Here is a 221,713-nt window from a genome sequence, read left to right as displayed (position 1 = left end):
TAGTTCATATTTGCAGGTGTTTTTCTAAGGTGGGTGTCTTATATTCCTAGGTTTGTAGGAAGTTTAAAGTTATTTTTTAATCATGAATAAGCATTAAATATGTGTGTGCTCTTAATATTCCTAGTTTTCATGGTAGTTCAGTGTTCATTGTGAGTGTGTGTTCTTTTCAGCCTTTACTAAAATGAACACAATTTTTCTCTTTTAACCTGTTGTGGTGATATATAGTAATTTTCTAATCTTGAAATATCCTCATATTCATATAATAATCCTAATTAATCATGGTGATTATTTTAAAAATATACTGCTGGATTTAACTTGCTGATATTGTATATAAGAATTTTCTATCTCTGTTCATAAGTGTGATTGAACTATAGTTTTCCTTTCTTGTACTCTACTGGTTCAGATTGGATAATAGGGGTTTGCAAGTTTTATAAAATGCATTGGATATCTTTCCATCTTTCCTAAGTTCTGGAACCATGAATGTAACCTAGGAATTATATGTTATTTGAAGTTTGATAGAACTTGTTCCTGGCTATTTTTTTTTTCAAATCAATAGTTAATTATGTAATCTAGATCCTCCATACCCTCACTTATTTTAAAAATCTGAGATGCCTCTTTCTGGGGTAGATGTATTTATAAATATCTTCAGTATACTCTTATTACAAATTGTCAAAATTTTCTCATAAGTTTAGTCTTAGCATAGGCTAGAATATGTTCCCAGAGTCACAATAGTTCAAGAGTGTGTGTTATCTTTGTGGACTTTATCCTTTATTAGTATAAAATCCTTTTCTCTTTGCTGTCTTTGCTTTCAACTATATTAACATTGCTATATCGCTTTTCTTCAATTACCATTAGATTACAAACTCTTTTAACCCACCATTTTCAAGCTTTCTGTGTTGTTGTTGGAGTTTGCTGGTGGTCAATTTACAGATGGATTTTATTTTTAATCCAGTGTGTCTTTTTAAGGTCTGAGTAAATTAACCCACTTATATTTATTGTAAATGCTGATATTTAGACTTACTCCTCTAATTTTTTTTTTTTTTTTTGTATTTACTGTATTTCTGCTTAGGTTTTTTTTTTTTTTTTTCTTTTTTTATTCCTCCCTTCTTCCCATTCTGACTTATGTTGTACTGCACATGTTTTCTTTGTTCCATTTCCCCCCTTTTCAATGGTCTGCAAATTAAAAGTCAAATTAATTCTTCAGTGTTTATTCTTAATTAAAATTTTTATTTAATGTCATGTATTCAGAACATATATTTTGAAAATCAACACCTGGAGTTAACTTGTATCTATAATTCCTTGAATACATTTCTGAACTTTTTCCGATTCTCAGTTTTCACACTTGTAAAATTGGGAGCTTGAGTTCTTCACTTAATCTTCATTTAATCTTAAAGATTAAATGTGATGCCAGGTCAAGCATCAGTCTTTATAAAATAAGAGATCTTCAATTACTTCATTCCATGTTTTCTTCATTCAACCAAAAAACTTCAGGTCCAAAAGACACAATCACCTCTCAACTCCTTTGTCCTTCAAAGACACCTCCTCTTCATATCTCTTACATCATTATGACCTTGATCTAGTCTTTCCATTTCTTTGTAAGACTCAGAATATCTTTTCATCCTCCCTTTACATTAAAAAACAAAAAGGAAAAAACCCATTCTGCGTTGTACTGAACAGCATCTTTTGCTTTAGATTTAATTAACGTCATTTCCCAGGGGACTCCATGCCTTTCTTCATTTTTCCTTCAAAATGGCGGACTTTAGACGTTCCATGATCAGCACCACGTGCGCCTGCGCCTCCCGCGGCCATTTCGTCCAGCAGCCCAAGCTCCAGCCTCTGCTCTGCAAAGCGCCTGCGCACGAGTCTCCAGAGCACCATTGCTCCTCCCTCTAGCTGAGTACGCTTCAAACCGCACGTTCCTGTCCCTTCCCTCCCCCGCTGACTCTGCACCGCCCTCACCCCTTTCCTGTGAGATTCTTCCGCCAAGTGAAAAGCCTATCTTCGGTCGACAGCCTACGCACTTGAAAAGCAATCCAATAAGCACTTACAGCCCTGGGGTTCGCCATTCAGTCTTATCTGTGCACCACTGCAATTTTCCTCTGGGTCCTAAAGTTGATGACCGATTTCTCGGGACTTTTTTGCATCCTGTGGGGCAACAAATGGAAAGAATGGCTGTGGCGGAGGGATCCCTCGCTTACGCTCGGTGTACTTTAACCTAATGGGGGTCGTCCGGGAGTCGGAAGGGGGAGGGGAAAGGGAGGAGGCAGCCGAGGAATTGTTTTTTTCTCTCGCCCCGCCCTCGCCGGGGCGGCCAATGGCGATGGGCTCCTTCCCCACGAGTCTCGCCCAGCTCCTTGGACTCAGCCAATGAGCGATGGAAGCGGCTCCGAGGGGGCGGGCCCGGGAGGCTGTGCGTGTCTTGTGAGAGCTCTTGAACCAAGTCAGAGAGCTAGAGTCGGCTGGGCGGCTGGAAACGGTGGCCGCCGCCGGTGACTCAGGGAGGCGGGAGGCGGGGTAAGAGCGCCGCGGCCTCGGCTGAGGGGAGCGGAGGAAGAAAGGTGAAGGCGCCAAGCCCGCGGCCCCGCCGCCCCCGCGCCGCGGCGCAGGCTGGGGGTCTGCGGCCGAGTAGAAGGGTGTCGGGGCGGGGCGGCGGGGCAAGTGCGGAACGGCGGGCTCGTCCCTCCCGCGGGGCTGCCCGGGGCGGGGACCCGGCCGCCTGGGACGGGCCCTCTGCTTCGGGGCCTTTTCTTTTCCGGGGTGAGGGGCGAACACTTTGAAATCCACTTAAGCCACAAATAATTCTCCCCTCACTCTGTCTGCGTTTAGGTTTCAGGTTTTGAAAAAGCGAAACTTGGGAGAGCCAGGGTCACGCGACGCTTGGGCCAGTGTTTGCGGTGGGGGAGGGATCGGGGGGCGGGGAGGGCGCGGGTGGAGAGATCGGGTGCGGGGTCCTCCGTCTCACCCGCCGCCGCCGGGGGTCCCCTCCTCCGATCGGGATTAGGACCCTTTCCTCCGCCCTGGCCTCCCCCACCGACCTCTCTTCACGGCCCCCTCCCGCCGGCCGCCCCCGTTGCATTTTGTTTTTGTGTTTTTGCAGGGAGGAGCCCTTCCTGCAGCGTGGAAACCATGGTGCTCACGCTCGGAGAAAGTTGGCCAGTATTGGTAGGGAAGCGATTCCTCAGTCTGTCCGCAGCCGACGGCAGCGACGGCGGCCACGACAGCTGGGACTTGGAGCGCGTCGCCGAGTGGCCCTGGCTCTCCGGGACCATTCGAGCCGTCTCCCACACCGACGTTACTAAGAAGGATCTGAAGGTAAAACCGGCTCCCGGGCCTCGGCAGTCGGACGTTTCCTAGTTACCTTGGTAACGAGACAGCCAGCAACCCTCCCTCCCCTTTTCTGAAAAGGCGACCAGAAAGTTGGCATCTGATCTGAAGGTGCAGAAAAGTAGACCTTGAAAGTCTTTGAAATGGTGTGTAGAGCGAGGTGTGTTTGGCCTAGAGTTGCCCGTGTTTAATAATGGGCTTAGGGTTACTCAGACATGATTAGTTATTGCACGCGCTGTGCCTCATTAGGGCTGTACGATGATTTCTCCGAAGGGGGAGTGTTGTTAATATTAAGTTGGGCAAGTGGGTGACGTTTGGAATCATTGAGAATTGAGCGCTAGTGCTCAGAAGTGCTTTCAGTCGGGTTTTTTGTTTGTTCCTTCTAATTTCTTCACCCAACTTCTTAAACTTTCAGACTTAGAAGTGTGAGTGTAGAGGAAGGAGCTTAATTCTCTTCAGTATATTAAGGTGGGTATTTGTCCGTATTTGGTGGGTCAGGGCAGGAGTGGGTTCCTGGTTGTCTCTGATGAGTCTGTGAGTGGGTGTGGGATATGACCATATATGGAGGGCTGGGGTGGAGCTGCCCCTTATATGGTGTGTTGGAGGGATGGCTTAGAAATATTCCATTTGGGTGTTTGTGGGGAGGGAGAGAAATGGGAACAAGTGCGGCCAGTGATTTTTAATCAGAATGACACGCAGAACCTTTTTCAGTTAGATCTTTTCAAAAAGAGATGAATTCTGATCGTACTCCCTAATAGAAGTATTGGTGTGAAAGGATTGTGTGGAAACTACCAGTGAGGAAGCCATTGTACCAACAAAGACTCCTTTGTGCAAAAATAACTGAAAAAAGGTCCCCAACAAAGACTCCGAAGTGGTGATAACTTGAAGGAAGCTTGTCAGAACAGAAGAGTTTTCCATCCTGGGTAACGGATATGTTTCAGTATCTTCACTTGGTCATTATCTTTGCTTTTTCTTGAAAACTGCTCAAATAAGGGAAGCAAGTTTTCGCATTGGCAGTTGAATATATGTTGATTGCTGAAACACTGTTCAAGGAATTGGCATAACCTGTGTTCTGACCCAGAAAGTTTTGACCCTTGAGCCCACCTTCTTAATCATCGTGCTCCCTGATCAGAGGCTCTGCCACCAGAGGACTCCTGTCATACACTGTGAAATTTGGTTTCACTCCTAGCAAGGTGCGTTTTGATGTTTACAGAAAGAAGGTAATGTGGTACAGCCTATTTGCTTAGGCTAATAATCTTTCTCAATAAAATGGGCTTTGTGTAGTAGATTTCAGTCATAGTTGTGGCGCTTTATTTTACGTGCCAAGTAAAATTCTCTCTAGTGCATTTGTTTTTACCCGATTTGAGTGGAAATAAGATTAATCCTTACAGTCTTTAGTTCTTTGGCAGATGATGAGAGAGTAGGTGTTTCCTTACTCAGCAGTGATTGCGGACCTGTTGGGTTAGGAAGGGAATCTAGGAGGTCCTTTATGTGTGTTCTTTTTAATCTCCACATCTCCCCCACACCCAGCCTTTGAAGTGGTGGTGATATCTTCATTTTCAGAATAAAGAAATAGATTTAGGAAGGGAAATCTTGTCTAGACTTGCATAGTTGGCTATGTGTGTCTTCCACTGCACTAAGGTGCCTAACCTGGAGACGACGGGGATTTTAATTCAAGAACAATTTTGACTATAGTGGATTTTTTGCTTTACCTACAGACTTCACAACTCAGCCCTCATGTAAGAAATCTACTCAGTGTCTCTTTTCCAATCATGATTTATTGCTGCATTCCTTAATTGAGTAGCAGATAAAGTAATTGGTTTAAGTTTAAGGGCATGTTGTGTTAGCAAAAACACAGTTTTTGAAACATTGAAACCAATTGTGTTTGGCGGGATGCAGGCAGGAACTGAGTAACTAAGACAATGCCTAAGACCTGGGCTTAGGGATATTGAGTTTTTGGGGGTGGGTTGGGGGACTGCAATGAATATGAATGAATGAAATTCAAGTAGTGTGCAACTGTTTTAGTACTGATAGAAGTACAAGTCTGTCTAGACTGACTTGCTTCCTTAGTTGAGGTTGAAATTAATGAGACCAAGGCTTGTTAACTTTGTTTCACCTAGAGAAAGACTTTGTAACAAAGTCACTTACTCAGATACAATGTCTAGTAGTTGATTACAAAGAAGTTAGGTGAAGACATAATAGATACTTATCATGCAGTAAATATTTTCATTTAATCCTCACAAAAATCCTAGATAGTAAACCACATTTTTTAGTGTTAGAAATTGAGGCTTAAACAAGTTAAATAACTTGACCAAGTTTGTCTCCAGATCTTAAACACTAGGCTTTAATAAGAGTGAGGTTAGAGCAACTCTCTTTTGCTGGGTTCAGTATCCCCAGCACTGAGAACATTGCTTGGCATGTAGTTTTTGCTAAAATATTTGAACAAATGAAGGAATCATAAAATTGTTACTTGTATATAGAAAAGCGGTTTAGAAATTATTTTCCGATGGAGCATTGGCATTCTCTTTAACTGGGATAACAACAGATCTTAATTAGGTGTGATTATAAGTACTTCTTTAACCTTATTTTTATGCTACTCTGTTTGAGTGTGAGGCAGATTGCTTCCTAACTGGCTTTATTCCTTATGCATGCTGGGAATGCCTTCCTTACCCAACTTGTTTGTCTAGGTTTTTTCCTTGCTTTGAACCTACTTTTTCCTTGAGTCTTCTGCCCCTTCTTAGTTCTTTGGGATGTCCTTAGCAGATGAGTAGTATTTGCCAACTATATGTACCATTTCCTGCTGTTAAAGCCCTTTTTGGCAATTGGATGCCTTGACCAATCAATGCCTAGTTTTTTCATCCTTGCATACAGTTGAAACTTGAATGTTGGTGGATTCTGTTGACAGTCAACCCATGTAAAATGAGAAACTCTTAGCACAGTGTAATAAAAACTGTTTACCCCTATAAATGAATGCTAGACTCTGGGATTTTAGATAAGAGTCTAGGTGTAAGAAGACATAAATAGAAGCATAATGAATTAATTCCTAATTTGTGAAGTAGTGAAATAAGTGGTATTCTGTACCGTAGTACTGGGCATAGAGTAGATATGTCATTAAAAACTTCGTGATTAAAAACCATGACATTGTGTAAGTGCCTACTTTTAAACTTGGAAACACTTTAGTTGGCCATTCTGATAGTTTTCATAATCATATACTTAGGTAAGATTAGTGTATACTAAAAGTGGAGGTTTTGAGGTTGGCTTGATTAGATAATATTAATTCATATATCTTAAAGCAAAGAGATTTATCCATCTGGGAAGAACAGCTTGAAATAATTAACTTGAAATATCCAACATCTGGTCAAGAAATTTTATAGGCTAATAGGCACGTATTTACAAAATGCCCTATTTTTTAAATAGGAAATTTGGAAATTATAGGTAGTAAGTTGTAATTAATAGGCCTTTTTCTGGCCTTTGGAGTCAGACAGCACAGATAACATCTCCTTTGTGGAGCAAGGGATTGTGGAGGAAAGAACACAATTTAGAATGAGAACTAGTATCTGTCACTTTGCAGGAGCTTGGTCAAATCACATTAGTTCCCCCTGAATTTGAATTCTTACCGTTGTTTTTTTTTAAATAGAAATTTCTGTAAAAGAGGCTTTTGGTGGGGGGGGGTGTCCTTATATATAGAACTTCAGACCTCAAGGCACAAATGAAAGATATGTGGTTATGATAAACAGGAAACTTTTAAAGAATGTTTAAGAAAGCTCACAACTTGTTGGTTTCATTATATTTTTTAAAAAGTCATCTTTTTAAATGTGAAGTTTTGACCAACACAACCTAATGCTTCAAAGTATTATTATTTATTTTTAAAGAACTAAACTTATTTATTTTATTTTACTTTTTTAAAACACTTTTATTATTTATTTATTTATTTATTTATGGCTGTGTTGGATCTTCGTTTCTGTGCGAGGGCTTTCTCTAGTTGTGGCAAGCGGGGGCCACTCTTCATCGCGGTGCGCGGGCCTCTCACTATCGCGGGCTCTCTTGTTGCAGAGCACAGGCTCCAGTCGTGCAGGCTCAGTAGTTGTGGCTCACGGGCCTAGTTGCTCCGCGGCATGTGGGATCTTCCCAGGCCAGGGCTTGAACCCGTGTCCCCTGCATTGGCAGGCAGATTCTTAACCACTGCGCCACCAGGGAAGCCCCAAACTTATTTATTTTTAAAGAACTAAACTTAATTTTCAGATTACTCAAAAATTGAGATATAGGGACTTCCCTGGTGGCACAGTGGTTAAGAATCCTCCTGCCAATGCAGGGGACACGGGTTCGAGCCCTGGTCCGGGAAGATCCCACATGCTGCAGAGCAACTGAGCCCGTGCGCCACAACTACTGAGCCTGCGCTCTAGAGCCTGTGAGCCACAAGTACTGAGCCCGTGTGCCACAACTCCTGAAGCCCGCGTGCCTAGAGCCCGTGCTCTGCAACAAGAGAAGCCACCACAGTGAGAAGCCCGCGCACTGCAACAAAGAGTAGCACCCGCTCGCTGCAACTAGAGAAAGCCTGTGCGCAGCAATGAAGACCCAATGCAGCCAAAAATAAATAATAAATAAATAAATTCATATTAAAAAAATTGAGATATAAAGAGGGACCTTGTCTAAAATTTGGTTTAGGGTTGATCATAAGCTTTATAGATAGCTTATAGATATGATAAGAACTGTGATATTGCATACATTTTGGGAAGCCACTTAAGATCTTAGATTACTTTTTTTCTCAGTAGATGTTAGATAATCATATTGAAGTCTTCCTCCTCCCATTCCTAACTGAAGAAGTGATACTCTGATAAATTAAGATTTGAATTACCACGGAGGTCTTAAAACTATCTAGTCTCCTTGCCAGATACTTAACATAAATTGCCTTTAAAATCTACCTAACAATTCAGTGAAGGGTGGGTGTTAGTACTTTCATTTTGAAGCTACCAGAACACAAGATTCAGAGAGCTTAGCTTCTTGACCTTGGTACAGTTAATTGGTTTCCTTTGTAATCCTACATATTTTATTTTATGCATGTAAAATCATTCTAAGAAAGCTTCAACATAGCTGGTATTTAAACCCAGATCTCTCTGGTTCTGATGTTGTAGATGTGCATTCCTCTTACACTACATTGATGGGAAAACTGTCATCCAAAGCTTAGTTGGGTTTGAGGTTGATGTGCTGTGGGGCAAAAAGACTAGGGGAGATGTCAGAGGACCTGGATTCTGTGGCTAGGCAAACAGAAAGGAAGATAGGCAGTCTCTGGAGCCCGATGTGAAGGACCACTGGTTGGTTATGGTGATGGATGGAATACACAGAACCAAGGTAGAGTACGCAGGGCCTTGTCACATAGTAGGTGCTTAACACATTTACACTTATTCTGTAATAACTGCAAGGTTAAAAGCCTGCCATACCAAGAAGATATGCAGCTTCTCAGGGGAAGTTGCCTGGGAAATTAGGGGTGCATATTTTGTGGTTGGGGGAGGATAGGATGGGTCTCAAATTATATTGATTTTAAAGATTGATAGTCTATAGCCATAAAACTGGAAAAGTTTGGGATTGAGGCTAGTGGTATATCAGTTGGGAACTTCCTGCCTTCCAAATGGATGAGAGAAACAAGGTAAGAGCCCAATTCAGAGAGAAATTTATTCATTCAACAAGTATTTGAGTACTGACTGATGAAATACATGGTAAGTAAAAGAAGACAGACTTTGACGGATTAGAGTTTTTAATATGTCAATCAGTTAACCATAAATAAATAATTCAAAATGTGGATTAGTGCTAGGAAGGAAGAGTACAGAGTTTTGAGTACAATTAGCAAGGGACTTCTCTTGGGAGAGAGGGGGGCTCTTTGGTAAGGGAAGGCTTCCTTGAGGAAAGGATTTTTGAATTGGGTTCTGATGAATAAATGGAAATTAAATAAACTTTTTTAAGTTAATGGTTGAAAAGGGAGATACGATTGTCTATGAAATTACGAAGTATTGATAGATTTATTCACTAATTCTTTGAAACCAGAAATGAGACATCACTCTATTAAGAGGAGAGCTTTTAAATCAAATTAAAATAGTGATTTTTACACTGAATATTGAGGGAGTTTATTATATCTCAGTTAAAACATAAGAAACATTTTAAAAGACTTAGAGTAAATTAAAGGGTAGCATATTCATAATGGGTTAAGGAAGCTAAGGTGTTTGGTACATTTATATGATTTTTAAGGTTTTGTGACTGATTCCTACTTATGGGTTACTGTCAGAGACCCACTTTTGGACTGAATTCTTTTTTTATGTTTTAAAATATCTGTACAAATTATAAGGGTTTTAACTTTAGGGCTAACAGGTATTTTGCAGATCAGAAGCAGAAAACTTCATAGTTACTTGGAAAATAGTATTTCAAAGGTAGTTTAATTTTCATGTAAGAAGTTAGAGGTAGTTTTGGAAAATTCTGGGGTCCTGCGTCAATTACTTGTTTCTGTATGTAGCAAAGTTGTCTTGGATTTCAAACTCTGAGATAAATTTCCCAGTTTATTCAACTCAAAGCGTTGAAAGTGCCTTGTGCTGAGTCCTGCTGCTACCAGAGGGATTTGGAAGCCAGTGGTGGATTGTGTTGATGGGCGGTCATCTTAAACTCACTGACAATGTCAACATAGAATTACAATGCCCTGCGAGAAGTACTTTGGGTTTCAGATTTCTGTCTTTCAATTCTCAAAGCTCTGATGTCTAATTAACATATGTAAAAACCTTCTATGTGGGGGTTCTTTTTTGTTAAGGCTTCCCAGAGGTTACTTTGAGGGCAGAGACTGGTCTCCATATCCCTTGACTCTGCTTCCCAAAGTGGTTTGGGAGCCAAAGCTTGTTGGTTAGGCTAACAGATCTGGTTAGTTTATTGTGGGTTTAGAAGGGAAGTAAGAGAGCAGGAGTCGGGGGCAGCATATTCAGATACAAGACTCGAGTAGAATGGTGAGGGTATAATTCAACTTAGGCATTTTTCATGTTTATTTTTGTTAATCAAGTCTGCTTTCCTTCAATTCTGTTTGTCTAGGTGTGTGTGGAGTTTGATGGGGAATCTTGGAGGAAGAGAAGATGGATAGACGTCTACAGCCTTCTAAGGAGAGCCTTTTTAGTGGAACATAACTTGGTTTTGGCTGAACGAAAGTCTCCTGAAGTTTCTGAGCGAATTGTTCAGTGGCCTGCGATAGTGAGTAAAACTCGGGCTTATTTGAACTCCTGAGAAGAGGGTATTTCACCCGTTATGAGTGAAACAGGGAAAATCTATACGTAATGCCTATATTTGGTCCTCTGGAAAATAATAGTACAGAGATATGACAGTGTAGAAGATTCAGAAAAACCCCCAGGACCTCCTGTCAGCCCTGCTAGGAGCCCTGCAACTCTGAGCCTTGACTTTCTTGGGCCTCAGTTTCTTCACTTGAAAAGTCGGGGGTGGAGGTCATGTGGGGAACGTCTAGGTCAGTGGTTAGAAACCAGCAGATATATACAGACATACAAATCTTTTTGGTTTGACCCTCACAGTGTTTTAAGAAAATCTAAATTAGTTGTCTACATTTAAAAAATGTAGAGAATGTCCTTAAAAATCTAGAGTTTCAGTTTTTCTTGGAAAAATGGCAAGATACGGCAACACTGGAGCCTCATAGCAATTCCTTATCGCAACAGTAGGCTGAAGCTGAAAAGTAGCTGTTGCCTGGCCCCTGTAAGGGTTTCCACTTTTGGTCTCATGATCTTTAAGGTTCCCTCTGGCTCATATTTCTTTGGCTTTAAAGATGCTAGCAGTCAGTATATGATTGTGCCATTTCCACACCATAAGTCTGGTGCAGTTAAAGGAAAATGGTGATCAGGAGAGGACAGTTCAGGCTATTTGAGACATGAGCTGGGGCTTGAAGGAGGAAGGGGCAGATTGGATAGCTGAAAGGCTGAGAGGATGATTGAAAGACTGACCAGCTTGTGAAGGGCCTGCATGCCCGTATGAGCAAAGTTAAGATTTTGCCCATGGGTGGGAAGAGCTGCTGGAGATTTTTGAGTGATGTCGGGTTTTGTTTGAAGTTGTAGTTTGCTCTTTGTATTTTTTCCCCCATCTGTTAAGAATTTGCTAAAAACATGGCCCTGTCTCCCCACAGAAATGTACATAAAGCAATATTTTGCATAAATTTGGGGAAAGCCATACATCTGTGGACCCAGACCTATATGTTAATGACTCTCAAATGTGTATCTCATTTAGATTATTGATTCTGGATAAAAATTACGTGCTCCTGTTGTGGTTGCATAAATAGTTATTATTGAGATACTGGTAGTAAATAAACAACTGAATGGCTTTATCTCTTTCCACGTGTATGGAAAATTGCCAGTCCCCATTTTCAGAATTATGCTGACACAGTTATGATGCCAAAACATTTTCTTTTGTTTCAGATGTACAGATCTCTGCTGGACAAAGCTGGTTTGGGATCCATAACGTCTATTCGCTTTTTAGGAGATCAACAAAGAGTATTTCTTTCTAAAGACCTTTTAAAGCCTATACAGGTAAAACACGGAAACAATATTAAACCCTAAAAATAGAAATACAGACTCCTTTGATATGAGAACTAACATATTGATGTTGGTTGCTCTAATCCAGATATCTAACAGAGAAAAGGACCCATCTTATGAGCAGCTAAGTTGTCAGACATCATTGCTCAGTGTTAGCCGTTGGGTTGGTACTGTTTATTTGGGGTTGGAAGGACAAACGTACTACAGTTGATGATGTGTGTGTATAGAAACACCTAGGTGATATGAAGATAATTTCTAAGACTATCATTCATATATATACATATATCTGTATACATATATGTCAGTTCTGATTATTTAAGGATTCTGTATTTGGGAACTTGCTTACTTGCTAAAATATATTTGTAACCCCCCAATCAGTACTTTGGTGCTTTCATGGTCATTCACAGACGTGTGCAGAGTGGTGAAAATTTTCAGTTGTCTGACACATGTTCCCAGCTTAGGTTGAATAAGGTGACATTCTGCCTTCTTATTTCCTCTATTCTACTGTAAACAAGTGTCCTTTTCAAGGTCTATTTAGTACTGCATTTTTGTGCTTTTTTGTTGGTGATTTCACTGTTTAAAATGGCCCCCAAGGGTAGTGCTGAAGTGCTCTCTAGTGTTCCTAAGTGCAAGGAGGCTGTGATGTGTCTTAGGGAGAAAATACATGTGTTAGATAAGCTTCATTCAGCCGTGAGGTATAGTGGCCATGGGTTCGAGGTTAGTATTGCAGCAATATATACTAAATAGTGGGTTTTTCAACCGAAACACATAAAACAAGGTTATGTATTGATTGGTTGACGACAATGTTGTGACCAGAGGCTTGAAGGAACCTAACCCCATCTTTCCGCTAGGAATGGTTCAGTATTCACTAATTCAGTGTTTGTGGTGACTTAACGTAACTACCACAAACAATGTGAATTTGTGTGTGTGTGTGTGTGTGTGTGTGTGTGTGTTCATATTCTTTCCAGTTAGCTTGCAGAACTCCCACTTTTTGTTCACAACATTTAGGCTCTTGGGTCTTGCTCGTGTGTGATTTTTTCCTTTATTATAAAAATGTTGGGAGGGAGGGGAAGAACACACAGATTACCGCCACAGATCACTACCTTGGGAATAATGTTGGTCTTATAATAACATTGGTTTTTTTATATGTCATTTGTGAAGCTTAGTAATCCCCTTTACCCACTTCTGTTTTGTGACCTGACTTGTTTCTATGGCCTGTAGAACAATTAAACCAGTTTATTTGCTAAAAGACAGTTTAGGACCAAGGGTCATTGCCATTGCTGGGCCTTGGCATTAACTTTTCTCTACTCAGGTCTTACTTTTACTTCCATGTCCTCGAAGTGAGTGAAAACAAGATTCACACTCTGAACCCTATATTATAATGTTTAAGTAAATGGAACAGAGGAAGATGCTTTTACTTAATTGCAGACACAAGTTATCTTCATATGTCAGATAGGCATCTTGATATTTTTCCTACATTAAAAGGCAGAATGACTGCTCTTAAGGACCAAGGAACATACAGCAGGGGCTGTGGATGTCTGCTTCACTGAGCAGTAGAGTAGTTTTTACTTCTTAGCATTGTTTTCGGGACAGTTCTGTTTTATATCTTTCATGTGTTTAACCTTTTCAGTTTTGTTTCTTGAGGTTGAAAAAGGTCAGTAAGTTTTATTTATTTAAGAGCCCTTTGTGGCTCGCCCGATTAACATGATATTTTACCTTGTAGTAGGAATTGAACACATTTAAAGTTTTTGAAATTGCAGTAGCATGGAAAAAAAAACACATGGCCCGTTTTGGTTATTAATGTTGAGCTCTTATGAAACCCCTAGTTTAAGTCTAATGTTATTTGGCTTAAGAAATTTTTCCAGCATGGCCTCTCTAAAAGACTGTTCTTTCCAATGGGAGAAATGGATGAACTGTTTTTGGCCACTGTGTACCCATTTCACATGCAGAAAAGCATGAAGGCCTGATATTGGAAGGGCTTCTGTGCTATACAGTTTGGGTTTGGCAGGTTCCTCCTATTGACAGTCTGTATACATTTATCATAACTGAGTGTACACACAAAGCCAGAGCACTGTGGAATAGTGCCAAAAATAGAGCTGCCAAGAATTGAATGTTTCAAAACTGGCTTGCTGAAGGCTTAACGCTATTCATTCAGATTTCGTCCTTCCTCACCCCCACGGCCCCCTTCGTAAACAAGAATGCGTTTGGAATTCTAGTTAGGGTAAATGAATCTGTGTGAAATGATGTTTGTTAAAAACAGCAATTTCAATGAATTGCCACTGTGGATCTAAGTGATTTCTATGTATGTGTCTTTTGCCCCTTGCATTTGGAGCTGTGATTTCCCTAATCCATAGAGTTTGGGATACAGAGTATTTTTGACATCAACTGACTGGCTAGGTTGTTTGCTTATTATATTTAAAATTTGAGCCACTCTTAGTATCTGTCTTCCTCTTAGCTTGGGGTGACTTCACTTCTGTCTGCCTTATATTTGTGATGGTTTGATGGTTTCCTACTATTTGACCAGTCTAATTCAATGGAGTTGCAATGGTTTGCTGCCATCAAATGGCTAATTGACACTACTTTAATCCCTGTGATTAAACTGATTGAAATATCCACTGGAATTTAAACAACTCTTCTTACTTGTTACCTTAAAATGTAATGATTTTCCATTTTTCAGGATGTAAACAATCTTCGACTTTCACTTATCGATAATCAGAATGTCAGTAAAGAATTTCAAGCTTTGATTGTGAAACATTTGGATGAAAGCCATCTTTTACAAGGTAAGAAGCTATGTTTTAGCCCTTCTCACTCATTTGCTCATTAAAAATTCTTATTTGTTAGAAATTCTTTTGCTGCTTTTCCCATGCAACTAGATGAGTGGAGGACTTTATTTATTCTGTAATGTATTCTAAAGTCTCTGAAATTTGGAAAGCTCAGGGATCATGTGAAGACTATAAAAGTGAAGTAGATATTAAACAAGCTCAGCTATATTTTGACATGGAATTTGATATGTTTGGAATTTCAGTCTTATAAAATTAATAAAACGTTAATTTGGTAATCTTGATCTTGCCATTTACTGTTATTGATTTTCTTGGTCAGTTTCACAATTGTAAGTATTTTATCAGACTTAGCAGTTTTGCTGAGGTTCCTGAATTTGTATCCTCTAAAACTCTGCGTAGGAGAATGAGTTACGTCTCAATGTGTTATCTGATACTACGTGGTCTGCTACAAATGCTAGAATAAATATATAGCAAGTCTAAGATAAATCAATAGAAAAGTGAAGGTTAAAAATAGGCAGTTTAAATCTTCTTCTAGCTTTGCTGAAATGTCTGTCTTCTTGCATTTATAGCAGTATCTTTTTTTTTTTTTTTTTTAGCAGTATCTTTTAATGTTTACTTTTTGTCTACTGCATTTTTAAAGACTTGGGAAAAGATTATCCTGGATAATGGTGCTGTTGGGAGATAATGCATATTGCTCTAAGGATTTTTTTTAATTTTTATTTTTTAAGGTGACAAAAACTTAGTTGGTTCAGAAGTAAAAATTTATAGCTTGGACCCATCTACTCAGTGGTTTTCTGCAACCATTGTAAATGGAAACCCAACATCAAAAACTCTTCAAGTCAACTGTGAGGAGGTAAGGATGATGATAACTGTGTGTAAGATAACTTGACAGGGAAAGATAATTATAGAAAGGAATTATAGTATCTTATAGGAGCTAAACACATTTATTATTTTGTATTAAAATATCAGAGTAGAAAAAAATCACAATTATTTTAAAAAGAAATTATATGTAAGAAGCCCCTATTGTTTGTTTTTTTAAATAAATTTTAATTAATTAATTAATTTATGGCTGCATTGGGTCTTCACTGCTGCGCACGGGCTTTTTCTAGTTGCGGTGAGCAGGGTCTACTCTTCGTTGTGGTGTGCAGGCTTCTCATTATGGTGGCTTCTCTTGTTGCGGAGCACAGGCTCTAGGTGCGCAGGCTTCAGTAGTTTGTGGCACACGTGCTCAGTAGTTGTGGATTGTGGGTTCTAGAGCGCAGGCTCAGTAGTTGTGGTGCATGGGCTTAGTTGCTCCGTGGCATGTGGGATCTTCCCGGACCAGGGCTCGAACCCGTGTCCCCTGCATTGGCAGGCAGATTCTTAACCACTGTGCCACCAGGGAAGTCCCAGAAGCCCCTACTGTTATGTTGATAGAGCTAATTTCTGGTGTGTTCCTAAGCATTTTTAAAATTTCCCAGTATCTTTGTTTTATTTATTTGTTTTTAAGATTCCAGCACTGAAAATTGTCGATCCATCACTGATTCATGTTGAAGTTGTACATGATAACTTTGTGACATGTGGTAAGATACATTGTTTGATTAAAATCTTTGTTCTCCTTTCCCCTTTATCCTTCTCATATTAAGAGAAACAGGGATGCCAACTTACCTGTTTTTAAATATTTTAGGTAACTCTACAAGAATTGGGGCTGTGAAACGCAAATCTTCTGAGAATAATGGAAGCCTGGTTTCCAAACAAGCAAAATCTTGCTCTGAGGTAACCTTGCTTTATTTTTGTCACTTGTGTAAACCTTTCTTTAATTCTCACAGTGCATGGCCAGTTTGTTTAGTGGTAATAAAGCTGTCTTCTCTGCTCTTCTGTGCTGTTGTGTCTACTCTTTGCTAGTCCCAGATCTTGGCCGTAATTTCTATACTCAAGCAGATGGAGATAATATAAGTTTCTGGTTCACTATTTTTGTCAAGAAAAAGTTTTTAGTTTTGATGTTTCCTGAAAATTGTCAATCGATTTGACAGTTTCACCATATGGAGGTATTTTTGAAGATAAATTGAGTTGTGTGTGTCAAATCAGAAGAATGCCTTGCATGAGAAGAGGGGAGGAACCTTAGAATTCTGAGTAGATTTGGTGTTGGAATAGGACTCCCACCTCAATAATTGAGAGGTTTGATTGGTCATTTATGATTGGGTGAACAAACGTACTCACTTTTTGAAGGAAGTGGTTGGTTTGCCATTACTAATTTCTGCCTAGAAAACTACAGGCTTCTGTGAATGGCACTGTTGAGTTCAAGTACTGGATTTAATTCTATCCTGAAATAGGATTTGGATCAAGAAACTTAAGGCTGTCAGCTTTTCCCTCTCCTCCCTGTTGTAGAGAAGCTGGCCTTCTTTAGCTCTTCAAGTCCTCATGCTTTCTCCAACCTTAGGACTCACTGTTCTCCTTTCTCTTCTAATCCTATCTTCACTCTAATTAACTCCCATTTATCTTTCTAATGTGATGTTGCTTCCTCCAGGAAGCCATGCCTAACACCTCTACAATCATTTTAACCTATATCCCAGACTAGGTCAAATTCCCTAATTTATTATGCTTTGTAATTACTCGTACATGTCTTCAGGACATCACAGTGTACACAATGGGGCAATTTTATTCAGAACTCCCAAAAGATTAACCTAGACAGACTCGCCTAATGAGGGAATGGGGGACTGGGGTAGACTTCTCAAGGGAGGGTATAAATGACAGGGTCAAATTTTGAAATCTGGAGGGAAAAAAAGAAACTTAAGGCTTTTTCTTTTTTAAGTGAGTTGAATCCTTAGGTCCTATTACAGTACAGATTACTTTTCTCACAACTTAGGTATCCAAATGCACTTGTGGTACATGGAAAGTTTACCGTGTTATAATTGTCAAAAACGCCTTTATGATGCTCTGCTCCAGGCTGGAGTTTAGAATTTTATTTTATTTTATTTATTTATTTTAAAAAATATTTATTTATTTGGCTGCACCAGGTCTTAGTTACAGAATGTGGGATCTTTAGTTGTGGCTTGCGGGATCTAGTTCCCCGACCAGGGCTCAAACCTGGGCCCCCTGCATTGGGAGCGCGGAGTCTTAACCACTGGGCCACCAGGAAAGTCCCTGGAGTTTAGAATTTTAAAATTGATCAAGTGGATATTAAGATTGTTGGCAGCATTGTAGAGGGAACTTTGGAGCCTGGGTGGGGGCAGGGCAAGGAGAGACGGCGTGAGAATGGGTCAGGGTCAGTGAACGCATCTACGGCTCTGGATCAGGGCAGGCTGGACTGCATCAACAGGAACCGAAGCAAGCACGTGCTACACAAATACTAAGCTATCTGGGCGGCTAAGGTGACTGGCTTTCCTGAGTCTTAAGCCTGTGCACAGGCCACAGGAACTTTGATACTAGATGAGAAACTTGGTAAACCAGGATATCTAATACCTCTGTCTTCCTTCCAAATGTGTAGGCTTGACCTCAGGTGGTTCAGGAAAGAATGAAGAGGTAATTATGGAAATTAGCATTACCACCTTTTCATTTTGCCTTAAAGTTTACGAAGGGGAAGTAATGTAGTAAGGACTGTAAATTGAGGATGTCAGGCAAGTGATTATTGCCTCTTAGAGGCAGACTCACAGGGGATACTGTCAAGTAATCCGTGGTATTAGAAGCTGAAAGAGAAACAGAGCAGAACGGTAACCTGTCAGGTTTTGTACTGGATAAATTGTTAACAGTCTTGCGTAGAGGTAATAAAGGGCAGTTTGGAGAAGTTGATTGCATGTTGCCTGTCATGGAGAAGGCATCACTGTAAACGTTCGGTAAGATGAAAAGGAGAGCCACTTGATGTTATGTTGAGGTGGGGACCAGACCCGAGGAAATGGCATCCTGATGGATCATGGAGAAATCGACCTGGGGTACAAGCAGGACTGGGGTCAGTGGGGACCTCCTGTTGGTGGAGGTGCCAGTTCTTCAAAGTGTCAAGTTTATCAGTGATGTGATAGGCAATTGAGCAAGTAAATTTATAAGCTTGAAGGAGGTGCTTGTAAAATATGGTAACATATACGTATGTAAGTGATCCTCTCTTCCTGACTCACGCTCTTGAAGGGCAGGGAGCTTGTGTCTTTGCTCTCTGTCAGCATACTGTCCAGCTCAGTAGGTTTGTGTGCTACTGATTACTGGACACAGTAGAAGCTGTTTTTCAAAAAAGCCTGAACTTTGGTTGGGAGGTAAGTTCCTCAACCTATTTGAGCCTTAACTTCAGCATCTAAAATGTGGAAATAAATTTGATGTTTAAAAAATGTCTGTTCCAGCTCTTAAGAACTATCCTAGTCATCTTCAAATTCTAAAGGAATTTGGAGATGGTAAATTTTTACCTGGGTATTGACATTTTAGAAATTATTATTATTTTTTTAATTATAAAAGTTATTCTCCTTTTACATTGCACTTGTTTTCAAAATAAAGATTCTTACATTTAAAAAAAAGTTATTCTCATTTAAAAATATTTAGGAAACCCAGAAGAGCATAGTAAAGAAAAGAAACATCACTCATAATCATACTTTTCAGAGACTCTCACTATTCGCATTTTGGAATACCTGTCTTCCTCCTGTTTTTTTTCTTTTTCTTTTTCCTGTATATTCGTGGAGGCTTTTTTTTTTTTTTTTTTTTTTTTTGTAAACTAAAAGCCATACTCTTGTGTAGCTTCCTTGATTCCTTTACAGTATATTGTGAATATTTTTCCATATCCTGGGTGATCCTTGTAATCAGGCAAGTTTTTGGAAACACTGGCCTAGCCTAGATTTCAGGGGAGATGGAGAGGTAAAGGAAGAAGTGGGGAAAGAAAGAGAGTTCATTTACATGTGTGAGTGAAAGGTGAGTACAGTAACACACTTGGTGCACGTCTCACTGTGTCTGCACTTTCCAGATGTGTTGGACTGGCAAAGAGTTTGGTGGTCTTTGGATGACAGGAGTTTAGGTTGAGGTTGACAACACTCTTGATTGCTGGGATGAATACTTTTGGATAAGGTAAACCTGTTTGCCAGTAACATCTGGCTCCTTGAAGGTCTTCTCTGCCTAGCAGACTATTCCTCAGAGTTAGGACGTTGCCTGGTTAATTGAGAGAGTCTGCTGAGGAGTGTGAGCCAGCAGTGTCCTTTCTGGAATATCATTATACGCTCAATTATATTATCTCCGTCTGCTGGCAGGGAGGAACTATTGCCATGACTGGTATAGAAGACCTTCAGGGAAAACTCTTCAGGTAAGAAGAAACTTTGACCCTTGTCAAGTCAGAGGCCAATGCAGTGGTGTGCACGTGGAGATGGGTTTTGGAATCGGAGCCCTATCCCTGTTGAGCTAAACCTCAGTAAAGTTGTAGAGTGATATACTTCATTTTCTTAAAGGAAAAGCATCCAGGTTATGATAATTCTAACACATGGTGACTGCACCGAGAAACTTTTCAGGATATTTTTCTGCTTTGAGACAGCTAATCTATGTGCCAGGCTCTGTGGTAAAGCACAGCCCTGTACAGTATGCTTCATTACTCTCCTTTTTTCTCATTACTGTCATTCATTACTCCTCATTATGATTGAGGAAACAAGCTTAGAGAGGTTAAATAATGTGCGAGGAAGTGTCAGAGACTGGATTCCAACCAGGGTCTAACACCAAAACCCAATGCTCTTAGCCACTGTGCTGTCGTTGCCACTCCGCTACAAAACCTTTCCTCGGTGTGGTGAGGCACCATTGTAAAATCAGCAGAGTCCTCCCCCCTTCCCTCTATTCCTCCATCCTGCTTTCCAACAAATATTTATTGAACAGTTAATACGTGCTAGACGTTGGTGAGCATTACTGCCTGGTTCTTGAGGTATCTCACAAGACTTAGTTGTAGCTCTTTGAAATATTAAGTGCTAAGAGCATTTATTCATTCATGCATTCCACCAGCCTTTTTTATTGAGCATCTCCTATGTGCCTGGCTTTAAAAGGTATAACAGTGGATACAAGAGCAGGGTCTCGTCCATAGGGGTTTACGTTTCATTGTGAGGAGACGGACAGTAAAAAAAAAAAGTAACTTAAGGTATTTTCACAGTGTGGTAGTACAATGAAAGATAGAAACATGGCAGTATAATAAAGCGTAAGGCAGTGGCTTGTGGGACACTGCTTTGGAAAGAGTGATCAGAGATACTGAGGTGACAGTTGAGCAGATTTGAGGGTGAAGGATGGAACCAGCCAACCACGTGAAAACTGCCCAGACAGGGGGGATAGCAAGTGCAAAGGGGCAGGCAAGAAAGAGCTTAGAACATTTGAAGACTAGAAAGGAAGCTGCTGGTATAGTTGGAGCACCGTAAACAAATGGAGTGAGATGAGGGGCAGGGGTTGGCAGAGACCAGACCATGTAGAATTCTTGTAGGCAGTGGAGTGCCACCATCTGATTGATTTATGTTTTATAAAGATTGCTCTGTGGTAGAATAAATTTCAGATAGGAGGCAAAAGGTTTAGGCAAAAATGGAAGGGAGTCAGGCCAGTTAGTATACACATAGTAGTCTAGGGGAAAGATGGTGGTAATGGTGGCCCGGAAAGAAATTTATAGATTCCAGAAACATTTTGGAAATAGAGACAGGATTTCCTGGTTCATTGATCAGATATGGGAAATGACTTGGAGGATTTTTTGGCTCGAGCAGTTCAGTGGATGTTGTACAGAATAAAAATATCTGATTTCCTCATTTTAAGGATTAGGAAGCTGAGGCCCAGAGAGGTAAAGTTGGCTAGCCCAAGGATGTCCTTAGAATAGCCAAAGCCTCCCCCAAAAAATCCTTCTGGGGAACACTAAGCTGCTAATATTTAACCAAAACTGAGCTAACATAGTGTAATATATGATCAGATGATTTAGCATTGATACATTAAAATAGTCGGAAGCTATGCCGAAACTGTAATAGTGATTAAGTAAATTCTTAATTTTCAGATATTTGTATTTAGCATATACTAACTAGACAGTATTTTCAAGGCTGTCAGAGTAAATGTCTGCGAAAAAGATTCATGAGTAGACTACATAGTCTGTATTCAGAATTGTGAGGTTTTAAAAATTTACTCAGGGAAGTTCTGCATCAAATTTTAGAAGTTAGTAACTAGAAGACGAAACTTTGAAGATTTTGCAAGTTTAGATTTGGTAAGGTGAATGTAAAGGTCATTGTGGTGTGAGAGAGACGCAATTGAAAAGGACAATGTGACTTTAAATTTAAGCACATAATGAAGAGGCTGGTGAAGATGGTCAGTGGGTTTCACCTGGTTAAGCCATAGACTGTTTAGTTGTCTGGAGTTGAGTTTAATCTCTTCCTTCTCTTTCCATGGTGGGAAAGTATAAACTGGATAGTATAAACTGGGAAGAAGTTGATCCGTTATTAACATTTTTGTAAAGTTAAAAGTACACGAAAGTGGAAGGGGACAAGTGTCCTAACTTTGTCCCACAGGCCTGTCATGACTTGATATTTTTTGCAGCTTGGGATGACCTTTGTGACTTGATGAGCCACATACCAGCAGGAACCATGTCCTCAACCTTTATTGCATTGTAAAGGCTTAAGTTGGTACGCAGTAGGCACCACTGCCTGCAAGAGTCCTATGTGGTCTGGTCTCCTGCCAGTCTACGCAGTAAGTGCGTGGTGGGCACTTAGTAATGTTGAACTGAATGCATGTGAAGCTGCCACCATTTGAAGACTGTTGATTAAAAGCTCACTTCTGTGCATTGCATTAGTAAAGTAATTGCCCCATGGCTGCATTTTCCTGGCATAATGATTCAGAGGTCTGTAAAAGATCAGCTTGTGATCTTTTACAGGAAGACGCAAGTTTTGTGAAAAGCTGGAGTGACTTATTTAATAGCTCTCAGGTATAAGTCCTTAATTTGTGATTTACTACTTGTTCTACTGTCCTGTTCTTTTTATTTGGTGATGTTGGTGTGCTTGTTTACTACTAAACCAAGCAAATAAACTTGAATCTTGCTGGCATTTCGTGATGCCTCAACTAGGGGCTTTCCTTTTCATGCCTGTTTGGTTTGGTGTCTTTTAGGCCTCTCCCAGTGTGTGTCCTGTACAGTCTGTTCCCACAACAGTTTTTAAGGAGATACTGCTCGGCTGCACTGCAGCAACTCCGCCAAGCAGGGACCCGAGGCGTGAGAGCACTCCGCAGGCCGCCAACTCTCCACCCAACCTTGCAGCAAAAGTTCCTCAAGGGTGAGTAGCTACGAGTTAAAGGTGTTGAGTCATAATGCAAAGAACGGTCATTTTCGCCATGGTTCTTCCTGTCTGAGCTGACATTGCTCAGGTGGCAGGACTGACCCTACATTCGGCGTTTCTAGAGAGACTATTCGTGCGGCTACAGTTTGATGTAATTACCTGCCATCCAGCGTATCTCAGGTTGTCCAGGGAGGTTAGACTTTCCAAGTTGGTCAGGTGCCTTCAGAGGTGGTAAGTGTAGTAGGCATACAGAACAACATTTAAAAGGTTACAGAAAAGAAGGGGGTGTGAGGCAAGAGGAGCTTTCTTGACTTGATACAGGGAGAATGGTCAATGGAAATACTACAGACAGCTGGAGAATAGATGTCCACTTTCAAGGAAAAGGGAGCAGATGGGCTGTATGTGGAAGACTGAGGTCAGTTGGGGGTGTGGAGAAGAGGGAGACAGGGTTCCAGTGAGTGGTTCTCATCAGGCCAGACCTCAAGTATAGGTGAGAAATGTGGCAGTAGAGAAAATACTGAGTCATGAGGCATAGTTACTAAGTTACAGGTGAGGATAATAAGAAATGTAAAATTTAATCAGAGATTTAAAGTGGCTACAAGGTAAATGGAGAGAAGAGTTTTAAGGGAAGGATCTCTTTTAGGAGGAGTGGTGGCCTGTGCAGGCAGTTGATAAGAACCTAACATAGGGGTCAGAGACTGGTGTAGAAAGGTAGGCTTGGAAGACCACTGCAATAAGGTGAGAGAGTGGATGAGCACATCGGTTCACTGGGAGGACAGCGGGCTGCTTGGGAGAGAGCTTGAAGGAGGGACACATAGTCATACACAGTCAGAGAGAGGGCGGAGTGGTCTTCAGAGCAGAAAGAGGGAGCAGTAAGAAGTTCGGTGGTACCCAAGCAAAGATGTCTAGTATAGGTACTCAAGTGAGAACAACTTCAGGATGAGATCCTTTGTTAGAGGAAGGAAAACAAGTGTAACTGGAAAAAAGGACTTTGCATTTTGCTGGGGAAAGAACTTCAGGATGAATTTCAGAGAAAGAAAATTTCTTGCAGGATAGCCCCTATTGGGGGTGGAGGGAGTACCAGATTGGTCTGTGAACAAGTACGTAATCAGCTGGCTCTTCCCTTTGCTTTGGGTCTTGATCACTGACCAAACAAAAGTGAAATAGTCCAGTGCTAAGGCTGGTAACACGTTCATAGTCAGATAGGGTTTTGCGCTGCTGGTGATTTTGGTTCCATGTGATACTCAGTTTGTTTTGAGGGAAAGCTGAGGTTCATTTTGCTATGAGAAGTAGAACTAACTTGAAGTAGTTAAAGATTTATGAGAACATGCAAATAGGATTTAGGGTTATCTTTTTCTTAGTGTTTAATATATTTTTGCAGAGCCATTGACTGATTACTTTTAACTCCAGCCCACAGAAACCTGTCATAAATTCTCTCATATAAGCGGTTTTCTTTTCTCTTTCATACTGGTTACTTTAGGGAACCAAGCAATTATTTTTGGAAGGTAGGCAAGAGATAAAAGAGTCCTAGATGCTAGTTTTCATATTACTCTTTTTCAGAAGTCATAAACAGATTTTACCAGAACTTTCTTCCTGTCTAAATACAAAGCCTGAAATAGTGAGAACACCAGATGTTGTCTGCAAAGTAGGGTTGCTCTCTTCAAAGTCCTCTCAGATTGGAACTGGAGACTTGAAAACCCTGAGTGAACCAAAGGGAAAGTATACCCAGCTGAAGACAAACACTGACCAGGAAAGCAGCTTGGAATCTTTTCCTCCATCATCGACTGACCTTCCTAAGGAGTGCTTACCTACAAAGGCTTCTTCTACGGCAGAATTGGAAATTGCCAGTACTCCTGAACTGCAGAAGCATCTCGAACATGGACCTTCCACATCTGATGTCCTTTCAAATAAGCCAGAAGAGAAAGCAGATGTCAATAGTAATAGTCCTAATTGTTGTGTAGAAAAAAAGGTAGAACCTTCAACTTTAGGTTGCCAGTCACAGAATTTAAAGGAGTCTTCAGCAAAAGGAGATACTGAAAGCTGTTGTACAAGAAGCAACAATAAAATCCAGAATGGTGAGTGTTTCTGCATATCTTTATTGGTAGAAGGTAAGAAATGGTTGTCAGTACGTACATATCTTCTTCTTACCTTATGAGAAAATAATAGGAGAATGACTGTAGAAAAAGTTCGTACAATCAAAAAAGTCCAACGAAGAAAGTAAAATCCCTAAATCTTCTCAGAAATGATTACTTTTAACATTTGGGTGGACTTAGTTCCATGTATATAGAAACACAGATAAACTATTACACATATGGGTTCATACCAACAGTTTTACCCAGTGCATTAGTGTAGGTGCCTGTCAACATTTTAAAGTCTGCAAGGATTCCATTATATGCATTTACCGTATGACTTAGGTGGTTCCCAATTTTTGGTTGTAAGAAAATAATTTTGAAATAAAATCTAAAGTGATCTGATGATTGCTTTATCTTCAGCCTATTACTTATCTTTCTGTGACAGCCAGGTTGGAGTGAAGGAAGTGATTGAAATTTTATGCTCACACAGGTAGTCCAGATTTGAAATTTTTTTAAAAAGGGAAGTGCATCACCACCTCTAGAAAAGGGATTTTTAGTTAAAGAATTTAAGGACAGTGCTGAAACACCAGGCAGAGTCTCTTTGCTTAAGGGGAGGTCCGGCTGCACCCACAATTTAGAACTAAGCACTCTTCTTATAGAGAAAATGGCACATGTATTTCACACTGCTTATGTTAAGTTTGAGGATGAGTATCAGTGGTGGTAGTTATCAGATGCTCTCTTACTAGAATTAATAGAACTAAATGGCTTCAGTATGTCAAAAGGTTCAGGCCTATTACAGTTTAAAAATAGATTTGAAAATTGTCAGCTGTGTGGGAAAATTAACTTGAAAAAAAACCTTAATAAAAACGCTATTCATTTGGGTAAGTAACAACTGAATAATCCACACTCTAGCTTTTCCTACAGGCCTCTGAAACTAGAGGTGGGTTTGACTTGGGGGTCTTTTTGAAGTAGAGTTGGAGGAATTGGAAAACAACTTTCCTTGCTGAGTAATACTTCTAACCCAGCTTGTTCATTCTTGAGGCTTAAGTTGATATAGCTGGTAATTTGCACAAAATTAATTGCATAAGGTTCTACTGTTCCTCAGGAGTTATGTAACTCCCCGAAGAAAGTGAATATTCATAACCACGTCCCTGTTCTATTTCTTTATTCTTTTTGAGTCATCAGCCCTCACATTCAGCTAGTTTTTAAGGCAAATTATTTTAATATGTGAAAAAACTAAGTTCTGGACCAGTAAGCACATTATAGGTATAGAAGTGAGTTTCGGAGTCCAGCTTTGTCTTTCTTAATATGTTGTGCAGCTGTGCTCCAACTAAAATGATTTCAAGAGAAATGAAAAGCCTAGTCCGCACCCTGGTGCATGCTGTCTACTGGGACTTTTGGCTGAGGAGTAAGACAGTGTGATCAGAAGCCTGCCAGCACCTCTGTGCTGTTTCCACCAGTATTGCTGTGGGTATGAAGAGACTCGACTGGAAACTGCTCCTCTGCCGTGTGTCCTTGCTTGCTTAGGGGTTAGGAAACAAAAACAAGCTGGAGTTGAACAGCTGCCCTTTTTCTGTTTAGTAGATGTGTGGCTCCTCAGAAGTTGGTGTTGCTTTTTTCCCGTGGCTCTGCTCTGAATTGAGTCATTGATTGGGGATCAGCTGTTCCTCTCCTCCCTGAAGAGCTAGATTTAGATAGTTCAACTGGCTTATTTCTAGGTATTTCCTCTTTTAAGCCCAGGCAGAACAGATAAGATAATCTTTGGACTCGGTCTGGGAAAACCTGGTCCAACTCAAAGGATGATGTGTTTCCAATATCTGAGTAATTAAAATTCCATCATGGGGCTTCCCTGGTGGCGCGGTGGTTGAGAGTCTGCCTGCTAATGCAGGGGACACGGGTTCGAGCCCTGGTCTGGGAGGATCCCACGTGCCACGGAGCGGCTGGGCCCGTGAGCCACAACTGCTGAGCCTGCGCATCTGGAGCCTGTGCCCCGCAACGGGAGGGGCCGCGATAGTGAAAGGCCCGCGCACTGCGATGAAGAGCGGTCCCCGCACCGCGATGAAGAGTGGCCCCCGCTTGCCGCAACTAGAGAAAGCCCTCGCACGAACTGAAGACCCAACACAGCCAAAAATAAATAAATAAATAAAGTAGCTATAAAATTAAAAAAAAAAAAAAAAAAAGTACTAACCATGTGCCACAAACTCAGGAATGACAACAGAACCACAGTGGTAGGGAGTTGATTTTCATTCTAAAAAAAAAAAAAATTCCATCATGAACTACTGATTTCTTTATTTTCCCTCCTTTCTTGCTTTACCTTCTCTTTCACTAACTGAATAAGAAGGTTTAAGGGGTCAAGGCCTGATGGCATCCATTTAGCATTTTACAGCGTGCTCTAGTCGTGCTTTAAAAGAGAGGTAAGATTAGAACACCTCTAAGGTAATTATTAAAGATACTTATTTTATTTAAAGGCTTCTTTGGTTTGAGATCTTTCTTCTAGTTTCTTTCAAGACTACTTACCACCGTCTCCCACCCATCTCTTGAGTGGTTCCCCAGAAGTTGTGTTTTTGTTTTTTGTTTGCCTAAGAATCCACTTTCCTCTTCTTAGCTCCCTTGGACCCCGAGAATAGGTCTTTTCTGTCGGTTTTATATGAAATACAGTCCCTCAGTATCTGAGAGGGATCAGTTCCAGGACCCCCTGTGGATACCACAAATCCACAAATGCACCAGTCCCCTACAGTTAGCCTTCCCATTCCCATCTGCAGGTTCTGCATCTGCAGATTCAACCGACCACAGGTCGTGTAGTAGTTTCAATCAATGGTTGGTTGAACCCACGGATGTAGAGGGCCCACTGTATACCTCGAGGCTTTTGACTTAGAAATGAATTCCTCTCTGTGTTATTTGGTGTGACGCAGTGGTTGCTCTTTAATGTTACATCTCTATTTTTTTCTCCCTTTTTCTTTAGAAACCATCTTAACTTTTCCTTTCAAGTTCTCCTGCCCATTACAAGTTAAAACTTAAAACATGCATTTACTTAGAATCAAAATCCTCTCTTTAGCCGATGCTCTTAATCTTGAACGGAACATATGTGTGAAGGAAATAGAAGATATGTCAAGGGTCAAGTGGCATCTCTTAGAAGCATTTAGAGGATAACACTTTTTTTTTTTTTAATTAATGAATTAATTTATTTTTTGGCTGTGTTGGGTCTTCGTTTCTGTGCGAGGGCTTTCTCCAGTTGCGGCGAGCAGGGGCTGCTCTTCATCGCGGTACGCGGGCCTCTCACTGTTGCGGCCTCTCTTGTTGCGGAGCACAGGCTCCAGACGCGCAGGCTCAGTAGTTGTGGCTCACGGGCCTAGTTGCTCCGCGGCATGTGGGATCTTCCCAGACCACGGCTCGAACCCGTGTCCCCTGCATTGGCAGGCGGACTCTCAACCACTGTGCCACCAGGGAAGCCCTAGAGAATAACTCTTATAGGCCAAGGGACCTGTGACATTTGGAATGGTTAGCTTTTGCAGAATGCTTTGGAAAACACATCTCAAACCAGTCTTTTTGAGTGTGAAAACTGACACAGTTGACTTCCACACGGTCCTCTGTTGAAGCATTCTTCTTATCTAGGGTTGTGAATAGAGGTATGCACTAACTTGGAATTGTGAGTCTGGGGTTTTAAGTTGCCAAATGGGTTCACCAAATGAGATGTATTTTATAAAGAGAATAAAACTTCCAGTTGTTCTGATAGTTGTCTTCTATTAAGCCATTTTTAGAAATTACTACAGTTGAACCAGTAATTGAGAAGAGGAGTTCTCCCTTTGGGAAAACTGACCTTTTGAATAGAATTCAGTCAAATATTGATGTGATTTTTTTAAAATTTGAGGTCCCATTTTCCTTCATCTTTTTTTCTAGCCCCATCCCGGAAGTCGGTTTTGACAGACCCAGCCAAACTCAAGAAGCTGCAGCAGAGCGGTGAGGCCTTTGTGCAGGACGACTCTTGCGTGAACATCGTTGCGCAGCTGCCCAAGTGCCGGGAGTGTCGCTTGGACAGCCTCCGAAAGGATAAGGAGCAGCAGAAAGACTCGCCCGTGTTTTGCCGCTTCTTTCACTTCAGGAGGTGAGCCATTTGGGGAAAAGCTGAGATACCCTGAGCCCTATAATGTACTTTTCTCCCTCTTCTCCTACCAACAGTAAGTCTAAAACTGAAAAGAGTACAGATTATACTTTTTAATCTGTCGATTTAGGAATCTAGATCTTATTACACATTCTTTCCTTCTCATTCTCCTTTTCAGGTTTTTTTTTTTTAAAGCAAAGAAGCTTAAAAATATAAACTTCCATTTTTTTTTTAACAGCTTTATTGGAGTATAATTGCTTTACAGTGTTGTGTTAGTTTCTGCTGTATAACAAAGTGAATCAGCTATATGCATACGTATATCCCCATATCCCCTCCCGCTTGCGTCTCCCTCCTACCCTTCTTATCCCACCCATCTAGGTGGTTGCAAAGTACCGAGCTGATCTCCCTGTGCTATGTGGCTGCTTCCCACTAGCTATCTGTTTTACATTTGGTAGTGTATATATGTCAATGCTACTCTCTCACTTCGTCCCAGCATACCCTTCCCCCTCCCCATGTCCTCAAGTCCATTCTCTACATCTTTATTCCTGTCCTGCCCTTAGGTTCATCAGAGCCATCTTTTTTTTTGAGATTCCATATATGTGTGTTAGCATATGGTATTTGTTTTTCTCTTTCTGACTTACTTCACTCTGTATGACAGACTGTAGGTCCATCCACCTCACTACAAATAACTCAATTTCGTTTCTTTTTTATGGCTGAGTAATATTCCATTGTGTATACGTGCCACATCTTTATCCATTCATCTGTCAGTGGACACTTAGGTTGCTTCCATGTCCTGGCTATTGTAAATAGTGCTGCAGTGAACATTGTGGTACATGACTCTTTTTGAATTATGGTTTTCTCAGGGTGTATGCCCAGTAGTGGGATTGCTGGGTCGTATGGTAGTTCTATTTTTAGTTTTTTAAGGAACCTCCATACTGTTCTCCATAGTGGCTGTATCAATTTACATTCCCACCAACAGTGCAGGAGGGTTCCCTTTTCTCCACACCCTCTCCAGCATTTATCGTTTATAGATTTTTTGATGATGGCCATTCTGACCAGTGTGAGGTTATACCTCATTGTAGTTTTGATTTGCATTTCTCTAATGATTAGTGATGTTGAGCATCCTTTCATGTGTTTGTTGGCAATCTGTATATCTTCTTTGGAGAAATGCCTGTTTAGGTCTTCGGCCCATTTTTGGATTGGGTTGTTTGTTTTTTTTGATATTGAGCTGCATGAGCTGCTTGTATACTTTGGAGATTAATCCTGTGCCAGTTGCTTCGGTTGCAAATATTTTCTCCCATTCTGAGGGTTGTCTTTTCGTCTTGTTTATGGTTTCCTATGCTGTGCAAAAGCTTTTAGGTTTCATTAGGTCCCATTTGTTTATTTTTGTTTTTATTTCCATTTCTCTAGGAGGTGGGTCAAAAAGGATCTTGCTGTGATTTATGTCATAGAGTGTTCTGCCTATGTTTTCTTCTAAGAGTTTTATAGTGTCTGGCCTTACATTTAGGTCTTTAATCCATTTTGAGTTTATCTTTGTGTATGGTGTTAGGAAGTGTTCTAATTTCATTCTGTTACATGTAGCTGTCCAGTTTTCCCAGCACCACTTACTGAAAAGGCTGTCTTTTCTCCACTGTGTATTCTTGCCTCCTTTATCAAAGATAAGGTGACCATATGTGCGGGGGTTTATCTCTGGGCTTTCTATCCTTTTCCATTGATATATATTTCTGTTTTTGTGCCAGTACCATACTATCTTGATTACTGTAGCTTTGTAGTATAGTCTGAAGTCTGGCAGCCTGATTCCTCCAGCTCCGTTTTTCTTTCTCAAGACTGCTTTGGCTATTCGGGGTCTTTTGTGTTTCCATACAAGTTGTGCAATTTTTGGTTCTAGTACTGTGAAAAATGCCATTGGTAGTTTGATAAGGATTGCATTGAATCTGTAGATTGCTTTGGGTAGTATAGTCATTTTCACAATGTTGATTCTTCCAATCCAAGAACATAGTATATCTCTCCATCTGTTTGTAACATCTTGAATTTCTTTCATCAGTGTCTTATAGTTTTCTGCATACAGGTCTTTGTCTTCTTAGGTAGGTTTATTCCTAAGTATTTTATTCTTTTCGTTGCAATGGTTAATGGGAGTGTTTCCCTAATTTCTCTTGCAGAATTTTCGTCATTAGTGTATAGGAATGCAACAGATTGCTGTGCGTTAATTTTGTATCCTGCTACTTTACCAAATTCATTGATTAGCTCTAGTAGTTTTCTGGTAGCATCTTTAAGATTCTCTATGTATAGTATCATGTCATCTGCAAACAGTGACTGTTTTACTTCTTTCCGATTTGGATTCCTTTTATTTCTTTTTCTTCTCTGATTACTGTGGCCAGAACTTCCAAAACTATGTTGAATAATAGTGGTGAAAATGGGCAACCTTGTCTTGTTGCCCTGAAAAATGGTTTCAGTTTTTCATCACTGAAAAATGGTTTCAGTTTTTCATCATTGAGAATGATGTTGGGTGTGGGTTTGTCATATATGGCCTTTATTATGTTGAGGTAGTTTCCCTCTATGCCCACTTTCTGGAGAGTTTTTATCATAAATGGGTGTTGAATTTTGTCCAAAGCTTTCTCTGCATCTCTTGAGATTATCATATGGTTTTTATCCTTCAATTTGTTAATGTGGTGTATCACATGGATTGATTCGCGTATATTGAAGAATCCTTGCATTCCTGGGATAAATCCCACTTGATCACGGTGTATGATCCTTTTAATGCGCTGTTGGATTCTGTTTGCTAGTATTTTGTTGAGGATTTTTGCATCTGTGTTCATCAGAGATATTGGCCTGAAGTTTTCTTTTTTTGTGATGTCTTTGTCTGGTTTTGGTATCAGGGTGATGGTGGCCTCGTAGAATGAGTTTGGGAGTGTTCCTCCCTCTGCTATATTTTGGAAGAGTTTGAGAAGGATAGGTGTTAGCTCTTCTCTAAATGTTTGATAGAATTCACCTGTGAAGCCATCTGATCCTGGGCTTTTGTTTGTTGGAAGATTTTTAATCACAGTTTCAATTTCAGTGCTTGTGATTGGTCTGTTCATATTTTCTATTTCTTTCTGGTTCAGTCTTGAAAGGTTGTGCTTTTCTAAGGAATTGTCCATTTCTTCCAGGTGGTCCATTTTATTGGCTTGTAGTAATCTCTCATGATCCTTTGTATTTCTGCAGTGTCAGTTGTTACTCCTCCTTTTTCATTTCTAATTCTGTTGATTTGAGTCTTCTCCCTTTTTTTCTTGATGCGTCTGGCTAATGGTTTATCAATTTTGTGTATCTTCTCAAGGAACCAGCTTTTAGTTTTATTGATCTTTGCTGTCCTTTCCTTCATTTCTTTTTCATTTATTTCTGATCTGATCTTTATGATATTTTTCCTTCTGCTAACTTTGGGGTTTTTTTTTTCTTCTTTCTCTAATTGCTTTAGGTGTAAGGTTAGGTTGTTTGAGATTTTTCTTGAGGTAGGATTGTATTGCTATAAACTTCCCTCTTAGAACTGCTTTTGCCACATCCCATAGGTTTTGGGTCATCGTGTTTTCATTGTCGTTTGTTTCTAGGTATTTTTTGATTTCCTCAGTGATCTCTTGGTTATTTAGTAGCGTATTGTTTAGCCTCCATGTGTTTGTATTTTTTACAGTTTTTTCCCTGTAATTGATATCTAGTCTCATAGTGTTGTGGTCGGAAAAGATACTTGATACGATTTTAATTTTCTTAAATTTACCAAGGCTTGATTTGTGACCCAAGATATGATCTATCCTGGAGAATGTTCCATGAGCACTTGAGAAGAAAGTGTATTCTGTTGTTTTTGGATAGAATGTCTAATAAATATCAATTAAGTCCATCTTGTTTAATGTGTCATTTAAATTTTGTGTTTCCTTATTTATTTTCATTTTGGGTGATATGTCTATTGGTGAAAGTAGGGTGTTCAGGTCCCCTACTATTACTGTGTTACTGTCGATTTCCCCTTTTATGGCTGTTAGCATTTGCCTTATGTATTGAGGTACTCCTATGTTGGGTGCATAAATATTTATAATTTTTATATCTTCTTCTTGGATTGATTCCTTGATCATTATGTAGTGTCCTTCTTTGTCTTTTGTAATAGTCTTTATTTTAAATTCTATTTTGTCTGATATGAGAATTGGTACTCCAGCTTTCTTTTGATTTCCCTTTGCATGGAATATCTCTTTCCATCCCCTCACTTTCAGTCTGTATGTGTCCCTAGGTCTGAAGTGAGTCTTTGTAGACAGCATATGTATGGGTCTTTTTTTGTATCCATTCAGCTGGTCTGTCTTTTGGTTGGAGTATTTAATCCATTTACATTTAAGGCAATTATTGATATGTTTGTTCCTATTACCATTTTCTTAATTGTTTTGGGTTTGTTTTTGTAGGTCTTTTCCTTCTCTTGTGTTTCCTGCCTAGAGAAGTTCCTTTAGCATTTTTGTAAAGCTGGTTTGGTAATGCTGAATTCTCTTAACTTTTGCTTATCTGTAAAGGTTTTAATTTCTCCATCAAATCTGAATGAGATCCTCGCTGGGTAGAGTAATCTTGGTTGTAAGTTTTTCCCTTTCATCACTTTAAATATGTCCTGCCACTCCCTTCTGGCTTGCAGAGTTTCTGCTGAAAAATCAGCTGTTGACCTTATGGGGATTCCCTTGTGTGTTATTTGTTGCTTTTCCCTTGCTGCTTTTAATATTTTTCTTTGTATTTGATTTTTGATAGTTTGATTAATATGTGTCTCAGCGTGTTTCTCTTTGGATTTATCCTGTGTCCTACTCTCTGTGCTTCCTGGACTTGATTGACTATTTCCTTTCCCACGTTAGGGAAGTTTTTGACTGTCATGTCTTCAGATATTTTCTCAGACCCTTTCTTTTTCTCTTCTTCTGGGACCCCTGTAATTCGAATGTTGGTGTGTTTAATGTTGTCCCAGAGGTCTCTGAGACTGTCCTCAATTCTTTTTTCTTTATTCTGCTCCCTGGCAGTTATTTCCAAAATTTTATATTCCAGCTCACTTATCCGTTCTTTTGCCTCAGTTATTCTGTTATTGATTCCTTCTAGAGTATTTCTAATTTCCGTAATTGTGTTGTTCATCACCGTTTGCTCTTTAGTTCTTCTAGATCCTTGTTAAATGTTTCTTGTATTTTCTCCATTCTGTTTCCGAGATTTTGGATCATGTTTACTATCATTACTCTGAATTCTTTTTCAGGTAGATTGCCTATTTCATCTTCATTTATTTGGTCTTGTAGATTTTTACCCTGCTCCTTCGTCTGTAACATATATATTTTTTTTTTAAATAAATTTATTTATTTATTTATTTTTGGCTGCTTTGGGTCTTTGTTGCTGTGTGCGGGCTTTCTCTAGTTGTGGCGAGCGGGGGCTACTCTTTCATTGTGGTGTGCAGGCTTCTCATTGCGGTGGCTTCTCTTGTTGCGGAGCACGGGCTGTAGGCGCATGGGCTCAGTAGTTGTGGCTCACGGGATTAGTTGCTCTGCGGCATGTGGGATCTTCCCGGACCAGGGCTTGAACCTGTGTCCCCTGCATTGGCAGGCAGATTCTTAACCACTGCACCACCAGGGAAGCCCTGTAACATATTTTTTTGTTGTTTTTTTTTTTTTTTTTTTGATGGGTGGTGCTGTATTCTTGTCTTACTGGTTGTTTGGCCTGGGACGTCCAGCACTGGAGTTTGCAGGCAGTTGGATAGAGCTGGGTCTTGGTGCTGAGATGAGGACCTCTGGGAGGCCTCACTCCAGTTGATATTCCCTGGGGTCTGAGGTTCTCTGTTAGTTCGGTGGTTTGGACTCGGAGCTCCCACCACAGGAGCTCGGGCCTGACCTCCGGCCTGTGAACCAGATCCTGCAAGCATGTGGCAGGTGAAGTAGTGGTCCCCCAAAGACACGGACGTCCAAATCCCTGGAACCGCCTGGCTGGTGCGTGGCAGTGGGGACCCGGAGCCGCTGGAGGGGCAGGGCGGCAGCCTGAGGAGCACAGGGCGGCCTGGTGTCTAAAGTTCTATTTTTAAAAGTAACAAACATAGAAAAATTCTGAAGGTTCTAAAAAACCACCACAAATAACTACTGTTAACTTTTCAGTGCATTTTAGTGTTTATGTGGTCATAAAATATATTCAAGCATACCTACTTGGCGTGTTGTATATACTGTTTTTTTTTTTTAATAAATTTATTTATGTATTTATTTTTGGCTTCGTTGGGTCTTTGTTGCTGCACATGGGCTTTCTCTAGTTGCAGTGAGTGGGGGCTACTCTTTGTTGTGGCGCGCGTGCTTCTCATTGCGGTGGCTTCTCTTGTTGCAGTGCATGGGCTCTAGGTGCACGGGCTTCAGTAGTTGTGGCTTGCGGTCTCTAGAGTGCGGGCTCAGTAGTTGTGCACGGGCTTAGTTGCTCCACGGCATGTGAGATCTTCCTGGACCAGGGCTCGAACCTGTGTCCTCTGCATTGGCAGGCGGATTCAAAACCACTGCGCCACCAGGGAAGTCCCTATATACTGTTTTGAATTTTACTTTCTCCAGTGCATACTTTCCCAGTTCGTAATAGGAACCACTCGATCATGTTAACTTTTTTTTGCAAATACTTTTGAATAAGTATGCAAGAACCCATAATAACAGTGTTGGAAAATTCACTTAACCAATTCCCTTGTTGGTGTTAAGATTATTATGTAATTTTTGCCACTAAAAATAATACAGAAATGATCATCAGCTTGTCCACATCTCTGATTATTTATTTTGGAAAGGTTATTGGAAGTGGCATTACTGGGTCAGAAGGTGTGTGTGTTTTAAGGCTTTGATACATAAGTTCTGCCAAATAGCCCTGCATCCATGCCCACTGGCAGGGTTTGAACATTCCTGTCTCCATGTACCTTTGCCAGCCGGTGTATCTTTAAAAAATCTTTTCTGCTTTTATAGGCAAAAACTTTCATTTTTACATTGCTTTTTTTTTTCTTTAAGTCAAATTAATTTTCTTTAAATTCTTCCATCCTGAGTGAAGAGAAAGGTAGCCTTCTGGTCTTTTTGATATATAAATGAGCAGTGTTGTTCTGGGTATAGATGAGCTTTTAGATATCATACATTTTCTCAAAAATCTAGGTAGTTTCAGTCTCAACTAGTTCTAATCATAAACAGCAGTGTTGACTTTAATTTCTTCCTATTCTCCTCTCCTTTAGTTTTATCAAGATTAAAGATTGCTGATGAACTGAATTAAATGCACAGGCATTTTAATGATCAGTAATTATATCTGTGCTGATAACTTTCAGATTCAGGGTTATTTAATGAACAGGAGTTTTTTAGATGGTAGTTTGTCCCATTCATTCCTGAGTAAATTGCAAAAGCACCATGATAATATGTGTGTATAGCATTTAGAGCTGTGATAACTGTTAACAGAAGTCAGTGTATTAGAAACTCAAACTAACTCACTTCTTTGGTAAAAAGACTATCATGGTTGTAAAAGCAAAGCCTTTTTTTTCCTGATGTTTAGAGTGAAGATCGACACTGTCATTAGTCTTATCAAGTTTGTTTCTCATTAAATTCTGCAGATGAAATGGGAGGGGGTAGGGTCTCAGTGGTAAAGCTCAGTTGCCAAATCCTGTTTTCCATCTCCTCCCCATTTGAAATGGCTTCCAAATTTATTTTTTAGAACTATGACTAGCTCTAATTTGGGCTATCAATTAAAAGCTTGCATCTCTCCTTTGGACTCCTAGAAATACATTTGCATCTGTTATGCAACTCCCAGTGTCCTTCCAGTTCATTCTACACAGTTCTGGACAAATGCTTTTTCTAAAGCACAACTTTATGTGTGTCTCGTGGACTCAAAAAAGTTTCGGCAGCTGCCCAATGACTAGCAAAGAAATCAAGGTCCCTGCATTTTTCTTGCAAGGCCAAGCTTAATTATTGTCTCTAACATGAAGTCTTCTTCATATAAGACCCACAAAACTCATAGTCAGCACTTCTTCCTCTGACTCCTGTAAGACTCAATGACTGTTATGATACCTGTCATACCCTACTTCCCTGGGAGTTTTATGTCTACTTCTGTGTCTCCAGCTAGATTGACGTATAATGTTGTGTTTAAATAAGTCCAAAACTATTGCATAGCTTAGAAAAAACGTTGCAGATGTCAAAGATGCTGAAAGAGAATGCTGAGAAAATATTCTGCTTTTTGCTCCACCTTCTTAGGTACTGAGGCCCATCTTAACACTGCCTCTTATTCCAGAAGCTTGCATGGTAATTTGTAGCTGGGATTCCTAAGGGTGTTGAGTACCTCATGGATCTGTATGGTCATGGCTTCAGTGTTGTCTAGGGTTAGCCTTCCCCTCCTGAGCATTATTCTTGAAGCAGTAGTTGTATTCAAATTTGGTCAGATTATTTGTCACCTTCTGTTTGTTATCAGTTTACTTCTGTGGTGACTTGTGATTATTCTTGCTATTAAGTTCCAAGTCAGGCAGGTTCAGTAGCTGTCCTTGAAAATGACATGAGTAGATCTTAGTTCGAGTGTAAAGCACAACTCCCTCTCCCTGCCAACCCCCCATGTCTTTTGGGGGAAAACTTGGAGGTTTTAAAAATCTTTCTATTGATGTTGCCAAGTAGCAATTGGCTGTGATTAGCCATGGAGATTATAGAAAACTGGGAAGGAAATGCTTGATTTAAATACCATTTAAAAAGTAACAACAAGATGTAAATCACTATTTCGTGTACGTAACATCCTTTTTTTATTTTTTCACTCCCTCTAGGTTACAGTTCAACAAACACGGTGTATTGCGGGTAGAAGGCTTCTTAACACCAAACAAGTATGACAGTGAAGCAATTGGCTTGTGGTTGCCTTTAACCAAAAATGTTGTTGGGACTGATTTGGACACGGCAAAGTATATCCTGGCCAACATTGGAGACCACTTCTGTCAAATGGTGATTTCTGAAAAGGAAGCTATGTCAACTATTGAGCCACACAGTAAGAGCATCTCTTAGGGGGTAGGATTTTTCAGTCCAACTCGATTTTTGTTCCTAAATGACACCTAAGTCCTAATTGCATGGATTTCATTTTCACCCAGAAGTGTAGATGACTTTGGTATAATGAAGTTGCATTTTTCCTTTTGTAACAGATTCTGCCTATTGATTTCATCAGAGTCAGTAATCTGTCTGCGGGGTTTGTTTCAGGGCAATTACTAAATTTTTTGTTAAGGTAAAGGTGAGGTGGTGGTGGAATTTGCATAGCCTTATACCAACAAGTGTGGACTCACCAAAAGGGATTTATTTTAAGACAAAGGTTCTTAAGAAAACATTTCAAAGAAGATAATGGACAGGCTGTACCCTAGACCTACTGAATCAGGGTCTGAGGAGGCTGGGACCCAGGCGTGAAAATGGGAACAAGCACAGATGAAAATGATTCTGTTAGAGTCAAGGTTTTCAGGGAAAACTTGGAGGTTCCAGCCGGGTGTGTGCAGTGTCCCCACTCCCTGAGAGCACTCTCACACTAATCTGGCAGCCCAGTCAACCACAGAGATCAGTGTGGGTGACACATTAGAGCCAGACCTCCCTCACGACATCTCAAGGTACGGTGTCGAGGAGGACAGCACACCTCATGTCTGTGTGCCCTTAGAAGTGAGATATCCAGCCAGAAGCACCAAGGGGCATCTATCTTTTTAAGTCTCACACTTCGTTCCATCATTTTATCTTTCCCAAATGGTTGCAAGTTAAAAGTGAAGCCTTTCCATCTCTCTGGTAGATATCTTTTCAGACTTTGCGTAGCCAAATATGTTTCAATATAAGCATCCACACGTACTGATCTTAAGAATTTTGGTTGTAGGTCCCAGGAACTAACTGAAGCTAGCTTAAGCACAAAAATAACTTATTGGATAAGTTTGAACACTGTTATATCTCAGAGTCCAAGGAATGGGAACTGGCATTCCCAGGAGCGGGAATTCAGATCTAGGTGGGGTATGGGATTGTGAGCTCCATGGGCAGCCGGGGTCCTGCTAAAGTGAAGAGCAGCTTTATAATCACTGTTCTGTTGGGGTGGAGACTCTGATAAGTCAAGAATCGTATTAAAGTTGTTTTTCCTATAATCTGTTTAGGACACGTGATACTGGTTTCCCATTTTCAGTAGAGATACAAAAGCTTTCTTCTTATATACTTTTAAGTAAGAGAAGATTTAAAGAAAAGTTCTTAAGTAACTGGTCTAGAGGTAGTATATGAATGACTGGGTTGCAAAAACATTTTTTTGGAATATATTAGTAGCTTCCTGAAGCGGAAGGGCTGTTTTAAGCTACTGATGGTTTTTCTTTGCTCAAGGTGAGTCGTCTGAAAAATGTGTCCTTAAAGATGTAATTGTGATTAACCTTTCCTCCTTGCCTATTATCCTGTTCCCCTTTATTTCCTCTGTGACAAGCTGGTCAGCTGGAGAGAGGAAATCACTGTGAGTGATACTGAAAGATGCCACCACAAGGTGTCGCTAGAGAGGGGGTTGGGGGGTACCCTCTGATCCTGAGATGAGGAAGCGGGTCTCAGCCTTTATACATTTATTCCGTCTTTTCAATGACAAATAATCATTAAATAGGTGGCTAAGAGATCGAAGACTACTCTCTAATAAAACAGTCTAATCCAAGTGACCAAGGTGAAGTTCATAAAATCTCGTCTGTAAAATGCCTGAAGTTCTCTGTATTGTGCACTGAGCTTTTACATTGTAGTCAATGGCAGAGGTTCACTCAGCAGTTGGATTAACTTAAAGCAAACTGAAGTTAGTCATTTCTTTTGTGGACAGTCTGAAGAAAGAAGTAACCACTGACTGGATTAGGAAAAGATGTTCTCCTTAGAACACGAATGTGACAGTATTGATCCTGCCTTGTTCAGGAGAGAGAGAAAGACAGACAGAAAACAGTCTTCTGATCAGCAGACATTGGGCTTTTCTGTGACGCAGGAAAATGTCCTCCCTTTGCTCTTACTCCTTGAAGCTTTCTAATGCCGTATGTGGCACTCCTCCATGGTCGGGGGGTGGGGTACGATTTCCTGCCCAGTCCTGGAAGGCCCCTCCCTTCAGTTTTCAGGGTTTGGCCACTGGAACCGAAGATGCTCCTTCATAGAATTCTTGATTGTGCCTCAGTCTGTTGGCTACTTGGTTAGTGTGAGTCGGTCCTGGGTGCCTGCATCACTCCTGGCTCTAAAAATTGAGTTTCTGACACTGACGCATGGCAGACCTGACTTTGGACCATTGTGCCCCCCGCTAGTTTATGTGCTGCTCCCTTCAGGTTTCCCTCGGCGGCCTGGGGTTTTTAGTGGGCAGTCTGAGTGGTTTCAGGGCATCTGTGAATAACCTGACACTCGACAGTGAAGGTTGGGTTTGTGTATTCGAGTCAGTTTTTTTTTCCTTTGGAGATAGCATGGTCCATGTTGCCTTTAGAGTCTCAGACGGTCTCATGACCCAAAATGTGAAGAACCACTGCTCCTTTATATTTGTGTCTGAACTCCAGCTTGCGTAACCAATGCTGCTTTTTTCATTGACTTACTCAGCAGGACCTACTATGCAGAGCTCCTTGGAGGGTGGGGTGGGGTGTGGGGATAGGGTACAGCCTGAGCAGGGATTCTGCTTGCATGGAGTTTAGTCTCCCAGAGGGAAGTAAAACTGCACCTGACCGCATACAGTGTGAAGAGGCCTGAGTCTGAAGTACAAATACAAGTTGATGGGAGTGCTGAAGGAATCCAGGAGAGCTTCATGGCGGTGGTGGGGGATTTGAGATGGGCTCTGGAGGCTGAACAGTTAATGGGAACTCCAGTGAAAGGGAGGAATGGCATCAACTCCCCTCCCACTTCATGTTTTATTTCAGGAGCCCTCTCGTCCCCAAGACTAAGTGATTTATTGATTTTTGTAGGACAGGTTGCTTGGAAGCGAGCTGTCAAAGGTGTTCGAGAAATGTGTGATGTGTGTGACACCACCATCTTCAACCTGCACTGGGTGTGTCCTCGGTGTGGGTTTGGAGTGTGTGTGGATTGCTATCGGATGAAGAGGAAAAATTGCCAACAGGGTGAGAACTGACTTGACTCTTCTCCAAGCCCCTTATACTCTTAAATTAAGCCTTTCATTGATGTGTGGTTGATGGATTTCTGAAACTTTTGGGACCAGAGTCCATAAAGAGCAATTACTACAAATCAGTTATTTGCAGGTGCTGCCTACAAGACTTTCTCTTGGCTGAGATGTGTGAAGAGTCAGATACATGAACCAGAGAACCTCATGCCTACGCAGATCATTCCTGGAAAAGGTATTTTGTGTGGTGCAATGATTTTCCTTTTCCTGTGTTTTGGGTAGCTCATCGGGGCTGGTAGTTCGGTTTTACTTTGTGTAGTACAATTACTTGCTGACTTTATTTTAGTATGTACCATAAATTGTCGAGAAATGTATTAAGTAATGCCCCCAAACTTTCTGGTAAAGGCCTTGTAAATAGTTTTGTAAAAGGAAAGAAAATGGCACATTTGGGGCAAGGCATACTTAGGATGTAAAGGGGGGAGTGTAAGCACCCTAAAAAAAAAATGCTGCTAAAAAAAGTTATCCTGTTAGAAATATAAGCTTTTGCTTTGTAATGTTGAGGTTGAAAGTACCTAATATCCTTGTTCAGATGTTTGCCTGTACCCTTTTTTTTAGCCCTCTATGATGTTGGAGACATTGTTCATTCTGTAAGAGCAAAATGGGGAATAAAGGCAAACTGTCCCTGTTCAAACAGGCAGTTCAAACTCCTTTCAAAGCCAGCCTCAAAGGAAGACATAAAACAGGTATTACTGTTTATGCTAGATTCACCATCCTTGTGATTGTTGTCTGTCTGTTTTCAAAAAACCCAAGGATTTCTATAGTGTATTTGAAAGGAACATGGGGAGAGCTGTCAGTGGAAAGAGATAGTTCATGTGGTTCATGTGATACTTTATAGACCCATTCTCAAGTTTCACATTATTTTTGTGGACCTCATTTGTAGCCTCTTTTAGTAGGCTTTTAATTTTGTTCCTTGAAAAAGCAAAAACCTTTTCTATTATAGTCTACCTAATAAGTTGCTGTCAAATTTGTATAGGTTCTTTAACTTCTCATGTTTTACACAGTAAAAATTATTCAGATAAGCTTTAAAATTTTTTTAATTATTAAATATGTTTTACCTATAATATATATGAAGAATTGAAGGAAATAATACTGAAACAAACCTTTATGTAGCTCTCACTCCACATAAAAAATGTACATTTCCTTGGTGCTCACATGCCTCTTCCTGGTGACATTCCCTTAACCTTCACCATCTCATCTACCCCCCAGCTGTCTCCCTTTTTCTTCCTCACCCCAGTAATCATTATCCCACATTGTTTTTAGTAGTCAGAAATTATTTTAAATTTTTATAAAGCTGTGGTGTTGAAGGCAGCATAGGTAGAAGAGTTTTGATCTTTGTAGTCAGGACTGAATTTGAATTCTTTTTCTGCCACTTTCCAGTTGTATAACTTTGGCTCAGATGAACTCATGTATATATGCTTCAGCTTCCTCATCAGTAATAGAGGAATAGTAAACAGTGCTGGTAATTGGGCATCACAGAATTATATCACATGTAAAGTGAGGGCCTGGACCACAACAGGAATTTGACCCTCCTTTTTCCTTCTTATGTATGTATAAACGCACTAGCTGAGTTGTCAAGGCAGTTTTTTAAGTAATAGGAAAATAAGGTGTGTTCTGTCTGTCCAGTTTTTGTTGTTCTTGTTCAGTTTATGTTTTGAATTCTTTTTAGGGCTGTTCATCAATTTTTAAAGCCTACTACACTATGCTAAATCAAAAGAGCATTTTCTTTTTTCTGCATCCCATTTCCTTCTGAATTCACAGCTGTATTTCCTACCTTGCCTCATTTATTCGTTCACTCACTCAGCCACTGGGTTTTGAGTGCCTATTCATGATACAGGGGTGAGTTCACAGGGGAGATGGGCACAAACTGGGCGTTTTAAAGCAACATGGTGAACGCAGTGATAGGGATATGAACGAGCATGAGGGGGGATACGAGGGTGGGGGTGGATGTCCTGCTGTATTTACATTCTTCACTTACATCTTATATTTTTACTAGTAATACTTGAAAGCTAAAAGGTTAAAATCTCTCCTACATAGTTCTGCTCTATTGTCGAGAGATTACTGCAGTGGTGGTGATGTCCAGGGCTATTAGGTGGTTTTGTTTTGGATATTTCTCTCTTACTGGTGAGCAGTTAGGGGAGAAGGTAAGAAAAGGGAAACGTAATTTTTCAGCTCGTGGAAGATTCTCCTTCTGTACTCACCACAGACTTCCTTGGTTGGAGAAAAATCGACTCTTGGTGCCGTGCTCCAGCAGAACCCCTCGGTGCTGGAGCCCGTGGCTGTAGGTGGGGAGGCTGCGTCCAAGCCGGCCAGCAGCGTGAAGCCTGCCTGCCCAGCCAGCACATCTCCTTTGAACTGGCTGGCAGACCTGACCAGCGGCAATGTCAACAAGGAAAACAAGGGTGAGTGTTTCCTGCCTTCCTGAGAACTTCCGTCTGTTCCCAGAGGGTCCTGGCAGCCTTAGTTATGGTGAGAACAGAGTGGTTAGAAGTAGTGTGGAGTGGAAAGTGGTTCCCTGTAGCCACCCTGAGACCTGACACAAATGCAGCGCCGGAGAGAACTTCTGCTTACGATAGAACTCTAGGTAAGGCTGAGATTGTGTTTGGCAAGAGTGGAGTGGGCTGAGACGTGTGTGTTTTAATAGTGATTTTTGCCTTTCTGCCTTTAACCCTGTGTATATTTCCTATTTTGTCTAAGTTGCAACGTTCTGGCTTCAGCTTTATTTTTCTCATCTGTGCTGTTGTCTCAGGATGCTTGATGATAGTATAAAGAACATGGGTTTGGAATCAGGTAGTTAGATTAGGATTTTGGTGATTCTGCTTTCTGGCTGTGTTACAAAGAAAGGAAAATTGCAGATCAGTTTCTTTCATGCAAAGATCCTAAACAACATCTCAGTGAATAGAATTTAGCACTATAAATAAAGGAATCATACAGGGTGACCAAGCAGAGCTTCAGAAATGCAGCTGTAGTTTTAACATTAAAAAAGCGGGGGAAAAGTCACGTGAAGAGATACAGGAAGAGAGTAAAATTCAAAGCCTATTTATAATTTTTTTTTAAAAACCTTAAATTAGGAATAGAAGGGAACGCCCTTAATCTAATGAGTTTCTACGATAAAACTAACAGCAAACATCCTAAATTGTGATTGAATTTTTTAATTGGTTGAATAATTTTTAACAGTTTCCCTCTGTGTTCAGGCATGAGAGAAGGATTCCTGCTTTCACTCTTTCATTAAACATTGTATTGGAAGTTCTGGCTATTTAAGTCAGTAAGGTAAACAAAGAGATGTTAGAATTGGAAAGAAAGGGATATAACTGTTGATATTTGTAAGCAATCTAATTATACATGGGAAAAGTCTTAAGAGAATCTGTGTTTGTAAACATATCTATCAGGGTTGATAATTACAATGTTAATTTACTAAAATAAATTGTATTTTGTATACTAGGAACAAACAAATAAAAAATGCAGTTTACCATAGTATCACCTTAGATATTGGATATTTATTTTTTTAATAGCAGTTGGAAATCCATGTCTAAATCAGTAATGTCATTTATCCTCTTAAGTTTTTTTGGTTCTAGTAAATGAAAACCAAGTTCCAAAGTAATTCCGTCAATAGAAGACTAGTAAGGGATTTGCCTTTTCAGAATGCTTTTCCATCTGGATGTTTTTGATTTGTTTTTAGAAAAACAACCAACGATGCCAATTTTAAAGAATGAAATCAAATGCCTTCCACCCCTACCTCCCTTGAGCAAATCCAACACAGTCCTCCACACCTTTAACAGCACAATTTTGACACCTGTAAGCAACAACAATTCTGGTTTCCTCCGAAATCTCTTGAATTCCTCTGCAGGAAAGGTACGCATTTGTTTTACTGTTTATTACTCCACCTTGTAAAGATGAATTGGAGTTAGAGTAGGGAGAAACTGAAATAGAAAGTAGAAAGAAGGATGAGTCCCATGCTTTCCTTCGTGGGTACAGAGGCTGTGTCGTTGGCACATGGGCTTCACATGGTTAGAATTCTGGGCTGGGTCATTTTCACCTGTTAACACTTTTTCCTGTACCCGCTTCTGAGAGTTGTGATGTCAGGTAGAGGAAGAGGACTTACCTTTTTGAGGGTAAGATTCTTTCGTGGCTTAGATTCTGTCCTGGATATGTAATGTATACTCATCCTACCATAATAGGAATGGGTTTTTTGATGGTAGGGAATGACATATTTAAGGCTCGTGGGTTTTTTTTTTCAAATTCAGACAGAAAATGGACTGAAGAATACACCAAAAATCCTTGATGACATCTTTGCCTCTTTGGTGCAAAATAAGACTTGCTCCGATTTATCTAAGCGGCCGCAAGGACTGACCATCAAGCCCAGCATCCTGGGCTTTGACACTCCTCACTACTGGCTGTGTGATAGTCGCCTGCTGTGCCTGCAAGATCCCAACAACAAGAGCAACTGGAATGTGTTTAGGGAGTGCTGGAAGCAAGGGCAGGTAAGCGGGGCCTCTGCTTTCCAACCCACTTCACACCCCCTTCTTGGTGCCTTTGGTAGACTCCTGACGACCCCCCCGTCCCCTCCCACTTCCTGGATTATAAATGGCATATACTTTATCTCTTTTTATTGTTTACTGTGCATACCATTAGAGCAGAGTGTGGCTATGAGTCTTATTTCTTACCGCAGACATTCCTGAGCTGTATTCTCTGATGAGGTTTTGATTGCTTCCAACCAGTCATCCTTGGATTTTTGATGAGAGCATTCTGGGCTCTTGGTGATTCTTGTGTGATAAACCTCAATAGGAGAAGTGGGAATATGACTAAGGCTGGTGGGGTTTGGGGGATTAGACAAAATAGGATAAAAATGAGGCATCCCTCTTCCATTAATTAGAACCTTGTGCTGAAGACAGTTTTAGGTGGCCCTGAGCCATGTGGTGTCAACCTGGAATTGGTGTGTAGTCTCCCAAGGGAAGGAGCCTGCTTTTTAAAGGGCAGTGATGTTCAGTCTTAAGGTTCGGGTGATAGTTTAGGAGATGCATGGCTTCGTAGACCTGCTCCACTGCTTTCTTGTTTTGGTTTATGTTTTCTGGATCTTTGTCTTCTCTTCTGGGCCACATGGAGTCCTCACTAAAGGAACACTTTGCTCTTGGACAAGGCCAGGACTTGGGGAATTGTCAAATAGAAAAATGTATGTATTTAACCAAAAAAAAAATTATTTTTTTCAGTCCTGTGTTCTAACAAGATTTGCTCACGATGACAATGACAGACCGAATACAGTCCACCAGCATGTTTTGTTTAGATTAGATAATGTTTTTTAAAAGTTGAACTTGTTGCCAATATTTTAGTCAGGTTCTTTCACATAAAGATCAGGATTTCGGGCTTGTCTTGGATAACCAAAAGACGTGGCAATCCAGGGCCCTGTTCCTGCCTGGTAACAATAGGCTGCAGGCCAGAGGCAGCATCCTCTTTGGACAGGGCGCTCTCGCTGCCTTTGTCTCTGCTTCACATCCCCTGCCTAGCCCTGAGCCTTGGCATTGGTGTTCTGTGAGTAGTGGGATCTGAGTTGGGAGGTGTGATCCTTGCTCTTAGAAGCTCACTAGTGTAGTTTGAGGGGTGTGTGTAGCAGGTGACTCAGGGGACTAAGCTGTCACTTTGGGATCTGAGACTGAGGACCAGCCACAGAGAAACACATCAGCAGCTGTTTGAGGAAGGGCTGCCTCGGGTGAAGGGACGGAGCTGGGGGAGTTCAAACTAAAGTCTTCGTTCTCTCCCCTTAGCCAGTGATGGTGTCCGGAGTGCATCATAAACTGAACACTGAACTTTGGAAACCGGAATCCTTCAGGAAAGAGTTTGGAAATCAGGAAGTTGACCTTGTTAATTGCAGAACCAATGAAATCATCACAGGAGCCACAGTAGGAGACTTCTGGGATGGATTTGAAGATGTTCCGAGTATGTATTAAAGACCTTTTAAGGGGGTTGAGGATGTGAAAGGAGGGGGCACGGGAGTAGCGGCAGCGACAGCATTTTCTATGACTCTGGAGTTTAAAATCAGTGTCTTATCTCCTCTTCCCCTTTCTTTTTACAAAGTTTATGCTTTTGAACTGAGGCAAATTCGCTTTGTAGCTCCTTAGAGAGTGAGGTTTTAGTCACCTCTTCTTCAGGTGGCTCCAGGTCTGTCCTGTGACAGAAATGTGCCCAAGGGGAGGGGAGCACAGAGCCAGGGCTTGTGACTCAAAGCTGGTGGTTTTATATCGCCTCTTTATTTTTAAAAAATTTTAATTATGTTTAACAAGATAAGTAGAACTGAACGTGCCAGAGAACGTGAATCCGTTTAACGCAGGTTATCCTGGTCACTGCCTGCTTCACCTGGACGAGGGGCGATGGTGGTGGTAAGGAGGCGTGAGTGTCTGGTGCTGAGCTTGGGCCCTTTCCGTGGACCGGCCAGTCAGTAAACTGTTTCCAAGAACCGCTTCATCAGCACAGGCACCTGGCCTCATGCTGCCACCCCCACTGGAGGGCTTGGCCAGTTCATTCTTATTGGACTCAATAATTCAACTTTGCTCATTTATCATTCTCATTCTTTTACGACATAGTTTTACCTTGTAATCTCCTTCTTCCTTATTTCCCATTACCCACGTTTACAGGTTATGGCCCATACTTTCAACGAACTTTAGAACAAAGGTATAGCTAACTCTAAGTAGGGCATGATGGGGGTTTCCACACGTAGATGTTAGGATTGAGTTTCAGCTGTAAGATGTTTACGTGGGGATCAACGTCTGTGAAGTGGAGGAGGAGGAAGCAGGACTGGGCTGGAGAAGGAGCTGGCTGCGGCATAGGCTCAGCGGAGCCTCCGCCAGTCTGGCAGGGAGCTCTGGAGCAGGCATCGCCTCTCATTGTCTCAGATTGGGCTGAAGTGGGGAAAGTCGGGGCCTTTATCCCCTCACCTCCCTCGGTCTCCAGGTGCCGGTGCCCCAGGGAGGGCGTGACCTGGCAGGACGGCTCTCTGCAGCTGACGCAGACCCCGAAGCTGTGTCTGGGCAGCAGGTCCTTTGAAAGGGGATCGAGGGGCACACATACTACAGTGTGCTTTCCAGTTAGGCGTGGGTTCAAATCCTGACTCTTGATATGTACTTGCTGTGTACGTGAGCTTGGTAATTGCATTTTTCTGGGGGCTCACACTTCCTCATGCCTGCAAATGGTTAAGGCAGCCCAGAGGCCACCGCAGCCTGCCTCTTGCATACTGATGATTCTGCTGCCCAGACCCCCAGTACCCCACCCACGCTGAGACGCCACTGGTGTCCTGCACATACACTGTACCCGTATTTTCCTGTGTTTCTTGTCTCCTGGAGTGTGCACCTGTTCAAACTAGGTTATGGGACTCGGTTGACTGTAGGACACTATACAGATGTTAGTCCTCATGAATATAAGGTTTGAAACTCGGTTCCAGTTTCAGTTCTGCTGTTTAATTTCAGTAGCTGGACAGCCTCAGGCATCTGTCAGTTTCCTCATCCAAAAGTAGAAATATTAAATAGTGCCAAATCTTGCTGGGATGTCGGATTTAGTTGTAAGGACTAAATGGTTAAAACACTGAGCAGAGACTGGAACACAGAAAGAAGTGAAATAATAGTTACCATTGCTGTTAATCATAATCGTCAACATATTTTTTTCAATTAGAGCTCCTTGGTTCTTGGTTCCTTCACATTACCTGCAGTGGGTAACTGCGCTATTACAAGAAAATAGTTCTGACTAAACCCTGTATGTGTCACCTAGAAGATGGGGAGGCGGGGGAAAGTGGGCCCTATTAGCCCTAGTTGTCTCTGGACAGGACATCAGGTAGCTTCAGTCTCTCTGAGCAAAGTAAGTCATTTCTATTTCATGCTGGCCTCAGAAAACTGGGTTTTCTAAAATCTGTGGTGCTTTGATTGTTAAATTGCTGTTTGTTAGTTGGGGAGCTGCTCAGTTCTTCTAGAACACTGTATAGGAGGAGATTGGATCTGTCAAAACACCGCCTGTGTGGAATAGAAAGAAGGGAGTGGCTGAAATCTCAAAGAAGGAGTAGCAGTTGAATAATCATTTAGAAAAGGCAGGGCTGTAACACAAACTAGTTGGTGATCTTCATTTTGCTACCCCTTGCTGCTTCCTGGGTATGAATGGATTTCTTGGCACTGTAGAAATAAAATGATTGGCCATTTGCAGGAGGGGAATATTAAAGAAAAATAATATTTGTATATCAAATGTGTCAGGTTATGAAGATCTTGCAGAGATAAGTTTTATTTGCATTGTTAAGGCTTAAAGTGCTAATTTGCCATTGATTTTGGTCTGTTTCCGAGTTATGAATAGTAGCAATTCAGTAATTCTGGTTCCCTTGCAGACCGCTTGAAAAATGAAAAAGAGCCCATGGTGTTGAAACTTAAGGACTGGCCACCAGGAGAAGATTTTCGAGATATGATGCCCTCCAGGTACGATTATGGGGAGGGGGAGAGATGATCCTGTCCTTGACTTGGTAGGATGAATTTTTTTTGAGGTGGTGAGATGAAGTTACTGACTTTTAAATCTGGCTCACTAGTGAAAACTCCACGCATTTCCGCTGTAGTGCTCCGCCAGAGAAGAGGCCGGCTCAGACGTGCACGCACTGATTTGGAGGCAGGAGTGAGATCAGACATGCTGGGGTTGGGTATCATACAGTGATATCATTGCTTTAGACAAGACAGCGGAATTGCTAGATCCATTTTCCTGAATTGAGCTTGAACCTTGCAGAGAATCCTCAGAACTAATGAATAATATATCCCTTAATGTTACTTCTTATCATCAGGAATTTGTTTTTCAGATCTTCTGTCTGCAGTATTCTAGATCATTTTGATATATATGTGTGTTGTAGGAGAGAAAGAAGATGTCTTTGTTCATAAGCACTATAATTCTAATCTTAAATGTTGGTTTTTTTAAATTTATTTTTTATTGAAGTATAGTTGAATTACAGTGTTGTGTTAATTACTGCCGTACAGCAAAGTGACTCAGTTATACACATCTATACACTCTTTTTTAATATTCTTTTCCATTATGGTTTATCACAGGATATTGAATATAGTTCCCTGTGCTATACAGTAGGACCTTGTTGTTGTTTATCCATTCTATATATACCAGTTTGCATTTACTAATCCCAAACTACCACTCCTACCCTTTCCCAACCCCCTCCCCCTTGGCAACCACCAGTCTATTCTCTATGTCCCTGATTCTGTTTCTGTTTTATAGATAGGTTCATTTGTATCATATTTTAGAATCCACATATAAGTGATACCATATGCTAATCTTAAATGTTGTTAATGATAGCTATCTCCATCTTCACGAGCACAGATATTTTTGTTGTTCCTTTTGGTATAGAAGGAACAAATCAAATCCCACGATATATTAGAAACATAAGCTTATTTTGCAAATTTCATGGTTCTCTTGTCCTAGGTTTGATGATCTGATGGCCAACATTCCACTGCCTGAGTACACAAGGAGAGATGGCAAACTGAACTTGGCCTCAAGGCTGCCAAACTACTTTGTTAGGCCAGATCTGGGTCCCAAGATGTATAATGCTTATGGTAAGGAAGAAGTGGCTCACTTGAAAAAATTATTACAGAAGTAAGGCAAGTCAGAATGTTTGGAACATTGATTTTTGGGGAGGGAGAGATGGAAAACATCTATAATCCTAACCCTTAACACAGCAGTAGTCTTCATTTTTGCATATTTCCTTTCACTCCTTGGTCACGTGTATGTATATTTCCATTTCATAGTTGCAGTCATAGGGCATAGGCCATTTAAAAAGTTTCTCCTACACCTAATGTTACACAGTAAAATCTTTACATGTTGCTTAATGGTTTTCAGTGTGATCGTTTTTAACGGTTGCATGGTACATAATTGAATGAATGTAATTTTATTAATTGTTTTAATGTTGCCGGACGTTTAGGTCAGTCTGCTAGCATTCCAGCTGTTTCAGCAACTGCTTCTCTTAAATTCAGTGTTCTGTGTTGGTGGGTAGTAGTTAGTTACTTAAGTTAGTACTGAAAACACCCTTAGAATTGTATTTCTCCGATTTATTTCCTTCCTCCCATAATGATCCCAGCTCCAGTCTCTCAGACTTGAGGGTGGCAAGCCAGAGTCTTTGGCATCTTTGCCATGTTCTCCAGATGCTGTTGGGAGAGGGAGGAGCTTGGACCTCAGCCCCTGACTTCTTCTGTTCCGGTGGAGTTGGCCCAGGGAACCACCTGGAGTGAGGTCAGGGAACATTCCAAGAGGGGAGTTTACCTCGGGAAGTTCCCACAGTCTAGATGCCCAGGATGTTCCCTTCCCCTGAGCCCTTCAAAGAAGCTGGATGGCTGGGACTTCGGGGCATATTCTGTTCACAGTGAAGATTTGCAATGAATTTACGTAAATGGAAGCATTTTTCCACTAAAGCAAGTGGTGTAATGTTGCATAGTGATTATCCATGCCTTATAGAAATTATGCAGCTTTATAGGGTAGAAGTGGTTATCTGAGAAGTTTTCAAAATAAATAGTCTGCTTGGTTTAAATGGCTTGACAGCAGCTCTTTTCCTCCTAGATACCAATAGATAGAGGGCAGTGTTACTCTCTACTAGCTTTTCCTATCAAAATTGTTCCCGTTCAGAGTAAGCAGTTAGGGGTTGAAAATAAAGAAAACGTGTTCATTTTCAAACCCCTCACACCTTATCATAAACTGCTCTTTAGCAGTCGTTTTTCAGAAGTTGGGTGACTGAGCTGTGACTCCTCCACAGACAACGTGGGGTGAAAGGCTCTTTGGAAAGACCACATAGTCACCCTCTCTCCAGCTCCAGCTCCAGCACCAGTTTTACACATGGGGACCAGGACTTCAGGACGATAGAGGGGACGGTGACCTGATCAGGATATCCAAGGGGCATCTAGTAGCAGGTCCGGGAGGAGGACTTAAGTCTCCTAATTTCTAGGCTTGACCCAGCCTCCAACCCCAGTACTCTGTCACCCAGCAGCCCCTACTGTGTCAGCTTGTGTCCTTTTCATAAAAGTCCATGGTGTGTTTTGTTTCAGGATTTTCTATTTTCTGGGAATCCTTTCCCTGGGACCGTTGTTTTTGGTTCCGTCTGAGTTCAGGCTCTCTCAGTTTAGAGACTGGTTTCATCAGTGTGCAGTCACCCGTAGCTGGGATTGGCTGGACTTTGGGCTGATGGCTGGGTAGGTGTCATTTCCTTCCTCTTTTGCGGAACACTTTTTACTCAGTTTGGCAACGGCCAAACGAGCAAGCAGCTTCTGGCGAGGCTCTGAGACTTGCTCACCTTTCCTCACTCCTCCCAGCTCCATCTCCTTCCTTCTGCCCCCAGTGTTAACCAACATCCTGAAGTTTGTGTTTATCATTTCCTTACATTTATAGTTTTACCATATATGGTTGTGTTCCTGCAGAATATCCTTTAGTATTTAACCTGCTTTTGAGCTTTATATAAATGGAATCAGACTTCTGGATATTCCTCCGTGCTGTCGTGGATAACTGTTCATTTCATTCATTTGCCTTCTATCTTGTTAGTTGCTTTTTTCTCTTCTCAGATTTTACTTGTTCATTTTTTACTATAGAAAATTTTCCAAATGCACTGAAAACGTGAGAGTCCAGGACAGTGACTTCCCCTGTACTCATCCCCCAGTTACAACAGCTCTCAGGTTCTTTTCCATAATTGTTTCCTTATTTCCTCCCTTTATATTTTTCCTTTACTATTTTAAAGGAAATCTCATATATCCTATGATTTTTGTCCAATATCTGTTGCTTTACATCCTCCTAGGGCTGATATTTCAGCAAACTGGAAAGAAAGGACAGTGCAGCTGAGCCCTAGGGCCATGGTCCGCGGTTGAAATGATAAGGTCCCCTCTCCTGTGTATAGCTGCTCCTAAACCACAGGCCCCTGCAAGCTAGAGAGAAGTTCCTTGGCCTCCGAACAAGACAGGGCTGCTTCACGGCCTGGCAGGTTAGAAAACAGCCTCGGCTTGCCCACCCCGAGCTATACTTGGCTCTGCTGCCCATTCAAGAAGCAGTGACCGCATGTCAGGATGTGCGTCCAAGGTAACCGCAGGGCTTGACGAGCCTCAGGGCGAATGCTGAACACATGCACCTTCTCCTGGGGTAAGAGGTTAGAGTCTCGGGTTATGGGCACCAGTGTGGACCTCGTGCTCAGGCTCACCTCTTTCACAGTTGAGGGATCCAGGGAACATGTGGGCAGCGTTCCTTCTTGCACTGAGTCCATAGTCGTTTGAGGGCCCAGCTTTACGTGTTTCTGAGGGGGTTTCTGTTAGACTCACGTCTTACCCCAGAGTCCTTCTAGTCTGTGTCAACCGAAGCTTGAGCTCACCTGCTTGAGCAAACATCCTTTTGGCAGATCCCAGCCTCAACAGTCCACTGTACCGTTCCCGAGTCCTGCTTTCTAGTTTTGGCTTTCTTCTTTTCTTGCCAGCATACTGACTCATTAAAAAAATATTTTAAAAAATAATTTCATCAAGGATTTTTAGTTGTTCTCAGCAGGAGGAAACCTATTTTGCCTCTCACCAGAAACAAGTGCTAGTATTAGGAGTTGGTTTTTTATTCTTACAAATAAATATTTAATAAGAACTTTTTTCCCCAAAGTTGAAAGGATAAAATAACTTAATATTAAATATTGTTCCATTACTTTTATATGATTAGAAAGGTAGCTTTTAAGTTTTGTGACCACGTATTCCAGGGAGTGGGAAAGACTGAGGGAGTTTTTGCTGTCTCAGTAAATTTAAGGCATTTTCTGTTTGCAGGATTAATTACTCCAGAAGATCGGAAATATGGAACAACAAATCTTCACTTAGATGTATCTGATGCAGCTAATGTCATGGTCTATGTGGGAATTCCCAAAGGACAGTGTGACCAAGAAGAAGGTAGGGTGCTGAGCATAAAAGTGGGGCTTATTCTCTGAGCTGGGACGTTGTGGTCTGATGTTTGCTTCCTCTTGCTCCAGAAGTCCTTAAAACAATCCAAGATGGAGATTCTGATGAACTCACGATAAAGCGATTTATTGAAGGAAAAGAGAAGCCAGGAGCCCTCTGGCACATATATGCTGCTAAGGACACAGAGAAGATACGAGAATTTCTTAAAAAGGTGTGCTCCTTACCCTATGGCATGTGAAGAGAGATATGCAGAATAGCAGTATTATACTACATGTCGAGACCTGACTGGGTTACTGGAGAATAATCACAGCTTCAAAAGTTAGATCTGGGCATCTCAGATTGGATAGGCTGAAGCTGGTTGCTAAGGAACAACGATTTCTAGATGATTAGGCTCACAGCTCTGAAAAGAGGGAAACTTATCTTTTTTCTTATGTCTGTGTGTTACGTCATAGCGCACCTGGAGGTTTTTGTGCGCTACCTTCAAGGTAGTTCCTCTGATCATCACGTAGTATGTATTTGTTTTTATTGCCTTAAAAATCTAAGCACTTCAGAAGTCCATGTGTCATTTCTTTGCTCTTGATAGCTGTGTTGCAAGTGAGTTACTAAGGTCTCTGTTGGTTTTATCCACCCTTATTTAGTAGTAGGTCAGGAAGACTTCACACCCTACTGTGGCCATTAGCTTATGCGGGAAAGGGATACAGGGACTTTGAAGATTCCAGGTTTCCAGTAGTTAGCACGTTGTTCAGCAAGGGTTCTGTGTGGAAGTTCTAGGCAACTGGAAAGATGGGCATATTCAGTTTTTAACCTATTCGCCACTGAGGCTGCTAGTTGCAGCCCAGATATTTGTGGCTGGTATTCTTCAGTTGTTCATGGGGAGTGGTGTTGCCTGGTGCCAGGTTAGACCCTTAACCAGCATTTGCTTCAATCAAGATGTTTCTAGCTAAGGATAATTTGACTCTTCCAGAAAACCTGCTGGTCACCATATTGTTCCTTTGATAGTGTCACCCTGAGTCTGTGCTGCCAGATACTGGGTCTAGAATAAAGAAGTTTAACCTACAGCCAACTTTGGGACTGTTTCATAACTCAAGTTGTTAAGTGAATACAGATTTTTAAGAACTGCAGTGTAGCAAGTCTATTTCTAAGGAGCTTAAGTCTACTTACATTCAAAAGCCTAGGCCAAAATACTGTCCTAACACAGTGTTTACAAAAATATGCAGACTGCCAGTCACGGTTTATAGGAAATGACAGAAGGGAACCCACATTTTCTTTCAGTCTCCTCTTGGTTCACTCAGTTAATGTCTTTGAGTGCTGTTTTCTCTTTCTGCCAACAGGGACACATGTTACAGAAGGCCTGACATTTACTGGCTGACTGCCCACACTGTCCAGGGGGCAAAATGCCCTCATGGAAACCCAGCATGTTACTCAGTTTCATAATACTTGGAATGTATTCTAGGTATCAGAAGAGCAAGGTCAAGAAAACCCCGCAGACCACGATCCCATTCATGATCAGAGCTGGTATTTAGACCGATCACTAAGAAAGCGTCTTCATCAAGAGTATGGAGTTCAAGGCTGGGCTATCGTGCAGTTTCTTGGAGATGTGGTATTTATCCCAGCAGGAGCTCCACATCAGGCAAGAACCATTACTTTATTCTTTATTCTCCTTACACTACAAACTTTGGCATGTGTGACTGATGTGGCTTGTTGTTTTCCAGGTTCATAACTTATATAGCTGTATCAAAGTGGCTGAAGATTTTGTTTCTCCAGAACATGTTAAACACTGCTTCTGGCTTACTCAGGAATTCCGCTATCTGTCACAGACTCATACAAATCATGAAGATAAATTACAGGTAAAAATGGCTGTGATTCCTGGCATTCTCTGACTCTGGCTTCATAGCCCATTACTGACCTTATAAAAATAATCAGCAAACTTGGCCATACCACACTTGGTACAGTGAGTTGATGAACTGGCTTTATGTCTCGTTCTGCTGCCTACTTAGGCAAAGGAGGAATAAACATGGAGGAAATCTCATTTTGGTTTAGAGGCTTTCAGTAGTGAATCATCTAACATATGATTCCATGTTTGGAAAACTAGGGAAATAGATAAACTGAAAAATAGAGCTGTACCTTGGGGCTTGCTTGTGTCTGCACTCACTGGGAGCAGGGCCACGTAGGATCAAAGCCTCTGGAAGGGGGAAAATGAGTGTTTAAGTTCTTCAAAGGAGGCATGGGTTTAAAATGTGTATAAAATAACAGCCTAAAGGAGGCCAGGGGCCTTTCAAGTATTATTAACATTTCATATTGAATTTTGAGTTTTGAATTTCAAGAGCATGGTATAAAATTGGTAGGGGGAAGGTTTATTCTTACTGACAGATTTTAGATTTCATGGTAAGCTGACCATATTTTCTCTCGTTTTTTCAGGTGAAGAATGTTATCTACCATGCAGTGAAAGATGCGGTTGCTATGCTGAAAGCCAGTGAATCCAGTTTTGGCAAACCCTGAGGGTCCCAGAGGCGCCTTACCCCCGCACATTGGAAGTGAAGTACTGGCAGCTGTTCAAACTCTTCAGGCAGGAATCCTGTGGACTTTGAGACTCATGTTACCTCATCTTCTTTTTTAAACTGTACCCACCTGGTAAGGGTACTCTGTCTAATGTATATTTCTAGTGTTTACAGACACTAAATGTGTATATGTAGTAACTATTTACAGAACATGCATCCTTAAACTGTGACTTCTCACCTAGTGCAGAGCTTCTACCCAGCTGTAAAAACAGAACCCCTTATCAGCTCTGGAACAAGACCTGCAGTTATTCCCCAGCTGTGTGGTTGGACAGCTTAGTCAAATGGGTTATAACTCTTAGGAATCACCGCGCAGTTTATTTGGGTTGTGTTTTGTTGTGTCTGAGTACCCTCTCCCCGACCCCTTAGGGTTCAGAAGGGCAGTGGAGGAAGCGACCGCCGACATTTGGACGTTGTATTGCCTTAGGACTGGCATTATATAGCAGAGGTCAACTACTGCACCATTCTTGGGGTTAACCATCTTTAGTTAAACGGAGTTTTAATTTAAATGAAGCTTTGCTAATTTTAAGTGTTAAGCATTTTGCATTAAAGTATTCATATAATGTTCTGACTCAGTTTATTGGCATCATTCTCTGGTTGCAGAGTCAACACACACTTCATCAGTGTTACAGGTGTAAGAGTTTGCGCCAGGAACTCATCTTAAAAGCAGAGAAATTTGATGCTGTAGTGATTTTTGAGTGGTTATTAACAATGCTAACATGGAAACAGGTTTCTCCCCAGCCAAGTTGAAACTCCTGTCACACTTCTGTAAAGAAACACCACTGATTAACTACCTTTAGAAGTGACAGTTAACCAAAAAACCAAATAGTGATGGGTTAAATAGTTCTCAAAAGGTAAGAGATCAAAATTCTTTGTCTCTCTTCTGACCCTTTATAGTTTAAGAGTTTACAAAGGAAAATGAAATTATTAGACGTTTTAGAACAGTAGTATCTAAAATAATCATCTCTATGAAGGAATAAAATAAAGAAGCCACTTTTCTATAGCTCGTTGATTCTCCTGGCCAGCTGTAGCTGTACTAAAAGGAATTAAATTGAAACCAAGTAGCGTAGACAAGGCCTAGAGCCTGGATTTTTACCTGTGAGCTCAGAGTAGGAGATCAAAGATCCCCACCTAATGTCAGCCCTCTTCAAACCAAAATCTTTAATGGATGAACTTTCAAAAACAAAGTTTTCTGAAAAGAATAAGTAGAAATATCTACCTATCTTAGTGGGAAACGTCTTCCCTGGGAATTTCTTACCAGAAGCTTCTTTATACAGTTTTGGATCTAGAATTGGCACTGTTGATTAGAAATCTCCAATAGGCAAAAGAAGAGGAAAACTTGGATTCTCTATAGAGGAAATCACCTTCAAGCCAGGCCTCAAAGGAGTCCCACAGATGATAGTTCCAAGGACTGTTATTCACAATCAAATGCATTGTATCCACAAATATGAAAATTGAAAGCTACCATGAGCAAGAGTCAATGCAAACCTGAAACTGCCGTATTTATGAAACTTGCAAAGTTTGTAGGTTCTGGAATGATCCAGCACTTATTTCATATTCTGAAATGTTTAGTATGTTTGTTTGAAGAAATGAGAGTATAGGAATATGATGAAAGAATGAGATTGCCAGACATGACCAGATTTGGAAAGAAGCTGAATAGAACTTTTACAGAAATGAGACATGATGGTTAAAATTAGAAATTCAGCACATGAGTTAAGTGGCAGAAAAAAGTTCTTTTACAAACTGAAAGATTGGTAAAAATAACACAAGACAGCATTGAGTAACAGGAAACTGTAAAGAAGTGTTAACTTATAAGGCGGACACAGAAAAGTATAGGTTTGACCATCAGTGACAGAGAATTAAGAGACTGGTGAGGGAGGGTGACATTCTGAGACTGAAATTTTTCCAGTACTGACATGTCAGATTGAAGAAGCCTAACTAAATCAAGCAAGATAAATAAAATATCCACACCTGTGGGTAGTAAGTAACAGTAATAAGTTAAAAGAATACCCAAAACAAATAGGTTCTTAAAAGTACCCACAATGGGGAAAAATATGATCTTCAAAGAGGTGACAGACTTAACAGCTGACTTCTTAACAACAACAGGGGGAGTCAAGAAAGTAGATGCCACTCTTACTGTGCCAGAGAACATGCCTGAAAATAACTCTAGACACAGCAAAATTATTTTCCCCGTTCTTACTGACATTTTCAGATAAAAGCCAGAGTTTCTCTTCAGGCCCTTGCTGAAGGAACTTTTAAGAATATCCTTAGGATTAAAAAAAAAAGAAAAAGAAAAAAAGAATATCCTTAGGAAAAAAAAGTAACTCACATCATGATGCAAGAAAAAACGTTGTACAAGGGAAACTGTAAATTCATGGATAATCTTAAGCAACAGTGGAACAATATTTTTAGTAGTCTGGATAAAGTTCCTCTAAAAGTTAAACAGAATTAATGCATGATCCAGCAATTCCACTTCTATGTTTATACTCAAAAGAATTGAAAGCAAGGATTCAAGCAGGTACTTGTAGACTCATGTTCATAGCAGCATTATTCACAAGAGCCAAGAAGTGGAAACAACCCAATAGATGAACAGATAAACAATGTGGCAAATCTATACAGTGGAATATTTTCCAGTCTTAAAAAGGAAAGAAATTCTGACACAGGCTACAACATGGATGAGTCTTGAAAATACACTAAGTGAAATATGGCAAACACACAAAAGGACAGATATTGTATGATTCCACTTATATGAGGGACAGTCATGTTCCTAGAGTAGAGACAGGAAGTAGAATGATGGTTACTGGGGCTGAGAGGAAGGGGGACTGGAAGTTACTGTTTAACGGTTACAGACTTTCTGTTTGGGATGATGAAAAAATTCTGGAGATAGATGCTGGTGATGGTTGTACAACATTGTAAATATCCTTACTGCCACTGAATTGTACACTTAAAAATGATTAAAATGGTCAATTTTGTGTTATGTATATCTTAACCAAAATAAAAATTAACTCCAAGTAGGAAAAGCTTTTGGAGTTGAATGAGAAAATGACATTCTTATTGTTTTAACTGATTAAAAAGGTAGGAAAGAAGGAACAAGTGGGACTTTTCTAAATGCAAGTTTCCCCCACTATTCGAAAGTATTGAAAGTAGAGGTTTCCTCTGAAACCTTTTGCAAGCGTAGAAGCAGGTTCCCTAGGACACATCTTGCTAATGGATGCACAAAATAAATAGACATAAAGCACAGACGCTCACAGACACAGCTCAAGGCCATGGCGCCTTGATGCTGAGATGCTGAGTGTAGTTTCCTGGGAAGGAGCTTGGCGGGGCCGCTTTCACTGCTCAGGATGCACGCTGCCTCTGCAACACCTCTCTGCAAAACAAACGCTGAATGCTGTTTTCGCATCTTGCCTTTTTTTTTGTTAAAAGCAAATATCCTCTTCAGATTTCTTTCAGTTAGCAAAAACAGGTACTAATGTAGGTATTTCATAAAAGTGAAGTGTAGTGTAAAGTGAACTTTCAACAAGTGGACGATACTTGTGCTCCAGTTGCAAGATAAAGATGGTCTGACTGGATTAAGTAAAAGACTTGACTATATACTACTTACAAAAGATACAGTTTGTAGGTTAAAAGTAAAAGCACGGAAAAAGTTATATCATGCAAACACTAATTGTATGAAAGCAAATATGGCTATATTAATACCAAAGTGATTTTAAGATAGGGTTTTACCAGAGAGAAGTTGTTTTCACAATCATGAAAGGATTAATTCAGCAGGAAGATACAATAATCCTAAGTAAGTACGAACCTAATAACAGAACTGCAAAGTGATATGAAGCAAAATTTGACAAAATTAAAGGAGAAAACAAGTTCACAATTACAGTTGAAGAGTCTCACCCACCTCTTTCTGTAATTGATACAATAAACATATAAAACCAATACAAATATAAAATATTTGAACCTATCAAACAAATTGACACTTATTAGAACACTAAAGCCAGTGGCTGCAAAGTACACATTCATTTCAAGCGCACATTGCTTATTCAAGAACAAACCATACACTACCCAAAAACAAAGATAAAACTACAAAATTCTCAAATGTCGAGAAATTAAGCAACATACTTCTAAGTAACCCATTGATCAAGAAGAAATCAGAATGGAAATGAGATACTGGGAACGGAATAATAAAAATACAACCATTCAAAAGTTGTGGAATTCAGCTTACAACAGTGCTTAGATGGGAATTTATAGCTTTAAATGTATGCGTATGGGACTTCCCTGGTGGTCCAGTGGCTAAGACTCCGTGCTCCCAATGCAGGGGGCCTGGGTTCAATCCCTGGTCAGGGAACTAGATCTCACATGCCTTAACTGAGAGTTCACGTGCCGCAACTAAAGATCCTGCACGCCGCAACGAAGATCCTGCCAGCCACAAGTAAGACCTGGCACAGCCAAATAAATAAATAAATAATTTTAAAAAAATGTATGTGAAGTAATGTTTCTTTCTAAAATGTTTAGTAGAAGCACTTCATCAGTGAAAACATGCAGTAGGATTTTTAACAGAGGATTCAGTTTTTTTCAACAGATCTAAGACTATTCAGATTTTCCTTTTTTATTTTTTATTGTATGCTTTATGTTAGCTATGGCCTTGTCATATATGACACTATATATATTCAGGTGTGTTCCCTCTATATTCACTTTGTTGAGAGTTTTTATTAGAAATGGATGTTGATAGCTCCCTGTCAGCCATATGATCCTGAGGGTAAACAACCAATACGCTTCAACAATACTGTGTTGCTTGCATTTTGTACAGATTGTGGTTTGTGTTTTCACATCCTGTAATGTCTGCAAAACGCCCATCTGCATCTGCTGCTTCTAGTAGGAAGAAGAAGAGGAAGGCAATTACTCTTGAGATAAAACTCAAGGTAATTGCCCAGCACGAAGGTGGCAAGCCAGTAATGATCATCGCACATGAGTTAGGAATTTTGCATTGATGATAACCATCTTAAAGGTTAAGAAGTGAATCAATGATGCAGTGAAACAGCATCAATTAAATACACCATCATCGTGAAGAAAAGAGCTGGGCTAATTGATGATATTGAAAAATTACTTGTCACATAGAAGACCAGATACAGAAACGTACACCACTTAGCTGACTGATGACCCAGGCTAAGGCAAGAAGTCTTTTCGATTCACTCTTTATACACAAGTGTTTATAGCAAGTCATGGGAGGTTTCAATGCTTCAAAAGCATCATAATTTTCATAATGTGAAATTCAACAGTGAGGCAGTGAGTGCCAATGCTAAAGGTGTTGAAGCTTTTAAGGAAGAGCTATATAGGATGATTGTGGGTGAGAAATATTTGCCAGCACAAAAAGTTAATATTGATGAAACAAGCTTGTTCTAGAACTGTATGCCAGAACATACATACATTCATGAAGAGTCCAAGACAATGTCAGGCATTCAGAGACCATTTAACACTGCTTTTGGGTGGAAATGTTGCAGGGTTCAAATTAAAGCCTTTCCTAATGTACCAATTAGAGAATCCTAGAGCATTCAAGAATGTGAGGAAGCATACACTTCCCATTTGTTATTACCATAATAAGAAAGCCTGGAAACAGTAGCATTGTTTGGAGACTTTTAACTGTCACAGGCAAGAGAATATTGTAGGCAAAACAACATCCCATTCCAGCTGATCTTGGACAAAGCCCCAGGGCATCCACAGCATGTCTGTGACGTGCATCCTGATGTAAAGGTTGTGTATTCGCTTCCAAACACAACCATGCTCTAAATGTGAACCATCACTGCAGCAGGGGAAGAAGTCGCACAGCAATGCATGAATGGCATTTGGAAGAAAGTTCTGAAGACCTACATGGACGCACTGAACGGCTTTTAACAAAGATTCTACTGTTGCCGAAATAGTAAAGGAACAAGATGCTAGTGCTTGGGAAGCAGCTAGAATTGGACGTTGATAAAGAGGATGTTCATGAGCTTCTCAGCATCGAGGCTGAAGAGCCTTCCAATGAAGAGCTGATTGAACTGGAGGAAGTAAGAAGTAAAGAAGTCAAGGCAGAGGAAGAAGTTATACCCGAGGCACCAAGAAAGTTCACAGCAAAGAAACTGGCAGAGACGTTTCCTGCTATCACCAGTGGTGTATGGAAGTTAGAAGAAATGGATGTTAATTACAAGAGATTGGCAAGACCTGGCAGGCAGATACAGGAAGCTCTTGCTTGCCATAGAGAAGAAAAACTGTGCACTCAAAACTGGTTATCTTCCTGAAGAACAAACACTATGCCTGCTAAACCAAGTGTCAGTGCCCCAGGTCTTTCTACCGGCTATTCTCAAGCCTCATCAGAAGAGAGACTGACGACCCTGCGGCTGTAGCATCCCCATCATCCAGCAGTTAACTGTAGTTCAGTCCTTCAAAATTCTTCAAATCCAGTGTGCTTTCAGCTGGGTACACTAATGGTGAGTACCCATACAGCCATTCTGTTTTTCACTTTCAAGCACAGTATTCAATAAATTACATGAGATATTCAACACTTTATTATAAAATAGGCTTGTGTTAGATGATTTTGCCCAACTATGGGCTAATGTAAGTGTTCTGAGCACATTTAAGGTAGGCTAGGCTAAACTAGTAGGTTAAGTGTATTAAATAAAAAAAATTTTTTAACATCTGTATTGGCGTATCATTGCTTTACAATGGTGTGTTGGTTTCTGCTTTATAACAAAGTGAATCAGTTATACATATACATATGTTCCCATATCTCTTCCCTCTTGCATCTCCCTCCCTCCCACCCTCCCTACCCCACCCCTCTAGGTGGTCACAAAGCACCGAGCTGATCTCCCTGTGCTATGTGGCTGCTTCCCACTAGCTACCTATTTTGGTAGTATATGTAAGTCCATGCCACTCTCACTTCGTCCCAGTTTACCCTTCCCCCACCCTGTGTCCTCAAATCCATTCTCCACATCTGCATCTTTATTCCTGTCCTGCCCCTAGGCTCTTCAGAACCATTTTTTTTCTTTAGATTCCACATATATGTGTTACCATATGGTATTTGTTTTTCTCTGACTTACTTCACTCTGTATGACACAGTCTAGGTCCATCCACCTCACTACAAATAACTCAATTTCGTTTTTTTTATGGCTGAGTAATAGTCCATTGTATATATGTGCCACATCTTCTTTATCCATTCATCTGTTGATGGACACTTAGTTTGCTTCCATGTCCTGGCTATTGTAAATAGAGCTGCAGTGAACATTGTGGTACATGACTCTTTTTGAATTACGGTTTTCTCAGGGTATATGCCCAGTAGTGGGATTGCTGGGTTGTATGGTAGTTCTAGTTTTAGTTTTTTAAGGAACCTCCATACTGTTCTCCATAGTGGCTGTATCAGTTTACATTCCCACCAACAGTGCAAGAGGGTTCCCTTTTCTCCACACCCTCTCCAGCATTTATTGTTTGTAGATTTTTTGATGATGGCCATTCTGACTGGTGTGAGGTGATACCTCATTGTAGTTTTGATTTGCATTTCTCTAATGATTAGTGATGTTGAGCATCCTTTCACGTGTTTGTTGGCAATCTGTATGTCTTCTTTGGAGAAATGTCTATTTAGGTCTTCTGTCCATTTTTTGATTGGGTTGCTTTTTTGATTTTGAGCTGCATGAGCTGTTTGTGTATTTTGGAGATTAATCCCTTGTCAGCTTCTTCGTTTGCAAATATTTTCTCCCATTCTGAGGGTTGTCTTTTCGTCTTGTTTATGGTTTCCTTTGCTGTGTAAAAGCTTGTAAGTTTAATTGGGTCCCATTTGTTTATTATTTTTTCATTACTCTAGGAGGTGGGTCAAAAAAGATCTTGCTGCGATTTATGTCAGAGTGTTCTGCCTATGCTTTCTCTAGTTGCATCGAGCAGGGGCTACTCTTCGTTGTGGTGCTCGTGCTTCTCATTGCGGTGGCTTCTCTTGTTGCAGAGCACAGGCTCTAGGCACGTGGGCTCCAGTAGTTGTGGCTCACGGGCTCTAGAGCGCAGGCTCAGTAGTTGTGGTGCTCAGGCTTAGTTGCTCCATGGCATCTGGGATCCTCCCGGACCAGGGATCGAACCCGTGTCCCCTGCATTGGCAGGCGGATTCTTAACCACTGCACCACCAGGGAAGTCCCTCTCCTTCATTCTTGAAGGATAGTTTTGCTGGATGTAGAATTCTTCATTGAAAGTTTTTTCTTTCAGCACCTTAAATACGTCACCCCACTGCCTCTGGCTTCTATGGTTTCCGATGAGAAATTAGATGTTAATCTTATTGAGGATCCCTTGTACATGAGGAGTTGCTTCTCTTTTGCTGCTTTCAAGAGTCTGTCTCTTTTCAACAATTGGCCTATAATGTGTCTTAGCGTGGATCACTTTGATTTTATCTTGCTTGGAATTTGTTGAGCTATTTGCATGTATAGGTTAATATCTTTCAGATATGGGAGGTTTTCAGTCATTATTTCTTCAAATATTCTTTTTGCTCCTTTTTCCCTCTCTCTTATCCTTCTGGTCCTCCCATAATGCACATGTTGGTGAGCTTGATGGTCTCCCACAGGTCCCTTGGGCAGTGTTCATTTTTCTTTCTGCTTCTCAGACTGGATCATTTCAGTTGTTCTATCTTCAAGTTTACCTATTTTTTTCTTCTTCCTCCTCAAATATGCTGTTGAACCCCTTTAGTGTATTTTTTTTCATTTCAGTTATTGTACTTTCCAGCTCCAGAATTTCTATGTGGTTCCTTTTTATTATTTCTCTTTATTAATATTCTCATTTTGTTCGTATATTATTTTCCTGGTTTTCTTTACCTTTTAAGCATATCTGAGACAGCTGGCTTAAAGTCTTTGTCTAGCAAGTGTGGTATCTGGGCTTCCTCAGGGATGGTTTCTGTAAATTTAATTTTTTTCCTTTGAATGGGCTGTACTTTCCGTTTTCTTTGTATGCTTTGTGATTTTGTTGTTGTTGAAAACTGGACATTCCAATATTCCAGAATAATTCTGGAAATCAGAATCTCCCCCTTCCCAGGGATTTTTCTGTTCTGAATTATTGAAGGCTTAGCTGTGTTGAGCCAGTGTTTTGACAGAGATTTCCTTGAATTTCACAACCTTAAAAAACAAACAAAAACACCTCTCCCAATCTTCTATGGATTGGCTCTGTGCTGGGACACTCTTAACACTTAGCCAGACCATTTATGATTCTGCCTCAGCCTTCACTTTCTGAATGCACCAAGCCTATAGGTCAAGCAGTGGTGAAAAATGGGGTCTTCTCAGGTCCTTTCTGAGCATAATTCCTGTCCTGCTTTTCTAAATTCCCCAGTATACACAATTGCTTTTGAATGCACTAATATCCCAAAGAAATCCTTTCCCTGGCTTTTCCTCCCAGGTTTTGAGCAGTCTCTTGTAATCTTTTGGCCCAGGTGGCTCTGCACATTTAAAAAAAAAACAAAAACAAAAACAAAAAAACCTTAACATGTTTTCAAGCAAAACTTCCTGCTTTTCCACCCTGAATAAATTCCAAGATAGGCAAACCAGAGATGAGCACCTTGCGTTAGTCTTTCAGAATGGCCCTTAGATTGGGGCAAACATGACAATTTAGGAATAAGGTCTTCTCTCTTTCCCTGGGACTAGGGACCAGGGTCTCACATTTGAGAATGTGGGCTGCCGTCTTCAAGACCGCTGCCAAGCTGGGAGAGAGGTTTGTCCAGGGCAAGTAAAAATGCCACAAAGCTTTCTTTCTGTTTTTAAGTTTCTTTTTTCTTAATACAGCATCTTCTTGGTTGCTGTAAACCTTTGTTTTCCAGAGTTCTGACAAAGTTGGTTCTGACAGTTTCTGGTACTTTTTTCAATGTTTCTTTGGAAGGATGGGTGTTTGGAGTTGTCTACTCCTCCATTTTGCTGACAACTCTATAAATATATTATAAAACTATAATTAGTAACTGACTGTACTGCTGAACTGAATGAATAAGCATTTTCAGAACTCTAATGAAAAACTGATGAAGTCATAGAAGTGCTAACAAAAGATCAAGATAAAAAAAAAATTAATTACATGGGACTGAGTGAGCTGATGAGGATGATTATAATTTTTGTGACTTTGTTTGAATTAAAAAAAAAATCCCACAAGGACTCAGAGGCAAAGAATATACATATCAATTTTCACTGCAAAGTAAAGGAGCTGTTACAGTGGAGGATTACTGGACTGAATGTCAATATTATGACATAGTATGAGTGTGTTTCATGTTTGGTAATTGCAATCATTGTTGCTTTTGTTGTGGTCATCCATTTACAATGATTGGTGTCAGTCTATTTATCTCTTGTAAAAATAAAATACAGTGTGTGTGTGTGAAAAAAAAAACCCAAAAAACCCAAAAAACTATAATTAATTATATGTAAATGAGAACTTCCTTAAGAAAAAGTATTTCCCTACTGTGGTTTAGACTTGGATTTCTGAAATGGCTCAGTGGCTAGGGAATGTTCATTCTGGTATCTCAAAAGGAAACTGCTTGGTTAAATAAATTGGTAAAAGCATATGAAAGGCTGTGAAAAGTTTAAAAAAACCTGCTTTATGTTCATTTCAACCAAACATTTCCCAAGTTTATTTTCACTTATGAGCCTTTCTTATTGGTAATACAGAATACCATTTGAAGAGCATCTGTCACTAGGGTAGGACAAGGAAAACTGTCCAGTTTTTCAAAGCTTTGATTTTTCACAGTTGTTTCCATAAATACAGTTATGGGGTTGGATTTTAGGGAGAGGTGCAGAGGCAGGCATGACTAGTACTATTTTGGAACAAATATGAGTCACAACCCCTTCTCTCCAGGAGTTCTGAGACACACCTTTAAGTATATGACACGCAAAAGGGCCTAAGGCCAGGTGAGCTGTACAACTGGCAAGGTGTCTTTGATAGACAACATGGGGAGAGTGGGGAGGGACAGAGAAAGTGAAGTTATCATCTGCCTAGAACGAACTGCTGGGTGATCAACACAAGCTGCACAGTGATTTTTAAAGAGTACGCTGTGTCTGAAGACAAAACAAATGAGTTGGCAGTGTGGAATGCTATTCTGGAATGCAACCCTTTAAATTGGGTTTTTTTGGGCACCAAGTAGATTCATCTGTGGATGGGGTGGGGAGAGTGGGAGCTGGTGTTGCTAGTGCTGGACCTAAATCAAGGGCCTGAGGTTTAGAGGAAAACTTTTATTGCAGGCGTTGACACCATGGTTTCCCTTTCCGGATTGCAGACCTTTCCAGGGCCAGAAGAGTATCTGACTCACCTTGTTTCCAATGATACCCAACAGAGTATTGAGGAAAAATGGAATATGCGGCCTGATAACGAGCCAAGAATGCTCTTTCCTTAGCCTGAAAACAGGAATGGAAAAATCAGGACCAATTCAAACGATTAAAACAAACCAATCCTACATTTACATCATTTTATTTGAATGGTGGAAAGAGTGCTTGTCATTATTCTGTCCATTCATGCACCTGGATAAACTTTGATTATCCACATAAGGACAAAAACGCTCAGGGATTTATGAGCATTCCTTAATTCCAAAATCATTCTGTGAATAAATTAGCCAGATAAATGGGATCATAAAACTATATCCTGTCAATACGTCAGTTCCTCTCAACTTGACTTACAGATTCAAAGCAGTCCCAATCAAAATCCCAGCAAGTTTTGTGGATATTGGCAGATGAATTCTGAAGTTTATATAGGGAGGCAAGAGACGCAGAATAGACAACACTATTGAAGAAGAACAAAGTTGGAGGACTGATGCTACCTGACTTCAAGACTTACTATTAAGCTACAGTAATCAAGACAATTTGGTATTGGCAAAAAAATAAGCAAATACATCAATGGAACAGAATAGAGAGCCCCAAAATAGGCCCACATAAATATAGTCAACTGATCTTTGATGAAGCAGCAAGGGCAGTATACTGCAGCAAAGATAGTCTTTTCAACAAATGGTGCTCGAATAACTGGACATCCACATGCAAAGAAATAAATCTAGACACAGACGTTACATGCTTTACAAGAATTAATACAGATCACAGACCTAAATGTAAAATGCAAAACTATAAGACTACTAACAAAATAACATAGAAACTCTAGGTGACCTTGGGTATGGCAATGACTTTTAAGATCCAATATCAAAGGCACTATCATGAAATAAATAATTGGTAAGATAGACTTCATTAATATTAAAAACTGCTCTGTGAAAAACAATGTGAAGAGAGTAAGAAAACAAGCCACAGATTGGGAGAAAATGTTTGCAAAATGTATTTCTGATAAAGCACTATTATCCACAGTATACAAAGAAGTCTTAAAACTCAGCAATAAGAAACAACCCAATTAAAAACGGGCAAAAGTTCTAAACAGATACCTCACCAAAGAATATATACATATGGCAAAAAAGCACATAAAGAGATGTTCAACATCATATATCATCAGGGAAATGCAAATTAAGACGAGATACCGTTACACACTTATTAGGATAGTCAAAATCCAAAACACAACACCAAATGCTGGTGAGGATGTGGAGCAATAGGTACTCGCACATCATTGCTGGCGGGAATGCAAAATGATACAGCCACTTGGAAGACTGTCAGTTTCTTACAAAACTAGACATACTCTTACCATAAGATCCAGCAACTGTGCTCCTTGGTATTCACCTAAATAGTTGAAATGAATGTCTACACAAAGACCTGCACACAGACATTTATGGCTTTATTCATAATTGCCAACACTTTGAAGCAACCAAGATGTCCTTCCGTAGGTGAATGGATAGTGTGGTGCATGCGGACAATAGAATATTATTTAGCACTAAAAAGAAATGGCCTGTCAAGCCATGAAAAGACATGGAGGAAACTTACATGCATATTACTAAGTGTAAGAAGCCAATGTGAAAGGGCTATGTACTGTATGATTCCAGGAGTAAATGTACTTGTGGGGTGCGAGATGTCAGTACACACAAGGGGGAGATGGTGCCTGTGTCAGGGCCAGAGGTGTACATGAGAACTCTATTTTCTGCTCAACTGTGCTCTGAACCTAAAACTTCTCTGAAAAATAATGTTTACTTAAACAACAAACTGTATCCTAAAGATGAGATCAAGAGCAATAGGACGGCCCCCTGGATTGAAGATTCCCATTTTGCAGGATGAGACTCAAAGGCCCTCTCTGCGGCACATCTGACACACTTGGATTTCTCCATACAATCTACAAAGCCAACCTGGGAGAGAGTGGTTGGGTTTTTTTTCCTACCTGTTTAGGGCACACAAGACTTGGACCAGAGAGACCTGGGTTGAGCCCCAGTTCTGCCACTTCGTGACTGTGATTTAGGATACGTCACTTCAGCAAGCTGAGCTGTTTTCCTAACTTGTGAAGACTGAATGATTACATACGTTAAACAGCTTTGTAAACTGTCAAGCCCACACAAATATAAATTGCTACTGCTGAATTATTTCAAAATACAGCTTAGAAATGTGTGAGTTGACTTACCAACTGTGGGGCTTTGAGCAAACTACTTAATCTCTTTAAGACTAAGGTGTTGGAGTAGGGGCAAGATGGCGGAAGAGTAAGACGCGGAGATCACCTTCCTTCCCACAGATACAGTAGAAATACATCTACATGTGGAACTGCTCCTACAGAACACCACTGAACGCTGGCAGAAGACGTCAGACCTCCCAAAAGGCAAGAAACTCCCCCCGTACTTGGGTAGGGTAAAAGAAAAAAGAAATAACAGAGACAAAAGAATAGGGACGGGACCTGCGCCAGTGGGAGGGAGCCGTGAAGGAGGAAAGGTTTCCAGGCACTAGGAAGCCCCTTTGCGGGCAGAGACTGCGGGTGGCAGAGGGGGGAAGCTTCGGAGCCACGGAGGAGAGCGCAGCCACAGGGGTGCGGAGGGCAAAGCGGAGAGACTCCCGCACAGAGGCTCGGCGCCAACCAGCACTCACCAGCCCGAGAGGCTTGTCTGCTCACCCGCCGGGGCGGGCGGGGGCTGGGAGCTGAGGCTCGGGCTTTGGTGCTAGCCGGGAGGGAGTCCGGGAAAAAGTCTGCAGCTGCCGAAGAGGCAAGAGACTTTTTCTTGCCTCTTTGTTTCGCGGCGCGCAAGGAGAGGGGATTCAAACCGCTGCCTAAACGAAATCCAGAGACGGGTGCGAGCCGCGGCTATCAGCACGGATCCCACAGCAACAGGGGCGCAGAGGGAAAAACAGAGAGATTCCCACACAGAGGCTCAGCGCCGAGCAGCACTCACCAGCCCGAGAGGCTTGTCTGCTCACCCGCTGGGGCGGGCAGGGCTGGGAGCTGAGGCGCGGGCTTCGGTCGGATCGCAGGGAGAGGACTGGGGTTGGTGGCGTGAACACAGCCTGAAGGGGTTGGCGTGCCGCGGCGAGCCGGGAGGGAGCCGGAGAGGAGGTCTGTAGCCGCCGAAGAGGCAAGAGACTTTTTCTTGCCTCTTTGTTTCGCGGCGCGCAAGGAGATGGGATTCAGAGCGCCGCCTAGACGAACTCCAGAGGCGGGCATGAGCCGCGGCTAACAGCGTGGACCCCAGAGACGGGCGCGAGTCGCGGCCATCAGCACGGACCCCAGAGACTGGTAGGAAACGCTAAGGCTGCTGCTGCCGCCACCAAGAAGCCTGTGTGCGAGCACAGGTCACTCTCCACACTGCCCCTCCCGGGAGCCGGTGCAGCTCGCCACTGCCAGCCTCCCGTGATCCGGGGACAACTTCCCCAGGAGAACACACGGCGCGCCTCAAGCTGCTGCAACGTCACGACGCCTCTGACGCCGTAGGCTCGCCCCGCCTCCTCCGTACCGCTCCCTCCCCTGGCCTGAGTGAGCCAGAGCCCCCGAAGCAGCTGCTCCTTTAAGCCCGTTCTGTCTGGGCGGGGGAACGGACGCCCTCAGGAGACGTACATGCAGAGGCGGGTCCAAATCCAAAGCTGAACGCTGGGAGCTGTACGAACAAAGAAGAGAAAGGGAAATCTCTCCCAGCAGCCTCAGAAGCAGCGGATTAAAACTCCACAAACAACTTGATGTGCCTGCATCTGCTGAATACCTGAATAGACAACGAATCATCCCAAATTCAAAAGGTGGACTTTAGGAGCAGGATATATTAATTTCCCCTTTTCCTTTTTTTGTGAGTGTATATGTGTATGCTTCTGGGTGAGATTTTGTCTGTATAGCCTTGCTTTCACCATCAGTCCTAGGGTTAGGTCCATCCATATTTTTTTTTTAATTAAAAAAATTTTTTTTTCCTAATATATGTTTTCTTAATAATTTTTTCCGTATTTTTTATTTTTAGAAATTAAAAAATTTTTTAGTAAGTTTTTTCATATTTTTTATTTTAAAAAATTAAAATTTTTTTCTTAAATTTTTTTCTTAAAAATTTTTTTCTTATTTTTTACTATAAAAAATTAATAAATCTATTGTTAAAAATTAAAAAAAAAATTTCTGAATACATTTACTCTTAATTTTTTTTCTTATTTTTTATTATAATAGCTTTATTTTATTTTATTTTATCCTCTTTTTTTCTTTCTATTTTTTTCTCCCTTATATTCTGAGCTGTGTGGATGAAAGGCTCTTGGTGCTCCAGCCAGACATCAGGGCTGTGCCTCTGAGGTGGGAGAGCCAACTTCAGGACACTGGTCCACAAGAGACCTACCAGCTCCACGTAATACCAAACGGCAAAAATCTCTCAGAGATCTCCATCTCAACATCAAGACCCAGCTTCACTCAACGACCAGCAAGCTACAGTGTTGGACACCCTATGCCAAACAACTAGCAAGACAGGAACACAGCCCCATCCATTAGCAGGGAGGCTGCCTAAAATCATAAGGCCACAGACACCCCAAAACACACCACCAGACGTGGACGTGCCCACCAGAAAGACAAGATTCAACCTCATCCACCAGAACACAGGCAATAGTCACCTCCACCAGGAAGCCTACACAACCCACTGAACCAACCTTACCCACTGGGGACAGATACCAAAAACAACGGGAACTACGAACCTGCAACCTGTGATAAGGAGACCCCAAACACAGTAAGATAAGCAAAATGAGACGACAGAAAAACACACAGCAGATGAAGGAGCAGGGTCAAAACACACCAGACCTAACAAATGAAGAGGAAATAGGTAGTCTACCTGAAAAAGAATTCAGAATAATGATAATAAGGATGATCCAAAATCTTGGAAATAGAATAGACAAAATGCAAGAAACATTTAACAAGGACGTAGAAGAATTAAGAGGAACCAAGCAACGATGAAAAACACAATAAATGAAATAAAAAATACTCTAGATGGGATCAATAGCAGAATAACTGAGGCAGAAGAAAGGATAAGTGACCTGGAAGATAAAATGGTGGAAATAACTACTGCAGAGCAGGATAAAGAAAAAAGAATGAAAAGAACTGAGGACAGTCTCAGAGACCTCTGGGACAACATTAAACGCACCAACATTCGAATTATAGGGGTCCCAGAAGAAGAAGAGAAAAAGAAAGGGACTGAGAAAATATTTGAAGAGATTATAGTTGAAAACTTCCCTAATATGGGAAAGGAAATAGTTAATCAAGTCCAGGAAGCACAGAGAGTCCCATACAGGATAAACCCAAGGAGAAACACGCCAAGACACATATTAATCAAACTGTCAAAAATTAAATATAAAGAAAACATATTAAAAGCAGCAAGGGAAAAACAACAAATAACACACAAGGGAATCCCCATAAGGTTAACATCTGATCTTTCAGCAGAAACTCTCCAAGCCAGAAGGGAGTGGCAGGATATACTTAAAGTGATGAAGGAGAAAAACCTACAACCAAGATTACTCTACCCAGCAAGGATCTCATTCAGATGTGATGGAGAAATTAAAACCTTTACAGACAAGCAAAAGCTGAGAGCGTTCAGCACCACCAAACCAGCTTTACAACAAATGCTAAAGAAACTTCTCTAGGCAAGAAACACAAGAGAAGGAAAACACCTACAATAACAAACCCAAAACATTTAAGAAAATGGGAATAGGAACATACATATCGATAATTACCTTGAATGTAAATGGATTAAATGCTCCCACCAAAAGACACAGACTGGCTGAATGGATACAAAAACAAGACCCATATATATGCTGTCTACAAGAGACCCACTTCAGACCTAGAGACACATACAGACTGAAAGTGAGGGGATGGAAAAAGATATTCCATGCAAATGGAAATCAAAAGAAAGCTGGAGTAGCAATTCTCGTATCAGACAAAATAGACTTTAAAATAAAGAATATTATAAGAGACAAAGAAGGACACTATATAATGATCAAGGGATCGATCCAAGAGGAAGGTATAACAATTGTAAATATTTATGCACCCAACATAGGAGCACCTCAATACATAAGGCAAATACTAACAGCCATAAAAGGGGAAATCGACAGCAACACAATCATAGTAGGGGACTTTAACACCCCACTTTCACCAATGGACAGATCATCCAAAATGAAAATAAATAAGGAAACACAAGCTTTAAATGATACATTAAACAAGATGGACTTAATTGATATTTATAGGACATTCCACCCAAAAACAACAGAATACACATTTTTCTCAAGTGCGCATGGAACATTCTCCAGGATAGATCATATCTTGGGTCACAAATCAAGCCTTGGTAAATTTAAGAAAATTGAAATCGTATCAAGTATCTTTTCCGACCACAACGCTATGAGACTAGATATCAATTACAGGAAAAGATGTGTAAAAAATACAAACACATGGAGGCTACACAATACACTACTTAATAACGAAGTGATCACTGAAGAAATCAAAGGGGAAATCAAAAAATACCTAGAAACAAATGACAATGGAGATACGACGACCCCAAACCTATGGGACGCAGCAAAAGCAGTGCTAAGAGGGAAGTTTATAGCAATACAAGCCTACCTCAAGAAACAGGAAACATCTTGAATAAACAACCTAACCTTGCACCTAAAGCAATTAGAGAAAGAAGAACAAAAAAACCCCAAAGCTAGCAGAAGGAAAGAAATCATAAAGATCAGGGCAGAAATAAATGAAAAAGAAATGAAGGAAACAATAGCAAAAATCAATAAAACTAAAAGCTGGTTCTTTGAGAAGATAAACAAAATTGATAAACCATTAGCCAGACTCATCAAGAGAAAAAGGGAGAAGACTCAAATCAATAGAATTAGAAATGAAAAAGGAGAAGTAACCACTGACACTGCAGAAATACAAAAGATCATGAGAGATTACTACAAGCAACTCTACGCCAATAAAATGGACAACCTGGAAGAAATGGACAGATTCTTAGAAATGCACAAACTGCCGAGACTGAACCAGGAAGAAATAGAAAATATGAACAGACCAATCACAAGCACTGAAATTGAAACTGTGATTAAAAACCTTCCAACAAACAAAAGCCCAGGACCAGATGGCTTCACAGGTGAATTCTATCAAACATTTAGAGAAGAGCTAGCACCTATCCTTCTCAAACTCTTCCAAAATATTGCAGAGGGAGGAACACTCCCAAACTCATTCTACGAGGCCACCATCACCCTGATACCAAAACCAGACAAAGATGTCACAAAGAAAGAAAACTACAGGCCAATATCACTGATGAACATAGATGCAAAAATCCTCAACAAAATACTCGCAAACAGAATCCAACAGCACATTAAAAGGATCATACACCATGATCAAGTGGGGTTTATCCCAGGAATGCAAGGATTCTTCAATATACGTAAATCAATCAATGTGATACACCATATTAACAAATTGAAGGAGAAAAACCATATGATCATCTCAATAGATGCAGAGAAAGCTTTCGACAAAATTCAACACCCATTTATGATAAAAGCCCTGCAGAAAGTAGGCATAGAGGGAACTTTCCTCAACATAATAAAGGCCATATATGACAAACCCACAGCCAACATTGTCCTCAATGGTGAAAAACTGAAACCATTTCCACTAAGATCAGGAACAAGGTTGCCCACTCTCACCACTATTATTCAACATAGTTTTGGAAGTGTTAGCCACAGCAATCAGAGAAGACAAAGAAATAAAAGGAATCCAAATCGGAAAAGAAGAAGTAAAGCTGTCATTGTTTGCAGATGACATGATACTATACATAGAGAATCCTAAAGATGCTACCAGAAAACTCCTAGAGCTAATCAATGAATTGGGTAAAGTAGCAGAATACAAAATTAATGCACAGAAATCTCTTGCATTTCTATACACTAATGACGAAAAATCTGAAAGTGAAATTAAGAAAACACTCCCGTTTACCATTGCAACAAAAAGAATAAAATATCTAGGAATAAACCTACCTAAGGAGACAAAAGACCTGTATGCAGAAAATTATAAGACACTGATGAAAGAAATTAAAGATGATACAAATAGATGGAAAGATATACCATGTTCCTGGATTGGAAGAATCAACATTGTGAAAATGACTCTACTACCCAAAGCAATCTACAGATTCAATGCAATCCCTATCAAACTACCACTGGCATTTTTCACAGAACTAGAACAAAAAATTTCACAATTTGTATGGAAACACAAAAGACCCCGAATAGCCAAAGCAATCTTGAGAATGAAAAATGGAGCTGGGGGAATCAGGCTCCCTGACTTCAGACTATATTACAAAGCTACAGTAATCAAGACAGTTTGGTACTGGCACAAAAACAAAAATATAGATCAATGGAACAGGATAGAAAGCCCAGAGATAAACCCACGCACATATGGTCACCTTATCTTTGATAAAGGAGGCAAGCATATACAGTGGAGAAAAGACAGCCTCTTCAATAAGTGGTGCTGGGAAAATTGGACAGATACATGTAAAAGTATGAAATTAGAACACTCCCTGACACCATGCACAAAAATAAACTCAAAATGGATTAAAGACCTAAGTGTAAGACCAGACACTATCAAACTCTTAGAGGAAAACATAGGCAGAACACTCTACGACATACATCACAGCAAGATTCTTTTTGACCCAGCTCCCAGAGAAATGGAAATAAGAACACAGATAAACAAATGGGACCTAATGAAACTTAAAAGCTTTTGCACAGCAAAGGAAACCATAAACAAGACCAAAAGACAACCATCAGAATAGGAGAAAATATTTGCAAATGAAGCAACTGACAAAGGATTAATCTCCAAGATTTACAAGCAGCTCATGCAGCTCAATAACAAAAAAACGAACAATCCAATCCAAAAATGGGCAGAAGACCTAAATAGACATTTCTCCAAAGAAGATATACAGATGGCCTATAGACACATGAAAGAATGCTCAACATCATTAATCATTAGAGAAATGCAAATCAAAATTACAATGAGATATCATCTCACACCGGTCAGAATGGCCATCATCAAAAAATCTAGAAACAATAAATGCTGGAGAGGGTGTGGAGGAAAGGGAATTCTCTTGCACTGTTGGTGGGAATGTAAATTGATACAGCCACTATGGAGAACAGTATGGAGGTTCCTTAAAAAACTACAAATAGAACTACCATACGATCCAGCAATCCCACTACTGGGCATATACCCTGAGAAAACCATAGTTCAAAAAGAGTCATGTACCAAAATGTTCATTGCAGCTCTATTTACAATAGCCAGGACATGGAAGCAACCTAAATGTCCATCGACAGATGAATGGATAAAGAAGATGTGGTACATATATACAATGGAATATTACTCAGCCATATAAAGAAATGAAATGGAGGTATTTGTAATGAGGTGGATGGAGTTAGAGTCTGTCATACAGAGTGAAGTAAGTCAGAAAGAGAAAAACAAATACAGTATGCTAACACATATATACGGAATCTAAGGAAAAAAAAAAAAAAGGCTATGAAGAACCTAGTGGCAAGAAGGGAATAAAGACACAGACCTACTAGAGAATGGACTTGAGGATATGGGGAGGGGGTGGGGTGAGATGCGACAGGGTGAGAGAGTGTCATGGACATATATACACTACCAAATGTAAAATAGATAGCTAGTGGGAAGCAGCCGCATAGCACAGGGAGATCAGCTCGGTGCTTTGTGACCACCTAGAGGGGTGGGATGGGGAGGGTGGGAGGGAGGGAGATGCAAGAGGGAAGAGATATGGGAACATATTGTATATGTATAACTGATTAACTTTGTTATAAAGCAGAAGCTAACACACCATTGTAAGGCAATTATACTTCAATAAAGATGTTTTAAAAAAAAAAAAAAAAAAAAAAAGAAATGTGTGAGTTGTTTATAATGCATGACCACACCATGCCTCTTTCACCGGTCGGCTCCTGGCTTTGAGAAAGCACTGATATGTACGCCCATATCCCATGCGTCCAAGACAACCAGCTTAACGCACGGAAAGGCAATCAGAGGGTGAAAGAGTCCTAATCTCACAGCTGTCTGCAACTTGCAATGGGAAGGAAAGGGAGGAAAGCTACAGACACACACACACACACACACACACCCCCCTCAGGACACACGTAATATAGTTACCCAGCCAACAAGACAAGGGGTCACAATTCCCAAGCATCCTTTTGCTTACACAGATGACAAAAAGCAGAAGAGTAGCTCACACAGCACATCTGTGAAGGCTGGGGAGCAGGGGCCACAGAGCAGAAGCCCTTTCAGCTGAGCTTCCGAATCCCATGTGCCCTGCTATAGCACCTCCTCTTTCCAAGGCCAACATATAAAATAATTTGGGACAGCAAACACCTTGAAAGTTCACTGCACCCAACAATCTACAATGAGACCAAGTGTTAAAGCAGAAATTTATTAAAATCCATTTATATAGTGTTTTACAGACAAAAAAAAAAATATAGAGTCCTCAACATTCAGGCAATTGACTCTATTCTCAGAAGTGCTTCATGAGAAGACAGACTTCTTTGCCCTCATCCCCCAAAAGATACTTCTGTTTATTCTCCTGAAATGATGCATTTATTACACCACCTCTCAAAACAATTCCATTGAGATCCCCAAACCTCTGCAGAGAGTGAAGAGAGATTAGCAGAGAACGTTCTCCAGAACGCAGTGCCTCACCCAGAGGTGTAGTGCAAGAGATACAGAAATCGGCGGAGGCTTCAAGGAGTGCGTGCCCGATGGCAGGGCCGGAGGAGAGCCTGGGGGCCTGGCTGGGCAGCCCTAGCTGCGGAGTGTGGCCAGACGGGACTGCATGGCCTCCAGGGCCTCTTCCTCCTCCTCATCTTCTGATGCAGCCATCGCTCCTGGAAGTTCAGGCTCTGGGAGGGCGTCGGTCACCTTACTAGGTGCTTTGCCCAAGGCCCCTGTAAAGAAACAGCACGCAGATCAACAAAACATCAGCTTAAGCAAGTGGTCCCTCCTTTTCTCTGTCCTTCAGACCTGGTTCAGTTTGACAAGAAACAGAAAAGGGGCAATAAAACAGCTGTTTTGGTGGGGTTTTGCTCACTATGACAAATGTGTGCAAACACCAACTTCTAATGATATCAAAGTCATAATCACTAAGGATTTTGATTGTTAGAATTTTGGTTCTAATCTAAAATAAGAAATGTAGAAGGGAGTTATAATCTAAAGAAAAAGCTACTAGTTAATTTTGCGAATGCAAGAAGAATGGCCATAAAAGGAGAGGGGAAAGAGGAAGGATCTTGGGTCATACCTGCGGTGATTTCAAACAGAATTTTGTCAATTTCCATTTCTGCTGCTTCTTCCATTTCTTCTTGATCGTCCATGCTTTCAAAAGTGTCCTCTAACATCTCTTCTATGATCCCAGCCTAAACACAGAATAAACCATGTCACTTCCTGGAACTGTTTTTTTTTTTAAAATAAATTTATTTATTTTTTGTTTATTTATTTTTGGCTGCGTTGGGTCTTCATTGCTGCGTGTGGGCTTTCTCTGGTTGCAGGCAGTGGGGGCTACTCTTTGTTGCGGTGCGTGGGCTTCTCATGGCGGTGGCTTCTCTTGTTGCAGAGCACGGGCTCTAGGCACGCAGGCTCACTAGTTGTGGCTCGTGGGCTCTAGAGCGCAGGCTCAGTAGTTGTGGTGCATGGCCTTAGTTGCTCCGTGGCATGTGGGATCTTCCCGGACCAGGGCTCGAACTCATGTCCCCTGCATTGGCAGGTGGATTCTTAACCACTGCGCCACCAGGGAAGCCCCCGCAACTGTTAAATCCACTCCCAGCAGGCGCCCCTATGGGCCCAGCATCAACCGAGCTCTGGTGTCTCCAAGTCCTGTCCACACTTTCAAGGGCTAAGCCACAGACAGCTGGCTGCAGGCAACACCGCATGCTGTCTGCCCTCTCTGGAGGAAGCAAAAAGCCAAAGGGAAATTGCTCTCCAAATTTAGTACCAAGGTTGGAGGAGGGGGCCTCTATCAGCAGAGCTTCACAAAGTAACTCAGACGATAACGCAGCATGTGGGGAACAACTTGCTGAGATGAGAGGGTGCTGTCTCGGGAAGCATTTGCCCTGACATTGCAAATCTATGCGTGCAGGAGTTGAAACACAATGTGAAAACTGGCTGGAGTCACAGCAGACACTATGATAACAAATACCAAGAGCGGGGTGGGGCCCCACGGAACCCCGAAAAGGCCTGTACTTCAGCACATCCAAGTTACAGCTGCTGGCCCAGGGTCTGCAGGGTCCTGGCAAGGATCAGTCAATTCACCAAAGCCTGAGAGAACTGATGAGACAGCGTTTCGGGGCCCAACAAGGCAGTGCCTTCCACAGTCCCTCCTGGAAGCCCCGTGCCTGGTAGCCTGAAGCTGGCCAGTCAGCCTCCTTCGCTCTCAAGAGCACAGCGCCACTGTGGGCACGAGAAAACTGCTCTCTAACACCAGCCAACACGAGCAGACCCTGCAGCCTTCCTGGCTGAGCAACGTCATGCGAGCGCAAGGTCACGTGTGGCAGCTCCAGCCCTGGCTCCCTGCACTGAGCCAGGGCACGACTCTCACCGACCGTGCTAAAGGTATCAGATTTAGAGCAAGCCCTCTCTCCTGCCTGTCCTGCTGTCAGAGCACTCAGGTGACTCTTAATGGCACGAATCTAGCTAGTTCCATATTCTGCCCATTCTCAGACCTTTTGCTCCCAACCAAAAGGAACAAATTCACATTCAAGGATACAAGTGGAGCCCTGTGGCCTGGGTGAATGGATCTTAGTGCTGGAGGCTAGTGTAAAAGAGGCTCGATACATACGCACCATCCCAGTTAAAAGAGCCTAGGGCAGCCTGACTAACAGCCCTCCGCATCCTGGAGGGACAAGTGGCCACTCACTTCTACATTCATCCAACCAGCAAGCATTTGTCAAATGTATGCTCTGTGCCACACGCCAGGCCAGGGTCTGGGGACAAATGGAATGACTGAGATCATGTCGTCGCCCTCGACATGCTGGGACCCCGCCAGAGGCTTCAGTGTGCACCTGGAGATGCACCCTTGGATGAATTCAGGAAATATTTACCATCTACTACATGCAGGCCCTCCTCCAAATCTATACTATGCTCAGTATTCAGAAACTTTTGTGGAAAAGATCCCAGATTCTAAAAAAGACTCCGCCCCTCAGATCCTGGTGGCTACGTAAGTCAGAGAGAGCAGGCGTGAAGTCAGTTCAGAATTACCTTGTCACCCAGTCCCACGTGGGACAGGCATCACAACTTGGGGGATGAGACATCCACGCACCACTTGTAAAGGACAGACCCCGCTGACCTGGTGCCCTCCTCATGACTGCCCAAGGATTTCTCACGCCAAAGACCTGGGCGCTGGGCTTTTTATGTTGCCTTTCTTTTCTATCAATTTTCTTCTCCAGTTCCTCTCTCCCATGCCCTAGAGCCCTGTTTATAACTCAAGTTCATACATGAAATTCCCGAGGAGGAAGGGAGGCAGCTTCTATGCACAAGCTGCAAACAAGAGTTTGAGGTATACCGTCTGGGCTCAGGCCACAGGTTCAAAGTGTGAAACAGCACCTGATGAGGCACCTCTTATCACCATGTCCTCTGAGGCAGCTCAGGCATCTGTGCTCCAACCCCAGATCTGTCACCTCCTACCAAGGCCACTCAGATAAGTTACCTGGCAACTTGAAGACTCAGTTTCCTACTCCTGTATAAAATGGGGAAAGAAATACCTACCTCCCAAGGTGGCTGGGAGGACTTTCTAGGACAGCGTGTGTGCTGCACCACTGGCAGGCGGGGGCTCAGTAACTACGCCCTCCTGGGCCCTGTCCCCCATCTGAAGGCCACCAGGACAGGTCCCTGCCAGGCCCTGATCCCGGGCAGTAGGTGTTTACTGCTTTCTATTTGGTTCTCAGTTTCCTTTTCTAGTCTAAGGGGTCGGCCAACGACAGCCTGCAGGCCAAACCCAATCCACTGCCTACTTTCATAAATAAAGTTTTATAAGAACACAGTCATGATCATTTGTTTACACATGATCTACGGCTGCTTTCATGCTACAAGTAGAGCTGAGTAGTTACAACAGAGACGTATGGCCCACAAAGTAGAAAATACATTTACTATCCAGCCCTTTACAAAAAAAGTTTGCCCATCTCTGGTCTTGAAACATCTCCCTTGCCAGCTTTGCTAACACTCCCCTGAGACAAACGGAGGAACCTGGGTTTTTTTCTGTTTCCTTGTTCATGTCAGAACCCTTAAATCCTAGGTCCCCGAATCCCACGCAGTTGCTTCCTGGGTCTCCCACCTCCCCTAGAGCTCTGGGTATCCTATCGCTTCTTCTAAGGAACACTCTGGCAATCTGACCCAGCCTCTGCCACGCTCAGCTCAGACGGTTTCAACCAGTGCTAACAGCTGCTCCTCTGTCCTCAAAATCATTTCTGTCTGGCAACAGTGGCCTGTCTACTCCTGCCCAGCCCCGACCCTAGCCCCTGCCGCTTGCTGACTCTTAGTGCTTTGGAACAGGACATAGGGTGGCCCCAGGGCACCTTCATCATCTCCTTGGACAGGTCCCGCATGGTGGCCTGGATTTCTGGGATCTTCACAAGACTCTGCATGGCCTTCATCACTTCTGTGCTCTTCTGCAGGGAACCAGCCACTCGCAAAACCGCTGAAAGGGAAAGAGAACAGTCAGGATTGCTCAACAGAATGTGATGCAGGATGGAATAAAGAAAGACAGTCAAATCACAAGCTATTCTAATAAAAGTCAGCAATAGTGGGTGGACTTCCAAAACTATTTATGTACCTGTAGACTACATTACTGTCCTGGGACCAAGACTGACTTTCCTAAATTGTGTGCTACTTTGGCTACAATAGGTACAAATTCTCCGAGCACCCACACCAACCAGCTGATCTGGAGAATGGCCTGAAAGCCTGCATCTGACCTTTAGGGAAGGAAGCCAGCTAGGAATGATGTCACCCCCAGGACAAGTCACACACAGGAGGAATGGCTCTAGGTAGGCCTTGCTGGGGCCACACTGGAAAAGAGGCTTTAAGCAACCCAAGCAGTGCTTCCCACACACTAGCCTACGTAGGGGGGCTGCCCGGGAAGGGCCTGTTGCTGGTCCACAGGAAAATGAGAGTCAGTATGTGTCAGTGTAAGATGGCTACAGTTCCTTGTTACAAAAAATGTTCTGTTGTCTGAGATCATACACATACTATATGTTCTGTATAAGAAATCGTGGTAGTAACAAATGATCATTTCTCCCCCCTAAAGTCTTTAGCATGTCAAAATAAAGAGCTGGCAACCCTTCAAATCAGTTTTGAAATTTCATGAGACTTAAAAGTTCTGAGAAATGCCTCATGTCCAGCTGTTCACCAAAACCGGTGCACAGGGCCCCCCAGCTACCCCAGGAATCACCACCAATCCACCTCTGTATGAATCCAGACTCCGGGAAGCTGTCACAGCTAAGGAAAACAAGGGGCAAGGAAACAAGAGGAACCAGAGAAATGCCTGACATACATAGCATTTTGTGATTTTTCTAAAGGAGTAAGGAAGTTTGCTAGTTGCAGAGAATACTTCATTTCCCTTGACATTGAAAAGGGAAAGTAAAATATTCATCTATTTATTAAGATTAGTCTAATTATAGAGAAGAAGTGTTAAGAATCTGTATGGCTGAAATAAGCAATAAATTATATATGCCATTATAATGATATAAGAAAGATAGAAATTCTACAATGTTAAAGTTACTATTGATCATTGTAAAAAGGTAAGTGATTGGAGGAAGAGAAGAAGGGTAAAAATAAAGCAAATTCCATATATTTCTGCTTGAATGATACAAGTTTGATGTCTACACAGGTATATGTTTTATCCTAATTTGCATCCTGAGTCTGTATCCCAGAGAGAGTGGCTGAATATGACATGTGTTCAATAAACTTTTTTGAATTAGTAAAAATAAAAAGACAAAAAAAATGGCATGACGAGTGTTAAGTTAAATACTGAAACATTTGTATTTTGAAAACGGTATAAACTTCTGATTGTTAAAAGAAACAAGAAAAGAAAGAGTCAATATAGTGGGGAAAAGATGAAGCAAAAATGAACTTAGAAATAAAACTAATTCCAACAATATTTAATTTGATAACCAGTCAAAAAGGATTGGGGAGGTGGATTTTTAAAAGGACAAAATAAATGTACATGTACCCTGGAAACTCAAAACCAAGAAGATACATATTGATACATGAGAAAAATAAAATACTGGACCAAAATGTATTTTCTATGTTCCACAAGGAAAAAAAGCACACGTAACAGAAAAAATTATTTTATAAATAAAAATAGTGACCCCCACAAGAGAATGAGAAGACAAGCCAAAAGCTGGAAGAAAATATTTTCATTAGACATTTCTGATAAAGGACTGTTATCTAACGTATACAAAGAACTCTTAAAGCTCATCAATAAGAAAACGAACAACTCAATCAAAAACAGGCAGAAGACCTAAACAGACAACTCACCAAAGAAGATATACAGATGGCAAAAAAGCACATAAAAAGATGTTCAACATCCTATCTCATTAGGGAAATGCAAATTAAAACAATAAGATACTAGTATACACCTATTAGAATGGTCAAAATCCAAAACACTGACAACACCAAATGCTGGTGAGGATGTGGAGCAATAGGAATGCTCAATCATTGCTGATGGGAATGAAAAATGGTACAGCCACTTTGGAAGACAGTTTGTCAGTTCCTTACAAAACTAAACATACTTTTTTTTTTAACATCTTTATTGGAGTATAATTGCTTTACAATGGTGTGTTAGTTTCTGCTGTATAACAAAGTGAATCAGCTATACGTATACATATATCCCCATATCTCCTCCCTCTTGCATCTCCCTCCCACCCTCCCTATCCCACCCCTCTAGGTGGACACAAAGCACCAAGCTGATCTCCCTGTGCTATGCGGCTGCTTCCCACTAGCTATCTATTTTACATTTGGTGGTGTATATATGTCCATGACACTCCCTCACTTCGTCCCAGCTTACCCTTCCCCCTCCCCGTGTCCTCAAGTCCATTCTCTATGTCTGCATCTTTATTCCTGTCCTGTTCCTAGGTTCTTCAGAACTTTTTTTTTTTTTAGATTCCATAAATATGTGTTAGCATACGGTATTTGTTTTTCTCTTTCTGACTTCACTCTGTATGACAGTCTCTAGGTCCATCCACCTCACTACAAATAACTCAATTTCATTTCTTTTTATGGCTGAGTAATATTCCATTGTATATATGTGCCACATCTTCTTCATCCATTCATCTGTCGATGGACGCTTAGGTTGCTTCCATGTCCTGGCTACATACTCTTACCATGTGATCCAGCAATAGCCCTCCTCGGTATTTATTCAAAGGAGTTAAAAACTTATGTCCACACAAAAACTTGCACACGGACGTTTATGGCAGCTTTATTCGTAATTGCCAAAACTCGGAAGCAACCAAGATGTTGCTGTAAGTGAACAATAATAATGGATAAATGAAGTGTGGTACATCCACACAATGAGTATTATTCAGCACTAAGAAGAAATGAGCTATCAAGCCATGAAAAGACCTGCAGAAACCTTACATGCATATTACTAAGTGAAAGAAGTCAATCTAAAAGGCAACATACTGCATGATTCCAACGATATGACATTCTGGAAAAGGGAAAATTATGGAGACAGTAAAAAGGTTGCCAGGGGTTAAGGGTGGGAGGGATGAATCGGCAGATCACAGAAAAATTTTAGCTGTATATATTTCACAATAAGAATCTCCAAAATAAAAAGGTTAAAATTCTACAGAAAACATTAATAAGTTAGCATTATAAAAACTAGCTGACATTTAAACTTAGAAAGACCAAAGTCACACAGAGGGGGTTGTGAAACACAACAAGTAGCGCTTCATGGTTATGGCTCTTTGTGCTCAGCTCCTCCCCAGCAGCCCCGCCCGGGCCTCCTGCAGGCCCTCCAGTGTCCGAGGCTCCCTCCACCTTCAGGGCCTCCCTCTGCACAGTGCCGGGGCCCCCTGACATCTCTAGAGAGTGGGGACTTGGTGGGTGGATTTCTTTTTTGTTTGTTCTTCAAATACGGTACCCTTCATGAATTTGCAACGTCATCCGTGTGCAGAGGCCATGATGACCTTCTCAGTAAGGTTCCCATTTTGGTACATGTGCTGCCCAAGACAGCACTAGGTTTCTTTTTTATTTGGAGGTGGACTCACGATTTTATTCCCAGTGCCTAGCGTTGTGCCCTCACACAGCTGACACTCAAATATTTGTTGAATAAACCAATGAATGGTTGAAAACAACAGAGAACTATAATATTCAAGCTGGATAAAAAAATTAAACATATTAGTGTCTTAATAGTAAACAGCACTGAGGTGATTTTATGAAGACTCAAGTGCTCCTCATAAAATGACATATTTAGTATTAGGTCAGAAATTGGCTTTTCCTTTTTTGTACTAACCACAAAAATTCCAGAACATTTTTTTATAGAAATAAGTAAAACAGTAACCAATTTCAGATGGCAAAAGGAGGGTGAGAGATTTCACCCTAGCTCTCCTCAAGTTTTCAATTACAGACACAGTATGACTGCATACTTGTGACAAAAACAGATCAGTAGATGTAGTAAAAGAAACTAAAACCAAAAACAACATAAACGGATTTGAAGAGATTACTCTTTTAGCATTTCATTGTGAAGAATTTCAAACATACACAAAAGTAGGCAAGTGTCATTTCACCAAAAGAGACACGATGGCAAATAAGCATATGAAAAAATGTTCCTAATCATCAACCATTAGGGAAATACAAATTAAAACAACAATCAGAGAGCTCTACACACCCATCAGAATGGCTAAAAGAAAATAGTGACACCACCCAATTTTTTTGTTTGTTTTGTTTTCAAATTTTTATTGCCAGAGATTTAGTCTGTTAGGCATGGTGTCCTTGACTTTCTTTTTTTTTTTTAAACATCTTTATTGGAGTATAATTGCTTTACAATGTTGTGTTAGTTTCTGCTGTATAACAAAGTGGTTCAGCTATATGTATACATATATCCCCCTATCCCCTCCTTCTGGCATCTCCCTCCCACCCTCCCTAGCCCACCCCTCTAGGTGGTCACAAAGCACCAAGCTGATCTCCCTGTGCTATGCGGCTGCTTCCCACTAGCTATCTATTTTACATTTGGTAGTGTATACGTGTCCATGCCACTCTCCACTTCGTCACAGCTTACCCTTCCCCCTCCCTGTGTCCTCAAGTCCATTCTCTACGTCTGTGTCTTTATTCCTGTCCTGCCCCTAGGTTCTTCAGAGCCACTTTTTATTTTTAGATTCCATATATATGTATTGGCACGTGGTATTTGTTTTTCTCTTTCTGACTTATTTCACTCTGTATGACAGACTCTAGGTCCATCCACCTTACTACAAATAACTCAATTTCGTTTCTTTGTATGGCTGAGTAGTACTCCATTGCATATATGTGCTGTATCTTCTTTATCCATTCATCTGTTGATGGACACTTAGGTTGCTTCCATGCCCTGGTTATTGTAAATAGTGCTGTAATGAACATTGTGGTACATGACTCTTTGAATTACGGTTTTCTCTGGGTATATGCCCAGTAGTGGGATTGCTGGGTCGTATGGTAGTTCTATTTTTAGTTTTTTAAGGAATCTCCATACTGTTCTCCATAGTGGTTGTATCAATTTACATTGCCACCAACAGTGCAAGAGGGTTTCCTTTTCTCCACACCCTCTACAGCATTTACTGTTTGTAGATTTTTTGATGATGGGCATTCTGACCGGTGTGAGGTGATACCTCATTGTAGTTTTGATTTGCATTTCTCTAATGATTAGTGATGTTGAGCATCCTTTCATGTGTTTGTTGGCAATCTGTATGTCTTCTTTGGAGAAATGTCTATTTAGGTCTTTTGCCCATTTCTGGATGGTACTGTTTGTTTTTTTGATATTGAGCTGCTCGTATATTTTGGAGATTAATCCTTTGTCAGTTGCTTCGTCTGCAAATATTTTCTCCCATTCTGAGGGTTGTCTTTTCGTCTTGTTTATGGTTTCCTTTGCTGTGCAAAAGCTTCTAATTGTTTATTTTTGTTTTTATTTCCATTTCGCTGGGAGGTGGGTCAAAAAGGATCTTGCTGTGATTTATGCCATAGAGTGTTCTGCCCATGTTTTCCTCTAAGAGTTTTATAGTGTCTGGCCTTACACTTAGGTCTTTAATCCATTTTGAGTTTATTTTTGCATATGGTGTTTGGGAGTGTTCTAATTCCATTCTTTTACATGTAGCTGTCCAGTTTTCCCAGCACCACTTATTGAAGAGGCTGTCTTTTCTCCACTGTATATTCTTGCCTCCTTTATCAAATATAAGGTGACCATATGTGCGTGGGTTTATCTCTGGGCTTTCTATCCTGTTCCATTGATCTACATTTCTGTTTTTGTTGCCAGTACCATACTGTCTTGATTACTGTAGCTTTGCAGTACAGTCTGAAGTCAGCAAGCCTGATTCCTCCAGCTCCGTCTTTCTTTCTCAAGATTGCTTTGGCTATTCGGGGTCTTTTGTGTTTCCATACAAATTGTGCAATTTTTTGTTCTAGTTCTGTGAAAAATACCATTGGTAGTTTGATAGGGATTGCACTGAATCTGTAGATTGCTTTGGGTAGTACAGTCATTTTCCCAATGTTGCTTCTTCCAATCCAAGAACATAGTATATCTCTCCATCTGTTTGTGTCATCTTTGATTTCTTTCATCAGTGTCTTATAGTTTTCTGAGTACAGGTCTTGTGTCTCCTTAGGTAGGTTTATTCCTAAGTATTTTATTCTTTTTGTTGCAGTGGTAAATGGGAGTGTTTCCTTAATTTCTCTTTCAGATTTTTCATCTTTAGTGTATAGGAATGAAAGAGATATCTGTGCATTAATTCTGTATCCTGCTACTTTACCAAATTCATTGATTAGCTCTGGTAGTTTTCTGGTAGCATCTTTAGGAATCTCTATGTAGACTATCATGTCATCTGCAAACAGTGACAGTTTTACTTCTTTTCCGATTTGGATTCCTTTTATTTCTTTGTCTTCTCTGATTGCTGTGGCTAACACTTCCAAAACTATGTTGAATAATAGTGGTGAGAGTGGGCAACCTTGTCTTGTTCCTGATCTTAGCGGGAATGGTTTCAGTTTTTCACCATTGAGAACAATGTTGGCTGTGGGTTTGTCATATATGGCCTTTATTATGTTGAGGTAAGTTCCCTTTATGCTTACTTTCTGGAAGGTTTTTATCATAAATGGGTGTTGAATTTTGTTGAAAGCTTTTTTTGCATCTATTGAGATTGTCATATGGTTTTTATCCTTCAATTTGTTAATATGGTGTATCACATGGATTGATTTGCGTATATTGAAGAATCTGTGCATTCCTGGGATAAAACCCACTTGATCACGGTGTATGATCCTTTTAATATGCTCTTGGATTCTGTTTGCTAGTATTTTGTTGAGGATTTTTGCATCTATGTTCTTCAGAGATACTGGTCTGTAGTTTTCTTTTTCTGTGACATCTTTGTCTGGTTTTGGTATCAGCGTGATGGTGGCCTCGTAGAATGAGTTTGGGAGTGTTCCTCCCTCTGCTATATTTTGGAAGAGTTTGAGAAGGACAGGTGTTAGCTCTTCTCTAAATGTTTAATAGAAATCGCCAGTGAAGCCATCCGATCCTGGGCTTTTGTTTGTTGGAAGATTTTTAATCACAGTTTCAATTTCAGTGCTTGTGATTGGTCTGTTTATATTTTCCATTTCTTCCTGGTTCAGTCTCAGAAGGTTGTGCTTTTCTAAGAATTTGTCCACTTCTTCCACATTGTCCATTTTATTGGCATACAGTTGCTTGTAGTAATCTCTCGTGATCCTTTGTATTTCTGCAGTGTCAGTTGTTACTTCTTTTTCATTTCTAACTTTATTGATTTGAGACTTCTCCCTCTTTTTCTTGATGAGTCTAGCTAATGGTTTATCAATTTTGTTTATCTCTCAAAGAACCAGGTTTTAGTTTTATTGATCTTTGCTATCATTTCCTTCATTCCTTTTTCATATAGTTCTGATCTGATCTTTATGATTTCTTTCCTTCTGCTAACTTTGGGGTTTTTTTCGTTCTTCTTTCTCTAATTGCTGTAGGTTTAAGGTTAGGTTGTTTGAGATTTTTCTTGTTTCTTGAGGTAGGATTGTACTGCTATAAACTTCCCTCCTAGAACTGCTTTTGCTACATCCCATAGGTTTTGGGTCACACTGTTTTCATTGTCATTTGTTTCTAGGTATTTTTTCATTTCTTCAGTGATCTCTTGGTTATTTAGTAGTGTACTGTTTAGCCTCCATGTGTTTGTATTTTTTACAGTTTTTTTCGTCTAATTGATATCTAGTCTCAGAGCGCTGTGGTCGGAAAATATACTTGATACGATTTCAATTTTCTTAAATTTACCAAGGCTTGATTTGTGACCCAAGATATGATTTATCCTGGAGAATGTTCCATGAGCACTTGAGAAGAAAGTGTATTCTGTTGTTTTTGGATAGAATGTCCTATAAATATCAATTAAGTCCATCTTGTTTAATGTGTCATTTAAAGCTTGTGTTTCCTTATTTATTTTCATTTTGGATGATCTGTGCATTGGTGAAAGTGGGGTGTTAAAGTCCTCTACTATTACTGTGTTACTGTCGATTTCCCCTTTTATGGCTGTTAGCATTTGTCTTATGTATTGAGGTGCTCCTATGCTGGGTGCATAAATATTCACAGTTGTTATATCTCCTTCTTGGATTGATCCCTTGATCATTATGTAGTGTCCTTTTTTTTCTTGTAATACTCTTTATTTTAAAGTCTATTTTGTCTGATATGAGAATTGGTACTCCAGCTTTCTTCTGATTTCCATTTGCATGAAATACCTTTTTCCATCCCCTCACTTTCAGTCTGTATGCGTCCCTAGGTCTGAAGTGAGTCTTTGTAGACAGCATATATACGGGTCTTGTTTTTGTATCCATTCAGCCAGTCTGTCTTTTGGTTAGAGCATTTAATCCATTTACATTTAAGGCAATTATCGTTATGTATGTTCCTATTACCATTTTCTTAATTGTTTTGGGGTTTTTTTGGTAGGTCTTTTCCTTCTCTTGTGTTTCCTGCCTAGAGAAGTTCCTTTAGCACTTGCTGTAAAGCTGGTTTGGTGGTGCTGAATTCTCTTAGCTTTTGCTTGTCTGTAAAGGTTTTAATTTCTCTGTCGAATCTGAATGAGATCCTTGCTGGGTAGAGTAATCTCGGGTGTAGGTTTTTCCCGTTCATCACTTTAAATATGCCCTGCCACTCCCTTCTGGCTTGCAGAGTTTCTGCTGAAAGATCAGCTGTTAACCTTATGGGGATTCCCTTGTATGTTATTTGTTGCTTTTCCCTTACTGCTTTTAATATTTTTTCTTTGTATTTAGTTTTTGATAGTTTGATTAATATGTGTCTTGGTGTGTTTCTCCTTGGATTTATCCTGTATGGGACTCTCTATGCTTCCTGGACTTGATTGACTATTTCCTGTTCCATGTTAGGGAACTTTTTGACTATTATCTCTTCAAATATTTTCTCAGTCCCTTTCTTTTTCTCTTCTTCTTCTGGGACCCCTATAATTTGGACGTTGATGCAGTTAATGTTGTCCCAGAGGTCTCTGAGACTGTCCTCAATTCTTTTCATTCTTTTTTCTTTATTCTGCTCTGTGGTAGTTATTTCCACTATTTCATCTTCCAGGTCACTTATCCGTTCTTCTGCCTCAGTTATTCTTCTATTGATTCCTTCTAGAGAATTTTTAATTTCAATTATTGTGTTGTTCATTTGTTTGCTCTTTAGTTCTTCTAGGTCCTTGTTAAACGTTTCTTGTATTTTCTCCATTCTATTTCCAAGATTTTGGATCCTGTTCACTATCATTACTCTGAATTCTTTTTCAGGTAGAATGCCTACTTTGCTCCTTCATCTGCTGCCTATTTCTCTGTCTTATCATTTTGCTTAACTTACTGTGTTTGGGGTCTCCTTTTCACAGGCTGCAGGTTTGCAGTTCCCGCTGTTTTTGGTGTCTGCCCCAGTGGCTAAGGTTGGCTCAGTGGGTTCTGTAGGCTTCCTGGTGGAGGGAACTGGTGCCTGTGTTCTGGTGGATGAGGCTGGATCTTGCCTTTCTGGTGGGCAGGACTGAGTCCGGTGGTGTGTTTTGGGGTGTCTGTGAAGTTATGATTTTAGGCAGCGTCTCTGCTAATGGGTGGAGTTGTGTTCCTGTCTTGCTAGTTGTTTGGCATGGGGTGTCCAGCACTGGAGCTGCTGGTCGTTGAGTGGAGCTGGGTCTTGGTGTTGAGTCGGAGATCTCTGGGAGAGCTCTCGCTGATTGCTATTACATGGTTTCAGGAGGTCTCTGGTGGTCCAATGTCCTGAACTCGGCTCTCCCACCTCAGAGGCTCAGGCCTGACACCCACCGGAGCACCAAGGCCCTGTCTGCCACACGGCTCCAATCTGCGGAAACTGGAACCTGGTGCACAGGTGATGGGAATGCAAAATAGTGCAGCTGCTGTAGAAAACAGTCTGGCAGTTCCCACTGCTCCTTGGGAGATGGGAGACCAGCCCGGGGCCCAAGTCCTGGGCACAGCAGGCTCACCTCTCTCCTCATCCAGCTCCAGCCCACCTCAGCCCACCCAATTTTGAGGATGCAGAAAAACTGCATCACTCATACACTGGCAGGTGGGAATTTTAAATGGTACCACCACTCTGGACAACAGCTTGACAGTTTCTGATATGCAACCACAAAACCCAGCAATTGTTCTACTGGCCATTTATCCCAGAGAAGTGAAGACTTATGTTCAAGCAAAAATCTACACACATTTATAGCAGCTTTATTCATAGTAGCTGATAACTGGAAACAACCCAAATATCCTTCAGGTGAATGGTTAATCAAACTGTGGTACATCCGTACCATGGAATACTACTCAGCAAGAAAAAAAGGAATGAACTACTGATACATGCAAAAACCTGGGTTAACTGCCAGAGAATTACACTGAGTGAAAAAAAGTCAATCTAAGGGGGTGTTGGGCAAAATAGGTGAAGGTGATTAAGAGGTACAAACTTCCAGTTATAAAATAAATAAGTCATGGGGATGTAATGTACAGCACAGGGAATTATAGTCAAAAATATTGCAACAACTTTGTAGGGTGACAGACAGTTACTAGATTTATCGAGGTGATCAAGTTGTAAATGTCAAATCACTATGCTGTACATCTGAAACTAGTGTAATATTATATGCCGATTATACTTCAATTAAAAAAAAAGAAGAAAAAGAGGAAAAAAGGCCAATCCCAAGAGGTTACATCCAGTCTGATTCCTATATAACATTCTTGAAATTATAAAATTATAAAATGAAGAAAAGATTAGTGATTGCCAGATATAAGGAGGGGGTGGGGATGGGAGGGAAGTGGGTTTGGTTACAGAAGCGCAGCATGAGAGATCCCTGTAGTGATGGAAACTGGAAGCATTCTAAAGCTTGACTGTATCAGTGCTGACTGCCTGGTTGTGATACCTACTTTAACTCTGCAAGATGTTACCACTGGGGAAAATGGGTAAAGGGTATACACAGAATCTTTCTATTATTTCTTACAACTGCATGTATGTGAATCTATAACTCTCTAAAAACTTAATTTAAAAAAACCTCAGAAGAGTATATAAAAACAAACAACATTATGTTTCCATGCCTGCTAGAGATACAAATGAAAAAAAAATACACATAAAAATACAAGTTCTAAAACAAACAGCCCAAACAAAAAATGGGTGGAAGATCTAAATAGACGTTTCTCCAAAGGAGACAGACGGCCAAAAGGCACATGAAAAGATGCTCAACATCACTAATTATTAGAGAAATGCAAATCAAAACTACAATGAGGTATCACCTCACACCAGTCAGAATGGCCATCATCAAAAAAATCTACAAACAATAAATGCTGGAGAGGGTGTGGAGAAAGGGGAACCCTCCTACACCATTGGTGGGAATGTAAATTGGTACAGCCACTATGGAGAACAGTATGGAGGTTCCGTAAGAAAACTAAAAACAGAGCTACCATATGATCCAGCAATCCCACTCCTGGGCATATGTCTGGAGAAAACCATAATTTGAAAAGATACATGCACCCCTATGTTCCTAGCAGCACTATTCACAATAGCCAAGACATGGGAACAACCTACATGTACATCAACAGATGCATGGATAAAGAAGATGTGGCACATATATAAAATGGAATATTACTCAGCCATAAAAAGGAACGAAATTGTTATTTGTAATGAGGTAGATGGACCTAGAGTCTGTCATACAAAGTGAAGTAAGTCAGAAAGGGAAAAATAAATACCGTATGCTAATGCACGTATATGGAATCTAAAAAAATGGTACTGGAGCCTAGTGGCAGGGCAAGAATAAAGATGCAGATGTAGAGAATGGACTTGAGGACACAGTGGGGGAAGGGTAAGCTGGGACGAAGTGAGAGAGCAACACTGACATATATACACTACCAAATGTAAAATGGATGGCTAGTGGGAAGCTGCTGCATAGTGCAGGGAGATCAGCTCGGTGCTTTGTGACCACCTAGAGGGGTGGGATAGGGAGGATGGGAGGGAGGCTCAAGAGGGAGCGGATATGGGGATATATGTACACATATAGCTGATTCACTTTGGTGTACAACAGAAACTAACACAACATTGTAAAGCAATTATACTCCAATAAAGATATTAAAAAAAAGAACCAAAAACAAATTGTAAAAAAAAAGAAAAGAAACATGTATCCCATTGTTCATTACAGCACTATGTACAATAGCGAAGACACAGAAGCAACCTAAATGTCCATCGACAGAGGAATGGACAAAGAAGATGTGGTACATATATACAGTGGAATATTACTCAGCCATAAAAAAGAACAAAATAATGCGATTTGCAGCAACATGGATGGACCTAGAGATTGTCATACTGAGCGAAGTAAGTCAGAAAGAGAAAAACAAATACCGTATGCTAACACATATATATGGAATCTAAAAAAAAAAAAAAAAGTCATGAAGAACCTAGGGGCAAGATGGGAATAAAGATGCAGACCTACTAGAGAATGGACTTGAGGATATGGGGAGGGGGAAGGGTAAGCTGGGACAAAGTGAGAGAGTGGCATGGACCTATATACACTACCAAATGTAAAACAGATAGCTAGTGGGAAGCAGCCGCATAGCACAGGGAGATCAGCTTGGTGCTTTGTGAGCACCTGGGGGGGGGATAGGGAGGGTGGGAGGGAGGGAGACACAAGAGGGAAGAGATATGGGGACATATGTATATGTATAACTGATTCACTTTGTTATAAAGCAGAAGCTAACACACCATTGTAAAGCAATTATACTCCAATAAAGATGTTAAAAATAAATAAATAAATAAAATAGCAAAGGAAAAAAAAAAGATTATCAAGGGGATGGGGGAGAAATGCACTGGGAGTTCAGGGTTATTAGATGCAAACTACTACATACAGAATGGATGGACAACAAGGTCCTACTGTAGAGCACAGGGAACTATATTCAACATCCCGAGATAAACCATAATGGAAAGGAATATAAATAAGAATGTATATTAAAAAAAAGACTATCAATAATAAAGAACAAATTATATTCATGAAATAAGAACAGGATGATTTTTTTAAAAAAGATCAGAGAACTCTTTCCTGAAAATTAAAATTAAGACAGCTAAAATAAAGAATTCAAGAGAAGAAATAGAAAATAAAGTTGAGCAAATTTCTCAGAAAGTAGAACACAAAGAGAAATTGATGATGATAATGACAATAACATTTAGAACCTACATATACAGCAGTTACCATGTGCCAGGCACTGAATTAAGTCTCACAACTATCCTATGAGGCAGGTACTATGATTATTTCCAAAGTGAAAACAGGAAAGATAAAAAAATTAAAGGATCAGTCTGGGAAATCTAACAACTGACTAAAATCTTTTCTAACAACTCACTAAAATCTTTTCCTTTCAGAAAGAAATAGAAAATATAGTGGAAATGAAATGAACACATCGACATACCCAAGAAATGAAGGACCAAGGAACAGAAGGAATAGAACCCTTGCTTTTTAGAAACCCATGTCGAAATATCTGCAGATGAAATTATATGATGTCTTGGATTTCCAGGGGAAAATATAGGGAGAAGGCGGGGATACAGATGAAGTAAGACCAGCCAAGATTCTTGGATGGGTGTATTAATTTTGAAGTATCCATTAAGATATGAGTGGAGATGCCAACTATACACTGATAAAGTCAGGCCTGAAGATAAAGATTTGGAAATCAATGGCATTTAAAGGCACGAGGTTAGATGAGATCACCTATGGGGAGAGAGGAAAGATGGAAAAGAGCAGAGGATCTAGAACAGAGCCCTAGAGTATTTTAACATACAAGTATCAAATAGCAGATATTTTACTTTTCAGGTGTGATAAAGCCACAATATAATATATATTTGAAACAACATATTATTATGGATGTATATTTAAAGGATAACAGGCTCTTGACATACGTTGTTTATGTTTACAGTTATGTTCATTACTGAAAGTACATGCTATAGGAGAAGAGATATTTTTCATGTAGATTAATGAATATTTGTGAGCTATAACTCCTTGAAAAGATATTTTGGAATCAGTACACAGGAAGAAAAGGTGAACAGAAGAGACTGGTCAAGCCCACTAGTTCCCAGGGAAATGTTATAACATTTCTCAAAAATTAAAAAGTCTGACAAAGGTTGGTGGAAAGGTATGGAAAAAAGAACTCTTATCTGCTGCTGGTGGGAATACAAATTTGTCTCTTTGGAGAACAATTTTGCAATTCTAGCAAAATTTAAACCCAGCTATTTTTAACCCAGCAATTCTACTTCTGAGTATATAACTGTCCTGAAGAAACACATGTGTAAAAGTGAAAAGACATTCACAGCAGCACTGTTAGTAATAGCAAAAATTGAAAACAGCCTAAATGTCCATCAACAGGGAAGAGAAAAATAAAATGTGATACAGTCACAGGATGGAATACCACCCAGGAGTTAAAAACATAGTTATTTATCATATCAAACTATATTTATCATTATATCAATATATTTATCAAAATATATTTATCATCTTATCAAAATATATTTATCATTATATTTATGGGTATATTTCAACAGGACAATGATAAATGGGAAAAAAAACGTGCAGAATGGTACACATAGTATAATACCATTTATACAAATTTTAATATTCATGATAGTGGCTACCTCTGAGGAGGCTGAAAGAGAAGGGAATGGAACTGTGAAGGTGTATTAAAGAAGCTTCAACTTTAGTAATACTGCTTTCTTTTACAATATAAAAACTGAAGCGGGGGAAGGGGGGGTGGGATGAACTGGGAGATTGGGATTGACATATATACAATCTTGATACTATGTATAAAATAGATAACTAATGTGAACCTACCATATAGCACAGGGGACTCTACTCAATGCTGTGGTGTGGTGACCTAAATGGGAAGGAAATCTAAAAAACAGTGGATATATGTATAGGTATGACTGATTCACTTTGCTGTACAGCAAGAAACTAACACAACATTGTAAAGCAATTATACTCTAATAAAAATTAATTTTAAAAAAACTGAGGCAAATATAACAAAAATGTCTAATTGTATTGGTTCTCAGCAACAGTGACGTGACTGGACAGTTATTTGCTGGTCTGGGCCTCTCCACATGATCTTTCATCCCAGGCCTCTTCATTTTAGTGTAAGGATCTAGAAATATTCAAAGACAATGAGACGTATCTTTATAGAATATTTACTTTCTCTGAAGCAAGGAGAAGTTAGAAAGAACTCCCTGCCTTGGGTCCCCAGTGAAGTCCTGGGTCCTAACTGAGGCTCTGTTAAGCTGTGTCTGGTCAACTCATTGATCCACCTTGGACTTCCCTTGATATAAATGTGTTTCAACTTTTCTGCCCCAGCCTACCTGACGGATAAGATAAATTCTCATTAGCAACTAAATCCAATTGATTAATTTAGTTTGTTTTTTAAGGTATTAAAAACTATATTATGAAAATAGCAGATTTCATAGTAGAACAATGCAAGGGCAGGTTAAATGAAAAGTCAATGTTCTTCCTCTACTCTCATTTCTTTGTTCTAGCTCCACAGATGTAACCACTATTAGCTTTTTGTATAGCCTTCTAGCAACTTTCTTAAAATATATCATTTAAAAATTTAAAAAATTAAATTGATAGTTCACATGTATGCTGAATACCCAATACAGGGCCTGAAGGTTCCTAAGATGTAAGAAAGCATTAGGTTGAGAGTCAGAGATGAGGCAGAAAAGGAGGTGAGTGAAAGCCAAAGACAAACTTAGACTATTTAAAATCCTGCCTGTGGCAACTCTGGGCCTAGGACAGAAGAAACTCTTTCCTTCTTATGCCTATGACTCAACCCTCAGGTCACTTTACAACACTTTTCACATGAGGAAATACAGTCTAAATTCTAATCAAAGTACATTTAGATGGAGATTTTCCCATTATTTCAACAACACTGGCAAAAGAAAATGAGTAACAATAAAATAAAAATCAGAGTAGTAAGTATATTTTGCTTTTGTATAACACCCCAATTAAGACAATGTAAAGAATAAAAGTCAATGCTAAGACTGTCCTTCCTATTCAAGGAAACCAGTGTTATAATAACGGCAAGAGCATCAGCTAATGATGTGGCTGTAAGGTACTGCTGTCTTACCCAGCTGGTTCTTCATCCCCATGAGCACGGAGTTCATGTGTGCTTTGGATGCATAGAGCTTGCTCACGGTCTTCCTTGACCTGATCATCTCCTTGGCCAGAACCACACAGACATCCTTCTGACCCTTCTTGGCAGCATCTTTCACAGATCGTTTCACTTTTTCTTCTTCTCTTTGGATATCTAAATTTAGAACATAAGACAGAACATCAAAAAATTAAGGGTAAACCAGGAGAGTTATTGGCAATGAAATCTGTTCTTACTGTGATATAAATGTATCTATTAAACAGGAAAACAGGAGGATATAAACTAAATAAGAATAATTAATGTGGTTGGTATACACTATTTCTGGAAACAACATTAAAGTAATATAAGAGTAAACAGAAAAGTAAATCCTATTATACTAGACAAAATTTCAAAACTGCTTTTGCAAGCCCATTCTAACACCTGTTGGTACTGCTACTAAGGAACTTTAAAAATACTGTAAATGCGGGGAATTCCCTGGTGGTCCAGTGGTTGGACTCAGTGCTTCACTGCCATGGCCCTGGGTTCAATCCCTGGTTGGGGAACTCAGATCCTGCAAGCCGCATGGCGTGGCCAAAAAAAAAAAAAAAAAGAATACTGTAAATGAATTCCAGAGCTTGCTCTCATAATCAATAAGTAGTATTCCCACAATTACAGGAGTACAATCTCAGTACATTTATTAATGATTTATAAAAACCTACAACTAAAGGAAAGCCTGAACATACTAAAAGTATCACATCAGTATCAACTAGAGGTAAGTTATGTCTATGTTACGTGCTTTATGATTAGTAGAGATTTTTTCCAATTCTCGTAAAATATACATAACATCAAATTTACCATCCTAACCATTTTTAAGTACACAGTTCAGTGGTATTAAGTACATTCATATTGTTGTGAACCATCACCACCACCCATCTCCAGAACTCTTTACGGCTTTCAACACTGAAACTCAAAGGCTTTAAATAATAACTCCCTATTCCCTCCTCCCACCAGCCCCTGGCAAATACCATTCCATTTCCTGTCTTTATGAATCTGACTACTCTAGGTACCTTATGTAAGAGGAATCCTACAGTATTTTGTGTGTGTGTGTGTGACTGGCTTATTTAACTTAGCATAAAGTCTTCAAGGTTCAGCCATGTTGGAGCATGTATCAGACACCCTGCTTTTTAAAAGCCTAATATATTCCATTGCATATATATACCAAATTTTGTTTATCCATTCAGCTATCGACAGACACTTGGGTTGCTTTCACAACCTTTAGCTATCGTGAATAATGCTGCTATGAACAAGAGTGTACAAGTATCTTTTTGAGACCCTGCTTTCAAATCATTTGTGTAAATACTTATATTACCATAGACCACGTGGCTTAAAAAATATGAATTTATTTCTCATAGTTCTGGAAGCTGTGAAGTCCAAGATCAGAGTTCCTAGTGAGAACCTACTTCCTGGTTTGCAGGTGAATGCCTTCTTGCTGTATCTTCACAGGGCAGAGAGTTCACCTCTTGTCTCTCCTCTTATAAGGGCACTAATACCATTCATAAGGGCTACACCCTCATGACCTAATTACCTCCCAAAGGCCCCACCTCCAAATACCATCACATTGGGATTAGGGCTTCGATGTATGAAATTTAGGGGCACACAAACATTCAGTCTATAGCATTCTGCCTCTGCCTACCCCCGCCACAATTTATGTCCTTCTCATATGCAAAATGCATTCATTCCATCCCAACAGCCTCAAAAGTATTAACTCATTCCAGCATCAACTTTAATGTTTAAGTCCAAAGTCTCATCTAAATATTCTCTAAATCAGATATGGTTGGGACCTGAGGTATGATTCAACCTGAGGCAAAATTCTTCTCCAGCTATGAATCTGTGACAGGCATAGAATAGTCATTCTTACTCCAAAAGAAAAAAACAGGAAAGAAGGAAGGGGTGACAGGTCCCAAGCAAGTCCAAAACCTAGCAAGGCAAACTCCATGAGCTCTTAAGACTCAAGAATAATCCACTGTGAGTAGAGTCACAGAGGTAGAAAACAAACTTATGGTTACCAGGGGATGGCGGGGCGGGGTGGGGAAGGGAGGATAAATTGGGAGATTGGGATGGACATATACACACTACTATATATAAAATAGATAACTAATAAGAACCTGCTGTATAGCACAGGTAACTCTACTCAATACTCTGTAATGGACTATATGGGAAAAAAATCTATAAAAAAAGAGTGTACATATGTATATGTATAACTGATTCACTTTGCTGTACAGCAGAAACTAACACAACACTGTAAATCAACTATACTCCAATAAAAAACAAGCAAACAAACAAGAAAAATAAGAATAAACCTCTCTGGCTTGATATTCTGACTTTCAGACCAACAAGGGTGGCAATGTCACCACCATGGCTGGTGGGGTACCACCATGCTGCAGCTTTCTGTGGGGGCCCCACCCAAGCTGAGGCTCTGTCAGGTAAGGGGTCTTTGCTTGGAGGCAGCCTAGCATATATAGGAACTGAGGTAGTGGCCCTGATGATGTCTGAATCAGATTTGGGGACATTCTTTCCTTTCCCTGAAGAAAAGTGCAAGTTAAAAGCCTAAGTTTTACTGTCTTGTCCTGTAAAATCTAAGTCAGACAGCCTTCCTTTATTCTGACCTGGATCCATCTCCATCAGTTCAGACTGGCAGTGATCTCTCTGGAGTAGCTGATAAAATCCATAGGTCACACCCATACTAATCTCCTTATCAAATGGTCAGTCAGATAGGTCAGCCATACACCTGGTGTCTTCTGAACCAGCTTTCTCAGTTTTGCAATATGGACAAACAGAGATGACTCCAAATTTCTAAGTTCTGGTTCCACTTTGCTTAACAATTCCTTCTTCATTTCTCTCTCCTCACATTTTACTATAAGTAGTCAGGAAGAACCATGCCACTCCTCCTATATTTTGCTTAGAAATCTCCTCAGCTAAACACACAATTTCATTGCTTGCAAGTTCTAATTTCCACAAAACAGTAGACCCTGAACACACTTCAGCCAAGTTCTTTGCCACTTGATCAAGAATTGCCTTTTCGCCACTGTCCAATAACATGTTTCTCATTTCCGTTTGAGATCTCATCAGAATGGCCTTTACCATCCATACTTCTACTAACATTATGTACATGGTTATTTATGTGTTCTCTAAGAAGATGGAGGCTTTCTCTCCAGCTCTCTGTTTTTTTCCCTTAAGCCCTCACCAGAATCACCTTTAAAGGTCCACTCCTGGCAAACTAGGGTTTTGCTAGTACGCAACTCGAAATTCTTCTAGCCTCTACCCATTAACCTAGTTCCAAAGCTACTTCCACATTTTATGTGTTTCTTACAGTTTCTTGGTACCAATATCTGTATTAGATTAGTCAGGCTGCTATAATAAAAATACCATAGATTAGGTGGCTTCAACAACATAAATTTATTTCACAGTTCTGGAAGCTGGGAAGTCCAAGATCAAGGTGCTGGCAAATTCAGTTCCTGATGGAAGCCACCTTTTCCTGGTTTGCAGATGGATGCCTTTTTGCTGTGTCCTCTCACATGGAGGGCAGATATTATTTGTCTTGTGTCTCTTCTGGTAACAGCACTAATCTCGTTCATGAGGGCTCCACCTTCATGGCCTAATTACTTGCTAAAAGCACCCCCTGCCCCCCACCAAATGCTATCACATTGGAGATTAGGGCTTCAACACATGAATTTGGGAAGGACACAAACCTTCGGCCCACAGCAATACTCGAAACTGGAATTTCTGGATCACATGGTAATTCTATTTTTAACATTTTGAGGAACAGCTATCTGTTTTCCACAGCTGCTGCACCATTTTACATTTCTGCCAGCAGTGATCAATGGTTCTAACTTCTCCACATCCTTTGCCAACATTTGTTACTTTATGTTTTGTTTTGATTGATAGCAGCCATCCTAATGGGAATAAGGTGGTAGCACATCCTGATTTTGATTTATATTTCCCTAATGATTAGTGATGTTGAGCATCTTTTCATGTGCTTACTGACCACTGGTATGTTTTTTTCAAAAAATATTCTATAGACTTGAAAGTCTGTTCAAGTCCTTTGTCCATTTTTGAATAGGGCTTTTTTTTAAAAAATATTTATTTGGATGCACCAGGTCTTAGTTGTGGCACACGGGATCTTCGTTGTGGTGTGCAGGATCTTTAGTTGCAGCACGTGGGGTCTTTAGTTGCAGCGTGTGGCATCTTTTAGTTGTGGCATGCAGGATCTTTTAGTTGCGGCATATGGGATCTAGTTCCCTGACCAGGGATCGAACCCGGGCCCCCATTATTGGGAGTGTGCAATCTTAACCACTGGACCACCAGTAAAGTGCCTGAAGAGGGCTTTTTTAAGTTGAGTTTTACGAGGTCAGTTCTATGTATATTCTGCAAATATTTTCTCCCAATCTATGGGTTGCCCTTTTACTGTTTTCTCTTTTTACTGTGTCTTTTGATTCACAAACTTTTAAATTTTCATGAAGTCTATGTGGTCTGTTATACTTTTTTGTTGCCTGTGGCTTTCGGGTCATATCCAAGAAATCATTGCCAAACCCTATGTCATGAAGCTATGGCCCTATTTTCTTCTAGGAGTTTTCTAGTTTTAGCTTTTACATTTAGGTCTCTGATCCATTTTTAATTAATTTCCATTTTTGGTTTTAGGTAAGGGTCCAAACTCATTCTTTTGCATGTGGAAATCCGGTTTACATAGCACCATTTGTCGAGAAGGCTGTCTTTTCCTCACTGAATGGTCCTCACATATATTTGACCATATACGTGAGGGTTGATTTCTGGGCTCTCTATTCTATTTCACTGGTCTTTATGACTGTCTTCATGCCAGTAGCATACTGGTTTTATTTAGACAGTTTTGTAGAAAGTTTTTTTCCTTACAGTTTTATTGAGATACAACTGACATACAACACTGTATAAGTTTAAGGTACACAGCATGATGACTTACTGACATACATCATGAAATGATGATCACAGTAAGTTAACATCCATCATCATATAGATAGAAAATAAAACACAGAAAAAATATTTCTTCCTTGTGATGAGAACTCAGGATTTACTCTCTTAACAGCTTTCAAATATAACCTACAGCAGTGTTCATTATATTCATCCTGTCATACATTACATCCCTAGTACTTATTTATCTTATACTGCAAGTTTGTACCTTTTGACACCTTCATCCAATTCTCACTCTCCCCAAACCCCAACTCTGGTGACCACAAATCTCATCTCTTTTTCTATGAGTTGGTTTGTGTTTTTTTGAACTATTATTGACCTACATCACTATGATAGTTCCTGGTGTACAGCACAGTGATTTGGTATTTTTGTATATTACAAAATGATCACCACAATAAGTCTAGTTACCATCCGTCATCATATAATGATACTATATTGACTATATTCCCCACTCTGTACATTTCACCCCTGTGACTCATTTATTTTGTAACTGGAAGTCTGTACCTCTCAATCCCCCTCACCTATTTCACTCATTTACCTGCGCCCCTCCCCTCTGGCAACCACCCGTTTGTTCTCTGTATCAATAACGGTTTCTGTTTTGCTATGTTTGTTCATTTGTTTTGTTTTTTAGATTCCAAGTACAAGTGAAATCATATGGTATTTTCTTTCTGTCTTAATTTCACTTAGCATAATAACCTCTAGGTCCATCCAGGTTGTCACAAACAAGATTTCATTCCTTTTTATGGTTGAGTAGTATTCTAGCTTATATATGTATATACACACACATCTTTATCCATTCATCTATCAGGGGCACTTAGGTTGCTTCCATATCTTGGCTACTGTGAGTAATGCTGCAATAATCATAGGAGTGAATATATCTTTTCAAATTAGTGTTTTTGTTTTCTTTGGAAAAATACCTAGAAGTATAACTGCTGGATCATATGGTAGTTCTAATTTTTTGAAGAACCTCCATGCTGTTTTCTGCAGTTGTTGCACCAATTTACATTCCCACCAATACTGCACAAGAGCTCCCTATTTTCCACATCCTAATCCAACACTTGTTTGTTGTCTTTTTAATAATAGCCATTCTCACAGGTGTGAGATGGTATCTCACTCTGGTTTTGATTTGCATTTCCCTGATGATTAGTGATGCTGAGCATCTTTTCTTGTGTCTGTTGGCCATCTGTATGTCTTCTTTGGAAAAATGACTATTCAGGTTCTCTGCCCATTTTTAAATCAGTTTTATTGCCTATTTGAGGTCTTCTGTGTTTCCATATAAATTTTAGAATTATTTGTTCAGTGAAAAATGCCACTGGAATTCTGCTACGTACTGAAATGAATCTATAGATGGCTTTGAGTAGTATGGCTATTTTAATAACATTAATTCTTCAAATCCATGAGCATGGTATATCTTTCCATTTGTTTCTGTCATCTTCAGTTTATTTCATCAGTGTCTTATAGTTTTCTGAGTACAAGTTTTTTACCTCCTTGGTTAGATTTACTCCTAGGTATTTTATTCTTTCTGATGCAATTGTAAATGGAACTGTTTTCTTAATTTCTCTGACAGTTTGTTGTTAGTGTAAGAAACACAACAGATTTCTCTGCATTAATTTTGTATCCTACAACTTTACTGAATTCATTTATTATTTCTAATAGTTATTTGGTGGCATCTTCAGGATTTTCTACACATAGTATCATGTCATCTTCAAATAGTAACAGTTTTACTTCTTCGTTTCTAATTTGGATTCCTTTTATTTCTTTTTCTGGTCTGACTGCATGGCTAGGACTTCCAATGCTATGTTAAATAAACAGGGCAAGAGTGGGCATCTTTGTCTTGTTCCTGATCTTAGAGGAAATGCTTTCAGCTTTTCAACCTTGAGTATGATGTTGGCTATAGGTTTGTCATAGATGGCCTTTATTATGTTGAGTGATGCTCCCTCTTTTCTCACTTTGTTGAGAGTTTTAATCATAAACAGATGTTGAAGTTTGTCAGAAGCTTTTTCTGTATCTATTGAGATGATTGTATGATTTTTATTCTTCAGTTTATTAATGTGGTATATCACAATGTCTAATTTGCATAAACTGAACCATCCTTCCATCCTTGGATAAATGCCACTTGATCATGGAGTATGATCCTTTTAAATGTACTGTTGAATTTGTTTGCTAATATTTTGTTGAGAATTTTTGCCTCTATGTTCATCAGTGATATTGGCCTGTACTTTTCTATTTTGTGTGTGATATCTTTGTCTGGTTTTGATATCAGGGTGATGCTGGCCTCTTAGAATGAGTATGGAAGTGTTCCTTCCTATTCAAATTTTTGGAATAGTTTGGTTTTTTTTATTTTGTTGATGTGGTGTATTACATTGATTGATTTTCATAGGTGAACCATCCTTGCATTCCAGGAATAAATCCCAGTTGGTCATGGTGTATAATCCTTTTTTTTTTTTTTAGACATCTTTATTGGAGTATAATTGCTTTACAATGTATAATCCTTTTGAATCCTGTTTGCTTGTATTTTGTTGAGGACTTTTGCATCAGTGTTCATAAGGAGTATTGGTTTGTAGTTTTCTCTTCCCGTAGTGTCTTTGTCTGGCTTTGCTATGGGAAATGCTGTCCTTAGAGAACAAGCTAGATAGTGTTCCCTTTTCTTCAATTTTCTGAAGAAGTATGAGAAAGATTGGTGTTAGTTCTTTAGATGTTTAGTAGAAATCACCAGTGAATACATCAGGTCTAGGACTTTTCTTTGTTGGGAGAGATTTTTGATTACTAATTTAATCCCAAGAGTTATAAGTCTATTCAGATTTTCTATTGGTGTTTCACTATTGGTAGATTTTGTAATTCTATGAATTTGTCCATTTCATCTAAATTATCCAATTTTTTTAGTGTACAATTGTTCACAGTACTCTCTTACATTTTTTATTTCTGTAGAATCATAGTAGTGCTCCGTCATTTCTGATTTTAGGAATTTGATTCCCTCTCCCTCTCCCTCCTCCTCTCTTCTTCCCTCCCTGCCACCATCAATCTAGCTAAAGGTTTATCAGTTTTGTTGCTTTTTTGAAGAACTCACTTTAAGTTTGATTTTTCTGTCCTGCTTTTCTAGTCTTTATTTCTTTTTCTCTGATCTAATCTTTCTTATCTCCTTCTTTTTGTTAGCTTTAGGTTGAGTTTTTTCTTTTTTCTAATTCTGTAAGTTGTAAAGTTAGGTTGTTGATTGATATCTTTCTTCTTTTTAATGTAAAGCATCTTTATAGCTATAATTTCCCTCTGAGCTTTTGCTGCATCCCTAAAGTTTTGATATATAGTGCTGTGGTTTTCACTCATCTCTAAGTATTTTCTAATTTTCCTTCTTATTTTTTTAAAACTGATTGAGACTTGGTTTTTGGCCCAACATGTGGTCTATCCTGGAGAATGTACCATGTGCACTTAAGAATGTGTATTCTGTTGTTGTTGCATTGAGTATTCTGCATATGTCTATTCTGTATATGTCTATTAGTATTCTGTATATGTCTATTAGTTCATTATAGTGTTGTTCAAGTCCTCTTTTATCTTTATTTATTTTCTGTCTGGTTGTTATATCCAATTTTGAGAATGGGTTATTAAAATCTTCAACTATTGTTATAGATCTACTTCCCTTCATATATTTTGACCATCTATTATTAGGTGCATAGATTACATCTTATTGTATTAAAACTTGTATTAACATATAATGTCCTTCTTTGACTCTTGGAATCTTTTCTAATTTTAAGTTTATTTTGTGTTATATCAATACAGCAATCTCCACTCTTTTGGTTACTATTTCCATGGAATATCTTTTTCCTTCCTTTCACTTTCAACCTATTTGTATCTTAGTATACATTAGGGTCATTTTGCCCCCATTCTGCCAAACTGTCTTTTAATTGGAGAGTTTAATTCATTTACGTTTAAAGTAATTACTGATGAGGAGGGGCTTAATTCTGCCATGTTGCAATTTTTTTCTGTAGGTCTTACAGCTTTTTCGTCCTTCATTTCCTGCATTAATGTCTTCTTTTGTGTTTATCTGTTTCTTTTCTTTTTTTTTTTTTTTTTAAAGGGAACGCTATTTATTTATTTATTTTGGCTGTGTTGGGTCTTCGTTTCTGTGCGAGGGCTTTCTCTAGTTGCGGCGAGCAGGGGCCACTCTTCATCGCAGTGCACGGGCCTCTCACTGTCACGGCCTCTCTTGTTGCAGAGCACAAGCTCCAGACGCACAGGCTCAGCAGTTGTGGCTCACGGGCCTAACTGCTCTGCGGCATGTGGGATCTTCCCAGATCAGGGCTCGAACCCGTGTCCCCTGCGTTGGCAGGCAGATTCTCAACCACTGCGCCACCAGGGAAGCCCTGTTTCTTTTCTTATGGTGAAACTTCAAGTCCCTTTTCATTTGCTTTAGTGTATAATTTATATCTACCTTCTTTGTGATTACCATGGTGAATGCACTTAATATCCTAAAGTTATAACACTAATTTGAATTTATATGAGCTTAACTTTAATAGTATGCAAAAACTTTACTTCTATACAGCTCTGTCCCCATCCCCATACAGCTTCTGATGTCACAAAAGCACATCTTTCTGCACTAATGTGTTCAAAAATATAGCCTAATTTAAAAAAAATGCACATGCCTCCTAAATCATGTGAAAACAAAAAATGAAGTTACAAGAATATTACCTTTTATAATTGCCCATGTATTTACCTTTAATGGAGGTATTTATTTTTTCATATGGTTTCCAGTTACTGTCTACTGTCCTTTAATTTCAACCTGAAGTACAGACACCCTTTAGCATTTCTTCCCAGGCAGGTCTAGTGGTAACAAACTCCCATAGCTTTTGTTTAAATGGGAATGTCAAAATTTCTCCTTTGTTTTGCTGGGTATAGGATTCTTGGTGTATAGGTATCTTCTTTCAGCATTTGAATATATCAACTCACTGTCTTCTGGCCCTCAACATTTCTGATGAGAAATCTGCTGAAAATCTTATTCAGGATCCCTTGTATGTGGCAGGTCATTTCTTCCTGCTTTAAACATTCTCTCTTTGTCTTTCTATAGTTCGATTATAATGTGCCTTGGCACGGGTCTCTGAGTTTATTCTACGTTAGAGTGTGTGGACTTTCTTGGATGATTATATTCATGTTTTTTATGAAATTTGTTAAGTTTTTGTCTTTATTTCTTCAAATAATCTCTCTTCCCCCTTCTCTCTTTCCTTTCCTTCTGGGACTCCCACAACATGTATGTTGCTCCAATTGATGCTGTCCAACAGGTCCCTTAGGTTCTGTTTGCTTCAAATTTTTTTCCTTCTGTTCCTCAGACTTGAACATTTCAACTGTATTATTTTCAAGTTCACTAATTCTTCTGCCTGCTCAAATCGGCTTCTGAATAACTCTAGCAATTTTTAAAATTTCAGTTATACTTTTCAGCTGCAGAATTTCTTTTTGGCTTTTTTTCATGTTTTCTATCTCTTTACTGATACTTCCATTTTGTTTATACATCATTTTCTTGACTTTGTCCACATCTTTCTTTAGTTCTTTGCGTATTTTTAAGATCATTGTTTTAAAGTCTTTATTTAGTAAATCTGTCACCTGGTCTTTTTCAGGGACATTTTCTATTCATTTCTTTTCCTTTCAATGGGCCATACTTTCCTGTTTCTTTGTATGCCTTGTGATCTTGTTGTTGTTACTGCTGAAAACTGGATTTAAACTTTTTAAGATGATAACTTTGGAAACCAGATTCTTCCACTTCCCCAGGGTTTGATATGGTTGTTTTGTTTTGTTTTATTGCTGGATGGTGTCTCTGTACTGGAGATCATCCTGAGGTGTAAAGTTAGCCTTCTCAGGTCTTTTCAGAGCCTGTGTATTTCCCTGGGCATGCACAGTGACCACCTATATTCCCCTGTAAGTGTGGTTGCTTTTGAATGTCTTAGCCCTTGATGTTAGGAATGTAAAACAGTGCAGTGCTGTGGCAAACACTATGGTGGCTCCTCAAAAATTAAATAAAGAATTATCACTTGACCTAGCAATTCCACTTTTGGGTATATACACAGAAGGACTGAAAGGAGGGGCTTGAACAGATATTTGTATACTCATGTTCATAACAGCATTATTCACAATAGCAAAAGGTAGAAATAACCCAAATTTCTAGTGATAGATGAATAGATAAACAAAATGATATATATACATACAACGGAATGTTATTCAGTCTTATAAAAAGAAGGAAATTCTGATACATGCTATAATATGAATGAGTCATGAAAACATTATGGTAAGTAAAATAAGCCAGACACAATGGGACAAATACACTGGGATTACACTTATACGAGGTACCTGGAACAGTCTAATTATACATAGAGACAGAAAGCAGAATGGTGGTTACCAGGGGATGTGGAGAAGGAAAAATGGAGAGTTACTGTTTAATGGGTACAGAGTTTCAATATGAGATGAAGGAAAAATTCAGGAGATGGATAGTGGTGATGGCTGCACAGCAATGTAAATGTACTTAACGTCAATGAACTCTGTATTTTAAAATGGTTTAAATGATCAATTTATGTACATGTGATATTACTTATATGTAGAATGTGAAATATGACACAAATGAACATATCTATGAAACAGAAACAGACGCACAGACATAGAGAACACACCTGTGGTTGCCAGGAGGGTGGGGGAGGGAAGGATTGGGAGTTTGGGATTAGCAGATGCAAACCATTATATAAAGAATGGATAAACAACAAGGTTCTACTGTATAGCACAGAAGACTATATTCAATATCCTGTGATAAACCATAATGAAAAGGAATATGAAAAAGAATATCTACATAACTGAATCACTTTGCTGTACAGCAGAAATTAACACAACATTGTAAATCAACTATACTTCAATAAAATTTTTCTTAAATGGTCAACTTCTATTATGTATATTTTAATGTAATAAATAAAATGGCGGCAAGAATACTATGATTCATTTATAAACAAGTATTTATATGTAAGTACAAATACAGACAAAAATGTATCTGAAAGGATGATCACCAAAATGTTTGTGGCTGTTATCTCTGGGTGGTAGGATTTCAGAATGATTTTAACTTTCTTATTTATACTTTTCTGCATCAGTGTGTGTATTATTACCTTTATAGTCATGGGGGTAAAAACGTAAGCTAACTATGTTCATTTGAGGAGAGGGGCAAAATGAATGTTCTAAATTCACTCCAGTATTGCCTATCATGAGTGCTCTAAATGTGTGACATTTGGCTGAAAGCTAAAAATGTGGACTACCTTGAGTCCTCCATAAGAAGATAAGAACTACTTGTAGTTATACTTTGCTTTAAGTTACTATTGTTTTTCTTTAAATGTTTTACTGAAGTATATCATACGTACATACATATATCACACACATAACCATAAAGCCACATAAACTGTCACAAATTAAACACACCCATGTAACTAGGGACCACATGAAGAAACAAAATATTACCAACATAACATAAAGTCCTTTTATGTCCCTACTAATTCACCATGCCCCCAACAAGGGAAACCAATATCCTGACTTCTAAGAGCATAGAACAGTCTTGCAGGTACTCTTTTTTTTCAGTAATATATTCTTTAATATAGCAGTCACCTTGACTGCTAATATAAAACCAAATGAGGATTGGTTCAAGATGGAGGAGTACGCTCTGGAGACCGCATGCCACGGCTGCTGAAGCCCGTGTGCCACAGCTGCTGAGGCCCGTGCAACTGGGGCTGGTGCTGCACAGCGGGGGAGGCCACCGCAATGAGAAGCCCGCGCGCAGCGGTGAAACCCAACACAGTCTAAATAAATAAATAAATAAATAAAAAAGATGGCGGAGTAGAAGGACATGTGCTCACTCCCTCTTGCAAGAGCACCAGAATCACAACTAACTGCTAAACAATCATCAACAGGAAGACACTGGAACTCACCAAAAAAAAAACCCCACATCCAAAGATGAAGGAGAAGCCACAATGAGACGGTAGGCGGGGCACAATCACAAAAAAATCAAATCCCATAACCGCTGGATGGGTGACTCACAAACTGGAGAACACTTATACCACAGAAGTCCACCCACTGGAGTGAAGGTTCTGAGCCCCACGTCAGACTTCCCAACCTGGGGGTCCGGCAATGGGAGGAGGAATTCCCAGAGAATCAGACTTTGAAGTCTAGAGGGATTTGATTGCATGACTTTGACAGGACTGGGGGAAACAGAGACTCCACTGTAGGAGGGCACACACAAAGTAGTGTGCACATCAGGACCCAGGGGAAGGAGCAGTGACCCCATAGGAGACTGAACCAGACCTACCTGCTAGTGTCAGAGTGTCTCCTGCAGAGGCGGGGGGCAGCTGTGGCTCACCACGGGGACAAGGACACGGGCAGCAGAAGTTCTGGGAAGTACTGCTTTGCGTAAGCCCTCACGGAGTCTGCCATTAGCCTTACCAAAGAGCTGTAGGCTCCAGTGTTGGGCTGCCTCAGGCCAAACAACCAACAGGGAGGGAACTCAGCCCCACCCAACAGCAGACAAGCAGATTAAAGTTTTATTGAGCTCTGCCCACCAGAGCAACACCCAGCTCTACCCACCACCAGTCCCTCCCATCAGGAAGCTTGCACAAGCCTCTTAGATAGCCTCATCCACCACAGGGCAGACAGCAGAAGAAAGAAGAGCTACAATCCTGCAGCCCACAGAACAAAAACCACAATCACAGAAAGACAGACAAAATGAAAACACAGAGGACTATATCTAAGATGGAGGAACAAGATAAAACCATAGAAAAACAACTAAATGAAGTGGAGATAGGCAACCTCCCAGAAAAAGAATTAAGAATAGTGATAGTGAAGATGACCCAGGACCTCGCAAAAAGAATGGAGGCAAGGACTGAGAAGATGAAAGAAATGTTTAACAAAGACCTAGAAGAATTAAAGAACAAACAAACAGAGATGAACAATACAATAACTGAAATGAAAAGTACACTAGAAGGAATCAATAGCAGAATAACTGAGGCAGAAGAACAGATAAGTGACCTGGAAGACAGAATGGTGGAAATCACTGCCACAGAACAGAATAAAGAAACAAGAATGAAAAGAAGTGAAGACAGCCTAAGAGACCTCTGGTACAACATCAAATGCATGAACATTCGCATTATAAGGGTCCCAGAAGGAGAAGAGAGAGAGAAAGCACCCAAGAAAATATCTGGAGATTATAGTTGAAAACTTCCCTAATATGGGAAAGGAAATAACCACCCAAGTCCAGGAAGCTCAGAGAGTCCCAGGCAGGATAAACCCAGGGAGAAACATACCAAGACACATGGTAGTCAAACTGACAAAAATTAAAGACAAAGAAAAATTATTGAAAGCAACAAGGGAAAAATGACAAATAACATACAAGGGAACTCCCATAAGGTTAACGGCTGATTTCTCAGCAGAAACTCTACAAGCCAGAAGGGAGTGGCATGATATATTTAAAGTGATCAAAGGGAAGAACCTACAACCAAGATTACTCTACCTGGCAAGGATCTCATTCAGATTTGATGGAGAAATCAAAAGCTTTACAGACAAGCAAAAGTTAAGAGAATTCAGCACCACCAAACCAGCTCTACAACAAATGCTAAAGGAACTTCTCTAAGTAGGAAACACAAGAGAAGAAGAGCACCTACAGAAACAAAACCAAAACAATTAAGAATATGGTAACAGGAACATACATATCAATAATTACCTTAAATGTGAATGGATTAAATGCTCCAACCAAAAGACACAGGCTCACTGAATGGATACAAAAACAAGACCCATATATATGCTCTCTACAAGAGACCCACTTCACAACTAGGGGAACATATAGACTGAAAGTGATGGAAAAAGATATCCATGCAAATGGGATGGAAAAAGATATTCCATGCAAATGGAAATCAAAAGAAAGCTGCAATAGCAATACTCATATCAGATAAAACAAAATTTAAAATAAAGAATGTTACAAGAGACAAGGAAGGACACTACATAATGATCAAGGGATCAATCCAAGAAGAAGATACAATAATCATAAATATATATGCACCCAACATAGGAGCACCTCAATACACAAGGCAAATGCTAACAGCTATAAGAGGGAATCAAAAGTAACACAATAATAGCGGGGGACTTTAACACCTCACTTACACCAATGGACAGATCATCCAGACGGAAAAATAAGGAAACAAAAGCTTTAAATGACATAACACACCAAATAGATTTAATTGATATTTATAGGACATTCCATCCGAAAACAGCATGTGTTTCTGACCACAACGCTATGATATTAGAAATAAATTGCAGGGAAAAAAAACGTAAAACACACAAACACATGGAGGCTAAACAATACGTTACTAAATAACCAAGAGATCACTGACGAAATCAAAGAGGAAATCAAAAAATACCTAAAGACAAATGACAATGAAAACACGACGATCAAAAACCTATGGGATGCAGCAAAAGCAGTTCTAAGTGGGAAGTTTATAGCAGTAAAAGCCTACCTCAAAAAACAAGAAAAATCTCAAGTAAACAATCTAACCTTACACCTAAAGGAACTAGAGAAAGAAGAACAAACAAAACCCAAAGTTAGCAGAAGGAAAGAAATCATAAAGATCAGAGCAGAAATAAATGAAATACAAACAAAGAAAACAATAGCAAAGATCAATAAAACTAAAAGTTGGTTCTTTGAGAAGATAAACAAAATTGATAAGCCATTAGTCAGACTCATCAAGAAAAAGAGGGAGAGGACTCAAATCAATAAAATTAGAAATGAAAAAGGAGAAGTTACAACAGACACCACAGAAATACAAAGCATCCTAAGAGACTACTACAAGCAACTCTATGCCAATGAAATGGACAATCTGGAAGAAATGGACAAATTCTTAGGAAGGTATAACCTTCCAAGACTGAACCAGGAAGAAATAGAAAATATGAACAGACCAATCACAAGTAATGAAATTGAAACTGTGATTAAAAATCTTCCAACAAAGAAAATTCCAGGACCCGATGGCTTCACAGGTGAATTCTATCAAACATTTAGAGAAGAGCTAACACCCATCCTTCTCAAACTCTTCCAAAAAATTGCAGAGGAAGAAACACTCCCAAATTCATTCTATGAGGCCACCATCACCCTGATACCAAAACCAGACAAAGATACTACAAAAAAAGAAAATTACAGACCAATATCACTGATGAACATAGATGCAAAAATCCTCAACAAAATACTAGCAAACAGAATACAACAACACATTAAATGGATCATACACCACGATCAAGTGGGATTTATCCCAGGGATGCAAGGATTCTTCAATATACACAAATCAATCCATGTGATACACCATATTAACAAATTGAAGAATAAAAACCATATGATCATCTCAATAGATGCAGAGAAAGCTTTTGACAAAATTCAACATCCACTTATGATAAAAACTCTCCAGAAAGTGGGCATAGAGGGAACCTACCTCAACATAATAAAGGCCATATATGACAAACCCACAGCAAACATCATTCTCAACGGTGAAAAACTGGAAGCATTTCCTCTAAGATCAGGAACGAGACAAGGATGTCCACTCTTGTCACTATTATTCAACATAGTTTTGGAAGTCCTAGCCACGGCAATCAGAGAAGAAAAAGAAATAAAAGGAATACAAATTGGAAAATAAGAAGTAAAACTGTCACTGTTTGCAGATGACATGATACTATACATAGAGAATCCTAAAAATGCCACCAGAAAACTACTAGAGCTAATCAATGAATTTGGTAAAGTTGCAGGATACAAAATTAATGCACAGAAATCTCTTGCATTCCTATATACTAATGATGAAAAATCTGAAAGAGAAATTATGGAAACACTCCCATTTACCACTGCAACAAAAAGAATGAAATACCTAGGAATAAACCTACCTAGGGAAACAAAAGACCTGTATGCAGAAAACTATAAAACATTGATGAAAGAAATTAAAGATGATACCAACAGATGGAGAGATAGACCATGTTCTTGGATTGGAAGGATCAATATTGTGAAAATGACTATATTACTCAAAGCAATCTACAGATTCAATGCAATCCATATCAAATTACCAATGTCATTTTTTACGGAACTAGAACAAATCATCTTAAAATTTGTATGGAGACACAAAAGACCCCGAATAGCCAAAGCAGTCTTGAGGGAAAAAAACGCAGCTGGAGGAATCAGACTCCCTGACTTCAGACTATACTACAAAGCTACAGTAATCAAGACAATATGGTACTGGCACAAAAACAGAAACATAGATCAATGGAACAAGATAGAAAGCCCAGAGATTAACCCACGCACCTATGGTCAACTAATCTATGACAAAGGAGGCAAAGATATACAATGGAGAAAAGACAGTCTCTTCAATAAGTGGTGCTGGGAAAACTGGACAGCTACATGTAAAAGAATAAACTTAGAACACTCCGTAACACCATACACAAAAATAAACTCAAAATGGATTCGAGACATAAATGTTAAGACCGGACACTATAAAACTCTTAGAGGAAAACATAGGAAGAATACTCTTTGACATAAATCACAGCAAGATCTTTTTTGATCCACCTCCTAGAGTAATGGAAATAAAAACAAAAATAAACAAATGGAACTTAATGAAACTTCAAAGCTTTTGCACAGCAAAGGAAACCATAAATAAGATGAAAAGACAACCCTCAGAATGGGAGAAAATATTTGCAAATGAATCAACGGACAAAGGATTAATCTCCAAAATATATAAACAGCTCACTCAGCTCAATATTAAAGAAAGAAACAACCCAATCCAAAAATGGGCAGAAGACCTAAATAGACATTTCTCCAAAGAAGACATACAGATGGCCAAGAAGCACATGAAAAGATGCTCAACATCACTAATTATTAGAGAAATGCAAATCAAAACTACAATGAGGTATCACCTCACACCAGTTAGAATGGGCATCATAAGAACATCTACAAACAACAAATGCTGGAGAGGATGTGGAGAAAAGGAAACCCTCTTCCACTGTTGGTGGGAATGTAAATTGATACAGCCACTATGGAGGTTCCTTAAAAAACTAAAAATAGATTTACCATATGATCCAGCAATCCCACTACTGGGCGTATACCCAGAGAAAACCATAATTCAAAAAGACACATGCACCCCAATGTTCATTGCAGCACTATTTACAATAGCCAGGTCATGGAAGCAACCTAAATGCCCATCGACAGATGAATGGATAAAGAAGTTGTGGTACATATATACAATGGAATATTACTCCCCCATAAAAAGGAACGAAATTGAGTCATTTGTTGAGACGTGGATGGATCTAGAGACTGTCATACAGAGTGAAGTAAGTCAGAAAGAGAAAAACAAATATCGTATATTAACGCATGTATGTGGAATCCAGAAAAATGGTACTGATGAGCCGGTTTGCAAGGCAGAAGTTGAGACACAGATGTAGAGAACAGACATATGGACACCAAGGGGGAAAAACTGGTGGGGTGGGGATGGTGGTGTGCTGAATTGTGCGATTGGGATTGACATGTATACACTGATGTGTATAAAATTGATGACTAATAAGAACCTGCAGTATAAAACAAACAAAACAACTAATACTAAACTTTCATTGGGTTATTTGTATGGAAATATGTTAATATAAATGTTTCAGACATTACATGAAATTTCTAAAAAAAAAAAAAAAAAGTAACAAGAAAAATCTCAAATAAACAATCTAACCGTACACCTAAAGGAACTAGAGAAAGCAGAACAAAAAATCCCAAAAGTTAGCAGAAGGAAAGAAATCAAGATCAGAGCAGAAATAAATGGAATAGAAACAAAGAAAACAATAGCAAAGATCAATAAAACTAAAAGCTGGTTCTGTGAAAAGATAAACAAAATTGATAAACCTTTAGCCACACTCATCAAGAAAAAGAGGGAGAGGACTCAAATCAATTAAAATTAGAAATGAAAAAGGAGAAGTTACAATGGACACTGCAGAAATACAAAGCATAAGAGTCTACTACAAGCAACTCTTGCCAATAAAGTGGACAACCTGGAAGAAATGGACAAATTCTTAGAAATGTATGACCTTCCAAGACTGAACCATGAAGAAATAGAAAATATGAACTGACTAATCACAAGTAATGAAATTGAAACTGTGATTTAAAATCTTCCAACAAAGAAAATTCCAGGACCAGATGGCTTCCCAGGTAAATGCTATCAAACATTTAGAGAAGAGCTAACACCCATCCTTCTCAAACTCTTCTAAAAAAATTGCAGAGGAAGAAACACTCCCAAACTCATTCTACGAGGCTACCATCACCCTGATACCAAAACCAGACAAAGACACTACAAAAAGAGGAAATTACAGACCAATATCACTGATGAATATAGATGCAAAAATCCTCAACAAAATACTAGCAAACAGAATCTAACACACATTAGAAGGATCATACACCATGATCAAGTGGGATTTATCCCAGGGATGCAAGGATTCTTCAACATACACAAATCAATCAATGTGATACACCATATTAACAAACCGAAGAATAAAAACCATACGGTCATCTCAATAGATGCAGGAAAAGCTTTTGACAAAATTCAACTCCCGTTTATGAAAAAACTCTCCAGAGAGTGGGCATAGAGGGAACCTACCTCAACATAACAAAGGCCATATATGACAAACCCACAGCAACATCATTCTCAATGTTGAAAAACTAAAAGTATTTCCTCTACGATCAGGAACAAGACAAGGATGTCCACTCTCGTCACTATTATTCAACATACCTTTGGAGGTCCTAGCCATGGCAATCAGAGAAGAAAAAGAAATAAAAGGAATACAAATTGAAAAAGAAGAAGTAAAACTGTCACTGCCTGCAGATGACATGACACTATACATAGAGCATCCTAAAGATGCCACCAGAAAACTACTAGAGCTAATCAATGAATTTGGTAAAGTTGCAGGATACAAAATTAATGCACAGAAATCTCTTGCATTCCTATACACTAACAACGAAAGATCCGAAAGAGAAATTAAGGAAACACTCCCATTTACCACTGCAACAAAAAGAATAAAATACCTAGGAATAAACCTACCTAGGGAGACAAAAGACCTGTATGCAGAAAACTATAAGACACTGATGAAAGAAATTAAAGATGATACAAACAGATGGAGAGCTATACCATGTTCTTGGATTGGAAGAATCAATATTGTGAAAATGACTATATTACTCAAAGCAATCTACAGATTCAATGCAATCCCTATCAAATTAGCAATGGCATTTTTTACAGAACTTGAACAAAAAATCTTAAAATTTGTATGGAGACACAAAACACCCCCAATAGCCAAAGCAATCTTGAGGGAAAAAAAAAGACCTGGAGGAATCAGACTCCCTGACTTCAGACTATACTACAAAGCTACAGTAAGCAAGACAATATGGTACTGGCACAAAAACAGAAATATAGATCAACGGAACAGGATAGAAAGTCCAGAGATAAACCCACGCACCTATGGTCAACTAATCTATGACAAAGGAGGCAAGGATATACAATGGAGAAAAGACAGTCTCTTCAATAAGTGGGGCTGTGAAAACTGGACAGCTCCACGTAAAAGAATGAAATTAGAACATTCCCTAACACCACACAGAAAAATAAACTCAAAATGGATTAAAGACCTAAATGTAAAACCGGACAGTATAAAACTCTTAGCGGAAAACAAAGGAAGAACACTCTTTGACATAAATCACAGCAAGATCTTTTTTGACCCACCTCCCAGAGTAATGGAAATAAAAACAAAAATAAACAAGTGGGACCTAATGAAACTTCAAAGCTTTTGCACAGCAAAGGAAACCATATAAAAGACGAAAAGGCAACCCTCAGAATGGGAGAAAATATTTGCAAACGAATCAACGGACAAAGGATCAATCTCCAAAATATATAAACAGCTCATGCAGCTCAATATGAGAAAAACAAACAACCCAATTCTAAAATGGGTAGAAGACCTAAATAGACATTTCTTCAAAGAAGACACACAGATGGTCAAGAGGCACATGAAAAGATGCTCAACATCACTAATTACTAGAGAAATGCAAATCAAAACTACAATGAGGTATCACCTCACACCAGTTAGAATGGGCATCATCAGAAAATCTACAAACAACAAATGCTGGAGAGGGTGTGGAGAAAAGGAAACCCTCTTGCACTGTTGGTGGGAATGTAAATTGATACAGCCACTATGGAGAACAGTATGGAGGTTCCTTAAAAACCTAAAAATAGAATTACCATATGACCCAGCAATCCCACTACTGGGCATATACCCACAAAAAACTGTAATTCAAAAAGACACATACACCCCAATGTTCATTGCAGCACTATTTACAATAGCCAGGTCATGGAAGCAACCTAAATGTCCATTGACAGATGAATGGATAAAGAAGATGTGGGACATATATACAATGGAATATTACTCAGCCATAACAAGGAATGAAACTAGGTCATTTCCAGAGATGTGGATGGACCTAGAGACTGTCATAGAGTGAAGTAAGTAAGAAAGAGAAAAACAAATATCGTATATTAACACATATATGTGGAATCTAGAAAAATGGTACAGATGAACCGGTCTGTAAGGCAGAAATAGAGACACAGATGTAGAGAACAAACATATGGACACTAAGAGGGGAAAGCGGGGGGTGGGGTGGTGGTGTGATTAACTGGGAGATTGGGATTGACATATACACTAATATGTATAAAATAGGTAACTAATAACCTGCTGTATAAAAATAAAGAAATAAAATAAAATTCAAATCAAAGAGTAAATAAAGCTGTGTAATCTAAAGAAAAAAAACAAACAAAAACACAAAAAAACCAAATGAAAGACTTTGAAAGTGTTGCAGTGGTAAACCTTCATATGCAAGTAACATTTAAAGCAATCACATTATTTCAAAGTTATACTTTGTCTAAAGTAACCCCCACCCTCCTTTTTTGGTAACACCATCAATGTAGTAAATTGTCTACTATATGCCAAGTACTGTCCTAAACATTTTACATACATTCACAGATTTAATTGTCAGTACAGTTCTGTTAGATTCAAAGAATTTTAATAGGGACAGGTGGCTAATTGATAGCAGTGATGGTTTAAATCTGGTAGTGTAAGGACTCCAAAACCAACTATTATTTTTCTGATATCATGTTAGTTAGTTAGTTAACTAATAAATTGCTATGAATGAGAAATAACAGGAAACATGAGGAGAAAGACAGAGCTTGAAGATCATTTAACCAGATAAGTGAGCTATGGATGTGAGAAGGTTTACAATAAGCAAAGCACAAAACAGGAATAAACAAGGTTTGTGAGACACTAACAGAATTTATGTGGTTTCTAAAGATGACATTAATCAACTGTTTGTGCTATTATTGTCATACTGCTTAGTTCTACATATGTTTTATGCCCCACATTATTGTTTTTACTTTAAACAGTCAATAATTATTAAAAAGAAACTTTTAAAAGAGAAAAACATTATATTTATTTACATACTTATAATTTCCAGCATGCTTCATTCCTCTGGGTAAATCCAAAATTGTATCTGGTATGATTTTCCTTCAGCTTACAACTTCCTTTAACATTTCTCGTACTGTACACCTACTGGCAACAAATTCTCTTGGCTTTTGTATACAAGTATCTTTACTTCACCTTTGAATGCTGTTTTCATTGGACAGAGAATTCTAGAATAACGTGGGGATTTTTCTTTTATCATATCAAAGATGTTTTGGTTCGTATTGTTTCTGATAATAAAATTTTAATCATTACCCTTTCCTCAGACTGTTTTATCTCTTTATTGTTACCTTTCAGTAATTTGATTATGATACATCCTGGCAAGGTTTTCTTTGTGTTTATCCCGTTTGAAATTGGAGTTCCTTGGATCTGTGGGTTTACAGTTTTCATCAGCTATTATATCATGTGATCCTTTCTGGACTCTCTTCCTTCTGAGACTCAAATTACATGCTGGATCATTTGACTTTTTTTTTTTTTTTTTTCTCTCAGTACTGCAGTTTGGATAGTTTGTATTACTATCTTTGATTTCACTGATCTTGTTTTCTGTAGTGTATAATCTGCTTGTTCAACCCATTCAGTGAAGCTTTCATTTTACTTCACTTCATTCTAGATCTTTCATCTAAGTCCTACTTTGTTCTTTTCAATATCTTCTATTTACCTCTTCATTATGTTCATGTTTTCCTTTGAAACATATGTTCATTATGTTTTCCTCTAAATCCCTCAACATATTTATAATAGCTGTTTAAAATCCCTGTCTGCTTATTCATTTGATCATCTATTTTTTTTCTGGGTCTATTTATATTTCCTGATTTTTCTCTTGATTTTGGGTCACACTTTCCTAGTAACTTTTCATTGGATGTTGAACACTCTAAATGTTTCATTTTTGGGTATCTGCAATTTTGGTAGTTCAGCTTTAAAGAGCTTTAAAGAATGTTCAGCTTTATTTTGGTTGTTCAGCTTTCAAGACTTATTTTAATTTTTATTTATTTTTATTTTATTTTTTTAAATTAATTTTTATTGGAGTATAGTTGCTTTACAATGTTGTGTTAGTTTCTACTGTACAACAAAGTGAATCAGCTCTCTCTCTCTCTCTCTCTCTCTATATATATATATATATCCCCTCTTTTTTGGATTTCCTTCCCATTTAGGTCACCACAGAGCATTGAGCAGAGTTCCTGTGTATACAGTAGCAGATTTGTTTTTAAGCTTTGTTGGTGTGGGCTTATGGTAGCCTTTAAGCTAGGGCTACTTTCACCTTAATATAAAGGCATGACCCTTCTGCAGTCTCTATTGAATGCCCCAGATATTCAACAAAGTCTCTTTACTGTGTCTGGTCAGAACTCTACCATCTCTCAATCCTCTGTTAACTCTGGGAATTGTTTAGCTTATAGCCTCCTCCTGGTAGTTGTTCTGTCCCCAGTAACTGTTCTTTGCCTAGCCTCCTAAAATCTCATTCTAAGTATGCACAACTTAATAGTCAGCTAAAGACTCAATGGGACCCTGTGAGGATATTTACAGCTTTTTCTTTGGATATTGTTCTTGTTCTGATACTCTGTCCCACAAGTTCCAGCCACTGCAGCCTCCCTGAACCCTAGTCTCTTTCTCCTCAACTCAGTGAGAACACCACACTCTGCTTGGAATCTGCTTCCACATGCTATGACCCAGAAAGTCTCCCTAGGCAGAAAATGAGGACCATATTAGGGCTCTCTCCTTTTGTTTCCCTTTTCTCACTGATCAAAATCCTGCACTGACAGTTATCCAATGTTTGAAAACAGATGTTTCACAGCTTTTGTCCAGTTTTTTCTTTATTTACAATGGAGTGCAAGTTCAAATCCATAACCATTACTCCATCATGGCTATGAATGTAATTCCCCTCTGTAATTATTTTTTATTTATTTACTTTTGGAATATCTTATTTACAAGTATTTTTTCCACTTTTATTTTTTAATTGAAGTATAGTTGCTGTACAATATTATGTAAGTTACAGATGTACAACATAGTGATTCACAATTTGTAAAGGCTTTACTCCATTTACAGTTATTATAAAATATTGGCTATATTCCCCATGTTATACAATATATCCTTGTAGCTTATTTTATACCTAATAGTTTGTACCTTTTACTTCCCTACCCCTATATTGCTATTCTAATTCTTTTTTAAAAGGAGTGATATTGTGATACCTCTGTTATTAATTTTTCTCCAATCATGAAAGTGTTAAAAATCATAAAAGTTTTAAATGTTACTTTGCAAGTCACCTTAGTTTTAAGTAGTACTCAACAATAATCAACTTTATTTAGAAACATATTTTGCTCAATTTACAGCCATGCTAAGATAAACTGTAGTGAAAATGGAACTGCATTCCTTACATACAATTTATTTAATTTGAATTCCACAAAACCATTTCTTTGTAAGTAGGAAGAGATTTTACTTTTTTTTTTAAATGGCTTAAAACAACAAAAATTTATTCTTTAATTGTGGTGATCAGAAGTCTAAAATCAGGACTTCCCTGGTGGTCCAGCGGTTGGGACTCCACGCTCCCAAAGCAGGGGGCCCGGATTCGATCCCTGGTTGGGGAACTAGATCCCATATGCCACAAACTAAGAGCCCGCATGCCGCGACTAAAAGATCCTGCATGCGGCAACGAAGATCCTGTGTGCCGCAACTAAGACCCGGCACAGCCCAATAAATATTAAAAAACAAAAACAAAAAAGTCTAAAATCCAGGTGTTGGCAGGGCTGCGTTTCTTCTGGAAGCTTCAGGGAAGAACCCATTTCCTTGTCTTTTCTAATTTCTAGAGGTCAACTGCATTCCTTAGCTTATGTCTTCTTCCTCCATCTTCAAAGCATAGCACTCTAACATCTGGTTCTGTGGTCACATCTCCTTTTCTCTCACTTTTTCTCAACATACTGCCTCCCTCTTATAAGGACTCTTATAAGCCCACCCAGATAGCCCAGGATTAACCTCCCCACCTCAAGATCCTTAATTTAATCAAATCTGCAAGTTCCTTTTTGCTATGTAAGGTAACATATTCACAGGTTCTGGGAATTAGGACGTGGACATCTTTGGGAGGCCATTATTCTGTCTACCACAGAATGTGAGTGCCTGCTTTGTTTCCAACAGTAATCTGGACTCTAGGAAATCACAGATGAATGAATATGGCCTTTCCCCCTTGAGTAGCTCAATTCCAGGCTGGAGGAAAGATTTTAGTTCTTATCAAATGTGAAGATTTTTGAGTTGATTATATCTTGTTTTTCTTACTATAATTAGAAAGCAAATAATTAGGGCAGCCATAAATAATTAATATAAACTATGTTTTATAGATGTAGATACAGTTTACTTTTATGAACTAATGCAAAATACACCAAGATAAAGAATAGGAGATGTAAAATAATAATTTACCTCTTATTTGCCTGTCAACAACTCTCATTTCCTTTCTTATCTTCAATGACCATTCATTGACCTGGGAAAAATTTTACAAAAGGAATTATAAGTCAATACCCCCAATTCACCACATTTTAAAGAATTTTATATTAATTCTACATTTATTCCTGACACAAGCTAGAAATAATATAAACCTATTTTGAAAGAAACAGCCTTAGGGCCAAATTCTTTTTTTTTAGTTTCTTCTCTGGTCAAATTCTGTTTTTTTTCCCATCTTTTTATTCACAGTACATAGAAGTCTCAAACTATTCAAAGATTCCTATCTGAAGGCAGTATGAAGCACTTTATACAAGCTCTCCAAGAAAGTTCAGTACCCTGCAGGTATATAAAAATTTTTCATGAGGTGCCATGGGCATAGAAAGGTTTTATGGGCATCAGAAGATTTTCAATTTCTATACATAATTATTTTTAAAAAACTGCTCTGTGTGATAAGAATTCACCTTTTCCTTCTCCCCTTTAACAATTACACTTTTTCATTTTACAAAAGAAATATATTCCTCTAACCTATGTGTCTCTTCTTACCATGATAGGTTTCCCTGAGAGGCAAAAACCTCTGAAGCACTAAACATAGGGCCAACTAGAAATACTGCTTTAGGTGTTGAAAAAGTAGTGAATGACTCTAATGATTACCAAATTCTTATGCATTTCTTTCTAATTCTTCAGTTTCAAAAATGAAGGAAAATCTGAGTTATCAGCTGATAAATCATTAAAACTAAATTTTACATTTAATCAATTATTGCTTTTTGGCATATGACACAGAAGTTCAAAAAACTAAGTGACACTGACACAGAAAAATCCTTTCCACTACCATCTACTTATTTATATTAACAATGTTTCTCATCATTTGAGTCTAATAAAACATAAAATAGGGCTTTCTCCTAGTTGAGGTGCCTCATGATGAGGCTGTCTTCTCTACATCACAGCCATGCCATCCAAGGACCCTCTGCAGTTGGCGCAGGCCTTCAGACACAAGAAGATGACCACAGCCATGGCACACTGGCTCCTTAGGTGAATGGGTTACCCCCAGAGATGATCCAACCATGCACAGCTACAATACAGCTACAATACAAGTTACTGGTACCAGTTCTGCTTCTGGACAAGGAGCAATTTGCTGGCATGGACCTCGGTGTCTGTGTGAAGGGTGGTGGTCACGCAGCCCAGCTTTTGCAATCCACCAGTCCACCTCCAAAGACCTGGTGATCTTACTATCAGAAATATGTGGATAGGCTTCCAAAAAGATCAAAGACATCCTCATCCTGTATGACTGGACATTGCTAGTAGCCGCAAATTCAAACATTTGGAGACCCTGGTGTCTGCAATTACTACCAGAAATCCTACCAATAAGCCCATCATGAGGATCAGGGTTCACCTTTACAATAAACAATGGTTGTGGGATTTAAGGTAAAAAATAATAAAACAGGAATGGAATTGATGCTAACCCTTTAGCATTCATCCATGAATACATGAACTAAATGGCATTAAAATATTCATATCCTTAAAATGTATTTAATGACTTTAAAATCATTACTTAACAAAATCTGTAAAATATTTATTATTCATCAACTCTAATAACTCCACCCAGATGAAATATTAAAGCACTTAAAACTGTATGGTTATACAATTTTAAAAGTTAATGTTAGGTTTAAATATATATTTTTTAAGTGAAATTCACATAACTATACTTAGCCATTTTAAAAATAAATGCTATTTATTTATTTATTTTTTAATTTTGGTTGCTTTGAGTCTTCATTGCTGTGTGCAGGCTTTCTCTAGTTGTGGCGAGTGGGGGCTACTCTTTGTTGCGGTGTGCAGGCTTCTCATTGTGGTGGCTTCTCTTGTTGCGGAGCATGGGCTCTAGGCACAAGGGCTTCAGTAGCTGTGGCACGCAGGCTCAGCAGTTGTGGCACATGGGCTCTAGAGCGCAGGCTCAGCAGTTGTGGCACATGGGCTCTAGAGCGCAGGCTCAGTAGTTGTGGCACATGGGCTTAGTTGCTCCGCAGCATGCAGGGTCTTCCTGGACCAGGGCTCCAATCCGTCTGTGTCCCCTGCTTTGGCAGGTGAATTCTTAACCACTGCACCACCAGGGAAGCCCTACTTAGCCATTTTAAAATGTACAATTCAGTGGCATTTAGTGCCTTTACAATGTTGTGCAATCACCAACTCCCTATAGTCTCAGAAATTTTTCAATATGTCAGAAGAACACACTATAACCTATAAATAATCTTCCCCTATGACCATCCTCCCTCCCATTCCCTGGCAACAACTAATTTGCTTTTATGTCTTTTGATATGCTTATTTTAGATATTTAATAGAAAAGAAATCATATATGGCCTTTTGTGTCTGGCTTCTTTCATTTAGTATAGTGGTTTTGAGGTTCATCTATGTTGTACCATGTATCAACATTTTTTATGGCTGAATAATATTACATTGAGTGTACATACAACACAAATTGTTTATCCATTCACCCAGTGATGGACATTTGGGTTGCTTCCACGTTTTGGTTACTGTGAATAGTGCTGCTATGAACATCTGTATACAAGTATTTGTTTGAGTACCTATTTTCAATTCTTTTGGGTATAAACCTAGGAGTGGAATTGCTGGGTCATATGATAGTTCTATTTTATATTTTTGAGGAACTCCAAAACTTTTTTTCAAAGGGGCTTCACCATTTTACATTCCCACAAGCAATGTACAAGTGTTCCTATTTCTCCACATCCTTATCAACACTTGTTATCTTCCAATTTTTTGATTATAGCCAATCTGTTGGACCTGTTGAAAGAGCATCTCATTATGATTTTGATTTGCATTTCCTTAATGACCAATGAAGTTGAATATCTTTTCATGTGTTTTTTGGCCATTTGTATATCTCCTTTGGAGAAATGTCTATTGATGTCTTCTATCCATTCAGCTGTCTTTTTATTGTTAAGTTATATGAGTACTTTATATATTCTGATAGTAAACCCTTATTAGATATATAATTTGCAAATATTTTCTCCCATTCCATAGGTTATCTTTTCACTTTCTTGATAATATCCTTTGATACACAAAAGCTTTTAATTTTAATGAATTCCAATTTGTCTATTTTTTTCTTCTGTTGCTTGTGCTTTTGATGTTATAGCAAAAGAATCCATTTCTAGATATGAGGTCATGAAGACTTACCTTTATGTATTTTCTGAGTTTTATAGTTTTAGGTCAAAGACTTTAATTTCGGTCTTTGATCCAAGTTAATTTCTGTATATGGAGTGAGGCAGGGGCCCAGCTTCGTTCCTTTACATGTGGATATATCCACTTGTCACAGACCTTGTTGAAGAGACTATCTTTCTCTCACTGAATGATCTTGGCACCCTTATAGAAAATCAACTGGCCACAGATGTATGGGTTTACTTCTGAGATCTCAATCCTGTTCCATTGACTGATCTATACATCTATCCTTATGCTAATACCACAGTTTTAGTTACTATAGCTTTATGGTAAGTTTTGGAATCATGAACTGCGGGTCCTCCAAATTTGTTTTTCTTTCTCAGTATGGTTTTGGCTATTTGGAACCTGTTGTATTCCATATGAATTTGAGGCTCAACTTTTCCATTTCTGCAAGAAAGGCATTTGGAGTTTTGACAGGCACTGCACTGAATCTGCAGATCACTTTGGTGGTACGGCCATCTTAACAACATTAAGTCTTGCAATCCATAAACTTGGAATTTCTTCCTGTAATTTTTTGTAGTTTTCAGTGTACAAATGTACTGTTTCCTTGGTTTAATTTATCCCTCAGTATTTTATCATTTTGGATGCTACTGTAAATGAAATTTTAAAATTTCCCTTTTAGATTTTTCATTGCTAGTGTAAAAAACACAACTGATTTTTTAAATATTTACCTTGAAATCTGCAACTCTGTTGAATTCACTTATAACTAGTTTTCTGGTGCATGAGGAATATTTAGCATATTCTATCTGTGGAATCATGTTACCTGCAAATTAACAGGTTTACTTCTTAACAGTGTGGGTGCTTTTTATTTCTTTCTCTTGCTCAATTGCTCTGGCTAGGACTTCTAATGCAATATTGATTAGTAGCAGCAAAATCTGGTGTCTTTGTCTTGTTCCTGATCTTAGGGAAAAAGCTTTCAGTCTTTCACAATTTATAATGTATAATGAAGTATAAGGTTAGCTGTAGATTTTCATAAATGTCCTTTATCATGTTAGGGAAGTTCCCTTCTATTTCTAGTTTGCTGAGTGTTTTTATCATAAAAAGTATTTACATATTTTTGTTCCAAGTATAATTATTTCAAACATAAAAGTATTACATTAGGAGAAATCTATGGGAGAAAGTGGAATAGAAAAAAAATAGAGATTCTCATTCAAAGAAAAAAAATAATGAAAAATGTCTGACTGTAAATAAGAACTTGTGCATGTATGTTTTAAATGAACATTGATAGGTATCGAATCACTGTGATACTTTTAGAAGTGTCATAACAATTCTATTCAAACACAACAACATTTACTATATACAAAAAATCATACCATTTACAACTGTTTAAACTCATGATAAAAATATAAAATACAGATTTACAAATGTCCAAGGGCAACACAGGTACTCAAAATTATTGTAGGTGATACATCCAGAAATATGAAGACACTGTTATAATCTAACCAGAACTTTCAGAAAGAGCAGGAAAGAAAATTCAACATTCAAACAGTCAAATGTTTACTGAGCACCCACTAGCACCTGTTCAATGTGCTAGGCACCACTCAATGTGCTAGTGATACAGCAGGAGACAAAATAAAGACTTATGAACTTACATTCTAATAAGGAAAAACAGACAATAAGCAAATAAACATGTAAATGTATACTAGGTCAGAAAATTAGTGCTAGGGAGAAAAATAAATCAAGGAAGTAGGACAAGGGGAGTTGGGAAAGGATTACTTTATACATGGACATGAAAGAAAGTTCAATGGCTGAGGTGACTTTTGAGCAGAGACCTGAAGACGCCTGCAAGGGAACAATGTGACTATCCACTATCCAGATAGGGGGAGGGGCTATGGCATTTTACTCTGTGTAAGAACAAAAGCCACTAAGAGACCTAGGCAAAAGAGTGTCCTTCAATACAGACTAAGGAATGGGGGTACAAGACCAGGTTTGATTAAATAATTTTTTAAAATTAATTAATTAATTTATCTTTGGCTGCACTGGGTCTTCGCTGCTGAGCACAGACTTTCTCTAGTTGAGGTGAGTGGGGGCTACTCTTCGTTGTGGTGCACAGGTTTCTCATTGTGGTGGCTTCTCTTGTTGTGGATCATGGGCTCTCGGTGTGCAGGCTTCAGTAGTTGTGGCACGTGGGCTCTAGAGCACAGGCTCAGTAGTTGTGGTACACCGGCTTAGTTGCTCCACGGCATGTGGAATCTTCCCGGACCAGGCCTCGAACCCATGTCCCCCGATTGGCAGGCGGATTCTTAACCACTGAGCCACCAGGGAAGTCCCTGATTAAATAATTTTTGTTTGAACTAGCAACTTTGATAAGTAAAGCTATTTCAATTCAGGTTTATAGAAAAAATATTTATCATCTATTACACATAAAGAGTCATATAAGGCAGTGAATTACTCCTAATCCTGTATATGATACAGCTAAATCTGTTTAATTTTTTTTTCATGGATCAAAATACTGATTAGCTCCCATTATTTCTGCTTTCAATTGGTCATCTTTGATGATAGCCAATCTACTGGAAGCAATTCAAGTTACTGGAATTCCAGGAACAATGCCTAGTATAAATTTCACAATGCAAATTTAAACCTGAAAATGAGGCAGAATTAACAACTGCAGTGGTTTTTAAGCTTGTTTTTAGTAGCAGAATCCTTCAAATAAATGTAACATGGAACTCCACAGATACAAAAAAGATTATGATAATATACATTTACCACGTAGGTTCAGGTTCAAAACTTTTACTAATATAAAGCAAATAAATGAGAATACTCTGTCCCGATTAAAGATAAAACTTTAAATTAGTTCTTACGATGTTATACCAACTTCAGCATCCAGTGTCTTCCGTATTGTTTTACATGTCTAGTATTGAAAAATTCTAATTCAAAGAGATTAAGAAACTATTTTATTACATCTGTTTACCATTACAGTTACTTAACAATTTGCCTTTTAATTTAAGGCTGTCCATTGTTTAAACGAATCTAGAAGCTTGAAAGCAAAGTCATTTAAAAATGGTTGTTTCAAAATTTATTATTACATTATATAACTGCTCATGTTCATTAAGGGGTGAACATTCAATTTAAGACAATAAATGGCAACAGTGAAATGACTCTTGTAAAAACGCACAGCTGCACTGTTTGCAGTAGCGCAAGTCTAGAAATTACCTAAATGTATATCAACAGAAGACCAGTTAAACACATTAGAGAATTTCCATAAGTGAACAGTATATTCTAATTAAAGAGAGAAAGGCAATGCACTGAGGACTACCCATGGAATTAATTCTCAAAATATAAATGAAAATAGCAAGGTAAAGAATGTGTACAGTATAATATTACATATGTTAAAGAAAGAGAAAGAGAGAAGAGAGGGAGAGGCTAAAGGAGAGAAGGAAGGAGCAGGAAAGGGGAGGAAGAGAGGGAGGTGAAAAAAAGGGAGAGAGATATATAAACATGTCTCTATATATTACAGAATATCGACAGAAAAATCCACAGGAAATTAGGCTGCCTTCAAAGATAGAAACTGAATTAATTTGTGAACAGGAGTGAAAGGGAGATTTACTTTTTCCTGTAATTTAGGATACACTTTGCTGCCTTCTGAATTTTATAATATGTGCAAATATAACCTATTTCAAGAAATACTTCTTAAAAAAATAACATAAAAAAGTATTATGAAAAAAAATCCAGGTTCAGAAGCTGCTTTAAATCATCCCAGTTTGGAATAAATACTTTAAAATTCTACCTTGTAATATTAGAATATTCATTAAGGCTATTTTTAAAAAATTGTTTTAGATGCCACACAGCCTTCTCTGTTAGACAATTACCCAAAACTTTAAAATAGTTCAATGTGAACCCAAATTTTGTTTCACTTTCGTAAGTGACAACCAGCAGTTTCTAAAATTAAAAAGTTTAAAAAAGTAAAATGTATGACAAATGATGATAATTGAAGACTAAAGTCAACCTGTCTTCATTATAGGGAAAAATAGTAATTAATTTACCTACTTTTATTTCCAAACCAGAATAACAAGTTTTCTGACTTAGTGCAAAATGTATTTTCATCTCTGTAAAAAGACTTCAATGTTACAAGTAATAAACTTCATTGTGAAGGATCACTGTATATCATATATGGGGTAGCAGCTCAGGAAAATGAGAGCAAGAAAGAGAAATGTGCAAATGATACAACACAGAGAAGAATATAATATGCACTTAGTGAGAAAATAAAGATTCAAACAAAGACATTAAAGAAAGGTTTAATCTAAGGGGGGATAATTTCAAAAAGATTTGGAGAGTTCCATCTCTGCCTAGATATAGAAAGCTGAGAAGACTCTCAAGATGGTAAGACAAAGCTGAATGAACTACAAAATAACTTTTCCTGAACCTGTTGAAAAGGTCACAAGGCAACAGTGCAGCATGAAATCTAAAGAAAGACACTTCTAAGAAAAGAGGGAACACGAGCACTGAATCATCTGTGGCATAGCCTGGGATGGCAGGCACCTTACAAGCAACTGAAGAAAATTCAGTTAAATTTCTAAATAAATTGATAAAGTCCAAGTGTGGGTTAGTGGACAGCAAAGAACCTCAGGAGCCACAAGTACAATGGGAGTTCACATCAACTTTCAGGTTCTTCAAATGGAAATGGCATAAAAATGCTGAAACGTACACAAAGAACGCCTTCATTGGCTCACAAAACTTGACACAGCTGAAGAAAGAATCAACAAACTTGAAGAAAAGTCAATAGAAGTTACCCAAACTAAAAAATAAAGAATAAAATAAAGCAAAGTATCCAAGAGCCATGAGATAATAACAAATGGTCTAATACATGTGTAATTGGTATCCCAGCAGGAAATGAGAGAAGAGAGCATAAGTATTTGAGGAAATTATGGCTGAAAATTTTCCAAAAATAATGAAAAATATCAAACCACAGATGCAGGAAGCTCAGAGAATCCCAGACAAGGTAAATATCAAAAACAAAACAAAACAAAAATATAATGTAACACCACACAACACACCTAAACACATTATATTCAAGATGCTGAAAATCAGAGATAAAATCTTAAACCCAGCTAGAGAGGAAAAAAGTATGCATTAATGACAAAGGAATGAAGATAAGAAGTACATCAGACTTCTCAAAAGAAACTATGATCAGGGGATAATGGAGAGACATCTTTAAAGTGCTGAGAGAATTAAAAAAATCCTCTCAATCCAAAATTCTATATTGGTGAAAATATCATTCAAAGTGAAGACAACTTCCAGATTCAGCTCTGATATATAGAGATTGGAAGTCATAACTCCCATTCATAAAACAAGGAAAAAAACCAACAACTTTTCTTTGATTCAACAGAACACCAAGGTTATAGGGCAAACTGCCATCCTGCAATGTGGAGAGAGAGGTGAATACAGAGAGTAACAGTTGAGATATGCTTACCTGGACCACTGGAAGGAACATTTAAATGGTAATTTTGACTAATTGCTGGTAGATGACTGTAGACTACCATGAGAATGAAACTCCTAGGGCCCCCAAAACTTTCATGGGCTTTACCTCCAAGAACCGTAGAAGTTTCTCATGGTGAAAAAGCAAGAAAGATACCCTTGTTTCTCTGGCAGGGAGAAAAGAAAAGTAACCATTCTGAATATTCACACAGTGTTGTTCTTCATAACAAAGGCCTATTCTCCAGTAAAACAAACCTTGCTAGAGCCTTATCTCACCCTGGAGAAGGGCGTTTATCTGACATTATCTGCTTTCTCCTAGTCTTCCTATGTCACTGGGAGTGGGCAGGAAGCTAAGAAACACTTGTGAACGCCACGTCCAGGGACACAGGCCACTAAAATACTGAGTTTTAATAAGATTATAGAATGCTTCCAGTCCCCCACACCTTACCACCAACACCAACAGGGCTCCAGTATAACAATGCATTACAGATAAGAGACGCAAGATGCATGCCCTATCTAAAGAGGAGTTTTTGTGGATGCCCAAGATAACAAGAGAAATAAAAACAAGGACAGTAGAGGAACTTTAAGCCTCTGGCACCTATAGCCACAGCAAACAGTAACATAGCCAAACCCCTAGCCTGATCACCATAAAACCTCATACTGAAGACCTATTTACCTCATTTCCTATTACCCCACACATCATGTCCAGTTTTCAACAAAAAATTACAAAGCATTCTAAAAGACAAGAAAAAGCATAGTCTGAAGAGACAAAGTAAGCATCAGAACCAGACTTAAATATGACATAGATACTGACATTTTCTGGCTCTTGTGGGAAAAGTAAACATTACCCAAGAAGAGACAGGTAATGTAAGCACAAAGATGGAACCATTAAGTATCAAAAAGAAATGCTAGAAATATAAGACACGTTAATATTATAACAGAAACGAAGACTGCATTTGACGAGTTCATCAGTACATAAGACAAAGCCAAGGAATAGATCAGTGAATCTGAACCAGTGAATAGAAATTTGCAAAACTGAAATGCAATAGGAAAAAGAATGAAAACAAACAGAAGAGGACATCTAAGAACAGTGGACCATTTCAAAAGATGTAACATACACATAATTGAATACCAGAAGGAGAAAAAAAGAGAAAACAGTACAGAAAAAATATGAAATAATAATGGCTGAGAACTTTCTAAAATTAATGACAGACCCCAAACCATGGATAAAGGAAGCAAAGAGAAGACAAAGTAGGATAAGAATCCAAAAAATGACAACTAGTTATCTCATTTCAAAATGGGGAACACAAGAGCAAAGAGAAAATTTTGAAAGACAGAGAAAAAACATACCTCACCTACAGGAGAACAAAGATAAGAATTACAAAAGACTCCTTGTTAGAAACTATGGAAACAAGAAGAGAGTGGAGTGAGATAAAGTGTTGGAGAAAAAATCACCAACCTAGAATTCTACATCCAGCAAAATTATCTTTCAAAAGAGGAGAAGTAAAGACTTTATCAGACAAACAAAAATTGAGGGAATTCATCACAGCAAATCTAGATTACCAGAAATGTGTTTTAAAAGTTCTTCAGGGAGAAGCAAAATTACACAGGTCAGAAACTGGGACATATATAAAGAAAGAATATTAGGGAAAGGATAAATGAAGACAAAATCTTTTTTCTTATTCTTAACTTTATTTTGGCTGTGTGGCGTGGCTTGTGGGCTATTAGCTCCCCAACCAGGTACTGAACCCATGCCCCAGCAGTGAAAGCGCTGAGTCCTAACCACTGGACCGCCAGGGAATTTCCTGTTCTTAAAGTAATAATGGTAACAGTATATTGGGTGAAGACAGAATATGGATAACTGAAATGAATGAGAGCAATGTCATAATGGACAGAATACACTGTTAAAAGGTATCTGGGGCTCCCCTGGTGGTGCAGTGGTTGAGAATTTGCCTGCCAATGCAGGGGACACGGGTTCGAGCCCTGGTCTGGGAAGATCCCACATGCCGCAGAGCAACTGGGCCCGTGAGCCACAATTACTGAGCCTGCGCGTCTGGAGCCTGTGCTCCGCAACAAGAGAGGCCGCGATAGTGAGAGGCCCGTGCACCGCAATGAAGAGTGGCCCCCACTTGCCACAACTAGAGAAAGCCCTCGCGCAGAAACGAAGACCCAACACAGCCATAAATAAATAAATAAATAAATAAATAAAAGACTTTCTATTTCACTAAAAAAAAAAAAAGGTATCTGCATTACATGTGAAACAGTATGATGGCATTTGAAGTTAACTTAATTACAAATGTATATTTCAAAATCTGGGACAATCACTAAAAACTTTTTAAAAATACATAATTGAAACGCTAATAGATGAGATTAAATGAATCGTATGAAAGGTTCAGTGAAAACCAGACAGGGGAAAGCAAGAAAGCGAGAGAGAGAGAGAGAGAAAGAGAGAAAGAAAGAGTCAACTATACATTGCTTACAAGACTAAGGTTAAAAGCAAATATAAAGACTAACATTAAAAGTAAAAGGAAGGAGAAATATACCATGCAAACACTAATCAAAACCAAGCTCGCTCCTATCTCACACACTATATAGAAATTAACTCTACATTAGTCAAAGACCTAGATATAGGAGCTAAAACTATAAAACTCAGAAGAAAATACATGGATAAATCATCATAACTTTGGATTTATATTAGAAACATCCCAAAAGCATGAGCAAAAAAAAAAAAAGAAAATACATATATTGAACTTCATCAAAATTGAAAAGTGTGCATCAAAGAATATTATCAGAAAAATAATAAGATCACCTATAGAATGGGAGAAAACATTTGCAAATTATATACCTGATAAGGGTCTTCTAACATAATATATAAAGAATTCGTGCAACTCAATAACAAAAAGACAACCTAATTAAAAACAGGCAAAGGACATAAACAGACATTTCTCTGAAGGAGATATACAAATGGCCAAAAAGCACATGAAAAGATATTCAACTTCATTTGTCATTAAGGGAATGTAAATAAAAACCACAATATACCACTTCATATAGAGCATATTGACTATAATAACAGAATTGGCTAAAATCAAAAATATAAGTGTTAGCAAGGAGAGAAATAGGAACACTTGTACATTGCTGGTGGGAAGGTAAAATGGTGAAGCCACCGTGAAAAACAGTTATGGAGTTCCTCAAAAAGGTAAATAAATTCTACTCCTAGGTATATACCCAAAAGAATTGAAAATAGGTACCCAAAAAATACTCATATGAGAATCTTCATAACAGCACTATTCACAACAGTCAAAAGGTTGAAACAACTCAAATGTCTATCACGGGATGAATGCATGAGTTGTGAGATATGCATGCAATGAAATATCATTCATCCATAAAAAGGAAGTACTAGCTACATCATGGATGAACCTGGAAAACACTGTAGTAAATGAAAGAAGCCAGACATAAAAGGCCCATATATTGTATGATTCCACTTATAAGAAATTAGAATAGAAAAGCAGATTGGTAGTCACCAGATGCTGGAGGGAGATTAGAATGGGCAGTAACTGCTTAGAGGGTACGGGGTTTTATTTTAGAGTGATGAAAATGTTTTGGAACTAGATAGAGGTGGTGGTTGCATGTTATGAATGTACCAAATGCCACTGAATTGTTCAGGGTAAAAATGGTTCACTTTATGTTATGTAAATTTCACATCAATGAAAATAAAGAAGTAAAGAAAAAAGAAAGAGAGGGAGTGTGGGAGAAAGAAAGGGAGGAAGAAAGGGAGGGTAGCTGTATTAAGACAAAGCAGACTTCAGAACAAAAAAACTTATCAGAGCAGCAGAGGCATTAAGTAAGGATTCAATAAGAAAACAAAACAATCCTTAGTGTGCATGCACCTAAAAACAGAGCATCAAAATATATGAGGCAAAAATTGATAGACTTGAAAGGGGAAATGGATAAATCCATGTTATAGCTGGAGAATTCAAAACCTCCCTTGAGATAATCGACAAATGGAACAGAGAGGAAATCAGTAAGGATATAGCTGACCTGAACAGAACTATCAGTCAACTTGATCTAATTAACATTTACAGAATACTCTGTCCAACAACAGAATACACAGATTTCTCAAGCTCACATGGAAACACTCCTCAAGACAGACCACTTTCTGTGCCATAACACATACAGTCTAACAAATTTTTAAAAAACAGAAATCATACAAAGTGTGTTCTGAGACCACAGTGGAATGAAGCTAGAAATCAGTAACAGAAAAATAGCTAGAAAATCCCCAAATTTTGGAGATTAAACAACACACATCTAAGTAACACATGGGTCAAAGAAAAAGTCTCAAGATAAATCTAAAATCATTTTGAATTAAATTAAAGTGGAAATAAATACAACTTATGAAAATGTGTAGGGTGCAGCAAAAGCATTGGGAAGTTAATTTATAGCATTAAATGCATATATTAGGAGAGAGCTAAACATCAATTATCTAAGATTCCACCTTAGGAAACTAAAGAAAGAAGACAAATTTAAGCATCAAGCAAGCAAAAGAAAAGAAATAATAAAAATTACAGAATCAATGAAATTGAAAAGAGGAAAGTACAATAATAGAAAATCAATGAAACCAAAATCTGGCTCTTTAAACAGATCAATAAAATAGATAAGCTTTTAGCCAGGCTAACAGAGAAAAAAAGAGAGAAGACAAGTTTACCAATATCAGAAATGCAAAAGGGGTCATCACTATTGATTCCATGGAGAATAAAAAGACAATAAAGGAATATTATGAACAATTCTATGCTCACAAACTTGGTAAATTAGATGAAAGGGACCAATTACTTGAACGTCTACTAAAACTCACACAAGGAGTAGATTATCTGAATAGGCCTATTATTATTAAAGCAATTGAATCGGTAGTTAATAACTTCCCAACAAAGGAAGTATCAGGCCCAGATGGTTTCACTGGTGAATTCTACCAAAGATTTAAGGAAGAAACGATAACAATTCTCTACAAAATCTTCAAGGAAATATAAGAGTGAATATTTCTTAAATCATTCTATGAGGCCAGCATTATCCTAATAACAAAACCAGATAAAGACATTACAAGAAAGGAAAACTACAGACCAGTATTTCTCATGAATGCAAAAATCCTCAACAAAACGTTAGCAAATTGAATGTAAAATTACATAAAAAGAATTATAAACCACAACCAGGTGTGATTTATTCCAGGTATGCAAGGCTGGTTCAACATTCAAAAATCAGTCACTGTAATCCACCACACATCAATAGGCTAAATAAGAAAAATCATATGAATTGACACAGGAAAACCATTCTCCTATACTCACAATAAAAACTTTCCACAAACCTGAATAAAAGGAAAATTCCTCAATTTAATTAAAAAAAAAATTGCAACCCCACCCTCACCCCAAACTATAGCTAACATCATAATTAATGGCAAAAAATTAGAAGCTTTCCTCCTAAGATAAGGAACAAGGCAAGGATATCATCTCTCTCTACTCCTATTCAACAGTGTAATGAAGCCCTAGCTAGTACAATAAGAAAAGAAAAGGTACACAAATTTGGGACAAAACAATTAAACTGATATATATATATATATATATATATATATATATTTATATATATATATATTTATATTTATAAATATTTGTTGTTGATTCTTTGGAATGGATATAAAAAAATCTCCAAGAACTCCAAGAATTAACAAGCAAATATAGCAAGGTCGTAGGACAGAAGATTAATACACAAAAGTTAACTGCTTTCCAATACACAAGTAACAAACAATTGGAATCCGAAATTTTAAAAACATTTACCATAGCACCAAACAAAACAATAAAACACTTGGGTAAAAATCTAACAATATGTATAGGATGTACATGTAGAAAACTACAAAACATTAATGAAAGAAATCACAGACATATAAATAAATGGAGAGATATTCCATGTTCATGGATTGGAAGACTAAACACTAATATATCAGTTCTTCCCAACTTCATCTGTAGATTCAATGCAATCCCAATCAAAATCACCAGAACCTATTCTGTAGATTTTAAAGTTTATATGGAAAGGCAAAAATGCCCTGGAGTAGCCAAGACAACTGTGAAGAAAAACAATGCTGGAGGATTCCCCATTACCCAACTTTAAGATTTAATATAAAGCTACAGTATTCAAGAGAGAGTAGCTGGCCAAAGAATAGACACATAGATCAACAGACCAGAATAATTAGACCCACACAAATATGCTCAACTGATGATATAACAAATAGATATTTTTTCTCACAATTGAAAGAAACTAGTTTTTAAATGCCCTAAATTCAAATCTTCCCAATAATGCTGATTAAGCTCAATCTCCATTTTATTAACGTCCAAAATCCTAAATTCTACTTTCTGTTTATACTTGGTGAATTATATCTATAATTAGAACCCTGAGGCATGAATTGGAGCAATTTAATAACTATGTAAAAGGTGGCAACTAGCCGACAGAACAACTTCACACGACCACCAGAAAATCTTGCTTTCCCCAAATGTTAGCAAGAGTCAGAAAAATAAAGAACATATTTTCTGAACTTGGTCTTCATGTCTCAGCTTAAATGTTACTTTGGGAGGCCTTCCGTGACCCCTGGGATAAGTTAAACCCACCTGCAGTATAATTAGGCAGAACCCTATACCTCCTCTCTTTTGTAAACATTACATTAATTATATTAAACTAACATAATTATATATAACTAATATACTGATATTAATGTGTATACACATTATAGACTGTATGGCTCCAGCAGGTCAAAGACCTTTTCTTATTCACTAACCCCTTGTGCCCCTGGCACAAAGCAAATGCTCAATAATTATCTGTTGAATTTAACTGCATAAAATATGCGTTGTGAAGAAGAAGCATAAAATTGCAGTCATCAGAAACACTTACCAAAAATCTATGTTTCTAAATGTCAAAGAGAAAAGGGTTCATAAAACTGGTCAAAATTTTTTCTTTAACTTACAAAATCCAAAGGGATTTTGTGAAAGAAAAAATTCCTAAGAGAAATGGGAATAACCAAAATTATCCAGGCATGACCCAGATCAGTAGTTCTCAACCTCACTCCACACAGAAGTTACCTGAGACATTTAAACAATACCAATTTAATTGGGCTAGTAATAGAGCCCAAATGATAGGTAGTACTTAAAATTTCTTCAGGTGAATCTAATGTTCTGTTAGGGTAAAATACAGTCCAGTACAAAGAGCTCAAGAAACTGTCTCAAACAAGTCTCACAACTGGAAAGATCACTACAATAAACAAGAAAATGAAAACTGATAAAATGGAAAATTAACAAACCTTTATTTAGTACCAATAGGGTTTTAGTAATAAACAAAAAGCATTTATAATTGATAAGTTAAGCAGAACATAAGCAAGGAGTACAGTATAAAGAAAAATCAAATTGTAAATCAGACAGTATGCTGTGAAAACCATAAGAACTCTACAGAGAATTTCACACTATCAAGATATATACTTTATTCAAATTCATTCATAGAGTCTACTACATGTCAAGCCAACTAGGCACAGGAAACTAAAACAAATAAGAGTATGTTTTCTATAAACAGTGTGGAAACAAATGGTAAGCCAAATGGAAAACAAAATGATTGAATCCCTGTTCTCATCCTTCATTGAAATTAATTAAGTGGATTGAAGACTTAAATACAGAATGCAAAACTATGTTACTTTAAGAAGACAGTATAGGAGAATACCTTTATGATTTCAGATTAGGAAAGGATTTCTTCCTTTTTTTTTTCTTTTTAGGAAAAGATTTCTTTAAAAAGACACAAAAATCAATAAGCATAAAGGAACAGACTGATATTCTTATCTACACTGAAATTAAGAATTTTTACTCATCATAAGATACCATTTAAAGGAAGGAAAAAGTTCAGAAAATTGGAGAAGCTATTTGTAACCACATAAATGGGAACAAAAGCATTTATAAAGCCTTGGTATCCAGAATATATAAAGACCTGTATCCAGGATACATAAAGATTTCCTATGAATCAATGCCTTTTTTTTTGAATTCTGAACTTTGTATGTGAAAACCCACAGTATGAACGTGTCTCTGCATGATGTTATCTTCTTCCAGAGAAGACCTAATTTGCTTCAGGCAAACATCTAGCTTAAGAACACTGACAACTGGTTATTAATTAAGCTTAATAAATCCAATCAGGGATAGGGATGATTTGACACTGGACTTCAGTCTTTGTAAAGGCTGGTTTATTTCCAGCTCACTGTTACCACTAAGGTGTATCCTTTCAGAGTTCTAACCAAAAGTCTTGGGGACTTAACTGAGTCCCTCATCCTTGGTGTGCCCTGAACTCCAATTTTTGAACCCCCTAACCACAGGATGTCAAAATCTCTCCTCAAATTCTCAGTTTCTCAACACTGCATGAGGAATTAGAGGATCTCTTTAGGGGGAAAAACTGGTCCCAAATGATTGGGCTCATGTAATTGAGCTTCCCACTTCTCTCAGATCTTGATTTTGCAATCCTTCACTACCTTGGTAGTTTTCAGTAATTTCAAATAGTTATACTTTTAATCTAGCTCTTCTAGTTATTTTCAGCAGGAGGGTTGGCTCAAAAAACCTAGTCTCTAATCACCTTCATGATTTTTTTTTAAATTTTTATTTATGGCTGTGTTGGGTCTTTGTTTCTGTGCCAGGGCTTTCTCCAGTTACGGCAAGTGGGGGGCCACTCTTCATCGCGGTGCGTGGGCCTCTCACTATCGCGGCCTCTCTTGTTGCGGAGCACAAGCTCCAGACGCACAGGCTCAGTAACTGCGGCTCACGGGCCTAGTCGCTCCGCGGCATGTGGGATCTTCCCAGACCAGGGCTCGAACCCATGTCCCCTGCATCGGCAGGCAGACTCTCAACCACTGCGCCACCAGGGAAGCCCCCATGATTTTTTAAAGAATATATTTCTTTCTTCTAATTAAAAGGCCTAGAAGCAAGAACATTCCAGTAGTAATAAGCACCACGAGCACCTAAATTTTGGTTTCTAAATACCATTCCCACTAAAAGAAACTTGTACTCCTTGGAGAAATGGTTGATTCCACGTATCAGGGTGGGATATACAAACCACACTGCTATAGACAGAATGTTTGTATCCTCCCAATTCCGATGCTGAAATAGTCGTCAATGTGATGGTATCTGGAGGTGGGGCCTTTGGGAAGTGATTAGGTCATGATGGCAAAGCCCTCATGAAATGAGTTTAGTGCCTTATAATAGAGACTCCAGAAAGCTTGATCCCCCTTTCTGCCATGTGAGGGCACAGTGAAAAAATGGTCATCTATGAACTAGGAATCAGGTCATCATCAGACACTGAATCTGAGGGTTCCTTGATCTTGGACTTCTCAGCCTCCAGTACTGTGAGAAATAAATTTCTACTGTGTATAAGCTACCCAGTCTGTGGCATTTTGTTATAACAGCCCAAATGGACTAAAACAGATATATAGTTAAAAGTAAGTTCCCCTCCCACTTTTGACCCTCAGCTACCTAGCTCCTCTCCCTGAAGGTGATGTCTGTAAACTAGGACTTTGGGTATCCTTCAAGATTTAAAACATACATAAAACTAGAAATTAGCCAAAAGCAACAAATCTAAGTGAACTTAGGTCAAAAACTGCCTACTCTGATCACTGTCAGATGGATATAGAGAAGATGGTCAATTAGGGTATCTTCAAATGTGTAAGCATTTTCTCTCACCATCTCTACTTCTATTCATGAAGCAAATATTTGATAGACACCTTACTCTTATTAAGGGAGTTCAACACGATGCTGCAAAGTAGATAAGAAAAACACGATCCTTGCTCTTAAGAAGCTTACAAATTTGCTGAGGACACGAAGTAAAAAAGAAAGTATTCTTCCAGGATAATACTTTTTCTAATGTCTTCCCTGATCCCCTGAATTCTGTCTAAAACCATGCTCTGTGGTTCCTTCCTCTCCATCACCATCCTGTCAAAAATCTGCTCTTTTCCTGAATTCTCTCAATTTCAGTTCATGACACCAACACTGAGTGGGATGATGGATTTGATGGCGGTGAGGTTAAACAGAAACCTAAGAATCATCTTTGCACTTTCATCCCACATCCAGCAGATAAGCAAATTCTGATATATATCCTAAATATTTCTAAAACTCCTCCTATCCTTTCTATCCCCATTTTTGCTCTCAGTTAAGACCAGCATCATCTCTCATCTGGGCCACTTAATTGCTCCATACCTAAGTCTCTTCCCTCCAATTCTTGCTCCAAACCACTATTCTGAATGCTCCCCATCCTTAGTAGGCATGATACATAGGCCTTCATTAATCTGCCCTCTACCTACCTCTCCAATTTAACATCTTACCACTGCCATCACTCCTCCTGCATCCCACTCAGATATAACCTTATTTCATCCTTCAACCATTCTAAACTTTTTTCTGGTTCCTCCAACCTACATTCCACACTTCTATACCTTGCATCTGCAGTTTATTTTGCTTGGAATGCCTCTTCTTTCCCAGTCCTATACCAATCCATCCACCTGGCTAATGCCTCCTATGACAAGACCCAGATAACCTCCCTGACCAGGTCCTCTTCCCTACTCTGAACAGTAAGTTACTCCCCCCACACACTGTGACATCATAGATCTTGTACATACTTATATTATTGCTCTTATTTACCCTAAAATATAAGCATTTGTTCACATGTCAGCCTCCCCCAAAACTTGGTATTCTTTGAAGTTGTCCTCCAGTGTCTTGTTTTTGCAAACCTGATGTCAACCCAATATACACTAAAATATCTCAATAAACGTTTGTTGTATGAACTAAGTGAATTAAGCCTTCTCTTTTCCTCCATCTCCCTTTCTCATTTTCTTCCCCCTTCGGATAGCAACCCACAACCATGTGTCATGACTCAGTCTATGGATATAAGTTACTTACATGATTTCAGAATTCTGATGCCATAAAAGGTGACTACATGTTCTACCCAAAGGCTAAATTAGCAAAGTCCCTAAGTAAGGACAGCACAATTTTCCAGCAGAACCTCAGGTCCAAGAGAAGAATCTCTTTCGAGCATAATCTCATGTCCTCTTGATTCCCATCCTAAGACAGTCTCAGTTTCTAAATGGATTACAAGGCTCATCCTCAGCAGGCCCAATCCAGTCTTAAGTTGGACACTTTAAGATAGAACAAGTTTCACCACTAAAATGTCTCCATCAAAGTATCTGAGATAGCTGGGGGCAAAGACTTTAGTCTGTAAAGCCCCTTATACAGCTAATGTTTCCCTGGAATATCCCTTGAAACACTGCTCATCTTAATACTAGTTGTCTTGAAACCTCACTTAATCTTATTCTGATACTCATTCATCACTCAATATTTACTTAGCACCTACTCTGTGCTGCATACTTTACCAAAGCTCTGGCGTCATCACCCATAACATAAATATGTATATGTGATGTGACCTGACTTGCCTGACCTGACTTGTCACCATGGCCTAAATGACAATGATGATGGTGTGGCATGGCTGCACCTGGCCCCTGCTTATTCTGTGCTGGGACCTCATCTTCCACTCCCCAGTGGAAGGCATACTGTAAATTGATCCTAATTCAAGAGTTGCCCAGCTGACTCTACAGCATTTAGTCGGTTCTCTTTTTCCTCTAACTCTTCTCTCTCTGCCAACATTATCTTGGATTTTGGTTTGTTTTTTAAGTTTCCATTACTAAGCTTCTTTTATAAAGTTGAATTTTTAATTTTTCTCCTTCTCCCTCTCAAAAAAATGCCGAACTAAAACTAAAATGTCAGACATTACTTGTCTTCTTATTCATATATTGGTTCTCAATACTTTACCTGTGCTTCCACAGCTCTACGGAGAAAAAAGTATTTCTCATTCCTGCTTTATTGGCACTTTCTGGAATTACAAATTCAATGCTAAATAATTGTGGCAGGTGACAAAACAATTTCCTCATAAATCACAAGGTATAAAGAGCTTGGTAGAAGCTGAACGTAAAGCCAACAGAGACACTCTTCTGACAAATTAGAACAAGGTATAATTAGAACTCAAAGGATAGCTTGGAGTACTGTGAAGAGGAACTTGAAGAAAATCTTGGGCAGCGTATCTCCAGTACCAGTTAAAGTAAATAATCTAGCACTAAAATTCCTACTAAAGAGTCAAGAACCTGGACTTCCCAGGTGGTCCAGTGGCTAAGACTCCACGCTCCCAATGCAGGGGGCCTGGGTTCGATACTTGGTCAGGGAACTAGACCCCACATGCATGCCACAACTAAGATCCCTCGTGCTGCAACCAGGACCCAGCGCAACCAAATAAATAAATAAACATTTTTTTAAAAAAGGAGAGTCAAGAACCAATTCACAGGCAGGAGGTGTGTGGAAAATATGATAGTGGAGGGCTAAATCATTTCTTTTTTTTTTTTTTTTAAAGGTTTTTTTTCTTTTTTCTTTTTTTTTAATGTACAGCTTCACTCTAACATATTTTTTAAATTATTCATTTATTTATTTATTTTTGGTTGCGTTGGGTCTTCGTTGCTGCCCACAGGCTTTCTATAGTTGCATCAAGCAGGGGCTACTCTTCATTGTGGTGCACGGGCTTCTCACTGTGGTGGCTTCTCTTGTTGCAGAACATGGGCTCTAGGCGCACGGGCTTCAGTAGTTGTGGCACATGGGCTCAGTAGCTGTAGCTCGCAGGCTCTAGAGCGCAGGCTCAGCAGTTGTGGTGCACGGGCTTAGTTGCTCTGCGGCACAGGGGATCTTCCTGGACCAGGATCGAACCCGTGTCCCCTGCATTGGCAGGCGCATTCTTTTTATTTTTAATTTTTTTTTAATTTATTTATTTTATTTAGTTTTGGCTGCGTTGGGTCTTCGTTGCTGCACGTGGGCTTTCTCTAGTTGTGGCGAGTGGGGGCTGCTCTTCGTTGCGGTGCACGGGCTTCTCATTGCAGTGGCTTCTCTTGTTGCAGAACATAGGCTCTAGGTGTGGGTGTGCGGGCTTCAGTAGTTGTGGCACGTGGGCTCAGTAGTTGTGGCTCGCAGTTCTAAACCACAGGCTCAGTAGTTGTGGTGCACAGGCTTAGTCGCTCCACAGCATGTGGGATCTTCCAGGACCAGGGGTCGAACCTGTGTCCCCTGCATTGGCAGGCGGATTCTAAACCACTGCACCACCAGGGAAGTCCCCCACATCATTTCTAATCACACAAGTCTGGGGGTGATCACTCCAACCTTTGAATTCCTGTAACTATATATGTGATACCCAATCCAGACTTGTTCTTGAAATGCATATCTTACTTGCTAGACAATACGTTCTTTGGCTGTTTATTTCATCTTTATAATATCCCTCTGGCAGGCATATTTAAAAAAACAATCTCTGTGATTTTCAGGTTTTAATTTACTTTCACAGGTAGGCTACCCTATTGGAAGAGTATACGATCTTCGAGCTCTTAGCAATTACATTTATCATTTAAAAGCAGTCTAAGTGCTATTCAAGTAATACATATACTAGAGATCAAATAGTAATGAGACTGTTTTCCCAGAATCTTCTCATTTTATGAATGGCAAACCTAAGACCAAACACTGAAGGTAATAATCCTTCCTAATGTCAAAAATGCACTTCTACAGTAAGCATCTCAGAGTACATACATGCCACAAAATGTGCATCTATATAATGCTATACAGTTTGAAAAGTAATGTCACATACTCTTACCTCATTTAAGCTCCGCAATTTTTATTTTACCAGGGAATGAAATTGCGTAAGTTGCCTGAGGGAACTAATAATTATTGAGTGCCTACTGTTCTAGTACATTAACAAATACGATCAACATCAACACACATTTTATGTGCCAACAACCTCATGATGCATGACATTGGTTTTTAAAACAGGCCTACTAGAGCTGAACATGTGAGACCATTTATTAAATGAAAGATTTTAGGTTTGTTTCCCATTATGTGTAAGTCTGTACTGGGTGCTGTAATTCTTCTCAAACTTTAATGTGCATATTCATCACTGGAGATCTTGTCAGAATTCAAATTATGATTCAATAGGTCTCGGTTAGGGCTCAAAATTTCTAACAAGGGGCCAGGTGATGCTGATGTTGTTGGTCTGCATTTTGAAAGCAAGGTTGGACTTCTCTGGTGGCACAGTGGTTAAGGATCTGCCTGCCAATGAGAGCAAGGTTGTAGAATATATAATTTACCCTGGGAGTTCCCTGATAGCCTAGTGGTTAGGATTCCGGGCTTTCACTGCCATAGCCAGGGTTTGATCCCTGGTCGGGAACTAAGATCCCACGAGCAGCCTGGGGCGGCCCAAAACAAAAACACAAATTTAGCCTAACTAGCACTACTAGCTAAAACTTAACGTCCTTTCATCTTCAATGACTCTTAAGTGACACTATTATCATTCCTACTTGACACCCAAGACTAAGGCTCGGAGAAATTAACTTTGCCTAGATCACAAAGCTGATGTGTGCGGAACCAGATTACAAACTTAGGCACACGGACTCTGCAGGGCACTGAACCGCTTCACAGTATCCCGACGTGATCGCAGTTGACAGGCAGATTCAGAAGTCTAAACCAGATGCAGAGTTGTTACTCCTGTGCCACTCTTCCGAGTGGGGTCCCTGCTATCATTGCGCGTCTGGTGTCAACAGAACGTTGGAGGGCAGGGGAAAGAGATCCAGAGCCTCCCTCTCAATACGGCGCAGTTGGTGGGGAACGGGCGGCGGGCGCCCGGACCGTCCCGCCGCGGTGACGGGGTGTTCGGGGTACCACGCTCGGAACCAGGGGAGGTCGGCCAACTGTCCGCGGGCGGGAGTGAGGGGGCGGGGCCTGCGCCAGGGAAAGGTTCCGGGCGGGACGTACCAACGCGCGCCGGGGAAGGGGTTCCAGAGGCGAGGCCAGCGCTGCTGCCTCCGCGCCCGGAGCCGAGGCCGAGGAAGTCTTAACCCGGCCCTCGGCTCCCTTGTGGAGTGGAATACCAGGGTTCTCTTTCGCTACAGCCGTCTCCTAAGAGACTTCCTCCGGCCCCTCAGTCGAGTGGAAGGCCCCGGAAATGGGGGCCGAGCGGCACCTGGCCAGCCGCTGGGGGGAGACTGTCCAGTCGTTTACCAACTCTATCGCGCCCCACACAAACCCACCCACTCCGGTGCGGCCGCCGTAGCCCTTACCAGCTCTTTGGGCGGCTTCTCTGGGGTTTTTCCAAACAGTCCCATGGCGAGCTGAACTCGTCTCACCCCTCCCAGCTTTCCGTTCCCTGCGCCCAGGCAGGTCACGGGCAGCCGCCTGGGCGGGGCCGCTGAGAGGCTAGGAGTCGGGGCGCCAGGAGCAGGGAGCGGCCGCGGGGGAGCCTTGGTGCGCATGCGCCGAACTCATGCGCAGACTCGGGTCGGCGGAGTTTTGTCAGAAACCTTGACGCGATTGCGCACTTTCTGGGAGGGGACTTGTGGACCCAGGTGTGTTCTCCCGAGGCGTAGAGGCGGTTGCTCTGAAAGATGCGAGTTTATCGACTACACCTGGTGATTACAGCTGTGCCTGCTCACCTAAACCTGTATGTTGTGGCACCGGAAATCTGTATCTCTACCCAAACGAGGTACAATACTTTTACAACCACTTTCCTAACATCTTTATCCTTCTGTCCCGTAGGCACCTCACGTGCAGCGAGCCAGAAATGACCTCTTCCTCCCGGCAGACCTACTCCTCCCCTCTGTTGTCACTACCGTGACCTAGTCACTAAAACCTGGACATTATCTTTCCTGTCCCTCTTACCAAGTCCCAACAATTGTAACTTTCCTTTTTTTTTAAACTCCAGCCCTCCCCTTTCATCCCAAGTGTCACAGCTTCTGTTCGGGCCTTCGCCATTTCCAGCGTGAATAATTCCTACCTGCCATTTGTGTGTGTGTGTGTGTGTGTGTGTGTGTGTGTGTGTGTGTGGTCCTGCAGTCCACATAGACCATAACCTTAATCAAATTCTCAGAGGACTCTGGGACTAAAAAGGACTAGTCGCATTTTAGCTGGGCAATGTCTGATTGAACCTACAATGGTGATCTGATGGCTGGTGTCATTACCTCCTCTCATGATGGGAAGACTCATTTAGTGCCTCAACCCCATACTCCCATCTCTGGTGGGAATGTAAAATGATACTACCACTCTGAAAATATTTTGGCAAGTTCTTTAAATGATAAATGTACATCTATCTCATGCCATTCCACTGCTAGCTATTTATCCAAGAGGGGGAGAAGCGTATGTTCTTACAAAGACTTGTACAGGCCTCCTTATTTGTAATTGCCAACAACTGGCAGTAATCCAAACGTCTATCAACAGGTGAGTAGATAAACCAATTGTGGTAGATAATAAAAAAGAACAAACTTGATACGTGCAACAACATGGATGAATCTCAATTATGCCGAGTGAAAGAAGCCAGAAAAAAAAAAAGAGTACATTTTGTATGATTTCATTTCTATAACACTCTAGAAGATGCAAACTATAGTGACAGAAAGTAGATCAGTGGTTGCTAGGGCACAGGGCTTGGTTTTGAAAGAGGCTGGAAGGAGGGACTGCCAAGAGACATAAAGAATATTTGGGGGGGTGATGGATATTATCTTGTTTCTGGTGATGATTTCACAGATACCTACAGTGTTAAAAATTGGACACTTTAACATGGAAGCAACCTGAATGTCCATCAGCAGATGAGTGGATAAAGAAGATGCAGTGTACACACACACACACAATGGAATATTACTCAGCCATAAAAAAAAGAATGAAATAATGCCATTTGTAGCAACATGGATGGACCTAGAGATTATCATACTAAGTGAAGTAAGTCAGACAGAGAAAGACAAATTATCATATGATATCATTTATATGTTGACTCTAAAAAATGATCAAATGAAATTATTTACAAAACAAAAACAGACGCACAGACAATAGAAAACAAACTCTTGGTTCCCAAAGGGGAAAGGAGGAGGAGGGATAAATTAGGAGTTTGGGATTAACAGAAACACAGTACTAAATATAAAATAGATAAACAACAAGGACCTACTGTATAGCACAGGGAACTGTATTCAATATATTGTAATAACCAGTAATGGAAAAGAATCTGAAAAAGATTACATATATATATATATATATATATATATATATATATATATATATATATAATTGAATCACTTTGCTGTACACCTGAAACTAACACATTCTAAATCAACTATACTTCAGTAAAAATGGACACTTTAAATATGTACACTTTATGTCAACATACTTCAATAAAGTTCTTTTTAAAAAAATAGTATATGTTCACTGTAAAAAGTAAAACCTCCAAGTCACTTCCTCAGGGAAAAAGGTCTCAAACTACCTATAGTTATAATATTAAATAGTTGGTGTGAATTCTTTGTGATCTTTCCTTTGGAGAATTTTTTAAATATACTTTTACTTATTTGGGAGCATATTCTACATATTGTTTTGCAATCTTCTTTTTAAAAATTTTTTACATAGATTTTCATTGATATTAATATCTAGAGCTAAGGGATTCCAAAGCAGGAATGTACTAACATTTATTTAACCATTTCCTTATCGTATGACATTAAGTGGTTTCCAGTTTTCCCCTTTAGCAATAAATATAGACACAGTTTAAATTTTTCAAGTACTACCAATATCCTCCATACAGGTTGCACAGTTTGAACTACCAACAGTGTGTGAGAGCACCCTATTCCCTAAATCCTTGCTAACAATGAATTTAATCAATATTTTACATTTTTGCCAACTCGAGGGTATAAAATATTGTTTTAAATTTTCATTTCTCTGATTACTAGTCTAGGTGAGCATCTTTTGGTATATTTGTTGGCTATTTGAATTTCTTCTGTGAATTGCCTCTTCGTATCTTTGCCCGTTTTCCACTGAATTGTCTCCCTTTCTTCCTTCCTCCCTTTCTTTTTTTTTTTTAGTGTGATGGAGCTCTCTGGAGATGAGAGATCTGTAGAAATATTTTTAAGTCTCCTTCACCATATCCCTCTTCTTTTTTTTGAGAATGAGCTATAAGGCAGCAATTTTTCAGGTGGGAGGTCACTGGACTTCCAATTAGTCAACAATATTTATTAAATGCTTACTATGTGTCAGACATTCTATAGGCTGTAAGAAAACCACAATGAACAAGAAAGAACCTCATACAATCTGATGAGAAGGACAGATACTAAACAATGGCGATAAATAAAATTGAGTGAATTACCACAAGTGTGTAAAATTCTGACTATAGGAAGAACATGGTGTTCAGTGACTCTTCCCTGAGCATATTTTGCTTTATTGTGCTTCACAGATACTGCATTTTTTTTGCAAATTGTAGGTTTGTGGCAACCTTGCATCAAGCAAGTCTATCGGCACCATTTTTCCAATGACATTTGCTCGCTTTATGTTTCTGCGTCACATTTTGGTAATTCTAGCAATATTTCAAACTTCTTCATTATTAGTATATTTGTTATGGTGATCTGTGATCAGTGATCTTTGATGTTACTATTGCAAAAATAATACAACTTGCTGAAGGCTCAGATGATGGTTAGCATTTTTTAGCAATAAAGTATTTTTGTATGTACATTTGTTTAGACATAATGCTATTGCACACTTAACAGACTACAGTATAGTGTAAACATAACTTTTATATGCACTGGAAAACCAAAAAACTCGTGTGACAAGCTTTCTTGCATTATTTGCTTTATTGTGGCAGTCTGGAACCGAACCCACAATAACTCTGAGGTATGCCTGTATAAGCTGAGGCCTGAAGGATGAGCTAGCAGAGGGGTGAAGAGTTTCCAGTGCAAAAGAAACCACATGTGCCTAAGACCCTTCCCAGTTACTAGGGGCTGGGGGTTTGGGGCCACAGGCATTTCATTTCCTAAAGGTGCATTTGTTCTAAAGTTGGTCATCGAGGACAAAGAGGCCAGAGTGTGGAGGACAGTTTGATTTGGTACGTGGCATCTCACAGAAATACAGAGCCCAAAGCTACCGACAGAGCCTTAAAAACACATCAGTGGGGCTTCCCTGGTGGCGCAGTGGTTGAGAATCTGCCTGCCAATGCAGGGGACACGGGTTCGAGCCCTGGTCTGGGAAGATCCCACATGCCGCGGAGCAGCTGGGCCCGTGAGCCACAATTACTGAGCCTGCGCGTCTGGAGCCTGTGCTCCGCAACAGGAGAGGCCGCGATAGTGAGAGACCCGCGCACCTTGATGAAGAGTGGCCCCCGCTCGCCGCAAATAGAGAAAGCCCTCGCACAGAAACGAAGACCCAACACAGCCGTAAGTAAGTAAGTAAGTAAGTAAATATATAAATAAATAAATAAATAAAAACACATCAATGCATTTGCTCCTCAGCGACTGGAAGGGCACTATGCATCGTACACGCATTTTCCAGGCTCCACACTTAGAGCAACATATACTTTCTATTCGTGTCCTGATATTGCCTTGGCATTGGACAAAGCTGTGGCTGCGGCTGAAATTTGTCCTTCCTACACAGACCTCAGGAAGCATGCACCGGATCCTCCCACCTGCTGAGACTCACATCTGAGGGGGTGGGAAGAACTAAGTGAGCAGGCATTCTAGCTCTTTGCTCCTGCCAAACACAGCAAGTATTTAACAGGATCACACTCCCTTGCCATATGTTCACATAGACATTTATGCACACACATTTTAAAAGGTTTTATATGCATTCTCCTTCAGATCCCTGAAAAATACGATATATAGATGCATATCTTTGACTTGAAAGTTGCCTCAGTGCCTGATGCTTTAAATATTTCCCTAAATTTGAAATGACAAACAGAAAGGACTGTTTTTCCTTCATTCCCCAGATTGTCCTTGCTCATTTCAGTAAGATTTCCTACCTTAGTGAGCTTCCTGGCTCACAACTGTTCCCCATTCACCAGGTAGACTGTTAAATGAAATGCTTTGGGCAAGAAAGTCACAATCCAATTCCTGGCAGGAATTTTGACCTAATAAAAACAAGATGCACCTTGTTTTATACAACAGATGGACTCTGAAAATGTTAGATATAAACTGACCTTTGGGAAATTGAATTCCCTCCCTTGCCTTATATAATAATTTTGGAGTGGATTTCTTAATTTCTGACCAACCTTCAGGTATGAGGGACTCCTAATCACAGTTTATGACTTGAGATAAGGCAAAGAAAGACCTTGAGTCATCTCCTCCCCACTTGCAACCTTCTTCCACCAACCTTACAATGACTCTTGTATTAGATTCTTAGGGCTGCTATAACAAAGTATGACAAATTAGGTGGTTTAAAACAATTTATTCTCTCGCAGTTCTGGAGACTAGAAATCCAAAATCAAGGTGTCAGCAGGGCAATGCTCCCTCTGAGACTCTGGGTAGAATTGCTCCTTGCCCTTTCCTAGGTTCTGGTGATGGCCATCAATCACTGGCTTTCCTTGACTTGCCACTGCATCACTTCAATCCCTGCCCCTGTTGTTATGTGGTCTTTGTATTAGTCAGCTTGGGGTGCCAAAACAAAGTACCATAGACTGGGTGGCTTAAACAACAGAAATTAATTTTCTTGCAGTTCTGGTGGCTGAAAGTCCAAGATAAGTGCCCGCCTGGTGACAGCTCTCTTCCTGGCTTGGCCTTCTTGCTGTGTCCTCACATGGTAGAGAGAGAGAACTCTAATGTTGCTTCCTCTTATGAGTACTAATCCCGTCATGAGGTCCTCACCTCATGACCTCATCTAAACCTAACCATCTCCCAAAGGACCCATCTCCAAATACCATCACATTGGGGGTTAGGGCTCCAACATATAATGAATTTGGGGAGGACACAATTCAGCCCATAGCAATGTTCTCCCCTCTGTGTCTCTTCTTCTTATAAGCACACCAGTCATATTGTATTGAGGGCTCACCCTAAGCCAGCATGACCTCATCTTAACCAATTACATCTGCAATGACCCTATTTCCAAATAAGATCACATTCTGAGGTACCTGGGGTTAGAACTTCAACATATCTTTTGAAGGGGTACATTTCAACCTATAACAATCCTCATTTATACACATGGGTCCCCCACTTTAAAGAAGGTGATAGAGGGTGGAGGCAGACTGGTTAGCTGAATCCTTTAAAAAACAACAACAACGAACTTCTATCCTCCATGAGTGGGCCCAAAGTAGGGACAGTTTCCACTTGGGAGGGGTAAGTAGATATCTGAGGACTGACTCTAGCTTGGAGGATGTACCTTTCCCGGGAAATCACAGTAATCACTGCAACCATCCCACACTGCCATCTAGAGCACTATTTCCACCACCAAAGCACCTCTCATGGGAGGTTACATGCCTTTTCTTATTTCTCCACAGCACAGCAGAGACAAAGCCTGAACTTAGAAAAAAAAAAAAATCGAGCTGAATTTTTAAGGAATACTTTATTAAAGTCTCCAAAAGTCAGTATCACAGTATCAGAAATGGAAGAGTAGCATCCAACTCACACATTCAACATTACGGTGGACTGGATATTCTGAAAAACTCACTGCAAACACAGAGAGATTCTTGATAACAAACAGCCAGCACTATTTTATGTGCATGGTTAAGAGAAATCAGTAATATCTGCCAATAACAGAAGCCAAGAACCCTGTTTGTGTACTGTAAAAAGAATATGATATAGCTTGTAGATAGTAAAGTGCACAAGTAAGTGTATGACCTGATGCATTTCTACATATGTATAAACCCATAAAACCACTATGCAGATCAATATTTAAAACATTTCCAAAACCTTAGAAGGCTCCATCATGCCTGTTTCTAGTCAATACCCCCAAAAGATAACCATCATTCTGATTTCTATCTCTATAGATTAGTTTTGCCTTTCTTGAACTTCACGTAAATGGAATCAAATAGTATGCTTGGTTTTAATGATTGGTTAGAGGAACAGGAGGCAAGGCTTTTGGCAGGGTAAAATGGTGAAGCAAAATTGAGACCCCCTGAAGATAGGAGCCATTAAGACCTCATCCTTGGTGAAAGAGCAGGCTAGAAAAAAAGTCTATCTGCTAGCAAAGGGGACCAAGAAGAAGATGTTTGTTTTAGGTCACAGCTCTGATGAAAAAAGTAGAAGACTTCTTTAAGAAATCATAATTATGGAATTCCCTGGCAGTCCAGTGGTTAGTACTTAGTGCTTCCACTGCAGGGGGCATGGGTTTGATCCCTGCTCAGGGAACTAAGATCCCATATGCTGTGTGGTGCAGCTAAATAAATAAATAATTTTTAATAAGAAAAAAAGCCAGTAAAAAAAAAATCATAATTATAAATCTGCCCTCATGTGGGTTTAAATGTATACTAGTCACATACTGTTGGAAATCCCAAGCCTAGATATTAATTTAAACTGTTTCTTGGTTGATAACATCACGAGTACCTGGCAGAAGCATAGTAAGCTCATTTTGAAGGAACATACCCCAAATCCAGGCACTGTAGTATTCCTACAGATTAAGATAAACAAGAATTACCAAATGCACAAGGAAACAAACATCTAAGGCCAAGAGTAAATTTAAAAGGAATCATAATTATAGTCCAAAGCACATCAGATATTAGAATTCTCAAATGCAGAATAAAAATGTTACACTTAAAATGTTCACAGAAATAAAAGAGGGACTTAAAGGGAACAAGAGACCATAAAAATGAAAAAGAACAAAGAATTTCTAGATGTAAAAAAAATAACAGAAGTAAAAACCTTAGTCACTGAATAAACCTCAGTGAATGAATTAAGCAACAGATCACACATTACTAAAGAAAGAATAAGTGAGTAGGAAGATAGATCTGAATTATCCAAAATGCCTTGGAAATAAACTAAGACGTGAGTATACAGGAAAGAAGATGAAACATGGATGTTAGAACATGGATATCCATTATATGTTTAATTGAAGTTTCAGAAAGATTGAAATAAAATTATTGGAGAGAAAAGATTTTGAAAGGATAATAGCTGAGAATTTCCCCAATTTATCAAAGATATTAATCTTAAGACTCAAGCAGTACATAAATTGCAGGCAAGGTAAATTTTTAAAACTATGCATTAAAGTGGCAGTACAAAATATCAAAGACACAGAGAATACTGTAAACATAACCAGAGAGAAAAAATAGGTTACATACAAGAAGACAACAGTCAGACTGACAGTACCCTTCTCAATAGCCACAATGGAAGATGAAAGAAAGTGAAAGAACATCTGCAGAGTGGTTAGAAAAGAAAACAAAAAACTATTAACTTGTAACTGTATACCTTGCTAAATTATCATCCCCAAATGAGGCAAAATAAAGACATCTTCAGGGGAAAACTAACTAACAACCGACAAAAAAAATCCCCAAACAAATCAACACTAAACAATTTTTAAGAATGTGTTTTAGAAATAATAACAATGATCTTTGAAGGAAGGCCTTAGATACAAGTAGAAATCATGACAAATAATTTAGTGAACATATGGTTAATCTAAAAGCTTATTGAATAAACAATAATAGTGAATTTGGAGAGTTAAAAAGATAACTGAGCAAGAAGTCATTGGACTTAAAATGATCAAAGGGGATTCACACGCCTTCCCTTATTTCCCATCAGCAATGAGATACTGAAAACAAGACATACTTGATCTTTTTTTTTTAATTTTTATTTATTTATTTATTTACTTATTTATTTTTGGCTGTGTTGGGTCTTCGTTTCTGTGCGAGGGCTTTCTCCAGTTGCGGCAAGCGGAGGCCACTCTTCATCACGGTGCACGGGCCTCTCACTATTGCGGCCTCTCTTGTTGTGGAGCACAGGCTCCAGACGCGCAGGCTCAGTAGTTGTGGCTCATGGGCCTAGTTGCTCCGCGGCATGTGGGATCTTCCCAGACCAGGGCTCGAACCCGTGTCCCCTGCATCGGCAGGCAGATTCTCAACCACTGCGCCACCAGGGAAGCCCTGATCTAACATTCTTTGGGAAGGAGTAAAGATATTGAATAATTTTATGTTTTGTTTTTGTTGTTTTTTGGCCACACCATGCAGCATGTGGGATCTTAGTTCCCCGACCAGAGATGGAACAAATGCCCCCTGCAGTGGAAGCGCAGAGTCTTAACCACTGGACCGCCAGGGAAGTCCCAATAATTTTAGATTTTTAAATAAATTTGTTAGACCTGTAAGGATAAGCAGTGAAATAAAAGCAAGCTTCCAAAATAGTAAAGGAAAAAATGGAATTAAAAATACTAATCTAAATAAGATAGGAAAGACACAGAAAAGTCAGGAAAAGTAGAAGTCACAAAAGACAATGGTATAAATGTCATAGCTATAATATTATCAGACAAAATAGATTTTATGGCAAAATAACTTTTTTGGGATAAAGAAGTTACATAATGATAAAAATTTCAATTTACCAGGAGGTAAATCATAGTAAGAAGGAGGAGGAGGAGGGAGAGGGGAGGAAGAGGAGAGGAGGAGAATTTGTCACCAGAAAACTACCCTAAAAGAAAGGGATGTCTCTAAACAGAAAGTTCTCTAAACAAAAAGGTAACAATAAAAGAAGGAATCTAAGAACATTAGGAAGAAAGAAATATCAGAGTAGGCAAAAATATGGAAAAATACAGTAGGCTTTTGCTCCCCTTTTATCTTTCAAAATGTGTTTGATGGTTGAAGCAAAAATTACAACCCTGTCTAATGTGGTTCTAAATAGAGGTAATACTTAAAATAATTATATTATGAATAGGTGAGGGAAAAAGGACCTAAAGGGAGGTAAGATTTCTATACTTGAATTGGTAAAATGATGACATCAGTTGACTGTGATGAATTTTATATATATATGGTAATACCTAGAGCAACCACTAAAAACTATACAAATACATTTAATTAAGAGTACAAATTATCTATAAAATAAGCTACAAGGATATATTGTACAACGCAGGGAATATAGCCAATATTTAATAATAACTATAAATGGAGTATAACCTTTAAAAATTGTAAATCACTATATTGTGCACCTGTAACTTATATAATATTGTACATCAACTATACTTCAGTTAAAAAAAATAAGTTATTGTTTTAAGCCACACAAACATACAAGAAAAAACCCCATAGATTAGCCATCAGGGAAATGAAAATCAAAAACACAATGAGGAATCAGCCAAGATGGCAGAGTAGAAGACCCTGAGCTCACCTCCTCTAGAACAATCATCCATGAAAAAGATCGGAACCTACTGGAAAAGATGCTCTACAACTAAAGACATACAGAAGAAACCACAACAAGATGGGTAGGGGGGCCGACTCATGATATAATCAAGCCCCATACCCCTGGGTGGGTGACCCACAAACTGGAGAATAGTCACAGTGCAGAGGTTCTCCCACAGAAGTGAGAGTTCTGAGCCCCACATCAGGCTCCCCAGCCCGGGGGTCCTGCACTGGGAAGATGAGCCCCCAGAAAATTTGGCTTTGAAGGCCATTGGGGCTTAATTTCAGGAGTCCTGGGAAATAGAGACTTCACCCTTAAAGGGCACACACAAAATCTCACATGCACTGGGACCCAGGGCAAAAGCAGTAATTTGATAGGTGCCTGAGCCAGACCTACCTGCTGATCTTGGAGAGTCTCTTGGAGAAGCAGGGGGCAGCTGTGGATCACCCTGGGGACATAAACACTGGTGGCAGCCATATATGGGAGCTTTCTACCGTATGGACACTGCTGCTGGAGGCCATCATTGTGGGATCCTCCCTCTAGCTCATCAGTGCCAAGACCTGGCCTCACCCAACAGCCTGTAGGTGCCAGTGCTGAGATGCCTCAGGCCAAGCAACTAACTGCACAGGGACACAGCCCCAGCCATTAGCAGACAGGCTGCCTAAAGACATCCTGGGCCCACAGCTGCCTCTAGACCTGCTCCTAAACACGGCCCTGCCAACCAGAGGGCCAGGTCCTAGCTCCACCCATCAGTGGGCAGGCACCGGCCCAGCCCTCCAGGAAGTCTACTTTAGCCTCTGGACCAGCCTTACCCACCAGGGGGCAGACACCAGACGCAAGAAAACCACAGTCCTGCAGCCTGTGGATCCAGCCTGCCCACAGCAAGCCAGACCCTGCCCTGGGACCAGCTGGGCCTCAGCCCTGCCCACGATTAGGTCAACACAAGCTTCAGGACACCCTGGATCCTGTACCCAATAGTGTCAGGAACCAGCCTCCTCCTCACCCCCCCACCCCCCACCGCCCCAGTGATCTGACACCAGCTCTGGGATCCCTGGGCCCTGCAGCCAGACTCCAGGACCTGACTCTGCCTGCCATTCGTTTGGCACTAACCCCGGGACCTGGCTTCACCCACCAGTGTCTTCACCCACCCAGAGTCTTCTGGGCGTGACTCTGCCCACCAGTGGGTCAGCACTAGCCCTGGGGCCCCCTGGGGTTCTACAGTCAGTCATTTCGTGACTAAGCCTCCCCAGCCAGCAGTCAGAAGCCTCCACACAAGGCAGGGTCTGGCAACCAATCAGACTAGGGGCCAAGCAAGCCTACCAGACTGCCCACATAGTCAGCCCACAACAGAAGGAGCCATGCAGCCCTCACAGGGGGAACCCCTAGAGAATATAGCTAGGGTGATGAGAGGGGAGTGTGCTGCTGAGACACACAGAACGTTTCCTACAGAAGGCCACTTCTCCAAGGTTGGGAAATGTAACTAACCTACCAGATACATAAAAATACAAATAACAACGTAGGCAAAATGAGGCAGCAGAGGAACATGTTCCAGACAAAGGAACAAGATAAAACCCCAGAAGAAGAACTAGGTGAAATGGAGATAGTCAATCCAGCTGAGAAAGAGCTCAGGGTAATGATCCTAAGTGTGATCAAAGAACTCAGGAGAAGAATGGATGCACAGAGCAAGAAGTTAGAAGTTTTTCACAAAGAGTTAGAAAACATAAAGAACAACCAGAGATGAAAAATACAATAACTGAAGTGAAAAATATACTAGAAGGAATCAACAGTAGACTAAATGATACAAAGGAATGGATCAGCTGAAAGCATTTCCTCTAAGATCATGAATAAGACAAGGACGCCCACTCTCACCACTTTTATTCAACATAGTATTGGAAGTCCTAGCCACAGCAATCGGACAAGAGAAGGAAATAAAAGGAATCCAGTTTGGAAAGGAAGAAGTAAAACTGTCACTGTTTGCAGATGATATAATACTATACATAGAAAATCCTAAAGACACCATCAGAAAACTACCAGAGCTCATCAATGAATTCAGTAAAGTTGCAGGAAACAAAATTAATATACAGAAATCTGTTGCATTTCTATACACTAACAATGAAATATCAAAAAGAGAAATTAAGGAAACAATTCCATATACCATCTCATCAAACAGAAAAAAATACCTAGGAATAAACCTACCTAAGGAGGCAAAAGACCTGTACTCAGAAAACTATAAGATACTGATGAAAGAAATTGAAGATGACACAAACAGATGGAAAGATATACTGTGTCCTTGGGTTGGAAGAATTAATATTGTTAAAATGTCCATACTACCCAAGGCAATCTAAAGATTCAATGCAATCCCTATCAAAATACCAATGGTATTTTTCACAGAACAAGAGCAAATAATTTTTAAAAGACCCTCAATAGCCAAAACAATCTTGAGAAAGAACAGAGCTGGAGGAATCATGCTCCCTGACTTCACACTATTCCACAAAGCTACTGTAATCAAAACAGTACAGTACTGTCACAAAACCAGACACACAGATCAATGGAAAAGAATAGGGAGCCCAGAAATGAACCACACGCTTATGGTCAATTAGTCTATGACGAAGGAGGCAAGAATATACAATGGAGAAAAGACAGCTTCTTTAGTAAGTGGTGCTGAGAAAACTGGACGGCTACAAGTAAAAGAATGAAATTACAACATTCTCTAACACCATATACAAAAATAAACTCAAAATGGATTAAAGACCTAAATGTAAGAGCAGATACCATAAAACTCCTAGAGGAAAACACAGGCAGAACACTCTTTGACACAAATGGTAATAATATTTTTGGGGGGATTCGTCTCCTAAAGCAAAGGAAATAAAAGCAAAAATAAACAAATGGGACCTAATTAAACTTAAAAGCTTTTGCACAGCAAAGGAAACCACTGACAAAATGAAAAGACAACCTACTGAATGGGGGAAAATATTTGCAAATGATATGTCCTATAAGGGGTTAATATCCAAAATATATAAACAGCTCATACAACTCAAGATCAAAAATCAACTCGATTAAAAAATTGGCAGAAGACCTGAACAGACATTTTTCCAAAGAGGAAATGAACATGGCCACAGGCACATGAAAATATGCTCAATATCGCTAATCATCAGGGAATGCAAATAAGAACCATAATGAGATATCACCTTACACCTATCAGAAAGTCTATCATCAAAAAGAAAAAAATAACAAATGTTGCTGAAGATGTGGAGAAAAGGGAACCCCCTACACTGTTGGTGGGAATGTAAATTGGTGCAGCCACTGTGGAAAACAGTATGGAGGCTCTCAAAAAACTAAAAGTAGAACTACCATAGATGTCAGCAATTCCACTCCTGGGTATATATCCAAAAAAACCAAAAACACTAATTCAAAAAGATATAGGCACCCCGATGTTTATAATAGCATTATTTACAATTGCCCAGATATGGAAGCAACCTAAGAGTCCATCAAAAGATGAATGGATAAAGAGGATTTGGTATATATTTACAACAGAATACTACTCAGCCATAAAAAAGAATGAAATTTTGCCATTTGCAACAACATGGATGGACTTGGAGGGTATTATGCTAAGTGAAATAAGTCAGAGAAAGACAAACACTGTATGATATCACTTACATGTGGAATCCAAAAAATACAACAAACTAGTGAATATAGCAAAAAAGAAGCAGACTCAGAGATATAGAGAACTAGTGGTTACCAGTGTGGAGAGGGAAGTGGGGAGGGGCATTATAAGGGCAGAGGATTAAGAAGTACAAACTATTATGTATAAAATAAGGTACAAGGATATACTGTATAACACAAGGAATATAGCCAATATTTTATAATAACTATTAATGGAGTGTAAAATTGTGAATCATTATATTGTACACCTGTAACTTATATAATATTGTACATCAACTATACTTCAATTTTTTAAAATTTGCACAGAAAAATCAAATCACTATGTTGTACACCATGAATTCTCATAGTGTTGTAGGACAATTATACTTCAAAAACAAACAAACAAAGAAACTCATAGAAAAAGAGATCCAGAGGCAGGATGTGGGGGGAAGAGGAAATTGGATGTAGGTACTCAAAAGGTACAAACTTCCAGTTAAAAATAAATACTAGGGATGTAATGTACAACATGATAAATACAATTGACACTGTTCTATGTTATATATGAAAGTAGTTAAGAGAGTAAATGTTAAGAGTTCTTATCACAAGGAAAAACATTTTTCTCTATTTCTTTAATTTTGTATCTCTATGTGATGATGGATGTTCACTAAATTCATTGTGGCAATCATTCCATGACATATAAATGTCAAATCATTATGCTGTACACCTTAGACTTCTATAATTATATCTCAATTGAAGTGGAAGAAAAAAGAATGGTTAATATTAAAAACACTGACAATATCAAGTGTTGGAAAATAATATGGAGCAATGAGGATTCTTATACACTGCTGATTAGAGTGTACAACTAGTTTGGAAAATTCTCTACCAGGATCTACTAAAGCTAAACATATATAAACCTTACGTTATAGCAATTCCTTCCCTTGTTATATACTCAACGTAAGTGTTCATGTCCATCAAAAGACATGTACAATAATATTCAAAGCAGATTTATTCATAACAGCAAAAACTGGAAACAAATGTCCGTCAGCAAATGAATACATAAATTATGGTATATTTATAAAATAGCATACTAATTAGCAATACAAAAAATGAACTATAGGGGCTTCCCTGGTGGCGCAGTGGTTGAGAATCTGCTTGCCAATGCAGGGGACACGGGTTCAAGCCCTGGCCTGGGAAGATCCCACATGCCGCGGAGCAACTAAGCCCGTGTGCCACAACTACTGAGCCTGCGCGTCTGGAGCCTGTGCTCCGCAACAAGAGAGGCCGCGATAGTGAGAGGCCCGCGCACTGTGATGAAGAGTGGCCCCCGCTTGCCGCAACTAGAGAAAGCCCTCGCACAGAAACGAAGACCCAACACAGCCATAAATAAATAAATAAATAAATAAAGTTTTAAAAAAGAAAAAAAAATGAACTATATATACATGCAACATCATGGTTAAATCTCACTGTGCTTTGCTGGGATCAAGCTCTCCATTGCAGTCAGGAAACTGCTCTCTGCAGTGAGCTGGGTAATTGTGGGGTGTACCCTGTTAGTTGCCCTTCTCTCAGGGATCTCGGTCTTGTGCTGCCTACTGTCCACTGCCTGAAAGCAACTGCTCATATATTTTTGTCTGGTTTTACAGTTATGGCAAGAAGACCAGTCTAGTACCAGTTACTCCAACATGGCCAGAAGTAGAAGTCCTGAGTCATTATTAAGCAATAGTATCAGGACTTCCCTAGTGGTCCAGTAAATAAAACTCCATACTCCCAATGCAGGGGGCCCGGGTTCAATCCCTGGTCAGGGAACTAGATCCCACATGCATGCCACAACTAAGAGTCCACATGCCACAACTAAGAGTCCTGCATGCCGCAACTAAAGATCCCACATGCCACAACAAAGATCCAGCATGCCACAACTAAGACCCAGCACAGCCTAAATAAATAAATTAAAAAAAATTAAACTGTTTAAAAAAAAAGGAGCAGTATGAACTGCACTCAGGAAAATTGGATGTAGGGATGGAGGAAAAATGACTAGGTAACCGCAGGAGACTTTACTCACACTGGAACCATAGACACAGGATACTTAGGTGAAAGGATGATTAGTAGATTTTTGAAATGGTATGATTGAGATGCTGTAATAGTTAAAGGCTAATCTGCTATAACAGAGAGACCCCAAAATGCAATGATTTAAATATTAAGTGTATTTGTTTGTGGAATAGTCTAGTACTCTCCATAGTCAGGTAGCTCTGCTCTGTGAGGTCATGCAGGGACCCAGGCTGGTGAGGCAGCTCTGTGCACTGGTCACACCTAACTTTCAAGGCTGCATTAGTCATCACCATATCTGGCAAGCTGGATGCAGAAGAGATAGTGATAATACACATACCCAGTGTTTTAAGTCAAGATCCAGAAGTGACATGCATCACTTTGTTTACATTGTATTGACAAGAATTAGTCACACTGGTCACACCTAACCACAATGTGAGCTGAGAAATATAGTTGATAGCTGGATATTTGTTCAGCTAAAATTCTAGTATAATGGAAGAATGGGAGAATAGGTTGGTGACAGGGTGTGAGGCGGCCACAATCAGCAAGTGTGCCATGGATGTTGTGGACCCTCCAAGTGAAATGCTCAGAAGATAGCTCTATATAGAGGTCTGGTATTGGACAGTGTTCTCAACTGGAAATGGACTCAGAAGCCATCAGCATATAAGTGGAAGTCAAGGACATGAATATTGATGAAATCACCCAAATGACTTGAGAACTGGAAGAGAACTCTGAAGGAGGAAGGGAGGAAGGAGATCCCAGGAAGGAAATTACGAAGGAAGGATCGGAGAAGTAGGAGGAAAACTAGGTAGTTTCAGAGAAGCCTAAGGGAAAGGAATTTCAAGAAGGGAGTGGTCAATAGAGTCACCATATGCAGAGAACGCAGATAATATAAGTACAAAAATACATTCATTGGATTTTATTATTAATTCAACTGGAATTAATCCAATCAATATATGAAGAATAAACAAATGAATGTTGAATGAGGTAATAAAGGCCCAAAGGATTAATAATGGAAACAAAAGGACAGATTAGGGCACTAGAAAAGGGTGATTTTCAGAAGGGATATAGTTGAAACATGATTGGTTGTGAGGTGACAATTGTTGAAGTTGGGTATATGGGAATTTATTATATTAACCTCTTTACTTTTGTGTATGGTTAAAATTTTCCAAGGGAAAAAAAATGGTTTTAAAAAATCCCTCCTTTCCCCTAAAGGGAAAGCTACAGACAGGGAGAAAATATCTGCAATATATACATATTTGACAAAGGACTTATATACAGAATATGGAAAGAACTCCTATAATTCAACAAGAAAAGACAGCAACCCAATAGAGAAATAGGCAAAAGGTTTGAAAAAGGACTTCACAAAAGAGGTAATACAAATGGCCAATAAACATATGGCAAGGGTCTCAGTCTCATTTGTCATTGGAGAAATGTAAACTAAAACCACAGAGATATCTCTACATGCCCAGCAGAATTACAAGAATGAAAAAAAAAATTATACCATCGAATTTTAGCAAGAATGTGGAACAGCTGTGAGTCTCATATAGTGCTGAGCAGGGTGTAAATTGGTAATAACCACTTTAGAAAATGGTCAGTGTTTACCCAAACCGAACATAGGCATACTCAATAACCCAGAAATTTCACCCTCAACAGAAATGTGACCCAAAGTCATATACAAGAATGTTCATAGCAGCACTATTTGTAATTGCCAAAGACTGGAAATAAGCTAAATGTCCACCATAATAGAATGGATAAATTGTGGTATGTTCATACAATACTATGCAGTAATGAATATGAATAAACGACTGCTCCATACAATAGAGATGAACCTCAAGAACATAATTTTAAATGAGAGAAACTATACACAAAATACTACATACTGTATGGTTCCACTTATATAACATTCAAAAAGAAGCAAAACTAATCTATGATTTTAGAAGTTATCATAGAGATTACATTTGGGGAGGATGGTGGAAGTAGTGACTAAGAAGGAACCAGGGGAGGTTTCTGGGATGTGGCAATTGCTCTGTTTCTTGATCTGGGTGATAGGTTACAAGCGTGTGTTGAGTTTGTGATAAATTAATAATCTTCACATTTAATATTTATATACTTTTATGGAGATATATTGCCCTTCAGTAAAAACTTTAATTAAAGGGGAAAAAAGAATGTATTTTCCCTAGATGGCTGAAAATGGTTAAGGAAGGAACAGATGGGGAAGGTACTGTCCATTTGTTCCATCCTTTTCTTATCCTACTCCTCTCCTTTTTAGCTGATTAATACATGTTACGAGGCATCAAAAGCCTTTCCCAATTCCCACCTATGGTCCACCCTATAGGAATATTATTTCAGAAAACACTAGTACTGCACTCAGGCTATGGAATAATTCTCAGATAAATAAGCAACTTGTAGTTAACACCACATATTCCTAGACTAAAAACTCTAAGCTGCTTGAAGAAACTCGAGGTCTCTGATTACCAGATTCTAAATAAAACACATATATTGTCCCAGAATGGGTTAATTAGATACATTCCTCCTTAGAGTTAAAGGAATGCAACTGAATGAATTATTGTAGTTTTTTTGTTAGCCCTTAGAAAACTTTTGAAATTGTAAAGGAGCCTTTCTCCCATCTCTGTATAACCCAGTCTGGTGCACATTATACCATAAACTGTCTTTTGCTTTGGTTATGTTACCGCTCATCCTCTCCACAGCCATGAAAATATAGCCGAGTCTGTAAGTCTGCCCTCAGTCAGTAACAGCAGAGAATATGCTTGGCTGAAAGCTGCTCTCATGTCTCCTGATCCCTGTTTTGGAGATATTTGGGGTAAGGGAATGAGTTTGGTGCTAAACTCTTGAGGATGGTCTTTAATACCTTATAGTTCACAGGTTTCTCTCCGAATAAAAATCCTGGTTAAATATATGCCATTTTGCTGAATAAATGTAAGTAGCATGACATATTTCAGAGCAAGTAGGTTATATCAGGACTAGTTTTTTCAACAGATGAACTCCTGATTCACTTTCCTTCCCAAAGATGGTGACGTGGGAAGTGTCCAACCACCTGTCCAGATCTGGGCTTTCAGCACCTGCTGTCACTCTATTGCCAGTTAACTGCATCTTCTTCTGTGGATCCTGGTAGGTAGACTGTTTACAGATTCTTGCAAATGTAGCGTGTCTTTTGTTAAATGATGAGTGTGCCAATTCATTCACAACAGGGACATCAACAATCTAAATTAAGGCAGAAGATTGGACCAAAGGGCCTTCACATTTGCTTCTGACACTCAGATTCTATTATTTTAAACAATAAAACTATAAGAACCCTCTCTCATCAAAGAAAAACCACTAAGTGCTATTAAAGCAGAGCATTATACATTAAGACTGGTCACAATCCACCATGTTCAATACTAACAAGTAACTTGAATAATACTGCCTTAAAAGCCCAAGATATTGCTGTGTTCGGCATTTTAAGTGATGTCTCCTATCCAAGCCTCTGGCAACGAAGCTGGGAGTCAGCTTGAGGCATTTTGTTCCAGAAACCTATTGTTTTAGCCACATGGCTCAGGAAATTAGTAAAACTAAATGGAGAGCATTTAAACAATAAAACAAAAGGGGCCCTGAAAATATCAGAGTTCTAACTTCCCTTTTGCCCCGTCTGAAACCCTACTACTTTGTCTTTGTGAAAGGACCTCCTAAAACTCCAAATTAGTTACCCTTACGGAAACACGTCACCAGATGCTTTATCAACAAACAGATGATGTTCTCAAAGTACATTCCCCAATGAAAAAAGCTTGTAGAATTTTACTAAGAGTAGCAACACTGACTAAATATACACTGTATATGAAGGTCATTTTTCTATTATACAACTGATTGCATGGTTTATGGAAAAACTGGTTAAGACTGTTAGTCATTAAGCTTTTATAAGGGAGCCAAGGAATGAGATTTCTGTCTTTCCTACCCCATCCCCCTAAATGAGTTTTCCAGGAAATGGAAACTTTTCCCTTTGTTGAAACATTCTAAAGTTAACTATTTCGAGTATCATAAAATGAATTTTCCTGACTTCTTGTGCAAATAGTACTGGTAAATGTTTTTCTTGATGACATAGTCACTGTCGGCAAGAGAGTGATATCCTCTCAGGAAATTACCTGCCACTGTACCACAAGTGACTGTTTTTTATTTTGGTGTTTTATTTTTTTTCTTAATATATTCTACCCCTTACTATAATACTATTGTAATTATGACTTGCCAGGCCTGCCTCTAGCAGGCTCCACTCCTACCCCCTACTCCATAGTCTCTCTACATGTAGCCTCTATTCTATTGACTGGGAAGCTAGATCACCGAGCTCATTCAAATTCTATGTAAAGAAGAAATTCTCTCTGAGTAAGCATCTGGACGGCTCTTCATTCATTCAGTAGATGCTTATAAGAAAACGCTAAGTGTTCATCAGTGGTTGAATGGATTAAGATGCGGTGTATATTGAATATATATAAACACACACACGTATACACACACCTACACACACACACACACACAATGGAACATTATTTAGCCATGAGAAAAAATGAAATCCTGCCAATTGTGAAAACATGGATCTTGAGGGCATTACGCTAAGTAAAATAAGTCAGATAGAGAAATACGTGTATCACTTACATGTTGAATCCAAAAAAGCCAAACTCACAGAAACAGGGAATAGAATGGTGGTTACCAAGGGCTGGGGGTGCGAGAAATGGGGAGACGTTGATCAAAGAGTACAAACTTCCAGTTAGAAAATGAATAAGTTTGGGGATCTTATGCACAGCATTGTGATTATAGTTAACAATATTGTATTACATATTTGAAAGTTGCTAAGAGAGTAGATCTCAAATGTTCTCACCACAAGAAAAACAATCATGTAATTGTATGACATGATCGTGTTCGCTAATGCTACTGTGGTAACTGGCGATATATAAATGTATCGAGTCAACACATCCTACACCTTAAACTTACATAATGTTATATGTCAATTATCTCTCAATAAAGTTGAAAATAAATAAACAAAACAAAAAGGAAACACATAGTGCACCCATCTTTTTGGGTGCCTCTGTATTTTTAAGCTCTTTTCTTATTAGATAAATATGCTACAAATACAGTTAGATATCCTCTATGTCAATACTAAGAATGAGTTTTAAAACAGACTGTGAATAAATACTCAAGCACCATTTGTTTAACATACAATGTGAAGAGCCTATTATCCCATCATGAGCATAAACCAAGAGAATGTGAAAAACAAGTAAGCAACTTAGCACCAGAGTAAAGGCGAATATAATTTTGACAAAAGTCAGTTTCCTATAGTTATACTTTCTACAAATGCACTTATTTTTAAATGAAAATATAGTAGAAAGAATCCTGAACAAGATAGGTAGATAGACTCTTATCCACAGGTTACAAAGAGGGCACCACCACCGGCTTTGGCTGCTTGACACATTGTTTTAAAAAAATATCCGAATACCGTTAGGTGGAGTATATACACTGTTGCCCCACCGCTCCCTACTCAAAGTCTGTTTCAATGGGCCCTGACATAGTCATATCTTTAACTACAGTGGTTGTCCTGAGTTCTGATCATTTATTAAGTGGGAATTCCTTCTGTTCTACCTGTTGCATAGGAATATTAGAGAGTATTAGAAAGTAAAGTGATCTACTGTGTACAAAACAATGAAAACCTTTGGTGAGAAGATGGTACAAAAAATTAAACAGAGATTGCCTAAATTGATCATAAATCAATGTACTCATATTACTGACAACAAAGAACAAGAACAGAATGATTAAAACACAGATGATTCAAAAATAACATTTAAACAATTAAATCCGTTTTTTCTTCTCTAAATTTTTAATGAGATCCATTAGCGAAAAGGACTCAACACTTCTCTCTGTACCTTTTGTCCCTTTGGTAGAGTTTTAAGGAATAATAAAATGGCCAAGGGGGAAAATGAGGGAGCATGGAGAAAGATTACATGAATATTCTTCCAGTCTCCCACATAATCTAAAGAAGATATTATTTTAAAAAGTATGTGACTGCAGGAAAAAAATTAAGATTTTTCTCTTGGAGTAGGCCATAAATATCGATATCTTCGTCACTATTAATGGGTACTAAAAATATAATCTCTTCTGTTTTATCTTTTCCACCTATACTAGATGGGGAGTAAAATGTTTGGTAAAGGGTAAAATTAGAAAATATTTTTAAAATTCAAGCAAACAATTATTTATTATCTACTCTGGGTCTAATGTGTTAAAGACATAACAGTAGATTATAACATTACTCCTGCCCTCAGGGAGCTTATCATCCTTAAAGAAAGAAAAGACTTACATAAGAAATAATTAGAGAAGACAGAAGAAAAATCTCTTGAGCAGAACACAATTATGCGTTCCACCATTACAGTTAACCAGAATTCAGTAACTAGAAAGCCCACATACTTGGAATCTTTAGTTAATTAAATTCACTAGGTTGCTCTAAGAATTCAAACGTTCTTTTTAAACACAGTTAAAGTTTAGAGTCTGTCAACCTTGAATATTTCCTTCAATTCTCTGCCTCCAGGAAAATATGACAAAAGCATTGTTTGCTATGCTTAACAATTAAGGGATGAGTCAAGCTTCCCTGGAGACCTCAACCTCTAGCAATTATTTCCTCCCTGACCTCACTGTAATATTTTTATTGCATGTCTAACATTCAAAAGGTATTATCTCTATTTTATGCCATGCATGTTGATATATTTAATGAATAAAGCACAGTTCCTACCTTAAAGGAATTCACCTGAAAAAGACACATGCATAGTTTTAATACAATGCAGCTATGTAGGACAGGCATGTACAAGGTATCACTGGGATATAAGAAGGACACATATCAAGAAAGGTCAAGGAGCAATGGGGTTGCTCCATTATTGGTGATGCTAAGTTTGATCCCTTGAGTAGGGTGACTACCACCTAAGCTTTCACTGTAAAGATATCTGTGTCTCTTTATAAGCTTGGTGGGGAAAGAAAAGATGGGTAGGAGGTGTAGAATTTCTGGAGAAAGTGGGATCTAGCCAGACAAAGTGGAGAAGAGGGGTGAAAACACTAGGCAGATGGGACAGCAAAGCAGCAAGCTGAGAAAAACCAGAGCATGGGCCTGAAGAGACAGGCAGTACAGAGTGTCACGACGGGTCCAAGAGGTGGGCCAGGAACAGATTATGAAGGGCCTTGTAATCCAGTGTTAAGGAGACTGGTTTATCTTCAGGGCTGGTACTATATTGCAAAAAGATTACAACTTGCTGAAGGTTGTGATGATAACATTTTTTTTCAGCAATAAAGTATTATTTAAATTAAGGTATGTACATTGTTTTCTTAGACATGCTATTGCATACTTAATAGACTACAGTACAGTGTAAACATAACTTTTATGTGTACTGGGAAAACAATTCCTGTGACTGGCTTCATTGCGCTATTTGCTTTATTGTGGTGGATTGGTACCAAACCTGCAGTATTTCCAAGGTATGCCTGTAGTCTCCAAAGTGCGGTGTGCCCCGGGACACTGGAGGAGAAATTTTAATTACCTTTTAAAAGATCTAGACTTGGTGTACATTTCATAATGGACAATATTATATGTATGAATTGAAATCAGGACCCTAAGAGGAGGACTGGGGGTCAGGAAGAGAGAAGGAAAAGCTGCTTTGAGACTTACTAGTTACTTAAGAGCATCTAGGAAGAGTTGTTCAACAGACAGCTGTACATGAAACTGAGGATCTGGGGACGGGCCTTTGCCTGGACACGTCGATTTGGGACATCTGCTGAAAATACGAGAGAAAAGAGCAGTGGAATGATGGCAGAACTATGAGAAACACAAACATTTACAGTAACATGATTACTTTTTTTTTTTGAAAGGAAAATTAGAGCACAAGGAGTAGTGTTTGTACTCGTTTAAAATTTTTAAAAGCTCTCAAATATTAATACAGAGTAAGTAAATGCTAGTCCTTACTATTCCCATTACTGTGTGAAAATGAGGCTCAGTGTATCATGAAGAGAAAAAAAGGTTTCTGCTAGTAATCCAGCAGCAATTCCGAAGGAGAAAATTTAATTTTCTTACCATTTTGAGGGGCAGTCAATAAAGGGTTTTAAAGTCCCCCATGAAACCTGGACCCTTTGAAGAAATGACTGATTACAGGGTTGGGCCAGGAAAAATACAAAGTGAGCCTAGAATACCTTGTGTCAAAAGGCAAAGAAGTGTTTCAAGATCACAAAGGGATGTAAATAGGACATAAGAGCTGGCTTAGAGGGGCTCCCACTTACCAAATTTGGGATGATTTGAGCGTCAAAAAGAATAATGAATTTTAACACACTGAATATAAAAAGAATCTGGGTCTACAGTGATATTTCAAAGCACAAGATGAAAAAATGGAAAGTTCTTCTTTCACACACAAAAAATGCCACTTAATAAATGTAGAATGAAGGACAGAATTTAAAAATCTTCAAGTCACGACTCCTATTTAATAACTGATTCAGGCTAATAATCATCAACAGATGTTAAAACCATTGGGTTAAAGTTTGTTGAAGAACAGGATACTCATGTGGCCTCACAGGTTCCTTCTTACTTATCAAGTGGAAAGTACCTTACATTGCAAAGATATGACAGATACTATCTTAGGCAAGTTTAGCAACACCAACAATGGGATGAACTGACATCACGTGCCTTCTGATGTCATACAAACGGGAAATACATATCATCTAGGCAATATTGTTCACTTTAAATCTAATCATGAAGAAACACTCAGACAAATCCAGAAATGTGGAACATTCCATAAGCCAACTAGCCTGTACTCTTCAAAAATGTCAGAAAAGACTTTTTTTTTAAAAAAAAGGGGGCAGGGGAACTGCTCTAGAGAAAAGAATGAAACAAAGTAGACTAAACCCAATCATAAACTTTGTCTGAGTTCCCAATAAAAACAAAACAGAAACATATAAAGATATAGACTATTTTGGGAGCAACTGGGAAGTAAGAATTGTATATTAGATATTATTAAATCAATGTTAAATTTCCTGGGTGTGATAATGGTGTGGTGGTTATATAAAAAATGTCCTTGTTCTTAGGAGTTACATGGTGATACATTTTAGTGGCAAAGAAGCATCATGATGACTGAAATTTACTTTCAAAGGGATCAGCAAAAAAAAAAAAAAAAAGAGAGAGAGAGAAAGGAAAAAAAGATTATAGACATAGAGAGAGGAGATAAAGCAAATATAACAAAATGTAAACACCTGGTGAATTAGATAGAGAAATGAATGTTCATTGTACTATGTTTCCAACTTTTCTATAGTTAATTTTTTCAAAATAAAAAGTCAGGAAAAATATATAAAGTAATCTATGTGTGGCCAATATGCTATAGTTGATTTTATTTACATGAATATACTCATAAATGATTTAATACTTTAAAAAAAGCCCACCATGAAATTCCTTCCCATAAAAGCTAACCAAGGTGGACCAACATCACCTCTGGCTAGTGTCAGCAACATAATTTGTCTTGTTTTTTCCCCCACATGAGTCAAGAATCATATTTGACTTACCTGTGAAATTAACAAACCAGCAAAACACTTATAGCACTCAGCCACCTTATCAAAAACAATTTTAAAAAAGCTGTAATCTTCTGGTTTTAAAATAATTTATTTCATAGGTCTGTTTTAATTTCATGTCTCAGAGCATACATTATTTAACCAAGAGGTGCTGGACACAGATTGTAAAAAGGGAGGAAACATTTAGGATAAGAAACCGCCTCAATTCCATTAGAATTTGATCCTACCTTGTAAAGTCTTGCTAGGATAAATTTCTATCATACTTCTTTTGTGCTTACAAAAAAACATTAACTTCTGAATTTCCAATGTTGTAAATAAAAATTTTTACATTTAAGTATGCATTCATATTGACACACAAGGCAACCAAATAATTGTCATCAACATTAGCAAAATGTATATTTCCTGTCACTGCACTAACATTAAACTAAACGTCAAACCACAAAAACATTGTGACTAACATTAAAAAGGCAAGCTGTAAGATACGCAAAGCTTATAAAGGACAAATTGCACATGGTTAAGATGGGACATCATTTGACAAGGGCTGGTGGTGTGCATATGGCTGCTTTTTTTTATAAGAAGGCCACCGGCAAACAGGGCAACAGTGTCGGCCCCCAGCCAACCACATCACAATGCAATTCTGATGGAACACATGACCACAAGGCAACCCCATTAGCAAACATCCATTTTCAAAATTCTCTAGGCAAACAACACATTCGGTACAGTGCAGCATATCAGCAGGCCAAGTTAACCAATCAGGTTCCATGTCTTCATTAGTGCTGTATGATCCATATGACCGCCTCTTCCTTTCATAAGGGCTGGTCTGACAATATTTATTGGCACACGAACAAGCCTCAGCATCACAGTGACTTGCTCTTCCTGGAGAATTGTGAAATACGCTTTGTTTATCTTCAAATACTTCCTTCTCACTGCTAAAAGTGTCTATGCTCTCACTGTCTGAGTCATTTTCAATATCTTGAGAACCTTCCAACATCTCCTCTTCAGACTGGACTCCAAGACATTTAAATCGCCACACTGGCAAGTTTTTTATATAATCAGTTGGTATCAGAGGGTGAAGCCAAAGGTCAGGGAAAGCTAATCGCTCCAAGAACAAGTCAGGGTCTTCGTCCCAATCAGATTCTACAGGAAAGTTCTGAAAAGAAGCAATCGGGTGGAAGAGGTAGCTGGTGTACCAGTCCCACAGGCTTGATAACCACTCTAAGTTATTGGCATTGACTTCATCATTGTTGTTGTTGCGCCGTCTCTTCTTCTCAAAGTAATCGACTAGTAAACCATGTCCAAGGTATGTACTAAGAAACAAGGCTGGGTGTGAAGAATAAAACATCCAGTCTGCCCTGACCCATGAAGCCAGCGTGGTTGTATTGGAATATCTCAACAATTTTAAGCTATACTCGTAAAAGCTATCTAAGTAAGGGAGCTGTAAAAAGCCCAACACAGGTAGCCAGGAAATAATTAATAGAGAATTATATGTCCCTAAAGTGCTTATGAGAACCACAAATCGTTTTATGGTAGCTCCTTGTGTGATAAATAAGTCCATCCAAGCCATAAGATTAACTAGAACCAAGCTCAAAACAAACAAATCATTTACTTCAGGTTGTAATGAGCGCAAAAATGAGTCCATGGCCTGAAGGGATATAAATTCGCCTGTGTGGTTTCCATACCTGTAAATTCCTTCAGGAGTTCTAAGTATGTATGATGGCATGTTATATACACCAATATCTGTCATATAACTCTTATTGTCCCAATTTTCCACATTTACAAAAATAAACTCAACTCTTCCAGTAAACTTTATGCTTAGTGCAGAGAAGAAAGCTGGGGGCTGGTCAAGGTTTGCAAATAGGTATATTTTTACCCAGTATTGATCACTTTTATTCCATTCTTCTTTCAAACGTTCAGCATTATAAATGGTTTTGATCCGTGAAGCTGCATGAGCAGTTATCCACTTAAAAATGTGCTCTACTTCAATCTTGCGGCCGCTGTATTCTTTAAGCATGACTTTCCCTTTAGAAGTACTTGTCTGTGGAACAGACATAATGAGTGTGGATCGTACCCAGCCTCTTCTCCTGCAGTATCTATAAGAGAGGAGACTGTAAGTAAATAGCTAGGCCGCTAGATGAGCTAGCTTGCTTATCTTCACTGCTGTGCATACAGTTTGTCTTTTCCCTGATACATTTCCTTAGCACCTGAAAGATACCCTCTCCCCCAAAACAAATTACCTGTAAACAATCAAAAGTAGTACCAATACCTGGCAGTTGTATAAGAGGAAAAGCAAGCTCTCTTTTTATCATATTTTTCGTTTGTATCTCTGTTTCTTTTCTTTCTCTCTTTTCTTTCTTTCTTTTTTTTTTAAAAGAAAAGTGTAGCTTGAAAAGCCTTAGAGCCAAGAGAATTGGCAAGTACTTCCAGCATCTACTATGAAACTACTAATGCATTATGTGCTAATAAGATCCTAAAGATAATAGGAAAATAATTCCTGTTCACAAAGAATTTAAAATCCTATTAAGGAGACAAAAGTATAAAACTGTATATATTCTATTACTAAATAATGTAAAGGAAGTTAAAAAAAAAGGGAGTATCACTGGGAGTTTGGGCTGGTGAAGATTTCACGAAAAGTTTGGGAATTGAACTAGCTCTCTAAGGATGGTTAGATTCAGGTGGGCAAAGAAGAGAGAAGGAAACAGATTATCTTATATGCTGAGTCCCTGACTTGAATGCCGAGCTCTTTAGGGTAGGAGCCATGCTGTACCCACTTATTAACCCAAGCACACACCACAATGCCTGACACACACAAGCACTGCCATAAAGTAATCTGCACGAAAGCTCACCTAGAAAAGAGCAAGTCCTATATTTTTCTGTACTCTCTCATCTCTTTAATGAGGACCATGAAGAGGGGTATTTGCAGAGATACTCAGAGAAACAATTTCCTTTAAAAAAAAAAAAGTTTTTTTCTAAAAACCTACCATGTGGAGTTTTACAATATATAAATTTACCTCAGTAAAGTTGGAAAAAGGGAAATCTACCATGTGGATACATTTTGTTCACTACAGATTTGTAAGTGGATGGTAATAAATGTTTAATTTTTAATTTTGCTATTCAGAATACTGATGTAAAAATTATAAATGTTATGCTTTACTTAGAAAGTATGGATTATATTTTATTAAATTAAATAAGCATATTATACATTTATATGATCAGATTAAGATAGAAGTCTTGATGTACGTGGCATATGGTTTTATGATGATAATACAATTAATTAATTTTATCTCAGGAATTTCATGATATAGTTTAAGATAAGTGAAGACAACATGTTATGTCACAAAGACAAGGTTAGTAACGACTCTGGGAAACTATCTGGGTGACTCAGGATCAGAGACTACGACTCAGCTTCTTGTTGAGTTGATTTACTTCCTTAACAAGATAGATACCATTAATGTCAATATTGCTTTAATTGAAATGGGTTAAGAATTATATACTCCTACAAAATAAAATATCTTCTATTCTGTAACAGTGTATTTGTCCAATGCAAAATAATAGTTCATTGACATGGTATTTCCACCACCCTCCCCCCAAAACAAGTCAACTACATATAGATAGTTGCCTTATTCACATCTTAAATATCTAACTAGCTTTACTTTTTTAATTGCATAGGATACACATTTCTACTCTTGGTCATTCTGTTCATCTTTCTATAACCACCTCAGAGAATATTTGGCTTCTGATTTGTGTCATAAATTAAATGACAGTCTTTCAAACAGAAAATTTTACTGTGTAAAACAAGCAAAGTCTTATCTTAGTGCATACATTTCTTCATGGAAGAAAACAAATGTACTATGTACTTTCTTTTCAGTTCAGAACTAAGTGACAGTTTTAAGGTTTATCATTTCACAAGAATTTAAGAGTACCCAGGACAATAAAATTTTGTATGTCATCATGTATCTTTCAAATTAAATCATGTTTTCCAGACTTGAAATCCAACACACAAATAAAGTATACCATATTAATTTTAAAACCCCACTGTTAGACAGAAAAGACTAATGTTCATATCAATATAAAAACTTTTTACTGCCAATTTAAAAAACCTTTTTAAAGGTCTGAGTAAGTTCAATGATGACACCACGAAAATATCCTCTAGTTCTTAAAGTAAACCTTTTGAGATCTCTTAGAGAATTTGAAGACTAAAAATGATTTTTAAAAAAACATGACTAGTGAGTTCTGGCACTCCAGTTTCTGGTAAGGCATACTATATTTAAAAAGCAACCTTGGTATTCTGTTCATAAAATGCTGTTTCTTCAGACAAGGTCATTGGTCTCCTTGGCCTTCCTGTCCTGCTCACCAATCTTCCCTTTACTTTCTTTTCCCTGCTTAGCCCATGGGCACGCATCCCTGATTCTTTCACCATAAGCCCTCCTGGCCCATGTATCACTCAGCTCCTGTAATTCCAGTGCCATCCCACTCTTTACTATCTCTGCCCCGCCTCTCCAACCTCCCGATACATATCCCACGTCACTTCCTACTTTCTCCAAAGGTGGGGGGAGAAAAAGAGTAGAGAATAGACCTGACAGGGGAAAGGCCCCTGAGATAGATCACTGGGTTGGGGAATTAGAGGAACTGGGGCCAGGCACAATGGCTGTGTGGGAAAGAAATGAAAACTGCTGCCATGGACAGAGTCAGACACTGTACAGAGTGGGGGTCCTGAATGTTCTTAAGGGGAGCAAAACAGGTCAGGAAAATACTACTATACGATGGGGCCAGCACATCAGAGGCTGTCCTGGAGGCCACGCAAGAGAAGGAACTACAGTCAAAGACAGCAATGTAGGCAGCAGCGTAGAGAGTTTTGCTGTTGTTAAAAATCTGAGATCAAGATGATGACTGAATTATTCAACATATTAAAATGCTTGCTTGCTGAATAACACTATTCTCTGCCCAGTTACACCCTGCATTGACATTCTGAACACGCTTTTCTATTATCTCCCTATTTTGTTCTTCTGTATCTCCATAATCCTCAAAAAAAAAGAAAAAAAATGACCCTGACTAAGCACAGCATCTATGACAAGAATAGTTCTTACTCTAGTTGGAAGACTTTCCAGATAAAAGGAAAGGAACATGACAATACTGAAACTGATACAAGTAACTCTGCATCAAGATCTTCATCTTTGTGATGAAACTAAGGAAGATGACGTAAAAGTGCTTCTTTAATAACAAAAAATTATAGCTGCAGTCAACAAAAAAGCAAAAAGTTGCTCAAAAAAGGTCTCTTCCATCATAAATAAGAGGTGGGATTATCTGAAGATGAAGATGAAGGATTTAGAGGAAACTTGGAGGTAGATTATATGTATCTCTTCACTGCTGCTCAGCTGGTATAGAATCAAAAAGGGCTTTTCAAAAGAAAAGCTAGAAAAATTTGTGCTAAAGTCCACTGGACTCAATTATGATACTTCTGATGCATTTTGCTTTATAAAATTACATTAAAAATAAATTTTAATTTACTATTTCCTTCAGTTTTTCGTGCTGAATAGATCATCTTCACTTTATGTCATGCTTAGTTTCATTTTGAATTCTCTATTGTTATTTAAGAACTTAAGTTAGACTGAAATATGTGTTTGACCTTTATATTTTTGTACATTTCTTTTTACTTGATATTTTCTAATATATTTATAAGTTAGTGTTCAAAATGTATTGTTTAGTTTATTCATTAAAAAAATAAGTTCTGAATATTATTCAATAAATCAGTGATCTTAATACTGACTTTGGCATTATCTGAAAAAAAAATCAAAACATCAGAACTATCATTTATTCTGGTATTGCAATCACCAGTGGGAGGGAAAAAGATCTTTCACTTAGACCATCTGGGAATGATGGAATAAGACCAAATGCCATTGTCTTTGGTGAACACAAGACAGAAATAAGAATGATTTCCTTTTCATAAGAACACGAACACTTACGCTATCTTGGACATTTCAACCAAAGGCATTAGAATATGATCAAGGTTCTGTGGTGAAGATGAAAATGGGAGCTTTGTGGGTAAATGAGGAAACTAAATGTGAGTCAGGAGACACAACAAGTTCCCTTCTTATCCCCAACTTTTAAGGAGTCCTCCTACCACACATCTCAGCCTACACTACAAGTGAGCAAAACAAGGACAGTGAGGAAAATCGAAGCAAACGTAAGCCTGAAGGAGAAGGGCAGGAGAATCTGAGGTGAAGCAGTGGTGGGGGAGGGTTTTCTACAGCGAATGGGTCTCCCATTGAGACCACATATAACGGACATAGATAAGCCAGGCGTATCTACCTACATTAGAAACTACGTAACGTGGGGGCTTCTCCACACATATCATATGCCCCGTCCTCAGCACTGAACAGAACATGCTGTACGTGCTAATCTTTTTTTTAAAAATAAATTTATTTATTTATATTTGGCATTGGGTCTTTGTTTGCGCGTGGGCTTTCTCTAGTTGCATTGAGCGGGGGCTACTCATTGTGGTGTGCGGGCTTCTCACTGCAGTGGCTTCTCTTGTTGCGGAGCACGGGCTCTAGGCACGCGGGCTTCCGTAGTTGTGGCAAGCGGGCCCTAGAGCCCAGGCTAAGTAGTTGTGGCACACGAGCTTAGTTGCTCTGCGGCATGTGGGATCTTCCCGGACCAGGGCTCGAACCTGTGGTCCCCTGCACTGGCAGGCGGATTCTTAACCACTGTGCCACCAGGGAAGTCCAGCTAATCTTTTATTAAATGTCTACTGAATGGATAATTAAATGAACGAATGAATTCAAGTCATAACTTGGAGGAACTGGAAATTGAAATAAAACACATTTCAAAGAAGAAACAATGGAATAATGAAACAAGAAATAATGTGACAGACTAAATACTGGAGATGATGACAAAAAGAAAAACAAAAATGCCTGCAAAGAACTTTGTCTGAGAAAATGGAAAAAAAAAAATAGTAAAGGACAGAAAAAGAAAAGGTAGAAAGGGCACACGGTTTACTAAAGAAAAAGATGAATATGAATTTGAACACCAGGTTTAGGGAACAGAGTCTATCTGGGGTACTTGTATGGCAAATGGAAACGAGTGTCAAAATGCAAACTAGAGGTCCGAATTATGAAAGAAGATTTAGATCAGCACAAAGGTGTCACCTAAAGCCATCAATGTACTGAAGCCTCCTTGGGAAGTAAAACTGAAACAAAAAAGACTGAAGACATACTCTAAAGAGTCACCCCCGTTAGAAACAACATAGAAGAACCAGACAAAAAGAGATCTCAGAGAGAAAGTAAATAACTGCCAGTTATCAAAAACTATTAATCAAATACCTGTGTAACTAACAATGTGCTAAACATGCTAATTAACTTTCAGTTTAAACAGGCTTCGAATACCACTGTCTTTATCACATTAAAAAAATTCTGGTCAGAACTCAAATTCTAAGAATTGCCTAATCAGCTTACCTGGGGTCACTGGAACAGTTAAACGTGCCTGTACGTATTCCAAATCTTGACACCTTTTTCACCATTTTCTCCCAGTGGATTTTACCCACCAAAGGACTTCTGTCATTTGCTATAACCTATTCCCCCAAAAAGAAAAACAGATACTTTAATCACCTAAAATGGAGTCAAACCAACCATTTATATCTATAACTTTACTTTTTTTGAAAAACATATTCTGTTCCTAGGTCTTGTTTACTATGTCATCATATTATCACCGCAATTCTTGTAAAAGGAGCAACTGTCCAGCTGGAAAAGATTTAAAACACTGAATAGAGTACATTAAACTCTCACACTCTGTGGTAGTTATGCAGAGGGGGAGTCAAAACCATATTAAAAAGCTAGCCACATTCTCCTCCATGTGGCTTATCCTCTAGAATTAACTTACACAGGAAGAAAATGGCCCTTGGAGTCATTTCTCTGCTCTGAAAAGAAAATTTTAAATAACCCAAATAAAGCTTACTAAAAATTACCACATGTGGGTTCAACGAGTTCAAATTTCACTTTTTTAAAAGTGTAATTATGGAGCCAAGAGTCAAACACATGTTTTCTATTAAACTATGCTTGACTAAATCAACATACTACTACTATGGCATTTTTCTTAACAATCACGAAGGGTTCTAACATATTAAAAAATTACCATTAATAAATTCTACATTCTTGAACTTCTAACTTCAAATTTGCAAATAGCTTTCAAACAGTTAGGATTGGGAGAAGAAAAAAATTTTTTTTTAAATGTAGATTAACCTTCAAAATATCCAGTGACTTTTCTCAGACTTTCTAATTGTTAATACCCTTTCCCTTTACTCCTTATCTTCCTGATTTTAATGAATAGAGATACCAGTAAAAAACAAACAAAAATTATATATTAAAAACAAAAATAACTAAATGGGAACTTAAAGGAAAGCCAAAAGTGTCCTATGTCCTCATGAACCCATCTGTTTGATTTACTTTAAGCCCAGGGTATACAGGCCAAGTTTATTTTCATGAATGCTATATTACTGATATTATTTAATTCAAAATTACAGCACAATACCCTGGGGGCCTCTAAACTCTCTAGGAGGAAGGGCCATTTTCACGTTCACAAAGCCTCCAGGAAGTGAAATCCCAGGTGACTGTGTGCAATGAGTGCCTGGGAGAGGCAAGAGTTGGTGCAAATACCTCACCTCTGGTCTCTCCGCTGGGAAGTCTAACAAATTTCAAGGGCAGCAGGAGGAGAGAACGTGCATGGTGGTGACAAGTGACTTAAAGTTCACTTTATGTGCCAACAGATTACTGTCCAATAACCTTTGCCATATATCATTGATACTATCATCCTCATACCTACAGAGACACACATAGGTATGTAACACTTTGTAACATAACTTTGATGCTTAATAAATACATACACAAATATACAATTTAGGGCATTGAACAAATGGTTCTGATAGTACTTTTAAGTGAAAATAAATGGCCTTAACGAGGGAGGCACATGTTATTAAAATGCTCAGACGGTTGAGGTAACCAGGAGGAGAGCAATCTGAGGACACGGTCTTAGTAGGTGAAAGCACTTTCTGAGGAGGTTCACACAGGTTACATTACCCAGTAAGTTCCTGGCTTCCACATTTTTCCATTGTCTAAAGGTGCTTTATAAATTTTATCTGAAGAATAAGGGAGATCAAGCAAGGAAGGCTTTTCTTGTCTCTTCTTTTTTTCTTTTCCTACCACTGAAGAGTTAATATGGTAGTTCTTTTTTCCATCAAGTAACCAAAGAAATCTTGAACTTATTTTTCAGATTACTCAGAAGGATTAAGAAATCTCTGTAAAATCATATCGCTATACTCCCTGGTCTTTGCCCTGTTTTTTTAAAATAACTCCCCTTTCACTCCTATTTCCTGATCAAGGCTGCAAATAACCCAGACACTTCAGGTCTGTATTCATAATGACGCTGTGTCAAGGGGTTAATCAAGCGGTTGCTTTAATCAGTGTAGGATTTGGCCCTCAGTCTAGGGGCATCTTTCAGTGAAGATCCTGATCACTGCACAGTCATCCAATGCTAGGAAAGGAAGTAGGAATGAGGGGGCTGTTCCAGGCACCCCTGGTTACAGGACAGACAGCAAAAGTGTGTGAAGAGAGGTGGTGAATATCTCCGAGGCAGGTACATGACAATGTTTAACCCCAGGGCCTTATTTATTCAGCAAGCTATTCCAACATCTGCTTTGAAGAGTGTAGTAATTCCTGACTAAGAGAACCACGCAAAAATGAAAAATCCCTTAGGCAGTGCATGAAAGCATTTTATTTGACTCTTTAGTTATATTTACGCAATTAGAAATTGCTTTGTCCAATGTCCTATATAGTTATATTATTCAACTGAAGGTTTAGCATAAATTAAATTTCGTGGAGGCCAAATTAAACAACCACTAAAAATGTTTTAACAAAATAACTCATCTGGCTTGTCACATGGCACAACAAAATACTCTAAGCCTATTACTACTGTGTCACATCAGTAAGAGTTTCCAAGTTATAGCTCACATCCAAAAGCACGCACAGTGATTCTGAATGGCATTCACTCTGCTGGTGAAAGGGGAAACATTTCTCTGCAGTTCACGAAGGATGTTGCATTCTCTGTGGGGAATATTTTCAGAGACTAGAAAAAACTAGATGAAAGTACAGCCTGAGTTCCAAGTCTCAAGTCTGGAACAGACGTGGCAACACCGGCTAGCAGTGAAGCAATCTTTCCATCCCCCTTCCCAGGGTATCTGCCTCTCTAACCAGCATCCCTACACTTGCTCACCATTGTATTCCCTGCAGCTAGTATGGTGCCTAAGTCAGTTGGGCACTTATTAAATATTTATGTTGAATTAAACTATTTCAGCTTTTTATGGTTTAGTAACTCATTCTCTTACTTCTGATTATATAAGTTCTCTAAAGGCTCCAAGTTTCCGATTTCCGTTATAATTAAAGTCCCTTCCCCAGCAACCTGTCATCTGGGATGTTTTCTGACAAACATTAGCATAACTAGTACCTGGCTATGCAACTGCACATCAATGTTCTTGACCCCAGTCACACACAAAGACTTCCAGTTCAGTGTATTTAAAAATACACTTTTTCCAGAAAAAAAACTACTAAGTTTTTCCTAGTACTAATTTTCCTGGTTTCTACTTTATTGTCTAACAGTTCTTTAGGATCTCTCAAGATGGTAGCACCATCACAGATCATCTAAGTGAGCTGGAAAAGGTAATCTATGCTAAGATTTTTTGCTGGCCCACACATTTTAGTAAACCAAGCTGTAAGCTGTCTTATGGCACAGACTGTAGGTTATTCGTCTTTTTTGCCCTTATCACAGGTTCAGCTGGCACACATTAGATTTCAACAAATATTTGTTAGATGGTTGGATGAATGGATGAAACCAGTGGTTTGCTGGTAAATGTTTAACAACTAGCTGTCTAGAAGAAAACAGAAGCTCTGATTTCTATCATTTACTTATTTCCTTGGTGTAAATACTCCCACATGGCTGATTTCAAGTTACCAACGTGACATCTCTAACTGTGGAGTTGGGAAGGGATGTTAACAATCGCCCTTCATGAAGCAGTTTGAGCTGGCTCCAGCACAGCACTGGAAGGAACTGAGTTGGACAGTGTGAGATGCTAAGTTGCCATATTATCTGATGTCAGTCTTGTGTAGTCCAGTTAAACTTACAAAGAAAAACTGGGCCTCAGGTTATTGCTTACTCCCTTCCACATGTATTACACTGGTATAAGAAAAAACCCACACGCTTTGGCCTATTTTTTAGAGGTGGGTTTTATTACCAATCAGAACATCTGTCATTTCGCTTTTAATACTGTTAATCCCCATACAACAACATGGAGGCTAAATTAAGTAACATAACTCCATATAAAAGGAGTGTAGAGCTATATTTTTCTGCATCTCTCAATATTTCATTATAACAGCGAGTTTCTACTTTCAAAATCATAGACCACAGGGACTTCCCCAGAGGTCCAGTGGTTAAGACTCTGTGCTTCCACTGCAGGGGGCACGGGTTCGATCCCTGGTCGGGGAACTAAGATCCTGCATGCTGCATGGCATGGCCAAAAAAATAAATCATAGACCAACCTAAATATATATATGCAAATTGTATAAAATCATTAAAAGTGAAGATGAGTAATTGACAAAAACAAAATTCAACATCATTTAATTATTTCTTTGGTAGCCTCACTAGCTTTCTTTATGAGTAAACACAAATAAAAGCTCTTCACCAATACAAAATAAAGGATAAGATGGCTTGCCAAGTATTTCGCCTTTAGCATAGTGTCAAGAGAGGAATAAATAACTTAGAACCTCCCTGAACAAAACTACTGTCTAGGAGTAAAAAACAAACAAGTTTTAAAACAGCTAGTAACTCTTTTCAGCCAAACAGGAACGGTATTAACATAATACTACAGTAAATATTGACCTAAAGCTTTACTTTAAATCATATGATGCTTTTCACTGCTACCTCAATTCCACTGATGTTTAATTCCTTATGATGTGACAAAGCCAGTAGAGAACAGATAGCACATCCCTCTTTGAACTTCTTTGAACAAAAGTCAAAATGTAGAAATAGAAATGTTAAGATAAGGATAAATCCATAAAACCCATAATGTACGCTAACTTCTCCATTTCAAAAGCCTATCTACTGGGACTTCCCTGGTGGCTTAGTGGTTAAGAATCCACCTGCCCCACAAGGACTCAGAGGCAAAGAATATACAAATCAATTTTCACTGCAAAGTAAAGGAGCTGTTACAGTGGAGGATTACTGGACTGAATGTCAATATTATGACATAGTATGAGTGTGTTTCATGTTTGGTAATTGCAATCATTGTTGCTTTTGTTGTGGTCATCCATGTACAATGCTTGGTGTCAGTCTATTTATCTCTTGTAAAAAAAAAAAAAAAAAAAAAACCTCTTCAATAAAAATCCTTTTTGGTGGTGGCAAAAAAAAAAAAAAAGAATCCACCTGCCAATGCAGGGGACACAGGTTCAATTCCTGGTCCGAGAAGATCTCACATGTCGTGGAGCAACTAAACCCATGCACCATAACTACTGAGTCTGCGATCTAGGGCCTGTGTGCCGCAACTACTGAGCCTGCGTGCAGCAACCACTGAAGCCCTCGTGCCTAGACCCCATGCTCCGCAACAAGAGAAGCCACCACAATGAGAAGCCCACGCACCACAACGAAGAGTAGCCCCTGCTCACCGCAATTACAGAAAGCCCGCGCCCAGCAACGAAGACCCAACACAGCCAAAAAAAAAAAAAAAAAAAAAAAGCCTGACCAAGAATCTTTTGAAAGAAAAGTAACTTCTATTTGTGATGCTAAAAAGATTGGTAGGCAGCAGAATCAAAGGATCCACAAAACTGGAAATAAAGAGCTAATGAAAGATATGAGGTCAGGTTAGGAACAAAGCAGGGAAACTTAGAATGTTAGAAAGAACTGATAGAAAAAAGATGACTTGGTTCTTTCATGGATTACATAGTGTATTGTTGGTAAAGATGTCCCATATGTGTTGCTGCTTTAGAAACTAAAATTAGTTCTTTCCACCTCATATTACAGAGAATATAGGAGAGACACGGAAAAGCTTCACATGAAAAGAAGTGTGCTAACACTCTGCTTTAATGTAAGGATAATTCGTGAGCAGTAATACATCTTAAAACAATTAGGAGAAAGATATGAAGACCATTAACATGTATTATTCAGAAAATAAACTCATGAGTTACCGAGAAGATAGAAATCATAAGGGATATAGAATGAATTAATTAAATTATAGAAATTCATGTTTCATTTTGTAGTGTCATTCCATATGCAGTGTCACCAAAAAAGATAATCAACCTAGATTATCTTTTATTATTACCAACCCATTCCAGAAAAATAATGAACTGACCAAGTGATGGAATAGCTAAGTCATATACCCATTTATTAAAGTCACATTTTCCCCAAATCAGTAAATCTAGACATCCTTTCAATGACATATAAAGTCTAAAGTGTTAATTATCAGTTATATGCTACCTGAGAGTTAGGTATTCATCTGAGAGTATAATTCATCTGAGTAAGAAAATGATATTGGAAACCTGGGAAGAAAAGAGGAAAGAACTTTGATGTGCTTAAATATTTCTTATCCAGGATACCTAAAATAAATGCAATATGAAGAAGACTGAATTGTTTGGGATCTATGCACCCTCACAGATTAAAAAAACGACAATGATAGAGCAAACTGAAATGAGTCAGCTTCTTTTAAAACAAATAGAAAAGAATGATAATTCAAATTGCTAAAAACTGAATTCTTGAATGTTATCCTTCACAAGAGATGAGATAAATATAATCTGAGCTGAAAGAATGACAAGCAACTGAGAGAGTATTTCTTTTCTGTTTTTAGAAGATATTTTCAATTAAAAAACAAAACAACATGGCCCTCTTTTAGGAGCTTAAACCAAAGTGTCTGTGTTGATTAGCTTAGCTAGCGAGTTCAGAGTGCTGAAGGCACTGTGACTGAGGTTTCGATCTCAATCTTCTCAGTTGTCCTGCCAGAGACTGTTCTTCCAACCCAAGCCAGCCATTTGACAGATGTAAGCCACTGGCCCGAGGGAACACAAGCCAGAGAGTGGTGATCAGTGCAAATCTTGAAGGTCACTGGAAAAATTGTGTCTTACTGCATCATTGACTATTGATGCCTATGAAGTTTAAAAAAACATTTTCAGAGAAAAATAATTCAGTGATTAGAATTTATAATGTTTACAGTCACTACCATTCATTACTTGTTTTTCACTTCATTCAAGTGTCACCTTATCAGGGAATTCTTTGCCACTCTCTTGTCTCCTTACCCTGCTTATTTTTCTTCTTAGCACTTTCCACTAACTGATATTATATTAAATATTTATTTAGTTAGTGCCTCCCTCTCCCAACTGGAATGTGAGCTGCCTGAAAGAGCAAGGACTTAGCCTGTTGTAAGCTCCTGGTATATCTCCAGAGCCTGGTGTACAATTAACTGCTGAATGAACTGTGTGAATTTTGTAACATCTTAAGGGAGTTTAACCCATGCTTATCTTTAATATGACATAGAAAAATAGTAGATCATTTATAAGCCAAGACTATAATGCTAATTAGTGAAGCAGAATGTGTTCGTTGTCTATAGGCAGCACTCTATATACCAAAAGAATTTCCAGACTTTTGACATAGCTTTTTCCAACTTTGGAAGGTGTTCAGCATCTTTACCATTCATCTCTATGGGACCGTTCAATGTGTGGACAAACATGAGACATAGGACATAGGGCAGTGGGACTGGCTATTCAGTTCAATCTCAGTAATAAAATTGAAGTTACCAAAACCAATAAGTCTTCTTCGATCAAACTATCAGAAATAAATATCTGGGAAAAGAAATAGAATAACTATTTATAAGTTAAGGCTTTAAAGATGCTACAGTTTATTTTTTCAATACCAGTAATTTAACACAGAAATAAACTAAAATTTGATGGATAATGTATAGACAATACCCATACCCTCCTCCCAGTTTCTCTGTTTGCTAGACTTAAAAAATGCCGAATTAGATTATCTGGAGGGTAAAAGGTCAAACACAATAGGAAGGTTGTAAGTAAAGGAAAGGTCATGGATATCCAATGCAATCACCTGAAGAATTCCCAAACGTCAACCCGTTAGCCCAGTGGACTACAGTACTATTCTATCTTCTTTAGGTGTATAAGTATTTATTTGAGGCCATGTGCAACAGAATGTCTATCTATCCACAATCATATTGCAAATCAGTGACAGGACCAGATCTGCAAATAAGGTGTCTGGACTCAATAGCTTTTTCTACCCTATTTTGCAGTCATTGTTCTCAGAAAGAAATATGAAGCAGCAATTATTTTGTTGCTGAACAAAATATACCCTGAACCAAACTTTGCCAACCCCAGTGTGAAATAACAAGAACACTGGACAAGAAATGAGGGGGCCTGGGATTTGATTCTGGTTCAATAATCATAATTTTAGCTGAATTCATGTTGCTAATTTATTTAATATGTTACTTTAAGTGAACTTATATTTTAAAAAATTTAAATAACTTTAGACTTTCCCTAAGCAATATTTATGAAATTACATGTTCAATATAATATTGATTTTTCTAATTTACATAAAAATACACAAATGATAATGTGTGTCCACTCATTTACCATGAGTGGCACATAAACCACACTTTGGGAAGCATAAAAGATGATTTTTAAGGCCCTTCATAGCTCTAAAATTCTAATATGCTAATTAAATCTCACAGTTTTGATAGCGTAAGAGCTAGGGTTTAAAATTATAATCTCATCAATTTCATGAGCAAAGTAATAAGTGCCCCCATCATTCCCCACAATAGTTCTTCCTCTATAGGCACAAAGTTGGCTATAGTTCTTTCTTTAGAAACAAAAATGACTTGGATCACTGAATTAAAAACTAGAGTTAACAAAAGCTGAGAGAAACAGCACAAATCACTAAATAAAAGGAATATATATGTGTTTCTTACTTTATAATGCAGATCCAACAACTAAAATGGATTTGCTTCTGCTGATTCTAAACAAAACAGTCAACCCTCTTTCCCCAACACTTCCCTTCCCCCACTCTTTAATTAATTTTCATTTTTGTTGGTCTGCAAAACCTCTTTAAGGGGACACTGGAGCCTCCCTATGAGAAGTGAGTTATGTCTAAGAAACATGACACAAGTACACAGAAGTGTCACCAGCTGGTGACTACTATTTTGGCAAAAATAATTTCACTTCTATCACTGTTTCTAATACCTGAACCAGCCAGATGCCATCTTTTGTGTCTTCTACAAGCTCATAGAAGTGCATTTCACCGCTGAAATTGGTACTAGAAACAGATTCAGATGCTTCTTCTTCTTTGAGTGCAGAATAAAGCTCACCTTCCATCAGGTCACCTGAAGAAAAGAAAAAATAACACTAATAAGATTGCAAAAATCTCATGTTCCCAACTTCAATGATAAATGCTATTTTATACTGTTAAAAAATTATGTCATTGTACTTTCATTGCACTCTACAGAAAAGAAGAGTAGAACCTGAATACACCTATTTAAGATTCATACATTTAGTAAATATGTAAGAAGAACCTTCTATGTGTCAGGCAAAAATGAACAAAACAGATAAAAATCCATCTCCTGATGGAGTTTATATTCTAGTGGCATCATCACATAATTTATTAGGAAATTACTGAATTTATACCAGCCCAAAAAGCCATCACAATATTATTTAGTTTTTGTCCAGGCAACAAATAATTTTTAAACAGTATGATTTATATACTTCTGACTTACAAGAATTAGAAATGGGTTTACAAAATTTGCTATCACCACCTGTGTAACATAGCAACAGGGCTTACATGACTTGGAGGTTAGATACAAAAGTTTACCTATAAGAACAAATTTCATATTCATACACAAATTTACAGTGTAAATTTACACCTTGTATCATCAAATAAAAAGTAAAGAAAAACACGTCAAATTATTTTAACTTTTGTCTTAAATGTTAACAATGCAAAAACAAGCACTGTATCATGACAGCAAAACCATTCACAACAAATATTTAAATTATAAAATTAAATTGCTATACCAAGACCTCTCTGCTATAAAATGTGTGATCTGAGTCATATTTTTGTGAGCTGTGTGTATTCTTTAAATATTATGTGCACTCCTTATACACTCAAAGTTACAAGTATTTTTAGGGCCAGAGGAAGGCAACACTAAATAAAGGTCACAAGAAAAAAAATGTGGTATCACATTACTTTACCATGAAAAATGATTTGGCTTGGGCAGTTAAGGTACTTTTCACTTCTAAACCTAGAAAGTTTATTTATTAGAGATCTTCTACTTTACTTTATTCCCCCTACCCTACATGCCAGCCATGGTAGTAATAAAAGTCACCATAAACCAGTCAGTAAACAAGAGGCACAATTTTATGCAAATAACACACAATTTTACATTTTCTCTAAAGAAAAATGCATCACTTTTACAGAGAGTGTTCCCTCCTCTATCCCAGTAGTGGTCTTAACCTTAACCTGTGAATACGTGAGTGCTCAAGTCCTCTGGAGTTAGTATTCTTGTCTATCATACTACATGGCTATAAGATACTAAATAAGGAAAAAAAAAATTGTCTTGCAAAAGACACAGCTGACAGATACACATGAAACAACAACAAAAAGATAACTATCAGTTTCAATTGCTTCCTACAGCAACCCAGAATGCCTTTCTCAAATTACAGTACATTCCCCTTCCAGGAAGTGTATCTAAACCAAGATATATTTTGTCCAGGGGTGAAAAAAATTAAGCACATTTCTCACCCAGTCCTACCCCAAAACCAACAGTTATTGAAAATGCATTCTTTAAGATGTTAAATATCTCTTAGCTCAATTCTATCCATATGTCTCAACCCATTTAAGCTGATGCAGCCCCTGTGGCACAGAAGGGAAAAAGTAGTTTACACCCAAGATATAAGAATTAAAAAAAAAATCCTTACAGAAATATAAACTCTTTCGAAACAAACAAGATAGGCATTCACAAAAAATATTCACCTTATTTTCACCAAATTTAAAGTATGAAAAGCTAATACTGTGCCCTGTACACTTTCTCTGTATTTAAACTCATTATTTAAAATCTAAATCTTAGAAAAAATTTTTTCTATTTAATTTTGTATCTATATGACATGATAGATGTCCACTAAACTTACTGTCATAACCATTTCATGATGTATGTAAATCAAATCATCGTGCTATACACCTTAAACAGCACGTCAACTATATCTCAATAAATGTGGAAGAAAAAATAAAATAAAAAACATATAAAATAAAATTTAAATCCTAGGCCTAAATGCCTCTTTGATATTAAGTATTCCAATGATGTTTTTCCCTCCGGGTAACTTGTTATTACTATGGTGACAAATGCTGCTATCTACAGGCAACGTTTTGGGGTTTCTCTTATATACTTATGAATTTCAACTGACAAATAATGCTTTCCAATTTGTTTGTAACTGGTTGGCATTTCCGAAATTTGAAAAAAACCCTCAATTTAGTAAACAACACTAAGAAGCTGCACTTTAAACTGTTATTTTAAAATAACCTTAGGAAGACACACCAACACCCCTACAAATAATTCCAGCCCAGCCTCCTCCCAAAAACTGGGATTTACTTTTTTTTTTTTTTTGGTAGAAAACCTGGACAAAGGAAACCCAGGCAGCTCTGGAAGTAGTCTGCTTAACCCTTCCAAGTACCGCCTCATTCTGGGGGACCACCAGGTACGAGGAAGTACGGGTCGTCCCCTCCTCCGAGTGGAGGGGACCCTCGGGGAGCCGATACTCGCCTGACTTTTCCACCAGTTCCCGGACATCCTTCTTCTCGGGCAACCCCGAGTACCCCAGCCCCCGGCACTCCAGAATGGTCTTCAGCTTCTTGAAGCTGAGAGCCACCGGATCCACCAGCTGGGTGGCAAAGATGCCAGTTTCGTACCACACAATGGCCTCAAAAAACCTGGCCAGGACGAACAGGACCAGAAAATAGAGGAGCAAGAAAAAAAGCTTCAGCCACATCTTCCCCTGCGTCTTCGCTCTTTTCAGAGAGCTCAGAACACGAAGGAGAGGAGGGGAGACTGGGGGAGTGTGGGCGAGGGCACCAGCTCGGCGTGGGGTACGGCGCCCGCCGCCGTCACTGCGGGGCCATCCCCGGCGGGAGGCAGGTGGAGTGTGCGGGGGTGAGGAACAGACCAGGAGGGGCAGAGGCGCAGAGCCTCGCGCGGGGCCTTCCAGTCAAGAGGCGAGAAAAATAAAGGGGGAAAAAATTTAAAAGTCCACCCATGAAACCCCGAAAGGAGAGAGGCGCGGGGCGAGCCCGCGGGTAAGAACAAGATGAGGGCCGATTCCCCGGGCGGGGGGCACTGGGATGTGGCGGGGTCGGCCTTCCTGCACCGTAATCTCAAGGGGGGAGGGGGGAGGCCAAAAAAATCATTCAGATTCACAAAGGAAGAGGGGGCCGGGCTGCAGGCTGCGGCCGGAGGGGCGGCGGTCCCGGGAGGCTGTTGGAGTCGGCCGGGCTGAGGCCGGGCTCCCGCGGCGGCAGTCAAGAGGGCGCGGTGCTCGGCGGGGCCAGGCCCGGGGCCCAGCGCCCAGCGCAGGGAGGACCGGCCGCTGCAGCGCCGCGCCCGGCGCCCAGGCCCCAGGCCCCGCCGGCCGCGAAGGCTCCACGAGAAGCGCGGCGGGGAACGGCGGCGGCGGCGGCGAGTGCAGGTTCGCTCAGGCCGGCGCGCGGCGCCTTTCAGGCGGGCGGGCACCGCGGCCCGGCCCAGGAGGGGGCGTCGCAGTCTCTGCAGAGGGAAATGGGGCGCGCGAGGCGACGGTCCCGGAGAAAAAACGCAAAAATAGGCCCGAGACGTCTCCCCAGGGCGGCTGTCGGGCTGCCTCCTGGTCACGCAGCGCTCGCCCCGCTCGGATGGGCGGCGTGGGTCCCGGCCGCCGTCCCCGACGCCCCCTCCCCCGCGCGAGGCCGCTGCCGTCGCCTCGGGACTACAGGATCCTCGGCGGCTACGGCCCAAACCGAGACATAACAACTGACGTCGGCGGCGGGGCGGGGCCTCGGGCGGAGCCACAAGGGGAGCGCCCGCGGGGCGGCGGTGGGGAGGAGAGGGTGCGGGGAAGGAAGGGGGCGCCCAAGCCTGGGGGCGGGAGAGCGGCGCGGAGCCGCAGCCTCAACGCGGTCTCCTCTGCGCTCCCGAAGTTGCCTCTCCAGTGTCTCCTCCTCTCTCTTTCCTTTTGCCCTGCAGATGTTTAGTAAGTGATTTTGTCTGAGGGTTGCAGTTACGACTGTGTCGCTTTGTGTGTTTTTTGGTAAAAATGGGGCAGTTAATCATCCTCTTAAAATAAGTAAAAATAAGAGTACGTGTATGCCAGGTCCCGGTTAACTGGGAAAATTTTGGCGCAGTTGGTTTGAGATGGTAGAAGGTGAAACCCAGAAAACAATGATTTTCCATCTCTAGGTGAGAATGTAGTAGTTTGCGCATTTCTGTGTTGGAGGAGATTTGGTCAAAGGGGGAGGCAGAACCTGGCTCACCCGTCCCTGCCCGTTACAAAGGCCTCCCCACACCCCCTCCTCACCCGTTGCAGTTCCAGTCTCAGGGGCGTTATAAGCCAGGTATCGAAGCGCTGAGTTCCCAGGGCAAAGGTTGTTGGGTGTGGATATGTCCCAGTGCAAATTTTCCGTGCGTTTTCTTTCATTACCCTCGCTGAGTGGGGCACCGCCAGCAAGAGGAACTTACATAAAATGAGCAACGTGGGTGAGCACGCAGTACGCGGTTCTGTAGTCATTTAACCCCGGTAGAGCATACTCTTCCTGTCGATCTCTGTGCCAATCTTGAGGGAGAAGGGGATTGCATACATAAAATGAACACGGCTGGCTTCTACCAGACCCCTTAATGAGGAAGAAGAAGACCCAGAAATTACAAGAGAAACGTTAGCTATTGTGTAAAGCTGTCATATGTCCTGAACTAGGGGTGAAAGTTGTAGGAAGAATGGGGGTGTGATCCTCAGGCTTGGAACAAATGAGGAATGGAAAGCAAAGAATGGACCGTGAGAATGTAGCCTCAGAGTGGTACCCTTTTAGAATAAAGCAAACAAAGGCATTTCAGTGTCCAGCTAGTGGAGGATTATTTAGCGGAGATGGGCCCAGGGACGAGGGAGAAAGAATCAGAGGAGGAGGTGTAGGAATGTACAACCGGCTCTTGGCCTCTGCATGTGTGTCTTAACTAGCGTCAATGTGGCTTTGTTTCCAGGGCTGGCAGATCAACGTGGGAGACTGTATTAAACATTCTAAAACGCTTGGTTCTGAAATTTCAGAATCCTTGGGCATGTCACAGTGATGCTGTTACTGGGTGATATTGCTGTCCAAACCTTGACATATAAAGTGATGTCCTTCATCTCAAAGAAATGTACTCACTGGAGAGGAAAGACTGACCGCAAGAGGGGCAGGTGGGGAAAACTGGGGTGTGAGCTGAGGATGGAACCAGCCAGGCCAGAGTTTCAAATTGGAAAAATATTAGATTGTAGAAGGGACTGGAAAGGAGTTACTAAAGAACACTTTGGACATTTCTTGTTTGTCTTAACTGCCTCCCATCTTCAACACCCTGGATTTGTTCCTCAAGGTTAAAACACTTAGGAAAGATTACAGCACTGATAAAAGAAAACGCAGGGTTGGTGGGAAATAGGGATATGGATATTTACATCCTCTATTGATGGGAATGTACAACCTTTCAGGAGAGCAATTTACAACGTGAGTTAGAAGGCCCCCTGAAATATATGTTCTTTGGCACAGTGATCTCACTTCAGGGAACTTATCCTGAGGAAGGGATAGAATGTGTGCACAAAGATGCATGTGCAGAGTTTTGTTATTGTTGTAAAGTTAATAATAGAAAGAGAGAGAAAAAAAGGGAAAACCCAGATGAACTATTAGGCAGCTACTAAAAAGAAAGATACAGAAACAATAAAGACACATGGTTATGGACATGAAACCATGTCCAAAATATAGTGTTTGGGGGAAAAAGCAGGTTACTGAGAAGTTTGCATAATATGCAAACTTTTTGTATATGTATTAGAAAAATATATATATATATTCTCTAATGTTAACTGTATGCATCTTTATGTGATGGGATTTAGGTGATTTAAATTTTTTTCTCTTGTGCTTTATCTCTATTCTTTTTCCGAAATAATCATACATTATTTTTGTAATTTAAAATTGTGTTTTAAAACATAAAACAGGGACTTCCCTGGTGGTCCAGTGGGTAAGACTCCGCGCTCCCAATGCAGGGGGCCCAGGTTTGATGCCTGGTCGGGGAACTAGATCCCGCATGCATGCCACAACTAAGAGTCAGCATGCTGCAACTAAAGATCCCGTGTGCAGCAGCTAAGACCCAGTACAGCCAAAATAAATACATAAGTAAATAAATATTAAAAAACAAACAAACAAAAAAAGCCCCACTAGAACTGCTTCCCTCGTCTTGAGGTTTAGCAGCAGGAATTCATCCTCCAGGACTCTAAGGGAGGTGTGGGCTGTCCTCCCATGAGGATGATTTCAGTTTCCACTACGCCTAACTGGGCAGATTAATTAGAATTTCTGTTCCAAGACCAGGATGACAAAAGGATGTTTGAAATATTTACCGTTTTTCATAATCTGTTTTTCTAACAGCTAGGCTGCTAATCTGGGTTCAGAATCTCAGGTTCTGTTCATTTGTGGGATGACTTAAATGCCTTATCATTTGATATTGTGGCAAGAGCACGGGAACCATAATTGGAGGGGCTGGTCCAGTGTAGACTAGTATCTACTAGCTGTGTCACCTTGTTAAGAAGTCACAAGACCGCTGTGAACCTCATTTTTATCACCTATAAAATGGGAAAGGCTGCTTATGTCATGAAGCTGTTGTAAAGATTAAATGAGGTAGTGAATGTAAAAAGTGCTTTGAAACAAACATACTGCTTGTATTTAATTTAAAATAAAGAATTAATTTTAGAGGAAAAGGAAGTCAATGCCTTTGGTTGAGCTGGATGAAACAAGGTCATTTAACTTAGGGTCCAAAGAGCCCTCCCTTCTTATTTTTATTAAAGTATTACCCATATCAAGTAACACTCCAAGGCTTCAAAATTGGGACAATTTTGAGGGTGGAAGGGGCAATGGTAACAAAATTATGCCAGACTATCAAGGATAAATTGGGACTGTCCCAGACAAACCCTACTCATAAAAAACAGATCCTCTGCTTGTCCCTACCCACTCTGATTCCCATTCCTCAGAGGCAACTGCCTTCAATTCTATTAAGCAATTTTTTCATGTTTACTTCTGTATTTCCTAATAATAGGTTTCCACTGCTCTTCTTGATTTTTCCATTTTATACATTATCTATTGATTTCTTACCATGGAAGATGAGGAATGATCTCTTTTATACCCTCCATTCACACACCATTTCCCGCCCCTCATTCCCAACGTGATTATATTACATATTCACTTTTATATTAATGTGTCCATATAAATCTTGTTCATGACTGAACCACATCATTTATATTTCCTTTCTTGTGCAATTGTTCATTTTTCCTGGAGTTAATAATTAACTCAAATTTTGGTTGGTTCTATTTTCTAGGGCCCTGTCCACTTATTCATTCCCAAACTCTCTTGTCTGAACTATCAAATTACTCAAATGGCTAATCTATCAATTCCATGTTTTATTGGAAATAAACCTTCTGTCCTTGGTCCTCCTGCTCTAGGCTAGACTTGTTACCTTGCAGACCAATTACACAGCTATTGCAATAGCTATGTAGTCATTCCAGGACTACCCTTCACTTCTCTTCCATGTTGGATCCTGCTTTTTTGATCCTGGTTACACTTTATTTCACTCCCTTGTTTGCATGGGACACAACTACAGTGATTTAGTAAGAAAGTGAACTTTGGAGACCTTACACACCTAAAAATTCCTTTATTCTACTCTTATTCTTTTTTTTCCCCCCAAACTTAAAAGACTTGGAAGACTATTACCAAAACCTCCTTAATACCCTTCACCAATTCACCAGTTGTCAACATTTTTGCTGTACTTGCTTTATCATGTCTTTATTTTGAATATGTAAATTTTTTTTCTTAAACCACTTAGGAGTTAGTTGCAGTTACTCTTCCTATTTGAATGATAGTCTGGCCAAGTAGAGACTTCTAAATTGGAAATCATTTCCCCTCAGAATTTTGAAGGCATTGAACCACTGTCTTATGGCTTCTGTTGTGACTGGACCGTTCTCTCTGTAATTTGACTCTTCTTTTCATCCTTGGTGTTCTGAACTTTTACGATGATGTGCTTTAGTGCAGGTCTCCTTTCCTTCATTGTGTTGAGCGCTCAGTGGCCATTTCAATGTGGCAACTCGTGACCTTCAGTTGGGAAACTTTTCAATAATTTCTTCTGTCCATTTTCTCACTTTTGTGGATCTCCTACTAGTGAGATATTGAAACTCCTAAATCAATCCTATAATTTTATTCTCTTCTTTCTCCAGTTTTCCTCTCTTTGCTTTTTGTTCTACTTTTCCGGAGATTTCTTCAAATTTATCTTTCACCTCTTCTAGTGAATTCTTAACTTTGTCTATCATTTTTTAATTTTCAAAGGCTCTTTCTTGTCACAGGGATGTGCCTTTTCTATAGCACCCTGTGCTTTTTGTTTTGTGTATGCAATACATTCTCGTATCTCTCTGAAGATAGTGGCTTCCCCCCTAAGGTTTCTTTTGCTCTTTGGATCAGGGTTCATTTTCTGTTTGTTTGTTTTGGACTTCATCTTTCACGTTAGAAGCTCACCTTAACTACTTGGTAATTCTTGACTCTCTCTCCTTGTTCGTAAGTTCATAAATGTGAGGTACTAAAAAGCTCATTGGAAGTTCTCTGAGAGTGACTGGGGCTCACTTAGGGTGAATAATGATCAGGGCCCAGCCATTTCACTAGAAGGATCTGTAAGTCTTTCCTCTTGGGCTGTTCGTTTTTGTCAGAGAGGAATCCTGCCTGGAAAGTACAGGTTTCACTGTCAGCATCCAGGGACTGAGTGGGAGGAGGAGGCTGGGGAATATCAAGTCTCAGCCCTTAGGCTTGAACTTAATACTACGGGTTTCCGTGACGTTCCTCACCTCCCTCACATAGCTATGTCCATATTTTCAAGTCCAGAGCCTCTTTGTTCACTTCAGGAGGTAAATGTCACATCCTCCTCTGGGCTGGGAGAGGGGAAAGTGCCTGGTTGAACCGGGTTCAACTATATCTTATGAAACTTTTAGCAAATCCTCTAGTTTTCAGCCCCGCCCAACACCCTGGGCTTCCAAAGTGCTGTGTTTCCAATTTCTGGACTTTTCCTGAGTTCTCTGGCACCAGCTGTTTAGCATGGCAGAGGTAGTGCCACAGATCCACCACACCACTGCCTCTTTCCAGGAGTCTAGGCAGACCAGCTTGTAGACTTTCTTGCGGGTAGATTGGGTAAGTGACTGAATTCTGGCCAGTGGGAGTCAAGCGGAAGTGATGTGCACGCCTTCTAGACCTGGCCCTCATAAACAGCCTTGAGCCCTCTCTAGATTGGGTGGCCAGGGAGAGGGGTGGGCCCAGAGAACAGCCTTGAGACCTTTACCTTGGGGCCCCTGGGATTTGTTCTTCTCTTCTGCCTCTAGTTTTTGCCCATAGAGCTCTCTGCCTCCAAGACACAATCAATTCCACAAGCCAGAGGAGCAAAAGTGGGGCTGGCAGGGACCTCAGAATGGTAGACAGGGAGCATGGGAAAATGAATCCCAACATTTGCTACTTTACCTGCTGGTGGGGGGCAAGGAGAGTGGCAGATAAAGACAAAGGAAATAACCCCCTTTTCCTCACTTTGTTCTCTAACTCCATTATCGAGAACACATTTTGGTACAAAAATGGTAAGAATGGCTAGAAATGGTTAAAAAAAGAAAGGCTAGAAATCTTAAGTCCTATGGGTAGATTGAGTAGATAGATTGGGTGTTTATCATCGTATGTCTGGTTGATACACCCAGCTAAGCACAGATTTGAGGCAGGTAAGGGAGCAGTTTTAAGTCTATCTCCTGTGCATAAATGTATTTGAGATTTCTTATTTCAGGGACATAAATGTTCACTTCATGAGTAACTAATAACAAAAAGGATGATGTGGGTAGAGCAGCTCACCCTCCGGCAATTTCTCCTGGGAGCTCTTTGCCACATACACACTGTTGTGAGGTGATGCCAGGCAGTGCATACGTCCGCCCCCTGAAACCTGCTGTCCCCCTGGCTTCTCCCCTCTCTGCCCATAGATCCTCTGCCCTTTCTGGACCCTCTCCTCCCATACTTCCCATCCCTGCACAAGCCCCCTACCTGAGGAATCTCCTAAACAATTAAACAAAGTTAACTTAAAATTTATAGGATCTGTTTCTTTATTACCATACTGATAGGTTTACATTTTGAAAGTTTACTATTGGACGGTGTACAATGATGTATTTATAGCTGATCTGAATATGGCATTTATGATCATTAAAAGAGAAGAGTTGGGACCTCCCTGGTGGCGCAGTGGTTAAGAATCCGTCTCCAATGCAGGGGACACAGGTTCGAGCCCTGGTCTGGAAGATCCCACGTGCCATGGAGCAAATAAGCCCGTGCGCCACAACTACTGAGCCTGTGCTCTAGAGCCCGTGAGCCACAACTACTGAGCCCATGTGCCACAACTACTGAAACCCATGCGCCTAGAGTCTGTGCTCCGCAGCAAGAGAAGCCACTGCAATGAGAAGCCTGTGCACCACAAGGAAGAGTAGCCTCCGCTTGTCACAACTAGAGAAAGTCCGTGTGCAGCAACGAAGACCCAACGCAGCCAAAAGTAAATTAATTAATTAATTTTTTAAAAAATGAGAGAGAGAGAAGAGTTAAGATCAAGCCCTAGGCATGGAGCTACCTAATTACATTTTTTTTTTTCCTGTGAGGAAATCAGACTTGCCTGAGTGCCTTCTCCAGGAACATCCCCTGCCGTGACTGTGAGAACTGCCCGTCCAGTCCTTTCTCTGTGGACAGCACCCTGTTGACTGACTATGACCACAGCGTTGGTACCACATTGTGTTTTCCAGTGCACTAGGCCATTCATTATCTGCAGGAATAAGCAACGTCCCGAAGTGATATTCAGAGACTTGTTTGGCACTCAAGCTGGAATCTTCAAAAGGAGGAACCTCTTTTCACCAGAGACATACCTACAGAACATGGCTTTCAACAAAGCTGAGAGGAATGCACCCTGGCAGGGCAGCACTGCTTTGCATGTTGCTGTCCATTTAATACACAGCCCTTCTCCCCTGGCCAGCCAGCGGCCAGCAGTCACCGGTGCCCTCATCTTCCAACACCAGGAACAGCGAGCAGGAGGACTCTGTACAAACACTTTGACGACAAAGGTAAATACGTGTGGAATAAGCAAATAGTAAGTCACCTTTCCTCCTGGAGTAAACTGTTCCCTTCTCTGATCACCTGAAGCTACAATGACACGTGGTCAGACCATGGGACAGCTGGCATTGCTGCAGAGTTTTCCCGCCCAGGACAAAATGAAAATGCAAGCCCTTTGTTCAAAAAGCAGGAAAAAAAAGTGCCATAAGGGGTACTATATAAAGCTTTTCCTTTCTTTCCCCCTCGCTCTCTTGACCTATTACAGTGGTTTTTAATTTGCAATTTAATGTAACTCTCCCTTGGGCAGGGGACATTCACAGGGTAGGTGCAGGTCCTCACAGGCATTTGGACCTCCTCTGGACCGCCCCCCTCCATTGGCAGCCTCCACCCCCCACCACCAGCAGCAGATGGTGCGTCCTGAAAGGATTGCAACTCAGCACCGGGACGTGCTCATACCTGGACTGGGGGTGGGCAAGAGGCATGATCTCAGCGACTTGTCCCCCAGCCCTCTGCAGACCTGAACCCAGGGCCCCACTGAGGGAGGCAGCAGAACATGGAAATGCCCCCCAGTGGGAAGGGCAGTCGTGGAGAGGGAGAGACTGGGCAGGGGCCCTGGGCACCAGGCAATGGAGGGCCAGCTGCCAGGAGGCGGGGAGCTGACCGCAGGCAGACCGCGTGTAAGCTGAAGGCTCCAAGGCCTCGGCACATGCTCCAATGTTCATCAGACCTCACTCATAAAACACAAAGCCAAAGAAAAAATTATTTAGAATTTCAAGATGGCAACTGCAGAGCATTAAACTCCAAGCACCCGCAGGATCCCTCTGAACCTGGGGTCCTGAGCCTCTGCTTTGTTGACACACCCATGAAGCCAGCTGTGTGGGATAGAATTATTGAAATCAGTGAAGGTCCAGAAAATTCTTTATTTTTTATCACATTTGTGGCATGCATAGGCTGCTGTAGATGGTTTTATTTCTGTACGTAACACTTCCTGGACGCCATCTGCAAGGCTTAGCTCCTACCCTTATCAGCTATTCTCTGGCATATTACAGCCCCTCTCTAAGCCTTATCTCTAAAACAGAAATAAAACAATGATCTCATAAGATTGTTATGAGGGTTTAATGAAGTAAAGCTGATAAGGCACTAAGCCCAGTGACTGGCACATGTTGTGTACAAATGGACACACATACATATATGTATTTACCCATGTACATGACACCCATACATCTCTGCTATGACGCACAGGGACGGTACCAGAGTACATAGAAGGTACGTAATAAATCTATGTTTTGGACAAAGAACATGGATAATAGGAACATTTTTAAAATGTCAATCTGGCTAATGAATGCTTTAGGTGAAATGCAATGCAAATATAAGTTGATTATTTAAAGAAGAAAGAAGAAAGCAGAAAAGCTTTTTTCAAAAACTCAAACCTGTTTTGATGGGATAATTCAAAAACTAAGTGCAACTGAATTAAGGACATGGAGAAAATGAAGAACGTCCTGAAAACCTTGGTAAATCTGATTTCAGAATGAAAATAGGAAAGATGAAAGAAGTTGGAGCTGGAGAGCATGGAGAAGAGAAGGATAAGAGAGAACTTTAAAATAGCAATATTGCTTTCAATTAAAAGTGAATATTTTGTTATAAAAGTAGTATGTTTATTATAGAAAACAGGTATCAAAAAGACGAAAATCTAAAATATGCACAATCCCACTATTCTCACACAACAAACAAGTTTGTACCAGTTGATTATCCTACTGTAAATACAGGTTTGAGCATACTGGGCATTTGCATTTTTAAAAGTATTTGCCAATTTTACATCTGAAATGGCATCTCATTGCTGTTTTGATTTAAATTACTTCTTTGAATAATAAATTACTTCTTTCTCATCTTGTAAGTTTATTGTTCATATATATATTTGTGTGTGTGTGTGTGTGTGTGTGTGTGTGTGTATTTTTTTGGCCGTGAAGCGCTGCACGCAGGATCTTACTTCCCCGACCAGGGGTTAAATACGTGCCCTCGGCAGTGAAAGCGTGGAGTCCTAACCACTGTACTGCCAGGGAATTCACTGTTTTTCTTTTAAATAATCAGAAATATTTTAAAATGCATTTAAAAAGTACAGATAATAATATAGCATACAGTATTTCTATGTGTTTTTCAGAAAGAAAGCCTGTTAGGTGTGAGATGGGGGCTGTATTAACACGATCTGCCATGTTGCTAAAAAAAAGTTAAATGTTTGTCTTTCTTACATACTGATATGCAAATGTTTTTTGTATGTTAAGGTGCTAACCTTTTTTCTATGACATAGAGCTTTTGCTTTAATATTTTTGACTGAAAACAACAAAAGGAAATTAGTTTAAATTTAAAAAAAATTTTTTTAGTTGGATATGAGAAACAATTTCCTGATGATGAAGAGAATAAATGCAGGAGAAGGAATTTGTCATTATGGAATCTCTGACCCACCATCTCTCTTCTACGATTCACCTTAAACTTAATTGGCTAGGAGACAGAAGCTAGACCAAGTGGTTGTTCACATTTTCCTAGATTCTAGGAAGCACGAATTTCAAAATTAGTAGGAAAAGTTCTGGGTTACATGGCTAATTTGACTTAATGTGTGTCTTCTTCACCATTGTAAGCAGAATAGCTGTATCTTTGCAGGTCTTCTGAGTAAGAGCTGCTAAGTCCACTGTTGTTTGGTGGTTCTGCAAATGAATGTGAATTCTATTATATAACAACTGGGACAAGTGTTCCATTTATAAACAATCAGCATGCTTACTGCTGAGTATGGTACTCTTTAGAATTATACAAAAATATTCTCTCTCCTTTCAGGCATGTGGTAAGAATGTTCTTTTCTGCCCCCTTGGAGTTAGGTGAGGTCATGTGACTTTCATTGGCCAATGAAATATGACAGGAAGTGACATTTTCACTTCTGGGCCCAAGTTAAAAAAAAGTTTTATATATAGTTTACTGTATGTCAATTATACAGATTAAGTTTATATGTAAATAAATTTTACTAAAGTTTATATATAAAGTTTATAATAAACTACATATGTTTAAAGTGTACCGTTTTTACATGTGTAATCATCACTACAGTCAAGATAGTGAAGATATCTGTCACCTCCAAAAGTTTTCACTTTTGCTTTTCTAATCCCTCCCTCCCACACCTCCTTGTCCCCTATCTCCAAGCAGTCATCAATCTCCTTTCTGTCACTATAGATTAGTTTTGAATTTTCCACAGTTTAATCATATAGTATGTACTCTGTTTTGGCTGGCTTCTTTCACTCTGCATGATAATTTTAAGATTTATCCATGTCATCATATGTAGCAATGGTTCATTCTTTTTTATTGCTGAGTAGTAATCCATTTTATGGATATGCCATGGTCTGTTTATCCATTTACCTGCTGATGGACAGTTGAGGTGTTTCCAGTTTGGGGCTATTACAAATAAAGCTTCTGTAAACATTTGTGTACAAGTCTTTATATGGTCGCAAATTAATTTTTCTCTTGAGTAAATACTTAGGAGTGAATTGGGTGGATCATATGGTCATTGTATGTTCAACATCTTAAGAAACTGCCAAATTGTTTGGTTGTAATATTGACATTGTCACCATAAGTTCACATGAGTTTTAGTTTCTCCACATCTTCATCAACACTTGGTATGACAAGTCTTTTTAATTTTAGTTATTCTGATAGCTAAGTAGTGTTATCTCATTGTGGGGTAATTTTTTTGAATTTTTGAATTTTATTTTATTTATTTTTTATACAGCAGGTTCTTATTAGTTATCTATTTTATACATATTAGCGTATACATGTCAATCCCAATCTCTCAATTCATCTCACCACCACCACCTGCCCCCCGCCACTTTCCCCCCTCTCATTGTGGTTTTAATTCGCATTTCCTAATGACAATGATGTTAAGCATCTTTTCTTATGTTGCCATCTCTGTACCTTAACTTGTCTGTTCAAATCTTTTAGTCAGTTTTTATTGGTTTGTTTGTTATCTTATTTTTGCATTTTGAGAATATATATTCTGGAATCAGATATATGTTTTGCAAAGATTTTTCACAGTGTGTGTCTTGTCTTTTCATTATCTTAAGAGTGTCTTTTAAAAAGTAGAAATTTTAAATTTTAACTAAGCCCAATTAATCAACTTGTTCTTTTATGAATTGTGTTTTTGATGTTATGTCTGAGAAATCCTTGCCTAACCCAAGGTCAAAAAGATTTACTCCTGTTTTCTTCTAATAGTTTTATAGATCTATGCTTTTACATTTAGGTCTATGACCCATTTTGAGTTAAATTTTGCATATGGTGTGAGTTATGGATCTAAGTTCTTTTTTTTTTATATGTATATACAATTGTTCAAGTACAATTTGTTGAAAAGACTATTTATTCTCCACTGCATTGTGCCTTTGTCAAAAACCAGTTGTCCAGATATATGTATGAGTTTATTTCTGGACTTCCTATTTTGTTCCATTGATTTATTTTTCTATCTTTATGCTAATACCACACTGTCTTCATTACTGTAGCTTTATAATAATTATTGAAATCAGTCAGTGTTATACCTTGAAATTTGTATGTCTTTTTCAGGGTGGTTTGGCTATTCTTTGCAGTTCCATAAAAGTTTTAGCATCAGCCTGTCAATTTCTACAAAAAGTCCTGTTGGGAGTTTGACTTTAATTGCATTGAGTCTATAGATTAATTCAAGGACAGTTGACATCTTTATGAGACTGAGTCTTCAGATCCATGAACAAGGTATATCTTTCCATTTATTTAGGTCTTTTTAAATTTCTTTCAGCAATATTTTGTAGTTTTAGTGTACAGATCTTTTACCTCTTTTGTTAAGTTTATCACTAAGTATTTCTTTTTTATGCTATTGTATATAGTAATGTTTTTATATTCAAATTTCTGATTATTTGTTGCTACTACAGAGAACTACAATTGATTTTTGTATATTGAACTTGTATCCTGCAACTTTACTGGTCTCAATTATTAGTTCTAATAGCTTTTAAAAAAGATTCCATCATATTTTGTACATAGGTGATTATGTCATCTGAAAATAAAAACAGTTTGAATTCTTCCTTTTCAATTTGCATACCCTTTATTTCTCTTTCTTGTCTGACTGCACTGGCTAGAACCACTCCAAGTTTTGAATTAAAGTGATAACAGCAGACATTCTTACCTGGTTCCTGATCTTACGAGGGAAGTATTTAGGTTTTCACCATTAAGTATAATGGTAGCTGTAGGCTTCTTTAGATGACCTTTATGAAATTGAGGAAGTTCCCTTCTAATTTTAGCTTACTGAGAGTATTTATCAGAAATGAATGTTGGGTTTTGTTTAGATAAGCTTATGATTTTTATTTCTAGTTTGTATGTTGAAGTATATATATTTTTTTGACTTTTTTTTTTGTTTTTTCAGCTGAGCCATGCAGCATGCAGGATCTTCCCCCACCAGGGATGGAACCTGTGTCCCCTGCATTGGGAGCCTGGAGTCTTAGCCACTGGACCAGCAGGGAAGTCCTGTTGCAGTACTGATATATTGATTGATTTTTAAATGTTAAACAGACCTTCTAAGTCCTGGTTCCAGGATATACCTCATTTGATCACATCAATATGATGTTTTATACTTTTAATATATTATTGAATTCAATTTGCTAACATTTTGTATAGAATTTTTGTTCATGAGGGATTTTGGTCTATACTGTAATGCCTTTGTCCTGTTTCATTTTAAAGATAATCCTGGCCTCTTAGAATGGGCTGAGAGCTATTCTCTTCTCTGATATTTTTGTAAGAGTTTGTATAGAATTGGTATTATTTCTTCTTTAAGTGTCTAATAGAATTCACCCATGAAGTCATCTCAGCCTAGAGTTTCTTTGGAGGAGAGTTTTGAATTATGCCACTTTCCTAAATAGATATAGTGCTATTTGGATTATTAATTTCTTCTTGAGTGAGCTTTGGTAATTTTTGTTTTTAAAGGAAATTGTCTATTTCATCTAAGTTGTCATATTTATTACCATAAAGTTGTTCATAATAATTCCTAATTGTCTTTTAAATATACGTAGAATCTGGGGCTTCCCTGGTGGCGCAGTGGTTAAGAATCCGCCTGCCAATGCAGGGGACACGGGTTCGAGCCCTGGTCCAGCAAGATCCCACATGCCATGGAGCAACTAAGCCTGTGTGCCACAACTACTGAGTCTGCACTCTAGAGCCCGTGAGCCATGACTACTGAAGCCTGCATGCCACAACTACTGAAGCCTGCGTGCCTAGAGCCTGTGCTCCACAACAAGAGAAGCCATCGTAATGAGAAGCCCCTGCATGGCAACAAAGAATAGCCCCTGCTCGCCACAACTAGAGAAAGCCCGTGTGCAGCAAAGAAGACACAATGCAGCCAATAAATAAATAAATAAATAAATGAAATAAACAAATATATAAAAAATATATATGTAGAATCTGAAGTGATATCACCTCTCTCATTCTTAATATTTTTCATTTATATATTCTTTTTTCCCTAATAAGTCTGGCAAGAATTTTATCAACTTATTGATTTTCTCAAAGAGGCATCTTTCACTTTCATTGATTTCTCTATTGTTTTCCTGTTTCTATTTTATTGATTTATACTTTGATCTTTCTTATTTGCTTCCTTCTGCTTACTTTGGGTTTAATTTGCTTTTATTTTTCTAGTGTGTTAAGATCATTGATTTGAAATCTTTCTTCTACTCTAATATAGGTGTCTGATGTTATAAATTTCTCCCTCAAAATTGCCTTAGGAGTATCCTACAAATTCTGATTTGTTTTATTTTTATCAGTTCAAAATAAGTTTTAATTACCCTTTTAATTTATTTTTTCACCCATGTATTATTTAGAAGTGTGTTTTTTAGTTTCCAAATATTTGGAGATTTTTCTGAGAATATTCTGTTATTAATATCTAATTTAATTCCATTATGGTCAAAGAACATAATTTGTATAGCTTGTGAATTGTGGTAGGAAAATTATAGCTTAGTGTCAACCAAAGGGAAACTATTATTTCTCAGGAAACCCTCACAGCCAACCAAAGTTGCTGTAATCATCTATTGATAGTTCCCAGTTTAATTCAAGTCAACAAATATTTGTTGAACAGTGATTATATATGCTCAAGTCCAAAAATAAAGTTCCCAAAATAAGGAAAGTAGAGTGCCTGATCTCAAGGAACTTACAATCTAGATATGAACTACTGATACTAGGAAAGACATGGTAAAATCAAAAAGTAGATTAAACAAAGAAAAAGAGGGGTTCAAGGAAGGGAAGAATTGAGAACGGCTTCACATAGGAGGTGGGCCTTAAGAAGGGTCTTGAAAGAAGTGTTCAAGTTTGACAGGTGGAGATGGTGGGATGGTCCTCCAGGCAGAGGAAACAGCATAAGCTCAGAGACAAGAATACACAGTGCATGCTTGGGGAACTTCACTTTGACTGAAGGTTAGGGGAGTGGTGGGAGATAAGGGGAATATTTTATAAGACTCTGAGGTCTTTATACTTAGATGAATAAGCATTTGGGCGGCATTAAGATTTTTTGAGCCCAAAAGTTATTTTCCTTCACCCACCACACTTGCTCTATCAAGTCCTGGTGGGACTCCATCCATCATAGAGCTCTGGAAAACGTCAAATGGTTGGATTACATCCTTGACTCCCTTGCTTAAAAACCCTTCATTGGATCCCCACTGTACTTAGAATAAAATCAAAACTTCTTTTCAGACCCTGAATGGTCTGCCTTCTGACTATCTCACCTTCTATCATCGCTTTTTAACTTTATTCACTACATTCTACCTCCCTCATCTTCCTCTCACTTCCTGAAACATAATTAGGGTTTCTCGCACTCAGGACCTTTGCAATTTCTTTCTTCTGCCTTGAACACTTTCCCAGTTCTTTGCATGGTATGGCAGGAAACCTCTAAGATGGCCCCAATCATCCCTGCCTCTTGGTATTCACACCTTTGTGTTATCCCCTCCCCTAGAATATGGTTTGGATTTAGTGACATGCTTTTAGCAAATAAAATGGAGTACAGGTGATGGGTTACAAAAGGAAGGTGGTTCTCATTTGGGGTACACTCGCTCCCTCTCATTCTCTGGCTCACACTGAGGGAAGTCAGCTGCCTACTGTGTGGTACCCTATGGAAAGGCCCTCATGGTGAGGAACTGATGTCTCAGGCCAACAGACAGCAAGGAGGCCTTCCAACAACCACGTGGGTCAGGTTGTAATCTGATCCTCCGCCAGAAGAACCTTGACTTGACTGTAGGCCCAGCTAATACCTGGATTTTAACCTTGTGGGAGACCCTGAGCCAGAGACATCCAGCCAATCCATGCCTGGATCACTGACCCACAGAAACCATGAAGTAATAAATGTTTGCTGTTTTAAGCTGCTACGTTTTGAGGTAATTTCCTATGCAGCAATAAGTGACTACAAATGGCTGGCTCAGTCTCATTCTTCATGGCTTAGCTCAAGTGTCACCTCCTCAGAGAAGCCTTTCCTAACTAGCCTGGCTAAAGTGACTTTCTTCCTGCCCTGTCTCTTCCCAAAGTCACTTTCTAATATAGTGTCCTGTTTTCTTTTTTCCATAGAGCTTATTACCATCTTTAATAAATCATTTACTTGTGTGTTGTCTGACATCCCACAACTAGAATGTAAACTCCTTAAGGGTAAGGCTGTTGCCTGACTTGTTCACTGCTCTATCTCCAACACCTAGAATGATGCCTGGTTCAGACCCTTGTTGAATAAATGTAAGAGAGTAACGATGCTGCATTATTTGCTCCAGAAACTTCCTTGTGTTTAGCAGAGCCAAATCCTATGAACCGAGCATAATCTGTGCTTTGATAAGAACTTTGACAGCCAACAAAGCCTGGGGCTCTTTTCAGGTTTTAAAACAAGATGTGCTTTTACTTTATGATCAGGGAAGTAACTTGCCAGAGTCACAAAGCTAGTAAGCCGTGGAGCTGGGATTCAAACTGAGATCTATCCGAGTTCAAAGCCAATGCTGCTGCAAAAAGTTACAACTATTTAAAACAAAATAGATAACAGGAGATAAAGATCAACGGGAAGCCAGAAGAATATTTTACAGGAAATCATGTAATGGTTCATGAACAGTTGAAGTGGAAGACAGCATGGGACCCTGGGCTTACTTAGAAAACTCCTGTGTATTAAAAGGGCCAAATGGGGAGCAGCCTAACCATGAAGGGTGTGTGGGAAAAAGTCATCTGTCACAGTAAAAGTACCCACACTACTTCGTCACTTGCTGTCCAGCCTCCCATTCCAGGTGGTTTTGCAGGTGCAGGTGTCTGACCCTCTCCCAGGGGACTTTGGGTCCTGCAGTAGATTTGTGTGAGTCTTGCAAATTTTGCTACTATGACAACTCAAGGTGCAATGCCTAGCAGGGACTATAAGATGTAGTACATTACAAAATAATTAAAGCCACACCACTGCCCACCTCTTCCCCTACCCTCTCCCGCCCTCAGTCTCCCCAGCAACAGTAAGAGTGAAACATATCAAGGATGCCATGTTCCTGGCAAGAGCTCTCAGAGGGCTTTGCGTTCATGTCTCAGCTCTGCCATGTTCCACTGAACACTAGTGGTGGAACCTTGAGCAAAATACCTCTTGTGCATTTCAGAAGCTCTCAGCCTCACCTCTTATTTTGGCCATTGATGAAATGACCAGTTCTATGCAAGTCTAGATGGTGTAGCCTGATAGCATCTAAGCTACATGCCTCTTGATTTCAGTCCCGGGGCTTTTCTGACATGCCTTGTGGTATGGCTACAGGACTCCTCTCAGCTCTCACTCATGTGCAGCTTGGAAATACAGCACTTTATGTACTATGGGGCAAATGCTGACTAATGGAATGGGGCTGGAGGTAGCTGATGTACAAATTTGTCTTCTGTCTTCCTTGGCTGGAAAATTCTCAGAAGATCCCATGGAATCAAGCAACCAGTCTCTGCAATGCTGGTCATCTCAATACACATCCCTGTGTTGGTTTCCTTTCCTTCCCATTTCACTCCCTTCCTCCCTCACTCCTGCCCCTGGGATCGTTTTCCCAATTAAACTACTCCCCCAAAAGTTTTTGTCTTGGGCTTTGCTTTTGGGGAAGCACAGATTATTTAATCTCTCTGTGCCTCAGGTCATCATCTGTAAAATAGGGAACATTTGTGTCAATTTTACAAGGTTTGTATGAATGTAAATTAATAATCCATGAAAAGCATGTAGGGGACTGCCTGCTACACAGCAAGCGTACTATAAATTCCAGCTATCGCTGGTGTTGAAAAAAAAGGGAGCTTCCAAGTGTATATGGAAAACCCAACTTGTCCCTAGCTCTGAGAAGAATCCATCTCAGTATGAAACATCTTTATTTTCTTCCCCAAACTTTCAGCTGGATGTTATGTGCTATTCTACTGAAAGCAAACAAAAGAGAGAAGGATCTAGAGGTGCTCCATGTAGAAAATTGGCACTGATGAAGTCAAAGACAAAGACGTTGGGGAATTTTTTCCCCCAAATTTAATAACCTGGGGATTGTCAGCATCAAACAGAATTTATTTAAAGGTCACATATGCATGCGACTCTGAGATGTCTTTTGCGGGGGGATATTCTCAAATGGGGATATATGGCTAGTGTTTACAGTCATTTTAAGGTATAGGTTTGCAAGTCAGCCCTTTGTGAACTGAATGTGTCCCGTCCCTACTATGCCTGCTCTTTGCTTAGCTACCACAGGTGGTCAGCAGTGTCCTAAACTAGAGAGCCATGGAGAACTATCCCCAAAGACTTCCCCAGGAGTGAACAAAATTCTGAATATCAGAGTCAGCACTGGCTTTTCTTTCTCTTTCATAGGCCACACCAAATGCAACATCCATATTCCACAGAGCCTTCTGTGGAATGTCTCCCATAGCTGACCTCCTCTTTCCACTCACCTTTACTTTTCCTTACACTTCAGAATTTCTTCAAACATTCCTTGAAATACCTTTCCTCTGTTCTCTATCTGTCCAGGTCAGAACATTCTTTAATCTGCAGCTCTTTCCCTCTCCATGAAGCAACCTCAGATCCATGTCTTGCTAATTCTCCTGCCTCTGGCATGCTGGCTACTGATATCTCTCACTTTAGGAGAAAAATCTCTTTGGAAGCTGCTCCCTGTCCTGGAATATGCTCTACTGAGACTAGCTCAAGCCCAGCGTCATCCATTAAGCCACAAGCAGCTGCCTCAGCCCATGCTGACAATCCCCTTTTCTCAACCTCCATCCTAGGCTAAGTCCATACCTCTGAACCACCCATATATGCTTAAACATTTAGTAATACATTTGTATGTGTATGGACTATTCCTTGTCTCAATTTGCTGTGTAGAGAGAGTTTCAAGGCAATGACACAGGGAGGAGGAGCCCAGGGAGAGACCAGTGATCTCCCTGCATTGAGGAGATCAAGCTCAAAGCATTGAAGACCAAAGAGGATAGAGTTTGCAGGACAGAGTATCAAGGAGAGAGAGCTTCACAGAGAGACTACTCTGAAGATTTTTAGAGTGTGCCCTTTGAGTATTGATCAGCACATGTGTGTGAGGAAACTCTGCAAAGCTAGGTAAAGAATCACCCATAAAGATTAGAGGTAAGAGTGCCTGGCATTCACACAGGCTGGAAGACTGCCAGGTCATTGGGGAGCTTACAGAGAAGTGTGTTGCCTCAAGAGGGGAATAATTAACTCTAAACTGAGCACTGGTCTGGTCCTATCTGACAAGTCATGAAAGCAAAACCCAAAAGTATTAGATTGCTTCCAAGTAACTTAACTGCAATCCAGAACAAATCTCAAGAATATCTGTAAGGATCAAAAATATCCACCTGTGGGAAGGGGTTGGGGAGGGAGTTGAATAAGCAGAGCACAGAGGATTTGTTGGGCAATGAAAATACTCTGCCTGATATTATAATGCCTGATATAATGCCATTATACTTTTATCCAAACCCATAGAATGTTCAACATCAAGAGTGAACCCTGGGACTTCCCTGGTGGTCCAGTGGGTAAGACTCCGTGCTCCCAATGCAGGGTGCCTGGGTTCGATCCCTGGTCGGAGAATTAGATCCCGCATGCCGCAACTGAGTCTGCATGCTGCAACTAAGAAGTCCTCATGCCAGACTAAAGATCCTGTGTGCTGCAACTAAGACCCGGTGCAGCTAGAATAAATAAATAAATAAATAAATAAATAAATAAATAAATAAATAAATAAAAAATAAATATTAAAAAAAAAAAAGAGTGAACCCTAAGGTAAACTATGGACTTTGGGTTATCATGATGTGTCAATGTAGGTTCATCCTTGGTAAGTGTACGATTTTGGTCAGTGATGTTGAAAATGGGAGAAGCTATGCATGTATGGGGACAGGGGAATATGTGAGAAGTCCCTATCTCTCAGTTTTGTTGTAAACTTATAATTGCCTTAAAAAATTGTCTTTCAAAAAAATCCACCTCCCAACAAGGTGAAATTTACAATGCCTGGCACCCATAGATTGCCAGACATGCAAAGAAGCAGGAAAATATGTCCCATAATGAGGAGAAAAATCAATCAAAAATGAACCAGAACTGACACAGCTGTTAGAATAAGCAGTCAACTAAATTAAAACAGCTATTATAACTGTATTCCATATGTTCAGCAAGTCAAGTAGAGACATGAGGATAGAAAACCATCCAAATTGAACTTACAGAGATGAAAACTACAATGTCCAGGATGAAAAACACACTGGATGTGATTAATTGCAGATTAGACATTACTTAGAAAATGATTAGTGAAGACCCAGCACTAGAAAGTCTCCAATGAAATACAGAGAAAAAAGTGAATTTGAAAAGGAAAAAAGAAAGAGCTATAAGGCAACTTCAAGCCTAATACACATGCAATTGGAGGTCCAGATGAGGTAGAAGGGGAACAAGGGGAGCTCAAAAATGTTTGAAGAAACAATGGCCAAAATTTTTTCAAATTTCGTGAAAATCATAAGCCCACAGATCCAAGATGCTCAATGGACCTTCAAAACAAGAACTATGAAGAAAACGACACTAAAACACATCATAATCAAATTGCTCAAAAACAATGACAAAGAGAAACATCTTAAAAGCAGCCAGGGAAAAAGCTACCTCACAGAGGGGCACATATAAGGAAAGCATTAGTTTTCTTGCCGAAAATAATATGAGATGACAGTGGGAGAATATCTTTAAAGAAATGTAAAAAAAAACAACCAAAAACCTGTCAACCTAGAATATTTTACTCAGTAAAAATATCTTTCAAAAATTAAGGACATAGAGACAGAAAGTAGATTAATGGTTATCAGGGTCTGGGGGGAGGGAAGAATGAGGAGTGACTATTAACGGGTATGGATTTAGGGGAACTGATGAAATATTCTGAAGTTAAATAGTGGTAATAGTTGCACAACTTTGTGAATATACTAAAAGCTACTGAATTATACACCTTTATAGAGTGAATTTTATGATATCTGAATTACATGTAAATTTTTTTTAAAAACTAAAAAAAAAAAAATCATAGACTTTTTTAGACATACAAGAGATGAAAGAATTTATCATGAGCCAAACTACATTCCAAAAAATGTTAAAGAAAATCTTATGAACAGAAGGAAAGTGATACCAGATGGAAATATAGATCTACACAAGGGAATGAAGAGCACTGTAAATGATAACTATATGGTAAATATACGACTTTTTAAAATTTAAATCTCTTTAAAAGATGACTGCTTTTTAAATGAAAATGATGAAATAATAATAAAAATGCATTATGGGGTTTATAACACATATAAGTAAAATAAATATAACAATGATAGCATAAAGAGTGGGAGGTGAAATCACAACATATTCTACAGATATTAAAAGGATAATAAAGGAACATTATAAACATCTTTATGCCAATAAATTCAATAACTTAGAAACAATGGTCAAATGCCTTGAATGACACAAACTACTAAAGTTTATGCAGAAGAAACAGATGGACTGACTAGCCTTATATTTATTAAAGAAACTGAATTTGTAGTTAAAAACCTTCCCACAAAGAAAACTCCAGGCCCAAATAACTTCACTGGTGAATTCTACCAAAATTTAAGAAACAAATAATATCAGTATTATACAAATTCTTCTTTGATATCAAAACCAAAGAAAGACATTACAGAAGAAAACTACAAAACAATATCCTTTATAAACATACCTGCAAAACTTCTAAACAAAATCTTAGTGAATCAAGCCAACAATAAATAAAAAAGATAATACATCGTAAGTAAGTGGGGTTTATCCCAGGAATTCCAGGTTGGTTTAACATTTGAAAATTAGTCAGTGTAATTTGCCATATCAATAAACTCAAAAAGAAAAGTCATATGACCATCTCAATAGATGCAGGAGAAGTATTTGTCAAAATCTAACATTCATTCCTGATAAAAATTCTCAGCAAATGAGGAATAGAAGGGAACTTCCTCATTCTGATAAAGGGCATCTACAAATTCCTACAATACCATCACACTCTATGGTGAAAACGGAATGCTTTTCCTTTCTATTTATAACATCATGCTGGAGATTCTACGCAGTGCAATCAGGCCATAAAAAGAAATAAAAGGCATCCTGATTGGGCAAGAAGAAGTAAAACTGTTTTAATTTGAGATGACATAATAGATGACATGTAGGAAATCCAATATAATATCCCAATTCCATTGTGGGTTTAGAATAAGTGAATTTAGCAAGTTTGTAGAATACAGGATCAATAGACGAAAATCAATTGTCCTACATATTAGCAACAAACAACTGGAAATTGAAATAAAAGTTTCCATTTACAACAACATAAAAAATTGAAAGAGATAATTCTGACAAAAGATATGAAAGACATGCACACTGAAAACTATAAAACATTGTTGAGAGAAACTAAAGAAATTAAAGAACAGAGAGTTCATGGGTCAGAAGACTCAATATTGTTAAGATGTCATTTACCCTCAAATTGATATATAGATTTAATGCAACCTTAATCAAAATCCTATCAGACTTTTTTTATGGTAGAAATGCAAGCTGATTCTAAAATTCATATGGAAATGCAGGGACGTGAAAAAGTGAAAACATCATTGAAAAAGTAGAACAAAGGTAGAGAATTTACATTATCTGATTTCAAAAATTATTATAAAACTACAGTAATCAAGATTGTGTCGTACTGGCACAAAATTAGGAAAATATATTAGTGGAACAGAATAGAGAGTTCAGCAATAAACCTATGTACATATGTGGTACCTAGCATATTGTATGTACTCAATAATGTGATGATGATAAATGATTTTACAGTAGAGCAACGATAGACCAAAAATCAGGTAGACAGAGGGCATAATTGAGAGGATTTAGGATGCAGAGGATGCTTTGCCATATTTTGCCATGTATCTTAGAGAAGTTAAATACAGAGAGCTCTTTTTTTCTAAGAAAATAGCACTAAATTTTAATAAAATATTACTGAATTCTGGAGACAGTGAGTGAGGTTTGCAGACCTCATTCTTTTAGCAAATAGGCTAATCTGTTGAAACTAGGGCCAGACTGTCTACATCAGTTGTGAAAACTGTAATTCCTGATAGTTCTGCAGTTGTTTGAGCAGAGATGAGCAGGGTATAAAATTAGAAAACCTGTTTTTTGAAGACATACCTCCTTTACCAGAAAGGCAGACCCACCCACAGTGGAATACTGACTTTAGCTGGCCTGGGAGAAGCAGGTGACAGCTTATTAGAATAGGCAGGGACGTTAACTCTTCACATAATTCTTTTTATTTTTTAAATTTTATTTATTTTATTTTTTGGCTGTACCTCGTGGCATGCAGGATCTTAGTTCCATGACCAGGGATGGAACCCGTGCCCCCTGCAGTGGAAGCACAGAGTCTTAACCACTGGACCACCAGGGAAATCCCGACTCTTCACATAATTCTTACAGCAATCAAACATCATTTATTGTTGACATTTGATTGCACAAATAATTTGTGATGTTCAGAGAAAAACAGAAAAATATGACCAAGCAAGAAGAGACTATCAGGGACTTCCCTGGTGGTGCAGTGGTTAAGAATCCACCTGCCAATGCAGGGGACATAGGTTCAAGCCCTGGTCCGGGAAGATCCCACATGCCACGGAGCAACTAAGCCCGTCTGCCACAACTACTGAGCCTGCGCTCTAGAGCCTGCGAGCCACAACTACTGAGCCCACGTGCCACAACTACTGAAGCCCAAGCACCTAGAGCCCGTGCTCTGCAATGAGAAGCCACCACAATTAGAAGCCCACGCACGGCAACAAAGAGTAGACCCCGCTCGCCGCAACTAGAGAAAGCCCACGCGCAGCAACGAAGACCCAACGCAGCCAAAAAATTTAAAAAATTAAAAAATAAAATAAAATAATAATAAAAAAAGAAGAGACTCTCATAATCTTAGTCTCGTAATCCCCTCTCTCTATTAATGCCTTAGTGGAAATCCTTCAGAACCTCTTCTACGTATTTTTAAAGAAACAAAAATGGGATAATAACACAATGTACACTTTTATATAAATTGTTTTCTTCACTTGCCAATATATTCTGAATTTTTTTCATTTCAAGTTGATGCATTTCTGCAACATCATGGATATATGATCATCTGTTTGATCAATCCCATAATTTTCAACATTTCTGATAATTTGAGACTCCAAACAAGGCTTTGCTGACCATCTTTGACTTTACCACATGATTCTACAAATTATTATCACTGACAATTTCCTTAGGAGAAATTCTATAGAAGAGAAATTACCTTATCAAAGGATGTGAACATTTAAAAGACATCTTGATATGTTTTCCAAATGTCCCTTCAAAGTAGTTGTACCAATTTACAACTCCCACTGTCAGTGCTCATGCTGTTACTTTCAACAAGCTCCGCAAGAGAAGAGTGTGATAAACTCATGTATTATTGTCCCTTTTTCTTTGAGCGGTGAACACAATGCAAATGCAGTTGCTTTCCATATCTAGATTGGGATTAGGGTAGGTAGCTCAGGGTAATCAGGGCTAGGCAGGAGGATTTCTCCAGAGCTGGGGAGCTTGAAACGTTAACCAATGTTTACAAATAGGAGAAATAGAAAAAAAGGAAAAGGCTACCCAAGAAAAGGTGAAGCCATTAATAGTGTATTTTTGCTGTTTATCTTGTAAAATTGTTCTTACCAATACATTTTCCACAAACAAACAGAGGGGCTTTAGGGAGGTCATGCCAAGGCTGGAGGGTGAAGGTGCTAGGAGGGGTGCAGGCTCAGAAGTCAGTGGAAGAGAGGACCTCAGGAAGTCTGGATTGAAAAATCTAAGGATTAATTGTTAAGAACTCATGCTTATACGGCACTTTTTAGTTTACAAAGTACTTTTTCATGAAGTGCAGAGAAATAGTAGAACATCGATTGTAGGAGGAACCTGGTTAGGGATGGTGCCGGGGGGCTTCTACACTAGCACTACACTGACTACCTCCTAACTTCTTGTGACTTGAGGCATAGAAACAACTTACTTTTTTGAACTGCTGTAGCCAGCTGCTATAAACTGCATGTTTGTGTCTCCCCAAAATCCACATGTTGACTTAATCTCCAGTGTGATGGTATTAGGGGCTGGAGCCTTTGGGAGGTGATTAGGTAAGGAGGTGGAATCCTCACGAATGGGATTAGTGTCCTCGTAAAAGAGACCCCAGGGAGCTGCCTTGCCCTGTCTGCTGAGACCACTGTCTATGAACCAGGAAGCAGGCCCTCCCCAGACACCAAATCTGCCCACACCTTAATCTTGGACTTCCTAGCCTCTAGACCTGCGAGAAGTAAGTGTTTGTTATTTAAGCCACCCAGTCTGTGGTATTTTTGTTATAGCAGCCCAGATGGACTAAGACACCAGCTATCTTTTTTTAAAAAAAGTAAATTTATTTACTTATTTATGGTTGCATTGGGTCTTCGTTGCTGCGTGCGGGCTTTCTCTAGTTGTGGCGAGCGGGGGCTACTCTTCGTGTGGTGCGTGGGCTTCTCATTGCAGTGTTTTCTCTTGTTGCGGAGCACGGGCTCTAGGCGCGTGGGCTTCAGTAGTTGTGGTGCTTGGGCTCAGTAGCTGTGGCACACGGGCCCAGCCACTCCGTGGCATGTGGGATCTTCCTGGACCAGGGATCGAACCCGTGTCTCCTGCACCGGCAGGTGGATTCTTAACCACTGCGCCACCAGGGAAGTCCCACCAGCTATCTTTTATGTGCAAGCAAATACAATCCTAACTTATACAAATGATTAAGGAATTTATAAAATTCTCAAACTAGTATATATAGGTTGGATAAACAACAAGGTCTTACTGTATAGCACAGGGAACTATATTCAATATCCTGTGATAAACCATAATGGAAAAGAATAGGAAAAAGAATATATAAATGAATAAATAAATCACTTTGCTATACAGCAGAAATTACAACATTGTAAGGCAAAGTTATTCAATAAAATAAAATAAAATAAATAATGTATACAATTCCTAAGTGGAGGTGTTGCATGATTTTATTTAACTGTGACAAGGTAAACACTGTCAGAAAAAGCATAGAGTCAGGAAGGTCTGAAAGCATAGGAAATGCTGGTGTGGTGTGCTAGTGACAGAGCAGCAGGCAATGGCTAACTGACCCAGGGAGAATGTAGAGAGTGAAGAAGAGACAAGTGTCAAGGTAAAAACCCACAAAAGACCACATCGTGGGGTAGGGAAAGGCTCAGGGAAGAAGGGCCAGAGAAGGAGAAAAAGAAGGAACGGCCAGACCTAGGAGGAAACCAGCAATGGGGTTACTGGCTGAAGAAGGGAAGAAACAGGGAGGACAAATAAGCTGTTAACATATTTGAAGGTTTTCTTGTGGAAAAGAGATTAAATTTATTTATATAACAAGTATGTGACAATTATTTACAGGCATCCTCGGAGATATTGTGGGTTCGGTTCCAGATCACAGCAATAAAGCAAATATTGCAATAAAGCAAGTCACGTGAATATTTTGGTTTCCCAGTGCATATAAAAGTTATGTTTACACTATACTGTAGTCTATTAAGTGTGCAATAGCATTATGTCTAAAAAAACAATGTGCATACCTTAATTAAAAATACTTTATTGATAAAAAAATGTGATCATCTGAGCCTTCAGCGAGTCATAATATTTTTGCTGGTGGAGGGTCTCTGCCTCAATGTTGGTGGCTGCTGACTGATCAGGGTGGTGGTAGCTGAAGGTTGGGATGGCTGTGGCAGTTTCTTAAAATAAAACAACAGTGAAGTTTGCCACATCAATTGACTCTTCCTTTCAAGAACGATTTCTCTGTAGCACGCAACGTTGTCTGATAGCATTTTACCCCCAGTAAAACTTCTTTCAAAATTTTGAGAGAGTCAATCCTCTCAAACCCTGTGCTGCTTTATTAACTACTTTTATGTAATATTCTAAATTGTTTGTTTTCATTTCAATAATATTCATAGATCTCCACCAAGCGTAGTTTCCATCTCAGGAAACCACTTTCTTTGCTCATCCAATAAGAAGCCATTCCTCATTCGTTAAAGTTTTCCCATGCAATTGCAGCAAATCAGTCACATCTTCAGGATCTACTTCTAATTCTAGTTCTCTTGCTATTTCCACCACATCTGCAGTTACTTCCTCCACTGAAGTCTTGAACTCCTCAAAGTCAACTTCTTCCAAATTGCTGTTAATGTTGATCTTTTGACTTCTTCCAATGAATCACAAATGTTCTTGATGACATTTAGAATGGTTAATCCTTTCCAGAAGGTTTTCAATTTACTTTGCTTAGATCCATTGGAAGAATCACTGTCTACAGCAGCTATAGCCTTATAAAATCTATTTCTTACATAATAAGACTTAAAAGTCAAAATTACTCTTTGATCTATAGGCTGCAGAATGGAGATTGTTAGCAGGCATGAAAACAACTTTAATCTTGTCATGCTTCTCCATCTGAGCTCTTGGGTGACCAGGTGCATTGTCAACGGGCAGTAATATTTTGAAAGGAATCTTTCTTTTCTGAGCAATAGATTGCAACAGTGGGCTTAAAATATCCAGTAAACCATGTTGTAAACAGATGTGCTGTCATCCAGGATTTGTTGTCCCATTAATAGAGCACAAGCAGAGTATATTTAGTATAATTCTTAAAGGCCCTAGGATTTTCAAAATGGTGTATGGACACTAGCTTCAACTTAAAGTCACCAGCTGCATTAGCCCCTAACAGGAAAGTCAGCCTGTCCTTTGAAGCTTTGAAGCCAGGCATTGACTTCTCCTCTTTAGGTATGAAAGTTCTAGATGGCATCTTTTTCCAGTAGAAGGCTGTTTCATCTACACTGAAAATCTGTTGTTTAGTGTAGCCACCTTCATTAATGATCTGAGCTAGAGCTTCTGGATAACTTGCTGCAGCTTCTACATCAGCGCTTGCTGCTTCACCTTGCACTTTTATGTTATGGAGATGGTTTCTTTCCTTAAACTTCATGAATCAGTCTCTGCTAGCTTCAAACTTCTCTTCTGCAACTTCCTCACCTCTCTCAGACTTCATAGAACTGAAGAGAGTTAGGGCCTTGCTCTGGATTAGGCTTTGGTTTAAGGC

At 39.3% G+C, this 221,713-nt stretch overlaps 3 protein-coding genes and 1 long non-coding RNA gene across 13 annotated transcripts; 1 reads left to right on the top strand and 3 right to left on the bottom strand.

Annotated features, from left to right (window-relative positions):
• The first annotated feature begins 2,444 nt into the window (after positions 1 to 2,444).
• On the top strand, positions 2,445 to 57,164 carry KDM3A (lysine demethylase 3A). Of its 8 annotated transcripts, none has more exons than XM_082357804.1 (26): positions 2,445 to 2,558; positions 3,098 to 3,312; positions 10,387 to 10,542; positions 11,766 to 11,876; positions 14,560 to 14,662; positions 15,391 to 15,515; positions 16,152 to 16,224; positions 16,329 to 16,417; positions 22,706 to 22,869; positions 24,433 to 24,947; positions 28,842 to 29,046; positions 37,799 to 37,970; positions 40,933 to 41,080; positions 41,219 to 41,314; positions 41,695 to 41,822; positions 43,343 to 43,538; positions 44,816 to 44,988; positions 45,381 to 45,617; positions 46,896 to 47,067; positions 49,490 to 49,577; positions 50,572 to 50,702; positions 53,916 to 54,035; positions 54,116 to 54,255; positions 55,498 to 55,674; positions 55,757 to 55,891; positions 56,463 to 57,164. In XM_082357804.1, the coding sequence occupies exons 2-26, from the start codon at positions 3,127 to 3,129 to the stop codon at positions 56,541 to 56,543; spliced, it is 3,921 nt and encodes a 1,306-aa protein (XP_082213930.1). In that variant the 5' UTR covers positions 2,445 to 2,558; positions 3,098 to 3,126; the 3' UTR covers positions 56,544 to 57,164. The 8 variants fall into 8 exon arrangements, with proteins under 8 accessions (XP_082213930.1, XP_082213929.1, XP_082213928.1 ...); XM_082357803.1 differs by having other exon boundaries at positions 37,799 to 38,013; positions 40,928 to 41,080; positions 54,119 to 54,255; XM_082357802.1 differs by having other exon boundaries at positions 37,799 to 38,013; positions 40,928 to 41,080.
• On the bottom strand, positions 57,152 to 70,078 carry LOC309612329. Its single transcript, XR_014235095.1, has 2 exons — positions 67,869 to 70,078; positions 57,152 to 66,504 (listed from the first exon to the last, which is right to left on the bottom strand). It is a non-coding gene; the product is annotated as an uncharacterized lncRNA (long non-coding RNA).
• Positions 70,079 to 78,336: 8,258 nt separating this feature from the next.
• CHMP3 (charged multivesicular body protein 3) lies at positions 78,337 to 148,668 on the bottom strand. Of its 2 annotated transcripts, XM_082357889.1 has the most exons (6): positions 148,497 to 148,668; positions 124,664 to 124,724; positions 98,717 to 98,896; positions 82,477 to 82,598; positions 79,212 to 79,326; positions 78,337 to 78,861 (listed from the first exon to the last, which is right to left on the bottom strand). In XM_082357889.1, the coding sequence occupies exons 1-6, from the start codon at positions 148,539 to 148,541 to the stop codon at positions 78,719 to 78,721; spliced, it is 666 nt and encodes a 221-aa protein (XP_082214015.1). In that variant the 5' UTR covers positions 148,542 to 148,668; the 3' UTR covers positions 78,337 to 78,718. The 2 variants fall into 2 exon arrangements, with proteins under 2 accessions (XP_082214015.1, XP_082214016.1); XM_082357890.1 differs by lacking the exon at positions 124,664 to 124,724 and having other exon boundaries at positions 148,497 to 148,632.
• A 26,941-nt stretch (positions 148,669 to 175,609) lies between these two features.
• Positions 175,610 to 192,781, bottom strand: RNF103 (ring finger protein 103; the record flags this gene model as incomplete). 2 transcript variants are annotated; one of them, XR_014235086.1, is made up of 4 exons in its annotated part: positions 182,892 to 185,899; positions 186,183 to 187,891; positions 189,989 to 190,128; positions 192,556 to 192,781. XR_014235086.1 is itself a non-coding variant. In XM_082357902.1 (3 exons), the coding sequence occupies 3 exons, from the start codon at positions 192,779 to 192,781 to the stop codon at positions 175,742 to 175,744; spliced, it is 435 nt and encodes a 144-aa protein (XP_082214028.1). In that variant the 3' UTR covers positions 175,610 to 175,741. The 2 variants fall into 2 exon arrangements, 1 of the variants encoding a protein (XP_082214028.1); XM_082357902.1 differs by lacking the exons at positions 182,892 to 185,899; positions 186,183 to 187,891 and adding an exon at positions 175,610 to 175,810.
• Positions 192,782 to 221,713: the final 28,932 nt, after the last annotated feature.

This window comes from Balaenoptera borealis (genome assembly GCF_965194805.1).
Source record: "Balaenoptera borealis genome assembly, chromosome: 15".
Classification (NCBI taxonomy): domain Eukaryota; kingdom Metazoa; phylum Chordata; class Mammalia; order Artiodactyla; family Balaenopteridae; genus Balaenoptera; species Balaenoptera borealis.
The sequence above is the reverse complement of the archived record's forward strand: the minus strand, read 5'-3'. Positions and strand labels throughout refer to the sequence as shown.

What these genes read in the sequence shown, in the direction of transcription:
- KDM3A (XM_082357799.1), top strand. Translation starts at nt 3,127, where the DNA reads ATGGTGCTCACGCTCGGAGAAAGTTGGCCAGTATTGGTAGGGAAGCGA. An exon ending in TGAAAGCCATCTTTTACAAG is followed by an intron (nt 14,663 to 15,390) that starts GTAAGAAGCTAT and finishes TTATTTTTTAAG; the next exon opens with GTGACAAAAACTTAGTTGGT. An exon ending in AAGCAAAATCTTGCTCTGAG is followed by an intron (nt 16,418 to 22,705) that starts GTAACCTTGCTT and finishes GGTGTCTTTTAG; the next exon opens with GCCTCTCCCAGTGTGTGTCC.
- CHMP3 (XM_082357889.1), bottom strand. Translation starts at nt 148,541, where the DNA reads ATGGGACTGTTTGGAAAAACCCCAGAGAAGCCGCCCAAAGAGCTG. An exon ending in AGAAGCCGCCCAAAGAGCTG is followed by an intron (nt 124,725 to 148,496) that starts GTAAGGGCTACG and finishes AATTTTTCCCAG; the next exon opens with GTCAATGAATGGTCATTGAA. An exon ending in TGTTGACAGGCAAATAAGAG is followed by an intron (nt 98,897 to 124,663) that starts GTAAATTATTAT and finishes TTCTAAATTTAG; the next exon opens with ATATCCAAAGAGAAGAAGAA.